The 245210-nt window shown below is 46.8% G+C and overlaps 14 protein-coding genes across 26 annotated transcripts; 7 read left to right on the forward strand and 7 right to left on the reverse strand.

Annotated features, from left to right (window-relative positions):
• Positions 1-376: 376 nt before the first annotated feature.
• On the reverse strand, positions 377-9276 carry zbtb38 (zinc finger and BTB domain containing 38). Its single transcript, XM_062473262.1, has 2 exons — positions 8295-9276; positions 377-4813 (listed from the first exon to the last, which is right to left on the reverse strand). Exon 2 carries the CDS (start codon positions 4811-4813, stop codon positions 1043-1045), a length of 3771 nt encoding a protein of 1256 aa, XP_062329246.1. The 5' UTR covers positions 8295-9276; the 3' UTR covers positions 377-1042.
• A 1615-nt stretch (positions 9277-10891) lies between these two features.
• Positions 10892-13085, reverse strand: fbxo36a (F-box protein 36a). Its single transcript, XM_062473263.1, has 4 exons — positions 12952-13085; positions 12352-12460; positions 12094-12266; positions 10892-11897 (listed from the first exon to the last, which is right to left on the reverse strand). Exons 1-4 carry the CDS (start codon positions 13045-13047, stop codon positions 11712-11714), a joined length of 564 nt encoding a protein of 187 aa, XP_062329247.1. The 5' UTR covers positions 13048-13085; the 3' UTR covers positions 10892-11711.
• Positions 13086-13465: 380 nt separating this feature from the next.
• Positions 13466-38453, forward strand: trip12 (thyroid hormone receptor interactor 12). 3 transcript variants are annotated; one of them, XM_062473002.1, is made up of 42 exons: positions 13466-13604; positions 16810-16956; positions 18093-18218; positions 18440-19218; positions 21210-21315; positions 24497-24633; positions 24726-24809; positions 24933-25028; positions 25186-25337; positions 25826-25861; positions 25973-26068; positions 26158-26250; positions 26497-26658; positions 26771-26839; positions 26932-27097; positions 27275-27392; positions 27542-27698; positions 28674-28827; positions 29671-29899; positions 30058-30176; positions 30285-30489; positions 30656-30756; positions 30852-31026; positions 31180-31321; positions 31660-31851; positions 32035-32186; positions 32320-32477; positions 32572-32645; positions 32801-33000; positions 33163-33290; positions 33398-33549; positions 33675-33817; positions 33953-34109; positions 34702-34800; positions 34909-35023; positions 35201-35355; positions 35507-35671; positions 35908-36072; positions 36227-36340; positions 36436-36530; positions 36678-36781; positions 36994-38453. In XM_062473002.1, the coding sequence occupies exons 2-42, from the start codon at positions 16859-16861 to the stop codon at positions 37188-37190; spliced, it is 6165 nt and encodes a 2054-aa protein (XP_062328986.1). In that variant the 5' UTR covers positions 13466-13604; positions 16810-16858; the 3' UTR covers positions 37191-38453. The 3 variants fall into 3 exon arrangements, 2 of the variants coding, with proteins under 2 accessions (XP_062328986.1, XP_062328987.1); XM_062473003.1 differs by lacking the exons at positions 13466-13604; positions 18093-18218; XR_009931607.1 differs by lacking the exons at positions 13466-13604; positions 36436-36530; positions 36678-36781; positions 36994-38453 and having other exon boundaries at positions 35861-36072.
• Positions 38454-40614: 2161 nt separating this feature from the next.
• Positions 40615-62897, forward strand: dner (delta/notch-like EGF repeat containing). Its single transcript, XM_062473011.1, has 13 exons — positions 40615-41101; positions 51351-51674; positions 51789-51886; positions 52794-52957; positions 53810-53958; positions 54210-54363; positions 54524-54637; positions 58579-58809; positions 60326-60448; positions 60587-60700; positions 60800-60931; positions 61163-61409; positions 61547-62897. The coding sequence occupies exons 1-13, from the start codon at positions 40820-40822 to the stop codon at positions 61656-61658; spliced, it is 2244 nt and encodes a 747-aa protein (XP_062328995.1). The 5' UTR covers positions 40615-40819; the 3' UTR covers positions 61659-62897.
• A 666-nt stretch (positions 62898-63563) lies between these two features.
• pid1 (phosphotyrosine interaction domain containing 1) lies at positions 63564-82351 on the forward strand. Its single transcript, XM_062473335.1, has 3 exons — positions 63564-63719; positions 70031-70177; positions 80503-82351. The coding sequence occupies exons 1-3, from the start codon at positions 63690-63692 to the stop codon at positions 80992-80994; spliced, it is 669 nt and encodes a 222-aa protein (XP_062329319.1). The 5' UTR covers positions 63564-63689; the 3' UTR covers positions 80995-82351.
• Positions 82352-91867: 9516 nt separating this feature from the next.
• On the forward strand, positions 91868-147374 carry sphkap (SPHK1 interactor, AKAP domain containing). 6 transcript variants are annotated; one of them, XM_062473007.1, is made up of 15 exons: positions 91868-92009; positions 119517-119610; positions 131952-132057; positions 133380-133490; positions 137527-137586; positions 137863-138000; positions 138143-138392; positions 139424-139851; positions 139882-139941; positions 139987-142895; positions 143805-143960; positions 144755-144838; positions 144938-144987; positions 145989-146173; positions 146276-147374. In XM_062473007.1, exons 2-15 carry the CDS (start codon positions 119567-119569, stop codon positions 146423-146425), a joined length of 4731 nt encoding a protein of 1576 aa, XP_062328991.1. In that variant the 5' UTR covers positions 91868-92009; positions 119517-119566; the 3' UTR covers positions 146426-147374. The 6 variants fall into 6 exon arrangements, with proteins under 6 accessions (XP_062328991.1, XP_062328990.1, XP_062328992.1 ...); XM_062473006.1 differs by having other exon boundaries at positions 139882-142895; XM_062473008.1 differs by lacking the exon at positions 139882-139941 and having other exon boundaries at positions 139942-142895.
• Position 147375: 1 nt separating this feature from the next.
• daw1 (dynein assembly factor with WDR repeat domains 1) lies at positions 147376-153512 on the reverse strand. The gene is made up of 13 exons (XM_062473012.1): positions 153432-153512; positions 152833-152905; positions 152522-152666; positions 152147-152205; positions 151890-152012; positions 151689-151788; positions 150995-151102; positions 150076-150182; positions 149860-149962; positions 149441-149555; positions 149253-149329; positions 147860-148022; positions 147376-147713 (listed from the first exon to the last, which is right to left on the reverse strand). The coding sequence occupies exons 1-13, from the start codon at positions 153469-153471 to the stop codon at positions 147679-147681; spliced, it is 1248 nt and encodes a 415-aa protein (XP_062328996.1). The 5' UTR covers positions 153472-153512; the 3' UTR covers positions 147376-147678.
• A 589-nt stretch (positions 153513-154101) lies between these two features.
• On the forward strand, positions 154102-157190 carry slc19a3b (solute carrier family 19 member 3b). The gene is made up of 5 exons (XM_062473152.1): positions 154102-154325; positions 155074-155857; positions 156350-156542; positions 156677-156818; positions 156965-157190. The coding sequence occupies exons 1-5, from the start codon at positions 154176-154178 to the stop codon at positions 157124-157126; spliced, it is 1431 nt and encodes a 476-aa protein (XP_062329136.1). The 5' UTR covers positions 154102-154175; the 3' UTR covers positions 157127-157190.
• A 3311-nt stretch (positions 157191-160501) lies between these two features.
• On the forward strand, positions 160502-164700 carry slc19a3a (solute carrier family 19 member 3a). Its single transcript, XM_062472813.1, has 6 exons — positions 160502-160799; positions 161948-162800; positions 163058-163250; positions 163357-163498; positions 163869-163967; positions 164022-164700. The coding sequence occupies exons 1-6, from the start codon at positions 160653-160655 to the stop codon at positions 164073-164075; spliced, it is 1488 nt and encodes a 495-aa protein (XP_062328797.1). The 5' UTR covers positions 160502-160652; the 3' UTR covers positions 164076-164700.
• agfg1a (ArfGAP with FG repeats 1a) lies at positions 164158-176433 on the reverse strand. 5 transcript variants are annotated; one of them, XM_062472807.1, is made up of 13 exons: positions 176057-176432; positions 171710-171803; positions 170777-170892; positions 169512-169674; positions 169217-169373; positions 168617-168748; positions 167930-168001; positions 166655-166826; positions 166257-166339; positions 166039-166140; positions 165319-165471; positions 164973-165067; positions 164158-164876 (listed from the first exon to the last, which is right to left on the reverse strand). In XM_062472807.1, the coding sequence occupies exons 1-13, from the start codon at positions 176221-176223 to the stop codon at positions 164817-164819; spliced, it is 1566 nt and encodes a 521-aa protein (XP_062328791.1). In that variant the 5' UTR covers positions 176224-176432; the 3' UTR covers positions 164158-164816. The 5 variants fall into 5 exon arrangements, with proteins under 5 accessions (XP_062328791.1, XP_062328793.1, XP_062328792.1 ...); XM_062472809.1 differs by lacking the exon at positions 165319-165471 and having other exon boundaries at positions 176057-176433; XM_062472808.1 differs by lacking the exon at positions 167930-168001 and having other exon boundaries at positions 176057-176430.
• Positions 176434-176750: 317 nt separating this feature from the next.
• On the reverse strand, positions 176751-178898 carry mrpl44 (mitochondrial ribosomal protein L44). The gene is made up of 4 exons (XM_062472749.1): positions 178683-178898; positions 177434-177902; positions 177164-177342; positions 176751-177069 (listed from the first exon to the last, which is right to left on the reverse strand). The coding sequence occupies exons 1-4, from the start codon at positions 178856-178858 to the stop codon at positions 176895-176897; spliced, it is 999 nt and encodes a 332-aa protein (XP_062328733.1). The 5' UTR covers positions 178859-178898; the 3' UTR covers positions 176751-176894.
• A 2121-nt stretch (positions 178899-181019) lies between these two features.
• Positions 181020-200284, reverse strand: clip3 (CAP-GLY domain containing linker protein 3). Of its 2 annotated transcripts, XM_062472270.1 has the most exons (15): positions 200128-200284; positions 195121-195273; positions 194237-194376; positions 190998-191091; positions 190505-190666; positions 188237-188355; positions 187809-188045; positions 187450-187500; positions 186594-186729; positions 186121-186267; positions 185648-185779; positions 185350-185473; positions 184960-185018; positions 184533-184605; positions 181020-184391 (listed from the first exon to the last, which is right to left on the reverse strand). In XM_062472270.1, exons 2-15 carry the CDS (start codon positions 195251-195253, stop codon positions 184337-184339), a joined length of 1662 nt encoding a protein of 553 aa, XP_062328254.1. In that variant the 5' UTR covers positions 195254-195273; positions 200128-200284; the 3' UTR covers positions 181020-184336. The 2 variants fall into 2 exon arrangements, with proteins under 2 accessions (XP_062328254.1, XP_062328255.1); XM_062472271.1 differs by lacking the exon at positions 187450-187500.
• Positions 200285-201793: 1509 nt separating this feature from the next.
• LOC134028633 (cytochrome P450 2M1-like) lies at positions 201794-207249 on the forward strand. Its single transcript, XM_062472273.1, has 9 exons — positions 201794-202223; positions 204494-204656; positions 204857-205006; positions 205162-205325; positions 205578-205754; positions 206021-206162; positions 206269-206456; positions 206582-206723; positions 206845-207249. The coding sequence occupies exons 1-9, from the start codon at positions 202032-202034 to the stop codon at positions 207033-207035; spliced, it is 1509 nt and encodes a 502-aa protein (XP_062328257.1). The 5' UTR covers positions 201794-202031; the 3' UTR covers positions 207036-207249.
• Positions 207250-207560: 311 nt separating this feature from the next.
• Positions 207561-214753, reverse strand: gipr (gastric inhibitory polypeptide receptor). The gene is made up of 13 exons (XM_062472272.1): positions 214617-214753; positions 213448-213544; positions 213149-213256; positions 212678-212799; positions 212451-212557; positions 212040-212193; positions 211435-211594; positions 211253-211313; positions 211009-211078; positions 210110-210198; positions 209835-209973; positions 209607-209648; positions 207561-209066 (listed from the first exon to the last, which is right to left on the reverse strand). The coding sequence occupies exons 1-13, from the start codon at positions 214671-214673 to the stop codon at positions 208740-208742; spliced, it is 1533 nt and encodes a 510-aa protein (XP_062328256.1). The 5' UTR covers positions 214674-214753; the 3' UTR covers positions 207561-208739.
• Positions 214754-245210: the final 30457 nt, after the last annotated feature.

The following is a 245210-nucleotide window of genomic DNA, read 5'->3' on the forward strand; positions in this document are numbered from 1 at the left end:
ACAGCACCAGGGGAAAGAATGTTGCTGAAACATATTGTTACCTGCTACCCGTGGAGAACTGAACCAGTGACAGTGTAGAAGAAAAGAACACCTGGAAATGAAGTCATGTCGCGATGAACAGTGGAAAAATACGAAATGAACCTTTCAGATGGCTCTCTCCTTGAGACCACAAAATAACTCAATTGTGAATCATTTAGTTATCTTAACTGCACTTTTCAAACGGTTGCTTATCTTTTATTTATTTTAATTTTAATTATATCATTTTTTATTATTATTTATTTCTTTTATTTCCGTATCTCTCTGTCATGCCCTGCCAAGGGACAACGGATGAAAACTAGCTAACCTAGCTAATTCAAATTCGAACTAATTCCGGTGCATTTACATGTCTGTCCCTTTTAAAATAAATGCATATATATAAAAGTACAAAATAAAACACCATACCAACTTTCTATGTACACAATATTTGTTCGTTAAGACTTGGTTAAAATGCAATTTGTTATAAATGTATTATTACTATTTAGTATTTTATAAGTTAAAAAAGTACTTTGAACATTGAAATACTTCAATACATTCATATAAAATACAAAAATGGTCTTCACTGACATTTTAGACTGCAAAATTGATACTTTTTAATTAGATTCCTTTGATACTCAAACAGCAGTTATCACATTTCATATATACATTAAACTAATATTAGTTTGTTAATCTGAAAGGTGCATGTCGTGCAGTAATAATTGGGCATGGCCTGCTGTTTATGGCTGGTAGTTAAACAAATGCAATAAAGTGTAACTAACTATGCCCAATTAAAGTGATGCATAGGGGGGCAACATAATACTCTTGACTTTTAAAAATCATAGAAAAATAAATCACTTCTTTCAAGAACATGAACATGTGTTTTAAAGAGCAGAGACAATACATATATGTCAGTTATTGTAGGTCCACTTTTTCAATGTCTGGCATCCGACAGGCCTCCCTATATAGTCTCTTGGTTTGGATATGTGATTAATATCAAATACATTCACTACTTCAGTGTGGCAGCTAATCAGTGGTGGGTCTGAAAAGGTGGTTCCTTTTTGTACAGTGTCTTTTCTGGCTTCTGTGAGGTAAAAGTTGGTCCCTTTGAGACAAAGTCCTTTTTCCACCGTGTAGGAAAAGCCTGTCCATAATTGTCATGGTTGTCTGGTCTGGTCTTGGTCGGAAGGTCTTGATAGCTGGATGTGTCCCTACCTGTAGAGTCTGACCGTGACCGTTTAGAAGTGAAACAGGTCTGATGTTCATAGTTCATCCGAAAATGTTTTTTTGTCTTTTTATGCTTTAACTCAGAGGGTGACAAAGAAAATATGGTGTTGATGGAGGGGGGTGACAGCTGTCTGCTAAGGTTTGCTCGTATGGTTGTGTGCTGGTTTCTATTACTGTCGGTCCTAACTGAATCCTCCAGCTTCGGAGTCAGTGACATATAGTCAGCTGTGTCCTTCCTGTCTTCGATTTTAGGCTCCATATTATCTACTGAGAATCTATCTATGGATTGTTTGCTCACTCTCTCTGTGCCGTCTTGATCTTCCTCCTCTGTTTTGATGGCACACTTTGCCTGGTGTTCATGCAGTCTTCCTGTGGATTTAGGGTGTGTTGTGTAGGTGTCGCATTGGTACCCCTTTCCAGTGGGATTTTGGTGTTTCTTCTCATGGCTCCTCTTGGTAGCCAGGTACAGGAAGCGCTGGGGACAGAAAGCGCAGCGGTACCGCTTCTCTGTGCTGGGGCTCCGTGCTGTATTTTCAAAACAGGAGCCATTCTCCATACAGCTCTCACATATGAACTCACCACTGGCCTGATAGGTCTCAGAGGCAGGCCCCTCGCCAGGGGGCCCCTGCTTACTGCATATCCGACAGAAACTTGGGTGGAGGCCAATGATGTGTGCTTTAAGGCCAGATTCAGTGATAAAGATGCTTGAACAGATGTTGCAGGTAAACATGGGTTTTGGACTGTTGTTTCTGAGACGACGTTTCACCTCCAAACTGTCGCTTGAGAAGCTCACATCTCCGCTACTGTGGCTTGTGTCCTTGTAGGCCTCGCCGGCCATAGGTGTTATGGATGTCATGGAGTGCTTGAAACGTCTCTCCTTCCTGTGTCTAGATCTCAGCTTCTTGCTCTTCTTCTTAGGTTTGTAAGAGTAGTAGGGCCGCCAGAGCTGGTCAGCCGCATCACGATCAGTGGAATCATCACACAGCTCTGGCTCGGCAACAGAGGAAGTGGCCTCGGTTCTTTGACGACGACTTAGACTGGAACTGTCTACAGCGACCTCTGCAGGCCAGCTCAGGCCTTGACTCTCCACCTGGCTCCAGGACTGGCTTCTCTTTTTTCTTTTGGGGAACAGCTTGGAGCCTTTGATCCTTCGGCGGATGATGGCCTCGTTGCCTATTTTCACTGTAATCTGGCAAAGGGGCAGAACATGACTGTCCAAAGACGGGCCTGGGCATGCTGGCTTGGCAATGTACGTCTCTGTTTTGCCCCCTACTGCCTTGCTGTGCCCTAAACTCTGTGACCCTGCTTGAAGTAGCTGACTAGTCATAGTCTCAACTCTCCTTGCTGCTGCTGAAAGTTCACTCAACCTATTCACAGTATTCAGTGAGCTTCGTGGCATAACTTCTTGAAATGGCATTTTGGGACTTCTGTCGAGTGCTGAGGATTCCCCATCTGGTTGCGTTGTGGCGTTATAGTCATCCATGTCACGCTGGGGGATTGATGGGGATCTACTCGGATCTACTTCCTGGTCACATGGCTGATCAAAACTAATATGAGGCATCACTGAGGCGACCATCTTCGGGGTGGCCATGAAAGTCACTGGCATGGAGAACAATGCTGTGTCTGCATTGTTCATAGCGCCACTGTCCTGAAGTGATGGGATGGGAGAACTGCATTCTAGTGGGGCTTGGTCACTGCTCTCCAGCCCTTCTGAGTAGGTCTGACTGTAAGTCTTATAGCGCCTCTTTCTAAACTTCATAGGCAGGAGTCTATAGAGTTTGATTGGGTAAACACTGCCTTTCAAACCACCGTTTGCTGACTTTTTATTCACGGCCATTCTGGGATCAATCCCGTGAAAGGACCTCTGATGGTTCTTCAGAATATAATAGGTCATGAAGGTCTCCAGACAGAAGATGCACTGGTAGCGACGCTCGCCTGTATGCCAGATTTCATGCTTGGTACGATATTCTGCGAGGGCAAACACCTTGTTGCAGTAGTGACAGGGGTACGCCCTGTGCCAGGAATGCACATTCTCATGGCGTCTCAGACTGGACAACGTCACGTAGGCCCGTTTACACACGCTGCAGTTATACACCCTCTTAGACCCTCCAGGCCTCAACGCCTTCTCCACGGCCACGCGGGGTTGGGATTGGTCCAGCTCCAGGGTTTCTGATGTGTGGGGGTTGGAGAGGTCCGGGGAAGGCAAGTGTACATCTGGTCCTGTGTTGTTGATGTCAGTGCCCGGCAGGCTGTCTGTTCCAGGATTCCCTTTTGCCTCCTCGTCATCAGACTCTTGTTCAAGTGAGCTTTTCAAGGCCTTGAGGCACACCTGCTCATGATTACGCAATCGTTTTAGGTGGATGAATTTCCTGTGACAGAATTTGCAAAACAAATGGCTGACAAATCGTTTTTTGTGCATTTCCATATGTACGGTGAGAAGTGCTTTATTGGTGAATATCTCTGGGCAGTACTCACAGCCATAGATAGATATGCTAGCTTGTGTGTGAGGTGAGAGTGTGGGTGGGTCTAACTCCATCTGAACATTCTCATTGGCCAGAGGCAGCTCCAGAGAGGTAGTCCTGCTCTTCTCCACCTCAGTCTCTGCGTACAGTGACAGTGGTGCCATTACTCCTTGTGTGTCTGGGAAATCATTGGCTGAGAGGCTATCTCCAGTATTTTGTAAAAGTGTATGTGGCACAGCCGAATTAGGGAGGATACTTTTGGTCAAAGTGCCTCTCAGGCTGTGGCGCTTTTTCAGTGGACCCGAATTCCGATTCACTAATTGCTTTGTTAGTGAGTTTGAGGGCTTGTTGCTCTTCTTACTGTCTCCCTGGCAGCAGTATTCTGGGGGTTTGTGTCCCTGGTTGACTGCATAGGAATGCTCTGACAGGGTGTTGTTTGGCTCAGTGTCTGCTGTGGGACTGCATGGGGCTGGACAGCCAGCTGGGGGCTGGCCCAGGTCTGGGGAAGGCCTCTCCTTACTGCGGAAAACCAGAGGAGTGAAGAGATGGTTTCCAGGGCCCACTTCAGTGATGGAGAAGGCATTAGTGATCCGTGGACCCTGGGAACTGTCAGGTTCCTCAGGCCGACAGGTGTCCCCTCGAGGTTCTCTGGGAGCGTGGGCTTGACAGGGGTCTGGGGTCTTGACTGAGATAGGAATGATCTCAACTTGTGGGGCCACGGAGCTGTGCATCTCCTTTTCTATCAGTCTCTCTAAAAAGGGAATCCCCAGTCTCTTTCCAGCTGCTATTAAACATGTCTGCTCCTCTATGCTGGATGATGCCACCTTAGAAGAATAGATGAAATTCAGAATACTGGCAAACACCTCTGACTTGAGGTCCATCAGTTCCAGCACCTGATTGGAGGGCCATCCCTCCGGGGTGGCAAAAGCGCTCTTGAAGTAGCCACTGCATGCCGCCAAGACATTCCTGTGAGCCTGGAACTTGACGTCCTCCACCACAATAGTGACGTCGCAGAAGAGGCCCAGGGAGCGCTGGTCACTGAGCCTGCTGAGCACAGCCTGGGGGTGGGCACTGTCCATCAGACACTGAGTACCGGGGTGCACCACAGTCATCTGCTGACCAAGACAAACAGACAGGACAAGAGAAGAGGGGAGCATGTTTGAAATGTGACGCATATCCTGCTCTCTGCTCATTGTCTATGAAGGTAAATAGAAAACAGGAAATAATATTATTCTAACCACACAGATGAAAACAGGAAATGTCTATTTGACTCGTAGAATGTGCCGGTAAACTGTGTTGGAAATCTAACAGGCAGGTGTCAGTTTATCTCATCTTACTTCATAACACTAGATGGCAGTAATGTTTATGGAGATGGTCCACGGTTTCCATAGTAACACGGTAACCATCAAACCATGGAGGAATATTGTTTGGCCAAACAATTCTGAGATCTCCACTCTCCTAGTACAAGTGAAAACTACTACTGTACTTATTGCTAACATCTTTAGCCACATCCTGTTACTCTTGGCTACATAATGTTTCAAAATTCCATTCAAATTCTTAATAAAAATCCCTATGGAACCAAATTTAAACCAAATTTGAATGACCATAGCAACGCTTCCTCTTGGAAGGCTCCTTCAGAACTCCTGTTAGAATATAGTATCTGAATTCTTTCCGGAATGAGTGCCAAAAGGCAGAATGATTAAACATTTCCTCTATTACATAGATAATTAAGCTAACCATTGCATACAGGAAGCAATACTGCTGCAACACTCACATAAGTCATGCTTGTTTTTCACTTTACATTCCATTGAGTGTATGTGACATAGTTATGAGTAACTGAACAAACATTTTGAGTTGCTTCACAATAAACAGTACATTTCACTGGTATGTAACAAGCTCAAGTTCAGAGGAAATAAACTGTGACTGAGACAGTGAATTCCAACATCACCCTGAGTCATAATGAGGCTTCTACCCTGGCCTTGGCTTATGTATCATAAGAACAGAAGGTGGGGGAGGGGCGGGTTGTTTTGACTGCTCTCACCCACACACAGCTGAGTCAGAGGCAGTACCAGGAACACTAACCAACGCTTTGAATAAGACTGCTGAAGGATAGGTCTGAGCCCCAGAACCAGTCAAATAGAGGTGATCAACAAGGTGTTACAACCTCTGCAAGGCACCTCCTCTTTTTGAGGGGAGAGTTGAGTTGTTGGGTTGCTTATCCTCGTCATTGATGCATGCACACTTGGCAACAGTCTACATGTAGGCTCGACACAGCACACATAGGCCTACACGTACATACACAACCATCTGCTGCACTTGTCGTGAAAAATATTCAACGTTTTCATCCAATTCTCAAAGTTTTAAAACAGCACTGAAACTCACCTGAAAGTGTGATGCAAAGTGTTTATTAGAATTCAGAATGACAGAGATTCCAACAAACTTGAGTAGACCCCGGGATCTGACTGGAATTTTTCTCCGGACATTTCACTTATATATTTACTCTCTATTATTTTGTGATATTTTTCCATTGGTACGTTATAGTTGGTCACAGATGCATAATGCATTTCTCACACCATTGGTCTCTTACTCTAGGGGCTTCAGAATGCAGTTGCATAGAAATCAGGCCTGCTCTGGCCTTGAAGACCATCTGCACTAGATTCCTGGTGTAGGGTCGTAAATCTGTCCCATGATATCTGGGCCTTGTAGTCCTTGATATCTGGGCCTTGTAGTTTTCTATGGAAGAAGCCTATACACACAGTCTTCTTTCGCCCTGAGCCCCTAAATATCCAGATTAGCATTTTGGGCTTAATATCGTCTACATATTAGTGGCAATACTAATAAGTCAACAGCTTTGCATCTGGTTTTCAGTAATATAGCGTTTAAAAGTAAAAAAGGTGATTAAGAGGTTCATTTTCAATCCTATAATCCATAATCATTTCTCCATCGTCATAATTACAGCAGTGTGATGTTTTTTCTACAACACACTGTCCATAGATAGCTCATTGTTTTTGTTTGTGAGTAATGGGAATGCCTCTGATCTTTCTGCCTGACTAAGAGGAAATTCTAAAGTACAGCGTTCCTCCTCACTTTTGAGGGAACAGCCTGCCTCCGTGCAGCCATGTACTCTTTAACAGCTGTGTAATCACATGAGGAAATTTACTGGCTTGGAGAAGGGCCACATTTAATAGCCTGTGTAAACAAGGTAAAAACTGATCCCAAACTGTAAGAATACTCTTCCTCCAGTTATCACGGAACACTTTCTACTTCAGGATACAAACGTATTTATTTATAATCCTCATCATGTTATTGTGTGCTCTACTGACGACAACATTAAGGTTTTTTTGCAGATCAAGTTCTTCAGTCTAGCACAGCAGCTACATCACGCTAGCTCTGCCTGTCAGCCGTGATTGTGTCCATGCATAATATTGGGGATATAAAATGGCTGCTGGTTTAAGTATCATTTGTTCCTGCCCCTGATTACCTTTAGACTGGGACGTTCTTCCATAGTACCGTGAATTAATATTACCATCAAGGAATTCCTATAGTACATCAGGGCTGCCTGACACCCTGTCTGGGGTTTGTTTTGGCTATTTATAGGTGATACAGTAGCTGACCTTTAATGTGCATGCTAAATTGCTTCAATTAAGGAGGAGGAAGGATGGCTATATGAAAAAAGAAAGGCTTATAAACTGCACAGTAAACACAAATTGTGCAATCCTTCGACTTAATTAAAAAATATATATATAATGGTAATATTACACCAATCTTTTATTGTTATTTTTTAAAGGTGCTTTGACTTCAGTGCTTTTTCACTCTCAGTTTAATTAATATAGCACACATATACATTATTTTCTTTTGTTTCATTTAGATGCCAGTGACAACATGGCTGCCCGCAGACAGAGGCGCAGCCTCACATCTTCCTAAGCACGCAGCCTCTTGCCTCCCTTACTGACAGGCCTTCGTTGCCACGGCAACATGCTGTGGCGCAGCACATATTGGGATTCAGTTGGATGGCGGGCGACTGCATAAGCTGTCAGGGGGATTTGGTCCTTGTCTCTCCCTCAGTGATCCCAGTCTGAAAGCAAGTATTGCAGAGCAAGCTCCAGCACCTTGAAGGATCTCCTTTGTCTCCCTTTGGATACTACATGTGTATGTCAGAGTCTGCTGCTAGGTAACCAAATGGACCAGTTCTCTTCTGCTTAGGGCAGACTATGTGCTTCAACCTTGAGTTCTATCCTCTGGTAACGAGTGCTTGTATACATTTTTTATGACACTATTTTTGTTCGTACGAGTTTTGTTTATTGTTGTTATGCACTGAGCGGAAATGAAGATGTTGTCATCAACTGGGTTAATTTGCCACACCCAAGCTCACCGTTCCCTTAAATATTCTGTGATACATTTTGTAACCTGTAAAAGCTCTAAAATCTCTCTCTCCCCCACAGAAACTGCAAAGCAAGAAACCCTCCTATCTACACATGTGACGCTTCAGTCAATGCAAGAGCGAAAATGTCCCTGCACAAGTCACAGTCTATACTCCCTAATGATTTCCGTTAAATAAGGTTGTAAAATTAGTGGAAAACATGCAGAACATACCTTGACAAATCAGAGAGAATGATGCAGAAGGGGAACAGGAAACAATATCATGCTGTATTCCTCCTCTTTACTTCATGCTCTCTATTGTACGCCAAAAAATGTTTCATAAACGGAAGGCAGACTTTTTTCCCCCTAGATTAATCGCTGCACACTGGTGCTGTATGATGCAGAGCTTTCGTTGTTGTATTTCCACTTCTCCCACCCTCTCTCTATTCTGCTCACTCCAGCTCCAAAGTCCTTCTCCTCTCCCCGCTCACCCCAGTGCTGGGCAGACTAGTCTCCGCTGCCCAGGGTGCCCCCTGTCCCAGATATTAGCCCAGCAGCCAAAGGAACCCACATTCAGGGTATAAATAGCAGGACGGGACTAGAGCTCTGCCTCTGTGATGCCCCAGTGGCTTGTGCAGTCTGCACCCGCAAAGCAGGAAGCAACAACTTTATTAAGCATGGTTGACGACTACAGAGAGTCGCTTGCTGCTGCATCCCACACCCGCGCTGAACACTATGAGAAATGAGAGCGAGTGGCCGACTGAGCGTCTGCTAGCGGGGCACAGTAATGAGGTTTTAGCTGAACCACATCTACCCTGCTACCATGCATGTCTGGCTAAAATGGGATTCCTGCTTCAAAACTCAGAGAGAACCTCCATCTGTCTCATGCCTGTGCACGCATGCACATTCTCTTTGTCTGTGGTATACAGGCACACGCCTTGACACAGTCGAGCTCCTCTCTCTTACACTCATGTCATGGCATTCAACTGCACAGGAACACGGCTGCTATTCTCTTGGGATCACAAGATCATAGACAACTCAGTGTGTCATTCCTTAGCACCTAGAAAGAAAATGAAGGGAGAGTGCTATCAGTATCACATCCCCGGAGAATAAACATTGAGGCTGCATATTGATGCTCACAGATTGAAGACCGAGTGCGTCACAGCTGCAGAATGGGGGAGGGTGGCTGAGGCAGGCATGGTACTCATGGTACGAAACTGTCTGAATCTCTTGTGTGTTTGAGTGCAGTGAGGTTATCAGTCACAAGGGAGCTGAGTTTACCTTAAGCTTCAGGGTCGAATGGGGGAGAGGTTGTACAGTCTGTTTTGAACCCAAGGTGCTTGTGCATTTTCTGCCCAGATGAAGAATGCACATGCACTGTAGTACACAGAGGTTTACCTGACATGAAAAGATCTTCCGGCCTCCGTCCTCTCTTCTCTCTGCTTTCACACCTTGCTGTAGGTCACATGACAGTGGCTTTGTGACCAAGGCGTACAATGTTAACCACAAACTTTGTTGGCATCTATTTCTGGTGCAGACCTAGCAGTGTCACTGCTGCATGAGGGCTCTCAACTGGAGCAGACTGCACACCAGTCTAGAAGCAGCGCTTGCACCAGCCTGGTAAAAGTGAACCAGTCTGGTAATATTTAGAGCACCTTGTCAAAGGTCAACGTAAAAGAATTGCCTGATAGCAGTCAGGAAAATAGTTTTTTACACACAACCAGTAATCTGCCTGGTAGCAGTCAGTGAATCAGTCTGGCAGCTGTCCAGCACTCCAAGGTCTGTAAACTGCTGCACTTTCCCATGCACTGGTTACTGTGGCAACCCACAACGTGCTATGAGATAGCAAAAAAGTTGGCGACATGACACAAGCAAATTGTATGGTGGCATATTTCACTTACATATAACTTAAATATTCTACATATCCCATCTGTTTAACACATGCCTTCTCTCTACCCCCTCCCTTCTCCCTATTATTTCTCTGGTACATTGCAGGGTCACACAACATGGCCTCTAGTGATATCCTGCCAGTTTCACCTAAATGAAAGCAGTCGCTATGTTTGTGCACCCTTGCCTTGCCCAAGTCCATCAAGCAAAGCCATGAAAGCAGTTTTCATGACACATTTTCCAGTCATTATATTATTAGTCAACCAAATGGATGTATTCTTATAGAAAAATATGCTTAATGTAAATTTAAATAAATGCTTACCAGCAGTTTTCTCATCAGTGTCAGTATCTGAGATGGGTTTTAATCTTGCACTACTATGTGGATATTTCTCTGACAGTCAGATAAAAAATACTGCAACATTGTTGAAGACTTTCTGAGTTAAGGGAAATTACATGATCTCCCTAAGTGGTTCTGCAGCAGTTCTGTGTTGAGTGAGAGTGCTGGGATGTTTCCGAGCTCCTCCGCTCCCTGGGCCCAGTCATGGGATTTCCCTTCCTCTGTCCTCTGCCTGCCTGCGTCTGGCCCAGCCTGAACACGGCCTCTGAAATCCTCTTCCTGCTGGTGCCTGCCTGGAGGCCACTGACACCATGGGATCAGTGAACAAGAGAAAACTCTGCCTGAACAAACTGTGTCTGCCTTCCTGGCTGATTTGTGTGTTGGTCTGATCATGTGGAGTCCAGAAAGTGGAGACAGATCTGGTTATGTAATGACATTTTTTTTTCTTCAGAACCCAGTGAAGGAGGCGGTGTTTGATGACACAGGCAAATAATAAACTACTGTACCAGTCACAGCCCTGGGCCACAGTCAGGTCCATACACAGCCCAAAGATTTATGTTGTGGGAATAGTCTGTCCATTCCAACACCTTTTTTACATGACATTCTTACATATTCATGTTATTTTAGTTTTGGATTGAGATCAATGTTTTATTCTATTTCACATGTATTGCGCCACACATTACCAGTGTTGCCTTATCTTAACATTACAGTCTCAAGACTGTTTCTGGAACCATATGCTAAATGGGGTTAGATAATATTTTGTGGACCTTTCATTTAAAAGTTAATTAGGTTCTGAAGGAAAATTGTTACTGATGTCATCTCTCATTTTCACATGTCACCTTGTTGAAGGTTTCTAATCCACTTTCTGACTGCACTGACTCTCCTCTTTGCTCCCTCTGCTGGCTAGAGGATAGCTGAAGTCCTGTTTCTATGCCAACAGCTCTTTCAGCTCAGTTGTTTTTCAGCAGGGGGCGTAAGAACAATCAAGTTTGTATTTTTAAAACAGGAAGTTATTTTTTCCAAGGCTGCCTTTGATCCTTGCTATTCTGAAAAGCAAATCACTGGTCTAACATTTGTTAATACTGTAGTAAGTTTCCTTCATGTTTTTATCAATGACACACATCAAATCAGTCATGGTCTGTGTATGCCATATAGATGTCATTAGAAATCAAAGGCATTGAGAAACAATTAAACAAATGAACAATTAAAGGTTAACATCATTCATTTGAAGGTACAGTGAGACCTTCAGCCCCATTAATATAATACTCGGATAATATAACTTGCCTAAAATACTTCAATTGGCACTGCATTTTAAAGTAAAAAAATATGCACACAAAAAGCAACATCAAAATTTGTGAAAATCCTATTAGTGGAACACATTAGCTTCCCTTACATTGAAATCTTTATTACCAGAGGAGTAATCCTTTCTAAGCCGATGGTGTCTCACTACCTCCCTGCTGATTGTCGACAGCTTCTTGATCTTTTTTCTTGTGAAAGAAATTTAAATACATATTTCTCCAGCCCATGGCTTTGGCAAGACCCTCCATGTCAGCGGTGAAATCATCACAGCGATGCCTCACAATCTGCTCCCAAAACTCTGGAGAGTTGCAGAGCTGCAATACCACATACGACATAACCATGCCAACATACACATGCATACACAACAACAAAAGCCACAACAAACACAGAGACAGAGGAGAAACAGCACTCCAGAGCTGAACTTTTCCTATACTTGATGACATGGCCCTTGAATTGTTTGAAATATGAAATGTATGTGTCTGAATATGTTGATCTTGGAGGAACCCTCACCTTCCTGAACTTCTCTGTGGTCTGTGCAAGCTGTCCTGTATCTTTTAGATTCAGATAGGAGACTATTCTCAGCAGTAGGTGGCTGGGCAGGAGCTGAATATAGTCAAAGTGTCCCTTGCACAGTGCAAGGGTGTACTGTAGAATCTTCTGTCCGAACACCAGACCTACCTGGTCTAAAGAGAGAGCATGGTATGCACTTATAAATGCTGGCATGAACTTTTATGTCAAAGACCATGGTGGATGTGTTGGAAACCTTACGCTGCAGTCGAGAATCAAGCAAATATTCCTCATGGGATTGCTTCATTTCTCCAGGTCCGGAACTACGGAATTCTACTCGTAGGGAAATCTTCCATGATCTCCATATCACCTGCGATTAAATCAATTTCAAGAAATTACCAGGAATTATTATCCTCTGCACTATAAGCTCAGAGCTTGCTCTGAGGTGCAAGCTCACTGAAAATGTCAGAATGCTCATACAACATTGTGAATATTTCACTTATGACTATAAAATGATCTGGCTAAACAGCCCTAAGTGACTCTGCCCACACAAAAATATATATCATTATAGTCTGGATGGAACCTGCTGTAGCTGAATCTTCTCATCCGTGTTGGGTTGCAGGTCGGTGCTCAGTCATGGCGAAAACAAGACAACTCACAAACCAATTTATAACGTAATATTATCGCTCTGCTAGGACCGTTAGGAAGACCAAGTTGTGTCTATACTTGTACTTAGCTAATCCTACATAGAAGGTGCTGTAGCTAGGCCTCTACACACTGGCTTCTACCAAAGTAGAAGAGTTCCACATCTCGGATTGGATTCATATTTCAGTTGAATGGCATTCCACAGGAAATACTTACATCGGTTTTAGTAATAACAAGTTGAAAGAAATCTTTTGAAGGCGATGGACCTACACCACTTATTTCAAACACTTGTTCGCCAAGTAAAGAAGCCATTTTGGACGCTATATTGTTACCATGACAACAAAAAAGCAAATACATATTTTAGAATTCGTTGAATAAAAACATTTGCGAAACGCAAATAAATGTGCTAAATACAATAATAATTGGGAGTTTTTTTTCACATTAAAATATATAAGTATAATATCGATATGTTAAATTGTGTTTGTGTGGAGAGGGGGTTGCATGATTTAGGGGTCACGACCCAGCGGATTGATACTTCACAGCCACATATCATACCCTACTGTGGGCTCAGGTCAGTGGCTCTGACAGACTTAGACTTTGGTAAAGATGCTAACAGTGTCGGACAGTAAATTATTTTAATATAAATACATTGTATTTGGTCAATAATAAAGATGAAATTCTTAACAGTGTCGATGTTATTATTTAATAAGGGAGGTAGTTCCTAGCGACAGAATGGGGGACCGTAGAGCGGATGTATATTGCAGTTGCAGGTCCCTCAGCTGATGTGAAGGTAGCTAGCTAGCGCGCTTATAGCTGAGAGAGTGGAGCTGGTGCACTGTCTGTTACAACTACAACACTGGAACAAATAGGTAATAACATGATATGTTACGTTCAATGACACGTTCTTCAACAGTCGTAGGGCCTTTTTGACTATGTAAATCCGAATTACTTGAGAAAATGTGAAACGGTCTAGCGTAAAATTGTCATCTCTCGAATCGAATCCTGTTCCTGCTTTCCTGTTTTTTTGTGTTTGTGTGATGCAAGCAAAGAAAAAAAGGTTCAGAGGCCATTTCGTTTTTCAGTTTCTCAGCCTGCGAGCTAACGTTAGTAGCCACGTTAGCTAACGTTACACAGCTCAAATCGCCAAACAATGATCATAGCTAGTCATAACTAAATTTAGGATGTCATCGTTTAGTTTATAATGGTATAATCAACCCAATATTTAATTATATTGCCAACGCTAACTAGCTAGCTATGTGTTAGCTAACTCTCAAAGCTAACAACGTTCATGTTGTTAACTGGCTTGCTAGCTAGGGTAGCCACTTCAAAATAAATAACTCGCGTTGTCAATGGCTGCTTTGCGGCTGTTCAGTACGGACGCGATTACACAGCTAACCCACCTAGCAAAGTTTCTATCCGGCGTAGCTGACGTGACACACTAGTTCCATACTAGTTATGCTGGTCTTAGCAACTAGCTAGTTAAATGTACCACACTTTAGCAACCCAGAGAGGGATAGACACCCATGTAATGACTGACAGTAAGTTGGCACGGGTAAAGTTTGTCAACCCGAATTTAGCCGATATCACCTACGGCTTCCTCTTAACGACTAACGTTATTAGCTAAGCGAGCTTTGCTAACTTGATGACTAGTCTCTGTCGTCAGTCTTGTTATAGTGAACACAGTGTTCCCGTCATGTAGCATTACTGCTAATTTGACTTGTATTCCTAAATATAGTAATATGGGTAAACTAGCTAGTATACTGTAAACTGGCTACAGATAGCTAGCTAGCCAAGCAGGCCAGCTATCGAGTTGTTTCGTATTGTCAGATTTGCTATACTTTCTTGTAAGAGGTGTGTGTGTATATACGTAGCCTGTGTGTATACCAGTGAGCTAGGCTAAACATATTGGCTAGCTGATTAGCTTGTTAGATCTCACAATGCTACACAGTAGAGTTAGTCTCGAAAATGTTGAGTGACGTGTGTCGGTACGTTTATACCACGGTACAACACGAGATTACATATTGGCTAGCCACACTTGCTAACAAGCCCGCTAGCCACATGTAGCTAGCTAGCTAGTCATTTATTTGGCCAGTACACTATCTAGATGTCTCGGCCACCCAGCGTAGCGAGTCAGCAGAAGCCATCTAAGGTAAGCTAAACTACAGTAGCTAGCAACACAGTGGTCGACACCTCTTGTAAATGCAATTAGTCTGACCAATGCTGCCATTTCGATTGAAAGCACAGGTAATTGTTTACGAATGCAATTTAGCTAGTTAGCAAACTAGTTAGCCGCAGTCATTTCATTGTCGCCTTAGCCTAGTTGACGTTAACGGTATATACAGTATACTGCAGATACGATTTTATGATGCTGCTGTGCTGTTTGCGTTTGACGTAGCAATCTATAATAGACTGTTAGCCAAGTACAGTAGCTATGCTAATGTTACGTATTACATGTCACTCTAGTCTAGCTAGCTAACTGTTTGCGAGACTTGGCAAGCTAGAAATATGTACACTGCTGCATTCATTGTCTTGTATTACTAATATTGTCCTATAGTCACGATGTAACATCGGTTGGTTAATCTAATTTCGAACATCAGGTGCTTCATGAACTGTTACTGCCAAAATCGAAGAACATTTTGCCAGCTGGCGCAGCTAGGCTAGCTTGGTATTATTTGGTTACTTGCTTGCTAGTACCAAGCTAGCTGGTGGTGCTAGAACTACGTCAGTATAAAGGCCTCTTTGTAAAAGGATACAGAAATAAACCATTAGAATTCTGCAAAACAAATACTGTGAAGAGTAGTGTCTTGTCAACTGACGTCAAGTACCGATTGCACAATAGCAGCGTTTTAGTAAAAAATGCTCGAACACCATTTCTGAGTTGGACGAATAAACAAAGACGATGGGGATGTACAGTCGGAGCAGGCCTAAAATGGCCTTGTGTTCTTGCCAAGTGTGGCGTATTTTTGTGATCAATATATCACACTTGAAGCCTTTATCGAATGATGGTCGTCAATATTAAACGTATAGGATAATACTAATTTCCACACGAGTGTTTGCATAAAAGCATTGTTAAATTGGCTACAGATTTTAATGTAACCGTCCCCTGACTCAATAAATTAATAAGCCAATGTAACGTTCTAAGATCATTTGTGGATAGATGTAGTCCATTTTCTGATTTGTTCAAACACTGGACCACATGTGTTATTGAGCAACTGTACAAGGCACGAACCCTGTAAAACAAAAACCTGCAAATGTAATCATCTATGCTGCCCTTTCGATTTTTGCAGGGCCTGACATATTTATTCAGAAATGTGTTATTGTTGGGGAAAACTGTAGACCAATAAGTCAGCCTAATGTGACCAAGAGTTGAGGCCAGCAATGAGTCTACATCTATCCTCATTTGTCTCATTAGTTGCCTTTCAGTTCAGTCTTTAGGGTTGTAAAATGTATACAAAGTGTCATGTCTTGACCCATTAATAAAATGACCTGCTAGGCAATGTTTAGGTTGGACCATTCCTGATTTTGATGTAAACTCATGGCGTATTGGAGTCTACTTAAAAAGAGCCAGGATTTAAAAATGGTTAAAATTGCTGTAGGATAGTAAGTGTGCATAATATCTTGCAGTAAGTGGTAATCTATTTTTATTGACCAGCCAAGCGAACAAGAGAGCATGTTAAAACGGTAGAGTTTCAGTAAGCTGTACGTGATGGATGCTTATTCAGAGACTGTTGCTGTACAAAGGTTATACATAGACCTGAAAGTTAGGGGTTGGTTTTCTTAGGCACTTGGCCAAATATGTGATCTAGTGTTACTGGTCATTGTCCCTTTGATTAGATCACCGCCCCCCCCCCCCCCCCCCCCACCTTCTTTGGGCTAATCAGCACTGCCTATAGCCCCCTGTGAAGTGCATGCATTTCCATTGCTAATTTGGCCTATCCAAGTAAATAAATGGTTTTGTTAGATACAGGTGGTGGTTTGAGGTAGACCATGAGGCCGTCACTCTTCCCCATGGTCCAAAACCCTGGGTGTGCTAATGTTTGAATTTGTTTCATTCCCCCCCTCTCCTCCCACTAGTGAATGGTAGTGTCTAGAAAGGGTATGTCCCTTCAGGAGAGAGGTGCCAATGTCCAACCGGCCTAATTCCAATCCAGGGGGGTCACTGCGCCGTTCAAAGAGGAACACTGCTGCGGCCCAGCCACAAGACCATACAGTCGCGGGAAGGTGAGAACCAGCATGTTTTCACGTCATTTTTTTGTGTCATGTATCAGGATCCAAAATTAACATCCTCATTTAGCTGTAAACACTGTTGAAATATGAAACAATTACTTTGTTGGACACACTTATAACATGTCATTGTTTCACACATGCTACAGTTTCACAAAACATTGTGTTGCTATAATGGGTCCTCAAGACAAATTCAAGGTTCCCTTGAGTGGTCAGTGATGAAATAAATAAGGCTGATGATGATGATGATGATGATATTATAATTATTAAGCAGACACTTCTAAATAAATAAATAGAATGGACTGCATTTATACACACCCAAAACAGTAATTGACCTCTCATTCACACATTCTCTATCACACACACACACACACCAACGGTGACAGAGCTGCCATGCAAGGCGCTAGCCTGCCCATCAGCAGCAGCTTGGGGTTCAGTGTTTTGCTCGACGACACTCACACGTGGCCAGGAGTTGGGGATCAAACCACCAAACTTGACCCTCTCTACCCCCTGAGCCAGTTCTATCCAAAGCAAAAATGAGGAGGGGGAGCGGGGCGTCCTCTTTGTCGCTAGTGCAGTCATCTCTTGCTCCGTCATCTTGTTCTATAACACCTCTCTGTCTCTTCACACACGTAAAGCTAGCCAGTCGCTCATTTTCAACTTCCATGTGCGATGAGTTTTCCTGAGCATGGTGTCACGAGGAAACAGAAATGCCATTAGGATAAACACATTTTCTGCTGCTCCATTAATCTCGCCAGAGTCTCATACAACCGTGTATAATTTTCTTCGCTTGAGAGAAAATGTACCTGGATTTGGCTCTTTGGGGTCTTAATTTTGGATCCTATAAGTGTATCTGATGTGTTTTTTTTTCTGGGGAATTCTTGGAAAAACACTTTTTTGAACAATTTTGAACTTACAATTATTTAAAGGTTGATAAGGCATTTTTTTGTTGGAAATTTTTTTTGTTTGTCATATGGTACAAATTTTATTTAGCTGGAGCTGTTTTGTTTTACACTCCAAAGGCATTCCTTGGAGCTGTTCAGGATGGGTGGTTATAGTGGGTTGTTGATGTCGATGACTCCTCTTATTGAAACCCACACTGTCACTTTGCTCTTTAATGTCCAACCTTACAGGTTGCAGTCAGAGCAGGTAAAACAAAAAGCAAATTCCCCTCCTGAAAGTAGAAGACCTAATTCTAAGGCTTCCAAAGCCGCACCCAGCTCGGCCTCTGGCCAGTCCAGAGGGCACAGCTCAAGAAGGTACCCCTCCTTTCTCCTCAGCTGTGTGCGTGTGTGTTTGAGGGGTGTGCTTTGTCACTAGAATACCACTACACATGAAACAGAAACGGCTCGTGTTTGTTCAATCTGTTTAGCAAATGTCATTTCACTACAGGTCTACACACTTGAGTGCATGGTGTGAGATTTGCTTTTGTTTTAAGCAGTGCTCTAAGATGCTGCCCCGCCCCTTCCTTCTCCTCCAGAAGCGGTCTCTTGCTCTCCGAAGCTTCGTCCGTGCTGCAAGACGACCCAGAGGCTGCCGGGACTTCAGAGCAACCAGGCCACCAATCCAGAAGCGAAGGCGCCCGAGGGCTGAAGAGAAGCTCCGCCCCCGACCTCAACAACACCTACACCCCCACCCCCGCCAAGAAGTCCAAGTCCCACCCCTCCAGAGACGACACCTCAGAGCCCAAGAAGGGCCCGGCCAAGTCTAAGAAGCGACCTCTGGCGCCAGAGCCTCCGGCAGCCTCCGGCCGAGGCCAGAGCAAGAAGAGCGGGGCTTGTGGGGCCTCCCCGACCCAGAAACGGAAGAAGGCTGACTCCCTCCCCGGTTTGAGCAGCACTGCTGGGTCCCTCCCCAACCGTACCGACGGCAGATCTGCAAAACCCACCAAGCTGGCGTCTAAATCAGCCGCCTCAGCCAAAGCTGGGTGTAGTACCGTGACGGACTCCTCTTCTTCTGCCTCCACTTCTTCCTCCTCCTCCTCAGCCGGCGCCAACAGCGCCGCCCCGCAGGGCGCCAGGGTCAAGCAGGGCAAAGACCAGAACAAGGCTCGCCGCTCCCGTTCTGCCTCCAGCCCCTCCCCTCGCAGGAGCACCCGTGACAAGGAGCAGGCCAAAGCTGCCGGCTCCTCCAAATTTGAGTGGGCAGCCCGCTTCAGCCCCAAAGTCAACCTGCCAAAGCCCAAACTGTCCCTGCCTGGGTCCTCCAAGACAGAGACCTCCAAACCTGGGCCATCAGGACTACAGGCCAAACTACAAAGTGAGTGCACCTCAGGCGTAACGTGATCTCTCAGGTTCCCTTTTTATTTGGGACCAGGGTGGAATGGAGGAGTGGGATCTAGTGGATCCTGGGTCTGTCTAGGAAGTGCGAGTGCATCAAGCATGCAGATGGCAGGTTTTGACATTGGTGGGAGGTCAGTTTTATGTTCCTATGGCCTCGGATGAAGGGTACTCATTGAGATTAAATGTCACAGGACCTGTTGCCCAAGCAGTGCCACCAGTTCGGTTACAGAAGCTTACACTGCACTGGAATTACTGCCGCTGGTGGAACAACTTTGCACACACGTTATGCAGATAAACCTTCATAGATCCCACAGACACATCAATATACCTGATAGACACACTCACACACACATTAGGCCACTGCTTCAAATGGCTCTTTATCAGCTCAGCTGTATGTTGGGAAGTTGTGGTTCTTAACTCCACCGGGGTGAGGGGGGGCTCAAATTTCAGCCTGTGTCAGTACCAGGCTGGGACCAAAGGATATAAATACATACTCTGTCTGGTTACTTAGCCTGCCTGTGGACTGGGAAACAAATGGATGATTGTAAAGGGAGGACGGGCGAGGCTCCCAGCTGCTAGGTGATTGTGCTGTGGCGTGGAGGTAGCCTGCAGGTGGCAGCTCTTTCACCTCGCTAGGGTTCGGGGGTCAGAAGGTGTCTGGAGCCCAAGCAGCTCTCGACAGCTGGGAGGGTCAACTGCCCTGCAGTGTGTTGTGGGAATTGTAGTAAGGGGAAGTGTGTTGACTGGAAGGTCAGTCAGCTGCTTCTCCGTGTTGTGGTAAGGGAAAGATCTGTAACCTAGTGCAGTCAGGGTGGATGAGGGGGGCTGAAATGCTCTGCATGCTGTGGGTGTGTGGAAGATGTCAGTGAGGGGGGGGGGGTGTCAGTGTGTTCTGGCTAGGGTCAGGGACTCTGAGATGGTAGCTGAGGCTGGGCAGGGTGCCACAGAGCCGGGGCTGGAACGGTCAGATGTGAACAGAAGCCCTCTGAGAGGCTCTGGTCTGCCGGCTGACCAACAGGCATCAGGTTCTCACTGGAAAGGGAGAGGGGCGGCTGGGGGATGGGGGGGTGACTCACCTCGTCCTGTCGGAGAGGGGGGTGAGGGGGGGATAGATATTACCCAGTCGAGTCCTCTCATACAAGTATTTAGTCTGTCGACTCTGCTACAATGGTGAGTAAGCACACAGGATTGCTTTTGGCTAGCAGGTTGCGTGAAACTGACAATGAACTGCAGTTAGCCACTGTGATGGTAGTGTTGTAGTTTAGGTAGCTAGTGTTACTGGGTTCAGGAATGTGTGTGTGTGTGTGTGAGAGGGAGAGGGAGAGAGAGGAGGGAGTTTTCTGTTGCACCGTAGACAGCCCCTGTATTGTAGTTGTGTTGAAGGTCAGCTAGTGTGTATTTCTGCACATGTCTACCTAGACTGCGCAATATGCCTGGTTTGGATTACAGCACAGAGATCAACAGGTTTAACGTGAAGGTTGTCGAGTTATGTCCTGCTGTCGTGAGAGATGGCTATTTATACCAGCCTGGTGGGTGGCAGGGGTCTCTGAAACACTGGAGCTGTCGGGGTGCTGTCCTGGCTGGTGACCTCCTTCTGGACCAGTCCCTGCTCTGACCGTCGTACTGGCCTGATTTTCCACAGCCAAACTGAACAATAATGAAGCTGATGTAAACAGGGTTGTTTTCACACAGCTAGATGTACTGAAGGGGGTTCCACCCCACTCAACAATGTAGTGAGATGCCTCTTGTGTTGCCCAGTGATAAAGCAATTGCCTTTTGATAACGACAATAAATGAACTTGACCAATCAGGATGACTTTGTAAAGGAAGAAGTTTATTCAACTCTGGCTGACAGTCTGGAATGGTAAAGGGTTTATCCGCACCCTTTTTAATCGTGAGTTTTGCTCAGATGGTTTAAGTTTCAAAACGTTTCATTTCCTCACGCCAGCTGTGTTCCTCCTCCTGTCAGGTTTGAGGAAGTCCACCAAGAAGCGCAGCGAGTCACCTCCAGCAGAGCTCCCCAGCTTTCGGCGGAGCACACGTCAGAAGACCACGGGCTCCTGCGCCAGCACCAGGTACAGGTCCCTCCCCCAGCACCAGGTACAGGTCCCTCCCCCTCCTCTCCCCCAGCACCAGGTACAGGTCCTTCCCCCTCCTCTCCCCCAGCACCAGGTACAGGTCCTTCCCCCTCCTCTCCCCCAGCACCAGGTACAGGTCCTTCCCCCTCCTCTCCCCCAGCACCAGGTACAGGTCCTCCCCCCTCCTCTCCCCCAGAATCAGGTACAGGTCCCTCCCCCAGCACCAGGTACAGGTCCCTCCCCCTCCTCTCCCCCAGCACCAGGTACAGGTCCTTCCCCCTCCTCTCCCCCAGCACCAGGTACAGGTCCTTCCCCCTCCTCTCCCCCAGCACCAGGTACAGGTCCTTCCCCCTCCTCTCCCCCAGCACCAGGTACAGGTCCTCCCCCAGCACCAGGTACAGGTCCCTCCCCCTCCTCTCCCCCAGCACCAGGTACAGGTCCTTCCCCCTCCTCTCCCCCAGCACCAGGTACAGGTCCCTCCCCCAGCACCAGGTACAGGTCCCTCCCCCTCCTCTCCCCCAGCACCAGGTACAGGTCCCTCCCCCTCCTCTCCCCCAGCACCAGGTACAGGTCCTCCCCCCTCCTCTCCCCCAGAATCAGGTACAGGTCCTTCCCCCTCCTCTCCCCCAGCACCAGGTACAGGTCCCTCCCCCTCCTCTCCCCCAGCACCAGGTACAGGTCCCTCCCCCTCCTCTCCCCCAGCACCAGGTACAGGTCCCTCCCCCAGCACCAGGTACAGGTCCCTCCCCCTCCTCTCCCCCAGCACCAGGTACAGGTCCTCCCCCCTCCTCTCCCCCAGCACCAGGTACAGGTCCTCTCCCCCAGCACCAGGTACAGGTCCTTCCCCCTCCTCTCCCCCAGCACCAGGTACAGGTCCTTCCCCCTCCTCTCCCCCAGCACCAGGTACAGGTCCCACCCCCAGCACCAGGTACAGGTCCTTCCCCCTCCTCTCCCCCAGCACCAGGTACAGGTCCCTCCCCCTCCTCTCCCCCAGCACCAGGTACAGGTCCCTCCCCCAGCACCAGGTACAGGTCCTTCCCCCTCCTCTCCCCCAGCACCAGGTACAGGTCCCTCCCCCAGCACCAGGTACAGGTCCTTCCCCCTCCTCTCCCCCAGCACCAGGTACAGGTCCTTCCCCCTCCTCTCCCGCAGCACCAGGTACAGGTCCTTCCCCCTCCTCTCCCCCAGCACCAGGTACAGGTCCTCCCCCCTCCTCTCCCCCAGAATCAGGTACAGGTCCTTCCCCCTCCTCTCCCCCAGCACCAGGTACAGGTCCTTCCCCCTCCTCTCCCCCAGCACCAGGTACAGGTCCCTCCCCCAGCACCAGGTACAGGTCCCTCCCCCTCCTCTCCCCCAGCACCAGGTACAGGTCCTTCCCCCTCCTCTCCCCCAGCACCAGGTACAGGTCCCTCCCCCTCCTCTCCCCCAGCACCAGGTACAGGTCCTTCCCCCTCCTCTCCCCCAGCACCAGGCACAGGTCCTTCCCCCTCCTCTCCCCCAGCACCAGGTACAGGTCCTTCCCCCTCCTCTCCCCCAGCACCAGGTACAGGTCCTTCCCCCTCCTCTCCCCCAGCACCAGGTACAGGTCCTTCCCCCTCCTCTCCCCCAGCACCAGGTACAGGTCCCTCCCCCTCCTCTCCCCCAGCACCAGGTACAGGTCCCTCCCCCTCCTCTCCCCCAGCACCAGGTACAGGTCCCTCCCCCAGCACCAGGTACAGGTCCTTCCCCCTCCTCTCCCCCAGCACCAGGTACAGGTCCCTCCCCCTCCTCTCCCCCAGCACCAGGTACAGGTCCTTCCCCCTCCTCTCCCCCAGCACCAGGCACAGGTCCTTCCCCCTCCTCTCCCCCAGCACCAGGTACAGGTCCTTCCCCCTCCTCTCCCCCAGCACCAGGTACAGGTCCTTCCCCCTCCTCTCCCCCAGCACCAGGTACAGGTCCTTCCCCCTCCTCTCCCCCAGCACCAGGTACAGGTCCCTCCCCCTCCTCTCCCCCAGCACCAGGTACAGGTCCCTCCCCCTCCTCTCCCCCAGCACCAGGTACAGGTCCCTCCCCCTCCTCTCCCCCAGCACCAGGTACAGGTCCTTCCCCCTCCTCTCCCCCAGCACCAGGTACAGGTCCTTCCCCCTCCTCTCCCCCAGCACCAGGTACAGGTCCTCCCCCCTCCTCTCCCCCAGAATCAGGTACAGGTCCCTCCCCCAGCACCAGGTACAGGTCCCTCCCCCTCCTCTCCCCCAGCACCAGGTACAGGTCCTTCCCCCTCCTCTCCCCCAGCACCAGGTACAGGTCCCTCCCCCTCCTCTCCCCCAGCACCAGGTACAGGTCCCTCCCCCTCCTCTCCCCCAGCACCAGGTACAGGTCCTTCCCCCTCCTCTCCCCCAGCACCAGGTACAGGTCCCTCCCCCTCCTCTCCCCCAGCACCAGGTACAGGTCCCTCCCCCTCCTCTCCCCCAGCACCAGGTACAGGTCCTTCCCCCTCCTCTCCCCCAGCACCAGGTACAGGTCCCTCCCCCTCCTCTCCCCCAGCACCAGGTACAGGTCCCTCCCCCTCCTCTCCCCCAGCACCAGGTACAGGTCCCTCCCCCTCCTCTCCCCCAGCACCAGGTACAGGTCCTTCCCCCTCCTCTCCCCCAGCACCAGGTACAGGTCCTTCCCCCTCCTCTCCCCCAGCACCAGGTACAGGTCCCTCCCCCAGCACCAGGTACAGGTCCCTCCCCCTCCTCTCCCCCAGCACCAGGTACAGGTCCCTCCCCCTCCTCTCCCCCAGCACCAGGTACAGGTCCCTCCCCCAGCACCAGGTACAGGTCCTTCCCCCTCCTCTCCCCCAGCACCAGGTACAGGTCCTCCCCCAGAATCAGGTACAGGTCCCACCCCCTTCTCCCGCAGCATAGCCATGGGTGTGCTGGTTGTAAAGATCTTGTGCCGAAAGGCTTTGGTTGAGGAATTGTTGACTTCTCAGGAATGTGAACATGCTTGTTGTTGGGTACTTGTAGCCAATATCTTCAAACAAGTGTGTGGGTGTGTGAGCGGGACACACAGACACACAACTCCAGTGTAAGGGTGAGAAACTATTATTGGCATTACACGTAGAGGGCTTGACTGTAAGATCTGGTGTTTGCCGTACGTTGTGACTGGCGCGCTGTTCCCCGCGCTCTCCAACGCTCCCGTCTCTCCCAAGCAGTCGGCGAGGCTCAGGCCTGGGCAAGCGCGGCGCAGCCGAAGCTCGCCGACAGGAGAAGATGGCCGACTCTGACAACAACCAGGATGGCGCCAACTCCTCGGCCGCTCGCACGGATGAGGCGCCGCAGGGGGCTTCAGGTAGGGATGGGGCTCGGCCCTACATCGACGTCACCCAGCGCCGGCCTAGCTCAACGTTATTTGAATGATTCTCCTTTGTCCTGTCTCCCCAGCCTCTAGCTCAGTGGCCGGAGCTGTAGGTATGACCACCTCTGGAGAGAGCGAGTCTGATGACTCTGAAATGGGCAGACTGCAAGGTAGGTTGTTGTCGCTGCTCACTTGATACTGGCGGTCCTAGAAAAGGCCTCAAGGTGAGTCCTTTAGCACTCCCCGTCTGCCTTTTTGAAGGTTGTTCACAGAGCTGTGTTCTCCCCCTCCAGCTCTGCTGGAAGCCAGGGGCCTCCCCCCTCACCTCTTCGGGCCCCTGGGGCCACGGATGTCCCAGCTGTTCCACAGGACCATCGGCAGTGGAGCAAGTGGGTACCATCCTACTCACGCACAGCCCACACTCAATTCCCCCCCCCCCCCCCACGGTTCCATGTTCCCCATGTCAAGTGGCGCTCCCCCAAGGCCCCCCCCGTGTGTTTCCCGGCATGTTTGTGAGCGTGTTCCCCCTCTCTGTCTCCCCGCCAGGCTCCAAGGCCCAGCAGCTGCTGCAGGGGCTGCAGGCCACAGGGGACGAGTCTCAGCAGCTCCAGGCTGCCATCGAGATGTGCCAGCTCCTGGTGATGGGCAACGAGGAGACACTGGGAGGGTTCCCTGTGAAGAGTGTGGTGCCCGCACTGGTCAGTCCCACCGCCTCGCCACCCCAACACCTCGCTCTCTCTCTCGCACTCTTTTTTTTATTTTTTTATTTAAAAGAAGGTGACAAGTGTGTGTGAATTGGCCTTTTCTCACTTCCACTGGTTGTAAAGTCACAACATGCATTGTGATGTGCTCTGAAATCTGTCTATTCTCTAGCCCGGTCAACACTTGGGACGTTACATTGAAGACCAATAACTATATTAATTTTGGAGATTTGATTCAAGGTCATAGTACGAAAGCGTACATCTTTAACAATAAGTGACCAACTACAGACAAGGTTTAGTGACGACCCGACAATGCGTGCATAGCTAGCACGGTGAACACGACTCTTGAGGCTGGAAACCTCTACCCAGAATGATTTGTGGAAGGCCCTTGCAGCATGTCTTACTATTGTCCAAATCTACCTCCTTCCATCGTCCTCTTGTGTCACTGCACACAAGTAACCACCCCTCTCTCCTCTCCCCGACAGATCACATTGTTACAGATGGAACATAACTTTGACATTGTGAGTACCATCCTCCTCCTACACCCCGTCCTCCTAGCGTATGGTCACGAGGCCCCTGGTGATGCACGGTGGTGGGCTAAGCATGTGTGTCCTGTCCCCCCCCCCCCCTAGATGAACCATGCCTCCAGAGCCCTCACCTATATGATGGAGGCCCTGCCTCGCTCCTCAGCCGTGGTGGTCGACGCCATCCCTGTCTTCCTGGAGAAGGTACGGCCTCTCCCCCCACGACCCGCTCTCCGGCCCCCCCCTTCCCCCGTAGCACACTAGCCGCTAATGCCACCCTGTGTTTTCTACAGCTTCAGGTGATCCAGTTCATTGATGTAGCAGAGCAGGCGCTGACTGCCTTGGAGATGTTGTCAAGGCGACACAGCAAAGCCATCCTGCAGGCGGTAAGTGGTTCCCCTGTGGTCGCTTTCATTTTGCTTCCTCACCAAATGAGGCCCTGGCAGGACAGTCGCACACTATAAGCCATGGAATCTCTATGTGCAGTATTGGCTCTTCTCCAAGTGTACCGTTTCTTTATGTTATTATTGTGTAGTGCCTTAGGAGATGTAGAAGTCCCAATATTGTAGTTCAGTCTGTGAGGTCTAGCCAGTGTCCCAGTGTTCTCCAGACTGACCCTGTGGTCCTTCCAGGGCGGCCTGGCGGACTGCCTCCTTTACCTGGAGTTCTTCAGCATCAACGCCCAGAGGAACGCCCTGGCCATCGCAGCCAACTGCTGCCAGAGCATCACCCCGGACGAGTTCCACTTTGTGGCCGACTCTCTTCCCCTGCTCACACAGAGGCTCACTCACCAGGTCCTTCCCTCCTCACCTGCACCCACACTCCCTAGTGCCAGTGTGTTACACTTGTCTTTGTGACTTGGGCCTCTGTGTTTACCCTTGCCCTGTCTCTGCCTCGCCCTCCCAGGATAAGAAATCCGTCGAAAGCACTTGTCTCTGTTTCGCCAGGCTGGTGGATAACTTTCAACACGAGGAGGTATGTGAGGCTTTTAGGCTACATGGGTTAACTTGGGTGTGGGTTTGTCTTTTGTATCCCCCACCCCCGACTGAATTGTGTGTTTTGTTTAGAACCTACTGCAGCAGGTGGCCTCTCGGGACCTGCTGACCAACATCCAGCAGCTGCTGGTGGTGACCCCACCGGTGCTCAGCTCTGGGATGTTCATCATGGTGGTGCGCATGTTCTCCCTCATGTGCTCCAACTGCCCCTGCCTGGCTGTGCAGCTCATGAAACAGAGTGAGTCCACCGAAACGGCCATGTCACACAGCCCAACCACACAATCCACACACACACACAGTAGAGATCTGTGGGGAGGGGGATTTTTGTCTGTAAATCATAGGAGAATGAAAGGATTCCCCTGTATTCCCTGTGAATCAAACCGTGACTAAGAACGTGACCTCGTTTGTTGTTCAGACATTGCGGAGACTCTTCGCTTCCTCCTGTGTGGCGCGTCTAACGGGAGCTGTCAGGAGCAGATCGACCTGGTGCCCCGGAGTCCTCAGGAGCTCTATGAACTCACCTCGCTTATCTGGTGAAGACCCGATCCCTGCCTGTTCTCCCTCTCTTCAACCTACTACTGTTGAATCCCGTCTTGGCTCTAGTGCTCCTCCACTGGCTTTCCTATGGCGTCGAACTGCACTGTTTGTTTACTGACCTCGGCGTCTCCTCCCCCTCCCCCAGCGAGCTGATGCCCTGCCTGCCCAGAGAGGGCATCTTTGCGGTCGACCTGATGCTGAAGAAGGGCAGTGCCCAGACCACGGAGGGAGCCATCTGGCAGTGGAGGGATGACCGGGGCCTGTGGCACCCCTACAACCGCATAGACAGCCGCATCATCGAGGTAGGCTCAGCCTCTCTCCTGGTAAATGTGACCTGATGTGGATGTTCAGACTACTAGACAGGTTCAGCGTTTGCTAGACTGCAGTCTTGTCTTTTTTTTTTTTTGATGGCCTCTGCTCCTTTAACGCCTCGGCTGTGCTCAAACCGCACCAAATCAGTCGATGCGTATTGTGCAATGGCAAGTCATTTCCCATGCAGGAAGTACATCCGTTACGCAACTGCACAGATTTGTCCTCTGCAGCGTCACAGGTACACACTGTGCACAAAAACAAACCAGGGCTGAAACCAAAGAAGCTATGTCCTATCAGTTTTGGGCTCTGCTAGAACGAACATGAGTTTTACCGAGCTGCAAAAGAGCAGCTTGCTGTTTTTTGGCACAAAGATTCACAAAATTCACAGATTCAAAACATATTTGGGGTTTCCTCTGCTGTCAAAGTGACTGGTCATTTCATGACTTTCATATTTGTATTTGGTAACATGATAATACATTGCTCATATTACCAGTCCCACACTTTTAGAATGGACTGTATGGCAATATAATATTTAAACACTTCATTGATCCCGTCATCGTTTTTTGTCCACGACAACGATCCAAAGGAAGAATGGAGAATATTGAACATGATACACACGCATCATAGTCCACTGCAGACTGGGTGCCATTTAGACTGCGTAGCAGATGGCCTCCGACAGTGAATGACTTCAGCTTTTTTTTAAGGGTTAGACACATCTGGTGAAGATCTAGTGTTTTTGTTGCACAAGTAGAAAGAAACCTGTCTTAATCGGGAAAATTGCAATGACATAAAAACAGAATTATAACGGTGTATGTATACTCTAGGCCTTTCTATAGCACAAATTCAGCCAAAAGACTCCCTTTCACACTTACCAGCCAGTAGCTAGCTATACATCTAGCTCCATACGCAGGCTTTCGGCCCCAGCGCTGCAGGTGTGATTGACGTGCGCCTCTGTCCCTGAGCAGACTGCCCACCAGAACGGGGAGGACGAGATCAGCTTGTCCACGCTGGGCCGGGTCTACACTATAGACTTCAACTCTATGCAGCAGATCAACGAGGACACGGGCACGGCCCGCGGGATCCAGAGGAAGCCCAACCCTCTGGCCAATCCCAATCCTGGTGAGACACACCCACCACACTCTAAGGGTTATTTGATATATTCTCATATTAAAAGTAGTGCTGTCAAACGATTAAAATATTTAATCGCATTAATGTCATAGTTAACTCGCAATTAATCGCACATTTTTGTCTATTCTAAATGTACCTTGATTTCTTTTTGTCCCATTATATTTTTAGCTCATTTTAATGCTCCTATCCACATGGAAAAGTGGATCGGATTGCTTAGTGCAAATGTTTTTTTTTTTTTGGAAAACAAATTGCAATCGCCTGGCTTTGACGAGGGGGCGGAGAATTTGCATCAGCTGTGTGCTTGGCCATCAAGTGGTATTTCAGACTGGACGTGCTGCGATGATAGCTCAGTTCACAATGACAAAACACACAGATCACTTTGGTCTTGTCAATGGAACCATTTGGCAACTTTTTAAAAGTAACCTTTCCATTCAGAATCTTATTGGCATCCATTTCAGCATCTCGCGCTCGCCATCCACTCAAAATGTAATGTTAGCCTACTACTCTTTAGCCGGCTCGCAAGCCCAAACAAGTGTGTGCGGCATGCCTGTTGTTTTGTTTCCGGTCTAGCTAGATCCGGTGTGGTGTTGTAGTTTTTCTAAAGTCAGTAGTTGTTGCAACAGCATGTGAAAAAAACGACAAACTTTGCTAGGCCAAAAAGAACGTTAATCTCGGCATAAAAAAATCGACGCCGTTAAAATGGGTTTGCGCTAACGCTGTTAATAACGCGTTTCACTGACGGAACTAATTAAAAGAAGAGAAATTATAAAGGGAGCTTCTCTCAGAGCTTTTAAGAGCGGCTCCGTCCCTGACCTGTGGCTGTGTGTCCGTCAGGCGGGCACCAGGAGGTGAGGAGGGAGGATGCCAGGGCCCAGCTGATGAAGGAGGATCCTGAGCTGGCCAAGTGCTTCATCAAGACCCTGTTCGGGGTCCTGTACGAGGTGTACAGCTCCTCGGCCGGTCCTGCCGTCAGACACAAGTGCCTTCGAGCCATCCTCAGGATCATCTTCTTCGCAGACGCAGATCTGCTCAAGGACGTGCTGAGGAACCACGCTGTGTCGAGGTGAGCAGGACGCCAGCTGTTCAAAACCAACACCCACGTGGTCAACCGTAGCAATGGGCCAGCAACGGTGGCCATCTTGGTTTTTAGATGTGTTTTTGTTTGTTTTTCTGCTTGTACATTTCTTAAAGACCGTTGTTTAACCGTGTGTGTTCCTGCAGCCACATCGCCTCCATGCTGTCCAGCCAGGACCTGAAGATTGTCGTGGGCTCTCTGCAGATGGCTGAGATCCTGATGCAGAAGCTGCCTGATGTCTTCAGCGTCTATTTCAGAAGAGAAGGTAAAGAGATCTCTGCCAGCACCTCAGAGCAGTCACATGACCCTCGCGACATGTTCCGCTACCTGTCCTGGCAGCTTCCTGACCACGCCTCGTGCCGTCTCTCCTCAGGTGTGATGCACCAGGTGAAGAACCTGGCTGAGTCGGAGACCTTCCTCACCAGCCCCCCCAAGGCCTGCACCAGTGGCACTGCGAGCCTGTGCACCACCACCATCAGTACAGCCACCACGACCACAGCAACCAACGCCACGCCCGACCTGGGCTCCCCAAGCTTCCAGCACAGCATGGACGACTCACTGGACCTGAGCCCACAGGGGTAACGCGTCTCTCACACACACCAGCTAGACCAAATTCACTCATGTGGCTTATAGTGTTGTGCTCCACACCCAATCCAGCTCTACCTGGTTCTGCAGAGGGTTGAGGTGGGATTGGGGTTCACCCCCGAGGCCCAAAGCAGCATGTTAATGCCCCGTGTCTCCTAGGAGGTTAAGCGATGTTCTGAAGAGGAAACGCCTGCCTAAGAGGGGGCCCAGACGGCCCAAGTACTCCCCCCCCAGGGACGACGACAAAGTAGACAATCAGGGTAACGGCCATGTCTAGGATGGAACTTTTTTTCCCCCCGAGAGGCCTGCTTGTATTTCCTCCTGTCCTGGTTCTCATTGTTACTCTGCTCCACAGCCAAGAGTCCTACCACGACCCAGTCCCCCAAATCCTCCTTCTTGGCCAGCCTCAACCCCAAGACCTGGGGCAAGCTGGGCGCCCAGACCAACAGCGCCAACTCGGAGCCCTCTCGCACAGCAGGGGTGAGCGGCATGGCCCGCGCCCCGCCCAAGGACTCTGTCTCCAACAACAGGTACTGGCTTTAATATGGACTGTAGTACTCACCCCCAAAAGAAATACCAGTATTGGCAGAAGCAAAACAAATTAATAATGGGATATAGGTGGACTTGAATTGAGTTTTGTACCTGTGGTTAATGACTGACTGGGGGATGATTCTTGTGCGCAGGGACAAAATAAAGGCCTGGATCAAAGAGCAGGCCAGTAAGTTTGTAGAGCGCTATTTCAACAACGAGAACGTGGACGGCAGCAACCCTGCACTGAATGTACTCCAGAGACTGTGCACAGCCACAGAGCAGCTCAGCCTGCAGGTGAACACCCCTCGCATCAAACACCCCTCGCATCAAACACCCCTCACATCAAACACCCAGCCCCTGTGTACGTGTGTGTCAGAAGATGTGCAGGGGGTCGTACGTGTGTTAGTGTTGGGGACAGGGGAGCGTGTTTTATCGGGGCACGTGTGACTGAACTTTAGGACACTTTGTGGACTTAAAACACAACTAGACTGAACGTCCCTCAAAAGGAATATCGAAAAATGCCTACCGTCTTTACAAAGGACCAGTTGGGGGGGGGGGGGGTGTCCGTTTGAACCTCCGAGCCCGAAATGAGTGTGAGCGATGGTGCTGACGGGTGTGTCCTGTGTGGCCAGGTGGACGGGGGCGTGGAGTGCCTGGTGGAGATCTGCAGCATCGTGTCTGAGTCGGACGTGTCGTCGTTTGAGATCCAGCACAGCGGCCTGGTGAAGCAGCTGCTGCTGTACCTGACGTCCCACAGCGACAGGGACCTGGTGTGCCGCGACGTGCGCCTCAAGAGGTTCCTGCACGTCTTCTTCAGCTGCCCGGTGAGGCTCGCCCCCCTCACCCCGACCACCTCTGCTGCGGCCCACTGTCACCAACGGGGCAGACGCCCATTTGAGGATTTTTTTTCTTCTTTTGGTCGCGTGTTTACGCGCAGGTGCGTGTTTCTTTAGGCTGTACGCGGCGGCGAGGTGTTTTTGAGTTCTGGGTGTTTTTTCTTCCGGCAGGTTCCGGGGATGGAGCCCGCGGGCCGCTTGGATCCGTCTGAGAACGGGCCCCTCCTGGCGCTGGTGCACAAGATGAACAACTGCCTGAGCCAGATGGAGCAGTTCCCCGTCAAGGTGCACGACTTCCCCAGCGGCAACGGCAACGGCAGCAGGTCAGTGCGTCGTCCAATCACAGGGGGTCCACATGAGAGACGCCTCCTTCCTGCTTGACAGGCTCCTTATACCCCATCACAACATGTGGCCGGCAGGTTTAGCCGTGTGTTGATTGTGTGTGTGTCTCTGCAGAGGTTCTCAGGCCCTGAAGTTCTTCAACACACACCAGCTGAAGTGTCAGCTGCAGAGGCACCCGGACTGCACCAACGTGAAGCAGTGGAAGGGGGGTCCTGTGAAGATCGACCCCCTGGCTCTGGTGCAGGCCATCGAGAGATACCTGGTGGTCCGAGGTGAGGAGCACTGTTGGGAACCAACGGGCTTGGGGGGGGGGGGGGGGGGGGCGTCATCGTCTGTTGGATCTAACGCCGGGGCGTTTGTGTTCAGGCTACGGGCGGATACGAGAGGAGGACGAGGACAGCGACGACGACGGGTCCGACGATGAAATCGACGAGTCACTGGTATGTGCCCCCCACCCCCTCCGACGGTGTGAGAGTCCCACCCTGAACCAGACTGGGCTCGTTCTAACCCCCATCCCCTCTCCCCTCCTCCCCCCCACCCCATTCAGACTGTGCTCATTCTAACCCCCCTTCCCCCCCCCGCCCCACCCATTCAGGCCGCCCAGTTCCTGAACTCTGGCAGCGTGCGCCACAGACTGCAGTTCTACATCGGGGACCACCTGCTGCCCTACAACATGACGGTGTACCAGGCCGTCAGGCAGTTCAGCCTGCAGGCGGAGGAGGAGAGGGAGTCCACGGACGACGAGGCCAACCCGCTCGGGAGAGCCGGCATTTGGACCAAAACACACACTATATGGTACACACATGAGCCATGCTTGTTGATTTAATTGTGGAAAGGGTAGGGAAAGAACTCGCTTATGTAATCCGGGAACCTCAGCAGTGAAGGATCCAGCTGTGTGTGTCCAGGAGAGGTGTGTGTGATAGTGTGATTCAGACCTCGTCTCCGTGTCTCTGCCAGGTATAAGCCAGTGAGGGAGGACGAGGATGGCAGCAAGGACGCCGTGGGAGGCAAGCGAGGCCGCGCGCAGACCGCCCCCACCAAGACCTCCCCCCGCAACGCCAAGAAACAGGACGAGCTGTGGCACGGTGGGAGCCTCCCCTCTCACACACACGCACACGCACACACACACACGCGGGCTCCCGACTACAGAACGCCACAGCGTAACTTGTCCACCGCCACCCTGCTCCTCCAGATGGCGTGTGCCCCAGCGTGTCCAGCCCCCTGGAGATGTACCTCATGTCAGAGCCCCCAGAGACCATCACCTTCAACGACCCCTCCTTAGAGGTCAACCTGCTGCTCAGGGTCCTGCATTCAATCAGCAGATACTGGTTCTACCTGTACGAAGTGAGTGGCTCCCCTCGGCTAATGACTCGAGCTATTTCTGGGCCTAATCTCATTAGACAAGTTTGTTTGTTGACCTACACTGTTGATGTGTCAGTACTACAGCCGTGTGTGTGTGTGTGTTCCAGAATGCGGTGTGCAAGGAGATCATCCCCACCAGCGAGTTCATCAACAGCAAGCTCACAGCCAAGGCTAACCGGCAGCTGCAGGACCCTCTGGTCATCATGACTGGGAACATCCCCACCTGGCTCACCGAGCTGGGGAAGACCTGGTAACCACACCAGCCCTCCTCCTCCTCACTACAGCACTGCCTTCTGCACTGGACCTGGAGACACCCCATCACCCCACGAGACTACAGATCCCAACCAGTACCATGAGTAACCCTGTCTCCCCCCCCCCCCCCCAGCCCCTTCTTCTTCCCGTTTGACACACGCCAGATGCTGTTTTACGTGACCGCCTTCGACCGCGACCGGGCCATGCAGCGCCTGCTCGACACCAACCCCGAGATCAACCAATCAGATTCTCAGGATAGCAGAGTGGCGCCGCGCCTGGACAGGAAAAAGGTGATGGGCCTGGATGTGAAGAGGGCTCTGTGAAAGGGTGCTGACCCCAGATGAATCCCATAATGAATGTATATTCCTTTGATAAAATAACTATGAATAAGATCCCTCTCTGGACTAGGGCACCACAGCTGTCCCTCGTATAATCTAGACTGCACGACATGTGCGCAGCAGCAGCATGTTATTCCATCTAACGGCACAATTGAACACAAATTGCTTTGGTTTTTTCAGAAATCTATTTCCATGTCGTAGGGTAAAAGGAATCCTTGGGCCCTACATTAACAAACTGTCTGTTCTTCAACGTGGCCTGTCAACTCTCTGGGGTGGCCCAGGTGTCCGAGAGCCTATTTTCAGCCAAGTAATTGTCTGGATACGTTGAACATAGCTAGCAAATCATGTGGAAGAAAAGCAAATTGTAAAACGCATGACAAGAGACGTGACTGGGTCATATTCAGGTCACAAAGTGCAACTGCCTCCACCTGTTCTCCCCCAAACAGAAGCGACAGTGTCCCCACTAAACATCCAGGTGTTTTTTTTTTTTTGACCATTTCTATTGAGACGACTTCAAACCCCCTTGTCCTCTGCCCGTCTGCAGCGAACGATAAACCGCGACGAGCTGCTGAAGCAGGCCGAGTCAGTGATGCAGGACCTGGGCAGCTCCAGGGCCATGCTGGAGATCCAGTACGAGAACGAGGTGAGCACAGCCACCGCTTCGGCTCCAGCGCTGCCACGATCACATGACCCCAGAGGGCCTGGACCACGTCCGCTCACCGCCTCCCTCTCTGTCTCTCCTCCCCCTCAGGTGGGCACGGGCCTGGGCCCCACCCTGGAGTTCTACGCCCTGGTGTCCCAGGAGCTGCAGAGGGCTGACCTGGGGCTGTGGAGGGGGGAAGAGGTCACTCTGGCCAACCCTAAAGGTACCACCCTCCCCCATGGGGCTGAACATCAACATGTCTTGAGGAGCGAGGAGGGATACCCATTAGGCTCCGCTTGCACTTGGGCCATGTTGATTCCGATTCAGTCGCATGGATATGTGTGGAAGTTGCGTGCGGGCGGTGTAAGAGCGGGTCCCTGTCTTGTCTGTGATTCTGCAGGAAGCCAAGAAGGGACTAAATACATGTTCAGCTCCAGAGGGCTGTTTGCTGTCCCCTTCGGCAGGACCACCAAGCCGGCGCACATCGCCAAAATCAAAATGAAGTTCCGCTTCCTGGGCAAACTGATGGCCAAAGCCATTATGGACTTCAGACTGGTAATGCCTTGGTTTCCATTCCCAGCTGTTTTTGTGTCTTCTGGTTTCAATGTCTCCCCCCCACCCGCTCAGAGGGTCGGATGCAGAGATGTGATTGGGTGAGGTGTCTCCCCCCCCCCCCCCCCCGTGACACTCCTTTCTGCCTTCTCAGCTGGACCTGCCTCTGGGCCTGCCTTTCTACAAGTGGATGCTGAGGCACGAGGCGTCCATCAGCTCCCACGACCTGGTCAACATCGACCCCGGCGTGGCCAAGTCCATCCAGCACCTGGAAGACATCATCCGGCAGAAGAAGAGGCTTGAGCTGGACCGCTCCCAGGTAAGAACGACTGCAGGCCCCAGGAGACTGCAGGAGATGGAGCCGCGTGTCAGGGGGATCTCCGGAAAAGCGAAAATCCTTCCTCAGGAAGACCATCAGGAAAACGCTGACATGTTTAATTGCCTTTAGGGCTTTGAAGCAGCTCTGGGTTAAACTTTATAATGTTGAACTCTTTCCCCACCCCCCCAGACCAGAGAGCCAGTGGTCATGTGTAAACCCTGTTGTTGCCCCCCCAGACCAGAGAGACCCTGCAGCAGGCCCTGGAGACCCTCAACATGAACGGCTGCTCCGTGGAGGACCTGGGCCTGGACTTCACCCTGCCTGGCTTCCCCAACATCGAGCTGAAGAAGGGGGGCAAGGACGTCCCTGTGACCATCTACAACCTGGAAGAGTACCTCAGGGTGGGCACCCCCAGAGCACGCACGCACACACACACGTCTGGAGATCTGTAATTGGTCTCATCAGACGACACTGCGCCACAGCTGTCAGAAATAGTATGAAGGATTGTTTCTAATTACAATGTGTATTTTCTTTTTGGTGACCGTCTTCCTCCAGCTGGTGGTATATTGGACGCTCAACGAAGGAGTGTCCAGACAGTTTGAATCCTTCAGGGAAGGTTTTGAGTCAGTCTTCCCCCTGCAGCACCTGCAGTATTTCTACCCAGAGGAGGTGAGGACTCGTGTCAATATCACACATCCCTGCTGCCTCCCCAGTGTGTGTGTGTGTGTGTGTGTGTGTTGACTGTGGCCCTTCCTGTCCCACAGTTGGATCAGCTGCTGTGCGGCAGCAAATCCGAGACCTGGGATGTGAAGACACTGATGGAGTGCTGTCGGCCGGACCACGGGTACACACACGACAGGTGAGTGTTTAACCCCCCCCACCTCGGCACAGGCCTCACCTCCGTTCTCACCTATCAAGCCAATGAAATGTCCGTCAAGATCCTGGATGAGTTGGGCAGCTGTGCGCGGCGTGCGTCTGACTGTGTTGTCCCCCCCCCCCCCCTCAGTCGTGCTGTGAGGTTCCTGTTCGAGGTGCTGAGCAGCTTCGACGCCGAGCAGCAGAGACTCTTCCTGCAGTTTGTGACGGGAAGCCCCAGACTGCCAGTTGGAGGTGAGGATGACACACACACACACACACTATTGGGGGTTTCGGTCCCTTTCATAATGTCAACATTTCAAGGATCCCGTTTATATTCCAGTGCCGATTTAGAGGTGTTGTATGAAAAGATTGGGATTGATTCAGCCGTGTAGATGCACATGTTTTGTGTGGAGCACGAGGCGTTCGTGTTGACCTGGAGAGACAACCTGTCGTCCTTCCTTCAGGATTCCGGAGTCTGAACCCTCCTCTGACCATCGTGAGGAAGACGTTTGAGTCCACAGAGAACCCAGACGACTTCCTGCCCTCGGTCATGACCTGCGTCAACTACCTGAAGCTGCCCGACTACTCCAGCATCGAGATCATGCGCGAGAAACTGTTGATCGCGGCCCGCGAGGGCCAGCAGTCATTCCACCTATCCTGATCTCGCCCGGCTCTCACATTCAAATGCCTTCTACAGCAACCGACGAAATCATGACTTCCTTCTCCTCTTTGTTTTTGTAATCACCTACATCAAGGCAGTGTACAGCCTTCCTGTTAGAGAAAGCAGCTTGCAGAAAATTAAAAGACTTCAGATATATATTTGCTGCCCCCGTCTCTCCTACAAAATGGATAGGCATTTCATGACTCGCAGAACAAACACAAAAAAAACACACAAAAAAAAGAAATTCAGAGTAAAACTTATATCAGTAGTGGAGTAATGTTTAAAAAAAAAAGGAAAAAAAAAGACTGAAAAAATCTGGGTGACATTTTAAATTGCATTGCTGTGTGATATTTAAAAAAAGGGATGTTTCCTCCCCAGAGCGGTAAAGGTCACTGTGTACTGGGGAGGGGCTCCATCGAGCAAGATAGATTCACTTTAGCTCCAAAGATCATTTGTACAGACAAATTTGCAGACTTTGCTCATTCTACACATTTGATAGAATAGCTCTTTGTTCTCATGTCTACTTCCCATTAGTTTGTTCTCATTCTGTTCTGTATTATATTACCCCAATTTGTGTGTTGCATTTTGGTTCAGCTTTTCCTCTTGTGTGTTTTTTGCTTAAATTTCTGGATACGAGAGTTGCAGTTGATTGAATGCGGATAGTGTTGAGAGGAGTAGTATGTATTTTTTTCTTTTACCCAATTAAAATTGTCTTCTGGCCTACAAAAGAACGTCAGCTCAAATATAAAGAGTTCTATCCGATGTGTTGGATAAAGAAATGTAGTTTTTGCTCTTCCTTTGGTAGTGTGTCTGCTGGCCCCTGTGGGATGTGGGGTTCAGGGGCCACTGACTGGCCAGGCCAAGCTCATGAGGACCCCACCATCCCAGAAAGGGGCGGAGCACATTTTGGCTGGTCTCTTTTTATCGTTTCTTGGCCAGATAGCATTTCAAGTTCATTTATGGAAAAACTTTATATGCAGTGTCACACCCTGTTTGAGGTGGGAACGTCTGCTTTACCTTTTTTTTAATTTTAATTTTCTATATTTTGTCTCTTTCTCCCCTCCCCCCTTGTGTTAGTTTATTTTTTGCACTGCTGGCTTGGAACAAACCGTGGTGTGCACCTGCAGTGTGTGGCCAGGGGGTGGCGCCACCGTCTGCTCTCTTGGCCCAATCCTTCATGTGCTGGTTTCTAAGATCTGCAATAATTTACTGCATCAGGTTCATGTTTTTACCTGAACATAAATAAAGTAACTGTTTGACTCATGTCCTGCGTTTCTCTTCATTCATCCTCCCATCTGTGAGTTGTGTTCAGCTGTGGTAATACTGTCACCTGAGGGGAACATGAGACGAATAGTCTGCTGCTGTCCCTGACCATTGTATTCTATTATTTGAAAACCTTGTTTATCCTATGTAATGTTTAATTGAAATCTGATATCAAAGTTTTAAAGATATCAGTACTGCAGACCTTATCCTTTCTTGACCCATCTCTCTATTTTTCTAAGTTGATGCTTATGAGGGTGGTAGTGAATTGGAATAGTGTAGCGTAGTTTAGAGGGAAGATGCCATGTTTGAGTTGTGATTCTCTCCACCCTATAAGCCACAGCTTACAGTTCCCATTTTAATACAAGAACCACAGATCCAGTGCTCTGCTGCATTAGGTGTTATACAATGTGCTGTATCATAAAATGTAGTTTCCCAAATGCACTGTCTCTGAACAACTAATGAAGGTCTGTATGACAATAAAAAAAAAAAATGCTTACTCCAAGTTCACAATTCTCCATTATTACCTGCTTGGCACCCATGCATTAGGGTGCTCTTGTTGAGTCAAGAGGTTGTCCAAAAGGCCAGGCAGGGGATGGGTTAGTTGGCCCTATAAGTAGAGATGAAACATGGTTTAGGGGACAGGTTTACTGGGCGGAGTGTCCTTCGAGAGACTGAATAGTTGGGACCTGGAGAACTCATGAGTTTTCATCAGCCACCCAGCTTTATAGATTACACTGAAGACTGTTGATGTTCCACTTATAGAAATGAAGGTCATGAATCACACACCAGGGGTTGTTTGGGAAGTGATTTATGGGCAGGGGTCAGCATCTGGAGCACTTCAGTTAGAGACATTTTAATACGTTGGGATGTGATTATGATTGAGGGCTTAAAGTGCTGGACTTGAATGTATGAAATTGTTCATTTTGTAATGCCAGCGGAGGTTTAACTCTTTCTTTCCAATAAAGTTTCCACTGTAGATTTGTATGAACCCTCATCTCTGCACGCAGGTCTAACCCACAATTAAAATCACCTAGGTTCATGGAAGTTAAGAAATAGGCAATACACTACATATGAATGGACACAACAGATGTAAAGGACATTAGAAAATGTTTACACTTCATAATAATGAAGGCAGTACAATTTTCAAAGCTGCATCACTAAAGACATTCAAAATATAAGACGTAAATAAACCAGGGCTCTTCAGTTGTATTGTTGTTAACTTCAGTAAGTCAAGTCTGTCTAGTTGAGTCAAGTTCAGTTGAATTGGTTTAAGTAGTGTTCTTTCACATATGCACAACAGTCCACGCACCTCAACCAACAATTGGATCAGGTTAGTTTCCGCAGATGAATCCCCTGATCTGCAGAAAAGTGTGCATCATTCACATAAAACTAACTTTTCGTCCTTGATAAATATAGCTAGACCCTAATTTACATTCACACTGCCTGTTCAATGTAACAGGTCCATAATTATTTCAACCATTTGTGTTAACTTTCATAAACTTAGACTAATTAGTGAATTAATTTTAAAACCAATGAATTTTTATAACTCTAATGAATAATTTAATAATTGAAATAACTAATTTATCACTGGGTTACATAGGTGTATTGACGCAGAGTAAAATGCATTGCATACTAAATGATATGCTGATACACAACAATGTAACACAATCCTTGTTATTGACGATTGTAGTGTTAATATTATTCAATCAATATTTTTGTTTTGTTATTTCAGGTCTGAAAGCCAGAATGTATCTTCAGACCCTGACACAGAGCCCATCCTCTGGCCCTGGCAGGAGAGGTGGGTGGCAACCTTGAGGTGTAGAGGGTGTGGCAAGATGCTGGCTACCTATCCCCCGTGGTAATGCTAATGCTGTCCTTTGTCATTCTGATGCAGATAATCTCCCAGGCCAAGCTGAAGACGAGTCTCTCTCCCTGTCAGCCTGCCTGTATGCCTGCAGAGAAGGGATGTCAGCATCAAGGAGAGGTTATGAATGATGAGATTATAAATGAGGTCTGCACAGGAGTCCATCACAGTGTGTGTGTGTGTGTGTGTGAGAGAGAGAGAGAGACAGAAAGAGTGGAAGGGAGGGAGCAAGCCACCGAGGGAGGGAGGGAGTGTCGTCACTATGAATCAGAGGCTGTGAGCGAACAGGAGCCAGTCCCTCCTCCTCATTGCCCTCGTCAGCCAGTCTGCTCTGAGTCTCTCCGCACACAGCCCGCATCCAGCGCCCTACCAGCTGCTCTCCGTCTGCGTCTCCAGCCTCATACACGGACAGCACTGCTTCCAGCCGCTTCCTCAGACACAGCTCAGAACGCCACCACTGGGGAGGAAAACCAAAACAAGGGACATCAAAGAGGGATAAAGGATGAGTCTGTGTGGTGTGCTGGCGTCCGCTCCCTGGCGCGTGCCTGCGCAGCGCCCCGTCGCTCTCCTCCTGCTGCTTCTCAGCGCCAGAGTCGGGGGCACACCTGCCCCGGCAGAGCCCACGCAGGCCACACCCCTCGCTGACCCGTGCGAGGGACGGCCCTGCCTCAACGGAGGCGCCTGCTCTGGCCAGCCGTCCGACCCTGAGACCACCGACCCCATGACGGACGCCTTGGCCTACACGTGCACCTGTCCTTCCAGCTTCACCGGGCGCAACTGTGAGGTGAGATGTGCCTCTGAAATGGCCTGCCATGGTTTCTACTGGTGGCCTGGTTGTGTACGATAGACACCGAACAGAGTACTATACTACTTTAGTGCTGCTCTTCTATGTACTGTAACTTCCTGTGCGAGTGCCCTTTGTCTTTCTAGCGATGTCAAAGGCAAGCATGCGAAGCTTGTACTCATGACCAGTGTGTTTTATGTGGCAACAGGGTAGCAACTAGCGGTGTGCAGTGCCGACAGAAGTAACGGTACTGTAGGTACACCACCGTACAGGGCTTGTGAGAGGAAGTCCCACAGCTCTCGTAGGAGACACAGCCTGAGACATTATACACCATGCGAGAGAAGGTTCCAATCCCAGTTTGATTCAAAGGAAAACCAGCACTAGAGGGGCTTAGGGTTCACATGGGAAACATAGGAAAAATGTGCGACGGTTGTTCTGCCCCTGTCATCTCTGCGGAGAGAGAAGATCTGACTGAGAGCATTGTTCTTCAAAAGGCTTGGAGACCTGCTGTTGACCTCTGCAGCGGTCCTCTGTTTACAAGATCAGTACGGATGTTTGCATTATTTGAAGTCCCAGTTACCTGACCATGAGCTGCACGTACGCACAGTTACCTTGATGAGGCAATAGAGAACAGAAAGGTTCCTCCCCCTGGGAGAGAGTGACCCGGCGGAAGACAAACAGGTGGGGTCTTAATCCCATGGGTCACGGGGGGAGGCATGTAGAGGGATCTGGGTAGATAGGAGTGGAGCCCTTAGTGGAGCATCCAGCCAGGGACTCTCTGTCTGTCTCCTTGGATGTCCTGGATTCATCTCTCGGAATAGCAGGGAGGGCGGCTGCGGTCTGTGACTGTCGCAGCCGCCATCGCTTCCTCCGCACAGGTCTTCCATAGACAGTTGACGAGAGGAACTCTTTGGGGGATCATTGATTTTTCCTCTACACCCGTTCTCTCTTTCTCCATGGCAACTAGAGCAGCAGTCAATAGAGATTTGGTAAATGACCTGTTTGGCAGGGCTGCATCCTTCTGTGCGTCACACCACAGAAGGATCCGGTAAGAAGAGAGAGAGGGAGCGAGAGAAAGAGAGAGAGAACCAGTGTCAAAGAGACAACAACAACTGAATTGATTTCTCATACGCTCAACCGATCAGGTATTTTAAAGGGAACAGGAGGGTCAATCATGAAGGAGAAGGATCATCTTGGATGTGCCACTGTAATGGCGTAATAGTCATTTATTGTTCTGCTGTAACAGCATGAGATCCACGTTATAAACCTCTACCATTTATAACCTGACCTAGTTGATAAAACAGCTAGGGAGATAGATCCAGCCACGTCTTACATTATTCACCAGTCGCCTGGATGCTAGTTTGTCTGCATAAATCTTGACTGCTCTTCTTGTGAGCAGGGAGACGTGATTCTGTGCTCTGTCAGTGGTTCTGCCCTGAACCTCCAGCAGCATAGTCATCTTAAAAGGCCGTTCTGTGCACTAGAACAGCAGGTACTGTTCCGTACAACAGGGCTGGGTCAAGGTGCTGTTTTAGAGGAGAAGACCGGGGTTCCTACAGGATTATTTAGCCTCTCAAGGTAAGAAAGTCGTGCAAGTTTCTTTTTCACACAATACCCCCCCCCTCCCCTCTTTCTCTTCCTGTACCTTGCCTTTTCCCTCATCCTTTTCTTCCTCCGCTCCTTCAGAGGGTTCATTCCTAAATGTCAGACAGCCCCCCCCCCCCCCCCCCGGCTAAGGGACCAGATGAATACTGATTATCGTGAGGGGAACAGGCTGCTCTGAGGTGACCGCGCCATGTCTCTGGGCAGCTGGAGATACAGATTCGCCTAATTAGGAAGGGCTCAAAGCACAGCGCCAGCCTTTGGTGTCGGAGCTGCTTTGATATCTGTGGCTTGTTGGGACATTTGAGAGAGATAGGAGCCACAAGGAATATGATAATACCCACAGCCTCCTCTCCTCTCACTGTGGAGGGCCTTCTCATGCCACTGTTTACAAGAGAACCGCAGCGCTGTTGAAGGCAGGGAGTAGTGCAGGGAGAGCTTCCTACAGTTTGTTAGCCAGAACACCCGTATGGCCACAACCTCAAACGCGTCTAAATGATCTCTCGAGATCTAGACCCGTGACAGAGAATTTACATTTTACATTTACATTTAGTCATTTAGCAGACGCTCTTATCCAGAGCGACTTACAGTAAGTACAGGGACATTCCCCCGAGGCAAGTAGGGTGAAGTGCCTTGCCCAAGGACACAACGTCAGTTCGCATGACCGGGAATCGAACTGGCAACCTTCGGATTACTATCCCGATTCCCTCACCGCTCAGCCACCTGACTTTTGATGTTTTTGATGTTTTTGTATGATGAATTGATGTTTCATGTATGTTGCACGTTCCTACATTGACCTGAGGTGACCAGGCCATTGTAAGGAGCGTCCCTAGAGACTGACAGCTGAAAACAGAACAGCATTGTTCTGACTGTCGTACAGAACTCATAACTGCTTTGACGGGAAGAAAATAGAATGGCACCAAATGTTCAAGGGCATCCTCTTGGGCATCCTACTTCAGAAAACCGTCCAATCATCATCAACCTAACATGTTCCTTTTATCCACTCACCTCGGCCTCCACGGTGCAGCTTCCTTGTTCTTCCCTTATTTGCACGTCCGTTCGTCGGCGTACCTCTGAAGCAGTGTTTCTATTCTTGTCTGACCAACGAACGGACTCAGAAGGCTTTCTCACGTCTGTTGTGATTGTCCTCGTGTTCTTTTCATGTTGTGCGGCTCACGGCTAAGTTGAGGTGGAGCATGAGAGAGCCCTAATGGAATTGGATAACATGTATCTCCACAACACACATCACCTGGTGGAGACAGAGAGGCCTGGACAAAGACTCATGTTGAACCCCTTTCATAAACTTGGTGTGAAATAAATGTATTTCACAACTCCATGGTTAGGCTTCTGCTTGGCTTGGTATTAGGTATTTTACTTACCAGTTTGTCCTTTTTTTGAATGTGTACGGCACAAGCAGTCTGTATCATTCAACTCGACCGGCACAAAAGTGCAGCTAACTGCTGCCAGCAATGACTCGCCCTTCTCCATCCCATGGTAATTAGACCTTAGGCCTTCGATGATCCATTGTGTTGTTGTGACTTCACGGTAGTGAAGGTAATGTGATGATAAACGTGTTGTGGGATGCGCAGGAGAGGAGGACAGGCTGGGAGGAGGACAGGCTGGGAGTGCTAGCTCGTGTGTGTCATCTCTGTTCCTTTGCCCTTCATTCTTGCAGGGTATGGTGTCTCTTAGCAACAGTGCAGCCAAGGCTCCTGTTCTCCCAGTTATGATAGGGATGACACACACACACACACACACAAACACAAACAACACACACACTGTCTGTCAGTCAGCACAAACTGGTAAACAGTATTTTGCTAATGAAGCCATGCAGGATAAAAGGCAGTTTGATCCTTGTAATGGGATATGTTCTAACCCCGTCTGCGAGTCATAAAACATGGACTTAATCCTTCAATATCCTCAACAGAAAATAACCACAGAGCTCCGCGAACAAAGAGCAAGGCTGGGCTAACGTCAGCCCCCTCTGGATCTTGCGGCCCGTGGTGCCAGACAGTAATCAACCCTGGGTAGATCAGTGTCTGAACAGCTGAACAGCTGGGTCCCGGTGTTGGCAAGGGAGGGGGGGCATTGATCTTGTCTGTAGCAGGAGTCTCCAGCCTCCATCACACTGTTCACGGATTAAACCTCTCCATGTTAACCTGGGATCAATAGGTGTCTATCAGGTTTTTTCTATTGCTGTGCTCATTTGTCTTGAGTGGGGGGAGATCCTTTCTACCTGCCCCACCACCTGAAGACAGCGCTCGGTCCGTGACGCGACGATCATGACCCGCACACCTCTTCATCTGCACCAACAGCTGCACACTCACGTCTGTACACGCCGGCCGTGTTCAGAGCTCGTCTCAGGAGGTTGCGGTTCACAGACTCCTTCTCGTCTTCTCATCTCACTTCATCATCATCAGAGGAGGAGGAGCTGGAGGCACCGGGGGCCTCCATGGACATCTTCAGCCAGGAGCTTCACCTTGTCCAGGGTTGCTCCTGCTGGGAGCAAGTCACGACTGGTTGTGTCGACAGGTGGGACCCAGAGAGAAACTGTGTGTCTTTCTTTCAAGAAAGTCATGACTCATTCACTGACTCGCATCACTTTGTTCCTGTTCTTTTCACCGACAATATGGATGGTGGGCATGTTTTTGTCTTTTGGATCTGCAGCAGATGCGCGTGATTGCCGAGCGCATACGTTCCTGCCCAGTCTCGGGACTACATGTTCTCAATGTTCACGCTGTTTAGGCTATAAAATAAATGATGTTCATGTGCTCCAGATTTGAAGTCACAGGGGAACAGAATGTTCAGTTTGCTTCTACGAATTCAGCTTGAAAGATACCACAGCTCTTCTGGATCCTTCCCAGCTTTGCACCCAGCAGGACAGTATATGTAAGTGGGTCAGAGAGAACAGACCCCTCATGCATCACCATACAGCAAGTAGCTGGGCCTGCCCGGCTGGGGATGAGAGATGATCAGGGGAGAAGGTGTCTCTGTGGGTAGAAGGCGTTTGGGGTGGGAGCAGTGGGAGCCGATCTGATTGGGTGTCTGTTACATTGGTTAACCATCAATTGGATGTATTTATAAAAGAATGTGTAGCCCCTATTCAGTCCTTTGTACATCTCTGATATTCCTGTAGCCCCCTTACACACATTGGGAACACTGGACAAGGACAGTGCTGTAGACAGTTAATAGACTCTGATGGTACACATGTTCCCTGCATCCCTCAGGCATCTCCACCTGGTTAGGTATTAATAGTCCTCCGCTGCCAGCCTCTCACCCTTGCTCCTCTGTAGACAACCACTGCTCTCACATGTCTCTGTTTTCGCACTACCTCTCTCTCTCCTCCTCTTTCTCTCTCTCTTTATCTCTCTCTCGCGCTCTCTCTCTCTACTGCTTTCTCTCTCTCTCTCTCCCGCTATCTCTCTCCCCCTCCCCCTCCATCCCTCTCTCTCTCTATCTGCACTCCCCCTCCATCTCCATCTCTCTTTCTCTGATTGTGTTCTATACCGTATATAGGGAGTTTTGTAAAAGAAAGCATGGATATACATGAGATATACATAAGTAGAGCATTTTAAAAGACTAGAGGGTAAGTTAAAAGGTGAAGTAAAAATAGGAGCGAGGCAGGCATGATTCAGGGTTCAGGATGTGATTAGGATCCCCAGCAGCAGCTACTCTTCCTCGGGTCCACAGATAAGACCGTCAAAACAACCACCTGAAATATAAATGTAACTGACAATAATCTTTCTCACAAACATTACTGTATTTTTCTTGATATACAAAAATATGTAAATTATTCCATCTAAATTCAAAAGCATTTAATATAAATGACTTACAGAGTGCAATCTTAACACATATTTATACTGTATATGTATTTATATTGCTATAGATAAAAACACTAACATAAACATTTGGTTACATGCAGGTGTAAGGCCATCAGGTGTTGCTTCACTTGTTTTTGAAAGCTTCCCTCACTGTGTGCGCCAGCAGTCTCAGCAGGGAGGGAGTTCACTGCAACATGGCTGTGGCACACTGTGCACTGCTTTGATTGCATTAATAGGAATGGTGTAGAGACCTCTGGCAGGGTAGATATGTATGTTAGAGCTGAATGGGAGTTGACTACACAACAATTCTAACAAAAACAAGGAGGGGTACTGTCAGGCTTTCCTTAATTTTCAACCAGGAGAGATTGACATGCATGTTGTTTACATCAAACTGCAAGATGAAGTTGTTGGTTCTGAGCCAGCTGCCGTTTTCCTACATCCTTCTTTGCAGCGCCTGCCTGTGTCATTGGGCAATGGTCTAGAAATGATAGAGCAAGGACTTGTTTAGTAAAGTGTGGAGTTAGAAAAGCAGAGCACTGCTGTATGACAGATGAATTACAACCCATCTTTACTACTGCCTTGGGGGCAGTTTATCATCTAAAACCAAGAAGCTTTGTTTCAACACATTGCTTACACAATTTTGGTCCGTAATTGTAATTGGTAACTTTTACTCTTTGAAATGTTTAAGACTAGTTTATTTCAAGTAACCGTGGCAACATTGGATAGTCCTTGACGCTACAAGACAGGTGTGTGTGCTTGATTGTGTTTGAATGATTTACATTAATCATATGTAAAGTGCAGCCTTTGATGCCACAGCACAGAGGTGAAGGGGGTAGAGTGGGGATTGGAGGCTGGCAGTGGAGCTTTGATGTAGACAACATGTAAGGCTGGAGCAGCGCCTCATCAGATTGGTCAATAGTCTCGTTGTCTTTTTCATTTTGTTTTTGCTCGAACTGTGTCTGTGTCCGTGTTTATGGCTATCTTACGCCTGTCAAAGCATGACAGTCGCCACGTCCCCAAGGTAAACGCCACAGCATCCAGATCATTCTTCTAGAGCATCAGTCGTCCATCAAACCCCAGGCCGACAGCTGTTATTCGTCTTCTCACAGCGTGAATCAGGCTGACGTGATCAAACACTATCAACACAGTGTGATGACTTGTGTCGGAGGCTTGTCTTATTATAGACGTGTCATGGCCAGTGCAGTGGTGAGAGAGCGGTGTTGACTGTGTGAAGCCCTGATGAGTCTGGGTCCTGGTCTACAGTCAGTCACAGTCGTGCGTGGTACTGTGCCGCAATATAACACAGCCAGGTAGCCTCTGAGCATGATGTCATGCCGAGGCAGAGCTTCATTAAAAGAGGACCTTGAGCGGAAACTGTCAAAAACTCCCGGCTCCAGGATCAGTCCCTGGCCTATAGCAGGAAGGGGAGGCATGTGCTGAAGTGTTTCTTGGTAACAGACACAGGACCCCGTCCCGACTGCTGCTCAGGATACCAGGTTGTCAGTCTGCCCCCCCCCCCACCAGACTCCTAATTTTACTTTTTTTTTTTTTACTTTTTACCTTTCGTCTGGTTCTTTTTACCACTGGTTTGAGTTGTCTGTCTCCTAATTGCCACCCCCTTCCTCTCAGGGTCACCTTTCTTATTTCACCCCTCTACCAGAACCGCCTCGTTAGTATTCCGTTGTCTTTGATTGGACAGTCCGGCACCGCCGTCTGTGGTGACGGTGGCAGGCAGACCAAACAGCATGTGGGGCATATGTGCTTTGATATATGAGACCTGTGTTTGTTCATGCCTGCATCAGTGTTTGTGTGTGTGTGAGTTTGGGCATGCGTGAATGTGTGTGTTTGCACACCAGCATCCTTGCATGTGTCTGGGACCCTCTCCTCCTGTCTCATCGCCACGGTTATTTGTTACCGTGTTACGCAATGCAGGGAGATGCTCTAGTTTCCCTGCTGCAGCGACCAGGCTGTTACAGGTTGCCATGCATGCTTTTTTTAGCAGACAATGTGTCAGATCAAAACCCAGGTTGCATGGAGACATTTGCATTCTTAAAGCTCTCTCTTCATGACCACGTCGTGTCCTTGGGCAAGGCACTTCACCCTACTTGCCTCGGGGGAATGTCCCTGTACTTACTGTAAGTCGCTCTGGATAAGAGCGTCTGCTAAATGACTAAATGTAAATGTAAATGTAAATGACCAGAACATTGTCTTCAATTAAATAAATCAAGGATGGCGCTTTCTTAAGGAGTTTCAAAATGGGCACATTGATTATTAGTTTCTCATCAAACTAATAATGATACACTAAAACCTCTTCCTTCTCATCTTTCCTTGTTTAAGTGTATCCAGAATTTGATCAGGTGGAAATGTTTCTGTTCAGCTGTTTGATAGTCGTTCTGTAGGCTCCACCCTCTCAGAGAGCTAGAAGATCGTCACAGGCATACAAAAACTCAAACATCTCATCTCTCACTGAACATGCACATGTTCCTTGGGCCAGTGACCTCCCAGGTGCCTTTGAGATGTGCAAATACCTGCTTCTGTCTCGACCTCCTCTTGTGCCAAGGCAGCATGAGCCCTGCACGCCACTACGGACGAGCAGGAGGAGACAGCTGCTTCATTCTCATACGTCTCATGTGAACTATGAGAGAGCTGCAAAGGAAATGTTTCACAAAGTGTGTGAATGTGCTCCACGGGAGTGCTCACCTGCTGTTTGTGTGTCTACCACACACACACTCTTCGGGCTTGAGCACCAAAAACAGCTAATTGCTTTCAGGTTACCTAGCTACTGTAGCTATGGCAACACAGATGTCTTGATCATTATTGAATGGAGGCAGCAGCATCCTGGGCACCCTGATGAAGGGTCATGACTACTTCACATACTGTAAACTGATATATACAGACTGTATGAACTGTGTTGTAGGAACTGATGTTCCTACAACACAGCCTTGAACAAAAACCCACAGAGGATTCTTCAGTGTTGCAGTGTGTATGTGTGTTTTGTGTGTGTATCTATGTGCATGCCTTTGTGCTTGACCGTACAATATATGGTTTTAATCTCTACTCCTATGGGACTAGCTCTGCCATCTCACAACCATTTTTCTTCTTAGTTAGGACTGGTGGGAACTATGGAACTATCCGGCCATTACACCCCCACAGCATGTCCACGGCAATGATGACTCAAACAAACATTTACTGACTGAAAAAGTGACTAAATGGGAAGGCTCACAGGATGAGTTATAACCGAGCTGTCAGCCCTGAGGTCTGGCCACCAGCAAGCTGCAGGAACACACCACAAACTTAGACCATCTTAGTACAACCCAGCAGAGATCATCAGAACATCCTGCTCCTCATCCACACAGTAGTGTCTCCACACATATGCATATCCTGACAGAGCAGATTCAGTTCACTGGCACTACAGACCTACTGGAACAACAAGGTTAGCTTGGATAGGTTACAAATATGGTTCTTTATGGATTTAAGTATTGTTTTTACCTTATTGCTATCAGAAACTGATCTCTATAAGCCAATGATGTTTCAAGCCTACCCACCCTTTTGCAAATGTATTTTTAAACCATATCAATTGAATGAAAAAGAAAAACGTTTTTTCTATGCTATCTACACACTGTACACATTTTTTACAAAGTTTTCGTGTTTTCAATATTCAACTGCAGGCCTGTCCCTTATTTACTCAGGGACAACATGGCATACTTGACTAAAGAATTGACTAAATTACTGCAAGTTATCAAGAGTCTGAGAAAACAAACTAGGGTGAAAGATGGCTAGTACAGTGTGTCCAGGTCAGAAGAGGTTTGTAAGGAGTGAGTCAGCCCACTTTGCAACTGTGCTTTCAGAGTCAGTGGCAGAGTCAGTGGCAGAGTCTCGTGAGAAGACTCGACGGGTTCAGTGATAATGAGCTGTGACTCATTCCTATGGAGAGGAGAACTGCTAAGGATACTGAAGGATTCTTCTGCCTTACAAAGACGAGCTTGAGTGTGTGTCTGGCTGGAGAGTCAAAATGAAAGTTGTCTGCATTTGGTTTGTCTGATGTTTGATCAGCTGCAGGGGCTGGAAACACAACAGTTTAATATGCCGGCTCTTGGTGACAGACTCTGGTGGCAGAACCAATAGTCTTAGAGCAAGGTGACCATCATAGCTTTGTCCTATCACCTTCAACTATTTTGATCTTTTTTTTTCTGTTTTGCTTCTTCGACCGAATCCACTCAATTATTCACAGAAGGAAACAGCATGAAACAAGCTGTCAGGGCCCATTTGTGTCATAAGTGCATGACAGCGAGGAACCAGCTCTGAGCTGTTTGTATGAAGAGGTAGCAGCTCCATAGCCTTTAACAAGGAAGCCAACTTCAGAACAGTTTGTTCTTGTTTTTCACTTTGCCATCAAACAAATGTATTGCTGTAACCTTTCCAGACACCACCTGTACGAACAAAATGTAAAACACCAACAGCATGTAAACTAGTGGTAAAGAATGGATGGTGATTAGGACAAGGGAGGGTAGGAGAGGGTAGGGAATAAGATTTGAGGTGTGACGTGATAGATGAAATCGAGAAAGGACTGTTTACAATTTGTACACACTTTCTCCCTGGAACTCTAGTCACACGTAACAATGTTGTATGCACTGTCCCCTTGGCTTTGTAAGTCTAAGCTAGAATTGTGGAAGGGGGGGTAAAAAACATGTGTTGTACACAACATATAATATAGACAAAGGAGGAAATGGAGCCCTTGGATGTGCAGTGTGAGGGGCTGTGGTTGAGAAGGGAGATGTTTTCATGTTGCTTCTTCTACCTCTCCCTCTACCCACTGCTCCTCACAGTTTTTCACAGACCCCTGTGCCAGCAGCCCCTGTCTCCATGGCAACTGTAGCCGCAGTGACGAAGGGGAGGCCCACACCTGTGAGTGTGTTGAGGGCTACGAGGGGGAAAGGTGTGACCAGCCCATCCTGGACCTGCCCGTGTCTAACTGGGAGCTAGCCATGCCCCCTGCCCCTGATCAGGCCACTCCTGCCACGCCTACCACCGCCACTCAACCACCTCAGCCAACCAGCATCCCTTCCACCAGCCAGGCCACACCCACCCTGCAGCCGTGGGAACCCAAGGCTGGACAGAGGCTGCTGATGGTGCCCTGGGACAAAGACCAGGTAAAAGAACGGCCTTGCTCAGGTTTTTTCTTTTTTACCTTAATACAGTGTAAGTATGTATTGTTGTTTACCTGTGTGTGTGTGTGTTTGTGTGTGCGTGCGTGTGTGTTGAAGGTGACGGAGGGGATGCACTGTGTGAGCCCTGAGTTATGTGAGCTCACCTCTGGAACACTGACTGTTTCCCTGGAGGTGCCTGAGGAGACTGCTGTCAAGTAAGGGACCGTGTCTGCTCACAGGCACAACCCACACCACACGTTAGAGTCACTACTGCCCTGTCTGAATCAGGGAGATCTTCAGCACGTTTTCTGGCTATTTTTAGTTGTTCGTCCTGTGTGACACTAAAGCTGTTGCTGTTTGTGATCTGCTTATCGATTCCTAAAGCTTGTGTGCAAACTTCGCATTCATTCACACTATCTCTCTCTCTCTCTTTCGCACAGACAAACACACACAAACACACATCCAGCACAGAACTGTCAATTGAAACACAAGCTAAAGACGCACATGGTCAAGGTATTCAGAGGCTGAAAAGGAGATCGTGAACTTGTGTGTCCGTGTGTTTGCGAGTGTGCCGTGACGGAGAGAGAGAAAAGACAAGAGTATCTCTGTGCATCTGCTTGCTTGCTGCATTTTTCCCCGCAACAGTATTTGTTTCACACTCAGGTGAGTAATGGCCCTTGACAGCACGATCCATAGCTCATCTCCCTGGCCTTCAGAAACTGCTGCCTCACCGTGGCGGTGTCACCATGGGGATCAACCTTCCTCCACCCCAGACTCACACGCCCCTCTCATTACTCAGAGTCCCCGGGGGCCGTGCAGGCTGTAGGGCTGCACTAGCATCACTCTGTACCACATTGGTTTTGCCTTTGTGGTTGACTGCTCTTTGTCTTTTTATCAGGGTTTTTCATTCACACACACACAAACGCACAACCGTGTCTATCCATCTGTCTCTCTCCCATCCTCTCCCTCTCTGTCTCTGTCTCTGTCTCTGTCTCTCTCTCTCTCTCTCTCTCTCTCTCTCTCTCTCTCTCTATCTCTCTCTCTCTCTCTCTCCCTCTGTGTCTCTCACACACTGTCTATCTCTCCCACTCTTCGTTTCTCCCTTTCTCTGTCTCTCTCCAGGGTGTTGGTGAACGTGAGTGGGGCTCCCGTGCTGTGGCGTGTGGGTGAGGAAGGGTTCCAGCGTTCCTCTGTGCTGGAGGGCACCATCATGTGGTTCCAGCAGGCCGCAGATGGACTAGTGGTTCCAGACCAGTCCCTGCCTCTAGGACACAACTACTTCCTCAGTAAGATCCCTCCTACTGACCAATGGCATCTCTGTGAGGATGCTATCGTCCCCGACAAATAGGGGACATCCTTAGGACATAAAGAGACACTCTGTACGGTCTTGCCATGATATAAATATTGTAACCTCTATGAACATGTTCATATATACACACTTCAGGACCACAAGAGCATGTCCAGAATAGACCTGATGGTCACAATCCGAATGTTTCTGTAAGAGCCTAATATTACCACCTTACAAGCTGTTCCAATTCAGCCTCTGACAGGATTATAACAGGATATTGAACTGTCCTTAAACCAGCAGTTAACTGGTGTCCTGTTCCTTGGTGGTGATGAGCCTCCACTCTCCTGCGCACGTCTGACTACATGTGACGTTGGACCTTGAACTGTCTTTCCTTTGACTTTGATATATCTCTGAGTGTACGAACGGGGGAGTGACAACATGGAGTGGGGGGGTGATCCACTGTGTCACTGGCTCATCTTTGTGTTTGTTGTTTACTGGTTCTGAGTGGGGTCCAGAGTACTGCTATTAATCCTCCATTTGAGGGAGGTTTTGAAAACGCAGCTGCTTCTTGTGACTTGGGTCATATGAAGAACGGGAACAACATCAAATCTATTTCTGCCTGTCTCTTGTCTACTCTGTCTATCTAGCACAGTCGGCCACTGGGGAATCTTCTCACTGCGGTGACATCTAGGTGGATCATCTAGGGGTCATAAACATGTTTGATGCTCTATAAGAATAACAACCCTCTATAAAACCAGTTCTCACTCACTTGTCTGTCTGTCACATCTTTGACCGGGCGTTGCTTTTCTCCCTGCTAAACCTTTACATTAGTTCTCTTCTTTCGTTGTAGGCATGCTGCGTCTGGGCTCCGACAGCAGTGAGGAGGTGACCTTGAGACTGAACTTGACCGTCAAAGCCAGCAGCTGTGTGGAGCCTGGAAGCAGGTTCAGTGACCCACAATGCTCTGGGACGGGAAAATGCATCACCCAGCCTCCAGTGGTAAGGTCAGGGGTTAGAAGTGTCTTGTCCCCTCCACTTGTAAAGAAGGATCTTCATATCAGAAACGCACATGATTCAAGGCTGCTTGCAGGCTTGTGGCCCAATGTAGCTGAACATAGCTACGTCGCAAACCTAATGCCAATCAACACCTCATTATCAGGCTACAGAAAATGACACAATCAATGAGCTATTTGTGTAAGAATGATGGGATATCCTTGTTAGCAGAGCTCTCCGTCTCTCTACTCCCATAGAACACCTTCTTCTGTGAGTGTGAGGACAGCTATTCTGGCATCTTCTGTGAGGAGTTTGATGCCTGTCACCTGAGGCCCTGCCGCAACAACGCCACCTGCACCGATCAGAGGCAGGGCGATGAGGGACGGAACTACACTTGTACCTGCCCCCCAGGCAAGGGTTTCTGTGTGTGCGTGTGTGTGTGTTTGTGTGTGTGTGGGGGACTGTAAGCATGAGTGTATGTGTGTGCCCGTGTGTGTGTTTGTGTGTAGTACAGCTGACTACAAAGGAGAAGCTGCATTGGAGTGATGTCACGTTGCTCTGTGCGTCCCAGGGTTCGAGGGGGAGCGCTGCCAGACGCTGGTGGACCACTGCCTGTCTGAGCCCTGCAGAAACGGAGCTACCTGCTCCAGCAGCCTAGCAGGGCCCAGGTGCTACTGCCCTGAAGGTAGGTACCCTACTGCTCCATGACAGGGATCTTATTTAGGTGTTCCACTGATAATTCAAACAAAAATATATATGACTTCATGCCTGACGCGTGTTGAGTGCCAGGAGCTTTTATGATCAATTAAAACCCTTAAACATGAGCATAATGGGGTTGAATATGTGCCTTACATACAGAACAGTTGTTGTGTTTGATTTGAACAGTTGACATACAGAACAGTTGTTGTGTTTGATTTGATTTGATTTGTGGCTCTTCCTTAAATACCTGTTCCTTAAATAGATGTTCCCATTTCAACAGCCCAACTTAGGGCAGAGCCACACATCTGATACAAACAGAACAAAGAAACTTGTGATTCTGAATGTGGAGTTGTTTATGTGACAGAGTTGCGTTTTTTCGCCCTAGGCTGTATCATAATTATGTGAGTTAATGAGTTTTATTTTTGGAAACCCTACCTCGTCACATAAAATTATGTTTTTTGTTTTAATCAGAAAGCTAGACTATGACACAGTCGTTAACTTCTAGTGTACTAGAAGTTATGTAATGTACTACACTACATATATACTACACAACATATATACTACACTACATATGTACTACATTACATATATACTACATATGTACTACACTACATATATACTACACTACATATATACTACACTACATATGTACTACATTACATATATACTACATATGTACTACACTACATATATACTACACTACATATATACTATACTACATATATACTACACTACATATATACTACACTACATATGTACTACACTACATATTCTGATGCAGGGTGGCTGACTGAGACAGTATTCCATCCTGTAGTAATGCCAATGAATGGTTTGTGTTACAAGACAGAGTTTTAACAATAATCATATCTACATTCTAACATCATAAAAGGTCAATTTTGCACATACCACAAAAGTAATGTACTGAGGTGTGTATGATGCCATTAGATAAAGAAAATAAAGTAAATAAAATAAACTAAAGTGATCTTCCAACTTCCAGAATATTGCTTGATTTGCTAATTCCTACTAATGTCTAAAGATGTTTTGTGTATTGTGATATATAACAGTTGACGAACCATTTGAAAATGACAAATTAAAACTGTAATAGCTCAAATAAATTCTATAAAACAATGTCCCCAATTCTCGTCTAAACTTCTACGCTTTCCTCTAGCTCGAGTTTGATTGACAGTGGTTTCACAACATAAGCCCAGAAGGAAAGGTTGCCTTGCTAAAGGCGATTGGCTGGAACAGCATTGCTGGAACATAATTGGCTTGAAAGTAGCGGGCTGTCTGTGTTGCTAAACATCTCTCAGAGGGCCTCATTAGTTTACAAGTTCATGGGGGACAAAACCTATTGATTTTACAGATTATTTTTCTCCCTTTTATACCTTTAAGGATGTATATATTGTCTTTAAATAATTCTTTATTATAAATTATGAACCAAAGCGAACTCTGGAGAAAATGTATAAACCACTGTTCCCCAAAATACACAAGTGAGAGATCAGAGATATTTTCTCAGCACAAGCCACTTGCATTTAATTTCCCAGCAGTCTGCTCTCTCCGGGTCATGGTGTCATCTATGTGTTTATCTGTGTCACTCTTGTGCTTCATTTGAACTTTGGTCTGCAGCTCTAATGAGTTCTAAGGTACTTAACACTGGCTTTGGCCTCTCAAGGGAAATCTGTTCCCACAAAGTGCATGTGCCAAAGCAAAACTTCTGAGTAAGGGCATGCACACACACACACACACACACACACCCTCACACTTCGACCACAACAAACCCTGAGTTTTTTTCACTGCACGCACATAAATAAAACAACTGAGGATGACTGATGAACCGGCTCGAGAAATATTCCTGTTCAGGTACTCCTAATGAGGACAGCTAACAAAGCAAAACTGATTGAATTATTAATCAGTAGCTTTTGGACCAACTCCACTAATAAAAAAGAATAATTCTGCAGCTGTTTTTCCAGCAGAAAAAGAGCAACGATTCAACAATAGGACTGAAGAGCACTTCACCACTTTTTAATTAGTGCAGTGAAGATTTCAAAATATGTAACGCTCTTGTTGGGTAACCATGTATTTGAAGCTTTCCTGTGGGTTTCACAACAGTCCCCCTCTCCCAGTCTGCAGTTTGCATTCAAGCTGGGGGGTGGTCTGAACTGTGTGCTCGAGCCGTGTGACGGACAGACACCCAGCTCGACCTAGCTCTCCACAGGGGGAAGAAGAAGAGGGCGCTAGCTTGGAGGGTTTCACAGCTGAGGCTTGAGGAGGACTTGGATCAGTCTGGCCACTCCTACCTACTCCACGGACAGCCCAGAGTGGAGAAGTTGTCGAGCAGTCAAATCTGTGAAGTGTGAAGAGTAATCGAGGAGGGATAAAGACTGTGCTTCTGGTGTTCACTCTCTTGCTACTGCGCTGAATACTGTCTCTCTGTTGTCTGAAAGGGACACCTTTCTTTTTTTATTCCTCTCTCTCTGGAGGGTTCTGGACTTTTTTAAGAACGCCCCCCCCGCCCCCCCCCCCCACACACACACACATTTTCTCACCTGTTTACAGGATCGCTACTGTTTTCCCGCACACACACATAAATCATTCAAAGTATGAAATGTCTTTTGGCGGAGGCGGAACTCATTATCACGAAGCATTCTACGCAAACTGATGAATGACAACAGATGACAACAGTAGCAGAAACAATCAAAACAGCATTAGGCCTCGATCACTGACTGCCAGCCGAGTGAGTTGAATCCAGTGTCAGTACCAGGCCTGTGTGTCGACACAGCCGCTCCTGCAGTGCTCCCCTCCATCCTCCAGGCCTCTCTCAGCAGTGTGCCTGCCTCCTCCCAGGAACAGCGGGGTGGGAGGACGTCTATATTTAGAGTCTTAACCCTCTCTCTCCTGGTACTTTTCCGTAATGTACAAGCTCTCAACTCAGACTCATGGTGGAGGTCACCCGGGGCTTTGCTTAGGTGTGTGGTCACATTGGTGTGTGTGTGTGTGTGTATGCGTGTGTATATGTGTGTGTGTTCAGGTCTGTGTGTGATGATGTTGGAGTGTTTCACCCTCTGAGGGGTTGTCCAGCTGCCCCAGACTCCTGTGTCAGGGTGCATTATGGTCCGGTCCTGGGTGCTGTCACTGTGATCAGGGACAGAGCTCTGACGACGGCAGTTGCTCACTCCCCCCTGTCTCCCTGACGACCACACCTCAGGCCACAGACGGCGTGAAAATAGCCCGCCCCACCAGACAGGTTTCTGGGAGACAGACAGACAGACAGACAGGGGAATGCAGCTTGGCTTCCTCCTCTTATCTCAGAATCATCTTTCCTCTAAAGCCATGTTAGTGTTGTGCTTCTCTTGCCCTTCTGTTTCAGTCTAAACCTTTTTGACTGTCTGCTACTCTTGTCAGACTGAGGTTGTACATCTTTCCCCTGTGACGAGGTGTGCTGCCCCTCCCCCATCCTCCTCCATCTTTACCCAGATACCCCATCCCATGCTACTCTATAATTCATGGCCGATGGTACAGAGCCTGGCTGGGCTGTGCGTGAGTACTGTACATGCAGCGTAGAGTGCTGATTTCATCGGTGTGTATTTCATTACACTAATGAAGTGAGCCTTTTACAGGCGGATTCATCGATCTGGAGGGAGGGACCCTATTTTACCCATAGCACACAGTCCCAGACATTTATATCCATTGGGAGGAAGGAATAATCTGCTGGAGTCAGTGGAAAACGAACCTGTCTCTCTCTGTCTGTGTCACACACTCTCTAATTATTTCTTTCTTTCTTTCTCTTTCTCTCTCTCTCTCTCTCTCTCTCTCTCTCTCTCTCTCTCTCTCTCTCTCTCTCTCTCTCTCTCTCTCTCTCTCTCTCTCTCTCTCTCTCTCTCTCTCTCTCTCTCTCTCTCTCTCTCTCTCTCTCTCTCTCTCTCTCAGGGTATCAGGGCAGCATGTGTGAGCAGCGTGTGGACCCCTGTGCCTCCGGCCCCTGCCACAACAACGGGACCTGCTACCCTCAGGGTCCCGGCCTGGGCTTCGGCTGTAGCTGTGCTGTTGGCTTCACGGGCCCCACCTGCGCTCAGCTGGTGGACTTCTGTGCCCTCAACCCCTGCGCCCACGGGGTCTGTCGCAGCGTGGGCACCAGCTACAGGTGCCTGTGTGTCCCAGGTGAGGAACCCAGGCACGGCTGGGCATTCTGTCTCAAGCAGGCACATCTCTCTGAAACTGGTAAAAGATCGTGTCAAACCATCGATGGCTATCTAGATCATGTTGGGTGAATTGGTCCAAATCTATTGTGTGGGATGATGACAGATCATCATCCATCTCTTAAAGAGGCCTCTGTGGTTAGGACGATGACTCCTTCAGAGGGCCGTAAATACAAAGGGACACATTGGCCTCTCTCCCTGTTGGTCTTAACCATCTGGGTGGCTCTCTGTCTCTGCTGAACATAGCAGCTGATGTCTTTCTGTTGAAGACTCTGGGCCTGCACATACAGGCTCCTATGATCTGCTGCCTCTCTTCCGAAATACGTCAGCTCCTTAACATCAGGGCTCTGCCTCCTCTTTATTCACCACCTGTCTCAGATTGCTTTGGGTCTTTTATCCTTCTCTTCATCTACTCCTCACCTCTCCCCCCGCCCACCCTCCCAGCCCCATCGTCTGGTTGCCATGGTGAAACCGTTGCTCAGTGCCGCCGAGCCTGTGCTTGCAGCCTTGACTGCGCAAGTTGTCATGAGGATGCTGTCCAATGAAAAGGCTTTGCTCGGACCGCCACTGTTCGGGGACTGGCATGAGGGGTGATTTGCAATTACGATCCTGGAGAAAAAGCATGCATAATCAGAGTTACACGCGCACTCTCTCTCTCTCTCTCTCTCTCTCTCTCTCTCTCTCTCTCTCTCTCTCTCTCTCTCTCTCTCTCTCTCTCTCTCTCTCACACACACACACTCACACACAATTTTGTTTAGGGATTTAATTGACCTTTCCTCCCTTTTCATCAGCCTGCCAGATGGTGCATGGGAGTGTTGTGTGATGGAGAAGATGAGTTATGAGGCTGACGTGTGTCTGAGCACACACACACACACACACACACACAGCCTTGTGTGTCTGCCTCCAGTTCGGATAGGAGACAGGATGCTCAGGAACACAGACAGACTCACGGAAACACTCTTTTTCACTCACTGAAAATGAACAATGAAACACACGTAGATGCATGCACACCGCACATGCACGGACGCACACACCGCACATGCACGGACGCACACACAAGCACTTGGCATTGCAGTGTTTGTGATGACAGAACATCAAGTTCTTACAGCAACCCAGAGATTCTGTCAATCTGTGTGCTCTGACCTTGTAGCTGCACTGATTTCTTTTGGGGACAAAGATGGGGATGCCACGGTTGTCTCAATCCCAGTGTGAAGCTGCCCTCTAGTGGCATACAGGGGGAACAGCCTTGTGCATTCCATTCTCTTTCAGTAACATTCCATGCCCAAGAGGCATTGTGCTAGATTGTTCGAGTAAACCAAAGTGTTGCATGAACATGCAGATATGTACTAAGGCTGCAATAACCCAGTTGTGGGGTTATGTTATGCAAATATGGAATATGTATTGTTTTCATCCGTGACATGATCGGATATTTGATCAACGAAAGCTCTGTAAACGTGGTAAACCTCTCTGTCTGGCAGGCTACCATGGCTTGTATTGTGAAGAGGAGTACAACGAGTGCCTCTCAGCCCCCTGCCAGAACTACGCCACCTGCAGGGACCTCATCAACGCGTACGAGTGTGTCTGCACGCCTCAGTACGAAGGTGTGTGCCCGTCTGGGTCTCCTTGTACGAAGAGGATGTGCGCGCTAGCTTAGCGTACACCGCACAGAGCGTGTGCGCTCCAGTGGGAGGTAATGGCGATGCCATGTGTGTCGTCTCATGCGTTCCTCCTCTCTGCAGGGAAGCACTGTGAGGTGTACAGAGATCCCTGTCAGAGGGTGCACTGCCAGAACGGCGGCCACTGCAAGAGTGCGGGGCTGAACACCGCCTGTGTCTGTCCACCTGGATACCTGGGTGAGGACTCGACTTGAATGTGTGCGCGTGTGTGTGTGGTAGCCTTGCTGATGCGGAGCCACAGAGGGTGGCAGGGTCTGACTCTCTGTGCCGTCTCAGGGGACAGCTGCGAGGTGGACGTCAACGAGTGCGAGAGCAACCCCTGCCACCACGGAGGCACCTGCATCGACCAATCCAACGGCTTCACCTGTCACTGTTCCCCGGGCTGGGTGGGGCCGAGCTGCGAGATACGTGAGTCGTCCGCACCGCTTCTCCTCGTCCACCCACCGACGCTCATCCACTCGTCTCGTTCCGTCCCTAAATGCGTGTGCGTGCCTGTTTTGTGTGTGTTTTGTGTGTGTTTTGTGTGTGTTTTGTGTGTGTTGTGTATGTTTTGTGTGTGTTTTGTGTGTGTTTTGTGTGTGTTTTGTGTGTGTTTTGTGTGTGTTTTGTGTGTTCTGTGTGTGTGTGTTGCCCCCCCAGACCTGCAGTGGAAGCCCACACACCCCGAGGACTCCCTGACCAACATGCCGCGCCACTCCCTCTACATCATCATCGGGGCGCTGTGCGTGGCGTTCGTCCTCATGCTCATCATCCTGATCGTGGGGATTTGCCGCATCAGCCGCATCGAATACCAGGGCTCATCCCGCCACGCCTACCAGGAGTTCTACAACTGCCGCAGCATCGACAGCGAGTTCAGCAACGCCATCGCCTCCATCCGACACGCCAGGTATCCGGGCAACACGGGTGCATGGGGTGCCTCTCTAAACTGTTCGGCTCATCTGTAAAAACATGAGTTGCATGCACATGTGCTTACCTCTCTTGTTTAGGACAGATGTGATGTTCCCCCTGTGTTTCTCCCGTCAGATTTGGGAAGAAGTCCAGGCCGGCCATGTACGACGCCACCCCCATCACGTACGAGGACTACAGTCCGGACGACAAACCGCTCGTCACTCTAATCAAAACCAAAGACTTGTAAAAATAAACACCACAGACGCCACGTGTAACAACCACACGTCACCTCACGACCACACGGGGCCATCTGTCGACTTGAGACCGCGAATGCTATCATGTTCACACGCTACCACACATTCCATTGCAACAACACATTCCATTGGGACTACAAATCCCATCATGGCCTCAAACACCTTCACGAGGGCACATGACCCACGTCACATCATGACATCTCACTCTGCAAAAGCACACATACAAGTCAGTGTTTCTACCAACAACAAAATAACTAAATGTAACTACACATAAACAAACGTAGAAGCAAGAAAATAGCTAGAGAATATGTCGTTCTAAAATAATTCTGCAGTTTGTCTATTTTCCATTTGAAATCCGTGAGGCTACTGTAGCATAACAGCTTACTTTACATTTTATTATTCTGTGAAGATGTGAAACAAAACAGTGTTTGTGCCGGCCAGCTGTCCAGTATAGCTACCTGTCCTTCTACCAATTACTGGAGAGACCTCCAGCCCTGGGACTCAGGGGCCAGTAGAGAGCAACCTGTCCCTCCACATAGACACTCACAGATCACACTGCTGATAGCGTCCTAACTGATGTGGTAGATAGTAGGAGCACACATGTGTATCTGCTGTAGGTTGCCTTACTTGGTGCATGGGTAGATTTGATGGTTTCTGCATTATTTTGAAACCCTCCGTATTGTTGTTGATTGCGTGAATACAGTAGCTTTTCCAGGGTTTGTGCCAAACTCTTCTTCTTCAGGCAACACGTGGTGGTAGATGGAATGTCTAGATCCACTATGTAGTGGGAGCCGTTGGAACAGTGCTTTGAAAAATATATATTTGTTGTCATATTTTTGTTATTGACATGCAGGTTCTGTGTAAATAAAGGCAGGAGTGCTCATATTCACAGTGTTGTGTAACGTACCTGAGGACGGCGTTCCTCCGGGAGTGGTGAGGGGAGCTGGGATGATCATGTTTGGGGGTGGCAGAGGGTCAGGGGTCATGGTCGGGGTGTGCCAGGTGGTATGCTCCAGTGTCAGTGTGCTTGTGTGTCCCAGGTACCCAGGTGCAGGGGTCTCTTTCTGTGTGCTGTCATGTTGTCCCTCTCAGGACCAGACCCTGGGTGAAGAGCCAGCTCGGACTGATCCTGCCTACAGGCTTATCCTCCTTCTTTTTCTTTTTTTTACGAAAAGAACCATGAATATTATCTATGTTGAATGATGTAACAATAAAAATGTAGGTGAACATTAGCATTGGGTCTTCTTCAATTATTATATGTCATTTTAGTGGTGCTCTTAAATAATGATTCAAGATGTACCAGCATTTGTACACAAATGGAAAGAAACGGATGCAACCCAGACCAACTAATAGAATTATAGTGATTAACACTTCAGCATGATGTAGGAGTTGCTTCCCACACCAGAATGGTTCATGCCCACAGACAACAACCAATCTCAGGGTGAATGCCCATATAAGGTGTGTTATTCCTCTGCAAGGACTTGGTGACATCCAGGTTCATTCAGATGTTTCAGATGAAAATAAATATCTGTAAATACAGACTAGCTGAGGTATCTCTACATGCCACACCGAAACACACACATATCCGACCGGTAGCAAATTCTGGGTCTCAGTTCACTGAATGGCTTCTATAGATCAGCAAGACACATTTAGTTTGACATTAGAACAGTGAGTGTAAGATTAAAACTAGAGGGCAAACCTTAGCTTTAACTGGCTGAATATGGCTAAAATCATAACATAATCAGCCTATACTCTTCTGCGAGACTTTGAAGTAGCCTGAAGTCAATACTATTCTCATATTCTGCACTTGCAAGCTGCTCAGACTGGAAATATTGGGCTTGCTACCGCCCTCTTCAGGTTTCTTGTACCTACGCACAGGCGGAGCTACGTCGTCCACACCATTGGAATTCACGGTCTGTTTTCTATAGACTGCAAAAGAGAGGCAAGCGGCGACGCCAAGCAGATGTGATTTGGACTACAGAGACGAACAAGCCATTGTGGAGACGGAAATCTGTGATTCTAACATGTGGCAGCCCGCGACAGAGCGATTGCAGGTATGAATTTATCCCCACCATGCACAGCTGTGTATGCCAGGTTTTGCGCTCGATCCATCGTGCTGAAGCTGGGTGGACGCTATGCATGGTCAATGAGCTTGAAAGCGTTATGTACATCTAGCAGCTGAATACAGAAGTTCTGTATTGATATGGTCAACATTGATCAGTTCTTAGCCTAAATTTAAGCCACATTTGATCATAGAGTTTATAGTTGTAGTAATTAGTACCGAAACAATAAGGATTGTTGCAGGATTTCGATCCCAGCGTCCCATGTTACCTTCTGTCTGCTGATTCCAGGACCCCTCCCTCCCACGACAATGCCCATTACCCAACCAGTGCAACGTTGTACACTGTTTCATAAGTTACCCGTTAGGCAAATGTAGGTGTCAGTTTAATACTGCCTGAGACGCCAGCTGCATGGTCTCCAGTTATCATATTCTTCGAAGACGCTCACATGTGTAAATAGCATGATGGACAGTATGGTAGTCCATATTATTCGCTCAAAATGAAGGCATATTTTCTGTTATTTTCACATGTATTCACACATTCACATGTAGTTTGTGCATTCCGGGGCTCTTATTTACCCAAGTGTGTCAACATGAAAATAGACCCATGACCCCAAAAAAAACACCCTGGAACTGCACCACATGCTTAAAAATAACTTGATAATTAAATTATTTGACCTCTTTGGCAATAGTGAAAACTCATTTTTATTAATGACACGTATTTTGATCTCCAGGGGCGAGGGGGAAGCCGTCCACCGAGGCTGGCTTTACGTCTCCTCTCGCGTAATGGTCTCCAGATGTGGGGTAGACCGCTTGCCAAAGGGACTTGCACAATACCTCTCACTGAGCACTGGTTCAGGCATCAGGAAGATATCATCGTATTATACACTATGCTTGGGTCTTTTGTTATTTGTAGGCCCTACATATTTAGCATACCTTGAAATACAGTTCATTTGAGATGAGATCTGTAATCTCAATTCCGCAAAAACACTTTCACAAAGACTTTCCAGAATAACTCAGTTTACATATCTTGGTCAACTTGACCACCCTGCCCAATGAGCAACGACAGTTGTTTTGTCTGTGGGTTAAAAAAAGGCAACACTGTCTATAGTCTGCCTCAACAGTAAGTTTAGCATGTGGTTCCTAATTCTAGTTCTAATTCTGGTCTTCACACAGAAGAGTAATGTTGTGTGTTCTGTAGGAGGGTCTGCCCTCTGGCTTCAGTTCTTGTCCCTGTGAACAGTTCTATCCCCTGGGGGAAAAAAGGTACAGTTCACAGAGAGAGCCATTTATCACATGCTAATAGAGTTGTTCCAGCTCACTGTGCAGTAATGCCCCATGTCACATGACCTGCATGGTTTGGATGCTTGTGTCTACCCCATAACTTTCTTATCTTCAGCTGGATCACTGTGGACCCAGAAATCCCAAACTAGGGTCAATTTAAACACTGGGGCTAACATAACACTGTAAATGGCTCCTTCGGTACTGTGACATTCTGTACCGTAACAATGGGGATTAGCTGTCACTTGCTGCCCTGTAACCATGGCAATAATGAGTGTTGCATCTTCTTGACTGTAGTGTTATCTTGAACCTTGATTGTGCAATGTGACATTTTTTGAGTTCTTCCCTGTTTAAGATGTGTTTACTGTAGGTTGTTTTTGCGCCGTTACCATGGTATCCTTCTTGTTCTCTCCTCTGTTGCTATGGGAACACAGGATGTCTTGCTGCATTTTAATCTAATGTTGAAGTAGGAAGAGAAGAGAAATGGGAAGTTGTAAACACAGGTGCCTACAAAGGGTGGCATGACGACTGCTATATGGCTGACGGTAGCCAAGAGGGGTTTGACTGAAGTTAGCATCTTATAGCCTACCTTGCATGCATCTTATAGCCTACCTTGCATGCATCTTATAGCCTACCTTGCATGCATCTTCTAGACTACCTTGCATGCTGTGGTTTTCTTACCAATGCCTATTTTAAGATGGTGTTTAAGAAGAACCACTAGTGTTGCAACAACTGGATGTGGGATGCAGTATTGTTCTGTTCCCAGACCACAGCTGTAGAATCAGCTCTTTTGTAACTGCTTCTTCCTCCTAGCATCAGGCAGGGTTTATTTTCACCATTCACGCAATTCAGCTGACAGACACGCACTTCCTTTTATGACAATGTTCCCCTTAGACAGTTTCTCAGCATTCTCAAACTTGTCGTTCTGTGTACTTTAGTACCAGATAGCTAAGTAAACAAAGAGTGGTTCCTGACTGCAGAACTGCCAGCCTGCTAGAGGATACACACGGCCAGAAACCTCTGGGTCTGTCTGGGGTTGTGGTGGCCCGTGGCTCTGTTCATCAAAGGCCTCCTGGAACCCTTGGGAAGAACTAGCTAGCAGCTCCATGTGGATTCTTCTGTATGCACAATACTGTATTTTTGCATGCAACATTCTCTCTCCCCCCCCCCCCCCTCTCTCTCCCCCCCCCCCCCCCCCAATTGAGTTAATCCTGAATCTTTCTGAATGCACAGCACCAACCCTATCACCACCAAACAGGGCTCAGGACCTCCCACAGAACTCTGTAGATTCGGGTTCCACTTGTAAATTGTCCCTGCATCGGAAGATGAGCCCGTTAACACACACAGGCCGTCAGGACCAGTGTGTCGTGGCTGGATCGTACCATGTAGGGCTTCAGGGGGGTCTGAGCTGTAGTTGTGGAGCCAACCAGTCGCACAGTGTGCCTGCTACCTTTTAGCAATGGCCCAGACTGTGTGTCTAATGACTCGGTCAGACCCCAGATGGAGCCAAAATGTGTGTGTGTGTGTGTCGGTGTATACGTGTGTGGGTCTGAACAAAAATCTTAGGAGCTGCCGGCTAGATAGGGGCTGAGAACATTCTGTGACCAGGCTGTCGAAGATGACCCACTGTCTCGCCAGATGTAGGGTCTTCCTCCACCAACACGCCAGCTAGCACACATCTGGATATGTGCAGACTCACCCTTTCATCTAAGTGTGTGTGTGTGTGGGGGGGGGGTCACTGATTTCTTTAGGGGCTTGCATGTTTCAATCTAATACGCTGGGGGGGAATTCAGTTTGTGGATGGGGCAGACTGCAGTGTGATGTGTTAGTGTGGTTAAACCCCAAGTGTAGTGTTAACGTCCAATCTGTGCTCTGTTAAGACTCCTTACTGCTGGAGGCTTTAGGCTTGCAACATATTTTAGTTTAATTCAGTATTCATTTTGGCAACTATTTCAAATTACGTCTTTTGACAAACCTGCTTATTAGTCTAGCCTAACCCAACCAAATAGCAATCTTTGGACAAGCGGCAGGTGCTATAGCTAACTGTACAGTACATAAGCTAATTAGCTATAGCATTTTAGAAATCAATTATTTAAATGAACAAATAAACATACCAAGAGGTAGACTGTGAGCCTTCAGATGTATGTTTCTTAATTTGTTTTTAAAATAGTTTTTTTATGACTTTGTGAAAGCAACAACTAATGCATAACTGGGACTTATAGGAAAATTAAGAAAATATATAATATCTTCCTAATAAAGGGCTGTTGCTTTGGAAAAAGCATGTCAGGACGTCGATGAATGATCTAAATGACTGACTGTCCAGGGCATAGTGTGTCATGTAGCACAGCTGTGTGGCACAGCAAGAATGTCCTGAGTTCGATTCCTGCATGGGGCAATGTTCGGTGCTCAAGTGGGCTCTTCCGGGCCTTTCTGTGTGGAAATGGCAGATTCTCCCTGTGCTCACTTGAGTTCCCTACAACAACATGCAGAACAGTTCGTTCTCCTGCCTATGTCTGAGCACATGGCCTTGGGCCCCGGGTGCCCACTGCTTCTGGTCCCCCTTGAGGACAGAACAGCAGGATGGGGAAAAGGCAGAGGAACATTCCTCTAGGTGGACGGTCTGGAATGCGTGTGCTTGTTCTTCCGCTCCCTGCACACACGCGTGTGTGTGTGTGTGCGTGCCACAATTTGTGAGATTAACAAAGGTTTCATCTTTCTGCTGTTAATGAACAGCATCTTGCTGTGAAAATAAAAATCTGAAATCACTCAGTCCTTTTGAGTTCCCCCAACATCCCCCACCCCAAGCCCTCACCTCTGTTGGTTAAGAATTTTCCTCGCCAGGGGTTAGTTAGAAATAGAAGTCATAACAACAGTAACTTGATGAGACTGTTTCTTATGCCAAAGAAATAAAAACTTAAATACAGTAAAAATATTATGAATAGAATTCCTGTGTTATTCTGTTGAGCCTAGGCGAGCCCCCCCCTCACCTCCCCACTCTCCGGGAGGGGGTCTGAGCCCCCCCCCTGACCACAGGAATGTGGGCCGCTGTCAGGAAGCCGTAAAGTGCTGACGCGGAGGTCAGTGAGCGTTTACACACGTGGCTTTAGTTTCACAACTTCCCTTTCTTCTCCCCTCTTCTCCATCTCTTCTCACTTCTTTCTTCTTGTTTCTCCGTCTGCTCTCTTCCCATCTATCCCAGTTTGTGAGAACACCATTCAACCACAAATGTACATTCCTTTGTTTAGGGCGTCATCGGTTCTCCCCTCTTCAGAAGTTCAAACCACAGATATCCAGGAAAGGTTCTGGGGTTTACAGCTTCAGTTAGTTTGTGTTGTCTCGTGGGCATTAAGAGTAGTGCTGCTGAGTCACAACAGAATACTGTTTTGGTGAGGTGGAGTCACCAGGGTGGAGTTCCTAGTGGTGAAAGAACTGGAGGTGAACCGGATGTGGTGGCGCTCCCAGAGCAGCGCAGGCCGGGTCAGTGTCAGACATGGAGGCGTGGTCAGCATGGCACAGGGAGGAGCACCTTTCATCATAGCTGAGCTCACCTGTCAGGATGTGATGGATTAGTGATAATGCAAGTCACTCTCAGAATCCAATGATTACTTCAAAACAGTTTTGCTGTCTCTGGCTGCCATAGATACTGTATGTGGTGATTCATATTCAAGAACCTAAAACATTGGCACCCAAGACAGACTTACAAAATACAATTCTGAAGCTGAAGGATGAAAAGATGATTCTGAAAAATGTGATATAAAATGTGATGCCTCAGTTCATGATCCTTTTCCAGACCCTCATGTCATTACCTTCAGAAATGTGTGGGTCTAAGTTACTCAATAACTATACCTTCTTGCAACTTCCTAAGAAGCCCTGGAAAAGTGTGTGGTTCTGGCTTTGCCTTTGACAGTGTGCGTCTTTTTATTTTTATAGAACATGCCTTGAAATAAAGGCATTTTATTATTATTATCATTAATATTATTCATATGTATATTTTATAATAAATAAATAAACATCTAGATCCCCAATCAACACGTCCTATTCAACTTTTTGTGTGAGTACCACGGTATGTTTGGGCATGCTGTGTATAGAGCCTGTCAGACTGCTGGCTGCACCAATATGCCGAGCAGATGGAGAAGGTTCTCTCTGCGTGTGAAGACTCCGTCAAAACAGGAGATGAGGGCCTGGCCGCCAGCCTCGGCCCAGACTGGGATCTGCAGCCGTGGTTTCGTGAGGCCGAGCAGAACCACATGTTCTCTCTGGGCCTCCGAGGTGGTGCTGAGGAATTTCTGGGTTTCCTTGAAATAGCCAAGACGAAACCGAGCAGCTAATGAAATCATGAGTCTCACAACCTCTGCAAGGCAGAACCGTCGGTGATAGTTTTTTAGTCTCAGCCGAGCCGGGGCCTCAGACTTGGTGCTGACCTACACATGACGGATGCAGTCCCGCCTTTTCCTTGGGTTGTAACATAATTAAGAACTAATTGGATTATGCTCATGTAAAGTCCTCCTGGGTAGCAGAATAGGCATTTTTAATATGGAATCTAAATGTAGTTCGGTTACACTTTATTTTGAGTCCCCTGTAGACCATCTGTAGCCGCTCTAACCATCAGTGTCAACTACAGCTCTGATGATACGCAATGGAATTAATTTGCCATTTGCCCACTGCATTGTTGAAATTGTGTGGGCAAATAGGGCTCTTAATCTGTATGACTAACCACCCCCCCCCCTCCCCAGTTGAGCAGAATTGTCATCATCCAGAAAGGTGTATCAGTATCAGGAAAACGTTGATGTTTACAGTAAAAGCAGTTTTGTGGGGTTTATGGACTCCTATCCTATAGATATAGTAGCCTAATATAGAATGTGTCACACCCTGTTCCCATGTTTTCAGTACATTTAACTAAAAACTCATACTCATGAATAAATCCGCTGTGGATTTGTCTCAATGTTCCATGCATGTCATTAATAGTGTATGAACAGGCCACACAGAGCCCACCAGCCAGAGTTGACTCTCCTCTCCTCTCCTCAGCACTTCCAGACCATGCTGAAGACCAAGCTCAACGTGTTGACTCTGAGGAAGGAGCCGTTGCCCACGGTGATATTCCACGAGCCAGAGGCAATAGAGCTGTGTTCCACCACCCCACTCATGAAGAACCGGACACACGCCGGCTACAAGGTACAGAATCACACATACAGTACCACCCAGAGTACAAGGTACAGAACCATGCAGTACCACCCAGAGTACAATGTACAGAACCATGCAGTACCACCCAGAGTACAAGGTACAGAACCATGCAGTACCACCCAGAGTACAAGGTACAGAACCATACAGTACCACCCAGAGTTCACCCTGTGGAAGGTGATCTGGAACAGGAGAGAGATTAGCCACATGCTTTACTTTTGTAACTGGAGCCATTTTGTTCCTGGCTATACTAGGCTGTACAATAAGCTTGTTTGAACATCATATGCAGTGTTTCCCCTAGGTTTACAGTTTTGGGGGGGGGGGGGGCGACCATGTAGAGACATGGTTAGCTGAACATGTAGAGACAGAAATGACATGCCGTCGTGTAAATAAGATAAATAACAGAAGGCAATTTAGTTTGTTTAATAAAAGAGCAAGCTATAGACCTGTTTTATAGGAATGATAACCTTAAATGACTTATTTTGTGATCTGGCGCTATATAAAAAAATAAATAATTATATATAGAATTCTTTAAAATTATATATATATTTTTATTTTATTTATTTTTTTAATTAACTTGACCTTCCAGGGGGGGCGGGGGTGCCATTGGGGGGGCGGGGCGCCCCACTAATATAACGGTAGGGGAAACACTGATATGACTCTTAGATCCCTGGCTTGCAGAGTGTTATCGTGTGTGTGTGTGTGTTTGTTTGTGTGTGCGTGTGTTTGTGCGTGCCCCGTGTGTTTGTTTTCCTCTCTGGTTCTGATATCTGTCTAATTTAGTTGTTTATCCTCTGAGCTGTCTGACTCACAGTATGCTCTCTGTGTTAAAACTCAAACAAACATGCCTACGGACTAAAATAGCAAGAGAAACTCATGCTATTATTACACTATTAACACTTCTGTGTGTGTATTTATACATGCCTCTGTGTATGGGAGCCAGAAGGTTAAAATGCCACAAAACCATGTAGTAGAAAGTTAGTACATTATTTGGTAATTTGGAATCAATTCATTCTAAATAGAGCTTCTGAACCACGTGTCTACACGGTCTCAAATTTATACGTTTTTTCTTATGGGTACCTGTGTACATGTATATTAAATAACCCAAATAAATGGTCTACTTTGTGACTTGGGCAGTTTGCTTTTTCGCCAATAAAATACATGTAGTTTAGGATTCCATGCGTGTTTCTGGGTTTAGTCATGTATTTCATTCATCATAACATTTTTATATTCATTTTACTGGTGATGACATGAATCAAATGCATTCCCTTTTCATCCCATGACCATCACAAGCGGATCCATGGATCTACCTACAGAGATGTGACACAAGGTGCTTAAGATGCCTCGTACAGAATAGTGGCAAAGTTGGAATTAATAGATGAAGAATAGAAGCCAAACTATAGAATGATATACCCGTCCTTCACGAGGAGGAGCATGCATATAGAGCTTTATATTCAGAATGATCTTTAAACTCATCATGGAAGGAAGATGAAACTGCATGTAAACACGGTGCACAGGGCAGCATGCAGTGGAGGTGAACCGGAGGAGTGTGTGCGGGATGTCTCATAACAGCAGACACAACGTGTTGGATATGTTGCTCTGGAATGCCCATACACACATGGAACCTTGTGGCGAAATGTTTTTTATTTTTTATTGAGCGTTTTTGTTTTCAATATCAACCGACTATTTGGAAGTGTTTTAGTAGGTAATGGATGCTTCTGTTTTGATCAGGGTAGTAGCACAGAGCATGTGACCGTCTAACGAGGAGAACAGAAGTCCCATCTGGAAGGTGACAGGAGCAGCAGTTCCAGCACACCTGCGAAATTGTCCTGAAACCCAATCAGCCTGTCTTTATGAGTCACTGGCAGAAGTGGAGGAGCTTGTGGACTGGCTGGGCGGGGGAGAGGAGACTGAACTGTTCTTTGAGCTCTCTGAGCTGGTGTAGGAAAGCAGAAGACAGGCTGCGCTGGGTTTGGCTGCAGCGGGAGAGGAGACTGGATTGTGGGCTGGCGGAGCAGGGCTAGAGGAAAGGACTGCTCTGGCTGGTCGGGGGGAGAGGCTGAGAGGAAGAGACTGAAATGTGGTCTGGGGAGACAGGCATACTATGGGTGTAGGTACATATGCTGGTATTACTCCAAACTGCTGTGGGGAGGTGTTGTTGTGGCTCCCTGTCCATTGTGAATTGCTCAATCTGCACACACCCCACACCCTGCCTCTCCTCCCCAACCACCTCAGGCACCTTCTTCAAAGTAACCAGGAGAGATCTTAGCTACGTTGCCATGGATACCACTACATCTATTTATCGAGTCTTTGGGCTAAAAAGAAGAGGGTTTTCCCCCCCTTACTCACTCTCTCTCTCTGCTTCTCCAGCCTTCCATTTTCTGTAGCAATTTCCAGAGCAGCAGAAATAAGACTTATATTGGGGGTTGGGGATTTGAATATTTACAGCTCAATTAGTGGAGTGTGTGTGTGGGTGGGTGGGTGGGTAGGTGGGTGGGTACAGAATGTGTGTTTTATCTTCTCTCTGCTAGGAGAGTTGGCCAAGCCTGAGGCTGCTAGGCAGCAGTTGTGCGAGTGCCTGTATCAGGTCTCCCTCTGCACTGGCACAACTGGACAAGTCTTATATATATTCCTGGTGCTCACATCGAGTGGTGGGGAATGGAGAGTAATGGATTGTATGCTTTTGTATCCTGGTTCCCTCAGCCCCCCCCCTCCCAAACACACACATACACACTCCCTGATCTATAAGCTACTCTGGCAAAGCACACTGAGATGAGAGGCCACCTCTCCCCACCCTTCTGTCAGAGCATGCTTTGTACCCTGGAGCCCACAGACCTAGTTTCACCCTGGGGCCAAGAGAGAACCTTGCATTATCCAACTGCCTGCTTGTGAGTGAACGGGACCCCAGTCAGTCACCTCAATGTGGAACGGCTACATGTGTGCATTGCTGTGATCTTTAGGGGAAAGCCATGCCGCCATGCAGTGTTCTGTGAGTAATTATTCAGTCCTCCTCCAGCCCTTTAATTCCCATTAGCTTTTTCCAGGTCTGATAAAGAACACTGTCTACCAGCACAAAGAAACTATAAACACCCCATGTGAAATAGAGGTGTGTGTGTTCTTGTTTAACTACCCTTGTGGGGACCAAATACCCTAATATAGTGAAACGTTAAACATCTGACCTTGCGGGGCCCTTTTGACCCCATACCTTCAAATGCTTTTTCAGGGGGGTTTAGGGGTTTTGTGTTAAGGTTCAAATTAGGGTTTAAATTAGGGTTAGGGAACATGAAGGGTTAGTGGTTATAGATAACAACACATTTTTGAATGGAAGTTAATGTTCGGCCCCCACTAAGATAGATAAACCAAGCTGAGTGTGTGTGTGCATTTGTGTTGGTAGTGTTAACAGGGGCTGATCCCCATAGGGGAGATAATGGCCTGAGCTCTGTTCTGCATCTCTGTGATTATATAATGACCCGCCAGAGAGCAGCGAGTGGCACAATGTTACCATAGTGACCGAGTGTGGAGGTCAAGATGGCGGCTGCTGCAGGGAGCCGGGCGCTCTGGTGCCGTCTCTGCTTCTCAGCGTCAGCTTCAGCCGCTGTGCTCAGACTGACGTCAGCTTCAGCCGCTGTGCTCAGACTGACGTCAGCTTCAGCCGCTGTGCTCAGACTGACGTCAGCTTCAGCCGCTGTGCTCAGACTGACGTCAGCTTCAGCCGCTGTGCTCAGACTGACGTCAGCTTCAGCCGCTGTGCTCAGACTGACGTCAGCTTCAGCCGCTGTGCTCAGACTGACGTCAGCTTCAGCCGCTGTGCTCAGACTGACGTCAGCTTCACCGGCTGTGCTCAGACTGACGTCAGCTTCACCGGCTGTGCTCAGTCTGACGTCAGCTTCAGCCGCTGTGCTCAGTCTGACGTCAGCTTCAGCCGCTGTGCTCAGTCTGACGTCAGCTTCAGCCGCTGTGCTCAGTCTGACGTCAGCTTCAGCCGCTGTGCTCAGTCTGACGTCAGCTTCACCAGCTTCAGCAGCTGGGAGAGACGCTCCCACCATGTTTGTCTAATCTCTCTTCCACTGGACATTGAACTCTGGCTCCACTTGAACTTGCTCATTATTGTGCGCCAGGGTACAGTTAGTCTTTTGTCATATGACACAGATTTCCACGCATAATTGACATTTCTAGACTTTTTCCAATAGTGTAGACATCATTTTAAAAAGAAACAATATAAACTTTGAGCACTGTAAACAATGCACATATGTTTGAAATCCCACAATGTGATAGTCAACCCCTAAGATAGAAGCTTTCATTTAAAGTGCTGATTCAACATAAATAGAAGTGTTGGAGATAGAACATAACCTTGATTTACACCAAATTGTTGGGAAAACTGACATAAGACATAATAAGACTTCCTATTAATACCAGAATCGAACAACCTTCATGAAGTATTTATTCTCTTAATCTCTACTGAGGCTTTTAATGAATTACCAAACAACTTTGAGAACCCAACCTGAGTTGGTCTTAAAGGATTTAACCCAATTATTTTTGTATCCAACTAGATTACGTGAGAATTATTCATTGTATCATGTCCAGTCTTCCCTTTGTTCATGGGTCTTCTAGATGTTTCAAAAGTAACCTTCCCTGGAGTCTTGTATCTCCAGATTTGACAGGACATTCTCAGACAGGCCTTGGGGTTGAAGGTATGATTCTGTTGTTTTGGAGAACAGTGATATCATAACCATCTGGACAAGCCTCCAGTCCCTCTCGGTCCCACAGATGCTGGAGCCTGTCGGAGACAGGACTCTCTGGTGACAGGGTGAGGGTAACATTGAGACAGGACTCTCTGGTGACAGGGTGAGGGTAACATTGAGACAGGACTCTCTGGTGACAGGGTGAGGGTAACATTGAGACAGGACTCTCTGGTGACAGGGTGAGGGTAACATTGAGACAGGACTCTCTGGTGACAGGGTGAGGGTAACATTGAGACAGGACTCTCTGGTGACAGGGTGAGGGTAACATTGAGACAGGACTCTCTGGTGACAGGGTGAGGGTAACATTGAGACAGGACTCTCTGGTGACAGGGTGAGGGTAACATTGAGACAGGACTCTCTGGTGACAGGGTGAGGGTAACATTGAGACAGGACTCTCTGGTGACAGGGTGAGGGTAACATTGAGACAGGACTCTCTGGTGACAGGGTGAGGGTAACATTGAGACAGGACTCTCTGGTGACAGGGTGAGGGTAACATTGAGACAGGACTCTCTGGTGACAGGGTGAGGGTAACATTGAGACAGGACTCTCTGGTGACAGGGTGAGGGTAACATTGAGACAGGACTCTCTGGTGACAGGGTGAGGGTAACATTGAGACAGGACTCTCTGGTGACAGGGTGAGGGTAACATTGAGACAGGACTCTCTGGTGACAGGGTGAGGGTAACATTGAGACAGGACTCTCTGGTGACAGGGTGAGGGTAACATTGAGACAGGACTCTCTGGTGACAGGGTGAGGGTAACATTGAGACAGGACTCTCTGGTGACAGGGTGAGGGTAACATTGAGACAGGACTCTCTGGTGACAGGGTGAGGGTAACATTGAGACAGGACTCTCTGGTGACAGGGTGAGGGTAACATTGAGACAGGACTCTCTGGTGACAGGGTGAGGGTAACATTGAGACAGGACTCTCTGGTGACAGGGTGAGGGTAACATTGAGACAGGACTCTCTGGTGACAGGGTGAGGGTAACATTGAGACAGGACTCTCTGGTGACAGGGTGAGGGTAACATTGAGACAGGACTCTCTGGTGACAGGGTGAGGGTAACATTGAGACAGGACTCTCTGGTGACAGGGTGAGGGTAACATTGAGACAGGACTCTCTGGTGACAGGGTGAGGGTAACATTGAGACAGGACTCTCTGGTGACAGGGTGAGGGTAACATTGAGACAGGACTCTCTGGTGACAGGGTGAGGGTAACATTGAGACAGGACTCTCTGGTGACAGGGTGAGGGTAACATTGAGACAGGACTCTCTGGTGACAGGGTGAGGGTAACATTGAGACAGGACTCTCTGGTGACAGGGTGAGGGTAACATTGAGACAGGACTCTCTGGTGACAGGGTGAGGGTAACATTGAGACAGGACTCTCTGGTGACAGGGTGAGGGTAACATTGAGACAGGACTCTCTGGTGACAGGGTGAGGGTAACATTGAGACAGGACTCTCTGGTGACAGGGTGAGGGTAACATTGAGACAGGACTCTCTGGTGACAGGGTGAGGGTAACATTGAGACAGGACTCTCTGGTGACAGGGTGAGGGTAACATTGAGACAGGACTCTCTGGTGACAGGGTGAGGGTAACATTGAGACAGGACTCTCTGGTGACAGGGTGAGGGTAACATTGAGACAGGACTCTCTGGTGACAGGGTGAGGGTAACATTGAGACAGGACTCTCTGGTGACAGGGTGAGGGTAACATTGAGACAGGACTCTCTGGTGACAGGGTGAGGGTAACATTGAGACAGGACTCTCTGGTGACAGGGTGAGGGTAACATTGAGACAGGACTCTCTGGTGACAGGGTGAGGGTAACATTTAGTATTCTAACGTGAGGTTTGCTGATTAGAGCGTCTGTTCCTCAATGAGCGTGTGCGTGCGTGTGTGCACGTGTGTGTGCTGGATTGGACAGAGACGAGGCGAAAGCCTGTATTGGGTTAACTCCTCGCTTCTGCACTGATGTGCATCTACAAGCAGGACTTCCCTCTGACTGGCTGTCTTTGATAGGAAGTCCACTTGGGGCTGCCTTCAACACCTTTCTTTCTGTGCTGCGCTTCTCTTCCATTTTCTGTTTCTCTCTTACTCTCTTTTTTGTTCTTTCTGTTTTCCGAAGTTTCACATTACCGAAACAAAACACAACGAAAGTCCCATCAATTTAGTTATATTCTATAGGATGTTTTTGGGTGCTGTGCTATTCTTTCGTTAATATGTCTATCTCTCTTTTCTTATAACGGTCTCTGCATGTTTTGTTCATTACAAGTGGGGGTGTCTAGGAGTTGTGTGTGTGGTCGTTTGGCAACGAGTTATTGGCTCCAAACTGCCTTTGTGGTTGTGTGTGTTCTCATGACAAATGCAGAGATAAGATTCTTTGTCAACATGGGGGATGGACATTTCAACATTGAAGGTTATTCTCACAGAAAGCTATATGTGTGTCTTTGTCAAAAGCTATGAATGTTTTTTGCAGCAAGAAACGTGTGTTTGTGCAAGAATCTCCGTGTGTGCTTGTGTTGGAGCGGGACACATGCTACAGGGGGATGTGCTGAAAGACAATTCCCCATGTTCCTAGTGCTTACAATTGTACCCACACATGTTAGTGTTTAACCATGCTCGCTGAGCTGTGCCTGTTTGTTTTCTAGTGAACTCCTACGGCCTTGTGCCTGTTCGCTGTGCATTTGCACTGTACCTGTGCTCTCCCCCCCTATGTGCTGAGGCCGGGGAGAGATGCCTCTAATGGATCCACCACAAAGTCTTGGAGGAATTTGACCACGTCAGTGTCTGTCTGCACTGTAAATGTGTCTCTGTCTGGATGATAGAGGAGGTGATGAGAGGGGACTCTTCCTTACCTTTGCTGCTGTTTGCTGTTTGCCTGTTAAATTCTCCCTCCAGAACTGGCTCACTGCAGCCTGGGAACCAGATCAATCTGCCAGCTCATGTTTATTTTTCTCTGGCAGATATGTCTGGCCACCCTCCCATTCAAACAGATTTCCCTCCAGCATGGAAAGTGCCGGGCCAATCACAACCGTTTATCTAACATGAGGCGGGTGTAATACGATGGCTGTACAGAGGAGCGCTGTTGAGGTATTTTATAAACAACCAAGATGACGTTTCGTTGCTGTAATTGGTTGTATCTATCCAGTTACGACCAGAGGCATTTTGGTCTGTGCCTGTTGATAACGCCCCTTGGAAATTGAAAACAAACTGAGAGGATCTCACACAAGCAAATTGGTTTGGCGACACCAAGCTAGGCATGCTGTACTGTGTGTGTGTGTGTGTGTGTGTGTGTGTGTGTGAGAGAGAGAGAGAGCAGCCCTTATTTATTTAAAACTTGAGAAAGTGAGGGGAAGGGGGGAAGGGTGGTGGTTAGAAAGAGAATGAGAAAGATCAAATGTAAATGGAGGCTGAGTATCTCTCCATCTGCTCTAGCCATACCCGTTCCCAGAAGACAAAGTCAATCTTCCGCTCTCTCTTTCTCTCTCCCTCTCCCTCTCCCTCTCTTTCTCTCTCTCTCTCTCTCCCCCTCTCCCTCTCCGTCTGTCTCAAACAACTCCCAGCAGGATGAATACCAACCGTTACGTTTGACAACACAGACTTTGTTAAGTACCAGAATGTCCCAGATCAGTCGACAAAATAGATTGCAAACACCACATGATAGGGACTGACACCTTTTTTGCTGCATGTGTGAAGCTATACTTACCCTGCTGGACAGAACCCCTCTGTGCCCTCATGACCTCACTGTAGCATGACAGGAGCCTGTCTGTTGGTTTAAGCATTTGAAAACACACACATATGCATGTATAACTCACACATGAACACACACTGCTCTCCTCAGAAAGCTTGGAGTCAGAGTTGTTCTGTGTTGTGAGAAATAGCACTTTGACGCAGTGATTGCTGGCCCCAACCCCTCAGGCATCCAGAGCACACATGTTTAGTCTGTGCGAGGTCGCAAAGTCTAAAGCAAACTGCTGTCAATGACAGGCTTTGAGGATGGAAATACTGTGCGGGACCGGAGGAGTGAGGGAGTCTGTGGAGGACCAGGGATCGCAGAGAACCACAGAGCAAGAAAAGCAGCCTCTGTTCCTCTTGCTAAACTCCAAACACCTCCCCAGGTGCCGTGTGTGTTTGTGTGTCTAGAGGGCCAAGGTCTCGCTGGTCACAGGAGGTCTCTAGAATTCCAGTTGTCCTCTCCAAATTCGACCTCCTGCCAAAGCCTCCCTTTTTTGTGCACAGACCTTAGCCTGATACCTCTTTCACCCCAATACTAGGAAGCATTTTGGATTGCGTATTAGCTAAGATATACCAGTGAAGTATTCATTATTATCGTACAAAAAGTAAACTATTGTTCATGGTAATCTAGACTCGAAAAACTGGGAACATCTCAATGAAAACACAAACACAGACTACTCCTGTAGAAATAGGGGGAGGGGGGGTCATGCCCACACACAGAGAATGACAAGAAAACACCAAGTGAGGCAGGTAACACACTAGGGAAACACAAGGGGAAACACCAGGGTCACTGGGGCATGGCCGTGACAAGCATTGGAAGTTGAGGATGATGGCTCTGGTAACTCTGTGGTCTTTTGATGAAAAACCATGCATGAGGATGCAGTTGGTTTTCTGTCATTGCTATACTCTCTCTTGTCACTCTGTCCCCTTGTTCTTTTTGTTTGTTTTGGACTTTGTTGTCCTTCTGCACTACTGGACTCTGTATAGTGTACCCTGGTACTGGGCCATGTCAGACAGGTTCAGGCCTACAGTACAGGTGACATGTGAGTCTGCTCTCTCTGGTGGAGAGTTTCCCCACAGTGCACATGCTGACTGTTTGTTCTCCATGTCTCTCTAGCTCCAGGAAGCCAACGGAATTCACTCAATAAAACCGACTGAAAGAGAAAGAGAGTGTCTTAGATTTAGGCTTTGTTGTCCTTCACGAGACAACGTCTCACGGAGAAGAAGCCTCCCAGGATTTTCTCCTGCTGTCCACGTCTTCGTCCAACTATGTCCCGCAAATACTCTTCCCAGTTGTTTGATAGACTACCAATACTAAATACGAACTGAGTCCTCCCCCGCCCCCTGTAAACATAGACTGGAACAACAAAGAAAACAGACCACTTCACACTCTGCTGACTCCTCCTCTGTCATAAAGTGCACCCTTCGGGAAACACTCACAAGTCAACCTTGACTGGCCTGGCCTCCCTTCCCTACAAACCCTTTACCGCCTTCTCACTCATTCTTCTCTTCTCTTCCCTCCTCCGCTCTCCTCCTTCTCGTCCTCTTCTCTTTCCTCTCCCCCTCTCTGTGCCTCTAGTTGAAAGTATGGCTGTACCTCGCCTGTGTCTGCTGGTATGCAGCGTGTCATTACTATGGTATGCTGCAGTGTTTCATTGCAGCCTCGGCCTCTGCTGTGTAGGAAATAATACACACACAAACACACACACAGCCCCCAGTGTTTACACAACATATCTAGCAGTTTTTGTTTCGTTTTGGTGTCTAAGAGCAAACGTACGGCATTCATTATTGTACGGTCGACTGTAACAGGGCCTAAGAATGTTTGTGTGTTCTCTGTTTGTTCCAGGTGACTTACCTGGGCAAGGTGACCATCTCTGGGACCCAGTTCTTGTCGGGTTGCACAGAACGGGCCGTGGAGGGCCTGTGGGACTGCCAGGCCCGCTCCACAGAGGGCCTCCTCCCTGCCGACTCCCTCTTGGAGATCCGCCCATTCCAGGTACGGCTCCACCACCTGGATGGCCGTGGCGAGGCCTCCATCACCATGGATACCTACCAGGTTGCGCGAATCGCCTACTGCACCGCCGACCACAACGTGAGCCCCAACGTGTTTGCCTGGATCTACCGGGAGATCAACGACGACCTGACCTTCCAGATGGACTGCCACGCGGTGGTGTGCGAGAGCAAGCTGGAGGCCAAGAAGCTGGCCCATTCCATGATGGAGGCCTTCCGCAAGACCTTCCACAGCATGCGCAGCGACGGCCGCATCCACAAGAGCAGCTCCTCCGACGAGTTTGCCGAGGACTCCACCCCGGATGATTCCACCCCGGACGACGGTTGAGCGTTGGGGAGGCTCACCCGGTCCCCGCTAGCGAGGTGCAGCCAGGGGGCGCTCTCTCTCTCTTTCTGGTACCAACACGGAACAACACCATCTTACCTACACAGACCACCGCCAACAACAGGACGACAATTATGTAGTAAAAAAAATATTAAATATATATATATACATAAAGAAATTAGGAGGACAAAGGAGCAACTACAGACCTTATGTGGAAGGGATGTTAAACACTGCCTCTTTGAAAATGGCCCTTGAAAACATATGTCTGGCAACAGATGCACCTACAAACCTGCCTAGAAGAGATTGGATTACAGCTAAGAAAGTTACACCCCATTCTATGCTGCTGTCTGTCTCATTCATTGTGCGTAGGCCCCCAGTGCATGGCACTGTTAAGTGTTGAATATGTTTTTTTTGTGTGTGTTTTTTTAGTTTTTTTTTAAAGAAAGCTTTGACTCAAATTTTGGTGTGTAAACAGCTTGGTGCAGATAGAGCTTGGTTCATGGATATATATGTGCTTTGGCCCCCATATATATCACATTCCGTCCCTATATGAACACACCAAGAGGGTTTTTAGCCACATCTGGCCTATCAGTTATGTGCCACCTCTGTGGCCAGGCTGGTCTCACAAGCCTTTCTCAAATGTGTGTGTGTGTGCAAGTGTGAGTGGGCACGTATGTGCGTGTGCATGCGTGCATGACTGTATGTGTGCACATATCCGTGCATATGTATCAGAGAGGTACAGATGGAACAAGACCTATCATAGCAAAAATAATCCAACTAGAAACTCCTCATGACAGTCAAGTAAGATCCCATTCTGATGCCTTTTGAGGCTTTTAAAGATTGAAAATACTGTGACCAATTGCCAAGTTTGATTTTTAAATGAAAAGTGTATGTTAATATCAGAGACAGAGGCTTGAGGACCACAAACATAGCTGTTCAAGTACACGACTGAAGCCTGGTAGCCTTTTCTGAATAAATGACAGGTCTATCAGGCTTCAGGCTCCAGACACCTTTTTAGAAACTGCAGACTTTTACGTTTCTATACATTTCTGATGGCTCTGCAATGGCAAGGACAGGTTTCTGTCATGGCACCTGAAGATAATGATTCTGCGTTCAGGCTGGGTGAGTGAATCTATGGGCAAATTCAGCCAGCTCCCCTGCCCTGCTGCCTTGGAGGGATCGCAGGGTCGTTCAGGGCCAAATGCTGCCCCCACAAGACCTCCACCCACCTCCTTTTGTATCCCACCGTCCTGAACGGACTGGAGCCTCTCAAAGGGACTGGTCGTGGTCTGGGACTGAGGCAGAATTTAAGATGGCTCCGGTCAGTAGGCTACATATATACAATTTATATAAATATATACATTGTATTTGAAATTCATTCAATAAGCTTATGTAAATACAAATGTATCACTTTCCAAATATTTCAGCATCAATATTGATAGATATTTTAAATAAAACAACAAGAACATCAAACAGAAACAGTGTTTTAAAGCCTACTGTGAATATAGTCCCATAGAACGGGATGTGTGTGTGTGTGTGTGTGTGTTTGTATGTGTGTGTCTGTGTGTAGGTGAATTCCACGCTGCAGGGCGGAAGTGCCAGAATGAGGAGAATGTTTATAAAGCTGTAGATTACTGTGTCATGTCTGTCTTAAGGCTCAGACTTGCTTTAAATGTTTGGAAATGTTACCATGTGTTTTCTATACAGTATTTGCAAAGATAAAGAAACAATCACATATAAACTATTTACCAAGACTTGTGTGATTATTTTGTTTTTTTGGTGACCTCCCTTCTGTCCATCATGCAGAGCCTAAATGCCATTGACGTGTGCATGTTGTGTTTCAGGTTTGAGTTCCTCATTATCGTAGCTCTGTCCAGGTTTAATATAAGCTTTTATTTTTCCATTCCTTGCATTCCACAGGCCCCTGCAAGATATTTTTTCTCCCTACTGTGTTGTTCACTCACTCCTCTCTCACATCAGTGATTTCTGACAGCCATTTTGCCGTTTGATTCCCACATCATTCAGAAGGTGCTCTTTAGCAGGGTGCTGTTGCAATTGGCTATCATTTTGCTTCTCAGAGCTGCAGGGAAGCGAGAGCAAAATGGATGCTGAGAGGAAGGAGGACGTTTCCAGCTGAATGGGAACAGTGCCCCCTTCTGGCAAGTCAGGCTACTCTCCTCAGTGAGAGAACGTCATGTTCTCATTCAGATATTAAGCCCATTGACATAACATTTATAAAGGACAGGCATTCAGAAATGTCCCCCTCACTTCTAAGATCATGGGATATCGGTCTTGCTTTTAGAGCCTTGCAGAAATGGCAGCTTCTGTCAACAATCTGAGAATGCCCTAAGACCATATGTCCATTACAGCCCTCCACCTTTCAAGCCAAACCTCCAGCCCTATCAAAAACCTCCATACTTCCATTCATCGGTCACATGACAGCTGAATAAATCACTCCCAACAGACCCTCTTCAGGGCTGTCACTGCATACATAAACAGCTCACAACAAACAGATGGGAAGACATTTCCAGTCCTTGTAGGAGTCACAGTTTGTGTTCCTCCTTATGTTTCCCATCTCAGTGTTGTTGTCAGGGCTGGCTGTGATGTCTGTGGTCAGTGAACCTCACTCCAGCCAGTGAGTCTTGAAGCTTGGAGAGGGTTCTCCTGTCCTGGGTTTGGCAGCCTGCATCTGACCCAGTTCTGGGAGCACATCACTGCTTGGGGCCTGTGGGGCCCAAATCAAGGCCACCCCACCGGCATGGCCCGTTTCCTCCAACGAGGCGGTGGTGGTCGGCATACAATACCACTCTGTTCCTGTTCCAGATGGCTTCCGCTGGGTCCTCGTTCCCACCTGCCTCCCCTCCCACCCACCACCAGCTCTCTTCAGGTCTGCGAGAAGCCGTGCCAACATGGCTCTCCGATCAGTTCCCCCCCTCGCTTGCCTTTCTTTCCACCCTCTCCCCAATGCTGCCCCCTCCTTTCAGAAGCAAGGGCCTAGGTACCATGGGGAGCCAGGAGGAGGGGGGGGTCGGGGGAGGGGGGGGGGGGGTTATTGAGTACATGTGCGGAGAGAAACACGTGTGAAATGGGACAGGAACTGTACACATTCATTCTCAGGCTGGACGGCAGCAGATGACATCACACGCAAGCCAGGATCTGGGTCGGCATTCATGTGTTCCTTACATAAGTAATGCATGTGGTAACGCTTTCCTGCCAGACGTGTACGCAGAACAGACCATGCATTACTCACCCAGACATTCCCCATCTCCAGTCTCTGCGCTGATCCAGGAAGTCCAGGAAGGCAGGTATTTCATCGAGGAAGAAAAGAGAACGGCTCCAGAGCGGAGGGACAGTGGGGCGAGGGGTTAAGATGAGTGATGTACATCGATTTCCCAGAGTAGAGGTTCCTCCAAGATCAAGCTTGTCCTTTATGGTTTGACCTACAGGACAGATCTACAATCCTCCCTCACAGTTGATTGGCCCATGAAGCCGTCCTATGATTTAGATCCCTGTCATAATGAAACTGCCTGGGTAAGTGGAGGAGTTGTCCCAGGCCTCCTCCACGGCCTCCTCCTCATGTCTGAGCTTCAGCTAAGCTCTTCTCATGCAGGTACATTTTACAGAGAAATCAGATGGTGTTCTCAGGGGAGAGGACTGCCTGGACCCGTCTAGGGAGAACAGCTCGTCCGATCTCAGGAGATTGATTTTCATTCCACACAGGAGGGGTGGGGGTTGGAGAACCAGAAGGTCTGCCCCTGTTACTCTTACTGTGGGCCTAAGGAAGGCTGGGGGGAGAGAGAGAGCGAGAGGAGGCTAGGTCTGGGAACCTTGCCTACGGATTGGCATAGAGCACTGTCACTTCCTGTTGCTGCTGCCAGGGCCACAAGCACAGCCTGGAAGAAACATCATCAAGTTACAAGCACCCCCAGTCTTTTAGTTAACCCTTGTGTTATCTTCGGGTCATTCTGACCCATCAGTCATTGTGACCCACCATCGTATTGCGACAACTTTACCGCATACAAAAACAAAGTGAAGCATTTTCTTTTAACCCTCGTGCTGCCTTCGGGTCACATGACCCAAAGGTTCATAACGAACCATCGTTGTGTTTACCCAATTTTACCCAATACAAAAACAAATTAAAATAATTTTCTTTTAACCTTTGCAATGTGGGGGGTCTGAGACAGCCTAGCTGTTAAAAGAAAATGCTTCACTTTGTCTTTGTATGCGGTAAATTTGTCGCAATACGACGGTGGGTCACAATGACTGATGGGTCAGAATGACCCGAAGATAACACAAGGGTTAACTGTCGGGCTGTCTCAGACCCCCCACATCACGAAGGTTAAAAGACATCTTTTCATTTGTTTTTGTATTGGGTAAAATTGGGTAAACACAACGATGGTTCGTTGTGACCCTTTGGGTCATGTGACCCGAAGGCAGCACAAGGGTTAAACACACCCACACGCACACACACACACACACACACACACACACAGTGAGTGCAGGATGCCCGAGTGTGCAGACGGTGCTGTCCATACAATACCACTTGGTGTCATCAGAGTCCAACATTCAGAGATGATCTTCAGCAGCATTAAACCGTTACCTAGAATACGAGCACAATGTTTTGTTTAGATAGACTTAACAATACCCAAGGTCATACGTCATTTTAATAGTTAAAATGATATAGAATACCAAATAAAGAACAGATATTAGATGACTAGAGAGATGGGAAGAGGGCCTGGTGAACAGAGTGAGGCTGTGTTTGGAGTAGGTAGTGTAGTTGAAATGATGACACACACAACAGCTGAAAATAGATTGGTAGATAAATAAATAGGCACAGAACTGTAACTTAATTTTTTGAAGAATGAGAGGGAGAAAAAGAGTGCTAGCTTGTGTGTGTGAGTTTGTGTGTATCTCTGTTTGTCAGATCATGAGAATCAGAATCAGAATGGGTGTTATTCGCCATGAAAGTTTGCACAGACAAGAAAAATACAAATAAGATCATAAGAAGTAGGCTGTAAAATGTACAGTAACTGAAAAAGTAGCTGTGAAACCAGAAATAGAGTAATCTTCTGTTGTTTATAAAAATAACAGAGATTTTCTCGCACTTTGTCATCTAAACCTGAAATGAAAAGTATTAACTCACTTGAGCTACTATACTATACTGCACTATGCTATGCTATGCTATGCTATGATATGCTATGCTATGCTATGCTATGCTATGCTATGCTATGCTATGCTATGCTATGCTATGCTATGCTATACTATACTATACTATACTATAATATACTATACTATACTATACTATACTATACTATACATACTAACCCTAACCCAACATAATGTGCATGTGTGTGGAGTAAAAGTGATGGAGTGCAGTGGAGTGCAGTGGAGTGCAGTGGGTCCAGCTGGCACAGGGGAGGGTGTGGAGGCAGAAAGTTCAGGGGGTGGGAGACAGGAGTTAAGGGAACTGTACAGTCATGTTTCTCGTTGAGGTGTGTGTTCACTCTCTCCAGTCAGCTGGTTGTCTAATACGTACAATCCCAGAACCTAAACTGACAGTCCAGTGGAGATGGACGATTTCCCACAACACTTGGCGTTGGTTCACTCCCTGTTCAGCGATGATCTGATAGAAATCCCATGTTGTTCTACCAGTCCACCAGATTCTTCCTAGACACAAAGGCAGTGTTCAGTGTTTCCCTGAACAATCTTCTGGGTTTCTCACAGATGTTTCCCTCTCTCCTGGGTCCTCAGAACTGACGGTGCCTGCCCAGAGAGGGAGGCTGTTACTGTTGAACTGAGGGTGCCTGCCCAGAGATGAAGGCTGTTACTGTTGAACTGACGGTGCCTGCCCAGAGATGAAGGCTGTTACTGTTGAACTGAGGGTGCCTGCCCAGAGAGGGAGGCTGTTACTGTTGAACTGAGGGTGCCTGCCCAGAGATGAAGGCTGTTACTGTTGAACTGACAGTGCCTGCCCAGAGAGGGAGGCTGTTACTGTTGAACTGACGGTGCCTGCCCAGAGATGAAGGCTGTTACTGTTGAACTGAGGGTGCCTGCCCAGAGAGGGAGGCTGTTACTGTTGAACTGAGGGTGCCTGCCCAGAGATGAAGGCTGTTACTGTTGAACTGAGGTTGCCTGCCCAGAGAGGGAGGCTGTTACTGTTGAACTGAGGTTGCCTGCCCAGAGAGGGAGGCTGTTACTGTTGAACTGAGGTTGCCTGCCCAGAGAGGGAGGCTGTTACTGTTGAACTGAGGGTGCCTGCCCAGAGAGGGAGGCTGTTACTGTTGAACTGAGGGTGCCTGCCCAGAGAGGGAGGCTGTTACTGTTGAACTGAAGGTGCCTGCCCAGAGAGGGAGGCTGTTACTGTTGATGGGAAGGTGAGATTTGGAGTGAATTGCCACAACTGAATACTGGCCTGTCCTTAAAAAAAGACCATGGTGATAGCCCATTCTTTATCACTGTCCTCCCAGAATATTGGTGTTAATCTCACTGAGAGTCAGACCAACACCTTGCTGAGAGACCTTTTGGCAAGTTCAACTTTATCGTTGTTTGTACTCTGGCAGATGAAAAGGCAAACCCTGTGTGCTCCTTCAGGGGCTGTGGCCCAGGCCTCGCCCCTGAGACCCAACAGGTGGTGAACCTCCAAACAAACTTCAGAGGTTCTAAGTCCAGCACTGATCTTACATCCGCACGATGCCCTTATCATTGCATTAGTTCTGGAAAGCCCTGTGTGTGTGTGTGTGTGTGTGTGTGTGTGCGTATATGTGTGTGACAGTCCCTCCTGGCTTCAGATCCCTAATCCCTAAAACTCTGCAGAGAGAAAGAGATTGGAGATTGACTTTTAAAAAGAATCTCTGATCGAATTTTACCTAAGCCTGGCCTGTGTGTGATTTTGGGATCAATGTTTGACACTGACATGCAAAACAAACACTTTGAAATCTCACATCTGTAAAAGCAAAAAGCATCTTAAATTAACTTTACTACGTACATTAAGACTAAAAGTCTTCAGTTTGTCAGGTTCATTTGCGTATTGACTGATGGCACGCATGCCTTGTAAACCAATCCCGGATCATATAGGTGTTGGAAGAGATGGAGACTGGGGTCGGCCAACTGTCTTAGACTGATCATCCTTGAGGTGGAGCAGTGAGTCACTTGGGTTCCCTTTCTGTGGGACTGGATGAAACCCTGCTCACAGTGAGCGTAGTGTGAGATGACAGACCATTCATAATTCATAGAGACAATGCATATGGATGTGTAAATCTGGCGTGTGCTGTTGGTGTGCTCTTGGTCAGTTTTTTTTCATGTCTTTCTTGGTTGATGTACTTATGTCAGAAATACATGAATATTATGAATGTTTGAACTTTTGTCCAAACATAAAAAGACCTTTGTTTCATATCCTATAATAAAGGAACTTCAGAGGCATGTGTGTGTGTTTGTGTGTGTGTGTGTGTGTGTGTGTGTGTGTTTGTGTGTGTTTAGGTATCAACATGTTTTACTTCTTACTTATCATTGCACTAGACTGACGCACACATGCACACGATATGTCCTTGGAATTTCTTTCTGATAAATATCTCAGCTTCTATTTTAATACATGAATAAATCACCAAATGAAACTATGCTTTGAAGGTGATGTTGACAAGGTGATAGTTGTGGATGATGAAGAAAATTGACTTCCCATGAATAATGCATAATTCAATTTCGAGCCAGACAAATGTCTTATACCGAACTAAGTCCTGTCCTCTGTAGTAATGAGCTAGACTTGGGTGTGTCTTGTCAGTCTTCAACCTTCTCCCAGCCTCTCAGCCGCAACAAAAGTAACTTCTGGACGTAAATGACTTCACACCACAGTTTGCATGTCAATACATCTGAACTGGAGGGCGAACACCAATCGGATCTTCAGGTCTCAGTACAGTCATGGAAAAATGATTTTCCACTCTACGGTGAAACGATACTTCCGGAACCCCATTGGCTCACCTCGTTGCTCCCTGCTGCGCTGACCTTTCTCTCTGATTACAGCACGGTTCCCCCTCAGCTGTCTGACATTTCCATTTCGAACCTCTGTGTTCATTGCACACTGCCGGGACCAAACAACCAGTTCAGAAAGTAAAAAAAAAAAGAAGCCAGCCAAGCAGTTGACCAGGATACCACCGCCGCCTGTCGACACAAACAAAGGTGTATCATCCTGGAAGGCAGTTCCACTCTCATCTCTCAAGTCATAACTGTGCCCATGAGCTGCAGGGAGACTGGTGGACAGTCACTGGGCTTAATATTATTATCATTAAAACAGTAGGGGACTGGTCCTGCCCTCTGGGGACCTGCTCCGGCCAGCCCAGGCTGTGTGTGCTCACCTGTGCCACCCACAGGGTCAGCCGGGCCCCCGGGGTCCGACACTCCTGTCCACATGCATCAGGGCACGAGCGTGAAAACAATCGTTTTTTTGGTTCCGGAATAATGCATCCAAATATAGCCTGCGACTTGCGTCACACTTCACGCCTCACATGCCCGCTGTGAAGGAGGCATAGAGATCAATGCTCCGCTCCCCCCCCCCCCCCACCACCCTCCCTCCGTCCCCTCCTTCCCCGGCCTCCGCTCTTCCTCCTTCCCCACACCCCCGCTCTCCTCCTCCACCTCTGAGACACGGAGGTGTCTGATCCCTCTCACACATCTGTCAGCCCAGGGCGGGAGGTCATCTGCTCATCCTTGGGAGAAGAGATAGAATGAAACGTCTTCATATGCCAGACCGAGGCTTAGAAATGAACATCCATGAGCTTAGAGAGACCGGAGGAGAGACTGCAAGCGCGGCGCGTGCCCCGTGGTGAGACTGACATGGGGATGAGACGTGTGGGGATGAAGAACTGAGCCAAGGTGACGAGGGATCTATATTGACATGTAATCAAATCCACAGAGAGTGGAATGGAGAAGTCAATGCAAGGTGGGGGATTGAGGTTAGAACAGAGGGCATCTAGTTTCCATACACTTCCATCACAAATGACAAGCTGCCAGACGAAGTGGTCTGGCAGCTTGTGGTAGAGGAGTTCTGCAGTTTTTTATATATATAGTATCCAAGTCTGGGAAAGCTACATTAATATTGTATTGGCAGTGAAAGAAGTGCATGGTGTGTGTCCTTGTGTGTGTGTGTGTCTTTAGCAGCAGCTTTCCGGTCCACACAGAGAGGCAGACACCTGGTGGGTTGATGAACCCTGGGTAGCTGCTCCTTAAACAAGCTGTCAACCCTCGTATTTCTGTGGTCTCTGGCTGGCCTGGCTTGATCACATCTGATTACTGTCTTTGACTGAAGTGCATGGGGAACGAGATGAGAGGGAAGGTAAGCGGAGAAAAAGAGAGGATGTTAGGAAAGGTGAGGAGGGGAGAGGGGAGGATAGCAGAGGGAAGATGGGGAGGTGAGGTAAGGAGAGCAGAAGAGAACAGAGACTTTTGGACTAGCCGAGCTAAAGCCGAAGCGCATCGTCTGATCATTTGTAATTCAGCGACTGATTATTAACACTTGACACCTGTTAATTGAACCTGGAAAGTTAATGGGCACGTTTATAGGAGATCTCTCCTCTCTCTCTCTCTCTCTCTCTCTCTCTCTCTCTCTCTCTCTCTCTCTCTCTCTCTCTCTCTCTCTCTCTCTCTCCTCTCTCTCTCTCTCTCTCTCTCTCTCTATCTATCTCTCTCCCTTTCTCTCTCTCTCTCTCTCTCTCTCTCTCTCTCTCTTTCTCTCTCTCTCTCTCTCTCTCTCTCTCTCTCTCTCTCTCTCTCTCTCTCTCTCTCTCTCTCTCTCTCTCTCTCTCTCTCTCTCTCTCTCTCTCTCTCTCTCTCTCTCTCTCCTCTCTCTCTCTCTCTCTCTCTCTCTCTCTCTCTCTCTCTGTGTGCCCTCAGACATACACAGTTTCTGATGGGCTCTAATACAGAGAAGACCGCCGGCTCCGACGACATGAAAAAGATAATGGAATTGGACGATGACTGGGCTGATGGGCTGAGAGTCTTTTGTGGCCCGAGGGAAACAGTTGGATGATTTGCTTTGGCAAACTGACAGAACCAGGCTGTAAGACACAACATTCTGGCACAGAACACACAAGAGCATGAGGCAGAGATATGTAGCACACCTTTGTCCTCAAAAAAGGAACAAATACTTTTTCCGGATAACTAAATTAGACAACGTTGAGAATGTGCATGTGTGTCCTGTCATGGCCAGGGCTCGTCAAATCTTTGGTCCCTTCCAGAGCCCATGTGAAGTGAATGCATTATGTCTGGGTGCAGCCAGACACAGCAGCAGGAATTCTAGACCCTCCACTTCCTGACCCTGTCATCTTCATTTATCCTTCTCTACCAGGAGGCTGGGCTTGGGGCTGGGCTGGGCCTTCCTGCTGCTGTGTCAAGGACAATCCTAGCTAAGAAGCTTCAAACAGTGAGACCTGCCTTACCCTCTAATCCACTCAGATGTGTTAGTGTTTTAGTTAGACTTGTCAGAAGCACCAGGCCTGTGGTTGTGTTCGTAGTGTCTGCATTTGGAATTGGAGTTGTGGGATTCTTGGTACCACTGTGGGATCTTACAGTCCCGTCTGTACGAGGAGTGAATGTAACAACTTTCAGTGAATGTACTGTAATCATAATTCATAATCAATGAATCTTACGAGTGTTTAAAAAACACACTAGTAAGACTAAAGAATGAGGGAATGTGTGTGTGTGTGTGTGTGTGTGCAGGGCAGAACTAGTATGTTATTCTTGCCTGACTCCCTGCTGCCTAGCACCCGCTCTCTTTTCCAACTCAGCAGGGATTAGGCAGAGCTTGAGCTCGAGTGAGACTCACACACACACACACACACACACACACACACCGCCTCACGAAGCGCCACACAACAGACTCACACACACACTGTGGTCACAGTGGAGAGAGAACGCCAGAGGCAGTTCTCTAAACAGTAAAGGGATAGAGGTGTATAGACGGAGAGAGAGAGAAGCCGAGATCTCACCCTCCTCTGCCCTAGCGAGGAGATGTGACCCAATCACTGCATCTGGTGAGTGCCGTCGTGTGTCTTGTTTTACCACTGCTTGATGTGTCAGTGCCGCGTAGAAACACCAGCGTGCGCATTTGCAGCCCACATGTTTGTGGGTGTGCTCCCGTACGCAAGTGTCTGGGTGTTTGTTTGTGCGCTGTGCGTCAGAATTTGTGCACAAGGTTCAGTGTGTGTGCGGCTTGTGAGGAAACGTTGATGTGTGGGATGCTGCAGCCATCTCATTAGGGCTGCGACACTTCATTTGCGTTATTTAAATAGTTCTCCGGGATGCTTGGATTGATGATGGATTCTCTGGCTGTCGTGCTTCAGCTCATAACACGGGTGTATTAGCTTGGTAAATGTACCTTGACTGAGCCATCCACAGGATGTGATGAGGTCATGCTCCACTGACAGGGCAGTGGACTAGTTTGTCACAACCTCCAGCATGAGGAACTATCCCAGGCCAACACGTCAGCAATACCTATCTCTTTGAGGCTGACTCACCTAACATAGACAATGAATCGTCTCAGCAGAACATGAGACTGATCAGATGTTATTGTTTAGAGCTATCTACATATTACAGAGCAAGATATATTTGAACAATTTATCTATGAGGTTAGGGCAATAAGCTAACTTCACTAGACTGAGAGGGGGCGATGATGAACACTAACATTAACTGCTCTTGAAAAACTTTATTAAATATTATTATTAAACATCATTAAACAGTAAACATTAAATATCACCAGTCATATTATGACAAAGGGGGAGCATGTCAGCTGATTATGGTGTCACTTATAGCCATCTTATCCAAACAAACACATGAAATGTAGGGCAAAGGAATTATCTAAATGGATTAACAGACGCCAGTTAGTGCTCTAGATGTAAGTTCACAGAGAACAGAACGTCATGGTTCAGTATGGTATGCTTTTATCCTCTTGTATGCGCAGAGAGAGAGAGAGGGAGAGAGGGAGAGAGAGAGGGAGAGAGAGGGAGAGAGGGAGAGAGGGAGAGAGAGGGAGAGAGGGAGAGAGAGAGAGAGAGAGAGAGAGAGAGAGAGAGAGAGAGAGAGAGAGAGAGAGAGAGAGAGAGAGAGAGAGAGTAGCCATTTTATCCATTCTCCACAACTAATCATGAACTGAAGCAGCAAAATGGTGAAGGGGGTAATTGAAGTCTCCAAAGGCCATGGAAACAGCTTGTTCGGTTCAGACTGCCAGTCGTACCACTGTGATCTTTATCCAAGACTACAGACTGTTTTAATTTGTTGCCTCACAGGTGCTGATACAACTAGTAACAGCAGACTAGTGTTGTTGTTCAACGACACCACCACTGGAAACACACACACCTATATACTTAAATCCCTGGGTGCTCCAAATGTAATTTCCATGTAGTGTTAAGGTTTGCTTGATGTACATCTGGTATCCAGTGAGCATACTCTTCTTCAGAATGAATATATCTTGTTCAGATCTTTGAATGTAAGGAGTTTTTGAAAAGAAGATATTTATGAAGCAGAGATCACTCTGGAAGGACTGGCTTTCATATTTTATGGTGTTTACCAACAGGAACCATGTTTGTGTCGCTGTTGTGGAGATCACATTGGCTACCTTGCCCTGTCTCTTAATTAGCAGTAACTACTGAGAGAGAAACAATTGCATGCCCTGTATGCATGTCTTGCATAAGTCTTTTCAAGGGTAAAGATTAAAGGTGGGTAACTGGACATCATGGTTCAGTGCGTGTGTAAGTTATATTGGTTAAAGTCACTCCGCGGTATAAAAACTGCCCAGCTGTGCCATTGAAAAGCTAGCTTTGCTTGGTGGTGTAGCCGACTAAAGAGATGTTTATGAAAAGTGGTCCTTGCATGCAAGAGTAAGGAGTACCCCGTGTGACCCTAGTGTGGGCAAGAAAGGGAGGACATTTGTACTGACGAGAGACGCGATGACACCTATGACAGATGTAGAGGAGCCCATGTGACCTGTGACCCATGTGACTTGTGCTCATAGAAGATGGAGCCGGTTCCTTTACAATCCTTTCTAGTCTAGCAGACCAGCCCAGTCCGCTAGCCCCAGAGCAGCCCAGTCCGCTAGCCCCAGCCCAGTCCGCTAGCCCCAGCCCAGTCCGCTAGCCCCAGAGCAGCCCAGTCTGCTAGCCCCAGACCAGCCCAGTCCACTATCCCCAGACCAGCCCAGTCCACTATCCCCAGAGCAGCCCAGTCCGCTAGCCCCAGACCAGCCCAGTCCACTATCCCCAGAGCAGCCCAGTCCACTATCCCCAGAGCAGCCCAGTCCACTATCCCCAGAGCAGCCCAGTCCGCTAGCCCCAGCCCAGTCCGCTAGCCCCAGGCAGAGTGAGTGTGTTTGTCTCAGCAGCACGTCAGTCCTGGATAAACCCAGAGACCGCGATCGATACTGAGCTGAATCCACGCCAGGTAGGACTCACCAGCCAGACAGCAAGGTGCATTGAATGTGAGCCAGTGGGCAGCGCCTGTCAGTGGGAGTGGGGGGTATGGGTGGGGCAGTGAGGTGGAGGACTTGTGGGGGGGTGTTTGAGGGGGAACTTCTTTCCTCGCTCCATCCCTCCTTCCCTCCTTCACTATCACGCCATACATCGTCCACTTTACCATGGGGGTTAATGTTAACACCTTATACAGACCCCTGGATCAAACCCACAAGGCAGAACTCAAACCCCAAATCCTAGGATCAACACAGCACGATCCTAGAATCAACAAAGTCCTAGCAGTGGATTGGAGAGGGAGCCAATGATTGGTGCCCGACAATTCCACCCACTGTGCATCGCTTCCCCTCCCTCTGCTCTGACTGCTGTTTGAGACACACACAAACACACATTGTATTGCTGAGCCTACAGATAGATACAGTAACTAAATAATGTTTCATTTTCAAAATTACATTCACGTCTTTAATGCTGAGAAACTGTTTACATGTTTCCTACATTTACATTACATTTACATTTATTCATTTTGCAGACGCTTTTATCCAAAGCGACTTCCAAGAGAGAGCTTTACAAAGTGCATAGGTCACTGATCATAACAACAAGATAGCCACAAAACATTGCGAGTAGCCAAAACATGAAGCACACATTGTGAACAACCAAAGTAAGTGCCAAAGGGAAGAACCATAAGAGCATGTAGTTAAACAAGTTACAATTAAACAACATGAACCGCTATAAGTGCAAGTGTACCTGTGGAAAAAAATAAAATAATATATAATAATAATAATAATTATATCGCTGTGATATAATAAAAACAATATATCACAGCGAGTACAATTTTTTTTTTAAAATCAGTTACCACTAACCACAAGAGCAACAAGTCTCTGAGCAAGAGTCATTGTGATCCTTGAGGAAACTAACATCGGGTCAAGCGAACCATTCCTAAGTACCGTTGTACTCCCGGAACAAGTGCGTCTTGAGCCTTTTCTTGAAGGTGGAGAGACAGTCAGTGTCTCTGATGGAGGTGGGGAGTTGATTCCACCACTGGGGGGCCAGACAGGAGAAGAGCTTGTGTTGGGACCGGGCGGTCTTGAGCGGTGGGACCACCAGGCGCTTGTCTGAAGAAGACCGTAGGTGACGTAGGTTCCTCCAATCAGAACTACACCCAGCAGTTGTATCACCCTTGGTAACCTGCCGTAATCCCTCAAAGACATGGTTTGGGCAGGCACAAGATCCCATGTGCCCAACCCCTCTCCCCTGTGTGTGGAGTATCCTGGCAACAGTGACGACGACGACGACGGGGGGGGAGGGGCAGAGGTGAAACCGTCTTTTTGCTGTGCCATCCATCATACAGAGACAGGAAGAAGGGGAGGGATCTGTGTGTGCGTGTGTGTGTGTCAGACTCTGAATGAAAGCTCGCGAGGCAGGACTTGACAACTGACATTCTCTGGGGTCCAGGGTCAAGGGGAGAAGGCTGAAATTAACATGACAGATACGGGAGGCTCAACAGGGCCTCCGCACTCATTTGTTTGTGTCCTGCCACTCAGAGATGTGTGGATCTCAGCACGCTGACTGGAGGCATCACACACCCAGCCTGTTCACACACACTGCACCTCATCCAGGCCAGGGTCAGACTCACCCCAAACCCCCCGTATCAACTCCTCAGATAAGGAGTGTGCGATGCCGTCTGAAACAGCTTTCCAATTTCCGTTCTCTGACCTAAAATCATTTCAGTCAAGACACGTATTGATTTTCACATCTATTCATTACCATAGATGTGAAAACAGATTTGACTTTGGTGGAGTGGTTCTATCTAGGGGAGACCCTTCCTGCCTCAGGGCATTAGCAACCAACATACATACAATATGAGGCAGGGAGCATGTAGACAGTTAGTACTCCTGATGGATAGTACCATGAGAGTGGGGGAGATGGGGATGGTGGAGCAGCAGCACAGAATCATACAACAACCGTGGGTGAGTGTTTGTGCGTCTGTGCAGCATTCGTATTTCCGATTTATCGGACATGGCCCTGTGAGCTTCAAGTCACACAGGTGCAGTTGATGAGGGAGATGACTGGTTCAGTTGAACTAGGCTTCGCTCATGACCAGGAAGCACGATGATACTGGCACAGTACAACTACTTTTACCACTACTACTACAGATACTAATACCACTGTCATACTACCACTGATAATAACAATGAAATAATAACATTGAAGATACACATTATTTTAAAAGAGGTTTAAATTCATTTTACAGTTGCAAGCTTCATAGAAGCATAACATTTACTTACTCATGAAGAAATCAACAAATGGTATTCATTTGTCCAGTTAGTTTTAATCTAAAGAAAATGTGAGGAAGTGTGTTTTTACAAGTGACTCAAAGGAGAATAGTGATCTTGCAAGCCTCATCTGCTTGGGTAGGCTATTCCAGAGATAAGGGTCCCTGATGGCAAAGGCACACTCCTCCTGGCATTTCCTCATAGAGTTTGGAACAGCTAACAAGGCTCTGTGAGGTGTGAGGATATTAGGCTGTGTACTTGGCTCTTAGCTCAGTGATCTACATGGAGGCAAGACCCTGTACTGCCTGAAAATGAAGTCAGGAGGCAACAAGTGCGAGGAAGATCAAATGAACACATGACCGTGTGTCTGAGGGAGGGGAGAAGGGAGGTTGGGGAGGGAGAGGGAGAGATGAGTCCCTGTAATGTTAGTCAGGAAGAAAGCTGTGTTTGGTGCGGCAGTGCAGTACGTTTTCCTCTTTGGTCTTGATCAACACTGTAACACCTCATTCTTCAATTACAGTTTCTTTTTACTTTAATCAAAGAACTTTCTGGATCCACTACTTTCTTTGATACATGTGAGTAATCCCTTTCTCACAATTTGATTGCTTCTGCAGGAAAGTCCAATTAATACTGTACTGTGTTTTTTTTATCTGAAGGCCAGGAAGGATAAAATGAACAACCTCGTAGCATGACATCCTCTCTTCCTCCTTTGTCTGGTTGTCATGTTATGTCGTATGTGAACAAAATAGTTTGTGTCCAATAAATAGTGTCTAATTGCTATTCTTGAATCACAAACGAATACCTCCCTCTTAGCAGGTGCCAGTTACTCCCTATCCATGAACGTCACGGTTCTGATGCTCTCCAACAGTCATTGTGTATCTTGTGCTTGCAGAAATGGGCAACTGTACAGTATGTCACATTGCCGTGTTGTCTTATTGTCTACATGAATTCCTCTTGTCAACTCCCACTCCCCTTCAGATGTTAGAACCATTTCATTGTTCTGCGTTTGAGTGGTGAATGCCGCTGTTTCCTGCTGATTGTGAAGGAATGTGGCATCACTGACAGTGCTCACTGACGTCACTGACTGTTCCTCAGTTGGAAAGATGCTGCAGATCCAGTTGTCATTGTAAACATGGACTGATGTGTAAACCATGTGATGGCTGTATGTGAATGTGTACATGTGTCCGGCTTTGAGAAAGCAACAAGCCCAGCTAGGATGACACATAGCCCTAGCAGCTTAGAGTTCAACATTTCCTCAACCTCAACGAGCACTGTCATAGTCACCTGGCCGTGAACAGTGCTGAGTCAGCCTTGACTGAGTTCACCTCCCTTAAGGGAGTATGGCTCCAGTTCCACCAGAGCATGGTGCTCTCACTCTCGGCCACAGAGTTTGGTGCCTCCATCACAGAGGATCTCCCAGGCCTAGAGATGGAGCAGGGGAGGGCTGGCAGGAACAAATCTGTGTCCATATTGGGGAACAGGTGGTGTACGCACCTGGTCTTCCGTTAAGGTATGCAAATCACATTACACTAATTGGGACCCCTCATTGGCTTCTACTTGTGTATCAGGAAATAGCATACTGTCGCAAACTGTAAGTAGGCTTGTCAAACAATGCAATAATCTTGCCCGGGTCAATTATAAAGAATCATGTTTGGCGAGTTTTACCTCGACATACTCAGAAACGGCGTCCTGCCATGCCACAACTCATGTTGAAGGTGAAAATGGCATTTTTAGTGTTCAACAGTTGTCGATTTACGATTCTAATGCAAGATTTGAGCATTAGTTTGCGAAACGTTTTTTTCACAAGTGAGAGCTATATACTAGCTGGCTTCTGTTAATGATCAATCTATGTGTGTCTAGAAAAGTGACCTTCTGTTACACGTGTAGTTCCCTTGGTAGTTGCATTTGTCGTTTCATGCCGTGTCCTAGGCCTACTGGATCTGAGCTGGATCAGATACATTGATGGTCCCTCTCACCGCAGGGTCTTCCCAGGCCAAACAAGGAGATGAGGTGATCTTGCAGCACACAGCATCAGCAGCAGAGTCAGTCAACAGTCGGGACAGAAGTTGTATGTTCTGGAAGGACTCCCTCCCTTGCTATGGCGCTGGTCTGCAGGCACACGATTACACACCGGTGCTGCTGTTTGTTTGTGGTTTGTTTGAGCCCTTTTGTGAGCGATCAGCATGACCTACTTTCAAACCGTACGATCACTTTAAATGACTCAACTGTGCAGTGTGTGTGACAACTATGGGTGCATTGCATAATGGGCAGTGTGCAATTGGTTGGTGAATGGCAGTCTGTGCATGCACTAGATATTGTGCGTGTCCATGTCTATGGGTGACTGTGCAGTATGTATGCACTGCTTTTGTATTTGAACAGCAGAAACTGTACGTGTCCAATACGACTGTATTGACTAGCCTGCCATCTTCTACAAAGATCAGAGAACTAAACGTTCTTTGGCACTTATTGTTGAATACCTGCTCTTGGTTGTTTATATTCATTTGCTCTGACAAGCAGCAGGCTGTGAGGAGAGATTCACGAAGGATTTTTTATTTAGGGGGGAGGAGTCTGCAGAGTACAATCTATGTATTTCTCTTTCGGTTAGCGTATAATCCTTTTAAAGAGAGGGTATACACTGTCCCACCCACATTTGAAATCAAACCCACGGCCCTGACACACATACACAGCATGTGGTGCAGCCACACAGCCCAGTGAGCAAGACACTGGCCAGTGTGTGAAAGACTCGGAGGGACAGTAGACTTATCATGACCAACCATGCAGCCTCTTACTTTCCAGCTCATCACCCAGCTGCAGATCACCCCCCCCCCCCCCCCCCCCTCAATCTCTGTATTGTTTTCCAGGGGAAGCACAGGGGTGCTGTGCAGTGTGGCTGGCGCAGGGCTAGTCCGCGCAGGGGGATTAGCTCCATTTGTCATGAGGGGACTGCCAGCAGCACACACACAAGTGTCCGAAAAGGCTGCTCAGATTAATGGTTTAAAGAGAAATGGTATTTTTCCACTTGGATTTGATCAATTGGACACATTGTTCCATCTCTCCCTCTCTCTCTTCTCTCTCTCTCTCTCTCTCTCTCTCTCTCTCTCTCTCTCTCTCTCTCTCTCTCTCTCTCTCTCTCTCTCTCTCTCTCTCTCTCTCTCACTCACTCACTCACTCACTCTCTTTATCTCTCTCTCGGTCTCTTGGTCTCTTCTTCTTTCTCACCAAACGGAATGGAACAGGCTTTGCAATCTTCTATAGAGTGTTCACTCCCTCCTCACACTCCATTGCATCCAATCAGATAACGGGAGGGAGGGTCAGAGCCCCAGGTTCAAGGTGCTTGCAGGGTTTCAGATGAGCACTGCACCTGCAGGGTTTCAGATGAGCACTGCTACTGCAGGGTTTGTGTTGCTGGTCATGGGGCTGTGGCTGCTGCTTGTACAGGGGCTACGGTCAGTGCTCAGGCCTCCGACATCACTTCCTGTAAGTTGGACGCTTCCAGACCTTCCTGAGGAGCAGAAAGAGAGCCTTTCTTTATTCTCTTTTGCTCTCCTCTTTCCAGACACACCTGTGAAGGGACCTGTCTGATGCCTTCAGCCAGCCCAACAACCCCCCCCCCCTCTTTTCCTGAATTTTACAATATAAAAACATAGTTGTTTGACAGGGACAATTATGTACCATCATGCAGTTCAGAGGCACAGGTGGTTGCAGAAAACCTGTTATGAGGGAGGAAGTAAATGTTAATGTTGATTTTGTAATGGCACTGTACCATATCGTTTTGACAGACATACTGTACACATATACTCACTGACAATTTTCATTACACTCCTTTTAGATACAACCTCTATTAAACCAGTGAAAGCAATTACAATATGTGCGGTAATTGCTTTGCCTCAAACCATCACTTTGTATTGTACAAATGTCAACTCGACCTACAAAACATGTGTATGATGTGACAGTAGCATGTCACAGCTGGCATGTCACAGCTGGCATGTCACAGCTGGCATGTTGCAGTTGTTTAGCTCAGAGGGAGGGCAGAGGGCCTTGGGTGGCAATTCAATCTGCCAGCTAAAAAGTTTGTGTCTCCAGTCTATTATGTCACAATTCCACTGGCCCTACATTCAAATCTTATTTCTGCATCAAATAACATTTCCTACATGTTTTGTTTTTTTTTACAAGGAAATGGAACACACTCAAGCATGCACACACATGCAAAGAGGCCTATGCCTTTCCCATGCGGTTTGCTCTGTCTCTATGATGATGGGAGTAAACCACCCTACTCTGCCTTGATGGTTTCCTGCTGGCAACACTTATCCAGCTGTTTGTGAGTCTCTCTTACTAGCTTGGGCATCGGGCAAACAAAGTCGAGTTGCCAGACTGCCACAAGTATGGGATTCTCTCAGGGAAGCTGGAAGAGGCAACATGAGGGGTAGCAAGTCCTGAGCTCACTAACTAACAAGCTTGACTAAAACAATTCCTGGTGAGCTCACTAACTAACAAGCTTGACTAAAACAATTCCTGGTGAGCTCACTAACTAACAAGCTTGACTAAAACAAGTCCTGGTGAGCTCACTAACTAACAAGCTTGACTAAAACAATTCCTGGTGAGCTCACTAACTAACAAGCTTGACTAAAACAAGTCCTGGTGAGCTCACTAACTAACAAGCTTGACTAAAACAAGTCCTGGTGAGCTCACTAACTAACAAGCTTGACTAAAACAGGCAATACAGTTTCGGGTCCTCTGTCCATAGTAGTGAGGCACCCAAAAAACGATGTAAAATATTCTACAGAAGCCTTGTAAATAGATTAATATGATAACTTGACTTAAAAAATACAATAATAATTTGACTAAATATATCAATAAAAGCATTAATGAATATTTCAAAGCAGAATACACACAGGGTCCATAACAAGATGTGTGGGAGACAGGGTAGTACAGCCCAGATGGTCAGGCACAGCAGTGTTCATTTCACAAATGAAGATTGTGAGAAAATTATTTTGTCAACAACCTGTTCTCAATTAGACAAGAAACTGACGAGACGAAAATACATCTGACGAGTCTAAACCAGAAAATTGACCAGATCAGGCTTTGGATTCAGACAAAAGGAGTGTGCTATGTGAACATGTGTGTCTCTTATTCGGTTGAAGTTTCAGTTGGAAAAAAGCAGGCATGGCTAACATCACTCTTGCATGGCTAATATCACTCACATTTCACACCCATGTTTCATTTATCAGCACTCTCTGTCTCTCTGTCCTCATCCCTTTCTTTCTCTGGCTCCCTGGCCCCATGCAGGTGAACAGAACAGTTGAAGGATTCCAAGTGAAGGATTCTCAATGGGAGGTTAGACTGTTCTCACATGAGTGCTTCCAATAGTGAACATCATGAACTCTGTTCAGTCAGGACACTCAGGCAGCAGTTAAGCATAATACACATAGGTGAAATGATTTAGAATTGTATTTGTATAGCCCTTTACTATCAACACCACAGAGGACAACCCATGTGCCCATAGAACTGTACATAAATCTACCCAAAGCCCTCAAAGAAGACATGGAACAACTGCAGGGAAAACTCAAGGGAAAAATTTGAAGAAATCTTGCAAGCAGCAACTCAGGGAGTGATCCTCTCCTCCAGAGATGAGAAGGACTCCGCTCAAGAAATCCAACTCGAGACTTTATTTCGACATCAGTGACGGAGAGCTTACATATCAGTCATTCCCCTCCTGACAGAGCGAGCAACGACAGAACCAAGGGCGGAGGCACCGAGCAAAATCACGTACGTGCACAACGCACCTACCGAGCAGCGTGTCGATAAAGCGTGTGGGTCCTCGGTCTGTGAGGTGGACTGGATGTGTGTCATGCGACAGTGGCCTCGCCGACTGACGCAATGAGCCCCCCGGAGTCTCCCGCCAGAACAGCCTGAACCAGTTTGGAGAGTTGATCTGTAACCCTGGAGCTATTGTGGGTGAGAAGTAGTCCGAAGTAGAGGAAGGGGTAGCTCACGAGGGGAAAAAAAGAAAGGTGTAATGGAAAGAGAGAGAGATAAAGAGAGTGTAGTGAGAGAACCAGAAGGGGAGAGGGGGAGAGGGGGAGGCAAGATGATGGTGTTTCTTAAGCCCAGTGCAGACAGAAGCACGTGTGCTTGGTCATTAACGCGCACAGAGGAGAACCTCAATGAGAGGCCAGAGTGATGGCAATTTCATTTCCCGGCAGAACCGCTCAGGAGTTCATTTCACGTGCCCTCCAACCACCACTAAATTGCACCAGGAGCCAGCGGCTCGTCAGAGAAGGGATGTTTCCGACTCCGCCTGGAGTCGCAGGCAGAAAGACACGGCAGGGTTCCGGACGGGAAATGTCACGAATACACGATTGACATAGAATGTGTTCTCAATCTCAGGAAGTCTTGGGCGCCGTCTTGTTTTTGTGTTCCTCGGTTGACTCTGATAACACCCCCGGGATAACAAGAATCTTCGCCTGTCTTGTGTGTCCTTTGTGTTCACATGAGTACCATGCTGTGTCCTGCTGTGAGTCACTCAATCATCTCAGATGGGGATATGGATTTCCAGTTTAGATTGTTATTAACGCTGAAGAAGTAGAAACATTTATCAATCATCCAATATGACACGCGTGCAGGGAGTGGCAACACCAGAACACACAGACACACTCACACACACACACACACACACACACACACACACACACACACACACACACACACACACACACACATGCTGGAGTGTCGAATGAAGAAATTCTTTCTCTGCCTTTTTCCTCTCCGGCTGTCTTTCCTCACTGATCTACCGGTGCCAACACTGTCGAGTCAAATGGGGACAGCATGTCTGCCCTAACCTGAGGACCAGAAAACATTGGTGAATTATTGATGGTAAATGTGAGGAGCAGGATAGTATTTTGGTCTGTAGGACCGATTGCCTTTAAGGAGACATATTTGAAATGTAATGCAGGATGTGTGTGATGCCAAGGATCATTCTACTGCTCTTCATGTCTGAGAGAAGCCAACAGGCTTTCCAGTTGTCTAGGAGCAGATTTCCTTCTCACACAAGCAAGCAAACTCACACACACACACAAACACACAAGAGCGAAACAGTGATTGAGTAGGTACACGTCTCTCTTCCTTCCGGTGTTTGTGCTTTGGAAATGTGACCGTGAGTGTGATTAATGTTTAGTAATCAGTGGTCTGTAATAGGACATTATTCAGTCATTTAGGATCATTAATTGACTGCAAAGAAAGAAATCATTTATAAACTCTTAATTTGCTCAAAGTGACCCGCCACAATGTTCCAGCTTGCATCAGCTATGGGGTCCTTACCTCAACATTAAGACTAGTAGTTGTTACCAATCTAATCATTCACACTTGTAACTCTCAGAAATAGCTTTATAAACCATTCTTTTGAAAACCAAAAGTGTGTTACACTTTTTCAAATATGTGAGCATTGTTATTGAATTAAACTCCAACAGAAGATCACATACTTCTCATTGCCTTTGCTTGGTGTACTTCTACTAAACATTGAGTACAACAGAAGGGATAACCCAAGTAAGGATGACCCCTAGTATGGTAATAGCCAGGCTTCATCAATTTACCCTCCTGTGTACGTGTGTGCATATGCACATGTGTCTGTGCCTCTGTGAATGTTTACTCTGTGTGTTTGCGTGTATACATTTGTGTTTCTGAATACTCGCATAGGTGTGTATGCTTGTGCTCCCGTGTGTGTGCATGCGTCACAACAATGAATCTGCAAAGACGTTGGGCTTCTTATATGTTCCCATATCATATGATCCAGTACAAAAGGGGAGTTGCATGTGCGCGTATGTGCCTTTGTGTGTCGGGCAGACAAAAGTGAAAAGCAGACCCTTTCAGCAGCAGGTCAGACAGTGTTCTGCGAGCCCCCTGGGAGGGTCCCGTTGCACTCGATAAACAAACTCTGCAGCCATCATGACTCACTGGCTTTTTTTTCTCTCACTCCCTTCTCTTACCGAGGGACGTGCAAGCCGTTTCACCTGAGCAGAACAACATTTGTGTAAGTGGATGCAGACCACCCCCTTCTCTGGGCGTAGCATGCTCCATCTTCCACGTTACTCTGCTCATTTTATGATCCTTGAAGGAGATGGATGGCTGTGTGACATACTGTACAGCCTTCTCCCCAGCAGTGCTGTCCTCCATCCCCTGTTGGCTGGCCTGCTCCGCTCATGTTGTCAGTGGGAAGGGGGTGCTGGTAGGGGTTCTGAAGGCTCTGTCTTCCAGCCTCCTACGAAGACGCGAGGAGAGAATAATGGCGTCTGATTCATCTGGCCAAAGTGGAAAAGAGATGAGAAGAGGACAAGTTAAAAGGGAAAGAAGAGGGATTGATTAACATTTAGTCTTTTTTTTTTTTTTTTTTAGATTAAGGAGAAGAACGCTCTGATGGCCCAGTTAGAGAGGCAGAGAAAAACACGTGCATATGGATGAAGAGGCTACCTGATTTGCTTTCATCTCCCTTGGGAATGAAATCTCTCTTTCCTCCTCCTGAGAAATGGTGATGTTTTATATCCCTTCACAGAAGGAGCCCAGAAATGTCATGAAATCGTGTCTCCTCTCCTGTCTCTCCCACCTTCCTCATTTAGTTCTTAAAATAAAGAAATCGCAGAGATTTCTCAATGCTATTTTGGTTCTGATCTCAACTTCACCTGTATCTAATTGAAAGGCTTATTGCTGTGACTAAGGACAGTGTGAAGTGTTGGAGAAATTCGATCTAAGATGTGTGGAGCTTTGTCTCTTTCTCCGTCTCTCCTAGTCTCTCCTAGTCTACCCTAGTCTCTCCTAGTCTGTCCTAGTCTTTCCTAGTCTCTCCTAGTCTGTCCTAGTCTGTCCTAGTCTCTCCTAGTCTCTCCTAGTCTGTCCTAGTCTCTCCTAGTCTCTCCTAGTCTACCCTAGTCTCTCCTAGTCTGTCCTAGTCTTTCCTAGTCTCTCCTAGTCTGTCCTAGTCTGTCCTTGTCTCTCCTAGTCTCTCCTAGTCTGTCCTAGTCTCTCCTAGTCTGTCTCGGCACCTCTTGGCCTCTCTCTTGGTCTCTGTCTGTGTCAGGTCTCTCTGTCCATCTCCAGGTATCTCTGCGTCTGTCAAACTAACAAGTCAAATTGTGCGATTCACACACCGTGCAAAGTAATTATCGTCGCCTTCTCAACCAATCCCTGTTTTCCTTTACTCATTAAGATAACAATTGCTAACGGCTCTGTAATCATGCTTCATTTTCTCATTAAATGTTAATTGGCTCATATTGAGTAACTTGTAGTCGTGACACACAGCCTGGCCCCCTCCTCCTAGCAGGGGCCCAGGCTGGACCTTCCCCTCATTCCTCTGTCATGTCGCTTTTGTTCTCTCTCCCTTTCGCTCTCTCCGTTCCTTGGTGTGCAGAGCTTGTTCGACACAATAACAACAGGAGTGGAGGGGACAAAGACAAGAATTGCGACTCTTGGAATTACGTTTTTGAAAACGTTCATCTCTTTTGAGTCATGTTGAGGGGCTGGCTGATGAAAAATGTCCTTCACTTCTAGTTGGAGCTCAGATGCTCATCCAGAATGCACAAACATTTATTCAGAATTAATGGTTAGCACTCAGCGGCAAAGCAACGTGAGCCCGGCCTGTGCTGCAGGGCAGTCTGTCTCACTGTGTTACATTTGTAATGGGCCATTGCACTCCATAAACAGTAGCTTCACTCCGGCATTCACACACAGACACTCATCACAACAGCATCCATATGATGATGCACCAAAGGAAAGGGTTTGGAGGGGGTGTCTTGAGGAGTGGGTTGTATGGCAGGATTTGGCACCCTGCTGGAGTCTGCTGCAGAGCTCAAACAGCACACACCGCACCAGCTCAGCCTCCAGCTAAACTCTGGCACGACTGATGAGTCAGTCCTCGGTCCCAAAATACAATGCCTTTTTTGTCCTTCTTCACGGCGCGTTTTTCGTCGTTGTCACATCTCCCAATGGGACACATGAACCAGTCTCAATCTAGAAAGGCAAATAAAGCTGGTACGGCAAGCTAGTGAGGACAAACGCAACCGTGTGTACTTCTGTAGCCCATTGCTACTGTTGATCAGCAAGATGGCTTCTCTGTCTTCCTCTCACCATCATATGACAAATATTACAGATAAATAATTTTACTCAAAATCAAGAAATACCTAAATTTAAGTGTAAACACAACTGGATTTGATAATACCAGTATATATATACAGTACCAGTCAAAAGTTTGGACACATTTTCCCATTCAAAATGTGTCTAAACTTTTGACTGGTACTGTATATATATATATATATATTCTATGACAGACACATCTTTGATCTTTGATCTAACATCCTTAAAGAACATGAAGCAGAATAGAGCAGTGTTATGAGGTGTGCTGTTATGTGGAAACGGCTAGTTGGGTGAGCTAGTGTAGAGCCTAGGACAGTGGCTTTAATGAAAACACCATATCATTAAAGATATGTGCTCTGACTACTCAGCCTGCAGTGAAGCTTCTGAGTGGCAAATGCTTGAACTAGCTCCCCCAGATGATGAGGAATTCAGTGTTACTGCTGGATAAATCCCTGGTCTGGACATATGCCCAGCACACCTATCTTTCATGCTCTCTCGCCCCCTATCTCCTCAATCTTTCTGTTCTTTACTCCTACTTCACAAACACAGCGAGTTTCTCTGAGGTGACCACACGTACCAATCAATCCACCATCGCTCGAAAAGTAGAGTCTAATAGATGTCGCTAATTGCGTGGATTATTTTCTGAGAATGGCGGCAGCGTTTTGATTTACCATTAGAGGCACTTCTCTCACTTCACCCAACACACTGAGTGTCCACGATTGAGATAACAGCTGAGAAAAGAGAGCCTTGAAAATGGAGCCAAAGTGGATCACATGAACAGATTTCTGTTACAGAACATTATGGCTTTTCTTTACTCATTGATGGTTGAACTGATGAAGAATTATAATTATCTATTCCAGATAGTACTCTCTCTTTCTCTTTCACTTTCACACTCTTTCTCTCTGTCTCTCTCCGTCTCTCATCTTCTCAGTCCCTGCTGCTCTCTCCTTGTATTAATCTGTAATCAGAGGCATCCGTAATTACAGCATTTAAATTCACCTGTGAAGGAAATTCTTCTCACTGTTCAGTTTACTTAAGTTCTGTTTTCAAAGACAAATGCAGCCTACAGTACATTTATCTGCACAGAAGCCTTTTGTAGTTCAGTGGACACACACACACAAACACATATCCAATCTCCTGTCAGACTAAGAGTTGTAGTAGACTCCAGGAGACACCCGATCCAGAGGTAGGGCTTTGGTATCATATAGCAACCAGACCATTACTAGGCATATTGATCTGAGTAATGCAGATGTGAGGCAGAGGCAGCCATGACGTGATCACCTTGAGGCGGCCTCCTCCGGCAGGGTGCTGTCATAAGGCCTCTTGATTACAGAGGGTGGCTGTGGCTCAGGGCGTAGAGAGGGTTGTCTGTTAATCGCAACGTTGGCGGTTCGATCCCTGACTCCTCCTAGGTCATGTGCCGAAGTATTCTTGAGCAAGACTCTGAACCCCAAGTTGCTCCCGATTGGCAGGCCGGCATGGTAGCTCGCTGCCGTCGGTATGTGTGAGTGAGAGTATGAATGGGTGAATGAGAGGCAAACATTGTAAAGCGCTTTGAGTGCCGCTAAGGTAGAAAAGCGCTATATAAATGCAGTCCATTTACCATTTAGTCCATTTACAGAGGACTGATCCACACGAGCCACGGTAGCCTGTGGAGATGATCAGCACTTAGCCGTTACCGTTGAGCCGAGAGAGGTGCTGCTCCCATTGTGGTGCGCTGCCAATCCGGTCCGTTTTGAACACGAGCACTGGGATCTTCATTATAAATATTTCGGAAATGAATACGAAGGGGTTATTGTGCGTTGATGCCCTTGGAAAGTGCCACGCATAAAATGGAGGGCATCCAGAAATGTAACCCCCCCCCAAAAAAAATCCCCGCAAATGCCTCAGTTGTTCTCAGAGAAGGCCCAGATGTGTCCTCTGCATTTCAAAACCCAGAGAGCATGCTGCCTCCGCCTCTTGTGGTTAGGTGTCCCCGCTTGTCGCACAGCGATGTTTACTGTGATGTCTGCTCCAGCCTTGCACAACCAGTCTCTGGCGAGCACTGCAAGACACCGCTGCTCTCTAATGGATGTTGACAGAGCATAACGTTGGTAAAGTCTCTGTGTAAGGGCTGTGACCCGATGCCAGGCTTTGAAAAACCCTCGGAGACACAGCAGCTCTGAAACCCAGCAGCCCTGAGCCAGCCACAACACGTGTCCTCTCCTCACCTACCCTGACCGGGTGTTTGGAACGGGTGGCTACATTCAAACTGATGAAGCCCAAAGTAAAGGAGGTTCATCTTTCCCCAGGAACTTGTATTCTAATACACACTCATCTTTGAGTAGTCTCTGTCCTCTCCATGCGGAGGAAAGTAACAGACTGGGACCTGTGCAGCCAAGGTCTAGCTCAGGCTCTCACACGGCCCCCTGAGGAACTGAGGACCAAACTCCCTGACGCAAATAACTGCACTGCAGTCTGAAAAACCAGCCGTGGAATATCATTAAATTGTTGGGCTTCAAAGCGATTGATTTGACAAGTGCATACCTTGGACAGTAACACCTTCGTGGATAAACTGAAGCCAGCGTGGCGTGTGCCTGCCTGCACTAGGGAACGTCTGAGTGCGTTGATGTGTGTGCTTTTGTTTGTGTGGGCTGCTCTGGCACCTGATACTGTATCTTCCTGCTGTGTGTTTAATGAGGGATGTGCCGCTTCTGAAATCTCAGTCCAACACTGCTGCTCCCCCAGTGCTATTACCGAGCCCCCCTCCCCTGAACACACAGACGTTCAGTAGTGTCTCTCCCATTTTTCCACTCTGTGTCCCCAGAGTGCAGCCCACATAGTGTTCTTGGGAGGCCAGAACACAAAAGAAGTGTGCTCGTATCACCCACCCATGGAGGGAGAACTAAAAGGTGGCACCCATCTGCTTACGGAGACTGTCTCTGTCACCTGCCGCACCCCTCACTCGTGTTCACCGACGGGGAGGAGGCAGTGCGAGGTGAGAGGGCTCCACGGAGAGGGCGGGAACGTCATCACAGGAGAGATGTGAGGAGATGAGATTGACGGGACTGGACTGGAGGAGCGCCAGTCGGACGAGAGTGTTGTTGGCACTGGCGCTTGGGTTGACAGCCCTTCAAAGTCAGAGCAAGAGAGGGGGAAACGGGGAGTCTGTGAGTGTGTGCAGTGTTGACGTGTCTGGTGTGTTTTAAGAGGTACAGCACGAGTACTAGGTTAGACCCTCAGAAAAGACTGCAGAGGCAACTGACGGCGGGCCTCATCGAGTTAACAGTGTGCAGGCACTGAGTGCGTGCAGGCACGGATTGCGAACAGGTACTGATAGCGTGGTCGTACGGCAGGGGAATTGGCCATGGAAAGACTGGGTGACTCAGTGCTTGACAGCACCACAGAGAGTGGACACAGCGTGATGGAGCAATTAGGAAGGGCTATACTACAGCAAACTTTGACGAACCTTAACAAGGTCTGGATGGGGACTCCGCTGCAGTGCTCATTAAAGCTGAACACACGTGGGTGGCTGGTGAGCCTGTTAATTGTCCATATACATGTAATCAATGAATCTCTTTGATAAACAGGAGAGGTGAAAGGCTTTGGGAGAGTACATGTGAATGAGTCAGGCAGCTCCGCACCCCTCTGTTGCTAGATCCATGCGTGACTCCTTTCCTCTCTCTGTATTCTCCTTTGCTCACGTCTGCAGTCGCTGGTTCTGTTGGCAACCAGGCATTCTCCTATTACATGTCAATAGAGGAAGCCTGCTCACTCCAGTGTCCTCACTGCACACTCACTCCCTCAATGAATTTTGTGGTTAGAAAAGTAATGCATATTTTATTTCTGATGGTGTCAAGTGGTCAGTACAAGCAAGTAATAGATATTTGTTTTTGATGGTGTCAAGAACACAAGGTGGCAGGTTGAAATGACACCAAAACAAGTCCTCCACTACGTGAGTAGGTCTGTCTAACCCCAGCGACATGTAGGTGGAAGGAGCACATCAGTGCAACATGCTCTGCCCAGACTCTTGGCAGACCGTCTAGGCAGCGCAAAGGATACTCCTATCCTGGCTTATCCCCTCATCTCGTTGGCTCCTGCCACCACTTCTATCTCTGGGCTGTTTCAGTCTTCCTTTCTCTCGTATCTCTTCCCAATGGGACGGGCTCTGGATCGCTAATGCACTGAGTGGGTATTGATCTTGGCTGTTACAGGAAAGCATGGAGGACTGACGGGTATGCGGACTCAGACACACACACACACACACACACTGCTGTGAGGAAAGCTATCAAACAGCAGCGTACTCCTAGCGGACCTCATTTCAGCCTTGTACGTACATAATTTAACACCTCTGAAAATAAACCTGAGATCTAAATAATGCACAGAGGTTCCTTAAACAGTGGGAGGGGGTTAGCAGCTAATGAAAGTCCCACAGGTGCCCCTGTCTAATGTCCAACCTTTACCTGACCTTTCAGTGTCACACACTTGCTCTCTGCTTGTGTACACAGCCGCGCTCAGAAAACACATTCTGTCTCTCCCTTCACTCCATATTTGATTGTGTGCTGTCATGGTTTTCTGACTGGTGGTGTGCTGGAGTACTCTCTCTTGTTAAGTTAGCTCTTTTAGAGAGAGGCTGTATCCTTGCACATTTGTGTTAGCTGTTGTCTATCTATAGTGTAATCTGGCTTGTTGCTGTGCCTGGGCGCTGAGCTCCGTCTGGGCTTCCTTACTGCTGACTGCTGCTTGACTGGCTAATGACTGCTGCGGCTTGGATGCCTGGTTGGCAGCTACCACCTGGCTTGCTGCCTGGATGACTGGTAATGCCTGGCTGACTGATGCTATCTGGCGGACTGTTGCACAACAGCACAGCCTGAAGGTTGTGCCGTTGTGACAACAATTGACTCTGTAATTTCCTCATATTGATCCATCTGGTCTTTTGTAAAAGGTTGAATAGGCTGAAAAAAGACTGCTTGAGCTTTTTATTGTCTCAGTATGAAGAGTTTTGGTGGTTAAATTGCCTGATGAGAGTGTCCTTCTGCCATAGGAAGGGGCTGATGAGAGTGTCCTTCTGCCCCAGGAAGGGGCTGATGAGAGTGTCCTTCTGCCCCAGGAAGGGGCTGATGAGAGTGTCCTTCTGCCCCAGGAAGGGGCTGATGAGAGTGTCCTTCTTCCCCAGGAAGGGGCTGATGAGAGTGTCCTTCTTCCCCAGGAAGGGGCTGATGAGAGTGTCCTTCTGCCCCAGGAAGGGGCTGATGAGAGTGTCCTTCTGCCCCAGGAAGGGGCTGATGAGAGTGTCCTTCTGCCCCAGGAAGGGGCTGATGAGAGTGTCCTTCTGCCATGGGAAGGGGCTGATGAGAGTGTCCTTCTGCCCCAGGAAGGGGCTGATGAGAGTGTCCTTCTGCCCCAGGAAGGGGCTGATGAGAGTGTCCTTCTGCCCCAGGAAGGGGCTGATGAGAGTGTCCTTCTTCCCCAGGAAGGGGCTGATGAGAGTGTCCTTCTGCCCCAGGAAGGGGCTGATGAGAGTGTCCTTCTTCCCCAGGAAGGGGCTGATGAGAGTGTCCTTCTTCCCCAGGAAGGGGCTGATGAGAGTGTCCTTCTGCCCCAGGAAGGGGCTGATGAGAGTGTCCTTCTGCCCCAGGAAGGGGCTGATGAGAGTGTCCTTCTTCCCCAGGAAGGGGCTGATGAGAGTGTCCTTCTGCCCCAGGAAGGGGCTGCGGGAGCCGCCTGGCATCTGAGGCAGATACATCAGGAGGAGCTAAAAATAGAAGCTGCCTCCCCAGGACAAACACAGAAATATACACACGTATTCACTTACACTCACACACATACACACACACACTCGAACACAAGCAGTAGGCTTTGTGGGAGAATTCATTCTTCCACAGCTTAACACACAAACACACACACACACACAAAAGTAAAATGTTACTGACCAGATACAGATATAAAAGTAGATTCCTCATGCCTTGGCCCCCTACTTTCTCACACACCCAAACACACACAGACACACTGCACGTAAATGAGAATATTAGTGGATCATGCATTTTCATAAACCATGTAAACAGCTCATTATAGGAATATTGTCATTTTCGGAACAAGCGCAAAAAAATGAATAATTTGTGCATGTAAATGTAGTTACTGTAGAAACACTTTAATAAAGTGTTTCAGAGAGAAATAATTACAAAGGGATGATCCCTCATGAGCTATTGGCCTGATGTTGTGCCCGGATGCCCTGATGTGTGTCCCAGGGTGGGGCTCTTTCCATCTCCTCTTCCCAGAGCCTGCTTTACCAGGCTGTTCCACAGAAGCTGCTTATCTTCATGTTCTACATGCAGCTTGTGAGCATGAAGTCTGCTCTCCAGCCTTCACCTGGGGTCTCATTTAGAAATACTGGTGGCATATATAGGGTTAAAAAAAGTCTGTGTGTGCAGCGAGCGTTACACAGAAGCATGTTTCCAATCAAGAATCAGGAATGGTTTGCAAGTGAATGAGCTTCATAATCCGCACCCTTGACATTTCCGATTAGCCAAAAACGGATATTGCCAGAGTGACGATTAACTGGCAGGACATTTTGAAGGAGCCCTGGCAAGGCACCCCAAAGAATACATTGCCGTTCTCCTTCATCTGTCATTTACAGTTTTTCTCTATTGCTAAGACACATTTCTTGAATGTGTACTGTGTTTTCTCCAAACTCTAAACACACATCTTCATACTTACACTGTTTTGGCCAAACCCTTGACTTTTGACCCAAAATCAAACACTGTAGTCAAAACCATATTATCTGTCGTATAAACCTAACTTTGCATTCAAAATACACACAAAGCCCTCAAATAAATTCAACCTTCTGAATACCCTTTAGACACTGCTGAGAGGAATTGAAAACACTATTATAAAAAGTTTTTCAAGAACCATTGACTATAATGTGTCCGTGAATTTTAGATATGTTCCACCTCATGAGTTTGACATGATGTAAATCATAAAACTCACAGTTACTGCAATTGTCCTTCTTACAGGCTGTTTATTTTCTATTATACAGCAATTGCATTTTGAGCTCTTGTTACTGTAGTAGTCACAGTATACAAATAGTAGTACTGTTAGTCAACAACACAAATGTATTGCTGTAAATTGTAATTTGGGGAACAAAGGCTAAGAAAACAAGGAAATAAACAAATCATCATAGGGATTTCTGTCATAGTGTGGCATGGATCTCATTTGAGATTGTTGTTCTTCTTCCTCTTCCTCTGCCTCTTCCTCTCCCTTGTCCACCTCCTCTCATTTGGACAATTCTTCCTTTTCTTCTGATATTTTCATCCATGATTTCAAAGTACAGATGAGCTTACCTTTGTATTCATTCCAAACCCCTGATTGCTTGTTGAGTATATTTGCTTGTTAGTGCTTACACATGGATAATTGGTTGGTAAGGGTGTTTGAATTGCGCTGTTTTGGGTTTACTTATCAAATGGCAGTGTTTTCTGAATGACATAATGGTGATAATTGTGTCTTAAAGTAAGAGGTGTGTTTAGACTTTCCCAAAGAAGTGTGAATGAACCTGAGAAATGTGTCAAAAAGGGTAAATTGTGTTTAAAGATTGGGGTACATGGTCTTTCTGCTGGGATTTGGCAAAATGGTTTTGTGGGGATGGCTTACACATACCATTTTTGTGTGTTAGCAATCGAGAAAAACTGTAAGAATTCACAGCAATAATATGAATATGCCCATTTTATTTCATGTTGGATGTGATGAAATAGTTTCGACAATTCTATTTGACAATTCATGTTGTTTAATTGTAACTTGTTTAACTACATGCTCTTATGGTTCTTCCCTTTGGCACTTATTTTGGTTGTTCACAATGTGTGCTTCATGTTTTGGCTACTCGCAATGTTTTGTGGCTATCTCGTTGTTATGATCAGTGACCTGTGCACTTTGTAAAGCTCTCTCTTGGAAGTCGCTTTGGATAAAAGCGTCTGCTAAATGAATAAATGTAAATGTAAATTCTAACGTATCAAATGATAAGTTGTGCTGTCCAAACGTGAAAAGAACACTTGTGAACATGTGTCCCCCGCTCCCAGCTGCAGCACCCTGCCTGCCCCTCTGCACCCATGCTGTCTCAGCATCACCTTCGTCGCTGGGTTTGCAGTGTGAAACCGGGCGACACGAACCGCCGTTCTCATGAACGTTCACAACTTGAAGAAAATCCAGTATGAATCAGTAGACTTCGAGACTCACACGACACGTTCTCAGTGAGAAAAACAATCCTGCCCAATAAAAGTTTCTCAGTGACCCCCCCCCCCTCTCTCTCTCCAGACACGACCTTGCATTCTCCTTCGGCTGACCGTCTGAGGTGCTGGCCAGAGGGCGCCACGAGGACGTCACCCTGCTCACGCCCTGACGGTCTCACCCCCCCTGGGAGCATCACGCTGCCGTGCGGCCCGATGGTGGACAGGAGGCTGGGCTCCTAGGGAAGAGTACACAGACAGAGAGTACAGGACACTTGCCCCCCCCCCCCCACGCCTCCCTCCCCACCCACCTAGCCAGAACCAGAGCAGGGACGTGAGCGGAGCACCGGCCCAGACTCAGCAGGAGCAGCTGGGGACATGCTCCGTCAGTCCTCCCCCACCGGGAGAGTGGGAAGGTGGTGTTTTGGGAGAGACAGCATTGGAAGGTAGGGAAGAGTGAGAGATCAGAAACGTGTGCGGTAAGAGAGAGAAAGGGGCTTTGTTTTCTGCTTGTATGCTGTTGAAGTCTTCAGTTATTGACTTTAACTGTAAACCACATACAGCTTCTTTTAGAGACACCACAACATGTAGTGTCATTACGGTCTACATTTGGACTGCGTGAGCCAGGGGTCACCGTCCCTGTTCTTGGGGAGCCACCTTCCTGTTGGGTGTAACTCTAATCTTAGTAATCTAGCAGTTACCAGTTCTAACAGTTAGCTTGTTTATGGGCTGAATCAGATTTTGTTTCCAACCCTGTGGGTTGTTTTTCTCTCTCCCTTAGTCTCTCTCTCTCTCTCTCTCTCTCTCTCTCTCTCTCTCTCTCTCTCTCTGTCTCTCTGTCTCTCTCTCTCTCCATCTCACACACACACACACACACACACACACACACAGAAAAACTGGTAGGGTACAGTATCTGTTTGAGAGTGGAGATGGAGATGAAAAGCACACAGCAAGACAAGCAGATTACTCCTCCAGTCTCAAACAGAAAGATCTCCAACTCCAAAGAAAACTGAATGTGTGCAGTCCTTCACGCAGACACATAATCAATAACCCAACATTGAAATCTCTTTCATCAGTTCACACACAGAAAAGGATGTCTGTGCATCTGATGTGCATCACACTATCACAAGCGCAGAATAACAGAGCTCAGCATACAGAGGAGAGAAAAGGAGAGAGAGAGAGAGGAGAGAGAGAGAGGAGAGAGGAGAGAGGAGAGAGGAGAGAGGAGAGAGAGAGAGAAGAGAGAGAGAGAGAGAGAGAGAGAGAGAGAGAGAGAGAGAGAGAGAGAGAGAGAGAGAGAGAGAGAGAGAGGAGAGAGGAGAGAGAGAGGATGAGAGAGAGGATGAGAGAGAGGATGAGAGAGAGAGAGGAGTTCAGTGTTTATGATAAGATAACACAAACAGCAGAGACTTCAGTCAAGCCTCAACAGTACCTGCCTGGAATGAGCATCAGGTCGTGTGGAGTCAGCTCTGCCCTGAGGTCGACGCAGCCTTGGTCAGGTCAGCAGTTTAGCGCAGACAGAAGATACAGAAGCCATGATTGGGTTTTTTCAGCTAACAGAGATGGATATAGTACATTTCAGGTGTGATTGAAGTAGAAGGAGAAACGTTTATTGCACGTCGACACCAACACACACACACACACACACACACATACACACACACTGACACAGGTACACACACACACACACACATACACACATACTGACACAGGTACATACACACACACACACACACACACACACAGGTACATACACACACAAAGAGATGAACACACAGTGTGAAATCGAGACAGAATCTCTTTTGACTCCCTTCAGTGTTACTCTGTCACTCACGTTTTGGAATCTGACCTTCCATTCATTTAGCAGATGCTTTGATCCATAGCGACTACAAACAGCATGTACAAAGTACAGCAGAAGAAGAAGGATCAGAAGATTCTAGTTCCACAGCCACTCTGTCAGTCAGACACCAGGCAAGATCCCTCAATCGCTAAACAGGAACTATATTCAGATCGTTTTGATGCTCCAACATGAGTTTAGTCACACGTGATGCAGTCCAACCAGTCTCAACCACTGCCACTTAAGTCCACCTGCTATATATGGACTGCACGTGCAGTGCTAGGGATGAAACCAGTTCATGAAGAACAGCACCGTGGAGATGAAGTGTGCTGTGGTGGAGTAGCCGTCAGAAGCCCCATGATATACTGCCACAGAGGGAAGGCTTTCAGCTGGGCGTCGTGTCAGCCCTGCTCCGTCATTGAACTTCCACAAATACCAGCTCAGCCCGTGAGCATAGGCGTGCGTAAACGGTGACTAAGAAAGCTTTGAAATTTGTAACAACGGATGTGAATAATGCAGGAGTCAGGCTGCAGACAGGGGGGAGGAGACACTTGTGGATGGTGAACAGGAGAGGGGGGAGAGGGACATAGAGAACGAGAAGTGGAAAGGGGAGGGGGAGAGGGAGAGGGAGGCTGTCACAGTTAATGAAGACGTACTGCATGGGTGTATGGAACAACCCCACAAGGACCAGCACATGATTACTGGTCCCAGTACACCCCCCCCCCCTCCCCCCCTCCTCCCCTCGCACACCACACACACGCTAAATCGGCATGACGTAACCTAGATAGAATATATACTCTGAGTGGCCATAATTAGGTTCCTTAAAGTCCCACCATGTGGTGCTTCTCCTTGCCTGCTCCACAACGATGGAATTTCCTCCCCGTCCAACGACGCACCCCTCCATCCCTACGGCCCTCCCGCCATGGTCTCCAGATGCTCCTCTCCAAGCTTCACTTCGACTATTTGTGTTTAGCATTGAAGAAATGCTTAGCACTGCTAAATGAATGCAATGTTGAAAATGTAAATGCACATTATTGATCATGAAACGAACATCTCCCACAGACAGGGAGCCATGCAGCCCCTGGCAGACATCAAGGAATTCAGTCAATGTGACATTGAATATTACAAACATGCAAACCCACTTAGAGCGTAGTATGATTGTTAGTACTGTCGCTGTGTGTGTGTGTCAGTGTCAGTGTTCAGTTTGAGATTGAGGATGTTAAATGTCTTCTCCAAGCATCTTCAGAGGCCCTTTGGATGCAACGCTCCCTCTAATTACCCATGATGCTTTGCAGCGCATCCTGTGATTCATATTCATCCTGGTGTGTGTGTGTGTGTGTAGCACCAGGCTGGGGGGCGGCTGCTTTTGGCTCCTTCTAGAGGCTAGACTGACAGTCTGCTCAATAGGTCTTGTTTGAAGCTTGGCCTCCATCTTTTGCTCTTTGAAGGGATCATTAACAGGAGGAAAGCAGGGGGGTCAAGGGACCCCTCCACACTCCAGATAGAGAGGTTTCATGTAGCACTTGATTAGGCATGCCAGAGGAATGTAGGGTGACGTTGTGTATGTGAGTGTGTGTGTGTTTTTTTTTGCATGTGCACGCGTGTGTTTGTTTTTGTACGTGCACGCGCGTGTGTGTGTTTTTGTACGTGCACTTGCTGTGTGTGTGGGCTGATAATGAGAGTGCAGGCGCCCACCGCGGCTTGACAGGCCAATCTGATAGTGCTGATTTGGGCTGTGAGAATGGCTCTTCACACCCCAGGTGTTGTCTGCAAATGAACAAAGTCACCAGGAAAAACTCTCGTCTGCTTTGTATTCCAACGATATCAGCATTCTGGGAAAATACCAGGAGATAGAGTAACTGATACGACTGACAACGATTTTGATCAGTTTCTCTTCTGGTCAGCATCAGAACGATAAGACCTCGTCGCTGTGTCGGACGAGGCTATTAGTGTGCAGGATGACCTCCGACCAAAGCACCGCAGCTTCCTTGCCATGCTTAATGACTTCATCACAATGTGCGGTGACCTCATTACATCTGCATAATGAATTCATAATTGTTTGTGGTGACTTCATTACAGTGTGGTGTGACCTCATCACATGGTCCTGTATGCCATTTCAGATAATTGCACAGTCTTATCAAGCTGTGCCTAGAACGTTCATCCGTACTACAGCACTGTAAACTCCCAGAGGAAATCTTAAATTGTGACCAAGGTGGATGTAATGAATTCTCAGAGTAGGGCTGTTGGATCTCTAGGTGTGGTCTTCCTGTGACACAGGGCCGGTCTGACAGGGCACCAGATGGCAGAGCAACAAGCCACAAGGTACAGGAGAGGGCGTGAGAGTGTGTGTGTCTGTGTGTGTTTGTGTGACGTCAAGACATGGTGTTTGTGATCCCAGTCTCAGTCACCCGTAATGATGCAGATAAATGACTGCTGGTGTACAGAGCTAGAAGCAGTCTGTTCTGCCTGAAAATGTCAGAAATGGTTTATTATCACACAGCTATGTCAAATGTGTGAAACTGTCATACCTATACTCATTTGTAGATGATTTGTAAACTACAATACAGCTTACTTTACTGCCATTCCATGATGTCAGTAGACATGCCTTTTTATTTTATTATAAAAATAATAAAATATGTTTAATTCTGCTCCTCAGGTAGGAAAATCCCAGGTCACCGTTGAGGATTGAGATGACAACGAGCAAAAATGCTGCCCTCGTTCTTCTCTGTGCTGATGAACTTCACAGAGAGGTAAGGCAAGACACTGTAGTTCTAACATGCTTTGGCAAGAGACTCGCAAAACCCACATAGAAGTCTGAAGGGCTTCATGCCAGCCGAAACACGTCTGTTTGGAGCTGAGGATCATGTAGGACATTCCGTCTGAATGCACTCCCCCTCCAGCCCACTTGGAGGAGTAGGCTACTCAGCTGCACTGTCTATTAACTAGGCTCCCAGGTCTTGATTACATTAAATTGTCTGCATTCATCATGAGAGCAGCAAGGCAGCCCCAGGGAAAGAGAGATATGAAAATGAAAAGGCCAGCACTTCAGTGTCTGTGTGTGTGCCTGTGTGTGTGAGAGATGGTGTGTGTGTGTGCCTGTGTGTGTGAGAGATGGTGTGTGTGTGTGCCTGTGTGTGTGAGAGATGGTGTGTGTGTGTGTGTGTGTGTGTGTGTGTGTGAGTGCTGAGACAGAAGAGGCCATAAAATGTAAATGGCTGCTTATCCCTGCTGAGTGTGCACAGCCCAGAGAGACAGCGACCAAGAGGTTCGTTTAGAAAACCTGGCTTATGTTTCCTACTATACAGTATATTGTGGCACAAAACTAAATCCTATTGTAGCGTATATTGTGGCACAAAACTAAATCCTATTGTAGCGGGGTTTGCTCGTTTAAGATTAGCAATACTTAATTTATAATAAAGTATGTAGTTCTTGGGGGCACCACCTCTTATTTGTTAAAGGGACAGAGGAAACCTTATTGAATAATATTGAATAATACCCTTCGTAATAATCAGTGTAATCTTAAGTAGTGAATTCTATGAAAGTAGAGCAGATCAGATAACGTGAGGGATAACGCGAGTATTATAAACAATGATTTATTTAAGGAAATGTAATTATAATGAACAAATACCAGAGAAGTTATAGGTTAGTTGAAAGTGAGTTGAGTTGAACTGCATACGGTAGGTCCTAAACTATGATGAGGGTTGGTACAAGATGGTAGGTTGAGAGCGCGTGGGGAGGGGGAAGGGAGAGAGAGAGAGAGAGAGAGAGAGAGAGAGAGAGAGAGAGAGAGAGAGAGAGAGAGAGAGAGAGAGAGAGAGAGATAGGCTTCTGGAGAACAATGGGAGAGTATGTTAACTAATCCTAACGAAAGTTAGGTTAAATCATTTGCAAACTAAAATCAAACGTAACAAATTAAATCACAATATGCCAATGTTCACAAGTAAGAAATGTAGCAATATCGCAGTTACTGTTGTCAGTTTGAAGAAGAAGAGTCAAGGTTACGTTCGTCGTTGTCAAACGGTTAGAGCAAAGGAATCTTTCGTTCAAGTTCCTAGTGGTCCAGTGAGTTGCTGATTGAGAAGGATAGGTCAGATGTGTCGCGAACACTTCCGGTGAATCCTTGCGAAAAAGCCAGGATTGCTTGTGCGTCGAGGTTTTATAATCCTTGAGAAAGGGGGGTATCCTTTTGGAGGTGAACTCTTTGATTGGTCAGTTACTCCCACCTGGGCGTCCATCCTGAGATTGACGTATGGGTGTGAAGTGGTTGATAACTTTTCAGAGTTCAGCTATTTCAAATGTCCATGTATTGCTTATACTTCGAAATATAACAATACAACATTAATAAATGGTTTAGTTTGTAGATTAGAATCATTTTGATATCAAGATTGACTGATTTATCATAACAGGGAAGGAAGTTACATTAAAACATCATATTATATCAACACAGCATTAAAGGGAAAGCATACATTATAACACATCAACTACTGTCATTGAAATAGTGTCCATGAGCCATGTAGTCCTTGAGAATATGTTTGTAAATCCAGAAAAGTTAGTTTTTCCTTAAAATCCTTTGTCTCCATACTGTAAGGCCATTTTGGTCTACCTTCTGACCCCATGCTGGGCCAGAAGCTTTGAAGCTCCTGCTCTGGAGATAAGGACAAGGGGGAAAACCCCCTTTCTCCTTGTCGGGGGTAGGGGAAGGGTGTGATGGTACGTGGTTTGTCTGTTGGCTCTGCTACACTATGTAAGCCAGAAAAGTTGTGCATTATTATTACATTACATGGCGCACACTACAAGTTGGCACGTTTGCAATCATTAATCAGAAAAGTACACAATATATGGCCTTTTCGGCACATAGCCAGATTAACTAACATTGAAATACTAAGACATGTTATTTCACAGAATGCATAATGGAAGCTAAATGTTCAGTTTAGCTAAAGAAGCACACATGTTACAGATGCAGAAAGTGTGTATCCTTTTTCATAAACGATTACAGAAGTAGGCAGTTGTACTTTGAAATGTAATACTTACGGTAAAAGTTGTGTGGTCAGAACTCTCAGTAATAAACGAAAAACGATATCTCCCCTCGAGCCCCATTCTGTCTAGACTGGCATGGATTGGATTTTTTATGTCTCCTGGTTAATGTTTTACTGGGCATGGCTGCAGAGTTATAAACGCTGTGTGAAGGTATCACTGGTGATTCAGCCACTCTCTTGTTAGCCTTAGCTAAGATTTGTGGTTGGCTGGTATTGATCAGAGCTAAGCAAAAGGTAGTGAAAACTGAGTCTTAAGTACACACACACACACACACATTGATATAATAATTTCATTGTGGACACATGACTTTATGGCTACGTTTTCTTGACTAAATGATCAATCATGCCCCTGTCACCAAGGTTACTGTGGGGACTATTATTTGTTTCACTCATCTAATATTATCTTGAACTCTAATGGAAAACCTGCCAAGAAAAACAATGACCATAGGGATCCAGCTTACCACAAATTCACTTGCAGTAATGTTATGATATAATGCAACAATCATTAAATTTTTGAAGCCTTATGGAGACTGTACTGTTGAATAAATCTGCACTTCAACCTCATAGTTATTTTATTGGAATTACATTTAAAATGACGTTTCAAGTCCTTGCTTTTGACACACGAGGTTGTGTAACACAGTTTTGCAGCATGGAGGTCAGGCAGACATTGTGTTTATGGTCCCCATCTAACAAGAGCAAAACAGTGTCTAATGCATTACAGTGTTATGCACCAGGGTATGGTCTAATGTTCTGGGCAAAATCAAAATAATTTGGCAATTTGTTCACACAATTTATCCGGAATTTGGTGAGATCAGTTTCACCATTTGTGTGGAATTATTGCATAATAAGGCACAACCATAATGCTTAGTAATATGGCTGCTCCCTATAGCCAATCAGGTGCCCGATGGTACGAAAAGGGGTTGTGTGAAAAGAAAGGAGCTGCTATGCAAAGAATAAGACAACCGGAGACATGGCTGAGATGGAAGTACTAGACAGACAGTGGCTGTCAGTGCATGTTAGTCTGCCGTCTCAAGAACACCTGACTAAAGCAAAACCACAAATGACCTCAGACGGCGTTTGGAGGGATAAAGGCAGGAACGTCTCGTACCTCAGGTAAGTGCTTTAAGCACAAGCTTTTGTCCATGTGAAATATATATTGTCAATTGATGTGCAAAACCATATATATATATGTATAATGCATTCAACTGATTTGATTTTTGTAATTGGTCTGCCTGAAAAATGAATACACTTCAAATAAAAAAAAAAGACTAAAATGACTAAATGTAAATCAAAAGTAAATGATTTAGAAATCATCGTCATGTCCACAGGCTCTAGAGTCTCGGCCTCCGAGTGCAGCGTCTGGGTTTGAGCTGGACCGTCTGCACGACCACTGGAGGGCCTCCGTCCCTGAGACGGACGTCTCCTCTGGGGGATCTGAGGAAGGAGAGGCCCATGTTGTAGAGCTATAACTTTGCACCCTGCTGAGCCAGGAGAATGGCACACAGGCCCAGTAGACACGAGTGAAATAACCTGATCGTTTACGCAATGGAAACCCTTGCATTTCATATTGCTCTCTGAATTCACGTGCTTGATTGACTGATTGATGTTGTTTATTTCAATTGTGGCTTTGGAAATAAACGACATTGTGTAAGAACTTGTCGATGGCCAAGAGGTGATTTGGGAGGAGGATGAGTACCGCTCTGCTGTCCCTCTCCTCCACACCCATGACCCGCAATGCCAACTCTGTGACAGAATCTACACAAACACACCTAAGGTGGCTTGAAAAATAGCGAATTCCCACCGCGTTACCCATTGGAAGGCTGTTTAAACCAAGAGCAGGAAGATGGTCGCAGCCATTACTAGAATTGTGTACCACTGAGCCTGATTTCTCACTTTGCGACATCAGGCTACCCTGCCAAGAAAACATGATTATTTCATGCCGATAAGAATTGGTGCACGGAAATGTGACAATACGCATTGCCCGAATCGGATGTCAACAAACATGGACACACAAAGATGCACACACACGCACACCCACACAGTGACACAAACACAAAGGGAACACAAACACAAAGGTGACAAAGGCAGCGTGGATGGAAATGAGAAAGTTTCAGAGGATGGAGTGAGTCAGGAGTGAGGGAGAGGAAGTCAGTGTGTCTGCAGACGAATATTTCCGGTAGATTAACATTGTCACCCTGTGGATATTTCTGTGTTTTATCCACTGGCTCACTGAGCAGCCTGATAGCCTCTCCTGGATTCATGCCTGCCACAGATTTTAATAAACGATACAGACAAACCGGAATACCAGCCTCTCTGGGCAGCACTCTGAGGTAACACAGGGATGTATTTAGCAGCAAACACATGGCTACAAGGTGGATTCATTTGTTCCTGGCAACCATCCACTAGTTATGGCTCGTCCATCTCTTCCTCTATGTTTGAAACTACCTCGTCTATACCTTTTATGTGTGTTTGGGTGAGAACTCACGTCCGTACACAGGGCAGAATGTGTCTGCAGGGTGCACCTAAACAGCCACTGTTTCAACACCAGACCCATTTAATCTGACTTTATCACAGATTTGATAAGTTATAAATTATTGATTGATGCTTAGATGACGTCTACCAGTTAAACACTTTATCCTTTTACTGAAGGCCCATGTAACTGACCCACCTTATTAACAAAGGTATGGGCCTGTGATAATAATCTGTCTCAGGTACGAAGTAGTAATTTCCTTGGCTGAATCGCTCGATCAGATTTCAGACTGGCGTGACGTTTATGTGTTGTTAGACTGAACTGAAACACAACTGTGCAGAAGGTCAAACACACACTGCAATCTCTCTGTTAGCAGACCGACTAAGTCTGCCACTAGATATGAGAGGCTTAATCTAAAAAAGGAAAAGTGATTAGTTCAGTACAGCCATTGTGACTTCCAGTCTGCAAGTATCTCCGTCTTACCATAGCACAGACTGTACTCCTCCACCCTCCTCGGCCCCTTCCAGACAGCTGCTCCTCCCAGCCCTGTCTAACATGAAGGTAGGCTGGCCGTGTGCAGAGTCAGACCTCCCTCTTACCCTCCAGGAGACACAGCTCCTGTCCCGTTGATCTGAGCTGAAGAAGGATCGATGTCAGGGAAGAGCTGGATCCTTTGCAGCTCTCTCCAGCTCACAGCTTCTGGCTGGTCTGCTGGTGCTGGCAGCCTGCATCCTGGACACCCAGGCTGGCAGCCTGGTACCTAGACGCTGGGCTTGTAGAACTGTGAACAGAGCCCCCAAGGGCAGTGTCCTCGCATTGACCCCCCCGGACTGCAGGCATGGAGGCTGGGAAAGACACAGAAATGAGTTGCTCCAAAGTTAGCATATCCAACAATGTACCATAGATTTGTGTGTGTGTGTTTTGGGGGGGGGGGGCTTGTTGGTGAGAAGGGGCCCATAAGACACACAGACTGTCAGGGACATGCAGATGGGAGCTAAAGATGAAGAGTGATAGATGGAAAAGCATTCATGCATGGCAAAAACATGTTTGATTAAAAACATGATAACTCTTTAATGGGTACGATCAAACCAACTGGTCTGCTCCATCAATGAACCATGAATTTGAAGCTACCTGCCAGCATGATGTCAGTGCTCTCTTGGGAAGGTCTAAAAATAGTTCAGTCACAAACGTCTCTATCCCATTCACAATGAGTCATATTCTATTTAAATAGACACCACATGCACACACACATTGACACACAGGTAAAACATGTGTGGTAAAACATTGACACTTTAATGAAATAATTATTTAATTAAGAAATGGTCTTAATTCCTGCATATTGAAGTGTTATGAGTGCGAGGAAGTGGGCCCAACATGGCACAGACAAAGAGACAGACTGACATTCTAGAATGTTCTACTCCATGCCACAATGCTCTCTTACAGCTGTGCCACATTTCCAACATGCTCATTAATGCTCATGCTCATGCTGTTTCATTAGTGAATACATTATTCTTTGTCATGATCACATCCTTACTCAGTGAACCGAGCTCACATTCAAAAGTGAGCATTAATTATTTTATAATCCTTATTGCTACACAGCCACGCAATTACAACTCAGACTGACCTTCTGTATAGACGGGATTCCAGCTAAAGACAGTAATTGAATTGCGGAGTCAAGGCACCTGCTTGTCCATTTGCTCTCCATGTTAATTACAAACTTTTTGTAGGTTTATTTCTTTTCTCCTCTCAGTCTCTCGCCTCATATCATGTTCTGAGCTGGTGTCATAGTTTGCGTGTCATAGCTCAGCACATCATATGCGACAGAGGCTGAGGCTAAAACAAGAGAGCGTCATAACCACTCTGCATATTTGAACAGAGCATTAGTCATAGCAGTATTTTCCCATGGTCACAGTGCAGTCAGACAGCACACAAATTGGCAGGAATAGCGACGGTGTGTATGCATGTCTCTGTATATCAGGGATGTGAGGGTGTGCTGTACTCATCGGCAGACAATGTGCAGTATTACCTGAACTAAGACAGCTTGTTCCCTCTCTACTGCCATCCCTGGAAGATTACAGTGGACAGGAGCTAATCAGAGCTGAGCAGAGTGGGGTGGGGGGGGGGGGGGGGGGAGATGGGACACCGTGCCTGCTTCCACTTATTAGAAAAATCAATCAATCAATCCAGGCTCCATGGTCTCCAGTGAACATCTGAGGTCTGTGATGTTTACCAGTTCTGACCTGCCTGGGCTGGGTTACGTGACCTGGCATAGCCCCAACCCAGACATCCACCACACTATGTGACCTGGCATAGCCCCAACCCAGACATCCACCACACTATGTGACCTGGCATAGCCCCAACCCAGACATCCACCACACTGGCCCTATGGATACACCGTCTGTCTGCTCCGGGAGCTCATCCTTCCTCCAGCAACACCTCACTGGGTCCCTCGGCCAACATTAGAACACTCCCCACCTACCAGCCCCATCCCCCTCCCTGAGTCCCCATGCCAACAACCCTCACCAACACAGTTCTAGTTCACCTAGTCTTCCCAGGGTCAGAAGGCACCTTATGATGATGATAAGAATAATTTGTTTTCATCACAACCTCCTGTTATTAATCTGCATGAACAAGCACAGAGATGCCAAGGACAAATATAAATATATCTAGAAGAATAGTTGCAGTGAGAGGAACAGTGATTAGACTGATTAATGATGTAATTAGCCCTAATTGTGACAGTAACAAGACCCCTGTGCCAGCTCTTTTAACGCAACCGCAAGAACAATGTGTGTCCATGTGTGTGTGTGTGTGTGAGAGAGAGAGAGAGAGAGAGAGAGAGAGAGAGAGAGAGAGAGAGAGAGAGAGAGAGAGAGAGAGAGAGAGAGAGAGAGAGAGAGAGAGAGAGAGAGAGAGAGAGAGAGAGAGAGAGAGAGAGAGAAATGTGCAATAGATTTGATGGAATGTGTATTTTAGCAACAGAAAATGACATTGGCATCTGAGAAATGTAGGTATACAATGTTTTGAACCAAACCCTGAGGTTCCACACATTAGTTTCAGCTTGGCAGTGTGCTGCTTGGAACCTTAAAGGTCTCCTTTAAGGTTTAAAGGATACCTTAAGAACCTTCAGGAAGAGGATTTTATGTGGAATCGTATTCGTTCTTTCATTACAATACCATCCTGCCTCTCTGATCCTCCATCTAGACCACATACCCCAGTCACTGCAGCCACACTGGTTAATAATGTCCTCCTCAATCCTTTGATGCAGGGGTAAATTGCACAAATCACAATCAGATGGAGAGATCAAACCACAGTCAATTAAGTCTAGGCCTAAGGAGTCCCAAATCCTTTTAATAACCACACACATACACACACGCACAAACAGTTCATCAGTCAATCCCCCAAATGTATAAGAATATATTCACAGAAAATATATCTTGAATCATCTAATTGAAACTCTCCTTCTCATTCATGAATTCACATGACCCCTCCAAAAGAGCAGACCCCATCCTGAGTTGTTCTTGGGCATAGGTCAAATGAACTGCCCTTTGCGTTGTGTTGTTTGTTTCTCAAACGTCAATGGCACTGGGTCGCACTACCCTTATCTTGATTCCACATCAACGATTTGTGCCCGTGACAACCCTGAACCAGTGTCTACTTATCGAGCCAGGCAGCGTGTTTCAACATTCCAGCTCTTTCCATTCCATTATTCTGCTCTCTTTCTGTCCTCCTCTTGCCTCTCGTTTCTACATATCTCTCTATTCTGTCTCCACCTCTCTCTCCGTCTCTCTCGCTCTGTTAATAATCATCATACATCCCTCCCATTGAATTGTGCTCCCTCACACTCTCCTGTTTTGTATACAGGTTCTGAAATATATTTCATGCCAGAGCTTTGACAGTGCTATAGCTACCTCCTGCAGACTCCTTCTGATGTTCACCCTCTCATGGTTTATTCCGAGCTCTCTCTGATGGGAGTTTGTATTGATGCTGATGGTCTCCTTTAATCTCTACAGATTCTCCTCCAGCCTTTAGTTTAAGACTGGTGTGAACGATTTGTTTGCAGCTTTTTGATTAGATAGCGAGATAGCAAACAGAGCTAGATAGAAACACACGTAGATGAAGGTAGAAGCAGAGAGCGAGATTGAAAGAGAGATGTATTAATCCAGACAGGAAAGCAGACCATGTAAACAGGAGGCATTGAGGGTTTGCTCGAATAAGGACCTGGACAACTGTAGTTCTGGCTGATAGACTGGATGCCTTGGGGATCATAACAACCAATCAGCACAGTTCTGTGGTCTCATGACTGTGACAACTGTCACTCAGACTGCGGCTGACAATGCAGAAACTGATAGAGGACCTACCTGTCTGTATGTCTGTCTGTGTCTGTCTATATGTCTGTCTGTGTCTGTCTATCTGTCTGCCTGTCTGTGTGCAGTACATTTTAGAAGGAACTTACCCAAAAAGGAGCCACATACGAGCTGCTTGTCTTGGTCTGAGTTCTGGGATGTGATTCCTCTTTCAGAGTTGTTGAATGTACGTCCCCTACAACACACACTAAGCAATCTACTATCTAAGGGCACAATTATATGTAATTAAACAAATTGTCTTTGTTTAGGCTTCTGTTTATCACAGGTCTGCATTTAGCTGCCTTCTATTCCCTACACTCTCTCCTCTGTGTTACAATGCAGCTCTCATTCTCTTCTCTCTCTCTCTCTCTCTCTCTCTCTCTCTCTCTCTCTCTCTCTCTCTCTCTCTCTCTCTCTCTCTCTCTCTCTCTCTCTCTCTCTCTCTCTTTTTCTCTCTCACACACACACACACACATATACGAACATACACGCACACACACATACAAACATACACTCAAGCTGTAAGCTGTCTGGTCAGGTTTCTCCTCTCCTGGAAGAGGTCCTATCAGAAGAGGGGAAAAACAATGCTACTGTAATAAGCAGCTGCATCACTCTACTCACTGCTGTGGTTGTAATGGAGGATCCATTTCGTATCTATAAAGAAAAGAAATCTCTGAACTCTCATCCCTCCACCCCCATCATTCGTGCTCAGTGGAGGGTGAGTGATGGGGAGAATGGGCGTTAAAAACAAAGTAAAATGTCTTTCATCTTTGTGAAAAGAAATGGCTGGTGAAATGTGACTGGTGAAATGTACTGCTTTCGTAAAGAGGCAGTCACAAATCAAAAGAGAGGGGAAAGGGAGGCTGGTTGTGAAGGGATCATCAGGGGATACGCATAGGCTACACAGACACCTCCGCTGCTGCCTGATAACTTATAGTAAATGGTATTTTCCAAATTAAAAGATGTAAGGCAATATATAGATTGTCATGGATACTTAGCAAGATACGGAGAGTGGTACTATAGCGCTGTATAGCTGGCCAGTGATCTTTGTGGTAGGCCAATTTATGTTTCAGTAATCAGGTTTGTGTCAGGACCCAGCTGGGGGTAAGACCTGGTTAAACACTCAAATCTGATCGGAACTTGTTTTTGCGATCAGCTGGTGAATTTAGGCTATTTACGCTGAATGAACTACATCTTTCATCCGTTATGGAGAAATAAAGCAGAGCCTTATTTCCAACCAATATTATAAAAAAACAGCGTGTGTGAGTGTTTTTGTTTTGTGCGTTGATGCGTTGCGTGAATACCTACGTGCGTGTTTGGTGTGTAATCTAAGTGGGGCAGAACATATCCTCGGCTCTTGAGGCAGACTGTCATTCGATGGTGGCTGCGCGCGGTTACCCTACACGCTACAGACAGTTCTTACTCGATCGCGGTAAGGACTGCGCTGGAATCTCTCCGGTCCTCCGCCAGGGATGTGCATCTGGGCACCTCGGGACAGCCAATCGTTACCATCCTCAACCTCTCTCCCTCCGTGGATTTAATCCGACCGGTTCCGATTTAACGGGATGGCTGGCGCCAAGAGCCTTCTGAAAATGCCGAGGTATGTGAATGAAGCCTGTGCGTTTACTTTACTGTGGCGATGTCACGAATTGAAGTATCCTATTCTGGAATGCCATGTAATGCTCTATTATTTATGGCAATTTAATTAAAACAAAAAGAAAAACATCTACATGCTTACGAGCTCAATATTAATGAACCTAATTTAAACATGGGGTTAGTAAAACATGTTCTACCATATCCGGAAAAAAACTACAAATATTATCAAAACAGCAGCTGCAAGTCGTGCGTCTTGGCTTATTAAAGCGGTCGTTGGGACAAAACATAGGCTACACAGTTAACGCCTGTAATGAATGAGATATCAGATTTGGGAACTACATACGAGTAGGCTTTGCCAACATTACAAAACGACTATAACGAAACAACTATAAGTGTTCTAAATGGTTCAACATCTTTTAAGCACACAAATTTTTATAACGATTGTCATCCTTTTCGTGAGGAAATATAGGCTGCAATTAGAGACTGAAGAGCACCCTGGGTCCCATTTGCAGTTATGTTGACATGAAGTGTCTGTCACGCATTTGACATAATTTACATAAAATCATGAGACACATAGGCACATCAACACAGGAGACCCAATTCATCACACAGATGTTTCAAACAGACCCTGTTGTTTTGTAGTTGTTTGTAGTTGCTCTGGATAAGAGCGTCTGCTAAAATGACTAAATGTTTTCTAGTGTACTGAAGCGAGGATTCCAAGTACTGTTAGGTTTTAGTAGGTTACCACTCGTGAGCCGTGACGAGCTCAACAAATCTCCAAGCAATCCTGGCAAAATGCCAAGCCTTATCAAAACTGAGTTGAGTCTGTCCTGTCATCGGGACGACGCGTAATTGAGTGCTTCTCATATGAAATATGGAACGTGTCTCTCCATATGTCTCAGCGCGCAAAATTATAAAAATGTACAGTCAAACGTCACTGAAAATGGGTCTTTAAGCGGCAAGGTCGTGCGCGCCATCCAGGTGTAGCCATGCTGCGCACTGGGGTTGATTCCGTCACATCATCTCACAGCATAGGCTACTCGGTTTTTGTGTTTTTCGTTTACCTTATTGTATAAAATATTACACCATTTTCTTACGTGTTTAGCGTAGTACTTTGGCAGAGACAGGTTTTAGTATTTCCATACCTGGTTTATTGCCGTTAAGGCAAAACAAGGCCAGTATATTATTGTGTGACTGATAAGATCAGATATAAATTTGACTAGGTTTCGATCTGAAATGTCTAATGCAAACGAAAGTAATACATCTAAATATAGCTGCAAGCAGCAATGGCGGATTCCTCCCTAAGTTAGCTTACCATTTAGAAATTGACATGGTAGAAAAAAGGACCTCACACATGTACGCAACATTTCAAGGCAATTGGATCAATGGCTGATTTTAAATTCTTCTTAGTAGTTTTTCACAAATTGTCACAGTAGAGAAAAATACATGATGTAGACATTGTGTTCTTGAGACTCTTTTAGTTTCCCATGAGCAATAAGCCATGTATACCAATTTGTATATCAAGACTCATCTGGGAAACATAAACAGATATCATGGCTGTTTGTTCTGAAGTGTGGGATCTAAATATGTCTTTGGCTGGATATGTAACATGGTTTCTGAGACGATGTTCTAATGTGCTCCTGCAGTAATTTCCAGTTGTCAGCCATGTTGGAAGCGTCGGCTGAGGCTGACGGGGTCAGCAGCATCACCTCAGACACCACCCTGGGCTCCTCCATCACCGCCTGCAAGAAGGTACTGGAAACATAGTGTGTGTGTGTGTGTGTGTGTGTGTGTGTGGCTGAACCTGCCAAGTAGGTGGAGTCAGGTGTCTGAACGGTTAGGGAATCGGGCTAGTAATCAGAAGGTTGCCAGTTCGATTCCCGGCTGTGCAAAATGACGTTGTGTCCTTGGGCAAGGCACTTCACCCTACTTGCCTCGGGGGAATGTCCCTGTACTAACTGTAAGTCGCTCTGGATAAGAGCGTCTGCTAAATGACTAAATGTAAATGTAAATGTAAGTAGGCCTGGCACCAGAGAAAATTGGAGGGACTGGACTTCAGGGGGATATCGAAGATTTATCACCTGACTTTGTCTAAAGACAGTTAAGCATTGTGCTAGGAGGTGAAGGATAGATTCAATTGAACCTCCCTGTGGCCCTTCTCTCCCTCCAATTAAGGTGTACTAGTCAATATCCCTGTTTGTTCACTCACTTCATTAGTGGACAGGACTTTATGTTAAATAGCTCTCTAATGAAGTGCTTCTTGTACTGTTTGTAACATGAAAAGCACACTGTGTATCGTATACTGTAGGGTTATGCGACCCGGCGTCGTGACAGATAGTGATGTAGTGAGATCTCCCTCTACCCAGGGAGACACACGCACTGGAGATTCAACACAACATAAATTCTGTGTTAGACCATGGGGAAAAAAAAAACAATGGGCAGACTCAAGGTATCACCCTTCTACTATGGTCATTCTAAGTATTTATCAATTGAGATTCGAAAGATGCGGTACATTGTTTACAAAGCAATACACTTTTCATACGATCAATCAGGAAGCAGCATGTTTGTGTGGTACTCTCAGCACACATGGGAAACCAGTGAACAAGCCCTTGTCTCTGCTCCATTAAAACAGCAGGTCAATATTCAATACCACTCAGGAGATCAATGTGTCACGTTGGTCAAAAGTACTGTGGGGATCAGTGTGGTGACACACTCTGTGCCCGCTGAGACCATCCCTAGGACACAGATCAAACTTAGCCGCTACGTCAGTCGAGTGAGTGACTTGACATTGTATTGATCTCCTCCAAGGCCAGTTATCTCCAACAAAAGGGTGGGAACAGGTCAGTTGTTTAATCATTCAGATGGTCAACATATAGACTTTTAGGTGAAGGTGAGCGGAAGACTCAGGGTTAAGTGTCCATGTGCCCGTGTGTGCGTGTGTGCCTATGTTTGTGTGGGCGCATTTTTTGCGTGTTACCTCATGCACAGGTGTGCTGCTGTGTGTGTAGCTAAAGGAGAGTCATGTGGTGTATATACTGTATGTATGGTAAGTGGTGTGTTGTCTGTGTGTGCAGGTGCTGTGCAGCAACAGTCTGCTGGACTCTAGTGAATACTGGCTGAGGAACAACAAGGTGCTGTGCAGAGTGAGCCTGCTGGAGGAAGACTTTGACGGGAGCTGCACCACTGTGAGTAGCCTGGCTGTCTATCTGCAGGTCAAAGCCTGGATTTAGCTGCACTCTGGGGGCTGGCCGCTCCTTAGTTACTGAACCAGGATAATCGTTGTGAAACTGCTCATATGTGACTTAGTTCTGTCTTGTAAACCACCAGCCAGACCAGGAAAACTAAATCAACCCAAACTGTATATATATAACAAGTATATTTGTAACGTATGATTCTGTGGCTACTTTTCACACTAGGGTGGATAATAATGCTCATGATTTCACTGGTGTGAAATTGTTAATTGTTTAATTTCACTGATGTGAAACTGGTGTGCTGTGTGTGTGTTGTGAATTGTGTGTGTTTTCATGTTTTGTTGTGTTAAATACTTTATTATACTGTATGCTTTCATCAACAATAGATTTTGAGATTCCAGGGACTCAACAATAGCTAGTGCCACATTTAAAATGTTTGAATTTCAGCAAGGCACCATTTACTCTGCTTTTAGGCACAAAGGACTGTTGTTGTCATAATGACTTAAATTGTCATTACACATTTGTAAAAAAAAAAATACCAGCTCAATCTTTATGTTCAAAGAGGAACTGGAACCTGGAACTCACCAGTTCCAGGTTCTGTGATTCACCAAGATGTATTAGGTTATCCATAACTGATGCAGCCTGTTCAGCACCATACCTTTCATATTCTAATGTGAACAACTGCCTTGATACTGCCTTGTGATGGATTGCCTCAATCCACTATTGAGCTTTTCCTTGCACAAGGGATTGATCTAAACAGTAGCTGTGGTGTTGAGGTGTGGGAGCTGTACTGGTCATCTCTCTCCGTAGACACACTGTGGAGGTGGAGGTGAAGAGGAGAGAGGCCAGGGAAGAGGAGCAGCAGCCAGAGCAAAGGAATAGAGTAGTGAGAAAGGGCAGGATCTGGAACAGAAGAGGGGGAGGAGGACTGGGGCAGGATCTGGAAGGGGATGACTGGGGCAGGATCTGGAAGGGGAGGACTGGGGCAGGATCTGGAAGGGGAGGACTGGGGCAGGATCAGGAAGGGGAGGACTGGGGCAGGATCTGGTACACAGGGAGGAGGAGGATTGGAGCAGAGGCAAGAGTCTCACAGGATTACCCTCAGTGCAGCTCTACACTGTATCACCTGAGCTCAGTACAGTCAGGATGGACACGGCTCTGCTGAGACATTGATGGATGCTAGTTTATTCACCCTTCCAGAGAGGGAAGGGATCTAAATGACTATGTCAGTTTTAATGCCATCTGCTATGGAGGTCCGTAACAGGATTGTTTATGTCATTGTTAATATTAAGCTCTAAGGTGAGGCACTTTGGCTGATGCCATTGACATCCAGTTACAACGGGATTGCTTTGTGTTTTGTAATACATTGAGCCATTACATGACATGATGTCTTTATTACGCGTTGAAGGACATGTCACTAAGATTAATGATTGAGCCGTGGCAACTTGCAGTCGAGTAGAGACTGTGCAAGATAAGCACTGTGCGCTCTCTGAGTGAAGATGAGGCAAGTGTTTCCCCTCCACAGACTTCTAAGTGTTGTCACCTCATGATCAGTCGTTCATGTTTTAATGCATGAGCTCACACTGAAGTGTTATATAGCTGTTCCAGTCATAAGAAATCTCACCCTTCCCCAGAACTGAAAGCCAGGAATCTTAACTAAACTAGAAAACTGCATCCTAACTGAACTTGTGTACAATCAATACAAGTAGTTCAGCCGTGGGATTGGATGACATCATCCTGTCTCTGACCACTCCTCACCTTCTACATGCTCTCCTCATCGCTCTTAATGTTTTGAGAGCGAGGGCGTCCAAGAGGGAGCGGTCATCCGCAAGCTTTTTCCAGGCCATGTGCTCCTGAGGATATGAGAGATCGCAGGATGGAGGCCTGTTTACTCAACACACCCCAAGGCTAATGGCGAGAAACTGAAGGCGGGAGGCTGCAACCCTCCTCTCTCCATACAGCTGGAGGGTGGAGGATAGAGAGAGACCTCCTCTCTCCATACAGCTGCAGGGTGAAGCCCTCCTCTCCTAATCAGGACCTGTCATCGGGCCCAGCTCTAATTGACCTTTTGGCAAATCCCTGTGTTTGGCTGTGTGTGAAGTACCCTGGAAGGAAGAGCCAGGTGCCGGTAGCTCCACATGCTGGTCAAGAGAGATGTCCGGCTGATGTGTGAGGAGACCAGGTCAGGCAGGTTCAGCTGCATGGAAGGTCGTCAGTAATGAGGCTCGAGGGGAGCAGCCCCATCTGCTGTCTGAGAAGGGGTAACTCACCTCAGCGGATCATTCTGGTTTGTCAAGGGTGTGTTCCCTGTGGGTGGGGACTTGCAGTGCAGGCAGTAGGCAAGGCAGGCCTCCTCAGCACTGTTACACAACAGTCCCAGTAGGACACAGAGAGGGAGAAAGGCTCAGAGACCGGCCTGCAGGATTGCATAATCATCGCAAGGGTACACACAGAGGACACAGGCACAGTGACTGTGGGCACTGGGTGGGGTGTGGGGATTTGAAAGGGCTTGGGTGTGTGCACGGAAAAGTGCTTGAATAGGAGGAGGAGAGCATAAATGTATGTTTGTAAGCGTTTATGCCACACAGCCTGTGATTGAATTGAATCCAATGGAAAACTGAGGGAAAAGTGTGTGTATGTGTCTGTGTGTGTGTGTGTGTGTGTGTGTGTGTGTGTGTGTGCATGTTAGTGTGAAAGAGAGGAAAAAGAGATAGAGTGTGTTTGGGGGGGGGGGGGGAATTGTTGGATGTTCGCCAGGCTTCTGCAATTAAAGCATCCCTTGGGCCAATAGAGATTATGTGCCCAGCTAGTTGAGGACAACAAGCCCCTTCTGTGAGGGTCTGAGTGTAGAGCCGATTCACCTCCAGGGAGCCCTCCAGACCATTACCAGGCTAGCAGGAGGTCAGCTACAGCCTCTGTCCCCCGCCTCCAGCCTCAGCTATCTTAGTACACATTTTAAATAGACTGTGAGTTTTCAATGTTGTTTACAGTAAACCCATATGTTCTCCATGTTTGTGTACCTTCAGGGTTTTCCCTGCAAGCCGCCTAAATTATACCTGATTCGTCATCAACCAGCTGAGCTCATTAGTCAAATTCAAATTCACTCAGAGATTTCGATTGGTTGCTGCACTGACCTCGAGGACTGCTGAAGATTAGAAAGACAAGTCTTCAGAAAAGGAATGTGTTTTGAGAAGCAGCGTTGTAGGCTCTCAGCCCCGGAGACTCAAGACAATCTCCAGCCCCGAGACAGGACGCTCTCTTGAGGCTCTATCAGCCTTAGCGATGGCAGGCTCATCCAAGCTCTTTGACCCAGTCTCAGATAAGGGAGGCTCTCTCAGTCCATCGTAGGGAGGCAATGACTGGATCAAATATTTCATAAGGGCAAGCCGTTTTCATGCTGCCCACCTGATTGTGATGGGACAAAATTGTTTGTCCTTGGTAAGGACAAAATAATGGATATCTCTTGTGCTCTCACCCTCGCTCCCTCCCAGCCATCCTTCCCATTCTCCTTCTTCCCTCCATTCCATCCACCTCCAAAAACAGATGCCTCGTCTGTGAGCAGACTCGGTTCCTGAACAAATTAAACGGGGGGGCATTTTTTTTCACAAGAAGGGCACGCATTTACAAAGCATGTATGAGAGTCAAAATAAGAGCAGACCTGCATTATCTGCAGGAAAGTGTAGCCATCTCGATATCTAATTTAGAGCCATGATCTAGAAGGTGCTGATTTTGCGACTGCACTGCTAAATATACAGTATAATAAAAGTCCCTGGCTTCAGACTAGAGATGAAGGGATGATGGGAGCAGACCCATGAGAGTTTCAAATCCTCTCATGAATCGACTGGCCGCACTGTTGATAAAAGACAATCCTAATCATGGGGGATTATTTTCTGCATTCCGGGGATTATTCTGTGTCCGATGATGCTGTTGATGTTTGAGTGATGATGCTTCAAGTTGAAAGAAGTGACTTTGCTGAGAGGGTGAAGTCCTCCTGCAGTCCTCCTGAGCCGTGTTCCTCTTTCCTCGGCAGATCTGCTTCGTGAATCTGGACCAGACCAAGGTGTCTCAGCACGATGACGGCCGTGTCAAGGTGTGTAGACCAGCCCCCAACCCACCCCCATGCCCGGTCCTTCTCCACTTCTTTCTACTTGCTCTTTCCTCACCACCCCTCTTTTACTCCTTCACCCTGCACACGCACATACACACACCCTCCTATGCCCTTAGCTCCCCTCTGTCAAACACTGTAATCAGAGGCGGTGTTGCCATGGATTCAAGATAATTAGCCTGATGAAGAGGGTTGGTTTGTTTAGGTAATTAGCGGGTTTGTGCAGGTTGTTGATGGTGAAGGTGGGCATCTCTCCCACAGAAGCTGGCCTCGGTCTCTCCAGATCTACCCAAGCTCATTGGTTCCCTGAGTGTGCGCCTGCCCAAGGAAAATGAGATCCTCCTGCTAAGTGGGCTGGAGGCTCCTGACAGCTGTCACCCAGACCCTTCCCAAACCAGGGTGAGTCACACGGTTCACCCATCTTATACTCCTATTATCTGTTAGTAGAGCTGTCAACGTAAACAACAGTGTTGAACACAAGGTCTGTGTATAAAGTAGTTTAATCATGTGTGTGTGTGTGTGTGTGTGTGGCCCGGCCCAGAGAGGTGCAGATGTGTGTCTGGTGCAGTGTGCCGGGGGCCCGCGACCCATTGAAGCTGACAGTATCATATTTGAGATCAACAAGTTCCTGATTGGGCTGCAGTGGGGTCAGGACAAACAGCCCATGGGTAGAGGGGCGGGGCCCCGTCTGGACGATGACACCAACCGTTCCATCTCATCCATAGAGGATGATTTTCTGACGGCCTCGGAGCACCTGGGGGATGACAGCGAGGACGATGGCTTCAAGAATGGTAGGACGATAAAAGCTCTTGTTGTTGTGGTACTGTATGTGCTTTCACTGTAGAGTCGAATCATGAACTAGACTAAAAGCTCAAGCATTGTTTCTGTTTTAGAAATGTGCTTCTTGAAATATATCATTTGTGTTTACATATTGAGGTTTCCAATTACATTTATATTTTAAGAAAAAAAAAAGAAAAAAATATTCAGTATAAAGAGGTTGGGAGTGGCAATATTAAATACTTTTTCTTTAATTATGTATTTGTCAGATCATAAAAAAATATGTTATTTTTTGGACCTTCAGTCGTATTCAAGGTGCCATTAGAAACAAATGTGAGCTGATGAAGCATAATGCTCATTCATGTGAAACAAGCATTCCCCATTGTGTAAGATTCAGTAATGGATTTATAAATACCTTCTAAATAGGCAGCTTAAAATGGCACTGTGTATTTTCTTTGTGAAAGAAGTCATGTCATCATGCTGTTGTTCTGCCAGTCTCCTCAGTATACATTTACTTTAAATTGTCACAAGAATCATTTCCCTCTGGTTGTAAATGAGAGTGAGTCTAATATTTTCTGTTCATGCATCTCCATTAAAATGCAGTTTCCCTCTCCTTTGCATGGCCTGTGACTTTCTATATATACACCCCCCTCATTCTGGCTTTGCTGCCTGACTGTGTGCCTGCCCGCCTGCTTTGCTCACGTGACATGTAACTGATAAGAAATACACTAAAACAGATCAATGTTTGTCATCATTTATGCGAATGTGGCCCTGAGCTGTGCAGCCACCAGTCTCCACTGATCTATAATTAATCTTGCATCTGAAATCAGAGCCACAGCATCATTCAGTCTATATATTATTTATTAGTAGATGTGCCAGGATAAGAGTTTGTCTGTTTGCTTCTTTCAGAACATTGTTTCTACAGGAGTCAGGTTGGAGCCATTGAGTGTGTGTTTATTGATAGGGTAGCTCCAGCTGGCTGGGGAACACTGGGACAGTGAAGGAGCTCCAGTCTAACTGGAACTGACGTGTCTTTCTCCCACAGAGCCTGAGAGCAGAGAGGTGGCAGGGAGCCGGGCAGAGACAGCCCACAGGGGTCGGCCCGCGGGTCAGAAGGCACGCCTGGACGAGCGCCAGGACAGCGAGGAGTCTGAGGCGACCATCTGTGCCCCGGCGAAGAAGAGAGGAGCTCATCCATGCAGCCGCTACACCAAGGAGTCCGCCGGCCACTACGCAACCAACCTGGCCGAGTCGGTTCTCCAGGACGCCTTCATCCGCCTGTCTCAGGACGAGCCCTCTTTCGTCCCGGAGGTCGCTAGGAGCATGTCCCTGAACAGTCACCCAATCCCCTTTCCCCATCCCCAAGCCTGCCCTTTTGAGCTCCCCAAGATCGTAATCGTACAAAGCCCAGACAATGCCGAGGGGTCACCGGAGTGGCCAGGACCTCAGGCCTCTCATCTACCGGCTGACCAGGTTGGCCCTCCCCAGGTTGGCCCTCCCCAGGCTGGCCCTCCCCAGGCTGGCCCTCCCCAGGCTGGCCCTCCCCAGGCTGGCCCTCCCCAGGTTGGCCCTCCCCAGGCTGGCCCTCCCCAGGCTGGCCCTCCCCAGGCTGGCCCTCCCCAGGCTGGCCCTCCCCAGGCTGGCACAGCAGAGCCACACAGGAAACGTGGCCGGAGCGGCCACACCTCCAAGCCCCTGGAAGTGGCCCTGGCATGTGCAGCCAGCGTCATTGGAATCATCACCAGCCCGCAGGCTACAGAGCAACTGACCCTAGAGCCGGAGGAGGAGGACCCAGGAGGAGAAGGGGAGGAGGATCCAGGAGGAGAAAGGGAGGAGGACCCAAACGGCACTGACTACTCCTTCTCCTCTGCCATGTGTGGCATGGCCCAAGTGGCGGGGGCGATAGCGGTGGTGGATCTGACCGAGGAGTCTGGCGAAGGCTGCGAGTCAGACGAGTCCTCTGAGGCGTACTCTGCCTCGCGCGGCCTCATGAACGCAGCGCAGGCGTCCACCGCCGTGCCCCTCCACTGCAGCGTGGCCGAGGGCAGTAGCATCGAGAGCTTCAGGGCCAACATTGCTGAGGTCCTCCACAAAGAGGCCGCAGAGGTCCTGGCCCAGCCTCAAGGCTACAGGAGTCTAGCTCACCTGCTGGAGACCACACACAACAAGATAGTGGATGGCATCACGTGTCCCAAGAAGTCCTATGTGGAGGAGACAGAGGTTGACGATTTCATCACCGAGGTGGCAGACAGCCTCTTCAAGCACGCTCTAGAGAAGGCGAAGAAGAAAAAAGAACTGGAGGCCCCGGGCAAAGACGTCCCAAACCTCCAGGGCTTTCTCCAAGAAAGGGTGAACAGTTTGCTCTTTGACGTCCTTTGTCTTGCATCAAAGAAAATCGGTGACATTTCCAAGTGTAATCTGGGGTCCGTCGACTCACAGGAGGGGGACGCCTGCTTCAGATCCAACAAGGAGCGTAGGGATCCATTCAGCCAATTGCAGCAATTCACTGGCTCCCAGCAACCTGACCATAATTCGAACCTGACCGGAATGTTCCACCACACAGAGAAGTTGCCAAAGTGTTCGGGGGAGGTGAAGTATGGATCGGACGAGAAGGAGAGGGAGGGTGAACCTCCTGGATCTCAGAGCTCACCACTCCACATCATAGAGCTACACAGACATGGTCCGACTAAAGCTCCGTCTGCTAAGGACTTCTGTGAAGTGCAGTGCCGGGGTATGGTCAGAGAGCCTCTCAGTGAGGTCTGTGTACTAAGCACAGAGCGGAGAGCCAGGCCTGGCAACGATAGCAGACAGAGTTCTCTCACCCCTCAGTCCTCCCTGTCTTCCTGCCAGGGAGCGCTACTCTCTCTAAGGATGGACTCGGAGTCCAGGACGCCAGTCACTTGCTTCGCCGACGACCTGGCCACCACGGTGGTTTCCATGGCCACCGAGCTCGCAGCCATCTACCTGGAGAACTCCAGCGGCAAGCAGCCGTGGTTCTGCGCTCTGAAGGGGGCGTCCGGGGAGGGCGCCGAGGCGTACCTGCTGCCCTGCCGCTCCGCCCTGCGGAGGAAGGAGGGCCAGAATGGCGGCGTGGCCTCCAAGAAGCACCGCCCCCCGCGCCTCAGCGAGATCAAGAGGAAGACGGAGGAGCAGCCGGAGTTGATGGAGCGTCTGGTGAACCAAGTGGTCGACGAGACGGTCCACCCGGACGACCCCCTGGACCCCTTCGCCCTGTTCGCCTCCGAAGTCACCGCCAGGATCATGAACTGCCCCGAGCTCAGCGTGGTGGACACCTCCAAGCCCGGCCAGCCCCGCTGCAGGCTGCCGTGCGAGCGGTGGAGCCGGGGCAAGCCGGCCAGCTACGAGAGCATCCCAGAGGAGGACGCGGACCCCTCAGGGGCCCCCAACACCCTGGGGCCCGGCAGTCGACTGGGCCAGAACCTGAGCAGGGGCAGCTCCATCTCCAAGCAGTCCAGCTGCGAGAGCATCACGGACGAGTTCTCCAGGTTCATGGTGAACCAGATGGAGACCGAGGGCAGGGGCTTCGACCTGCTGCTGGACTACTACGCGGGGAAGAACGCCAGCAGCATCCTCTCCGCCGCCGTGCAGCAGGCCGCCACCAAGAAGAACGGCCACCTCAACGTGCGAGCCCCCTCCTGCCTGTCCAAGCAGTCCAGCACGGAGAGCATCACGGAGGAGTTCTACCGCTTCATGCTCCGGGACATGGACAAGGAGAACAAGGACTACCGCATAGCCAAGACCAAGGAGTGGAGTAACAGCTTACAACCTCCGTCCCTCCGGACCCCGTTCTGTATCCGCCAGTCCTCAGTCCCCGACAGGCGCTCCTCCGACTCCAGGCTGACCGTGAACTCCCCCGTCAAAGCCAACTCTTTCGATGGGTTCGCCCGCAACGTCCGCGGAGACACGCTCAACATCTACCCCGCGAACTCGGCGTCGGCCTCGGGCCTGTGCAAGTCCGACTCCTGCCTGTACCAGCGAGGCCACACCGACCAGATCACCGACATGCTGATCCACGACACCTGGTCCAGCTCTATCGAGTCCCTGATGAGGAAGAACAAGATCATCGCCGACCCAGAGGACAGTATAGACCTGGACGGAGCAGGGGACCATCCTCATGTCCAGCAGCACGCCAGCCGTCTGGCGGCAGACATTATGGAGGCCGGGAGGTCGGCCCTGGGAGGCCAGCAGGAGGCGGGTGGGGTGACGACTGACCGGAAGCAGCACATGCCTGTGGGGGAGAAGAGGAGAGGCTTCAAGCAGTCCCGCCCCAGCTGCAGCCGCAGCAGGGCCAGCCAGGAGCAGGCTGGCGGGGGGGTAGGTGACGTCAGCACGCCCCCCGCGAGGGGCACCAGGGAGGTGCCTCTGATCCACATCGAGGGCGATCAGAGGGACGAGCTACACAGGGATCCAGGAAGGGCTGACAATCACCCCCGGGACTTGGCGCCACACGTGACGTGTCAGAGGCGGGCAGACAGAGGGTTGGCGAGCCTCAGCAGGTAAGCCCCCTCTGCGGGGGGTCTCTATATCTGATGCTCCACCTGTGTGACGATGCTTTCACAGACCCCTTCAAGTCTGCAGGGTAGTCGCGTTTCAATTACAAATGGTCATTCAAGCTGCGCTGGAGCAAAATCTCACCCAGACATAAGTGAAGGGAGATTGGCCTATCCAAAAAAAGAAGGCGACGTGGACGCAGGTTTCTGTCATATTGTCTGAGAGTAATAAAACAAGGGTAACCTTAGAGGTTTGAGATACAGACGACAGGTTTCACAGGGGAGGGATACAGATCATAGGCTGTGTGGAACTAAAGAAAAACACAAAGTATTACTGTGAGTACTAGGATTAGAATAGTTCCATCCTTGGTCAGTATTCAAAGTGGTTTAAGAATGCAGTAGACTGATATATAAATAGAAGTGTAAACCCACAGGGAGAGAAAGCCAGGCTGCTGAAGGGGCCTGCTGAGTTTGCTGCATTTTCAATTAATACTTAATAAACTTAATTAGGGTACAAAGCACGTGCACATGTGCCAGTCCCGGGTAAAAACACCTCCTTCATCCACAAGCCCACCCACGTCCCTACCCCCTCCTGAGGAGCTCCGAGAAATTCTGCCTCAGTTATCTACATATGAAGTTAATTAGAGGGAGAGTGCGACAACATACTGTAGCCTGCCAAAAAAGTTTGCTTTGCTAAACTTAGGGCCCAACCAGCACAACACATTGTGTATGTTATGTGGTTAACAGTGGTCATTCTTGATATGAATATTGGAGCAAAACGACTTATTTTAAAACAAAAATAAACCATGTGTTGCCCTATCTGCTCCTTCACACCTGTCCCTCATCCACACAGCCAGTAACCGGAGCCTGGGCTTGGTGTGGTGGGTGACCTTTTGGTTTGCTCTCCCCATGCAGCAGTGAAAGAGACAGGGCAGCGGGGGATGCCGCAGGGGAGCGTAACAAGCGCTCCCTGAGTGCTAGTAGTGAGGAGAGCACAGGAAGCTGGTCCCACATCGCCCCTGACGACGACCCCCACGAGGAGAACAGTAGTTTTATCCAACTGAGCGAGGGGTCAGTAACCGCTGCTCTGTCCTGTCCAATCACCAACGCTCCTAGTGCTGCTTACTCTCCCTGCTCTCATTGGCCCATCGTTGCTCATGCTGTCGTGTGCCAGTCCGAGGCGACAATCCCAGAGGGCTGTCTCCCGGGTTAGACCCAGCTAGACGAGCCCGCACAGCTGTGACCTCATACAGCCCTCTCTCATCAAAGTCAACATAATATTGACGTCAACATTTGCTTCACTTAACCCCCATCGCTTACACCATACTGACACACAGCTCAGACACATCCTGGAATAGACCACTCATGAAACTAGAAGAAGAATATGGAGAGTGCATGTAGTGGACTGTAAGCGTTAGTGTGACATTTGTAGAAGACAACAGAAGGTGTGTGTGGCTTTTGCTTGGCAGTGACGACCTGCCTGCTTGCTGCTTAACATGCCGCTGTGCAGCAGATGTCAACACTCGGCCCTCGTGACTTCACCTTATCTTTACTTCCACCTCATCTCTGATCAACCGCACACTCGTGACACACGGCCTAGTCGCCCACTCTGCCCACCTGCTTCTTCCTTCCCGACTCCCTCCTTCTGACAAATATCCCCATTCTCATCTCCGGCAAGGGCCTCTTGCCAGTCTGCCCCCACAATGCCAGCACCCTCGCTCAGCTGCAGCTGCTATTTATATGTTAATCACCACTTAATGAACATGGCCTGCATCACTGCAGCTCCTTATTGGTCCCTTCACAAGCCAGTGATTATGTCGCATGTCGAGAAAAAAGATATGAAGTGTCCTCTGTTTGGATTTCAGGAACGGAAACAGCAGTGCCTCCAGTCTCGGGTTAGGAGACCTGGAGACTTTCCCTGACATGCCCAACCAAAGCTCATTAGGAAGGTAACTGACTAATCCTGCCTCTGAACCGGATAGAGCCTGCCCACATTCACTTCACTGTTACTGGAAGTGTCTTCTCCTAATTCTGCTTTGTTCCCATAGTGAGGAGGCCGAGAAGGCTCAGCTGTCAGAGACCAAGGAGAATGTTGACGGTGAGTCCACTTAGTTACATTCTGTCCTCATTTAATGAGGCCACCCGCTAGTTAACTCAATAATAACATCTTCCCAAGTCATTTTTCTCATGTACTTATTTAAGCATGTAATTTAGGCTCTGGAGGTGGTAGTGATGCTAGACGTAAGCTATATGGCCAGTTGTCTGTGGACAGCGCTCAGTATACAGATAGCAGCTTGTTGAACCTCTCATCCCACTTGATGTCTTTAACTGCCTTCACTTTTCTGAGAAGGCTTTTCAATAGACGTTGGAACACTGATGCGGTATTTGCTTGCATTCAGTCACAAGAGCAATTAGGGAGGTTGATCCAGGGTTATTAGACCTGGCTTGCAGATGGCATTAGAATTCATCCCCCATGTGTTTGATGGTGTTTAGGTCAGTGATCTGTGCAGGCCAGTCAAGTTTTTTGCCACAAACCAACAAAACAGTTTTGTCTGTCAGGCCATTATCAAGCTGAAAAAGGAAAGGGCTTTCCCGAAATAGTTGCCATAAAGTTTGAAGCACAAACATGTCTAGAATGTATGCTTTGGCATGGATATTTCCAGCAGTAGAACGAAAGGCTCTGGCATGAATATTTCCAGCAGTAGAACGAACCTTGAAAAACAGCCCCAATTGTTAATTGGCTTGAGAAGGACCCATGCACAAAGCGATACAGAGATGTTTTGTCCAGTTCTGACTGGCCTGCACTAGCCCTGACCTAAACACCATCACACCCATTTGGGTTCAATTCTAATGCCATCTGCAAGCCAGATCTAATCACCCAACATCAGTGCCCAACCTCCTAAAAGCTCTTGTGGCTTAATGGGTGCAAATTCCCCCAGACCCAAACCTTGTGGACAGCCTTCCCAGAAGAGAGGCAGCTGGGGTGCAACTCGCTATAAATACCCACGGTTTTGGAATGGGATGTCCAACAAGCTCGTATGATGGTCAGATGTCCACATACATTTGGCCATACAGTATGTACATGGTGTGTTCTGGCAGAGGGAATCTCAGTCCGCACCGTAAGGGCCAGCTGCAGCCAGCGGGAGCTGCTGGTGGTGAACTGGGAGCTAAATCCTGAGTGCGTGGACCCAGAGTTACGACTGGTGCTCCAGTGGATTGCTGCGTCAGAGTTGGGCCTCCAGGCCCTTTATTTCCGGTGGTCCAGAGAGATGATCACAGCCAAGGTACATTCAGTTAGTCGGCCCATTGTCATTAGTACACCTTTTTTTGTGTGTGTTTGTGTGTTTGTGTTTTTTTGGTGCAACCATTTCCCTGTGCTGTTTCAGTTCCAGAGGGTGCTCCAGCACGTGTCCAGGAAGGCTTGGAGAATTGCTGATCTCTTTGGAGCTGTTGTTCAATTCTGCCAGCTCCCCCAAGAAGACAATACGGGAGAAGCTCTCTCCAGCCTCTTTGACTGGCTGCTGGAGAACCACTAGGCTGTCCTAGCATGTTCTCTCTCTCACACATACACACACACACACACATATTCCTGCTGTGTGCACCTGCCCACAACCCCTAGTGTAAAGCTCCCTTAGGATTCCTCCGCTGCATCCCCGAGAACCCTCCCCTTCTCTGTCCTCTACTAGACCCGGGAGAAAGCCTCTCTATTGAACTGCTGTTAACCAACTAGTCTCCCTCATGCTCAGATCAGCATGTTTCACTCTCTGCACATCCCTTGTGAGATTAGCCCTAGAAAAAAAACAAGCATCAGGTGGGATGTAACTTTGTAGTGAAAGTAAACCTCAGAGATTCTATCTAGCCTGCTGCTTTTTACAGCCAAATATGTATTTATTCTATATTACTGAACACCAATGCAAGTGTTTTTTTATCTCTTCCACTGAAGTACCAGGCAATGTAACAATATGCTCCCCATTTCCCATCCCTCCCTTTAAAGACACACTCATGTACACAGTTGAACAGCTACCATGGTACAAGCCTGCAAGTAAATGTAGATCTGCCTATAAATCCACCACTTCTACAGACAGATACAGATGTGCACTTCACTTAAAAAAACAGCTCAAATGTCCATATAGTTGATGTTTACATTGGCGACATGTCCACTTTGGTTGTGACCCTGAAATTGAACTATAAGTATGTTATTTGTTGTTCATGTTCTTTGAATTTTGTTCTTTAGCATAGCTGTAAATAGTGAATATTCTGAACTGCACCTTGGGTAAAAGACTCACCGCAAAATATTATCATTCAGTTTTTGTAACTACAGAAAGACAGAGGTATATCAAGGTTTGTAATGTCCAGTTGGTGTGTGACACTGGTTTCTGCGTAGTGGTACTGTGTTTAATCAACATTAAAAGCACACGATTCAACTGTCAACTCTGTTGCTGTAGAACTGAATGTATCTTTTCAAACCAATAAATGTATGTGATCTGAAAAGGAAGTCTTTATTGTTTGAAACAGCGTGGAAAGAACTCAGAACATACAAAGGAACACTGATTAACATAATTCATGTCAACATAATAAACTCACAGTCTAAACCATCTCATTTGTGACAGTGCGGACGTTCCTCACCACAGCGGCCTTCTGGTGTGCACAACATGCAGCTGTTTGAGATCAGGCAGAGAAGGGCAGTGGGATCAAGTCTACTAGAACATACCCAACAGCAACTACAGTTCAGGGGTCAAGGCCCATCCTGGGGACAGGGAATGCCGTGAACTACTTCCTGTTCTTTGGGTCAACGCCAGATCCGACACGTATTATCCTTACTGCCTGCAGAGAAGAAGAGAGCAGACAAGGTAGTTTCACACGCTGTACACTTGTCCATGTCCACGTCATTGGAGGTTTGTGACTGTGTGAGCTGTGGCCAGAGCCACATGGGTGCTGGCAGCTGTGCTGTGGATGCATCTGCGGGTCACCTGTAATGATGGTGTCTCCCTCATAGTTAAAGGCCGAGGAGAAGATCTCGTCTGTGTGTCCCTCCAGGACCTGCAGACAGACACCAGTCTGCGAGTCCCACAGACGAGCCGTCTTATCTGCGCTGGCCGTCAGGATCCTAGTGCCCTGGGGGTTAAAGCAGATCTGCACAGGCAAGAGAAATTAGGGTTCAATTCAACACGTGATGTGTGCTATCACCAGAGAGAGACGATAATAATAAGTACTGATTATGGACAGCAGAGACTCTAAGAACTGCAACATGAGGGAGGGGATCTAGCGTGGTGCACTTTTATTAGCATCATTATATTCTTAAACGATGATCTGCTTAAAAGGCCCTACTGAACAGCTTGTGATGACACACAAATTCAGTCTGCCCTCTGCTGTGGCTACCTGTAAAGTGTGTGTGTGTGTGTGTGAGGGGGGGGGGGGGTTGAGAGTGTGTCTGTGTGGGGAGAGGATGCTAACATTGGTAAGTGGAAAAAGGGTGATTGGGCGATTGTTATAGTTCTATCTGGGGAGCCACTACAAACGACAGTGTGGTCTAATCACTGCTTCATAGGGTTTGCAGTGCAGAGTTGACTTGGACCTGGTGATACATGGTGAGGTGAATAACAGGCGGAGGAAGAGAGGGAGGAAGACGGGGATGGATGCTAACAGGGGAAGGTAATGGAAAGTGAAAACAGGGACAGGCCAGGAGTGAGACTGAGGCAGAAATACTGGGGACAGCATGAAAGAACATTTCCAGAATGGTTAAAAGATGGGCGGGAGAGAAGTTGTCCTGTTAGAGAGAGATTAGTGTCATAATCCTCTGAAATCATCCTCCATCCAGTCTATTACTGGCTGCCTGATGCTTCTCAGTAAACACACACAACTCCTCATCCATAGCAACCCACTGAGCCACACACACACACAAGGTCGCATGCACACACACACACACACACACACCAAAAGAGGGAGCAAATAGGCAAGCTGCCACAGGGGAATACGGTTTGATAGGATCACGCACATTAAAGTGCAAGGTCACAGCTGAGTGGCGTTCAACACCATCCAAGGTCAGGCTGTTTCCTCGCTGCCATGGCTAATGTAGTTACACACTCAGATGATCACCACCACAGGAATAAGAGAAGTCATATAACAAGACTGGTGTGAAGCCTACAGATAAACGACAGCAGCTAATTTGTCTTTTACACCAGGACACTAGAAGGTGTGTGGTCTGAGGATTGGTCTGCATTCGGCAGAGCAATTCACGTGATGCAAAAGACAATGTGGTTACTCAGATGTAGAATAGACTGGAATATATATATATATATATATATATATATATAATAAATGATAATAATAAATACAAAATACTCAATGCTGTACGTTGCTCACCTTGGAGATTTCCCCTTCATGACCTTCCAACTTCACCATGCACTTGTTGCTGGAAGCGTTGTACACCCTGGCTGTGCCTAGGACCAGAGCAGAGGCCTGTCACCATCCAGTACAGCTGGCTCTTGCACAGGAAGAGAGGGGTCTACAGTGTGTACAGCATGTTCTGTAGGTCATGAAACCAGTCTCACCATCGGCAGAGGCGGTGGCTATGAGATGACCGGTGTAATCGAAACAAACGTCCAGCACCTCGTCCTCATGGCCAGCGAGAGAGCCCACACACTTCCCACTTGCTACTTCCCACACCTGCAACCACACACACAGACCCACATACACACACACACACACGGGGGCTCGATAAATGACACTATCAAGAACCAAGACTCTACCAGGCCACCTAATCCTGCTTTCCGTCTCCCAAGATCCTGTGCATGGAACGCACTGATACAAACACTTTATGTAAGCATGATTATAATTAGCGGATTAAAGGTTTCTACATATTTCTTATTATATGATGAAGAGCATAGAAGGTATCTTTTCTGCGGATCGAGGGAGATCATAGAGCAGAGAGAGAAGACATGCAGAGGAGAGACGTGAAGAGAGAGCCCACCTTGCAGCTCTTATCCATGGAGCCTGTGATGACAAGTGAGCAGTCCCAGTTAAACTGCACACTGCTGATCTCGCCTCGGTGCCCAATCAGTGTGTGTATGAGCCTGATAAAAAAAGAGAGCATCAAATCTGAGCAAAATCGATGGCATACTTGGTATCATAGAAGTGAATTAAGTAGACACACACACACACACACACACAACATGTTGAACCTCACCTCCCAGAGAAAGTATCCCATAGAGAGACAGTGTGGTCAAAAGAACCAGTGACTAGCTGGTCACCCACTGTGTTAAATGCCAAGGAGATGATTTCTGCTGAATGACCCTGATAAAAAAGAACAGATCTTTAGACTATGTGGAAGAGATAGAGAGTAACCATTAGTTGTAGCATGTAATTGCAGGGTTCACCGAGAAACATTTAAATGCGAAACATCTGATTCCTAGAAAATGCGTTCGATAGTACTTAGCTAACTACTACTACTTAGTACTATAGACCAGTACCAACATAATGTATAATGTACAGGATTAGGTGCCACCTAATCCTGCTTTCCGTCTCCCAAGATCCTGTCCATGGAACGCACTGATACAAACACCTTATGTAAGCATGATTATAATTTGCGGATTAAATTGCAGGGTTCACCGAGAAACATTTAAATGCGAAACATCTGATTCCTAGAAAATGCGTTCGATAGTACTTAGCTAACTACTACTACTTAGTACTATAGACCAGTACCAACATAATGTACTCCAATTTGTTTTTAGGAATACCATTATGTAAAAATAGAATCTAATTTCACAATGTTCTGGTTTGAGTACAAACATGTGTTGGGAACAGCTTGAATGAGCAGAGATGTATATGGGCCCTTTTTGGATCACACAATCACATAGTGTTCCCATGTGCAGAGAGACATCAAAGCTGACCTCTCTATCAAGTAGCTGTAAAGAGTCTGATTACCTAATTACAGAAGAACAGCTGAGCTCTCAGATGAGACTACATACGCAAGAGCTACTGTACAGCGAGGCAAGAATAAGTCATGGATATATACACACGTGTAATAAATGAATGAATGAAGTATATAGAAGATGGGTACAGCTAAATGCTCCAAGTAGATGGGGCTGAAGGCTGTTGTGACTCACAGTGAGGGAGGCCACCTCCTCCCCAGTCTGGACATCCCACAGCTTGGCAGTGCTGTCCATGCTGCCAGTGGCAACCAGAGTACTTTGAGGGTTAAACGCCAAGCACACCTAGTGTGGGAGAAATCACTAGATCAGCTATCGCATCATGATAGCATCGTATTCCTATTATTATCATTATTATGCCATAATATGTGTGCCTACTTTAACCTATATTCTGTACTGATGTCAGTCAAAGGTCTTTGATCTGCCTGATGTGGTATATGCCTGTCTGTAATGAACATCTGTTGGCTGAATGTTATCTTTTGAGTTTCCCCATTCGCTATACCATCCTCTGACCTTCATGCCTCGGGGTGAAACTTTATTACTATCACCGTGTGTTTGATCTGGTCATTATTCTTTTGCAAGTGTTTAGAGCAGGGTTCTCCAATCCTGGTCCTCGAGGGCTGCTGTCCTGCATGTTTTAGATGTTTCCCTGCTCCAGCACTCCTGTTCCAAATTAATGGGTTATCAAGCTCTGTGGAAGCCGGGTAATGACCATTCATTTGAAGCAGGTGTGCTGGAGCAGGGAAACATCTCAAACACGCAGGACAGCGGCCCACGACGACCAGGATTGGAGAACCCTGGTTTAGAGACTCTCATCATATCATTTTACTTATTTCAACCCTCGTTACTAAATCAAGAATGCCAGACATACTATTTCCGCCGTGTGTCCTCGGAAGGTATGGAAACATTTGCCGGTCTCAGCACTCCACAGCTTGCAAGTCTTATCAAAGGAACCAGTGGCAATCTTGTCTCTTATTCGTAGGAGGAAGAAAAAAATAAGCAGGTTATGATCCCTGAAACAGGAACCAAAATGGGGAAGGCCCGGAAAGGGGGAGGGGGGGGGGGGGGTTACCCATAGGGATTGTTGAATGCGATGGCATAGACCACGTTCCTGTGTCCCTCCAGCGTCTGCAACTCCTCCCCTGATGCTGTGTCCCATATCCTACACGTCCTGTCATAGCTGCCAGTTATAAAGCTTCAGTAAGAGAGAAAGGGGGGAAAATTAGAGAAAAATGGGGAGGGGGGGGAGGGGGCAGTTAATGTTTACACCCAGTAGGCATGCCTTTCAGGGACTGTAGGATGCAAAGGTGCGGAGCTCCATACACTCACCTCGACCCTGATTTATTAAAAGCAACGTTTGTCAGAGGCAGTATGTGAGCTTGCAGAGCCTGCAGAACACAACAAACAAAGAGAGGAACAGAAAAACTGAGGCCATATACTTAGCTGAGTTCATTACAATAACATTTTACAAAATTGTCTGAGAAGTAATTATATAGCTAGGCTACATGACTTGTAGTTCCAATGTGTTATAGACTTGCTATTTTACCAATTGCTGCCATCTAGTGGTACAAACTACAAGTTGGCTTCAGTCAGTAACAACAAGGGCAGAGGTACTGTATGTTCAGTGTATCAAGACTGTGTCCTCTGCTACATATACTGTACATTACTTGTGTTTAGAGTAACAAGGAATGTGTCCCAGCTGACCTTGAACAGATAGAACCTGCGGTTGTCTTGCTGGCCCAGCTTCTCCTGCAGTCGGACAATCAGAAGCTTTAACTGATCAACACGGGATGGTGTGATCAGTGGCTCTGACTGCATTATTTTTGCAATTAATTCATCTGTGTCAGTTCTGGAAGAGATGTTGCACAATTAAGCTTAAGAGTCATAAGTCGCAATAGCATAAGCTTAATTGGTTTCTTCTATGACATAGAAGAAATCAATTCGTTTGATCTGAGAAAGTATAATATTCTCCTAACCTAACATAAAATATTATTAGTAGGCTACATTTTACTTACTCAGGACACAAATCAAGGAGGTCAATCGATTTGGTCCTCAGCTCTCCTCGTTTTTCATATTCCAAGATGATACCTTGCGTAAAGAAAACAATGCAGAGTTGAATTTAGATAACGTAGGGAAATATTTGTTTTAAATATAGCTGCTTTATGCAAACACTAAATTTTATATTAGCAAGCCAGCTAATACTGCAGTGCTTGTTTGCCAAATTATCTGTCTTTCTGTTTTACCCAAATCTGTGACTGAATCCTGATGACCTGTCTGCAGTTTCAAGGAGAAGTCAAAGTGTCACACATTCAATATTGTGTCCAATCGATCTCTAAAACAAGCACCTGTCTTTGCATAATTATGTTAATTTTAAGATATCAACTAGTGCTACACTATTTACTGGTAAATAGCTCCCCTGTAGGCCTACTTGCTAGAACGTACTGTAACCCCCGGTTTGATCGCACTGATCGGCAACATGCAACGAATCAGCCAGAATAAGCCGAACGCGTTAGATAGCTGCATTTGCCCAAATACCCTAATATATTCATGCATCGGCGTTTGACAGTAATGTTGTAGGTTGCTAGAACAGCAATCAGACATTACTAAGCATTACCTGGTGGATAATATCTGATAAGGAATCTTTTGAGTTTCATTTTGCAGTCCACACATCTCGTTACAAGTTTACAACAAACCGTTTCTATGGTGACAAGTAGGCTACAAACACGCATGCGTATATTCGGCAGGCACATTCACCTCGGTCATATTAATTAACAAATTATAGTGTTTTGTTTCATGAAGCCAGAAATGTTCTGTTTTCGCTTGTAAGTTAAGAATGTTGGGATAAAACAAAAATTTAATAAAAATAAAAGTAAAAGTAAATTAAATTAGTGTGTTTAAACTGATTTAAGCTTTTCTGATCATTATTGCTTTCATAAGAGATCAAAGTCTCTCACATAACGCAGATAAGAAATCTCCGTGACAGACCACTTCACTTGTAACTTATTACAAATGTTATCCCAATCACAAAGTACGCAAGTATCTCAAATCCAGCGTTGTACCTTTTTAGCCTAAGATAAGGATTCTCCTTCTACAAAACTAATGATTAAGCTCATGGCAGGAATGCTTCTGCAGCATCATGTTTCATTTATTGCTGCCAATTGAGTTTACTACATACACTGACCCAACTGGATGTGGACAGTGTACTGGGACAGCACTGCCAAGAACACCAACCAGTAGCACATGAGGGACTGGAGTTACCTGGACAGGTTCATATTCATGTCAACACCAGTGTGTTGAAGCCAGAATCTAGCGTTGTACCTTTTTCCTGGAACCTTTACATAATCCAGAGGAGAGCAGGATGAATTTATTGACCAAGCTGAAGTACTCTGGCTGGGTCTATCCAACAGCCATCCTCTCTCTGTACGGGTTTTTTGCCAATTGCAGACCAGCAGAGCCATTCCTGACGCCATACATGATTGGGCCGTACAAGAACATCTCTGAGGATGCGGTAAGAAACATGCACGTACACACTGTGTATGCATATACAGTAGGTTTTTCAATAAATATATAGGCCTATTGCCCAAATAACAAAAATTATGCCCTTTGATCTAATGTAAGTGTGTGTGTGTGTGTGTGTGTGTGTGTGTGTGTGTGTGTGTGTGTGGGGGGGGGGTGGGGGTAAACTGGCTAGTGTATAGAAATCAAACAAATATGCTGGAATAGCAGTTATTTGACTTTATGGGTTAAATCAGAGCATGAATGGTCTCATTGAAGTTAAATGAAATAGATATATAAAATAACATTGCAAATTAATGTAATCAATTACAAGGAAAACATGTTAAGGTTTAAATATTACCTACTTGACCATGATTATTGTAAAGCGAAGAGAGAAAGAGTAAGAAGAGAGCACTGAGAAGACAAGCTGAGAAGGAAACCTACAGAACAATGTTCCATTTGCCCTTATACCCAACTATTATCTGTGAGAACAACCAATCAGACTACATCTTGAAACCTTACTTATCAACATATGACTACCAATGCACCAGCAGTAGTAGGTCACACAATGAGGTGAGACCCATCAAGCAAACTTCAAGCAGACTTCATACAGAACCTCCAGTCTTCAGTATGAGATGTGGAGGGGGGGTGGCTCCCAGTCTACACACCACAAGACACACACACAAAGGTGGCAGAGATTCCATTAGAAATGTTGTTGCATACTGTTTGTAGTAACTGCATTTCCTTTTCCCTTGCAACAGCTGACAAACTACCTGTTTCCTATCTGGACCTATTCCTACCTGGCCGTCCTCTTTCCAGTGTTCCTACTCACGGACTTCCTGAGGTACAAGCCCCTAATCGTGCTGCAGGGCCTCTTCCTGGTCACAAACTATATCTTGCTCTGCTTTGCCCCGGGCCTACTGGCCATGACTGTCCTGCAGTTCAACTATGCTGTGGTGACCTCCACAGACGTGGCATACTTCTCCTACATCTATAGTGTGATCCCGGAAGCTCGGTACCAACGAGCCACAGGCTATCTCCGCAGTGCCATGCTGGCTGGGTCCACTGTCGGGGCCACGCTGGCCCAGCTGCTCGTCTCCCTAGCAGGGGTTGAGTACTTCTATATCAACACTATCACACTGGGGATTCAGAGCATGTCTTTCTTCCTCTCTTTCTGGCTGCCCATGGCCAAGCAGGGCATGTTTTTTAGAGGAAGGAGGCCTGAAATGGGCTCCAAGGATCAGCAAGGGTGGGCGGTGGAGGAGGCCAATGGGGATGTGAGTGGGGCTGGCCCAGAGAACACGCCGGAAGAGGGTGGCTGTTGCAGCTGGTACAACATGGCCTACACTGGCAGGATGCTCTGGAGGAGCTTCAGAGAGTCCTATTCGTCCAAGCGTCTGGTGTACTGGTCCCTGTGGTGGGCTCTGGCCACGGCCGGGTACGGTCAGGTGTTCAACTACATCCAGCTGATGTGGGACCACATTGAGCCGTCCAGCACCTCCTCAATCTACAATGGAGGGGTAGAGGCTATCTGCACACTAGTAGGTAAGACACGTGAGATCGTGTAAAAAGCTACAGCCTAAATAAGTATTAGTATGATAGTATATGACTGGTATAACAGTAATGACTGAGTTTGACCCCAAATATATAACTCAAGCAGTAAGGAAATAGTGGTAAACATACAAATAAAAGCATGTAAAAATGCATACAGAAATAAGTGCAATAGAAGATAAGCCTTAAAAATAACTTTTCAAACCAGCTTTAAAGACATCTATCAACTGGGGTTCCCTTAGATATTCAGACAGAGTTCCACAGTTGAGCAGAGGTCCTCAACCTCCATCAACAGCAGGTCTGTTCTGGGGGTGTGAAGGAGGACACTTGACCTAAGGCGCTGGGAGGGGTTATGGGGTGAGGAGTCACTGTGGTAGGTGGGTGCTTTTAAAAATGACAGGACACAGGCATGTTGATGCACTGACCATCTTGACCAAACCGTTGTACTGCACGACTCTAAACCCCCCCCCCCCCCTTCACCCCCAGGCTCTGCAGCAGCCTTCAGCGTGGGCTACATGAAGGTACCCTGGGACATTTGGGGGGAGCTGGCTCTGGGGATGTTCTCGGCCGTGGGGGCCGGTGCTGTGTTTCTGATGGCCTTCACTAGCAGCATCTGGGCTTGCTACGCTGGCTACATCATCTTCAAGGCTTCCTACATGCTGCTCATCACCATCACTACGTACGTTTCCAGAATTGAGTCAGATAAGAGCTCTGATAAGTTAGTCTTTATTTGCCGGATGTTATAAATGTATTTGCATCATGTAATTGATACTCTCACAAACATTGAGATACTATCATCGTCTCCATGTTCAGGTTTCAGATAGCCTCTAACCTTTCCATGGAGTGCTATGCCTTAACGTTTGGGATCAACACCTTTGCCGCCCTCACACTACAGACAATTATGACGGCTATAGTTGTTGATAAAACAGCTTTGGGGTTAGACATAGTGACACAGGTATGTCAACACTTACTTATAGAATGATGGTAATAATGTGTGAGGTAACCGGGTGACACCTGATGGTGGAGAGTTATCATTACATTACTTACACACAAACCAACTGTGATAAAAAAAGAAGACAATAATTGCATTTCTTTTTGCAGTTTCTTGTCTATGGCAGCTACTATACAGCCATCTCAGTGCTGTTCCTGGTCCGAGGGGCCTATACAGCAGGGGCACACTACTGCAGGCCTGAGCCAGGAGAACACAACCAGGGGAGCAAACAAGAGCCAGAGCTTCAAGATATCTCAAAACACCAGTTCTGAATGAAGAAAACGAATACAGGTTCCTCCTAGTGTGATGTTAACAGCTTTGTATGTCAACATGCTTTAAATAATGCAATGAATGTTAAATGTATGATTAAAAGTGAATATACACAGTTGCATGTAATTGCTTGGATAGCATTTTATTAAAACATACGTAAAAAGATAGGGATTCTCCTTCAACTAAACTAATGATGAAGCTCACGGCAGGAATGCTTCTGCAGCATGTTTCATGTTCATGTTTCATTTAATTACTGACATGTCTCATTCAGAGAAAAGTCATGAGAGACATATTCCTAAAGGAGTTACCTATTTACCCCCACTGTGGTTAGCGTATGCTCCACCTGCTTGGTTATGTCTGACTCATAACAGGACGGGGAGGGCATTGGGAAACAGTACGTGTAACTATACTGTGTCTATTTATGCTTATACCCAGTTGCCTGATTTTCCTGTTGAAAGTGGACCGATAAGTATAACAACAGATCCATTTGGAGTTCCTCTTGCGGCCAACAATGGCACCATGTGGATATGTGGTAAGAGTGCTTGTTATTTCCTGCCAGCCAACTGGTCAGGAACATGTTACCTTGGGTTTATTGTAGGAGCCCTCAGACCTGTAGATGGGTTGCCCCTGCACCCCTTGCCCAAACATTGGTGGCACTGCCACAAGAGAAGTATAATTAATGCAATGCTAAGATCACATCACTTGGATCCAATAGTGCCCAGTCACTTTTCAAAATTTTCAGCTGCCATTCTCATTTAGACATTTACATTTAGTCATTTAGCAGACGCTCTTATCCAGAGTGACGTACAGTAAGTACAGGGACATTCCCCCGAGGCAAGTAGGGTGAAGTGCCTCTCCCAAGGACACAACGTCATTTTTTTTTGCGGGGAATCGAACCGGCAACTTTCTTTTTACTAGCCTGATTCCCTAACCGCTCAGCCATCTGACCCCCATTCTCCCTGTGTGTGGTGTTATCACTGCCTTTGCAGATATTAGGAGCTTAGCAGTAGGGTTGGAGTCCATTGGTAATGAGACAGTCGACGCCTTAACTGCGATTGCTTCTGAGATGAAGGCTATGAGGCAGGTAGGGTTAGGGTTACAGAACCGTATCACAAACATTGAGATACTATCATCGTCTCCATGTTCAGGTTTCAGATAGCCTCTAACCTTTCCATGGAGTGCTATGCCTTAACGTTTGGGATCAACACCTTTGCCGCCCTCACACTACAGACAATTATGACGGCTATAGTTGTTGATAAAACAGCTTTGGGGTTAGACATAGTGACACAGGTATGTCAACACTTACTTATAGAATGATGGTAATAATTTGTGAGGTAACCGGGTGACACCTGATGGTGGAGAGTTATCACTACATTACTTACACACAAACCATCTGTGATTAAAAAAAAGCCTGATTCCCTAACCGCTCAGCCATCTGACCCCCATTCTCCCTGTGTGTGGTGTTATCACTGCCTTTGCAGATATTAGGAGCTTAGCAGTAGGGTTGGAGTCCATTGGTAATGAGACAGTCGACGCCTAAACTGCGATTGCTTCTGAGATGAAGGCTATGAGGCAGGTAGGGTTAGGGTTAGGGCTACAGAACCGTATGGCACTGGATTATCTGTTGTCAGCTCAGGGAGTTACCTGTGCTGTGATAGGTCATGACTGTTGTACTTTTATCTCAGATGAATCTTCTAATATCACAAATATGGCTGCTCACATTAAAGAAATCCTTTCAGCTTTGGGGGAGCCTGAAGTTTGGAATTTTGCTGACTGACTTCCTCGGTAGGGGGTTTCTTTTCGACTATCATTCAAATGGGAATCACTGGATTGGGCATGTTAATCGTTGTTGTGATGATTGTGGTTTGTGCTTGGAAGAGTACTGCGTGTAGAGTTCTGTGCAGTAGGCTCTCTGAAGATGTGTACTGCGTGCTGTGTAGAACGCTGTGCAGTAGGCTCTCTGAAGATGTGTACTGCGTGCTGTGTAGAACGCTGTGCAGTAGGCTCTCTGAAGATGTGTACTGCATGCTGTGTAGAGTGCTGTGCAGTAGGCTCTCTGAAGATGTGTACTGCATGCTGTGTAGAGTGCTGTGCAGTAGGCTCTCTGAAGATGTGTACTGCATGTTGTGTAGAGTGCTGTGCAGTAGGCTCTCTGAAGATGTGTACTGTGTGCTGTGTAGAGTGCTGTGCAGTAGGCTTGGCCAGGTCTCCCTTGAAAAATAGTATATATTGTGAATAATGGGTCACATGACCCAAAGGTTCATAACAAACCATCGTTACATTTACCCAATTTTACCCAATACAAAAACAAATAAAAATAATTTTCTTTTTACCTTCGCAATGTGGGGGGTCTGAGACAGCCCAACGGTTAAAAGCTTCACTTTGTTTTTGTATGCGGTAAAGTTGTCGCAATACGACGGTGGGTCACAATGACTGATGGGTCAGAATGACCTGAAGATAACACAAGGGATAAAGGTTATTTTTTTGTTTTTTAATTAAAGGCTCTCGGAAGGCTGCCAGTAAGATTATGGTAGCCCAAATCAAGCCACAGACAAAATCAAGCAAGACTGAAGATTACTGCATTGCCCTGGGAATGATTGACAGATATGTAATCTCAAGTACCAAGTGACTACTTTGCCAATATAATAAAGATGGCCATTTTTCTCCTTCTATTTTCCAACTGATATACAATGCTCTATGCAATCTGAAGAGGTCTGTCCTTAACCACCGATCAGTCAACAATAATAAAGATTAAAATTACTTTATTACTTTTATAATGTTTGAAATGCTCTGAATTTAATGAATGGTGTTTGATCTATACCCTGCTATGTTGAGCTCATGAGAACATGACCTTTGGTTATGTCCAGGAGAGTCATTATGCTGTTTGCTTATGAAGTGCATAGCCATAAATTAGTTCTTTGTAAGGTCCGACTAGGAAATCCCTGTTACACTAGGGTAGATCAGAGGTCACAATATTACCAAAGTGTATAAAGCCATGCAACTTTGAACAAGGAAAATAGAAGGAGCGTCAAGGCCATTTCTAGGAGCCCTATCTAAAGAACTTAACAAAAGCTATTCACTTCATTGACTTGGTATTTTCACTTGGGTACTATCTAATACGTCGTCAAATCCTATAATCATGTATGCTGTGCTGAGTAGTAACAGATAATGTATTGTTGGATTGATAAGGTTTTGAAATGTTATGAAACTTGTGAAATGTAAGGCACTACAGCAGGCCCCAGATAAACGTTTGTTGTGTTGACGTTAAACGTCAAAAGGGGGGACTGTGGAAGAAATTGGGATTTCCTGTGAGTAGAAAGGTAAGGCCTGCTGAAGTGCCCTTTGAGCAGGTTGTTGATTGACAGACTGAGTTTACTACATACACTGACCCAACTGGATGTGGACAGTGTACTGGGACAGCACTGCCAGGAACGCTAACCAGTAGCACATGAGGGACTGGAGTTACCTGGACAGGTTCATATTCATGTCAACACCAGTGTGTTCCAGCAGTTACACTGTCTTACAAGGATGGAGGTTCTGCGGCGCTGGAAGGCAGGGTGGGGCTACCCCACCAGTCTGCTGTGTTGCTATGGGTTCTTTAGTACAGTGAAACCTATGGAGCCCTTTCTCATCCCCTACATGACAGGACCAGATAAGAACCTGACAGTGGCACAGGTATTGTTTTTTTGTTTTTTTTGTCCTGTCAAGTCTTTGCTAAATAGTCTAAAATGGTGTTGGAAGGTAAATAGGTGACTAGGTGTTGTCAGGTAAATAGAAGTCAGAAAGAAAATGTTTGAGTTGACTGGCGGCCATATACTTTTGAACAACTTTGCACTTATTACTCAGTAGTTGCATGAATTAGTGCATTTAATTTATAATTTTTTGGACAACTTTGTTGCACATGGAAACGCTGGATTAAACTAAAATGTACCTATTGTATTCTATAAAGTAAGTTTGGTATGGATTGCTTGCACAGGGAATTAGGGGGGAGTCTGTTGGCTGAGCGGTGAGGGAATCGGGCTAGTAATCCGAAGGTTGCCAGTTCGATTCCCGGTCATGCCAACTGACGTTGTGTCCTTGGGCAAGGCACTTCACCCTACTTGCCTCGGGGGAATGTCCCTGTACTTACTGTAAGTCGCTCTGGATAAGAGCGTCTGCTAAATGACTAAATGTAAATGTTTGTCGAAATGTATTGGAGACAGTCACGGCAGAATTAATATAAATCCACAGTAATATCAAATCCTGATCAAGGGTCCTCAAAAAATATCCCATTATTTGAGTTTGTTTAACCTTCAAACCAGTTTGGAGTGGGTATGGCTCAGTAGAAGAGCACTTGACTGCAGATGCAGAGGTTGTAGTTTCAAATCCCCCTGTAGTGTCTGCCACTTTGGTTCAAAGTGGCTGCTGTATGAATATATATTTATTCTTATTATTTGTAAGGTTCTGTGGGCATGGACCTAAAATGTATTGATAGTGTCAAATATTAGTAAGTTCAGTAAGAGGGGGAAGGGGCACATGCTGATTTATTAGGTGCAATAATTTGCAAATGGTTTTGAAAAACTGAGTTCACTGGAGTTGGAAACATTTCTGAAATCCCGGAACGTTCTGAAAGTGTGAATTATTTAATTAACAATGGAATTCATTCTTTTCTTTTGTGATATAATAAACAAGTGATAAATTATTAAATCAAATTAACTTACATTTATTCTTTGTAAGAATGACATATTCAATAACATACTTTTCTACATCAGAGTATTATGTATTTTTCTACCCTCTTTATCAGAAGTGTTGAAGTTAGGACTGGGTCTCTGGCTTCCCTACAGGTAAACAGCGAGATCTTCCCAGTGTGGACGTACTCATACCTGTCCGTGCTGGTCCCTGTGTTTCTGCTTACTGACTGGCTGCGCTACAAGCCCGTGGTGGTGTTCCAGTCCCTCAACCTCTTCATCACCACAGCCCTGCTGCTGTGGCTGCAGGGAGTGGCAGCCATGCAGGCCATGCAGTTCTTCTACGGGGTGGTGACAGCCTGCGAGGTGGCCTACTTCTCTTACATCTACAGCGTGGTGGATCTGACGAGGTACCGCAAGGCCACGTCTTACTGCCGCAGTGTCCAGCTGCTGGGCTACACCGTGGGCTCTGTGCTGGGCCAGCTTCTCCTCAGCTTCAACCTCATGACCTACAACAACATCCTGGTCTTGACTCTGGTGCTGACGTCCATCGCCCTGGTCACTTCCTGCTTCCTGCCAATGCCACAGAGAAGCATGTTCTTCCATCGTAGCCTCGGTGATGACAGGGAGAGGAAATCGTCCACAGGAATCGTGGCCGGGTCAGAAGGTGGTGCGCTGTCCAGCCCCTCAGCCCTCGATGAAAGAGGGCGGAGCAGTAAGGCACCAGCCAGGGCAAAGAGCAGCAGTGATGAGCCAGTGGAGGCAGGAGGCAGCGAGGAGAGGCCAGCTCTGCCAGGGGGCTGCCTGTCCATTCTGGCCCAGCTGTGGAGGGACTTCCTGGAGTGTTACTCCAGCAGGCAGCTGCTGTACTGGTCCGTGTGGTGGGCTCTGGCTACTTGCGGATACAACCAGACAGTCAACTACGTGCAGGTGCTATGGGAGCACGTGGAGCCTTCTCAGAACATCACAGTCTACAACGGAGCGGTGGAAGCCGTGTCCAATCTGTGCGGTGAGTGGCTGTCAGGACTGTCAAGGAACGCCAACTGGGGCAATCACACGGTGAGCTAGACACGGGGTGAGCTAGACACGGGGTGAGCTAGACACGGGGTGAGCTAGACACGGGGTGAGCTAGACACGGGGTGAGCTAGACACGGGGTGAGCTAGACACAGGGTGAGCTAGACACTGCTTTCATGTACAGTAGGTACTTCATATCCCATCATCCACCTCCCGACACTGTCGACTCAGATACCGCGTGTTCTCTCCAGGTGCAGCGACGGCCTACGGGATCGGCTTCACCCAGGTGAACTGGGCTCAGTGGGGGGAGCTGGCCCTGGGGATCTTCTCCGGCCTGGGAGCCGCGTCACTCTTCCTCATGACATACGCTGGCAACATTTGGGTCTGCTACGTCAGCTACATCCTCTTCAAGACCCTGTATATGCTGCTGATCACTATAGCCATGTAGGTTCTGGACATGGTGCTATTCACTACTTACCGTAGAGGACACGTTTCCTTTGACATAAACGTGAGTGAGCCACTTCATCTTAATTTTGCACCCCTCTCCAAGGTTCCAGATAGCCGCAGAACTATCAATGGAGAGATACGCACTGATATTTGGAGCAAACAACTTTGGGGCTCTGGTCCTTCAGACAGTAATCACATCCATAGTGGTGGACAGCAGGGGACTGGGTCTGAACATCGTCACACAGGTAATGACACTCTCTGCTCTTGGAAAAGCACTCACCTTTGGCACATTTCACCCGAAAATACATATTTTTCTTGAAAGCATGACCTTGTTTCTCTAGATATTTCATAGACCTTGCTGGGAGCAGTTTCATATAGGAACTATTTTCTTTCTACTTGAACTTGCACCAAAAGCCTTGAGTCATCTACCTCCATTAGATTCAAGAGAAGGCAGACAGCTATACGGCCAATGTCCAAAAAACTAGCAACTCACACCAAAACAATCTAGATGGATAAATAGCACTATGGGAAAGAGGGGAAAAAAAGATACTTTTGGGGTGAACTGTCCCTTTAAGCAATGGATCATCTTCAGTGTTTGTCCACTCTTTCTTGCAGTTCATCATTTATGGCTCCTACTTCTCCGCCATTGCCCTCCTGTTCTTGGTGAGGGGGGTGTACTGCCTGGTAACACAGCCACAACACAAGGACCCCCCTGCCTCGGAGCTCACCCCGAGTCCTCAGGCCTCGGAGCTCACCCCGTGTCCTCAGGCCTCGGAGCTCACCCCGAGGCCTGAGGACACGGAGCGGGTACACAGCTTCTGAACACATGCTTCCTGTGTACACACTGAGTACAACACATGCATTTATCAAATATTTCCAAGCCCAAAACTAGGTGATTTAGTAATTGTTTTGGTAAAATTCATTTTAATATATATATATTTACACATTAACTTAAATTTCTGTAACATCCAAGTAGTGGTCTTCAGTCTGGAGTTTGTGGTTCTTGCCCATGACAGCTGAGATTTGGGGGGCAGCTTTTCTTACAGAAATACTCCTCATGAATAAATGTTCTCTCCTCCTCAGTAGAGACACTCCTAACAATGCAACACTGCTTTTGGTTCTTTCCAGCAACTCACAGCAGACTGCAGCTTTCAAAGTAACACTTCTGCCTTAACAAACATGTTAAAGATACAAATACTGATATGCACAAAAAGCCAGTTTCTTTGAAGAAAAACGTATGTACAGGATTGCAGCATAATGAACGGGACATTTGCAATAACTTAGTATTAGCCAGTTTGAATATAGCTGGGCTCAGTTCACAGGTTGAGTGGAGGAAGAGGAGACCACCACGTCCAGTGTAGCACATTTACCTTCACCATACCGTCTGCGGTTCTGCTTCCACGTAACCGAATCACGTGTTGTTCCTTCCTGTTGTTGGTCTTGTTCTTCCTTCTCATAAAAAAATGTTCTTGGAAAGATTGTGTTTTTAAAGCTACTGGTGAAACAAAACAGTGTAGGAGGGGTGAGTGTGCTGTGTGCTCGTGGCCGTCCAGGGAGGAAGCGCTACAAGAAAGGATTGGTGGAAGAGCCTCCGGCAGGGTACTGGGCCGACGGCGCTCCGGCCTGATTGGACGGCAGAGAGATAACACATGAGGAAATACTGAAGTACCTGAGGGAAATACTCACACAAACCAATTACAACCAATCAGGTCTCCTCACCAGGAAGGGGTTGCTAGAGACCCCGGGTGCTGCCATGACCTGCCCGAAAGGTGTCACCATGGGCTTGGCCGGGCCGTAGCCTGAGAACCCTCCGCCTGGACGACCACAGGGAAACAAACGAAGGTGAGAGGGGGGCTGACAGACCTTCAGATAAAACACGTATCCAGACACACACCAGACCTGGGCCATATAAAGGATTTGACGAAGTAGCTTTTGAAAAACAATACTTCTAAAAGGACTATCCCTTAACATCGCTGACAGTGCAGGCAGACACACAGATGACGAGTACTTTGAAATGTGTCGAAGGAATTCCATGTGCCGTTTGGCCCATGCATGGCACACACACCGTTGGGCTGCTGGGGGTAGGCCTGGGCCTGGGGGAAGGGGGCCTGGCCAGGGTACGGCGGCTGGAAGTTCCCACTGAAGCTGGTGGGGAGGTTGAAGGCGGCAGCGTTCCCCAGTCCTGAGGGCATGCTCAGGGAGCCAGAGCCAAATGTGGCTGCAACACGGCAGCAGATGAGCAGGTTACAACATGCACACGACCAACATCACACACACACCACACCACTAGAAGAGCTCTCGATACAGTAAAAAGCAGTACCACGGCAGGCCACAGGAGGGCAGCGAGGAGCAGTGAGCTGGAGGGAGAGGAGGAGACATGCCCACGTGGACTGGTGGATAACCCTGTCCAGCCGGAGGAACCAGACACATCAGGCCCTCTTCCTTACACCCTCACAAACCTCCTAACCCCGGTCCAGTCTTCCACAAAGCCCATAATATCTCACATTCAGTAGTGAGCCAAGATGGCGCCGATGAAGGCTGCCTCGGTCGTTAGGTGCGCTCTTGTTTATGTACCCTTAGTATAGATAGTCCACATATTGAAATTTTAGGTCCCTATATGTTTATTGTATGCACCTTCCTGCCAAAGCAAATTCCTTGTCTGTGCAAACTTTCATGGCGAATAAATCCCATTCTGATTCAGATTCTGATTCACTCACTCCAAACGACCACACAGACTTAGGAGTGTATCGTGTATCGGAACGTGGATCAATGTTCAGTGCCCCACCTGCTGCCGCCACCGCCGCTGCCCGCCCATTGCTCTGGAAGGGGTTGGTGTGGGCTGCTCCCGGGACAACAGCAGCAGCAACAAAAGGGTTGGTTGAAGGACCTGGCAGGGATGGAGGGAGGAGGTCAGACTCAGTCATGAACAGAGGACCATGAAGTCCACCCTCACTGGGCTCGAACTCAGCTGCTGGCTGAAGACACATGGAGGACCGCACTCACCTCCGAAACCCTGGGGCATGCTGGGTAGGCAGCCCTGTTGTGCCTGGCTGGCGGAGGCTGCTGGTCCGCTGGGATACATCCCCCTGAGAGACGCCACGACACACAACGAGGATGAGAACCAAACAGAGATAATCAAACTGAATATTGACGCCATTACCAGACACTTGAACCTAACTCACTTACTGGTCGACCAATTAACAATTATATTCTTGGTTAGGGTTAGCCTTAGCCAATAGCCTTCTTTATATACATTTTATTTCATAACTATCTATACCCATCTAGAGAATAGGGGCAAAGGGGTGTAAAAATCGTAGTAAAAAAGTAGTATTTTCTAAATTGATTGATATCAATAGGAAGACTAGGATGTAGACCGACACAGGACAGGTGTGTTGTCTCACCCTTGTGAGCTGGTGTTGTACACGCTGGCTGGGGGGGCGGGCGGGCTGAAGACGGTGTCCAGCTCTGCCAGGGGAGCGTAGCGGTCTCCTCCCAGCCCCGCAGGCTGGCTCTGAGGGTGGCTCAATCCTGCCTGGCCGGGCCCCAGGCTCCCCCTGCTAGGCAGGCTGTTCCCTGGGGAGAGACGACACACCGGCTGGGATCTTCACTCATGGCTGGAGGGTAGGGGATATCCAGCATGCGGTACTCACACCTGATCCTGGGTCTCGATAGACACAACCCTGCCAGTCATGCATGTATGCTGCTGCTGGTTTATGACAGGAAATGTAACGTAAGTCCACAGTTCCGCAGGGGAGGGACAAATACAGTAAACGCTGAGTCGCAGCTTGTAGTTCCAGTATTTTCTGCTTGTCAAAAGTAGTGCAGCAATGGCAGAAAACTGCATGAGCGTCTAGCACATGGTGTTCCATCACAGCCTTGAAAGATGACTTTCCCATCATGGATGAAATACACTGCACTACGTTAATCCCTCCAGAGAAGACAGGTCTTGGATCTGAGCGTCCACACATGCTTTTTCCCTCACACCAGAAGCTGCAGAGCAACTCATCTTGAATCCTACAAAACATTGCCTGGCAGCAGAGTTACCTTGCTCCGTTTTGGCAGAGCTATCCAGGTCGACCAGAGCTGCATATTTATCAGCTGCGCCGCTCGTGCTCTCTACCGCCTCTGTGGGCGCTCCCGGGGAGTTAGCGAAGCATCCAGAGTCAGCGCTACAGGATTTGGGGAAGTGTTCGAAACTGGCCAAATTTGCATTAGCTATTCCCCCCGGTGTGCTACCTGCATGAGAGAGAGCGATTACAGAGCATGTCGCGAGAGGGCCTGCGAAGCGTGTGAGGGTCTGTGTGTCACTTTGGAGGACATGAAAGGAAAGCTGAGAACGGGGGCCTGGCACACGCTGCTGCAGTACAGCAGGGCCTTTCTCAAGAAGTCCCATCCTGGGCACATCAACTGACAGGAACTGTGTGTAGCAGAGCACTCTTACACTGGGACTTCAAATCGTCGTCCACTATAATTGCAGGTGGTCGCACCAAGATGGATAACCTTCACCAAAAGAGCACTTGTTTCTATTTGAGCAGCAGCAACGGAGCCGCATACATTCGTCGACAGGCCGAATGGAAGGACTGGGACGGACTCAAACTAGGACAGACACGCACGAGAGAGGTGCGAGGGGAGTAGGAGGAGAGCGGTTCAAACGAGAGCGAGAGAGAGACACTTACTGTGAGGGCCCCAGTATGGCAGAGAGGTGCCAAACTCCCCCACACTGCGGCTGGATGACAGTGAGGTGAACGCTGGCCGCCGAAACAGGACGAGAGCAATGAATGCAAGACAGGGCGGAGAAACAGAAGGACACGTAAACCAAAACAAAGGCACGACTGTCGCCCAAAGCAAACAGATGGAAAAAAAACTAACAAGATAACAGCAAGAAAATGGAGAGAGAGAGAGAGAGAGAGAGAGAAGTAGAAGCCAGGAAGATTGGGTGAGAGCAGGGATTATGGAAGCAGTGAGCTGGGTGTCGTCCTATTAAAATCAAGAAGGTCATGATGACATTGCAGTCTTCGACAACCTCCACCAGAGGGGCTAAAATAAAGAGATGAGCTTGATTGTGGCTGGGGCCTAGGGAGTCTAGTCTCTGCTTGTTAAGTATACAGTAGTGTGTGGGTGTGTGTGCGTGTGTGTGTGTGCATGCATGTGCAGCAAGGAACGGCAGTGCAGTTGAGTGCTACTGTAGGATGAAGCATATTGTGGGGCCATGGACCGGACTGGGGGGGGGGGGGGGGGGGGGGAGTTCAGCAGTCACAAACAGGAGAGAACAGACCGAAACAACTAAGAAATTATAACATGGATATGACACAATGGACGACAACAGGGCATGAAAGGTGGGTGAGGATGCGTGGGGGTTTTACCTGTTTGCGAGGGCTGGAACGGGGCTGGAGGTGCAGGGGGGAAAGCACCGGACGGACCGGCGCTTCTGAACACATCAAAGTTCGCAAAGTCTGCGTTTGCAAAGTCTGCATTTGCAGCTGTGCTGTGACTGGCTGGAGATCGGGGAGGAGGGTCAGACCAGACAATGAATGACGAGATGATGACGACACAGGTACGGAAACAGGGATGGCAAACTCAAATGAACACACCCAGATGTGGACTAAACCAAGCAGAATGATGACTCAGCAGACATGGCGGGAGGACATCCAGGTTCACCAGAGAGCGCCGCCTGTCTGGACAACCTTCTACCCTTCTCTGTGTGTGTGTGTGTGTGTGTGTGTCTGTGTGTGTGTCAGTATAGGCATAAGTGAGGCATTTATGTGAATAAACCCTCGGTGTGTCACCTAGTCCTACTGCCTCCCAATCCTTAAAGGCTCTTAAAGGACACATCACCACAGGAAGCAAACAGCTTTGCATTAGTGGCATTAGTTACTGCCCCCCCCCAACACACACACACACACACACAGTGAGAGGGCCTTTTCTAATGAGGATGTCTGTTCCGGAACCCTCTGATCACATACCTGGGTGGCTGTTGAAATGTGCAAAGTTGGCAAAGTTCGCTGGGCCTGGAGCTTTGGAGGGAGGGGCAGCAAAGATGTCTCCACCCAGGTCGCTCAGGAGGTCAAACTTCTTGTCCTGGAACTGCTGGTGGGCCTGGCTGCGGCTCACCACTGGAGACTGAGAGACACCAGGGTTACCTCACAGTACACACACACACACACACACACCTCGACAGCAGACAACAGGGTGCGTGTGTGTGTGTCTTGACTGGTTCTGTTTGTGCTGAGGTTCAAGGTGTGTGTGTGTGTGTATCACCTGAGTCGGTGTGTGCTTGTTAAGATGCAGGGTAGGGACGCCCTCGCCCAACAAGGTCTTGAGGGGCCGAACTTCAGGAGTGCTGCTGGTGCTGCTGTTGGACGAGCCTGAGATGGAGGCATGGACCGAGGCCACCACCTTGGCCTGGTCTGGAGGAACGTACCTGACAACCAAAACCGACAGCATAAAACCGCTTGCACTCTACAGAGGCTTGCTTTCAGGGCAGCCAGTAGGCTGTGGCTAACCTACATTGCATGCAATAACACAGTGGTATCCATGTAAATTGCTTGGCTCAAGGGCTTCCTGCATTAGCTGCTTTTAGGCAGGAGAAGTCAGGGGACACTATGGAAGTCTGAAGAGGTCTGTCCTTAAACCACTGACCAGTTAACAATAATTAAAGATAATGATTACTTTATTACGTTTATACTGTTTGAAATGTTCTGAATATAATAAACAATGTTTGATCTATACCTTGCTATATTCGGTTCATGAGCACATAACCCTTGGTTATGTCCAGTAGAGAAATATGCCTATATTCTTACATCTATTAATGATGTTTCTTGTATCATTGATAACAGCATAATGACAGTTTTTCTTATGCCTGCATAGCCATAAGTTAGTTCTTTGTAAGGTGTGACTATGAAAGGCCTGTGTCACTATAGTAAGTCAGATGTCACAATATTGCCAAAGTGTATGCAATATGTAGTAATATGTTGTGCAACTTTGAATGAGGAAAATAGAAGGAGCGACAATGCCATTTCTAGGAGCCCTCTCTTAAGACCTAAACAAAAGCTATCTAGCATACAGTGTCCTTTTTCTGTGCCTGCGAAGGCTATGCTAATAATCTTGTATCCTCCCATATTGTGATACCCTATACTCCCTTGATCTCCTGTATTCATTGTCCAGTCTATAGGGGAGTCAGGTGGCTGAGCGGTGAGGGAATCGGGCTAGTAATCCGAAGGTTTCCAGTTCGATTCCCGGCTGTGCAAACTGACGTTGTGTCCTTGGGCAAGGCACTTCACCCTACTTGCCTCGGGGGAATGTCCCTGTACTTACTGTAAGTCACTCTGGATAAGAGCGTCTGCTAAATGACTAAATGACTAAATGTCTTCTGTGAGACTCAACTTGTGAGTGCATCAGACACCTGCACCTTACATGTGTAATAAATACGTTGATTTTGTCTTGAACGTGTCTTAACTATTCCCTTCATTGACTTGGTACTTTCAGAGCAATTGGGTATTATCTACTACGTCTTCAAGTCCTACCATCTTTTCTTCTCGTATTTCTCTTGAAGGAACTCCTTGACCTTCTGAGGTTCTCTGAAGTCAGGAATCGAGGAGGTTCTGTTGTCGTATAGGCCGAGCCACATCTGTTTGCAGACCTACGAGGAAGGGGCATGAGGTCAATCCCATGAGCAAAAGGCAAACATGACACTTTAACACCCGGAGGTTAAGGGAACATTCCAGGGTTTCCTGGCACCGAATAAAATGGAGACATTCGGCTAAGTTATACAGATCCCAAACATTGACACTTGACTGCTTCTCAACACACATTATAAGACCTGAGGCCTTAATAACCAACAGGCACAACGCACGGATGCAGGGCAGGCATGCTTGAAAAGAAACCCCTGTGTCATTCTTTAGACATTTCTGTTGAAATAGAGTGAGACCAATATGGCAACAGATCCACTAGCAGGCTGCAACTGGACTGTGGAGAACCGGGCAGGTGAACAGACCGGAGGTTAATGATGATGCATGAATCCACCAAGGTCGTTGCATCGATGCTCCTACTACTGAGGGTGCTCTAATGCAGAGTCACATGCCATACAGAACATCTGACACGTGTGCTTTGCAATGAAGGCACGTTGAAAACAAAGGGCATGTTGTACTTGTATCACCCATGTTATTTAGCAGTGCCATATCACTCCCATTCAAAGCCCAACTAGGCAAATCAAGACTGAGTTTTCCAGAGCCAAATAAGTCTGAATATACAAATCTGGGGTGTTAGAACAGCCATGAGAGAGCTGCTCTGGGTTTGAGGCACATCATGGCATTCTCAGAACTCACACACAAATCCTCAAAAAAAATACTCTAAAGGATTACACTAATATCCCAAGAATGCCACCCAAAAGAAAAACGGTCAAACACTGTGTCCAGGATAACATTATGTGCTGCTGCTCTGTGGGTCACCATGCCTACCTCATTGCCATTTTTCTGTAGTAACTCAATTTCCTGTTGCGTGAAGGTTGTCATGGAGATAGACTTCACTCTGTGAGGTGGGTTAAGCCCTCGCCTGTGGGTAGGAGGAGAGGGGGGGTGGCAAAGAGGTCAGATTAGTTCAGAAAACATCCAAACTACTTATCTACTGCATCCTGGTACATCTGGGACCAAGACTGCACAGGGAGACAGCAGCGCTACAAAGAAAGAGTTAAATAACTGAATACTGTGAGACAAAGATGACCTACTCTTATATCAGTCAGGTGTCTGCGTGCTTTCATATGACCTCTGAGATGCATTAGCGATGTGAGAGACAGGCATCAGGAGAATCGCTTCCTGCTTCCACACACCCAAACCCCCGCCACCAAGTCAATATCGAAGCATTCCTAAAACACACACCTGGTCCAACTAGAAAAATCTCCTAGGTGATAAGAATGGTAGTCATAGATGCAGTGTAAGGCTAGTTCTTATTCTGGTGGCTAGATAGCTCCCAGGAGGCCAGGCAAGTCTTTGTGCTTCTGGTGTCTGCGGGAGGGGGTGTGTGTGCTGGGTGCTTAGGGCAGGTGAATGATAATTTTCCTAGAATGAAACTAGGTCAGATACAGGGAAAGAGTCCCAAGGCCCTCCAGGCATGCCCATGACGCCATCTCTTCCTTTATGCCCATGACGCCATCTCTTCCTTTGCAAAACATTTTGAAACGATTTCTTAAAAAAAGTGAATCCAATAAAAGACTTGGCTTGCAATATATGTTACAAGACATTCAGCTAATTACATAGGCCTAGATAAAGTAGGCCTATTGCTTTTGTACTTGCAAGTTATACCTAAAATAGACACGTCATCATTGTAACTATTGTAAAAAGAAGTGGCTGTTTTCCTAATAAGAAGAGCTGTCAAGGAGAGGACTAAACCTCCCAAGAGAATGTTAGAGATGTCAGTTAAAGAAAGAATGGGCCCCAGCTATGCCTTCCTGACTTATAGGTATATACAACACTTGAGGTCTGCTACCTGCCCTAAGTGGATAAAAGGCTTAAAGACAATAGACCTGCATTCAAAAGCTTGAAGGAAGGAAGGAATGAATGAAGGAAAGGCAAGACATTGCAGTGACTTGGAACACAGTAAAATTGGTTTGGTTTCAAATAACAGGTTCAGAATGACCTTTGACCTGGAGGTCGTTAGAGGTAGGGATAAATTGCCGGTCGTGACCAGGTGCCTGTGGAGACAGGATGCGAGAAATTCAACTCCTCACACATTCTTCAGCCTCTGGTTTCTCTCTAGAGATCTGTCATATATGTATTAGGAGTGCTAAAATCATATGCAAATGTATAATCTACGTGGAGACAGAAAATACTCAAGAGAAACCACAACACAAGCGTTTCAGAGCATGCTGTTTGCACCGTGCCTGCTGCTGCAGGCTGCACCATACCCCACACTAGTACTTCCTCTGCTGTTCTGGAACAACGTGAGAACTGAGCTGACCCCTACCACTTCCTGTTGCACATATCACATGCTGTTGATGCAATGTGGTGGAGCCTTGCCACTTCCTGACACTGCAATCACATCAGGCGTCCTGTCTACATGAAAATCCTCCATCAATCTTTCCTCACAACACAACATAGTCTGCTGTCAAACTACACAGCCTAATTTTCCACAAGTCAGGTTTTTTCTTGATCAGCAGAGAAAGTGACTTGAGTTCCTGGTATGTCTACAATACACACCATTGTCACTCAGCATTTGAGTCAAGAACACTGGTGCAGATTTACACTTTCTTATCACTATAATAGACCCCCTTCACATGCATAACAAATGCTAACTTTCTCAAGTCTTCTCGTCATATACTGTGTGTGGCTATGGGATGGGTCTGTTGAAATGGGAACATCTACAGTTGGGCCACCAGCAGTATTCTGATTCACACTGTTACATAGTCTGCTCTGCTGTATCACCCAGCATTAACAAAATGTCTGGAAACACATTACAATTACAATACACAAGTTAAGATTTTTAACTTACTTAACTAACTTACTTAACTAAGTCTTAGTTACCCTTGTAACCAAAACATTCCAGTTTAGAAAGAGACGTAGCACTAGCCAGGTAGCCAGGTAGCCAGAAACAAACTATTCTTGCATTCTCACTGAGTAATTGATTGATTGGCCAGCTGTCAAAATACAGTTTCAGTCAATTACTTATACTACCAAGGTAGCTCAGACATTTATTTTGACTAGTGCCAAACACTAGTCAAAAAACTGCCTGTTAGCAAGACATGTTCAATCATTTTCAGTAGCTAGCTGAATGTTTTCTTGATTACTGTGGGCATATTGGTACATGAGCTACTTGCCATATGGTAGACTGTATAATTTATCAAGCTAGCAACAGCTGAGCTAGTCTAGGAGGTAAACATGTAATTGGTTCCATAACATAACAGAAGCCAACTTACATTTCAAAAGGTTGCAGTGAACACTATATATCAGTCTTGAGACAGCTGGTACATATGTCGAAAACCTTTTCTTAAATGTCTGTTTTTGCTGTTAAAAAAGTGTTACAAACATAACATACAAGTGCTATCTCATGTATCACTATTTTTTCTGGGAATACAGCCACCCGTTTGTGCTGTTCCTTTTAGTGGAAACACAAAAAGCTGAGACACGTGCCAGTGGAAATGTGTAATCAGCATGGCCACAGACCAGCTCCACAACCTATTCCAGGTTATAACAATAAAGTCAGATATTCTGCTTTCTCTTGGCTTGAAAGACACACCCCTCATATTGAACATGAGTGTGAGACTATTTAGTAGGGGTGGGGGAAAAAATTGATTCACATTTGAATCGGGATTCAGTCTTCTAGCGATTCACATCTATTGACAAATGCTGAAAATTGTGAATCGATTTTTAATCGATTTGTGACCCCAAGAATCGAATGGTACCAACAGATTTTCACCACTACTATTTAGAGGAGCCTCTATGTCTGACTTTATAAAATAACTCAATTATCTCACATGACAAAGTTTAGACCACTGGGAAATTCACAGTGAAATCCCAGCAGAACAATTGTGACAGTGGAGATATAGGGAGGCTGAAATCAACCATTTGAAAAACATTACTTTCTCACACACAGTCTACTACACAGACAATGAAATTGTACTTCACACACAGAATGATTAACAGATGGATATGTACAACTATAAAGAAACAAAAGGTAGGATTCCGAATGACCACCCTAATAAGGTGACCTAATGAGGTGACCTGAGTCTAACTTGACACATGAACTCAATCAGAAATGACAACTGTTTCACTTTCTACTTGTAGAAAAACTGTCTGATCAGTAGAGAGTTGGACACTATGGAAACAAGCCCATCCTAGCCCAAAACGAAGACGTAGATGATGAACTGGGCCAGACTTAATATAAGTATAACAATGCAATACATAGTTAGACCAAATATCTGACCATATTTAATATTTTGCTGAAATAAGCCTACTGTTAAAGGTATGGCAAACCTGAGGGGAGAGCTGTGAGTTTGCATCTCATTTGCATGGGTTTTTCCAACTACATGCCAAGTGAGGTGGCACTATTCCTTGTACCATCATATTTCAGGACCTTGACTGGTGTTAACTGTCCATAGATGCTTGTAGATGCTTGATGGTTACAGCTTAATAAATCTGTAACACCAACCGTTAGAGCTAGCTTGCTGGTTATTAATGGGAATGTGGGGCATGGCTAGCAGCAATGGCGACATTATTCATTCTAGTTAGTTATGGGGGTTGGGGGACGTATTCAATAACTGACATTAGCGCTAACTACCTGATATCATTTACCTAGCAGGTACTATTAACATAGCGCTACTTTGAAATGCATTCAGCAGCGTGTGTCACTTAAATGAGCAAGTCGGATAGCTACAGTAATAGCAGGCTGACAGTGCGGTGGTTAGCTAGAACTGAAGTCGAGATAAATGCCGGGGTGAGCTAGCTAGAGCTAGCAGCTCACTGGCTGTCTTATAGATGTAGCAGGATGGCTAGTCGGTAAAGCTGCGCTAGATCTGATGATACCCCCCTACTGTACTCCCAACCCCCATCCACATACACCCAGACCCATCCCGTTCTGCAGAACAATACAATGTCAGCCCTAGTCTAACTAGCTAGCAGTAGCTTGCTGTCGTTCGTTAACTTGAAGCTAGCTGCCGCCCATACTAGTCCGCTACAGTACCCTAACATACTAGTGACTGCCATTCGAAATGGGGGCACATCAGGATAGCTAACGAGCTAGTGCTAACTACTGAGGCCTAATTGTAAAAGCTAGATAGCTAACGTTAAAGGTCACTCAATCATATTTGTACTCACAAGATGCCAGAGCAGGAGGTGCAAACGAAAGATCCTACTGTCATGTTGGCATAGGTAGGGCCGCGCTGATCACAGTCAAAGCACTTTCTGTTAGGGGACAAACTCGTCATTTCTCTCAGCATCTTCAGGTGTTTCTCCTCCTGCTTTCTTTTGGCACTCGCTGCCATGGTTGGTACTAGGTAGATGGGATGAAGACGACTGAAAGCAAAACCCGGGAAATAACGTGCTGTTAAAAAACCTCGTTACCGGGTTATCACCTGACTAAAATCGGAGAGTAGCTGGTTGTTAATGACAGAAGGGTCTGCCTCGAGTCTCCCCACGGCACGAACAAGGAGTTGACGCGCTGTAGTGGAGGATCACGCAACGCCCGCTCGTCCTCGTTTACATCATTGGAAATCTAGCGGCACCCAGCTGTTCAATACTCTCACTACATTCCACGTTAATTTGTATTTTATTTCACAATGACTAAACATCCAAACGGATGGGCGACCAAAATGTTTTTCAACCGATAATCACGTTATATGAACGTTGCAGCAATTATTATACATTTTTTCGTTAACTCACAACTGAAAACATGAGTAAGGAGCCCTAATTACCCATAAACATGACTATAACCTTCTTGAATGACATGTGGAATAAGTGGTAATAACCAAGACTGTTAGAAAAACATTACTTAAAACTGAATGCTCTGGAATACATATTTATTATGAATATTTGACTCACAGATCAAAAATATATTACACTGAAAACATTTAGCCAAATAGACAACACTGTAATTCAAATAGTCAGTTTTCTGAGGACTTTGTGATATCATTAAGCTACAAAACATTGAGTGCCTTTAGCTGCTGCTTATGGACTTGACAGCTGAAGCCTGAGATAGCTCGGGTGCAGAGAAGTCCCAGGGCCTCCGGTTCTCCGTGTAGCCGTACAGCTTCCGCAGGGCTACCCGGGCAGCCTCCTCCTCCGCACCAAAAACAGTCTCTCCAGGAGCCTCAGCCAGAAGCTTCTTATCACTGCGGATGAACACAAGTACATTAAATCACTCACACTGCTTTCCTACACACTGCATGAGGCATTGTGCTGTTGTGCAGTTGCCATGTGACATACCTGTATAATCCTACAAAGTACAGTGGGAGAACGGTACTGGCGCCAGCCGACCTGGTGAGACGTGGCTCTGGAAGGGGAACACTTCTCTTTGACAGCTCCTCAACCAGCAGGCCCATAGGGTTTACTACGGCCCACACCTCAAACAGGTCCTTCCCTACTAGCTGGGTGATCAGAAAGTCCTGAAAATTGAATGGATACAGCCATAACATGAATACAAATGGTATCGACAGCAATGCATGTCCTTTTATATTGATATTGTTTGGTTCTTACCCTGAGGAAAAGTCCAGCCCGCTCTGCCCCACTACTCTCCTGGAGTGCCCCAATCACAGCCATAAATGTTCTGTGCAGAACTTCATCCGGGACAGGAAACTTGGCACTCATGGCCAGGTCTTCAATAGCGAGGTTTCTTGCTACATGGCACACAACTGCATGGCTGGTTAAATGCCCCACCAAGGCAGAGACACCCTCTGTAGGCAAACAAGGAAAGCTTGCCCTGCACCACTCTTCCAAGAAGTCTTGGGTGAATTTCAAACCGTTGGTGTTTAACTGATTGTTATCGTTAAGGACAAGTGCAGTTGTCTCTGTGTCCATGCCTAATGAGTGTCTTCTCTCTTGCTCAGACTCAATGTAACAGGGGTTTATGAAAGCTGTCTTCAGGAGCTGAGGGGAAAAATTCTCATGGAGGCGGCTGCTGAACGCCTGGACCTCTGCATGGTAGTCCCAATTAGGCTGCTGAGAGCTAAACAACAGAAAACAATTTTTCGTGAGCAGTCACTCACCAGCACTGTTAACAGACATTTCATCAGACCTACCATCATGGCATTTAAGTAATTTTCCAAAGATAAATGCAATCTGCCTAGTTGACACAGAAAATCTGACATGTTATTTCTGTCACACAACTCTGTCATCCAACAAACACATATAATCCGGTTACCTCTCACACAAAGTCTGTGGTATGTTGTTAAGAGATATGTTAATAATTGTTGGGGTTTTGTATTAGACTTAAAAAATGCGATATGCCAATACATTTCCAACCTTAACTTAATTGATGCATTTTTATGTTCCTATGGCATTAGGTTAGCTGTAGGCTAGCATTATGCATTTTTATTGCGAAAATTCCGCACCAAACAACATTGAAATAATGTTGCCAAATGATACATTGACACTCACAAATGTTTAATGAACGGTATTAAAACAAATAAAAAAGCTAATGAAGACCCACTTAAAATTAAGTTATCGAGATGATCAGATAATTATGATACCTGATATTCTCCTGAGGACTGTTCTGCCCTGCGAAAGGGCAGCTAGCAATAGCTTAAATTGTTTGCTTTTAACATACATAACATTTATAACACCAATTGATACAAATTCTCAGCATAATTTGCGTTTTCTTGCGTTTTTCGTTCACACTGCACGGGTCAAAATGCCTAGATCTATGACTATAGTTACAGACAAGGACGAGTCTTGACAGCTACAGTACAGTAGTAGCTAGCTGTAGCTAGCTGACTTTGGCTTTTACCGTGGCTTAGGCAGTGGAGGACCATCAAGTTTTAATTTCCTTTCCATTAACAAGGTGTACGCTTTCATCCATCGTTTCTTTTCTCTGGTCTGAGTGAATAAGATATTTCTACAAACATTTCGGTAGTGAATACCAAATGTTAAAACACCACGATTTATAAGGTATCCTGTTGCCATGTTGGTTTGAGGAGGGTGAAAGAAAGCTAACCTCAATGAGAAATCTAATTTCCGGTAGATTTTTCCACGTTTTTCAAAATAAAGGTCAATTGACAAAATTGACTTATGTCGTCAACTGGGGTACGGGAGGTGTTTTATCACATCTACATTCAATAAGTAAATAGGAAAACTTCCCATTTACCTACAGTATATGAACCAATTTATTTGTTTGCACCTACACATTACACCTACAGGAGCTTTTATGACATCCCATTCTAAATGCATATACCAGTGGCGATTTTAGACCCTTCCTAGGGCCTAAATTTCATCTCAGCACCCTTAAAAATACAATTATTATTGTTTATTATCATTTGATGCTGGTAGTTCATGAAGAAAGGGACATCCTTAGTTTTTTAATTCATACAATATTTTGCATAATAATAAATAAATGTATTAATTGTTATCCAGTGAAATTAGGGATTTATTACAGGCATGCAAACTCCTCACCTTTAGGTGAGACTCACCTTTTTGAAACCAAAATGGGTAACATACGTGATTTTTGCAGATCTGATGAGAAAAAAGGTTGTGGTGTGTCGTGGCCGTGGCCAACACAGCATTTTACCTGTGCTTCCCAACTTTACAACTGGCTCTGGAACCAATTGTCACTCCTAATGCCTAAACCTCACAGCCAATCAGAGGCAGAGTGGGGAGAGGTTTACAGACCCATCTTACATCATGTAGTAGAAACAATTTTAATACGTTTAATACGACAATACGTTTAATACGACATTGTCCCTGTACTTACTGTAAGTCGCTCTGGATAAGAGCGTCTGCTAAATGACTAAATGTAAATGTAATACAATATAAAAAATTATGTCTATTGGATGTGTGTTAGCTTTACAGTAAGTGATGCTTTTGACTTTTGCTTCAAAGTAGAAGTAGTTCAACACAGGTAATCCCGTTTGTTTAATAGTTTTTTATGATGTATGCTATACAAAAAAACTCTTTATGGTTAAAAGAACATGACATTGTTTACAAGAGCACAGATTCTACATAGATCTAGCCTCTTAATTTTGCTCTCAAAGTGCACCAGATTCATGCGTTTAACTTTAAAATTTAATAAATGTTCTTCCGGGGGACCATGCCCCCGGACCACCCTATAGGGTCGGGGGTTCACCGTATCCTTCTCACCTTTTTTACCCTTGACTTGTTTGCATGCCTGTTATTAGCAAGGGGGTTCGGCACTTTTGCAAAGCACTGTATTCATGTCACATTCTCATTGGGGGCTGAGCACCCCTAAAGGTCTGATCCTAGAATCGCCCCTGGCATATGCAATAATATGCCAGGGACATGAAAAAAGCATGAAATCCTCGATAATCCTAATGACTTTTTCAGAATTGTACTGAAAAATCTCAAATATACACCAGATTATTCTAATAAAGTCTGGCCTACTTTCACAACGTTCGGAATTTCAATAAAGTTTCAAACACAATTCAAATAAATTGCTAATCTCTGAAAATCACATGAAATCCACGATAATTTTAATAACTTTTTCAAAATGTTGTCAATAAATCTAAAATATACACCACATTATTCTAATAATGTCTGGCCTACTTCAACAACCTTTCAATTTTCAATAAAGTTTTTTGCAAAATTCAAATGAATCGCTAATCTCTGAAAATAGCATTAAATCCTCGCTAATCTTAATAACTTTTTCAGAATTGTACTGAACAATCTCAAATATACACCATATTATTCTAATAAAGTCTGGCCTACTTTAACAACCTTTATATTTTTAATAAAGTTTCAAACAAAATTCAAATAAATTACTAATCTCTGAAAATAACATTGAATCCACACTAATCTCAATAACTTTTTCAAACCCTTAGCCTACGGATAAACTATAGCCTCCTACTTCCAAAGTGTTTCAGTTTCCAATTTGTAACACCATAATTCACTATCGGCTACAAGGTTCGATTGATTTAACGTTTTAATATTTTGTTATGGCCACAAATACACGTGGCTACCAACGTCTCAAATATCTTTTAGTCTGTAGCTAATTTGACATTTAATTATAGGCCTATTACAAGTCGTAGTAGATAGGCTAGAGAGTGACATATACAAACTGTATTAAAAAAGACGGACAAAAATACGATTTGGAAAAAAGAAGACATTGGGCCTATTTGTAAAAATCAACATCAAATTTTATTATATTCATAGTCATAGTTGTCTTTATAAGCATTTTCATGCTGAGATACAGAGTTGGAAAAAAGGAGCCGTCAGAAAATACTTACAGAGCATGCATCAGTTATTTACCATGACAACAGAACTCAATCCAACAGTCTTCCCCCCCAAATTCTTTATCATCATAAATAAAACATGACAACATGAGGGGTGAACACAGACAATGCTCTTAACTTTGTTACCTGTTTTGGGGGACATACAGACTCAAACACACTTAAAAAACAGGAACATAAAAATAAATATTTTAAGACAAACAAGTTGTTAAAACATGTTTCAATAAATGTTACTGACCAAAGTTAGTTATTATTCAAGGATTAAGAATAACAGCATTTTCAGACTGACCATACAACACAAAGTTCAAAATCAAATGGCATATTGTCCTCGAATAGCCTAATATTCAAGGGGATTTTTCTATTTACTTGTACAGAAGATGACGAAGTGGTACAACACCGACACCTACCGGCAGATCATAGTCAGAACACCTAGTCATGTTCAACATAGGTTCCGCTATTGAGAAATACACACCACGTGCATAAACACAATCTACCATTATTTTGGTCCATTTCAGTGTCGGACAAATTAACTTGAGTCTAGTGAATTGGGATTTTTTTTTTTTGCCAAACCCTGGGTCAGTAAATATGCACAATTTTACACCATGTTATATTAATTTAGTTACATGTTTTAAAGATAAAGAAGATACGCTGTTTGGCAACTTGAGTCTTACTCATAAACCAAGACCTTTAGTAGGCCTCATGGCGTGGATAATTAATCTAAGTAGCCACCAATGCTTGCAACAGTAAATAAACTGGAAGTCATGATTTGACACAATTTCACCAGGGTATCAAGAAAACAATTAACAAACAAAAAAAGGGAATAAGCGAGTTTTCCCACACATAGGCTAGTCCAGAGCCATGTAAAGAGCCCGAGCCCAGAGCCATGTCTAAGCCAACCAGTGTGTAAGTAAGACATTTTGTTGGTTTGGTCACCAAATGAAACATCATTATGAAAGTGACTCCTTGCCCAGCGTTAAGCCTCTAAAATGAACTGCGGACTCTTCCGCGTGGATGACTGTGCCCCAATAAAACATATCCAAAATCCAGTTTAATTCAGAATAAGGGTGATGCCCTTGTATCGTTGTTGAGCAACATCTTTCACAGGCTGTTTAAAAATGACAGTACCCATCATCCTTTAGTGAATGTCGTGCACAAGTGCCCATCTGTGGTCAGAGTAGGCTATGTGGCGGTTAGCTTGAAACTACACAGTGCGAGTCACCCTGACGACCAGGGTGTTCTTGCTGTTCAACACAGAATGTCACCCACGACAACAGTGTACAGAGAGAGGGAGAGAGAGAGAGAGAGAGAGAGAGAGAGAGAGAGAGAGAGAAAGGGAGGGAGGGAGGGAGTAGAAGATTCCTACTCACTAGTGTTTTCTCCTTCCTAGTGTGCTTACATGGTGCATTAGAGTACACAAAGACATCAACCATATCCACATAGCAAGGTACACTGGTTAAATATTGCTGTTTTTAAATGCACACTCATAGATTGAAACATTTAAGCACACAAGAGATTTAGATGGTCCGATTTTTTTTTCTTCGTCTTCTTATTTTCACATTCACAGAACTTAACCAAAGTCTTATATAGAGAGATGGAGGGGAGAGGGGGAGGAGAGAGAGGAAGAGAGGGAGGAGGGATCTAATGGGATTGCTCCTGCTGCTTCTGGCAGGACACCCCAGGAGTTAGACTGGGATTGATATCATCATTGGCAAAACAAAGTCATTTACTATGACATGGAAGGGAGGCCTGCGGTCCAAAGTTGCAATGGGATTCAAACACATTCAAATCAGGACCAACGCAGCTCTGCTAGCATGAATGCAGGGTCAGGTCTGTGCTGTCTGATGTGGAGGAGACGACAGCTCTAGATATCTGCCTTTATGTACAGTCTGTGAGTTCAACTCATTTTCCATTTCATTGTTACACTGTATTTTGGGGTTGTTAGCGATTTTGGTTAACATGTTGCAGATCTACATAACATCAGGGTTTTATGTGGTGGATCTGCTCAAGTCCATCCACATCATGTATACCAGGACAATTATTCTATTAGTAATAAACAATCAAATATATGAATTCTACAAAAGACATTGCTTCCATTCAAAGCGATGTGCAGTAAAAGGGGGGCCTGAACCTGCAACATTCGCACATTTTGATCTGCATTCAAATGCTCTAACCACTGAGCTTTATTCCCCCTCTGTCACAATTAACCCTGGTTCATTAAACATATTAATGGTGATCAGTAATGATCTGTTTTGATACGTTTCAAAGAGACCAAGAACCCTCAGGTGGCACATTGCAATTACACACGCAGGTAACTGCTGAATGGATATATTTAATTTAATTAACTGTGTATAAGTCTAAAACGGAAGACAAGGTGAAGCACATTTAGACAGTGACATGGTAAACCCTGTTGTTGCTTTTCACTGAGATTAGAACATGCAATACTGGATGTTATTGTCATGTTTTTATTTTCTTTAGGAATGAATCAGAACCCTGTCTTTGCTCAAGCCTAAGGTTCTTCCGGAACAAGTACACAAAACCTAACTTGTAGTGCCTATACTGTACATTTTAAAATAAACATAATCTCACAAAAGGTTTTAATCTGAGATTGGGAAAGGTTCTTGGTCTCCAGGGAAACATTGTTAATACTAAGCAGCAGCAGAAATAAATAAAGTAGCAGCAAAGTGTGATTAAGCTACTTACACTTTTCTCAGTTTCTCTACTAAACAATTGTAATTGACCAAACTGTTTTAATCTACCAGACGCAGTGGGCATATTGAGACCTGATGTCCTCTGACTCAGGTAAACTAGTTACCAGATCATAGTGGGGATCTCAGAAGGGGCTTAACTAACATCCTGTCTTTTACATCATTTCTTTCGCAGGGCTCGAGTCCCAGATTTGAGAGTGACAATTATAATCGTCAAGGTTACAGAAATGGAATGCGGGTCCAGGGCATTAGTTAGATTCAAGGCACTAGGTTTTGCTATAGGACTGCTGTCAAAGAGCAGGGATTGGTGGGAGGGGGGCGGGGGCAAGAGTGTCGGTTCACTATTGTAATTCTGACAACAGCAACAGTCTGGTTAGATAAGACTGAGAGAAAAATACGGAACTGAAAGATGGACAGAAAGAGGAGGAGTGCGGCTGATCTGGTGGTGGCGGAGGAGGAGAGGGAGGGGGGGAGGAAAAGGGGGGGTGGGGGCACGGTTAGGACTGCATCTCAGCACGAAGCATCCAGGGGAACCAGCAGCAGAACAGCAACCTGGAAAGGAGGGGGTGGGGGGATGGGGAGAGGATAGAAGAGTGGAAGAAGCATTAGACAGTACTTACATGCAGTGAAAGGCCAGAGCAGGCTGTCGACAGCTCTGCGACGGGGTGACCCCAGAGGAGCAGGAGGCAGTACCTGGATATTGAACTCTCAGACGTGATGTCCTTGGGAGACCTCACTGCGTTGAAGTTCCGCTTGGGCTGCGACACTGCGGTGAACAAACAAGTAGACACAGTTAAGAAGGAGGTCAATGGTCAGTCTGGAAAATGTCTGTTTCTTATCGATCCGACAATGACTCGTTAAAGGAAAGCTGTTAAAGGTAGCTCTCCAGCACATAGCCATCTGGCGATGTAATCAGGGTTGTGTGTTTCATTATACATGAAAACTGCAAATCTGTCACCCCCACTCCTTAATAAGAAAATCATATTTAACTGCCGCATCCTCAGTTATGAGCCGTCTCACCCACATTTGAAAACAAACCTAGGCCCCTGGTTGTAATAATATGTTCCAGTATGTGTATGTGATGATGAAGATTGGGATGAGGAAGGGGATGGGTACTTACTGGTGACCTGGTGGACCTTCTTCACCATGGACGCATCTCCTTCCTTGGGTCCTCCGATTCTGAACAGAACACCAGTCAATTTCACAATCAGTACCTCAGTCAAAACGCCCTTAGTCTTTAGTATGCAATTAAAGGAAATGTGGTCAGTTTGGAAGTGAAGTGTGACAGGAAAGGCAGGGAGAGAGGGGAAGAAAAGGGCCAAGGCCAGATTTGAACCCAGGCCACTGAGGTAAGGCCTCAGCCTTCATGGTAGCATATCAGATAATAAGTGTGGGCACCAGTGAAGCCCTCTCTGACACGGCTTGTAAAAAAATCTAAATAACCTTGGATTCGATTTGAATTGAACTGAATGTATTTGTTGAGCGATCTGTATGAGGGAGCGGGGTGTACCTCTGGACGCGGGACGGGGGGGCGAAGACACCATACTTGGGCAGGCAGCTGAAGTAGCGCACCCCAAACACCGAGCCGTCATGTTTCCCCGTAGGGTGCTCCAACTCCACCCCGAACCAGTAACCTGGACACACACACACGGACAAACACACACACGTGGTCAGACACGCACACAAGCACACACAAAAAGATGAAAAAAAGATGAAAAAATGCTCAGCCTACACAGCAGTTTGCAAACGCCAGATCTGGTCAAAGACAGGTAAACAAAACAGGTAAACAAGCAGGTAAATAATCAAACCTGGAGCGAAGTCTGTCTTGCCGTAGAAACGCACGGTGCCTTGTTTCTGTCCCGCCACCAGCACCTGATCCCCCACATCCACCTGCAGCTCTGGGTCCACACTGGCCACTGATGCTGACTTTTTCTTCAGGGCTGCAAAGTATGGCAAAACAAACAACCTTATATATCATGGAATCCTGAACCACAACCCCAGAAACACATGGACATGTACTATCACCTCCTGTAGGTCTTGAACTTTATTGAACTATCTGCCTGAGCTACTAAGCAGTAGGTGTTTGGGCAGGATATGGGTCACAGTTATCAAGACAGCTAATCTAAGCCAATCAGCTAAGTTAGGAATAAATAAAAAGCCATAAAGAAAGTTTAAATATACAACAATATGATTCAAGATATTATTTAAATACAGGATATGATCCACAGTTGTGCTCGTTGAACATCCGTTCCTGGACGCTCAGAGACGGCTCCCCTCCTACCTTTCTCTCTCCCCTTCTCCTTCTTCTCCTTCTTGTTCTTCCCGGTGACGCGGGAGAAGTCCATGCGGGGCGTCCGGGGGGTGGAGGTGACGGAGGAGGGAGTCTGGTCCTGGGCCTTGGAGATCTTAGACACGGGGGCGAAGATGCCTGGAGAGGGGAAAGCAGAGGGAGGAGGGATGAGGCGAGGGCCGGCATGCCAGGGAGCTGGCCTAAGACGCCGACCACATCAGAGCAGATCTCCTAGGACAGTAGCATTATGGCCCAACATCTAATGTAGTCAATGAGAGCTTAATTACATTCATTATAGTGATCCTTTTCTACCCATTTGGAAGTGTACAATTGGAAGTGTACTTTATATTCACATACAACTTCAGATACACATACACAGACAACTTAGATCGAAATAAATAAATAGATGCAGGTTTTTTTGTTACTTTGCAAGTCTACTTTTAAGTACAAAGTTCCTGTCGTACCCAGTTTGGGGGGGCAGATGAAGTAGCGGACTCCGCCCACGCTGCCGTCGTTCTTGCCCTCCGGCTCGTCCAGCTCCACGCCCACCCACTGGCCGCTGGCGAACTCCGTCGTGCCACAGAAACGCAGGGTGCCGGTCTGACGGGGGCACAACCGGGCAGTCAGAGGGGTGAGTGTGTGTGTGTATATTAGTGGGGCGTCTATGTGTGTGTGTGTGTGGTGTGTATGCGTGTCTGTCTATGTGTGTGGTGTGATCTGATGTGATCTGCGTGTGGGTATATGTGTTTGGCGTGTGTGTATATATATATATATATACAGTATGTGTTTGTATATATGTGTGGGAGTGTAATCTTACGACCTACATACAGCATCATCCAACCACCTCTATATGTTCCACCTACTTTGAGTTTTCTATTAACTCATTATTAATATCTGACTTCACAGTGATATTTCATCCTCATACATGTCGACCAGGATAGAGAATAGAGAACTTTACAGGTCCACTAAGTACAGTAAACACAGTAGGAGACCCCACTGACAGACCAGTCTAGCATGAGTTAGACAGACACAACGATAAACTAGATAATACATGGACACATCCAGGTGTAGATCTGTAAGTATCCAGACAGATGTAAGTCTATAGGTGTTTTATTAGATGTTAGACAGACATACATGTGTAGATCTGTAAGTATCCAGACAGTTGTAAGTCTATAGGTGTTTTATTAGATGTTAGACAGACATCCAGGTGTAGATCTGTAAGTATCCAGACAGATATAAGTCTATAGGTGTTTTATTAGATGTTAGATGGACATACAGGTGTGGATCTGTAAATATCCAGACAGATGCAGGACTACCCACCTGTTTTTCAGGGGGAGGTGATGAGTTGTCATCACTGCAGTGTTGTGGCAGCTACATGTGTGACACAAGTGGAAACACACGATGCACTGTGTCAGTCCAGCGTCCCTCCACACAGAGCACCAGAGCCTGCACTCCAGCCCAGCCCACCCTCCTCTCCCCTCCACCTCTCCGTCACCCTCCTCTCCCTCAGTCTCTCCATCTCGCTGTCACCTCTCTCTCCCTCCATCTCTCTGTGCTGTCCCTCTCCCTCCATGTCTCCCTCCACCACTCTCCGTCCGTCTCTCCGTCCCCTCCCTCTCCCTCCATCACCCCCCCCCCCATCCCCCCCCGTCCCGTCCCGTCCCCCCTCCATCCCGTACCTTCATGTCGTCCAGCAGGATGCGGTCCCCCAGCTTCAGCCCCAGGGAGGACAGCATGAGGTTCCCAGGGATATTGTCGTAGTTGGTCAGGGTGGCCCTTGGCAGGTTGCAGCTCAGGGGCACAGAGTCCAGCAGCAGCTGCTTCAGCTCCTTGGCCACCATGGCCGCCTCGGCCTTGTCCAGGCTCATGTCCATGGGGTCTGGCACCACCTCGGCAGGGCCCTGGCCTTTGTCGTTCTGGAGGTGGGGCGGGGTGGAAGGAGGGAGGGAGGGAGGGAGGAGATGTCAATAAAGTGGAGAGAAAGGAGAACATTTAAGTTTTCAGACACGTTTAAGACATTCACGGCCATGTTGGCTCCTTCTCTGAGGTGCATGAGTCACTCTGACAGCAGGGTAAGAGAAACATAGACGGCCATTTTGGCTCTTACTCTGACAGTGGGGTTGGCTCCATGCTCCAGCAGACACTTGACGGAGCCCAGACACAGGTTAGAGGCAGCGATGTGCAGAGCTGTGCCATGGTGGAAATCACTGCATGTCGAGTTCAGCACTGTGGAGAGCATACATTCACACACACACACGCACACACAGACACACACATGCAAACACACATCCACATTTAACATACAGCACATCAGGCAAAATTCAATCCACTCAAGTCCTCTCAAGTCTCCCAGGCCTTCATAAAGCCAGACTTCACACACACCCATTCACCAGCAAAGTAAATCAGAGCCCCAGACCTGCTAGATCCTGCCTCTCTACTTAGTACCAGCAGACCCCCACCCCCCACCCCAGGTCCTGGGCTGTTCCAAGGGCACTCAGACCAAGTGGTGGTCTGGTCCAGTCCAGTCTGGCTGCTGGATAAAGGAGGGTTAATGGGTGGAAGCCGACCAATCAATGAGCAGCTCGGTGAGGAGGTGTGTGGGTCAATGGAGGGCTTACAGTTTTTCTCAATTGTTTACACACAAATACTGGTACTTGAGACACAATGACCACAACATGTAACTCATGCACCAACCCCATGAACCAATTCTGTTAAACTACAAGTACAATTCCTGCTTTACACTCAAATTGCAGTTCTAAAACACACTTTTTTCAAAACACTACACACAATTCTCTGCATTTGGCACAATTTTCATGAAGAAAATCTTTTGTTTTCACAAGGAACACACTGCCATTCAAATACGCACACTGACTCATCGCATGGACAAACACCTGTCACACAGTTTTACAATTAGCAATCAGAGCTTTAGAATAAAAGGGCAACAGGTGACCTCTTCTGTTTTTGAGCAATGGATGCCAACATTTGAAACAGAGGCAGAGGCAGAGGAGTGAGAGTAAGAGGAGGAGGACGGGGAGGACGAGGATGAGGAAGGCCAAGGACCATATTCTCTGATGAGATCCGAGCCGCTTTGGTTGACCATGTGGTCAACCATGGTCTAACAATGAGGGAGGCTGGGCAAAGAGTACAGCCAAATTTGAGCAGGTACACTGTAGCATCCATCATCCGGACTTTCCGAAATGAGAATAGGTAAGAAATCTACTCTCACTACAAAATTGAAGTAGGCCTACTGCATATCAATACAGTACTCAATGAGTACAGTAGTACAGTATTGCCTGTGGACTGTTCTGTATGACTGTAAAAATAAAGTATGTTTCAAGTATTTGGAAAATGTATTCCTACTTTGTATTCCTACACAGTATTTACAGTATTTTACTATTTGTTTGGCAGAACTGAAAGATTACCAACACAAGGTGGTCGGGAATGTCTTCTGTCTCCTGAACAGGAAACTGAAATCATGAACATGGTCCTAGAAAATAACGCCATAACATTACGGCAAATACAAAGAAAAATAATAATAATGTAACTGTATACACTATACAGTAAATGATTCTGTTGTTTTGTATGTAGACCACTGTATGTGCAACTTTGTGTTGGTTGGGATGTACACTGTGTACATTGTTTTTCTGGGAAAAATACGTAAAACATATTTGTTACCGTGTATTTCTGTGTTCTGAGTATAAAAATAATATTTTCAAATATTTTACAACACACTTATGTATGTACTGTCTGTAGTAAGTGTAACACTGAACAAAAAAAGGCCTAACTCACTATGATGAATGAAGAAGAAGTGTTTTCCATTCATCATAGTGTTTTACATTGAGCACATTAGTGTGGTTCTTATAAATGTCTATTCATATGATGGTTTGTGTTTGTCATTTGAAAACAAAATACCATTTTGAGATTAAATAACATTGTTTTGAATGTTAAGTTTAATTTTGCAGGAGAAGTGAGGGGTTTTGCCCATTGTGTGTGTGTTTTTTTGATTTGTGTGTAGAGTTCTGAGCGTATGAGGTATGCATTCAGAAAATGTGTGTAACCAATCGAGAAAAACTGTAATGAAATGGACCTGGGTCAATCCTGGAGGGGCTGTAGGGAGGGCCTACGCTGGGTAACTGGTGTGTGTGTGAGTGTGTGTGTGTGAGTGTCTCTACGGAGGAGTGTGGGGGTCTAAGATCAATGACAGGAGCTGGAGCTGAGTTGGCTTGGAGTGTCTTGACTTGTGTGTATGGGTGAGCGCAAGTGTGTGCAAATGTGTGTGTGTGTGTGTGTGAGAGAGAGAGAGAGAGAGAGAGAGAGAGAGAGAGAGAGAGAGAGAGAGAGAGAGAGAGAGAGAGAGAGAGAGAGAGAGAGACACCTCTGGGTTTGGAGGCCTTGAGCAGGACCCTGATGAGCTCTGGGACGTCGAAGTAGGCGGCGTAGTGGAGGGCGTTCATGTTGGTCCAGCGACTCCTCAGACTCACATCCGCTCCCTGAGAGATCAGCTGAGAGGACAGGCGCAGTGCTGCCGCCGGGTCACCTGCACACACACAAATACACACACACAAATACACACATACATATTAATTTGTTCGCGTGTTTGTTGAGTTGTTGTTTTGTCTTTAAATATTTACTAGATTTGCTTATTCAGGCATTCACTCGCATACATTCAATCCCTCGCTCACTCATACACTTACTACTTATACACGTTTCGTTATTTTAGTTTGAAACTCACAAGGGACGCACCAACAGCTAGAAGGAGGGGCAGGAGGAGGAGAGAGAGCCAGAAGGAGAGGTATAGAAAGAGGGAGTGAGCAGGAGAAGGGGGTTCGGCAGAGGAAGAGAGGGGGGTGAGAGTGAGAGGTCCATACCAACTCCGTGGGCCCCAGCCTTGCAGCTGTAGTGGAGCAACGTCATGTCTGTCAGTCCGTCACGGTCGTTGACATGGCAACCACGTTTCAGGATCTGTAAGAGGACACCAGGAGAGGTCAGAGAGAGGAGAAGGGGGAGGAGGGGAGGGGGTGAGAAAGAGAGGAGAGGAGGGGAGAGATGAGAAGAGAAGAGAGGAGAGGAAGGGAGAGATGAGAAGCGAGGAGAGGAAGGGAGAGATGAGAAGAGAGGAGAGGAAGGGAGAGATGAGAAGAGAGGAGAGATGAGAAGAGAGGAGAGATGAGAAGAGAGGAGGGGAGAGATGACAAGAGAGGAGAGGAGGGGAGAGATGAGAAGAGAGGAGAGGAGGAGAAGAGAGGACAGGAGAGGAGAGAGGAAGGAGAGAAAGACAAAGTGAATATAGAATGCTTTCACAGCTGCAGGGATGTCAGAGGAACTTGCGTACAGGGAGATTTGAACCGGCAACCCCTCGAGCTGCAGTCAAAGGCTCTACCACAGAGTACCCCATCGCCTACGACACCAAGCCTGCCGGTCCTCCCCTCCCTCCCTCCCTGACCTCTCACAGCTGGGTGTCTCTGACAGGAGCGTCCCCCCCCCCCCCTCCCGCACAGCTGCTAGGCCTAGGCCCAGCTCGCCTGGCTGTGATGACGATGAGGATCAGGCAGGAGGGGGAGGGGCAGGTTTTCTGCTGAGTCATAAGGCTGAAGCAGAGCACTGCAAAAACTGTACATCTAGCTGAGTGGGACCATCTAGTTTGTAGTTTTTTTTTTTTTATCTAGTCAGACTTGTTTCTCGTATAAATGGCTTCATTTAAGTAAACGATTCATCATTTGAAGAAATCTTATTAAGTGGAATGTTCTTACCGATCTGGTAGCCGACTACTTGTTTTAAGCATAAGCAAGCTCCTGACTAATATTTTTCCACTGATATTTTGTGTCGAGGTCCTCTGCATGATTGAGTCATCACCACAGACCAGAACCGGTGCCTTCAAAAGATGAGTGGGAATTTCAATCACGTTGGGTTGAAGCTAGTCTTCTAAAACTTGCTGCTAGATACAGTCGATAGTCAGATAACAGCCACCTTTTCTAACAAGACTCCAAGGTCATGAAAGGTCATGTTATCCATCCAGTCAGTTCACTTAGAGTGTCTGCTATCCTATCCTACGGTGTATTCCCCAAAGACGGAGCAGGAGAAGAACTCCACTGGGTAAAGTAGAGACACGACAGTAATGACAAGGCGGAGAGGAGGGGAGGAAGATACACCAGGACTACTGTCTGTGGAAAGACAGTTCATTATCGACCACTGTCAATCAACAGAGAAGGAGAACTCTCATCTACACTTGTCTCTTGCCAGACCCACCATCCATCCACACACACACACACACACACACTTCTGAAATCCTCCCTGCTCACACATACGCAGGTACAGGTGTGTGTGTCTTCTCTTCACAGACAGGTTATCTCCTGGGACAGAGAGATGACTGTGAACGTCTACCAGTGAACAGTAGTCTTCCAGAAAGATCTCCTTAGCTGTCATGCTACCATGAGGCTGTCCTGAACCCCAGACTGGCTCTGCAATCTGTCTTCTACAGACACTGTGTCTTGGCCCAGAGGCTGAGGCTGTGTATAGTCGTGGCCCTGCCAGAATGGTGTGTGTGTGTAGACTCAGTGATTTACTGTCCATCTGAGTGCATAGTGTGTCTGGATAATGGAGAGGCCTTATTATCTCAGCCATCTATTACACACACACACACACACACGCAGACACACACAGACACACACACACACACTTTCATTGTGTGTTTCCCGCTCTCCAGGGCTGGTTTATGTGTTGGTATTGATCCCATAGTCACTGAGAGTGCCTGGAGTCCTCTGCCACTCTATTGTGTGTGTGTGTATGGGGGGGGGGGGAGTGAGAGAGAGACAAAGATAAATATATGTATATAGAGGGGACAGCGAGAGAGTGACAAAGAGAAAAATAAATGTCTCTGCGTATTTGTGAGATACACAGAGAGAGGGGAGAGAGGGAAAGAGAGAAAGGTAGGGAGAGAGAGATTACCATCCTCCCCTTTCTCCACAACAACACAACTCTGGCCTATCGAAACTGTTTACATACCTCCCTCCTCCTCTCGCTTCCCCTCTTTTCTTTACGGGGATTTGAGAGAAAGAGAGCACGGCCCACAAAAGCACTTCCAACGCTCACATTATAGCTGTTCCATAAGCTTCACCTCATCATCAACAACATGATGTAAACACCAGATCCAGAACAAAGGAGACCCACCTAACCCAGCCGAGGCTGACAGAGTAAAGGCAGCTTTGGGACCGAAGGAGCAGGTCCCTACACTAGGAGAAATTGCAGCCAGTCCCTGAAAATCTGTTCTGTCTGACAAGAAGCTGGAACATCTGCTTCCTTGTGAGACTACTCCTAAGATTTGACACGTCTCAAACAATCTTGAAAATTGCTGTTTTTTTTAACAGCTAGAAATCATCTCTGCTGTTTAAATCATGTCGGCTGTTCAGTTTTAGACTCCAGAGCTTCCTGGCTGCGACAGTCCTCACTGTTCTCCAGTCAGTACTGCTGCAGAGGGGAGAGAAAGAGCTTGTTGTGATGAGTGTGCTGTGGCTTCCCTTTGTTCTCTGTGCTCAGCTCGCCAGCCTGGCCTGGCTGTAACTGGGTCAGCGTAACAAGACGTCTCTAATCCCGTAAAGAACCACGGAGAGAGAGGAAGAGAGAGAGACAGGGTGAGAGACAGAGAAAAGGAAAGGGCAACAACTGCTGACACGTACAGCACAATAACAATGCCTCCAGACCCCCCCTCTCCACCTTCCCTTCTACACTCCCCTCCTCTCCAACCCCCTCCCTCCTCTACCACAACCATCGCTCCTCTCCTATCCTCTCCTCCTCCTCTTGTCCTTTCTCCCAGCCTCCTTCTTGGATCAGGAAACTCTATCTCCCTGGCTGGCCGAGCAAGCAATACCACAGCAGAAAATCAGGCTGGCAAGCTGAGCACAGATCAATGGGCCTAGCTGTCTGTCCAACTCCGGTTCACAGCCCTTTCTCTTGGCTTTCTGTGATCATGTTTCAGCCTGCATGGTACCGGACGTCCATGATAGAAACATGGACAGATAAGCGACTAACAGACACAGAGAGCTCTAGGCCCGGCACGGAGGGGAAAGGAGTAAGGGCGGACTGGGGGTTAGAGTCTGTGTCGGACACCCACCTCGTTGCCGATGAGGTCGATCTTGTGCTGCACCTGGGGAACCCACTGGCGGATGATGGCGAACAGCTCCGGGATGGTGGTCTGAGGATCCAGCAGGATCTCCAAGCAGGCCGGGTCGTTCGGGTCGAAGAACGTGAAGGCTGAAGGGGGGGGAAGAGGATGATGGGAGGAAGGAGGGAGGATGGGAAATAGAGGGTGTGAGGATGGAGCGAGGAGGTCGGAGGGATGGAGGAGAGAGGGAGGAGGGAAGGAGAGGGGGAGGAAGGAAGGAAAGACAAAGGAGGAAGGGAGGAGGAGAGGAGCAGAAGACAAGCGTAGAGGAAGAAACGTAGAGGTTTGGAGGAGGGGAATGAGGAGGGCAGAGAACAACACCAGATTCATTATTTCTTCTTCTTCGTCATCATCATCTTCATCATCATCCTCTGCCTCTCTAGTTGTTTCTTGTGCTGTCCGTACAGCCCGCATGTTACCTCTGAGCACCAAACTGCAGTGCGCTGCTAAATATGATTTGTGATTTTACAGAGTGGCTATTCAAGTGAGTGTTCTCATGCACCACTGTATTGCATGCTAAGCAGAGCAGGCCAGCACAGAATATGAAAGAAGCTCTTAATTTTCCTCAGTCTCAAACCTCTTGGTCATGATGGCCTGTAGAACCAGTCTGTATTCATTAGAACAGACTTGAACATATCCAGCAGTGTTATTCCACAGCCTCTTCACAGTAATGAGAACTCATATCTATCACCAATAGCTATCACCAATTTGGCATATTCTCTGAATTCACAAGCAGGGAGACAGAAGTCTGTCTAGTAAACCCCAAACTGATCAAAAAGTCCAATATTAGGACCAGAACCAGGACCAGGACTGAGATCAGGACCAGGACCCACCGTAGTCCTTGGGGAGCGGGGCCTGGGCGGAGGGGTGCACCATGGGTCTCTTGCGAGGCTCGTGGACGGGGCTCTGGTACTCAGAGACAGGCTGGGCCTCCTCCTCCACCTCCCCGGTCTCTTCTTTTGTCATGCTGATAGGGGACTCTGGGCCTGGGGAGGAAGAGAGGGAGGAGGGAAGAGAGGAGGAAAGAGGGTGGGTGAGAAGGAGAAAAGGATGATCTGTTACAGAGTCAATGCAACATTAAAACACAGTGCTGCTTCGTCATGCAGGTTCAATCCCAGGTCAGTCCAACATTCATCGTCAGTTTGGAGGGCAGAGAGTTCGTCAGCATGGAATTTCTTATTGGAAAGAATGAGAATCGGAATGCAGCCAACTTTCTGCGATTGGACAGTTGGAGCTACAGGGAGTCATTCCCTTTGAGAGTCATTGGTTCCCATGGCAGCGTTTCTCTGGCATGCTTCTAGCCAGCAGGTGCCATCCCTCTCTCCATCCCTCCCTCCTTTCATCCCTCTCCAGTTCTCCTTCTCTCCCTTCATTCTTTTCTCCATACTTCCATCCCTCCTTCACTTAGGGCCCTGGGCCAGGCTCTATGTTTAACTCTGGGGCCTGTATGTGTGTGTGTGTGTGTGTGTGTGTGTGTGTGTGTGTGTGTGTGTGTGTGTGTGTGTGTGTGTGTGTGGGGGAGAGAGAGAGAGAGAGAGAGAGAAAGAGGGCGAGAGAGAGAGAGAGAGAGGGCCAGAGAGAGAGAGAGAGAGAGAGAGAGAGAGAGAGAGAGAGAGAGAGAGAGAGAGAGAGAAAGAAAGAAAGAAAGGGAGAGAGAGAGAGAGAGAGAGAGAGAGAGGGTGAGAGAGAGAGAGAGAGAGAGAGAGAGAGAGAGAGAGAGATGAGAGAGAGAGAGAGAGAGAGAGAGAGAGAGAGAGAGAGAGAGAGAGAGAGAGAGAGAGAGAGAGAAAGGGAGAGAGAGAGAAAGGAGAGAGAGAGAGAGAGAGAGAGAGAGAGAGATGAGAGAGAGAGAGAGAGAGAGAGAGAGAGAGAGAGAGAGATGAGAGAGAGAGAGAGAGAGAGATGAGAGAGAGAGAGAGAGAGAGAGAGAGAGAGAGAGAGAGAGATGAGAGAGAGAGAGAGAGAGAGAGAACAAGAAAAAATGAAATAGATAGGAAGTGTCAAAGAAAATTCTAGCGGCACTGTGAAGATTTGAATATAGTCAAAAATGGCGGTTTCAATACAATTTATTTAGTTTGTACAACTTAAAAATTAACAGAGTACTCTGTGATCAGTCATGACCGAAGGACGTGCTACAGGTCGTTCGGTAGAGTGATGAAGAACAACCATAAAGCCCTGCCTTATATAAACTTAGAACAAAGGATCTTCAAGATGTTCAATCAATCAATATAGCAGTCTCTGTGATTGGCCAGCAATACTCAGTGACAGTTTGACTCCACATCAAGTGTCCCACAGTTCTTTGATGTCACAGCTCCCTCTCTAAATGAGGAGATGGTTAATGATACACAAACAGGATGTCTGACTTGGCCATCTCCTTGGCCAAAAGGTTAGGTTAGCTGGCTCAACTGAGATAACAATCTCCCCCAACCCCCAGACCTAACTAAGAGCCAGAGGTATCATAAATACCTTAAGACAATCTGCTGAACCCATCCTACAGAGCATGCATCCTACATTCACTGTCTATAACAAAGAAACTTATAGATCACTGCTTATAAAACACATACATACACATACTATATTCCTATAAGTCCTAAAATTCCACAACAGAAGAGAACATTCTTGAGAGTGAGTATAATGGGTAATGGAAGATTTATTGACGTGTCCTCATGGTGAATAGAATCAAATAACTAAATTGCAGTTCAATGGAAAAACACTGGGGCAAAGGTTTACACACTCTGTCGTAAGAAACAACCAGGTTTCTCAGAAAGACAAACGCTCACTACATTACAGATTTATGAGCGGGAACTGTTGTATTACATCTTAGATCTTTCTCTCTTTGTGCTGAACTATTAAAAAACTAAGATGTCTCAATAGAGAAGCTGTGTTTTGAAGTTTACCATCTCCCTGCTATTATTGTAACAGTATGTATATATATATATTTAATGTTATTGATTAATCCCACCTGACTGATACATTTGGAAGCGTGCTGTGGTCATTTCTAAGACGCGTGAGAGAGAAAGAGAGAGGGAGAGTGTGTGTGAGTGCGTGGGGGCAGTGAGTGAGTCACAGATTGCTCTAGGGCCTGTGTATGTGTGTGTGTGTGTGTGTGTGTGTGCATGTGTGTGCTTGTGTGTGTGCATGTGTGTACATGTGTGCTTGCTGCAGCAGCTGAACCAGAGTGAGGAGACAATGCTAATTGATGCACCTCTCAGTGCTCGGCATGCAAATTCTACCTGCCAACGTCCATCATCAGTTCAGAGCTACATTAATGCAGGTGCTCTCTCTCGTCCATCCATCCTGACTATTCTCCTGCATGTATCAGATATTTGACAGCACTTATGTCAGAGGTGCTGATCACACTAAAGCATTTAGGCCTCTATGGAGAGGGCATCATGTCAGAATATCAATACTGAGACATAATGAACATAAGTACCATCTGGGTCATAGCTTCAGTACAGGCCAGTGCTCAATGCCAGCTTAGTTCTACATACAGTAGATACACAAAGGTTGAGTATGTGTGTACGTGTGGGGCAAGGGTATTGAGTGTGTGGGTGTGTGTGTGTGTGTGGGGGGGGTACCAGAGAGAAGGGGGTTTGACAGTCTGCATAGCTTCTTATCCCATACTATAGACCAGATGTGTAGTCTGACTGCCAACACCAGTTAATAGGATGAATCTTTGGCATATACACAAGCTTTGGTCAGTAAGCCTCATGTATACAAAAACTCTGCACATCACCAGTCTACTACAGCACTATAGGGTCCATCCAAAAGACATACAATCTTCTTTGAGGATTTAGGTTGGTTATAGTTCCTGCTCTGTGACATTGAAAGTAAAAAGGCCTTGACAAATTAAATTGGATGGGATTTGAACCCATCCATCCACCAGACTGTTCTAGATTTGTATCAGCAGCTGGAGAGAGAGGGTAAACTAAACCCAGTCAGACACAGATCCTGTGCTGATACTAATACAGCCATACTGTACTGTGATACTAATACAGCCATACTGTACTGTGATTCTAACACAGCCATACTGTACTGTGATTCTAACACAGCCATACTGTACTGTGATTCTAACACAGCCATACTGTACTGTGATACTAACACAGCCATACTATAAGAGATAACCAGGCAGACAGGGTTAGAACTTTAAGTACACCGACTATACTGACCGCCTGTTTCTCTGCATTGCATCATATTGAGGGCAGCCCCATTTTAACTAACCCACCGTGCTGACCAGGACACATCTTAGTCCAAATGATTTGAGGGTGATTATCAGTGCAAAGAAAGAGAGGGGGAAGTGATTGGGATTATTGATTGTGTGTCTCTTCAGTTACTGTTATCATTGTCCCTCCATAGTATTGTGGAGTACATCCATGGTTGGCATTTGAATATCTATGAGTAGCATGAGAATATCTATGAGTAGCATGAGAATGGTCATGTGAATATCTAGGCAATGTCAATGTGTTCTTTTTTGATGTATCTGCATTTTAGTATTGCTTATTTTACATCCCTCTGTAAAGCTTCCTTGGGTGTGTGAAAGGTACTGATTCAGTCTATCTTTCATCTGTCTATATGCATATGGAACCATCTGGTGCTCACCACAATCAATATTGTCTACAGTAGGTGATCAAATGTTCCTACTTCATAAAGTAGCTAGTACAGCCTGTAACAGTATTAGCCTGGTCGTTTATATATGGCTGTTCACAACCAGTGGACATTTAGGCATATCACTTGATTTTAAAGATATTAAAAAACTGTTTGGTCAAACCACAAGTGACACAAGCATTTACGTGCAGATTTGAAATAGGAAAAAACAAGGTTTCTAATTAACCCAGTCATGTTCAACGGTGTTACGCAACGGTACTCATAAGACTGATACGAACATTGAGAGATGCTCGTGACCAACCGAGATAACCGTGGACTCAGGTCCCAGAGATCACACAGGTCATGTTAAGTCATAAAACCCCATGCACAATTATTTTCTCATTGCTATGGCCGATTTAAAATGTAGAAGTTGCATATTTTGGTGAAGACGGAGAATGTGTATATTATTTCTGCTCAATATGATCTTAAATTGACCCTGATTCTCCACTATTTCTCATGCCGTTCAAAATGATAATGTACCGTGCTACTTCCTGTGAATACTGCATGTAGTCCTATGCCAAGTCATTCTAAAATGATCAAAACAAACTATTATTTGTGTGTTCCACACTACAGCCGGTTAAAATTCAGTCAAGGCCTATTCAGTCTAGTGCGGGAGAGAAAAGCAGAGAGAAAGAGGGACTCCTCCATTTTATAAACACAATACCACAATGTGTTGAGGGTCGTTTACATTTCAGTGTCGTGAAAAACACGTTTCATGTAAAACGTGAATGATTATGAATGATAGGCTATTCATTCATATTGCTTCCGGGTTATTAGCAGTGTACGAGAAATGTATGTCTTTTTTACTCCTGCGAATGTGCGTAGTGGAGGGCGTGTGGCATGTAGGCTACTCTACTCGGAGATAGGGGAGAAAAACGCCCCGTTGACAAACAATAAGAAAGATGCTGCGAAATAAATCCACGCGTATATACATTAAATTGCATCCACATTGATCGATAAATTAGGAGCATTTTCTTCAGTATCAGTCCTGTTCTGTAGCCTATAATGGCCGAGAGAATAAACAAATTCACCCAAGGGGATTCAGTGGAACCGCGTCTCATGGCTTCTCCATCTTTCTGAGTTCAGCATGCAACCCGAGGAACGCCGTAATGAAAAACAAAAACCTATCACATCTGCCCCACTGAATTAGCGTATGAACATGTCACATTATTAATCAAACATAATCACTGTCTCACCTGAAAACAAGCCTCGGTTTGATTATCTCGAGCTTCTCCTCTCGGCAGATTTGTTGCGGTCTCGCTACGGAGAACAGAGATGGTGCTGAAGATGCTGCTGGAAGGCTCGAACTCTCTCTGCCTGCGTCACGGATGTGAGTCACGCGCGTTCATGGACCACTACAAGCCTCCCCTCTGCAAACAGCCTACAAGCAAGCACACGCTACACAATCCAGAGTGCTATGCAAATTTGTATGCCTAACTTTTTTTTTTACAGTATTCCTGTGTGGATTTCAACTTTGGTTTTCACAGTCTGGCCATTTATAAAGCAAAGGTGCATCATGGGTCTCTTGCGAGGCTCGTGGACGGGGCTCTGGTACTCAGAGACAGGCTGGGCCTCTTCCTCCACCTCCCCGGTCTCTTTTGTCATGCTGATAGGGGACTCTGGGCCTGGGGAGGAAGAGAGGGAGGAGGGAAGAGAGGAGGAAAGAGGGTGGGTGAGAAGGAGAAAAGGATGATCTGTTACAGAGTCAATGCAACATTAAAACACAGTGCTGCTTCGTCATGCAGGTTCAATCCCAGGTCAGTCCAACATTCATCGTCAGTTTGGTGGGCAGAGAGTTCGTCAGCACGGAATTTCTTTTTGGAAGGAATGAGAATTGGAATGCAGCCAACTTTCTGCGATGGACAGTCTTCTAAATATTACAGTCTGGCCATTTCTAAAGCAATACAGTGATGCTGGTGATGTATGTTAATGTGGTCATTATGTATAGCAAGTTTCATCTATACACAAGTCTTTTACACTGAGAACAGAGAGGGAATAGATTTCCCTGGAGGCCTGAGGAAAGTGGTTCCCCCCTGTATATTACAGACTGTTCATGTAAAAAGTATTACAGTGATGCTGATGATGTATGTTACTGTGATCATTATGTGTAACACATTTCATCTATACATCAGTCTTTTACACTGAGAACACAGGGGGAACAGATTTCCCTGGAGGAACCGTTCAAGTTTACACGTGGGGAATCCCCACCCCCACACACTTTGGATTTTGGATCGCTCCAGTTAAACAGTTGCTTGGTATTCAGGTTGACCTCAAAGTGAGCGTAAACTATTACGCTTTTCTTTTTTTTCGCATGGTGCCGTGGCCATAGCGGCCGTAAGTTTGACCGGCCATTCGGGAAATCTCCCGATTCTCCCGCCAGTCCGACACTGGATGGAAGGATGCACTCTCAACACCTGTCTTCGCTGATGAGCGCATCTATGCAGGGTTGCCAGGTCTGTGTGACAAAACCAGCCCAATGGCCAATCAAAACCAGACCAATGGCCAATAAAACCAGCCCAAAAACCAGCCCAATATCAGAACTCAAAATATGCCCCTGCCAAACCATATACACTGCTTTTAAAGTCCAACAGCATTGCTATCATTGCCAAATGTATTGTAATATCTACAAAGTAACACCAAATGTTTAGCCAGCATTAAAAGCAGTTTTCAGGAGTTTTTCTCAGGAGACTGAGAGCATGAGGGCTTGTCCCATGTCAATGTGTGTACGTGCTGATCTGGAGTCCGTTTGGTAGGATTTGGGTATAAATAATTTCATTTAAAATATTGATTTTTATTTAAAGATATTCATGTAATTTGCATGCAAAATAGGTCTACCCGAACCAGCGGACAAAAAATTAACAAGAAGCGAGTTACAAAAAAGTTAATGTTTACAGATTAGAAAATAATTCGTAGTATGAAAACACAGTCAACCCCAAATCATTTTGATTCATTATTCAGGATTCCATATAGTCACGTGACATAATCTATTCTCTCCCAGAGCTTAGATAAAACACTGCTGGTGCGTTAAGGAAACCACACGAAGGCGAACAAACGCAGAGTACGCAGTTTTGGTTACTCAGTGCGCCTTCCTCTCCTGAAGATGGATTTGCTACAGATGATCCAGTCGAACCTTTTATCAGTCGTTTTGGGAATTGTAGTTCTTTGTATCCTCTGGTTGAAGAACCGTGGAAAACAAACTTCTGGACGTTTACCGCCGGGTCCACCTCCGGTGCCTCTGTTAGGAAACTTGCTACAGATGGACATGAAAGCTCCTTACAAATTCTACGTAGAGGTTGGTCAGAGGCATTAAGCTTACACAGATGTAATAATTTTGCAATGAACGATAACGTTCATGACCTGACAAACGTAGGCTAATTATATTATAGTTAGTGACACCGTGGCATGTTAAAGCGTCATTAGATTTTAATTGTTCATCTGGAGCAAAGACTATTCATAAATTGTCTGATAACCACAATATTGTTATGGGTTATTCAACGTTGAATAAGTTAACACCACAATGATGGCATTAACAATAACAGTAAGATAGTAATAATAAAGCAATACTCATCATTATCATAATAGTAACTCATCATTATCTGTTACGTCGCCTTGCTTTGCCGGGCGAGAACGACGGAGCCAGGTATTCAAGTTTAGTTTATTTGATCCGACAGTCGTCTTCAGAATGTCCAAAGTTCAAAATCAAAGTCCTCTCTTCTGTTACAGCCACTAAGTAAACATTAAGTAGTCAAAATACGCGAGTTAATGTTTATGAAAAATAATAAGACAGAGTTTTAACAGAACTGATAAGTTGTGAGAAAAAAAATCCGCTGGCCCTCCCCAGGTAAACAGTTAGGTAAACAGTGCACTGTTTACCTAACAGTGAATGCATAACCCATCTAAATAAAACACATCCAGAAAACGTTAGCCAGCTCACCCATGTCATAAGTTGCTAAGTGTTCTATCAGACAAATACAAATAACAGTGCTCTGCTGTTGTCAAATGCCTGTAGCCTACCATGCTATCTATTCAGGGCAATCAGAAGGAAAGAGACCACATCAATACACATTCTAACACATCAATACACATTGTAACACATCAATACACATAGTGTCTATAACATTGCAGTGACCAGGAAAATGAATCTAAATTGTATGCAGAGTATCTTATTTCCTACAGTAGGCTACATCAAGTCAGGTCTCAGGAGATTACAACTGTGACTTGAGTCTGATTCAAGTCAAGTGAGTGTCCCAATCTCTGCCTCATCCTCATCAGAGCTGTTGTGACATTGCCAGTCCATTTCCCCATCCTCCTCTTCCACCAGCCCATGACTTGGTTTTAGTAATGAACACATTTGAATATATTTGAAATGCAACTTTAAGTCTGTTCCTGCCCAGGCCAGATCATGTTCTCTGCAGCTTTGTTGGAGAGTTTCTGCACAACTCAGTTTGTGTTCACAAGATGCCAGAAAAGTCAAAGATGTAACCCTTTATTCTGTATAAAATGATACTGTGTTCAACATTCCATGTGTGCAGAGAGGAACTATCTCTAAGTTAACTCTAGGCTTACGTAAACTTACGGAATCTTATCTTGTTACCCTGGGGGAAGGGTGAGCATACTGACTCTGTGACTAAGACTAGAAGATGTTGGGGGTTTGTTTGTTTGAAGGAGATACTGTTCAACAGAGCTAGGTGGAGACGTAAGATCTGGTGACCATTTGCTTGTCACCTATGTGGAGGAGATTTTAGGACACCAGGACCAGAGAGCTGCTATTGTGTTTCAACCAGGGTTGATATCATAAACAAGCACACACATACACACATGCACAAGATCTATGCAAGGGAGTTAGCCAATGAGAGGAGACATAAGACAACTGCATGTCTGTATATTGTCTGTGTATGAACCAATGACTGTTGAGAGCGGTGTTGTTTAAATGGTTAGCAAATGGCTGGCTAGCAGACAAACTTTGTACCACCATGATGATTTGTGACCTTGCAGCATGCCGCTAGTAATGAACTTCCTTGACTTCACCGAATCTGTGCATTACTTGATAAAGAGAATGATCTAACACAAGGTCACCATCAGGCCTTTGTTGCATCTCTGGATCTCTTCTAACAACCGTGTGATTTCCTGTGCTTCCTGCCTGATTTAATACTTTCAAGTTCTGCGACCAGTAGCCTACATTTTTAAGCCTTTGCTCTGCCCATCAAAGTTCTCTCAGATCAAACCAAATCATTGTTTCCTGTAATGGACATTGTCCCATTTGACCTGATATCCCAACTTACCTGACTTCACTGTTTTGCCTCAAGCCCGCAACAACAGAAGGGCATATTAGTGGAAGTGCATCAGTAACATGAGAGAACACGCCTCAACAGACAGTGTAGTCATTACGCCTGAAAGACCTTTACTCTTACGGCCTTTTCTTGCTCTCTACCCCTCCGTTTCTCTCACTCCTACCCATTTCATAACTCACTCATTTGTCTTCTCTATCCTTCCCTCCCTCCCCTCATACCGTCCCCCTGCTCTTCATCTCTCCGACCCCTCCTCACCCCATCCCCTGGTCAGATGTCCAAGCAGTATGGCTCTGTGTTCACGGTGTGGCTGGGTCCAACTCCTGTGGTGGTGATCTCTGGCTACCAGGCCCTGAGGGAGGCCTTTGTCAACCAGGGGGATGAGTTCAGCGGCCGGGCCACCTACCCCCTCATCATGAAGATCACCAAAGGATTCGGTAGGAGGGAAGCCTCCCAGGTTACACTGCTGCCATGAACCCAGTTACAGTGGTTCTATGACCTGGTCGTGCCAATACATTAACATGTTCAGCCCATGTTACATTTTATTCATTTGACAGACACTTTTATCCAACGAGACATCCAACTTCAATTCCAGGAATCCTCACTCTGGCCTGTCATTACCCTCCCTGTCCTGCAGGAGTGCTGGTGGCCAGTGGGCACCGTTGGAAGGTAATGCGGCGGTTCACCCTGTCCACGCTGAAGAACTTTGGGATGGGTCGCAGGAGCATTGAGGAGAGGGTGCAGGAAGAGGCCATGTGTCTGGTTCAGTCCTTCAGCCTGTTAGGAGGTACAGTTTCACCCCCAGCTAAGAGTCCATTATAACTGAGTAAGGAATCTAATTGCTAATTGACAGCTACTCCTTATATGCTCCCATTCCTCTCCATTATCTCAACTTGTGTGTGATCAAATCAGCAAACCAAACCCTTCTTTTGCATCTCTCAGAGTTGACCAAGATACACCTCAAAGACCACCTGTGCTACTCTGTGGCCAATGTGATCTGCTCAATAGTCTTTGGCCACAGATATGAACAAGATGACCCCAACTTCACTCTGATCTACAAGGCTATGGACAATTACTTCAGTATTCTCAACAGACCTATTGGAGTGGTAGGGAAAATGGCCGACAACCTTACTGCATGTGTGGATTGAGATACATTTTTATCAGATGAAAGTCCTTAAATTCAAGACTGTCCTTTTACAAACACGATTCTTCAATATGTTAGTATTTGCTGATACATAGATACATAACACTGCATAACTAAAAGTTAGGTGTCAGTCACCATCATGAATTAAACAAAAATACCCTTCCCTTTCCCCATATCTCCCCCCCCCCCCTCCTGTGTTTCTGTTATTGTACAGTTGTATAACACGTTCCCTAAGATCGTTGGCTGTCTCCCGGGGTCACACCAGGACATGTTCCGCACTCTGGACCAGGCCAGGCAGTATGTACGAGGGGAGGCTGACAAACGTCTCAAAACCATGGACCCCTCAAACCCCCAGGACTTCATAGAGGCTTTCCTGGCTGAGATACTGAAGGTACAGAGATGGAGATATTCCACTGGAGGATAGAGGCTCTTTCAGCCCACCTTAATGCCATCAACTGTTGTTAGGAGGTTGGGTTGCAGCTTAATGAATGTCCCAACTTCATACACACATTTGTCCCATGTTACGTGATGCTCAGTCAACATTGGTGCTATTTAAAAACATGGTGTGATTGCATCAGCTCCCCACCAGATGTCCTTGTATGCCTATTGATGGATGAGGACTGAGTTACAGTAATCTCCGGTTCTCTCCAACTGTAGAATAAAGACTTTCCAGATTCAGAGTTCCACTATGAGAACTTGCTGTCGAACACGTGGAACCTGTTTGCAGCAGGAACTGAGACCACCAGCTCTACATTGAGACAGTGTTTCCTGATGATGATCAAGTTCCCTCACGTCCAAGGTAGCCTAGCAGAACATGCCTTTCCTGGTTAGTCTGGATCAACTGCAAGGTCATGTTTTCCTCTCCCGTCCACTTCTCTACCCTCCTCTCCTTCTTCCTCTCTCAGAGAGGGTTCAGAAGGAGATAGATGAGGTGGTGGGTTCCAGTCGCATACCTCGGATGGATGACAGGTCTAAGATGCCCTACACGGACGCAGTCATCCATGAAGTCCAGAGGTTTATGGACCTGGCCCCAACTTCCGTTCCTCACAAAGTCATGAGGGACACAGAGTTTCACAACTATCTCATACCTGAGGTAAAACACGCAACTTTCTGTGAAATGTCCCTTTAAACATGCGTATCTACTAAACACCTCTACTGTTTTGACAACTGTGTGTTGTCATGAAAGGCGGTTGAGATAGTGTCCTGTAATTGGTCCAGGGCACCATGGTCCTTCCTCTGCTGTCCTCGGCCCTTTCAGACCCAGAACTGTTCAAGAACCCCCAAGAATTTGACCCTGAGAACTTCCTGGATGAAGACGGAAGCTTCAAGAATAACGAAGCATTCCTTGCTTTTGGGATGGGTAAAGTTTAGACATTTTCACATACATTTGTCCGCTTGTTATTTAACACCTTACATAATAAAAATGTGTACCTCTGCCTTTGCTAGGTCACTGACTCTGTGTTGACCTTTGACCCCTGTAGGGAAGCGTGTGTGTCCAGGAGAAGGTCTGGCCAGGGTGGAGCTCTTCCTCTTCTTCACCTCTCTGCTCCAGCGCTTCACGTTCGTGGGCACTGTACCCCCTGAGGAGATCGACATCACATCCAAATGCGCCACCTTTGGACGCCATCCGCCCAACTACGAGTGTTTTATCAAACCCAGGAGAGAGGAGTGACACACACATATGAACACACACATACACATCCTGGGTGGTGGAAGTTGTATCATGTTTGCTGGTGAGATGGCTGAGTGCAGTGTAGGCTTATCATTGGTGCTGTTGTTGTGTCTAGCCATATCGGGTACTAAAATAAAATTACTAGGATATATTATTAGGATATTCATTTTGTTTCAGTAATATACTATTCACACTGTTTTACTCCTGCATTTCATGTTTTTACATAAATACTTTTACGGTAAGTAGATTGAGATATATAGATACAAAAGCTCTCTGTCTCTTTTTCTTTAGATGATCTTCACCATTTCTCTTTAACTCTCTCACACACAAACACACACATATCGCCATGTAACATGTCTTCCAGGTGACTGTCCATTTAGATAAGAGGACAGGCATTGCTTAGTAATGTCTACAAGGGGTATTGGCCTGTGGTTAGTGATGTGAAAATAATTTATAATCAAATTCTAACTCTAAATACAATATTAGATGTACTGTATGTTTTTATGTTCTCCAATACCAATATGCAACACATAATTATGATATTTATTCATTTGTTGTTCATTGCACACAATCGTCACTACAGTTGGCACATTACAGAAAACATTTTTTAATTTTTTCCAAAAGTCAAAACAGAGGTAGAAAAAAAATCAACATAAAAAAGTGTGTGCCAGAGTAGATGGAGGATGTCAGGTGCCATGGTGACCAGTTAGCGTCTTCAGTCATCCAGACAAACTCAGAACCAGACAACGGCCCAGAACCAGAATGAGACTTGGACCCAGACACGGGCTCAGGCCCAGACCCAGGTTCAAATCCAGGCTCAAACAGCAGCCACTCGCAGCAGTGGTTCTCAAACCGTTTCATTCAGTCCATCTACCACCCCCAGGGCTTCCAACTGTCACGCATTGGCCGTGAGACACATGCATTTCAACCAGTTCACACGCTCTCATGCCACACCTTTTATTTCTCACGCTGAGAAGGCAACGCCAACCAAGTAATCCTGCTGACGTTGTAAACAGTAATGGACGAGGCACAGGCACACAGAGTGAAGCAACATAGACGCGCAAACATCCGTGAAAGCTTGTCTCGGTAGGGTGGGGTGGGGGGGTGGGGGGTGCAAACGCGTGAAATGCAAAGTTTTGGTTGGCCCAACCAATTCTCACTCCAAGTTTTTTTGAAAAGTTGGCAGCCCTGCACCCCTCAAAAACATCCCCCCCAATTATAATTGTATCCTCTTTCTTTCTATTTACAGCCTCAAAACACTCCACAATACACTGTCCTTCTCCATCCCCCCTCATGCCTCCACTGGACACCCCCTTCTGAGGGTCGCACCCCACAATTTGAGAACCACGGCTCTACAGAACCCTTTACAACATTGCTGACCAGCACCAAGATCTCATGATGACATCCCATAAATCTATACACAAGTCCATCCAGAGGCCTTTTGTATGTGGAGACATGAAGAAGGTACAGTTCCCCTTTTGCAGTTCCAATACCTCAGTATAAGAGGCAGTTGATTCTCCTATTCCAGGTGATGCTAACTGCTAACAGGGCAACTATGATCCTTCATCCTCAGTAGGTCTTGATCCTTCATGATCCTCTCCTCAGTAGTCCTCTGGATATAAGTTTTATTCCACCCACTGGAAAAGCTACAGCTAGCTATCCATTTGCCCTTAGTTTCCCCTCTCCAGTCCACATGTCTCGGTATCAACAGTAGCTCTCTGAGTACTTGACCGCTCCCTCTCCTGTGTTGCCCTGTGGTGGTCCATCCAGCCCGTTGAGCACTTGCTTGCGGGCAGATATGTAGCAGTAGGCCTTCCCCTTCCTGGCTCCGGGGTGGTGGTGGTAGAGGGGAGGAGGGTGGGGGTCAGGGCCCTCCGACGCCTGGCAGTCAGGCTGGCAGGGGGGGTCGTGTTGGCACAGAGGTGCGTTGGCACCCACCTGTGGGGTTTGGCTGCCAGTGTTTCGCTGGTCGTCCAGCACGGTCATGCCCAGCTTCCACCTCTGCCACTTCTTCTTTATCTCCGACTGAACCTGGGGATAGAGAGAGAGAGGAATGGAGGGAGCGGGATAGAGAGAGAGGGAGGGAGAGAGAAAAAGGAATAGAGAGAGAGGGACACACAGGACATGAAGAGAAGTATGACGTGGGGGCAGTAAGTTCAACAGGACAACCATGTGTGTAAATGTGACCTTTGACGTGACCTCTCCAACCATGACCTTTTATGCTGACATGGGTTGAAGCCCCCCTCCCATACAAAAACCTGCCCCACACACACACACATATACATATACACCCTGCACTGCCTATGAACCACACACACACTCTTGCCTCGACCAGTGATATCCTGCTGGCCAGTCGGCTGTGTTTAGCAGTTGGACTACTAAGCCTGAGTGACAGGCGTGTGTTCTGCTACTCTCACACACACACACACACACACACACACGCACATAGCAGTCACTGGGTGCTGCCGTAATACATTCTCACAGAACCTAACTATTTGCCGCCCTGCAAACACACGCACACACAGACACCTTCCCACATGTCAGCTTCTACACCTTCATTTCCACACTCACCTCTTTGTTGACAAAACAGTAGAGGATGGCTACCAGGAGACCCTAAATGAGGAGAGGGAGAAGAGGAGCGGGGAGCCATTGGTAGTACGAAATATGAAACTAACATATCTAAAAGAGGAATGTTTGTATGCATTTATTTTACATTTTACTTCTAATCTTTAAAAAGGTTCATTTTTATTTTTCTCATTAAAAATGACAAAGAAGTATTCCATTCTAGTCATTAGTTACCTGGAAGGAGTTGAAGAACAGTTCGAAGAAGAGGTTGACATTTCGGAGGACTCCCTCCGTCTGTTCCTCTGACATCACAGCAAACACCACCTCATGGATCCCCAACAGAGGGATCAGTGTCAGGGTGGACTTGGCCAACCTGCACACACACACACACCCACACACACGCATGCACACACACGCACGCACACAGACATATAGAAGGTGTTAATTGACAAGGAACCCAAAAGAAGCCAATCGTGTGTCTGATCTGGGGATGTGGGAGATCAACTCACCTGAACTTGTAATCTGTGTATCTCATCTGGTGAGCCTTGAGTTTAGACACCAGGATCTGGATGATCCGGATAAAAATGAAAAAGTTGACCTGGAAACAAAAAGAAAACACATTAACTGGTCAACAACTCCGACAACAACTTCAAAACAGTCAGATAAAAAAAACAGAATAATTTCCTCTCCCACAGCATTTAAACAGCAAAGAAATTGCCAGCAAAGGTCAACCACACTAATTGAGTGTACTTAATTACTACGTAATTTCTTTTAAGATGTGTTCAGGCTGTTCTCTAACCCTATCAGGTGGAGCGTAAAGGGCAAACTACTGTGTATAAAAATGGAGCGTTTAGGATAACGCTGCCACTGTCCCTGGAAACTGCTGACTGCTCGGCCTGTGTGTGTGTGGGGTCTGTTAGCAGTGTGAGAGCTAGGCTATAGACACGCCACCACGGTATCGGAGGTTTACCCGCAACACCAGGAGTGTGAAGCCTTCATGGAGCTTGAGTTGTGAGAGCAACAAGCCCTTAATGGCTCCCAGCCCTCAACCTTCTTTACTGGGTTACTGAGAAAAGAATCCGGGTGGTGGCATGAGTTATTCTTTGTTTTGTTGTCGGAAGCCAATGACTCATCCATGAATTTTAATTTGTTGGAGTGTTCCGGAACTGAACCACTTGACGCTCGCGTCGGCAGAATTGCCCGTGGCCTGTCACGGTCCGCTAACTTCAAAGAGAACACAAGACTTCAGGGAGGCTGTGGTGTGTGTGTGTGTGTGTGCGTGTGCATGTGAGTAAAGGACAATAGGATCTAGCTGTTTTTGAGTCAGCCTCAGACTCCCTGTTACTAAAAGGCACAGCAGAATGTGTACTTGCTTGTTTGTGTGCCTATGTGTGTGTGTGCTACTCACCAGAATGGCCAGTAGGATGGGTGTGCGTATGATCCACCAGTAGGCCATGTTCTCATTGATCTCCCAGCACCTTGAGACACACAACCATCAGGACAAGCCTCCATACAGATGGGCTGTATAGTGTAGATATACTAAAGATCATGTCCTTGTTTCACTACTGATCTATCCATCCATTCATCCAGTCATCCATTCATCCATCCATCCTTCTAGATACCCTGTGTGTGACTCTGTGTGAGGGACTGACCTGGTGTTTTCATACAAGTAGCGAACGATTATCCATGGGACCACGAATAACACAGGGGTCCCTGGAATACAAAAATACAGGTGTGAGCATTGTGTGTGTGAGTGTGTGCATGAACGGAAATCAAATCTTGCAAGCATCGTCTGCTATTGTGTGTGTGTGTGTGTGTGTGTGAGAGTGCCTACCCCAGCCGATGAGCAGGTACCCACAGAAGTAGCTGTTCTCAGAGAACACCCTGAGCACCAGCAGGTTGTGCAGGTACAGTCCCTCCACCAGCAGCCAGTAGTAGTTGGCCCCCACACAGTACTGCATCAGCACCTGGGCCACCCGGCAGCCCGACACCGCCTGGGGGGAGGAAGGTAGGGGTGCAGAGGGAGAGGGTGTGGAAGGGTTGGAGGGTAGGGTGGATGAGGGAAGGGGGTATTGAGCAGGGTATGGTGGATGGAGGTGGGGTGAGGAGGGGTTGGTGGGGGTATGGGGTGGAGGGAAAGTAAGTAAGAAAGCAGAAGTGTGCGTGTGTGTGTGTGTAGGAGAGTGGATGTGTGTCTGTGTTATGTGTGTGTGGATGTGTGTGGATGCGTAAGAAGTAAACGTGTGTGTGTATGTGAGAGAGAGAAGAGAGACTAGTGTGTGTGTGTATGTGAGAGAGAGAAGAGAGACTAGTGTGTGTGTGTATGTGAGAGAGAGAAGAGAGACTAGTGTGTGTGTGTGTATGTGAGAGAGAGAAGAGAGACTAGTGTGTGTGTGTATGTGAGAGAGAGAAGAGAGACTAGTGTGTGTGTTTGCCGACCTGGTCACTCAGCACCTCTGACACGTCCCTGTTGTTCTTGAACTCTGGTGTGTCTCTGGTCAGCAGTGCGTCCCGGGTCAGGATGGACACGGCTCGCAGGATGAATGAGGCAAACAGGTTGCTGTGGATGTAGTTCCTGGTGCATCGCAGCTTCCTTCCCAAAGAAACACACAATAGCCATTTATGTTTTAGGTTAAAATTATATTGTGTTTACTGTACAGTACTGTATATTTACTTTATAGACTGTACTGTATTTCTTTATATACTGGTTCTCTGTATTGTGTGAATTATGTTAATTATCTGGATATAGCTCTACTGTATATGTATGTGTGCTGTTTTAAGTGTGTGTGTGTGCTGGTTTGTATGAGGGTGTGTGTGTATTTGTGTGCTGGTTTGAGAGTGTGTGTGTACCTGAAGGCATTCAGGATGATGAGGGCCAAAGAGAGGCTGGCCAGAGACAGAGTGTAGCCCACTGTGTACATGATTCTGAAGTAGGCCAGGACCGCCATCTGGTACTCCTGAGGAGACAGACAGGCAGGCAGGCAGGCAGGCAGACAGATAGACAGACAAACAGTTACTCAGTGTGGCAGGGATGCCTACAGATGTGTCTAGTATCCATAGCGACTGCGCCGGCCCACCTTCTCCCCCTGCTGCTTGCTGTCGTACTCGCACTGGGAGTGGTCTCTCCATGTTGGGCTCGTCATGTTGGTCGCCCACTGGCCGTTCGGTCCACACTCCCGCAACACGTAGCCATGGTGGACTACACAAACACAGAGGAACCCACACACACACACACAGACGTGGATACACACATACAAGCACATACACAAACACACACACATATTTTCTCATGCCAGTTTCCCAGACAGAGTTTTAGCCAGATAATGTCAGACCTTCATGGGGAATGTGTAATTACATACAGGATTCTTCCTCATCTGTGTCTGGGGTAAGTAGCTGGGATTGTTATGAACAGAACATAATATCAGCTCCAATGTGGAACATGAAAGGTGCTGTCCCTCACGATGAAGCAGTAACTACCTAAAGTGATCGGTACCAGGGCAGGGACAGGTACCAGGGTAGGGGTAGTGGCATGGGGTGGGTATCCCTACCTGTGTCATACCAGGGCAGGTACCAGGGACAGGGCACTCTGGCGGTGGAGTTGGGCTCTCCATCTCCCCAGCAGGCGTACATGTCAAACATACGACCACAGAAGACGCCTGATCCAAAGAGGAGGAGAACATGGAGGAGGAGAGAGGAGGGGGGAGGACAAGTACAGGCGGAGAGGGGAGGAATGGGAGGAGGAGAGGATGGAGGAAAGAGGTGGTAAGTGTTGTGCGTGAGGGTGTGTGGTGTATGTGTGTGTCAGGCGTATGAGTGTGTAAGTGTGCGTGTGTATCGGCCGTGTTACCTGAAGGCGTGGGCTCTGTGCTCTGGTGTAGCAGACACTCGTTCCTGTATTTGTTCCATTCCTCCACTGTGTCCTTCCAAGACTTCTGAGACACACGCTGCACACAGCCAATCACAGCGCAGGTCAGGGGTCAGGAGTCTGAGGTCAGGGCTTAGGCCCAGTAACCTCTGAGACCGTTCATATCTGCATCTACAGCTGTGTCCAACATCATCCTACATGGACTTCCCAAGTATCGTTCACAGTTTAGCCATGATCAACCAGGCACACATCCTGTGCCTGGTGGCACACATCCTGTGCCTGGTTGATCATGGCTAAACTGATCTGGACTGTTGATCATGGCTAAATTGATCTGGACTGTTTCTGGACTGAGCTAACAAGGTGTTTCTGGACAGTGTGAGTCTGTGTTTCTGGATTGAGTCTGTAAGTGTTTCTGTACTATATCAGTAGGTGTTTTGGTACTGCCCACGAGTACTGACTAAAGTGCTCATTTCCAGATTGATTTAACTGCCTCTAAAGCCTCTGGCTTCTCGACCAGCGACTCTATAAAAGCTGACAGACCCCTAAACCAGCTGGATCGATACTGCAGCTGGAGCAGAGCTCCTCTCACTGCCTCTGTCTCCCTTCAGCGCTGCCTCTCTCACGGCCAAGCTCGGGGAAGAGCTCGGAGGTGTACAGCACGGCCTGTGGTCATCATGAGAGGGATCTTCTCATTACCGAAGTGTCACAGCCGGCACTGACAACCATATAACACCCTAACTAGTGTCTGAGCTGGTCTGGGGGACAATACACAGCACTCTGAAGTGATTCTACTGAGTCTGCTCTGCTGGGAGAGTCATCAGTAAGCACTAAACTGGCAGGTCATTTTGGAGCGCTTGGTACATATATTGTAATATACATTATTTTATGTTTTCATAATTTTAAATTATTTGTATTCAGATCGATTGTAGTCTGAGACACGTTAATGAGAGAATAGACACGCTATATTTTTTCAGCCGGTTGTTTTTCATTTCTAATTTCCCGATAAGAACTTCATTTCATTTGATTCATTTCCCGTAGAAATGCAGCTTTCATGATTTTGTATGCATTTCTTTCAATTCAAATGACACAACTCTTCCGTGGAGTGTCTCACCAGGATGGAGGTGGAGGACGGGGGGTGTAGGAGGACCTACCTCTGTTCCGCTGAGCACAGACAGGGTGAGGAGTAGGAAGGAGGCGAGGGTCTTCATTACTCAGGGGGGTGCGAGGGTCGGGGGGGCAGACAGATCCGAGCCATGACTCATACCCCCTCCACCCTGAGGCCCGGCACCTGCACACAGCAAGCAGGACTCCAGTTTGATGTGGACCAACTCACAGTAAACACATCCACTCACAGTAAACAAAGCCTGTTATGTACTGGTAAGGTGACACAACACACACACACGGTAAGCAAAGTACACAAACACAACCACCCTCGCAAACATCCGTACCTGCCCACACACAAACACACACAACTCTGAAGGCAGACACACCACACCGGCGGATGGGATAAGACAAAACACGGAAACAGGCTTCTGAACCCTCCCTTGTCTTCCACCTGGAGACCAAGCACTGTGATAAATGATGAATGAACGGCTTGGCTTGTTTATTATTCATGGCTCTGCGAGCGTGTGTATCTGTAGGTGTGTGTGTGTAAACGTGTGTGTTCCTGTGTGTGTAAGTGGCCCCAATGTTCTGTTTAACAGGGCAGAAAACAGCTCTGTTTAACCCCCCCCCCCCCCCCTCCTCCTCCTGCACACACACACACGCACACACAACACACACTAAAAACAACAGCAGTGTAGAGCTCTCTCTGGGAGTTGGAGCCCAGCTCCAGGAGCCCCACAGGGGCTGGATCCTGCACCGTCCACAGTCCAAACCCCCATCAGCCCCGCTCGCTCGCATCTTGACGGCAGCGCATCATCTGTTTTACATACACAGGCTTTACAGATAACACGACTCTGATGCCCACACGCACCAGGACATTAAGAAGTCTAGAGACAAACATCAGAAGGAAAGAGAACGCGTTTGCTTTCGCCGTTTCACGCTCCCCGTCGAGAGGGAACGGTTTAAAGGCTTCGATGATTGTTCTGTTTTCTGCGGCGTCTTGTGGCTTCGCCAGTGATGCACTGTAATGTATTCACCATGAGAGAGAGAGAAGCATGCCGTAGGAACAGCCCGCTGTGCTTCTAACATATTGAATGTTGCTTGATTCTGTGGAGATGAGCTGTATGCCTGGGAGCTGCGGAATTTTCATAACATCCCCCGAACATAACCCATCCTGTTTTCACAAACTCTTTATTTCCATGCCCTTTAAGTGTGTCTGTATGTAGATGTCCTGAACAATATCTTGATTGAAGCCGCTGTATAACTGAATTGGATTGCAAACCGTAGTCATTACAAAAAAATGCTCGGTGCAATCTGGGTAATGCCTCTTTGACCCTGAAAAGGAATGGAGTCTGGTTGGATTCATCTCAGGAAATGATGTGAGGTACATGTGACTGACAGGCCATTACCCATGGGGCTTTCATGCTCAAGGCCCCTATGTTTAAAGTCAACCTGTCAGTCAAACCACAAAGTTAATACAGGTAAATCTCACAGATAACAGGTAATTACACCTGTCACTATCTGTGAGCACGTGCGTATGAAAGGGGACATATATTTAAATGTCAGAGTAAAAACCTTTAAGGTTCGAGACGGACGAGAGGATTTTACCAAAACATCTGCTGCTTTCAGAGTGTGTGGGCGTGTGTGAGAAAGAGAGAGGGTCGAGGTGGTGCGTGTGGCTGTGCATGAGTTTAACTGTGTGAGTGAGTGTGTGTGTGTGCGTACACAGCGAGATGGAAGAGAGCTGCTGATATTTACCCGGTCATGAATCCTAATGAAAGACCACCTCGTTAGTTGGCTGGTGAGGCCCACGGGCTCTTTCTGGGAATAAAATATGACCGTGTTTATGACAGGAACATTCTGCCAGAAATCTCAAGTTGGGACTGACTCATTACCACACTTCCACAAGCTACCGGGGAGAAAAAACAAACTGTTTAGACTAGAACCGCTGGATGGGCTGAAATAATTAGAACAATCGTCACAGCTAATCATGAGGGGGAAGAAAGCTACGGGTTTCATTAGCCTGTCAGCGGAATACATGTGTGAATGAATAAATAAAGCAGGGAGCAGAAGATTGGGTCTTGGCTGGGTTCAAGACAAGCTCAGAATAGAACCAAATTAGAATGATTGCAGGTGTCTGACTGTAGATGACTGCGTCAGCATTTATAAGGTAGTCCACTATCAATACAAAATGCTAGTTTATTTAAAGTTTTGACAAATCTGCAATGCTATATACACATGTGTATATGCTATATACTACAAATATGCATAGAAATATGGAAAGAACGCTAAATCTGTATATAGCATATATATATGCTATATACTACAAATATGCATAGAAATATGGAAAGAACGCTAAATCTGTATATGAATACCATATACTGCATATAAGATTTGTACATTTACAGTAACAGTGATATCTTATATCTATATAAGATGTACCGTGACATGTATGTGCTGTACCCTGCAGTTTACTGCTCATACAGTTGACATGCATGCAGAGTGGAACACAGGTAAGATGGAAGAGTGGATAACCACATTCTACCTTTTTGACCTGCAAGTCATGTAGAGGAAGGTCATGAGACAACCTGTGCTGCCATAACTGGTTTAACAGATGAGGAAGAAGAGAGGAGGAGAGGAAAGGAGAGGAGGGGGAGAGGATTGGGGTGAAGGGATTAGTATGTAACAACACTACATGTTCAATTAACCTCAAGAACAACTGGATGACCACGTTAAAGAAAGACTGTCTCCTGGTCAAAACACATGCCCCCCCAACCTTGGTTCATATCATGTCACAAGTCATCTCTGCTGAAGAGATAAACAACCATAATTCAGTCTCAAAGCTGTCATTGGAAGCCAATTCCCCCACTAGCATTATGTTTGGCCATGAACACCACTGCTCTTCGTGTGTGTTGCGTCCCAAATTCTTCCCAGAAGGCTTTGCTGAAACTGACAGCTAGAATGGAGCAGGGAGCAATAATCTGCTTCATATCACAGGAGGCAGTGGTGTGGAACCATTTAGGCTTGTCTCTAAGCTCCTAAAGTTGGCTGGCTTGGGGAGCTACCTGCCTGTCAGCGTGCTTAGAGGCAGACAGATAGACAGACAGACGGCAGACAGGCAGACAGGCAGGGTTGTCTGTGTTTTGGAAGGAGACGAGAGGCAGACAGACAGACAGTCAGACAGACAGGCAGGCAGGCAGGCAGGCAGGCAGGCAGGCAGGCAGACAGGCAGGGTTGTCTGTGTTTTGGAAGGAGACGAGAGGAAGACAGGCAGACAGACAGGCAGAAAGGCAGACAGGCAGGGTTGTCTGTGTTTTAGAAGGAGACGAGAGGCAGACAGACAGACAGACAGACAGGCAGAAAGGCAGACAGGCAGGGTTGTCTGTGTTTTAGAAGGAGACGAGAGGCAGACAGACAGACAGGCAGAAAGGCAGACAGGCAGGGTTGTCTGTGTTTTAGAAGGAGACGAGAGGCAGACAGACAGGTCAAGCAGACAGCTGAGGAAGACGAGACGCAGGAAGAAAGATGAAAGGATGTGAGAAGACTCCAAAAAGAGAGCAGGAGAGCGTGAAAGACAGAAACGGAGAAACGGAAGGAAACAAAGACAGAGAGCAGGCAACTGGGAGAGCTTTCCAGAACTATTCACTTCCAAACACATATTATTTATGGTTGTGCGTCTGAGGACCAGTCGTCTGAATGGGCATGATCGATAACAAGCCAATAACGCGCTCATTAAGCTTTTATTTACAGAGATAAACATCTTCAGAATCAATCGACCCTTCTGGTACGCCTCTCTAAATTCACGAAAACGGAATCCGAACCCTAAAAAAGGCGGCGCGCTGACATGGTGAGAGATGGTCGTAGCGTACGTAGAGCCTGCGTCTGAGTTCATTACAGACAAGGAGAAGCAGAGAGAGGGAGGGAGGGAGGGAGGGAGGGAGGGGAAGAGAGAGTGCTAAAAGTGGCCTGTCAAATGAAGGTAGGAAATTGCAAAGATTTGTGAGAGAATCTGGCTTCATTTCCAGTAGGGTGATATTACTCTGTATAGACTCAGTTGATTTGATATTATTGTCCCTGTTCTGTCCCTGTGTTCACAATCATGTCCTGAACTATCGATGATGGGTAGATGCAGAAAGCAGGGTTATACTATGTCCATGCTCTCCAAGATGACAGTATGTTGATATACAACTGTACTGTATGAGTCCTCTGAAGTTGAGTATTGATAAGTTTTGAAGTTTGATGTACAAGAATGACCTGAACTCAGCATTCTGAATAAGACCATCGATCTAGGGACTCCCTAAAGATCAGGAATAAACATGTGTGTGTGTGTGTGTGCACGTGTGTGTGTGTGTGCAAAAGAAGCATCTTCCTTTAAGAGGAAATGGAACATAAAAAGGAAGTACATGACCCCTGGGGATTCATCTGGAGTGTATGTGTGTCCAGAGTTGTTTGTCTGTGTGTTTGTGTGTGTGTGTGACATGACAGAGCTCTTAGGGACCCTCTCTAAAAGTGTGTTCCTGCTTGTAATAAAACAGGATGCTAGCGTGCGGCTCACTACTTCCTGGGCTAATAGGAAACAGTAAGTGTGTGAGTGTTTGTGTGTGTGTGTGTGTGTGGGGGGGGGAGGGGGGGTCAGAGGGCGAGAGTGTGAGTGTGTCCTGCTGGTTCTGGTTCCTGTGCATACACCACAGAGGTAACACTAACCTCTTTCAGAGAACCAGGGAATTATTACGTAAGACAAACTGGAGCTGTGTGTGTACATCATTAACCCAACAGAAACAGTAACCCAACCTGACCTGTTACAGGCTCATCTAACTGATGCTTGGATGACCAGCATTGGAGCTGACTCACCGGCTTTATCTGCTTTGTAGCACCCAGAACCGACCAGGTACCAGGCACCTTTTTACAGTCTCTGAACCACCTCTGTTAGATTAGTTGAGTCAGGGCCCAGTGAGTCCACTGTACTGAGACCTTTGCACACCTACTGTACCCGCATTACCCTGGACACTGACAGAGAAAGAGAGATAGAGAGAGATAGAGATATAGAGAAAGAGAGAGATAGAGAGAAAGAGAGGGGGAGAGAGAGAAAGAGAGAGAGAGAAAGAGAGGGATAGAGATAGAGAAAGAGAGGGAGAGAGATAGAGAGAAAGAGAGGGAGAGAGATAGAGAGAAAGAGAGGGAGAGAGAAAGAAAGGTGCAGGGAAACCCAGCTCCAGTGTGTCAGTGCTGTTGCTACAATGAAGCCTGATGCTTCCAGCCATGTACACACACCCCATCTGCAGTCACTACGAAGGGAGGGAGGGGAGGGAGGGAAACAGGCAGAGAGAGAGATACAGAAAGACACAAAGACAGAAAGAGAGAAACAGAGAAAGAGAGAGAAATGCAGTGACAAGGAAAAACCCAGACAGATTATCTTCATTTTGGAGTGCGTATCGTCAGATCTCTGCTTTTTAACGAGTCCTGAGGGTTTAAGTGGCATTTTTGCATATCCAGAGGAGTATAACAGGATTGACAGACACACTTACAGAAAGACAGGCTTACAGACAGACACCTATCAGACAGACAGCTAGCAGACAGACAGCTATCAGACAGACAGCTATCAGACAGACAGCTATCAGACAGAGAGCTCACATACAAATAGGCGTACAGACAGACAGGACTACAGACAGCTATATGACAGACAGGCTTACCAACAGACACATTCCAGACATCTCCAATGTGCTGTAGCACATCAGTCATATTCCTGTCCAGGATCCTGCTCCCTAGGGTCTCTCTGCAGTCGTGCCTGGACGAAAACAGGTCAGGACGGGGTCTGCCTCGTGCTCTTAGTGACCACTCCTGGTTAAAGGACTGGGAGGATGAATAGCTCTGATTGACCTGAGCTACACCCCCACTGGGTCACAGCGACCAAAGCCACGGTGGATCCATTACTGAGACGAGAGGGCGAGAGGAGAGAAAAGAAGAGGAGAGGTGAAGAGAAGGAAGGTGAGATGAGGAGAGAAGAGGAGAGGGGAGGAGGAGAGGAGGGGAGACAATAGACAATGAGAAGAGAGGACAGGGGACTGAAGGAGAGGAGTGTGGAGAGGGCGGAAGTTCGTACAGTGCATTCCTAATGCTTTATCTGACAGACGCATCAGTAGAGAGACAGTGGCAGGCGGCCATGTTGACGAGCCTGTTTACTGTTCACTCGAACTTCACTTAGAACCCGTATGAGGGAGCAGTGCTGAGGGCTGACACCACCCTGACCCCCTCACCCCTCCGCAAGGTTACGGAGGAGAGAGGGGCGGATTTGTCCCATGCAGGGTCGATAGGTCATGGAGGAGCACCAGCACAGCTGACATCCCCAGGACCTTGAGGGATGGCCTGTGCTGTCCACCATGCAGGCAAAGAGCCGGAATGGCAGACGAGGGGGAAAATGTCCCACAGAAATCTAAAACATACAAACACGTACGCACACACACACACTTGCTAGGCGACAGATAGCATTCCTAGAAAGGTAAACAATAAAGTTTCCATTTGTCTCTGTTGCTGCCTCTCTCTCTCTCTCTCTCTCTCTCTCTCTCTCTCTCACACACACACACACACACACACACACACACACACACACACACACACACACACACACAGACAGACACTCTCACACACACAAAGTGTAGGGGCTTGAGGACAAAAACAAACAAACAATAACATTGTGTGACAACTCTTAAAACTAATTTCACTCATGAATTCCAAACCCTTCCCATCAAACACAACAACTAACTTGACAAAGCATTTTATTCTTCACTTCCCTCTTTCTCTCCCTTTCCAATTGTTCTTTGTATCCATCTTTCTGTCCTCAGTGAGATGGAGGAGGGAGAGGGAAGGGGAGATAGGGGACAGGGTGGGGGCAGAAGGGTGGAGAGAGAGATAAAGAGATACAGAGAAAGTGGAGGAGACAGAAAGAGAGAGAGGGAAAATTAGACCATCCTTCAGAAAGGGAGGAAGAGGGGGAGAAGGGGAGACAGGAAGAAATGGAGAAAGAAAGAAAAAAATACATTTGGAGGGCAGAGAGAATATGAGAAAAAGGAAGAGAAAACGAGAGAGAGAGAGAGAGAGAGAGAGAGAGAGAGAGAGAGAGAGAGAGAGAGAGAGAGAGAGAGAGAGAGAGAGAGAGAGAGAGAGAGAGAGAGAGAGAGAGAAAGAGAGAGGGAGGGAGACAGAGCAGAGGAACTCCGATTCCCTCAGCCTGTCAAGTGACCCGGCCAGAGACGATCCAATTAGGAGCCGTCACTCACTCCTCCTCACGAGCCCTCTGCTAGTGGGCATCATGACCGGTATAGGGGCAGGAGGAGATCTCCAAGCATGCATACCCCTAGCCCTGGAGATAACATCACAGCTATTTATGGTGCCATGCTGGCCTGCCTGTTATATCATTCTGTATGGAGCATTACATTGCCTTTATGAACGCATGACATAATGCTGAACACAGACACTGGACTGTCTAATGTTGGTTTGGCCCTGACACAGTCGCTAACTGGAACTCTAGACGCAACCATCAATATGCAATCAGCATGTCGTAACGCTTGATTTAATGAAACCTTTTACCAAATTAACACATGAATCAAATATTTATTTGAAGTGCAGCTTGACTCAAATCACGGGTACAGAGGTTGTACTGAGGCCATCATCCCACAACATCTAAATTAAATCAATTTGGAGTTGTTCCAGTGCTGTAAACACAAAAGGGGTGTTTTACAAGATTAAAAAAGATGATTACTGTGAGCGTTCTCCCAGACATGAGATGTGTTGCTGCTCATTAACTATATTAGGGAAATAAATAATTACACCAAAACAATTTAGTTTTGTGGTAATAAGGGAATAGTGTCGTCTGGGATCAAAGTCCCAGGCTGGCAGCTAGGTCTGTTTACCGGATCAACAGTAATGATCCCAGCAGACAAGCAGTCTTCTTCTCTCCTCCAGGAATGCAAACTGAACCCACTGATCTGAATGCTCCTCCCAGTCACCCCTTCCCCCCACCCTTCACCCCACCCCCCAACACACACATACACAAAAATGACAGGTTTCTAACTTCCGAGGTTGTTTGACTGTTTAAGGCCATGTCAGGCCGTGTCTGAACCTGGCTGGGCACCAGCATAGAGCGCTCTGCTCTGTGTTCCCACTGTTTATACTACAATAACATACTGCTTTACACTTCCTCACTGCTGCAGGCCTTTATACTTGCTGGCTGGGTCCCGCACAAACACACACCTAGCATGCACACACACACTCACAGTCATACACACACCTAAGCATGCGCAAACACCCTAATACATGCAGACCAGCCTCATGCAGACCAGCCTCGCACAGCCTCATATAGACCAGCTTCATATAGACCAGCCTCATACACACTCCTCACCACACACCAGCATACCTCAACACACACCAGCATACCTCAACATGGCTTCGATGTGAGTTTGACGGCTCCTGTCCTATCACACTCTAACCTGGAACCGCAAGGGAGCTGACACACACAGCACAGCTGCCTGTATGACTCATTCATATAGGGACACACACACACATAAGCAAAAACACACACGCACACAGGAGCCTGACCAATTAGCACTGACAACACAGTGGGGCTGACTGCCTGATGGCTCTCTTTACCATAACTGTAACAGCAGCTGCCACTACAGATCAACACTCTCATTGTGTGTGTGTGTGTGTGTGTGTGTAGGAGGACAGTGGAGTGAGTGAAACGGAGTGGGAGATATAAAAAATGTGCGGGAGATAGAGTTAAAGAGCAACGCAGAAAGGGTTAAAAGACAGCCAGGCAGACAGCTGATAGGGTTAGGGTTAAAAGACAGCCAGGCAGACAGCTGATAGGGTTAGGGTTAAAAGACAGCCAGGCAGACAGCTGATAGGGTTAGGGTTAAAAGACAGCCAGGCAGACAGCTGATAGGGTTAGGGTTAACAGACAGCCAGGCAGACAGCTGATAGGGTTAGGGTTCAAAGACAGCCAGGCAGACAGCTGATAGGGTTAGGGTTAAAAGACAGCCAGTCAGACAGCTGATAGGGTTAGGGTTAAAAGACAGCCAGGCAGACAGCTGATAGGGTTAGGGTTAAAAGACAGCCAGGCAGACAGCTGATAGGGTTAGGGTTAAAAGACAGCCAGGCAGACAGCTGATAGGGTTAGGGTTAAAAGACAGCCAGGCAGACAGCTGATAGGGTTAGGGTTAAAAGACAGCCAGGCAGACAGCTGATAGGGTTAGGGTTAAAAGACAGCCAGGCAGACAGCTGATAGGGTTAGGGTTAAAAGACAGCCAGGCAGACAGCTGATATTGTTTCTTCAGATCATACATTCCACAGTCCCAGCCACACCTACAGTATCTCAACAATACAACTCCACCCATAAAATAACAACAACCTCCTATTGACTTCTAAAGTACCGCACAATGTTTGTACACCAATAAAACAACATTACCTAAAAATAGCACACATTAGGTGTACATTAATAACAGAACCACAACATAATCTAAAAATACCTCACAATGCTTGTACACCACGGCCGACCACTAACACAACAGAGATGAACTCCCAACAGTCATGTCCAAGATCCCAATATCCCGACCTCTGAATACCAAATACCGCACATGATTCTTGTGTTTACTCAGTAGTGGTTTCTAGACGTCCAGTAGGCAGTAATTCGGTAGACCTAACACGTCCTAATATCCCATAGTTAATTAATAATAACAGTGCTAGCTAACAAATATCCTGTTTATAAACAGTTATGTAGCTAATGTCTGAGAGAGCGTTATTAGGTTGGAGGTAAACCCCCCTATGGCTTAAGCAGTACACGGTCTAAACTCTAGGATTGTTGTGGCTGTGCTGTGTAAAATTCAGCATTGTATAACTTGTATAACGAATAATATATTAAACCCTTAACAAGAGGGCAGATCACTGCTGTCGCGCTTAAGTTGCACCTATAGGATTTCACGCTCTTTGATATCTGACCGTCGATAAATTAATAGGCTATAGCTAATTCAGGCATTGCACAATGTACCCTTAAATATTCTTGTTTTTCAGTGTGGATTAAATCTTCAATCCATGAACAGCAGTTATCCACACAGACAACGCTCGAGCTCAACAACCTGAGAGCAAGTCTAACTTTACAATTAGATTTCTAAAAAGATGCAGGCTATTAGGTTATATGTTATATTATGTTAGCCTGCTTATGAGAATTAAATATGAAATGATTGATAACCCCCCCCCCCCCCCAAAAAAAAAAAGAATACAAAAAAAAGTTCCGTAGCCCATAAATCATTGGCTACAGACAAGTAATAAGTTGAGAATCTTTCTAATTTGACTGATCCTATAATTATGGTCTCTTAGTCTCAGTACTAAGTAGCCTATCCTGTAACGCTTCACTCCTTGGTGCTTAATTAGAGCAGTTTCAATATAAGCAGATGCCATTCATCAACCTTCTGCTAAGAAATTGTCACAGCAAATGTCTGCTTTACTTTCAGTTGTAATTAGACGAATAAAACATCTTACTGTATCTCATCTCTTTCTTACCATTCCCACCAGAAAAAGCCAATTTTTCGACAGATCTGACCAACGAATAATTTTGAATGAAACCAGATCACATTACATTTTAAAATAGAGAATGCAATTATATCGTGTGCAGCTTACCGTTTGAAAACTCATGTTTTATCAATGTGCGGTTGATTGCAGTAAGATCCCGTGCCGTGCGCCACCGTGCCCCTTAGCGCCAAAAGTAGTCCGCGTGATTTAAGAATTACAGTTTGGTCAATGTGAAGAAATTCGTAAGATGTGTGGAAAACACGTGCTTGTCACTCGGTGTTTTCTAAGCTCTTGGAAATGAGACTTAAGGAGCGGACGTTAAAAAACACTTGTCCCGGTGACAGACTGCGCAGGGTCCGGCCGCAGTCACACCCTCCCCTCTTCTCCGTGGATCGCGCTTTGTAAGATGTGCTCGTCAAAGCACGCGAAACAGTGTGTCACCTGTAAAGCTACTGTGGGGATTAATGTGTACATCTTTACAACTGCGTAACATTATGACATGACGAAATAATACAGAAGACACGAATCAAAACATCGGTGAATCCAGACACTGGCTGTGCATAGCAAGACCCAAGAAGGGCTTTGCTTTGAACATGGCTCAGAACATTTTCACACTACTCGAATAAGCTATCTGTAATCTATGTTACATTGTTCGTGACACTAGACAAACAACGATTTCAAAGCTGACTTTCAACGGTTGCGATCCTTGCGTGCCAGGATAGTATTGTTTGCTTAGTTGAGCCATTGTTGAACTGTTTGCTGGTGTTCTCGTTCTAACCTGCACCACACAAAGGCACCATGAGAATTCACCCATCACACACCCCGACCGGGAAGGCCGCTGCCCGCCCACGCGTGAGCTGTGTTGGGTCACCCTGCTGGGTCAGGGGTGGGGCAGTGCTGGTCACCTCCAACCAGGTGTGTCCAATACCTGTCAGAAGCACTAATCTTCCTGGGAATTCTTTAAATAAGGTGTTTAGGTTACCTTGTGTCATATCTGACACAGGCATACACGCACACACACACACACACACACACACACACACACACACACACACACACACACACACACACACACACACACACACACACACACACACACACACACACACACACACACAGCCCTTCTTACAGTGTGTTATGGCTCATTTAAGATCCCCACTATAGTACTGTGTTGATGTTTAGGGTTGTGTTGGTGACCTGTTCCTCTATTAAGCACCATGTGCAGCCTTTATGTATAAATGTCAGAGTTCAGGTGTCCTACTACACGGAACCCTTTAGTGTCTGTCATTAGACCAAGATTACCTCCTCTTGGTCTGGTCAGCTATTCTTTTCCTCCAGTCATTCCAGGTATGCAACTCTGAACCACCTTCACCACACAAAGCTCAAACTCCAAAACCATTAATCATCAAACTCGCTGGTGTTGAAAGCCTCCTTTCCCCCGTGTGTTAGCATAGCATTGTGCTAAACTAAGTTCAGTGATGCATGCCAGCTACACGTTCCGACTCATCACTGTATTTTCACTCCTGTTTGAGCTGAATGGGAGAGGAGAGAGCCTTTGGGCGAAGCAGCTAGACTAACACTGCAAATGATGCATAGGAGCACTGGCTAGCTGGGAGACACTGCTGTCTGTTCTGCTGTGCCCTACAGTACTTCTTCTATGGTGCCCTCCACTGCTTCTTCTATGGTGCCCTACAGTACTTCTTCTATGGTGCCTTCCAGTACTTCTTTTATGGTGTCTTCCAGTACTTCTTCTATGGTGCCCTACAGTACTTCTTCTATGGTGCCCTCCAGTACTTCTTCTATGGTGCCCTACAGTACTTATTCTATGCTGCCCTCCAGTCATGACCCAGCCAATAGGGAGGCACTAGTCCTGTCACTCAGCAGCTCCTCAAGGCTTCCTGAATCACCCAGGGAGACATGTTACTACAGCCTGTCCTGGCTCTGGTGAATAGCATTGCTAAGGAGGGATATGGTAATTCAGAGAAGCAGTAATGAGGTTGAGGAGTTGAGACTTGGAATAACTGCATAAGAGAAATGAATAAAGAGGTTTTGTGTAACCGAGCTGGGTGAGTTCCACTCCTCTCCTCCTGGGGCCTCATTTATAAATGGGGCGTACGCACAAATGAATGCGTACGCCAGTTCGTACGCAAACTTTGGGTTTCATAAAAACCAAACTTCAGGTGAGAATGTGCGGTCCTGCACGCACACTGTGACCCGTGCGTACGCACAAAACTTTGAGAAATGGGAAACTACGACTCCGATGGCAGAAGGATGAAACTCTGGACAAGCCTTCAAGTGGACATTGTGAAATATAAATATAATCTCACACCGTGTTACATATGAAAAGTTCACTCTTCAAATCAAACATGATTTCCGATAAATACAGACATATCTGTTTATGCAAAAGAACCCTTAAATATTTACGTGAATTCAATGCGTAGAATTCATGTGAATTCCACGCATAGTTTTATAAAGGAGACCCCTGGTTCTCTACCATCCACTTCTGTCTCCTCCTTTCTTTATTGAAGTTTTTATTTCCAGATGATGTAACACCGCCACAGGGTGACTTTCCGTCACGATCCATACTTCATCAAAAGTAAAGCTGGAACAGGAACCATGGGACCAGGGACAAGGTGCATGGCTGTCCTTGAAGCCCGCCGAAGAGCCACCCAACCCTGGGGACAAGAGGGGCAGAGCGCTGGCTGGGTGGTACTGTATTACAGTAATGTACTTGATCATACATATTGTTTTTCCCCCCAGGCAGATTTTTGGCCTAAAATCAGGTTGGAGTCACATACGCCTGCCACATCAGCCCTGCTGATGCACCCAGCGCAGATGGGGGTCCTGTGGATGGAAAATGTTTCTTTACCTGGAACACTGAACTGTGTCTGGTACAGTAAACAAGTCGATGTCTCTCACAATCCAGAACGGCTTTTAAAATCTCTTGGTGTACTTTGGAGAAGGCACCACTGTAAATAAGGGTAGGTTGGAGGTTCAGGAATTTACAGCTTATTTTACTATGGCCCATACTGTGCTGTGTCTCTCGTAAACAGCTTTCTCACATGGCAGCGGGCGGTCTATGATTTACTGTCCTGTTGATGTCGGAGGTCAAAGGTAATGGATTGGGCAGTTCCTTGTTCAAGGGCATTGGACATTCTAACAGGTGGAGCATTAAGAACTGAACTGTTGACGTCTCCCTCATATCCACTCAGAAGGAGTTCCAAAGTTTTTCCTCTGAAGCCCACGGATGGAGCGGTGCTGCTGGAACAGACATGGCCTCGCCCGGTCCGAGGTACACTTGGCCGACGTTTACCCGCACCCTTGGGACGGAACACGCCACTTCCGTCATCTCAAGCTCGGGCCGCTACCAGCTACATCAACAAAAAGCTAGCGATTAGCTGGCGCGGGTGGCCTGTATACATACCTGAAGAGCCCAGTGAAATATCATCTGTTCATAAAGCAGTCACTCAGAGAACATGCTGGATAAGCAGAACGTAACATTTTGGAAGGTTACGGGAATCAGAACATCACACATAGCCTTGTCACCACCCCATTCCAACATATAGTTAATGTCAATCAGTACCTGAAAACTATGTGACAGCATGGTAAAAGGAAGTGAGAGTTCTTGCTTCTCCATACTGTGCTGTTACTGTAAAACCACATGATGTCCGGTTGACCAGTGTTTAACTGACATCCTTAAACATCCTTGTAGAAAACATATGATAATTTGTGGAAGACGCTTACACATCTTGAATTTCCTTAGAATTAAGGTAATTGATTTAAGATTGAACGGGCTTGAAACTGACCTGGGTTTCCTATCAGCAGTGCCTTCGAGGAAAGGGACACTTTACATTTACGTTCATGTAAACATCTGTAAATCAGGATTTGCTACGTTTTATTGGGCTTGACTTTGTTTGTCAAATGCCTCAAATTCCTCTGAATAAGACATCCACCTGTAATTTTATTTTCTTATACAATCGTCTGAGTGAAAGGACAATTGTACAGCACATACTGTACACAATACCATTTATAAATTCCACACACTGGCCTCGTAAATCAGTGACAGGTCAATGTTATCTTTTGGCCAGTGTCGATGTGAGTAAGCCATTCTTCCAGGCCCATAATAGGAGTGATACTGTAGCCCTGTGACCTGGTCTGGCCGGATCATGACTAACTAGCAGATCACACTGCAAAGTACACAAAAGACAACGGCCTTTGTGTGCATGTACATTAAGTCCACGGGCGTTTAAGGGTTAATGTTGCACAGTTCTGTGTCAGTACAGTAGAGAGAGCCCCCCTGTTGCCTCACCAGGCCTCTGAGGCCATCCAAGGTTTAACAATGTCACTCATGCAGAAGTGTCCCAAAAAAACAGGCTCCCGAGGCGATTATGTTTAACGGTCATCTGCAAGAGGAGGGGAGGGAGGCAATGGGGCTGACGACGGCCCATAAAGAAGGCTGTCTGCCGGGCACCATCCGTCACTCACGCTCCCTGGCTCAGCTTGCGCTCTGGGTTGGCAGGCGAGGACAAGGGCGAGCAGGAAGGGGAGGAGGAGGGGGAGGAGGAGGGGGGGGGAGGATGACAAGGAGAAGGGGAAGGTGGAGATGGGGGAGGAGGGAAAGGAAGGGGAAGAGGAGGAGGACAAGGAGAAGGAGGCATCCAACATCGTATCTGAGATAAGTGGGACATAAACTCTTCCGATGTTGGGCCGTCGAGATGCAGACGGGACACCCAGGAAGCTTGGCTTCCTCTGGGCCGTGTCGGAAGGGGAACGGGGGTCACAGTGGATACCGGCAGTGCAGTGTCGGGGAACGGGCCGGACGTATCGCTGACTTGTAACGTATGGCGACAGTCACCTCATAAGCATACCATCACTCATCTGGCCCCTATTGGTTGGAAGCCATTTGTCATAAGGGCTGTCATGGGAACATGGGAAGATAATGGTCCCATGGGACGATATGAGTCCCTTAGGAGTATTGGCTTGATATGTTATTTGTGGTGGCTGGGTTGACCTCTGAAGTCAGATGAAGACAGGCTTCACCTTGATGCTCATGCATACAGTGCAAACGCAGACTTTACAGTCTGAGTACTGCACTGCCCAGCATAGAATTTGCACATTTGCACTTATTATAACCACCTTGCAACTGCCTACCATCCCTGTTTCATTACCTTGGTCAGTGAGTATTGTGTATGTTGTTTTTAAACATTTGAATTATTAATATTATCTTATCTTTTATCTTTTTTTGTTATTATTGTCCGCTACTATCCATTTGATTATTAAAAACTGCACCGTTGTAGGTATCTCGGCGGCACAAAGCTTTTCATTGTACTTGTATACTTGTGTATCCTTTACATATGATAATAAACTAGTACAAAGACGATATGGGCTTCAACAGGGAAGCCTAAAAATACACCTGTTATCTCTCTTTCTGTCTTTCTCTCTCTTTCTACCTCTTGTTATCTCTCTCTCTCTTTTTCTCCCTTTGTCTAACACCTTCTCTGTCTCTTTCTTTACTTTTCCCTCCCTCTCTCCGCTTTCGCTCTCTTTATCTCTCTTTATGTCTCTTTATCTCAGTTGTTCTCTTTGTTTCTCTCTCTGTCACACATACTCTCTCGCTCTCTCTCTCTCTCTTTTCTTTGTTTTATCTATGTCTGTCCAAGGACTTCAGTACTGAATGTGAAGAACCACCACTCCAGGGAGAAGAGAACAGTGAAGCTGTGGTAAATCGTCCACTAGAGGTGCATGCCAGGGGATATTGGGGGGGGGTTGGGGGTGGATGGTTGGGGAGTGGGGATGATGGGGGGGGGTGGGAGGTGTGTGTGTGTGGGGGGGCACTGCAGACATATAAAACCATAGCAGGCTGCAGTGTCTCCCTGTACCGGTGTCCCCTCCGCCTCGCAGCTCCCTGAGGGCAGAGGAGGGACGCCAGATCACTCTGTGGCCGGTCAGCACCGCTGAACCACAGACACACACTCATGCATGAAAACATAATTCCCCTGATGACAGATTGATCTGGGACAGAATCTCTCTCTCTCTCTTTCTGTTGTGTTTCATTTGGCAGAACAGAAAGATCTCTTTGGCTTTTGTCTTGATGCTGTAGTATTCAGCTTCTCAGGCACCCGGATTATAGACTTCTATTTCACACCCCCTGGCTTGATGATCTAACGAATCACAAAAAAAGCGTTCCGACAGCTTTGTAACATGTTTCGGGGAGGCACATGGGTGTATCCATTGGATTCATTTGGATCCAAATCTAAATCTTCAACACATTTTGTCCCCACAGACCACTATGCTCACACCAGTCACCACTAGCAAGCATTAGCTACAGTTGCTAGGTATCTTGAGATGTTGATTGGAGCTGCCAGAGACCCAGAGCTCTATCCCATGAGGCCTGGTGATTTACTGGTTCTTTGACGATAAATAACACTGCTTACATTTCAAACGTGTCCTTCAGTGGAGGAAGCCAAGCCGACAGCGACAAACAGACGCAAATATCACCTGAGGACGGAAACTGAAGCCCTCACCCTGACGCTAACCAGGTGAGACACAGGAGCTGTTGCTACAGTGCGAGTCCTCTGCCCAGCACCTCAGGTTGGCATGTTGTTAGGGTTACGGTACAGTACGACCATGACGGATAGTGGTTTGGTCTGGCGTGACCACAGTTTGAGGGCAGGCTGGAAAGAGTCATTTCTGTACGATCGTATGAACAGTAAAGCACAGTTTCAGCTCAGGCTCTGCTGTAGACATGACTGCTGATCATACTGTGGTTAACAATGACCCTCTTTTCTTCCACATGAGTAATAACTGCTTTATACTGTTATTTATATTATTACAGTCATGAGTGAATGTAAATATAACAGTATTTCTATAGCACATAGTACAGTTTTGTCAACAAATACAGGGACATAATAACAACATGAGCAAATACCAAATACATTTATAAATTGACCAGTGTTTGAGCCCACATTTGAACTCGTTTTTTCCCACAGGAATCTCATCAAGACAGAGTATCTAACAGGAGTCCATCCATTTTATCAATCTGCCGTGAAGGGCATGACTCTGATCAAATTACCCGAGAAATGCCAAAGCCCCTGTCAATGCGGCTCCATGCCATGTAGTTATAAGAGGCAGGAAGGGAGAGCTAATTATGTGGTCTCCCAGCAATGAGCTCTCTAAACCACTGATTCTGGGAGCTCAACTTTTGGGAGAGTCTGGGAAGAAGCCAAAAAACACTCGCCACAAAATGAAAAGATAAAAAAGAGGTGTGCAAGACTTGATTCAGTGGACTTAACTTGAGGGAAACTGAATAGCCAAACAGGTTCTGGGTTCCTGGAAACAGCCATGGCCCCATCTGCATCTGAAAACTCGCTAAGAACCAAGAGAAGCCTTATTCCCAGAGCCATAAGAACGCTTAAATCCATTAAAACCATTAGAAGCCAGAACCATTTAAGGCTTCATTCCAGAAACATTAACAATATTATTCAGGACCCATCAGAACCCTTCTTCAAAACTATTAGAAGCCTTATTCCATAACCAGAAGAAACTTTATTCCTGAAGGTTTTTGTGACAATAAAAGAAGGAAGTAATTCATTACATAAAATCATCCCTTTATTGAGTGTGAACTCGCCAGGCTCACTGCTGTCCCAATCTGGACCAAGCCCACTCTGGCTGGCACAGGTACTGAATGAGTAAGTCCACTATGGTCACTTCCAATAAACATATCTCCAGAATGTTCCACTGGTGACTTGCATAGTTCCATTATCTTTATCGTTCGAGGTTCATATTTCAGCCCCTGAAAGGGTATTGGCAGTCCTTCTGTGGAGAAATGTTTGAGAAACATTATTCTTGGACAACATGTATCATGTTGACACGAAAGCCGATATGTGTTTTGAGACATATTCACTCTCAGAACAGTATTTAGTTTTTAACGTCTAGGAGAAATAGTTGAATGTTTGACATTTCTTAAACTACCGTACAATCCGGTTTCATGGCATCCTTTTCAAATGCTGGATAAGCTTACATTTTCTGTCGCTCTATGCTCATCCCCACACAGAATACATTCATCACTTTCACTTTCATGCATTCACTTTCTCGTGTTCAAGGTGCATCACAGGCTGACTATTTAAGGTTATAAACCAATTTCACACCTTGACCAAGTATGTTGATGTTGGCTCAACATGTCACTACCCATGTATGTTCTTTCCCTCCAGAGAGATCTGAACCTGTCAAGGTTGCCATGTTGATTTCTTCTTCGACAAAGAGTCGTTTATTTATCCATTCCCAGCTCCTACAGGTGCTCTGCCACAGCTCTCTGCTGTTTGGAGTTTCCAATGGCTCTGTGTTTAGTTTTGTTGGCACCTCCAGACAGAATGTCAATATGTCGTCCAGTCAAGGAGAGTGCCTTATGTTAGTGTGTGTAAGTGTGTGTGTCTCTGTATGTATGTGTGTATTTGTGTGCTTTTGTGTGCGTGTGTTTGTATGTTAGAGCGTGTGTTTGTATGTGTGAATGTGTTTGTGTGTGTGTGTGTGGGGGGGGGACTGTTTAACTACCCTTGTGGGGTATTTAAACATTTATTTGGGCCCCACAACTTCAAGTTTTTTTTCTATATGACATAACAACATAACAAATCAAATACAGCAAAATATCAAGGATCAGAAGTGTGTAGTTCTAACAGTATTTTGGTTGTCAGAGTCAAGGAACGGTCTGTGTTTACCAGCCACTTTGCTCCGCTATGATTCTAATCTGCTCCAGTTTGGTTTCAGAGACACAGACACGGTCGATTGTCCCTCCCTCTCCGTCACGTCACAGAGGTGGTTTTGAAAGCTCTAGCAGCTCAGGGGTGGGCAATCCTGGTCCTCAGGGGCCACTGTCCTGCATGTTTTAGATGTTTCCCTGCTCCAGCACACCTGATTCAAATGAACCCGGCTTCCACAGAGCTTGGTCACAACCCATTTATTTGAAACAGGTGTGCTGGAGCAGGGAAACATGTAAAACATGCAGGACAGTGGCACCTGAGAAAAAGGGTTCCCACCCCTGCTCTAGATGTTTCCTCACCCACTCACAGCAGTATGAGGTCTAGTAAGTATTTGTTTGCCACTATTAGGCTGCTAATCGTATTATATATGGTTTAGCATGGAGGCTTAGGTCTTGTTGTGGCTACGTTGAATACATTGAGGTATTTGGTGGCTAATTACAAAATAACCCTGCCCCTAACCCAGACCAGGTCAGGAAGGAGGGATTGAAACTGTCATGTCATTGTTTGTTGACAAACTTGGATTGATTAAGGTCCATGAGACCACAGAAAGTCGTTCTTCAATCATTTTATTTATTTTTGCAAGTAATACACATTTAATGGTTGGGCGTGAACTTAAAACTGACAAATTGATTTATGTGGTTGACTTTGCATCACTCTAAGTATGTTTGGCTCATGACAACCAATGGTAAAATTAAATATGAAAGCCTTTATCAAGGTGGGAGAGCTCACTGCCCCGTGGAATGAATGTACTAGCCACAAAGCTAATAAACTTGGCATTGTCATCAAATGCATTTCCTGAGAAATGCCCTTGTTGACTAAGCAGGTTTATGCAAGTCTGTGTGTGCAATATACCCCTGTTGACACACACACTCACCACACTTATTGACCACCCACACACACACACTGACCATACACATGCTACAGACACACATATACACACACCTCCCTCACCTTGGCCTGGTCCAGGCACCATTTCATGTGACTAGAATTAGCAGGCTGTTGATTCATTGGCGAATGAATGACTTCTGAATGTGCCAGTCTAGTGCTTTTCCCTCTTATATCACACCTCTGTAGGCTGGTGCTGGGACAGAGGCCAGCATTCCAGAGGAGGAGGAGGATGGGGGGGAGACAGTAGAGGTTTAATGTCCACAGATATCATTACACAACTGTGTGTGTGTATCTGCTGAGGGTTTGTGTGTGTGTCTCTGCTGGGTGTGTGGTTTCTGCTGGGTGTGTGTGTGTGCTGGGGTGTGTGAGGGAGGAGTGAGAGTAATGGATAAAAAAGGGAGCCAGATAGTGATTCAAAAAGAGACACAGACAGAAGGAGAGAGAGAGACAGAGAGAGAGACAGTGAGAGAGACAGTGAGAGAGACAGGGAGAGAGACAGGGAGAGAGACAGGGAGGCATAGAGAGCACAAGAGAGAGACAGAGAGAGAGAGAGAGAGAGAGAGAGAGAGAGAGAGAGAGAGAGAGAGAGAGAGAGAGAGAGAGAGAGAGAGAGAGAGAGAGAGAGAGAGAGAGAGAGAGAGAGAGAGAGCGCACACTGGGATGTAAAGAGAGAGAGACTGGTATGGGAGGGAAGGAGAGAGGGGGCAAGAGGGGAGGGAGAGACAGAGAGAGACAGAGAGAGACAGAGAGAGGAACTGCTCTCCTCTATTTTTCTTCAGGCTTTAGACTTAGCCTCTGTAGCACCCAGGCTCATTTCTTACACACACACACACACACACACTCTGTCCTGCTGACCTACTGAGGTAGTCAGGAATGTGTGCTCAACGGTGTATATCCTGTTACCTCCACACACACACACACATCTCTACTCACCCAGACACCTCCACACACACCTCCACAACTGAACAGCACACCCTGGCTTACACCAGCTGGATGGCGTGCTGTGTTGTACCACACACAACACACACACACTCTGAACTGACACCAGGTGCATTGCACAGATAGCCTAAACCCTCATTATTTATCAACACGAATGTGCCAAATTAGTGTGTGTCGTGAATACAGTTTTCTCCTCTGGATATTTGTGTATCAGTGAGACAGGCCATGGGCAGTGAGACAGCCTTGCATGCTGAAATCTGATGTGTATAATAATAATAACTGCTCGTCAGGCCTTCTGAAAATTAGTCTTGAAGGGAGAAATCCTCTGTCAAATCCTCTAACCTCTCTCTCACTCTCCTTCAGTACCTCTCTCTCTTCCTCCCTCCCTCTTTACTCCCCACCTCTCTCTCTGTCCCTCATCTTCCCTGCCGCTGTCCCCGCCCCCCACCCTCCCTTCTTACTCCCCATCGCCCTTCTCCGCTCTCACACGGGTCTCCGTCTCTTGTGTATGTGTCCACAGATCTCCAACAGAGAACAACAGATGGGTTGGGGACAGGAGAGAGCAGAGACAAGATAGAGGAGACAGAGGTGTTCCAGAAGAGAGACCGGACAGAGGCGCCCCAAGGAGCGAAGAGAGAGCGCCCCCAGAGGAGCCCCAGGACCCGGGCGTGAGCGCGGCCGTCAGGAGATGAGCGTGGGAGGTGGAGGCTGCTGCATCATCAGGCTGTGCGTGGAGTCTCTCCTCTCCCTGACCCCTGGCGAGGGATGCCCCCCCTCCTGCCCCCGACCTGCCGTCCTCCTGCCCTGAGCCCCCCCTCTCCCTGGCCCGCCACGGGGGCACCATGAGCAGCTACAGAGACAGAGGAGTCACCTGCACCCCCTCAGACCTCCTGGAGGGGGGAGGAGGGGGAGGAGGTGCCCCCCAGCATGCAGCCGGCTTCCGCCACACCCCCAACGGCCACCCTGCCGCTGGCCCCGCCTCCTCAGACCCAACCAGCCTATCGCGGGTCTCCGTGCCCAAGATGGGCGTGCGTGCCCGGATCGCCGAGTGGCCGCCTCGCCGAGAGCACTCCCACGAGTCGCTCCTGGAGAACGGCAACGGCCACCACGGAGACGACCCTGCCGCCTACCTGTCCGCTTCAGACAACCTCACACCAGTATGGATGGATGGCTGGAAGACGTATTGCCATTCTGCAGGCTGATGCTAGACCATTATCTCGCCTGTAATATCCCCCGCATTATTCTGAGCTGAGATGAAGATGAACGAGCTATTGGCAGGCACACGAGAACCACTCAGCAGCTTAAAATACCTTTCCTTTCTTTTTTCACACATACACTCGCACACACACACACACACACACACACACACACACACACACACACACACACACACCCTTTTCCTAGATGAATGACACCCTGTTGACAGTGTGGAGGCAGGTAGTGGATGTAAGGAGTGTGTAAGGTCAAGTGCTTTATCCCTCCCCCCTCCTCTCCCTCGCTCCTGGCCTCCCCCTCCCTCCCCCTCCCTCCCCCTACCTCACCATCCCCTCTCTCACTCCTCCTTTACCCATCCCTCCCCTCCCTCCCTCCCCTCTCTCCCCTCTCCCTCCCTGGTAGACACTGAGATAGCCTGGCATGCCTGACATGCACACTACAATGTTATTACCTGTTATTAATGGTCCAGGAGTTGGAGGTGGAAGGGGGCCGTGGAGGAGAGTTCTCCAAGATACAGAGCACTCGTCCTGGGATGACTGTTTGGATTGTGCCCCTGGTGGTGAAGGGAGGGTGGGAGAGAGGGAAGTACGGGGAATGCTGGGAAATATGGGGGAGGTACAGATGGGAGGAAAGGGCAGGGATGAAGGGGGGATAGGAGAGAGTGATAAGGTAGATATGATGGGAGGTGCAAACTGTCAAGCATAGAGTCACTGTGAATGGACAGATGGATAGTAGCATACAGTTCCTGTAAAACTGTATTGTGTGGGATGCTTGTTATTGCACTGTAAACCTACACGTAAATCTCAACCTCATAAAGCATTCATGTTCTCCAATTAGACAGAGTGAAACGTGTCTTTTTCTTCCTTCCAGTCACAATCAATAAACATTTCTACTTCAATCACACCTGAAATGTACTATATCCATCTCTGTTAGCTGAAAAAAACCCAATCATGGCTTCTGTATCTTCTGTCTGCGCTAAACTGCTGACCTGACCAAGGCTGCGTCGACCTCAGGGCAGAGCTGACTCCACACGACCTGATGCTCATTCCAGGCAGGTACTGTTGAGGCTTGACTAAAGTCTCTGCTGTTTGTGTTATCTTATCATAAACACTGAACTCCTCTCTCTCTCTCTCTCTCTCTCTCTCTCGCTTTCTCTCTCTCTCACTCTGTCTCTCTCTCTCTGTCTCTCTTTTTGCTCTATATTTTTATTGTTCTCTATATATCTCTCTTTCTTTATATTTCCCTCTCTGTCTTTATTTTCCCTCTCTCCATCTCTCCCTCCTTCCTTCTCTCTCTTTCTCTGTCTCTCTTTCTATCTATCCCCCACCCTCTCTCTGCTCTCTTGACCCTAATTAGTAAGATTTCAGCAAACATGTAAACACCCACGTGTTTCTCTGTCTAGCTTCTGGTCTGGGCCAATCAGATCGCAGCAGACCGGCCCAAGGTTAGATAAATAAAAAAAATCCACTCTGGGCTGCAAAGTCCACTGTCACCTCCTGTCCGTGATGCTGCTTCCAGTTTGTGGGTCTGTGCTCAGGCCACACAGTGTGAGCGTGAGGACCCTCTAGGAATGTATTTCATGTTACTGATTAAGGTTTACTGTTGGAGACCTTGGAGCCTGAAGGCAAGAGTAATCCTCAGTAATGCCCCAGCGGGAAATGAAAGCTAATATTTCGTTAGGATTTGAAAGGGGGTATTACACTTTTATTGTGGGAAGGTATTACTGACTTAATTCTGACACATGATTGGCTACTGATTCTGTCGTATGTATGGTTCGGAATGCAATTAGAGAGACTTATCATGTTTGTTGACAAAATGATTTGGAGAAAGCAGTTTTGGATCAGGGAGATATAACTGTAGACAGTGACTAGCAGAAGTATATAGAAGATATAGCAGATATATAATCTGGGTTTTTTTGCAAGCAAGACAATATATAATTATGGTATTAGTATTCTGTCTACTTAGAATTTAAAATAATATGCATCATGTGCTTTCTGTTAAATGGGAATGTATTGGATATTTTCAAAATAAACATTCCCACATAAATAGGCCTATATGCCATAGCAATACTGACTGATCAGTCGTGGTGAGGCCAGAGCTGGGGTGAGGCCAGAGCTGGGGTGAGGCCAGAGCTGGGGTGAGGCCAGAGCTGGGGTGAGGCCAGAGCTGGGGTGAGGTCAGAGCTGGAGTGAGGCCAGGAGTTTGTGGCGCCACTGCTCTCATACTGAAGTCTCTGTGGATTTAATACATCGTCCTCACTGATTTACCCTCATCATTTATGAATGAGTCTAAATCTGCTGCTTTGCTCATATCCTTGACACTCACACACACACATATACTCAGAACAAACACACATGCACACACACACACACACACACCAACACACACGGATACTCGGAACACACGCACACAGATGCACACACACACACACACACACATCTGGGATCAATACAGCAGAACATCAGACAGGTGTCTCATGTGCAACAACAAAGCCAATATTGTGAACCTGGTGTGTAATTACTGTTAACTTTCACATGACCCATGGGCCAGTAGCCTCCCCTCTCTCAGACCTGGCTGTATGAGCTACTACTGAACGGTAGTAGAGATGGAGAGGCGGGTTGAAACCAAAGTCCCGCCCACGGCCGTGCCCAGGGTCTACCCGGTGTCTAAGTATCTGTTTGTGTGATTACCTGCATCTCTGTCTAGTTTAGTACTTGTGTAGTTACAGTACTGCAGCTTCTCTGGTCGATTCTTAGATATTTTGTCTAGTTGTTTTGTTTATTTTTGGTCTTAAGTCTGAAGGGTGAGTAAAACTCTTTTGCATTTCTGATTGTTTTGGGGAAAATACAAACTTTTCTTTGACTCTGCTTGCCTGCGTTGCCTTCGGGTCGCCCTGCTCTAGCACACATGACACCTCATCCTGACAACACCATTGACACTAGCCAGGCCAAAGAGACTGGCAAGCATGACACACGCTGACTGAAGCCTTTAACTTGTCTGCAGGAGACAGTTGCTTGATATGTAGCCAATCACAGAGGCAGTTGCTGGATATGTAGCCAATCACAGAGGCAGTTGCTGGGTATGTAGCCAATCACAGAGGCAGTTGCTGGGTATGTAGCCAATCACAGAGGCAGTTGCTGGGTATATAGTTCCAGTAATCACAGAGGTTGTATTGTCACAGTGAATAACAGCAAGCCTGCTACTTAGAAGCACATTACCTTTTATAGAGACCATCTGACGCAGAGGTGGAGGAATTGTCATAACACCGACATGGAGTAGGTTCATGGATGTAGCTTTGTTTTGAAACACAATAAATCAAGATTATGAATAGGGTTACAGCTTTACGCTGCACTACGGGCTGTGAAGCGGTTACGTGTGTGTGAGTGTATGTGTGTGTACTATTTATGTGTGCCTTTTGTGTACTGTTTGACCGGTGTGTGTGTGCTTCGTTTTACAGACAGCAGGTTCCGCATCGCCATGACAACCCTAGCTGCCTCCCGACCATCTGCTCCAGCTACCTGCCCCGCCCGAGGCCCCGCCTCCACACCCCCGGCTCATCACAGAAACAGGAAGTGATGCGTGAGGAACACAAAACATGTAGTCAGCTGTGCCTCGACCTAGCCCATGTGTTTTGGTAATCGTTTACGTGCGCATTATAGATCAGATGTGTACATTGTAAAAATTGACTGTCTCAAACCAGGGAAGACATACTGTTCCTCTCAGCAAGCTGAAGGGTAACAATTACAGGTGCTGCAGGAGGGGGAAGGGTGTGTTAGTGTGTGCTAGCGGGTGTTGGCATGTCCCAGTGTGGGTGAACTGTGGGCTAGCCAGGTGTTGAAATGGAGGAGGTGACAGCTGGAGGGTTAAGCAACTTATCCACAACATTGGCCTTTTGCTCTGTCCTCAAACAGGAAGGTATGCACACACTCACACACACACACACACACACACACACACACACACACTCACGCACACACACACACACACACACAAACACCCACTCACACACACACACACACACACACACAAACGCACATGCTTAGAGTACAGTTCACAAGTTCATGCAGTATATATCAACATGCTGCTCAAAACATGAATGGAAGGTTCTAGTGACACATCTGACGATGCTGAAAGAGGAGCCTTCCCAGAAGCACCTCCACCACCTTAGCCCCTGTATGTCAGCCAATGTATACCAGACACATACACACACACACCACCTGTCACATTTGATCTCTGCTGATACCCCTACTCCACAGGATCCCCTTTTATACAAAGATCCTGCAATCTTGCTGAACCACCAAAACCGGCATACTGCCACATGCACACACACACACAGACACAGACACACACACACGCACACACACACACACACACACACACACACACACACACACACACACACACACACACACACACACACACACTGGAGACCAGTTGGGGGAAGCAACAAACAAAGTGTAGCACAATAAACAGTGATTATTGCTCCAGCCTGGGCGGTATCTGAATGTCCAGATAGAAACACACACAGTTGGAATATTAATAAACACTTTTCATAGTAGAAGACTTCCTCAAGCAAACAGGTAGTTATCAACAACCATGTCCTCTATACATAGTCCAATAATAAAATGAGGTCCTGGGAAATGTAGTCCTTTCCTTCATAGAGGCCTGGGGAAACGTAGTTCTTTCCTTGATAGGGGTTAGGGGAAACGTAGTCCATCCCTAGCATGGGGTCGAGGGATTGAGTCCTTTCTCAGTATGGGGTTGTGGTAAACATCTTCTTGGTTGTGGGAAACAACTTTTTTTTCAGTAAGGGGTAAGAACGAACATAGTCCTCTGTCTTTAAAAGGAGTGACAGTTTACATCTTTATCAACCTCTCTCTCTCTCTTTTTACCCTCTTCCCTGTCTCTTTCTCTCTCTCTTCCACTGTATCTATTTTTTACCTCACCCTCCCTCTCTCTAACTCTCTCTTTGTCTATCTCCCTTACACATTCTCTTTCTCTCATTTTGTAGTTTATTATGTTACAACTGTTGGTTGTCAGAATGTTTGACCAAAATGCATTAACCCTAAGACATCAGGCTTACACAAACATACACACCCATAACTCTGAATGGTGTGCATGCAAACCTACAACACACACACACCCTGGTCCATGTCAGCAGCAGACATGAATAATCACCACACAGAGACCAGTGTCCCGCCCTTCTCCACTGTCACACTGTGGAATGGCAGCCAATTAGAACACACTATTTACAAGATCCAAAAGAGTAGGATCCGTTTCTCTCTTTCATCATCCTTCTCTCCTTCCACCGCCTCTTCCTCTCCCTTCTCTTCCATCTCTTCCTCCTCTACTCTCCTTCCTTCCTCCACTCCTCCATCCTTCTCCTCTCCCGAATCCTTCCCTCTTCCCCTTTCTCTCCTTCCTTCCTCCTCTCCTCTCCTCCCTCCACTCCTCCATCCTTCTCCTCTCCCGAATCCTTCCCTCTTCCCCTTTCTCTCCTTCCTCCTCTCCTCTCCTCCCTCCACTCCTACATACTTCTCCTCTCCCGAATCCTTCCCTCTTCCCCTTTCTCTCCTTCCTCCTCCTCTTCTCCAACTTTCTCCACCCCTCCTTCTTCAGCCTCCCAAGTACTACTACTTTCGTCCCCCCTCCTCCACCTCCCCCTTTTCCTCGTCCCCCTCCTCTCTTCACCCATGTTCAGGTATGATGGGAGAAAACGCTGGATGTGTGAAATAACCCTGTCATCACCCTGGAAAATCCTCAGTCCAAGAAATCATCAGTGTGTGTGTGTGTGACGTGGATTTACACACATAAAGCTTGTGAGACGAAGAGGTATGCACCTCACGTACGCCTACGCATGACCCTTTCCGTGTAGAACCGCGCGTGCATGCAGTACAGCACTGAAACGATCAAATGATTGTGCTCCCACATTCTTCTCTCTCTGGGAAAAGCAGAAACCCATAACCTGGGCTGGAATGTAATCATGATACATTACAACTACTCAATCACAGAACTATGTCAGTCAGTCACCAGCATGCAGGGGAAGTATAGAAATTATGAATCCACTTTTTTTTTTGCTCTTGACTGACTCCTGACAGAAAATAACTCATACTCTAACCTGGCTGTCAACACACAAGTGGATACATTTCCTTCTGATGGAACGTTGGAAGAATGATGAGTGCTCTAGACTGAGTTTTGACCTTGTCTACGGTGTCCTGAGAAGGCCAAAAATAGTTTTTAGTGCAAAAACAACATGTACTTTTGAAGACTGCATTGTTCAGGGACTAATGAATTCAACGTGTTGAGCAACTGTACAGTGTGCACCTGGCCCCTCACCCAAACCCAAACTGATATGCATTTCATAACCCTTTGCATAGTCAAGTCAAGCCAACAGTCTCCTTCTTCATCAACATATCATTAATATCCAAAGGAAAGTAATCTGGTTCTCATTTGAATTGATATTCTCCTCACGTACAAATGTAAAATACTCGTTCAAAGGAAGATCAAATCATCAATCTAATTTCTGTCTCATCCACGCAATCTTCTGAGCTTTCTTAAAAAACAAGTGACTCACTCAAAGTCAGATATGCCCACTCAATCTATTGATTCCATGGTCTTATTTCTGTGCAGAATCCCAGCAGGCTCACCAAAGCACAATGTCACAGACACAGAACACAGACAGAACAGAACTCCCCTCAACACATTAGATGTCAACATCTGGGTAAATGCCTTGTCTCAAGAACTTCATCACATCATCCATCAACTGATGGATGCAGATGGGAATTCTCATTCTCAGTGTTGGACTCCAAAAGATGTTGTTGTTCACTCAGGGTTTCCCAGATGGACTCAGTCAAGCACCTGGTCTATATAGGAAAAGGACAGTGACTTATTCGTGACATTGTTGCAGGCAGAAGCACAATATATCAACATGAAAACCCTCAGGGAGCCCATCACGGTCTGCAGAAGCTTGCACATCACGCAGGAACCAGTTGGGGTTTGAACCTTGGTCGTCACCATGCATGATCTTCCTAACTCCTTAAGCTAAAGCCTATAGGCTTTAACTCGGTTCTTTAACCCAAACCCAAAGGTCTTAAACCAGGATACTTCTCAACACACCAGCACAGTCACCAAACCACCTCTGCTGCATCTCTCAGGGGTGCTCTCTGTGAGCGGGACTAGGCGCGTGTGTGCTGTGTAATTACTGGCTGTTTCAACTGAGGCTCAACGCTGACAGACTTACGGGCTGTTTCAAATGAGGATGCTGACAGAGTGATCTGCCTTTCGCCTGCCAAGGTGCCATATGTTTGTCAGCAGCTGGCTCCCACTCATCCACAGCCTGGAAGATGTGCGTTTGTTAGCAGTGATGAAGAAAGTGTTTTGTCCGTCTCTTCATAAACGGAGTGACTAAGTTCAGTTGAGTTCTGGATTTTAATAAGTATTTATCAATCTGCAGATTGGGAGAGAAAACCAGTCTTCTGACCATAAATGACAACACAACACCAAGCTTAGGTCTCAACCAGGTCTCTCTCAGCTCCGAAAGCCGAAGGACCCTCTTTAATAGGGCACAAGAATGTAAACATAGATTGTGACAGTCAGGCAGGAATGACGTTACTACAGTCTCAGAGAAAAAGATTCACTGCTCCCAACACATGACAACTCTCACACTAGAGAGTTCATAGTTGGAGCTCTCCTTGTAGTCATGACAAGGACCGTTTAGCCAGTACTTTCTCCTGACCCCGAACATCTATTAACCTGACACATAGACACAATATACTGTTATTAATAGCAAGCTTACATGATAAACGTACTAACTAGTATCCAATGACTAGTTCTATTGATTAGTGATTAATGTAAGCACACAGGAAATCCCAATTTCTTCCACAGTAGCCAGTTCAAACTCTAAACTTGAAAGCTTTACATGCACAGGCAAGCACACCAAACACACAAACAAACAAAAACACGCGCACACACAATCACATCACATGAAAGGAACATCTGCTAAACGGCCTCGTGATTTTCCACTTGATGTGGTGGAACAGAGCCGTTCTACATGATCAACTCTCAAACATGTAAACCGGCATATCTGGTCGAAATACAGGCACATCCATACACAACCCTGCATATCTGGTAGGAGGATGAGGACATGGGTCTGCCAGCCACAGCCACCAGGATGGTGGTCCTGGTCCTGGTCCTGGTCTTGGTGCCCCTGGTCCACCCACCATGCCCCAGCCTGCTGTGGCTCTAACTCCCAGCAGACACACTCTGGCAGTGGAGGCGGAAGGA

Source organism: Osmerus eperlanus, chromosome 11, assembly GCF_963692335.1.
Source record: "Osmerus eperlanus chromosome 11, fOsmEpe2.1, whole genome shotgun sequence".
Classification (NCBI taxonomy): Eukaryota; Metazoa; Chordata; class Actinopteri; order Osmeriformes; family Osmeridae; genus Osmerus; species Osmerus eperlanus.

Excerpts from the sequence above, each read along its gene's own strand:
- zbtb38 (XM_062473262.1), bottom strand. The coding sequence starts at position 4,813 with ATGACTGTGGTGCACCCCGGTACTCAGTGTCTGATGGACAGTGCCCAC.
- fbxo36a (XM_062473263.1), bottom strand. The coding sequence starts at position 13,047 with ATGGCTTCTTTACTTGGCGAACAAGTGTTTGAAATAAGTGGTGTAGGT. Across the intron at positions 12,461-12,951 it reads TTGTTATTACTAAAACCGAT|GTGATATGGAGATCATGGAA; the intron begins GTAAGTATTTCC and ends ATTTAATCGCAG. Across the intron at positions 12,267-12,351 it reads GCTTGATTCTCGACTGCAGC|ACCAGGTAGGTCTGGTGTTC; the intron begins GTAAGGTTTCCA and ends CTCTCTCTTTAG.
- trip12 (XM_062473002.1), top strand. The coding sequence starts at position 16,859 with ATGTCCAACCGGCCTAATTCCAATCCAGGGGGGTCACTGCGCCGTTCA. Across the intron at positions 28,828-29,670 it reads TCTGGCCAATCCCAATCCTG|GCGGGCACCAGGAGGTGAGG; the intron begins GTGAGACACACC and ends TGTGTCCGTCAG. Across the intron at positions 35,024-35,200 it reads CACTCTGGCCAACCCTAAAG|GAAGCCAAGAAGGGACTAAA; the intron begins GTACCACCCTCC and ends GTGATTCTGCAG.
- dner (XM_062473011.1), top strand. The coding sequence starts at position 40,820 with ATGAGTCTGTGTGGTGTGCTGGCGTCCGCTCCCTGGCGCGTGCCTGCG. Across the intron at positions 51,887-52,793 it reads CCTGAGGAGACTGCTGTCAA|GGTGTTGGTGAACGTGAGTG; the intron begins GTAAGGGACCGT and ends GTCTCTCTCCAG. Across the intron at positions 60,701-60,799 it reads CTGTCCACCTGGATACCTGG|GGGACAGCTGCGAGGTGGAC; the intron begins GTGAGGACTCGA and ends GTGCCGTCTCAG.
- pid1 (XM_062473335.1), top strand. The coding sequence starts at position 63,690 with ATGTGGCAGCCCGCGACAGAGCGATTGCAG. Across the intron at positions 63,720-70,030 it reads CCGCGACAGAGCGATTGCAG|CACTTCCAGACCATGCTGAA; the intron begins GTATGAATTTAT and ends TCCTCTCCTCAG. Across the intron at positions 70,178-80,502 it reads GGACACACGCCGGCTACAAG|GTGACTTACCTGGGCAAGGT; the intron begins GTACAGAATCAC and ends TGTTTGTTCCAG.
- sphkap (XM_062473004.1), top strand. The coding sequence starts at position 119,567 with ATGCTGCCCTCGTTCTTCTCTGTGCTGATGAACTTCACAGAGAG. Across the intron at positions 138,001-138,142 it reads CAGACCCTTCCCAAACCAGG|AGAGGTGCAGATGTGTGTCT; the intron begins GTGAGTCACACG and ends GGCCCGGCCCAG. Across the intron at positions 143,961-144,754 it reads TTTATCCAACTGAGCGAGGG|GAACGGAAACAGCAGTGCCT; the intron begins GTCAGTAACCGC and ends TTTGGATTTCAG.
- daw1 (XM_062473012.1), bottom strand. The coding sequence starts at position 153,471 with ATGAAACTCAAAAGATTCCTTATCAGATATTATCCACCAG. Across the intron at positions 151,103-151,688 it reads GAGGACACACGGCGGAAATA|GTGTGCTTGGCGTTTAACCC; the intron begins GTATGTCTGGCA and ends CTCCCACACTAG. Across the intron at positions 147,714-147,859 it reads GGGAGACACCATCATTACAG|GCAGTAAGGATAATACGTGT; the intron begins GTGACCCGCAGA and ends TCTTCTCTGCAG.
- slc19a3b (XM_062473152.1), top strand. The coding sequence starts at position 154,176 with ATGAATTTATTGACCAAGCTGAAGTACTCTGGCTGGGTCTATCCAACA. Across the intron at positions 154,326-155,073 it reads AGAACATCTCTGAGGATGCG|CTGACAAACTACCTGTTTCC; the intron begins GTAAGAAACATG and ends CCCTTGCAACAG. Across the intron at positions 155,858-156,349 it reads GGCTATCTGCACACTAGTAG|GCTCTGCAGCAGCCTTCAGC; the intron begins GTAAGACACGTG and ends CTTCACCCCCAG.
- slc19a3a (XM_062472813.1), top strand. The coding sequence starts at position 160,653 with ATGGAGGTTCTGCGGCGCTGGAAGGCAGGGTGGGGCTACCCCACCAGT. Across the intron at positions 163,499-163,868 it reads GTCTGAACATCGTCACACAG|TTCATCATTTATGGCTCCTA; the intron begins GTAATGACACTC and ends TCTTTCTTGCAG. Across the intron at positions 163,968-164,021 it reads CACAACACAAGGACCCCCCT|GCCTCGGAGCTCACCCCGAG; the intron begins GCCTCGGAGCTC and ends CCGTGTCCTCAG.
- agfg1a (XM_062472807.1), bottom strand. The coding sequence starts at position 176,223 with ATGGCAGCGAGTGCCAAAAGAAAGCAGGAGGAGAAACACCTGAAGATG. Across the intron at positions 168,002-168,616 it reads GTTCCAGCCCTCGCAAACAG|CGTTCACCTCACTGTCATCC; the intron begins GTAAAACCCCCA and ends TTCGGCGGCCAG. Across the intron at positions 165,068-165,318 it reads CTACCCCCAGCAGCCCAACG|GCGGAGGGTTCTCAGGCTAC; the intron begins GTGTGTGTGCCA and ends GTGGTCGTCCAG.
- mrpl44 (XM_062472749.1), bottom strand. The coding sequence starts at position 178,858 with ATGGCAACAGGATACCTTATAAATCGTGGTGTTTTAACATTTGGTATT. Across the intron at positions 177,343-177,433 it reads GGGCTGGACTTTTCCTCAGG|GACTTTCTGATCACCCAGCT; the intron begins GTAAGAACCAAA and ends TTCAATTTTCAG. Across the intron at positions 177,070-177,163 it reads TACTTTGTAGGATTATACAG|TGATAAGAAGCTTCTGGCTG; the intron begins GTATGTCACATG and ends GTTCATCCGCAG.
- clip3 (XM_062472270.1), bottom strand. The coding sequence starts at position 195,253 with ATGACAAAAGAAGAGACCGGGGAGGTGGAGGAGGAGGCCCAGCCTGTC. Across the intron at positions 187,501-187,808 it reads TCCTGCTGGACGACATGAAG|CTGCCACAACACTGCAGTGA; the intron begins GTACGGGATGGA and ends TCACACATGTAG. Across the intron at positions 186,730-187,449 it reads CACCTCCCCCTGAAAAACAG|ACCGGCACCCTGCGTTTCTG; the intron begins GTGGGTAGTCCT and ends TGCCCCCGTCAG.
- LOC134028633 (XM_062472273.1), top strand. The coding sequence starts at position 202,032 with ATGGATTTGCTACAGATGATCCAGTCGAACCTTTTATCAGTCGTTTTG. Across the intron at positions 202,224-204,493 it reads CTTACAAATTCTACGTAGAG|ATGTCCAAGCAGTATGGCTC; the intron begins GTTGGTCAGAGG and ends TCCCCTGGTCAG. Across the intron at positions 206,724-206,844 it reads ATTCCTTGCTTTTGGGATGG|GGAAGCGTGTGTGTCCAGGA; the intron begins GTAAAGTTTAGA and ends TGACCCCTGTAG.
- gipr (XM_062472272.1), bottom strand. The coding sequence starts at position 214,673 with ATGAAGACCCTCGCCTCCTTCCTACTCCTCACCCTGTCTGTGCTCAGC. Across the intron at positions 213,257-213,447 it reads CACAGAGCCCACGCCTTCAG|GCGTCTTCTGTGGTCGTATG; the intron begins GTAACACGGCCG and ends TCTTTGGATCAG. Across the intron at positions 209,067-209,606 it reads ACTGTTTTGTCAACAAAGAG|GTTCAGTCGGAGATAAAGAA; the intron begins GTGAGTGTGGAA and ends CTCTATCCCCAG.